General features: G+C 47.4%; 7 protein-coding genes and 1 long non-coding RNA gene across 14 annotated transcripts; 4 read left to right on the top strand and 4 right to left on the bottom strand.

Moving 5' to 3' along the window:
- The first annotated feature begins 4,485 nt into the window (after window positions 1–4,485).
- IER3 (immediate early response 3) lies at window positions 4,486–7,051 on the top strand. Its single transcript, XM_082213785.1, has 2 exons — window positions 4,486–4,756; window positions 5,731–7,051. The coding sequence occupies exons 1-2, from the start codon at window positions 4,535–4,537 to the stop codon at window positions 6,055–6,057; spliced, it is 549 nt and encodes a 182-aa protein (XP_082069911.1). The 5' UTR covers window positions 4,486–4,534; the 3' UTR covers window positions 6,058–7,051.
- Window positions 7,052–33,510: 26,459 nt separating this feature from the next.
- FLOT1 (flotillin 1) lies at window positions 33,511–62,585 on the top strand. Its single transcript, XM_082210339.1, has 13 exons — window positions 33,511–33,615; window positions 38,794–38,853; window positions 42,883–42,958; window positions 44,904–44,994; window positions 46,114–46,257; window positions 47,397–47,516; window positions 49,047–49,142; window positions 51,492–51,644; window positions 54,586–54,767; window positions 57,535–57,580; window positions 57,679–57,816; window positions 59,950–60,114; window positions 60,704–62,585. The coding sequence occupies exons 2-13, from the start codon at window positions 38,811–38,813 to the stop codon at window positions 60,734–60,736; spliced, it is 1,287 nt and encodes a 428-aa protein (XP_082066465.1). The 5' UTR covers window positions 33,511–33,615; window positions 38,794–38,810; the 3' UTR covers window positions 60,737–62,585.
- An 8,492-nt stretch (window positions 62,586–71,077) lies between these two features.
- On the bottom strand, window positions 71,078–91,179 carry TUBB (tubulin beta class I). The gene is made up of 4 exons (XM_082210302.1): window positions 90,944–91,179; window positions 77,322–77,430; window positions 75,818–75,928; window positions 71,078–73,715 (listed from the first exon to the last, which is right to left on the bottom strand). The coding sequence occupies exons 1-4, from the start codon at window positions 90,998–91,000 to the stop codon at window positions 72,658–72,660; spliced, it is 1,335 nt and encodes a 444-aa protein (XP_082066428.1). The 5' UTR covers window positions 91,001–91,179; the 3' UTR covers window positions 71,078–72,657.
- Window positions 91,180–102,449: 11,270 nt separating this feature from the next.
- Window positions 102,450–124,336, top strand: MDC1 (mediator of DNA damage checkpoint 1). The gene is made up of 15 exons (XM_082209237.1): window positions 102,450–102,548; window positions 102,824–102,963; window positions 105,460–105,933; window positions 107,410–107,503; window positions 108,729–110,236; window positions 111,858–111,938; window positions 113,271–113,357; window positions 114,905–115,372; window positions 117,246–117,313; window positions 117,409–117,960; window positions 118,406–118,540; window positions 119,418–119,600; window positions 120,611–120,739; window positions 123,091–123,201; window positions 123,977–124,336. Exons 2-15 carry the CDS (start codon window positions 102,825–102,827, stop codon window positions 124,229–124,231), a joined length of 4,284 nt encoding a protein of 1,427 aa, XP_082065363.1. The 5' UTR covers window positions 102,450–102,548; window position 102,824; the 3' UTR covers window positions 124,232–124,336.
- Window positions 124,337–125,421: 1,085 nt separating this feature from the next.
- On the bottom strand, window positions 125,422–134,920 carry LOC309524940 (nuclear factor 7, ovary-like). Of its 2 annotated transcripts, XM_082210198.1 has the most exons (6): window positions 134,035–134,920; window positions 131,654–131,749; window positions 130,409–130,642; window positions 128,924–128,946; window positions 128,696–128,835; window positions 125,422–126,689 (listed from the first exon to the last, which is right to left on the bottom strand). In XM_082210198.1, the coding sequence occupies exons 1-6, from the start codon at window positions 134,494–134,496 to the stop codon at window positions 126,178–126,180; spliced, it is 1,467 nt and encodes a 488-aa protein (XP_082066324.1). In that variant the 5' UTR covers window positions 134,497–134,920; the 3' UTR covers window positions 125,422–126,177. The 2 variants fall into 2 exon arrangements, with proteins under 2 accessions (XP_082066324.1, XP_082066325.1); XM_082210199.1 differs by lacking the exon at window positions 128,924–128,946 and having other exon boundaries at window positions 130,386–130,642.
- A 2,153-nt stretch (window positions 134,921–137,073) lies between these two features.
- LOC309525363 lies at window positions 137,074–141,451 on the bottom strand. The gene is made up of 2 exons (XR_014216174.1): window positions 140,547–141,451; window positions 137,074–138,200 (listed from the first exon to the last, which is right to left on the bottom strand). It is a non-coding gene; the product is annotated as an uncharacterized lncRNA (long non-coding RNA).
- Window positions 141,452–157,804: 16,353 nt separating this feature from the next.
- DDR1 (discoidin domain receptor tyrosine kinase 1) lies at window positions 157,805–266,528 on the top strand. Of its 5 annotated transcripts, none has more exons than XM_082209403.1 (18): window positions 157,805–158,097; window positions 229,944–230,069; window positions 233,906–234,008; window positions 235,284–235,512; window positions 237,561–237,708; window positions 238,137–238,239; window positions 239,927–240,113; window positions 241,415–241,661; window positions 241,860–242,012; window positions 242,157–242,320; window positions 244,366–244,564; window positions 253,265–253,375; window positions 253,862–254,100; window positions 256,252–256,379; window positions 258,006–258,206; window positions 259,100–259,334; window positions 261,970–262,119; window positions 262,987–266,528. In XM_082209403.1, exons 2-18 carry the CDS (start codon window positions 229,991–229,993, stop codon window positions 263,125–263,127), a joined length of 2,817 nt encoding a protein of 938 aa, XP_082065529.1. In that variant the 5' UTR covers window positions 157,805–158,097; window positions 229,944–229,990; the 3' UTR covers window positions 263,128–266,528. The 5 variants fall into 5 exon arrangements, with proteins under 5 accessions (XP_082065529.1, XP_082065528.1, XP_082065526.1 ...); XM_082209402.1 differs by lacking the exon at window positions 157,805–158,097 and adding an exon at window positions 197,448–197,622; XM_082209400.1 differs by lacking the exon at window positions 157,805–158,097 and adding an exon at window positions 197,448–197,761.
- A 4,221-nt stretch (window positions 266,529–270,749) lies between these two features.
- LOC309524777 (uncharacterized protein) lies at window positions 270,750–284,582 on the bottom strand. Of its 2 annotated transcripts, none has more exons than XM_082209809.1 (6): window positions 284,429–284,582; window positions 280,930–281,410; window positions 276,964–277,059; window positions 276,291–276,524; window positions 275,232–275,254; window positions 270,750–272,279 (listed from the first exon to the last, which is right to left on the bottom strand). In XM_082209809.1, exons 2-6 carry the CDS (start codon window positions 281,356–281,358, stop codon window positions 271,169–271,171), a joined length of 1,893 nt encoding a protein of 630 aa, XP_082065935.1. In that variant the 5' UTR covers window positions 281,359–281,410; window positions 284,429–284,582; the 3' UTR covers window positions 270,750–271,168. The 2 variants fall into 2 exon arrangements, with proteins under 2 accessions (XP_082065935.1, XP_082065936.1); XM_082209810.1 differs by having other exon boundaries at window positions 284,433–284,582.
- Window positions 284,583–284,898: the final 316 nt, after the last annotated feature.

The raw sequence follows: 284,898 nt of genomic DNA, 5'->3' as shown, positions 1-284,898 counted from the left end.
AGTATTAAAGATAAGAGTTTATGAGTAGAGATAAGTTCATGTTAGTCCATAGTAAGATTTGACGTGAAGGTCTTAGTTTCAATCATTGAGCAGACGTCAGAAGTCAATTATGGATCAGAAACCAGGACAGGGCCCTGTTTCGATGTACAGTGGTACCTCGGATTACATACGCTTCAGGTTACAGACTCCGCTAACCCAGAAATAGTGCTTCAGGTTAAGCACTTTGCTTCAGGATGAGAACAGAAATTGTGCTCTGGTGGCGTGGCAGCAGCAGGAGGCCCCATTAGCTAAAGTGGTGCTTCAGGTTAAGAACAGTTTCAGGTTAAGAACAGACCTCCAGAACGAAAGAAGTACATAACCCGAGGTACCACTGTATTCACCTTCATCAGCTGGAAGTATCAAACATTACATGAAAATACATTTAAATTCTAAATTATTCTAAAACAGTATTATACAACAGTTGGTTCCTCAGAAGGATTAGAAGGATCCTGGCATACAGCCAGGTCTCCCCTCCCCAAGCTCAGGACAATATTTTAAGAGCGTGTAAGAAGTGTGCTCTCCTTCAGTCCCTACACAGGCTTTCAACCTGCACCCAGGCCCTGTGCAGGATCCCCATCTTGACCTTCGAAGCCATCCTTGCCTCTCCCCTGCCCTTATTTCTCTCTGTCCTCAACTCTCTGCTGTCTGTGACCTTCAGCACCTCCACCTCCAATCCCCTCCGTCATCCAAAGGTCTTCTGCTCTTTCCTGCTCTTTTCCATACCTGGAACTGCCTCTTGGAACATCTTTGTGAGGTCTTCTCCTGCCTTCGTAGCCAAAGAACCATAGAAGTGCAGAGTTGGATGGGGCCTCCAGGGGTCATCCAGTCCAACCCCCGGCAATGCAGGAATCTTTCATTGTCCATTCAGTGGGGGGGGCAGCAGTCTTGTGGCACCCTGAATACCAACACAGTCATTTATTGTGGTGCTGTGGGTTAAACCACAGAGCCTAGGACTTGCCAATCAGAAGGTCAGCGGTTCGAATCCCAGTGACGGGGTGAGCTCCCCTTGCTCAGTCCCTGCTCCTGCCCACCTAGCAGTTCGAAAGCACACCGGTGCAAGTAGATAAATAGGTACTGCTCTGGCGGGAAGGTAAACGGCGTTTCCGTGCGCTGCTCTGGTTCGCCAGAAGCGGCTTAGTCATGCTGGCCACATGACCCGGAAGCTGTATGCCAGCTCCCTCGGCCAATAAAGCGAGATGAGCGCTGCAACCCCAGAGTTGGCCACGACTGGACCTAATGGTCAGGGGTCCCTTTACCTTGACCTTTAAGCTTTCATAGAATCATAGAACTGTAGAGTTGGAAGGGACCCGGTGGATCATCTTGTCCAACTCCCCGCGGTGCAGGAATCTCAGCTAAATATGTCAGCTGGATAAGCTCCGTTGGTTAGAGTGTGGTGCTGATAATGTCGAGGTTGTGGGTTCAATCCCTGTTTGGGACAGCTGCTTATTCTTTTCTCTTTTTTAGAAATGTGTTTATTTATTTGGTTTTTCGAATTCAAATTTTACAGTCACATATATCATACAACATATAAACAAGATTGCAAGGAATCGCTTGGACTTCCCTCCTCCCCTTTGTGGGTCCTATTGTTAATCATTTCCTCCTGCATCCTTTATGACAGGGGTGGGCAACCTAAGGCCCGGGGCTGGATGCGGCCCAATCGCCTTCTCAATCCAGCCCCCGGACGGTCCAGGACTCAGCGTGTGTTTACATGAGTAGAATGTCTCCTTTTATTTAAAATACATCTCTGGGTTATTTGTGGGGCATAGGAATTCATTCATATATTTTTTTCAAAATATAGTTCAGCCCACCACATGGTCTGAGGGACGGTGGACCAGCCCCCTGCTGAAAAAGGTTGCTGACCCCTGCTTTATGATAATCCAAAATCTTTCACCCTCCATTGTGTCCAAAATTCACCATTAAACTACAAGTGATATTCCAATCCTACCAACGATTTTAACTGTTTACAATGGTTTTTAAGATAAGTTATAAATTTTCACCATTCCTTATTAAAATTTGGATCTACCAGGCAAATCAGGGACAGCTGCGTATTCCTGTATTGCAGAGGGTTGGACCAAATGATCCTCAGGGCCCCTTCTAACTCTGTTGTTGTTGTTTAGTCGTTTAGTCATGTCCGACTCTTCGTGACCCCATGGACCAGAGCACGCCAGGCACTCCTGTCTTCCACTGCCTCCCACAGTTTGGTCAAACTCATGCTGGTAGCTTTGAGAACACTGTCCATCCATCTCATCCTCTGTTGTCCCCTTCTCCTTGTGCCCTCAATCTTTCCCAGCATCAGGGTCTTTTCCAGGGAGTATTCTCTTCTCATGAGGTGGCCAAATTCTTGGAGCCTCAGCTTCATGATCTGTCCTTCCAGTGATCATTCAGGGCTGATTTCCTTCAGAATGGATAGGTTTGATCTTCTTGCAGTCCATGGGACTCTCAAGAGTCTCCTCCAGCACCAGAATTCAAAAGCATCCATGACAGAACCCTTGTTCACTTCTGTCTGTTCAAGTGGACCCCATAGCTCGAACAACAACAACACCTGTGTGCATGTGTGCATGTGTGCAGATGTTGTGCTGCATAGATTATAAAAGTCACTGGCCTCTTTGTGTATTTCTTTTTTTCCCCCTTTCTGTTTTTTTTATAAATCTTGATGAAACATTCAACACATATTTACACAACAATTTGCCATATTGCAGTTTATGCACGAACACTGCACAAGAAAAATAAAAATACAACAAAAAATAAATTAAAAGGAAAAGGAAATAAAAAAATGAAAGTAAGAAGGATTGTTCTCAAAAAACTAAGTCTCATTTGTTATTTTTTACACAGTATCATATTATTATACTTCATTTCCTTAATTTCCTTCAGAGAACTATTTTTTAGTTTGTTGTCTGTACATTACAAGAATCATTTAAGGTCCGCCAGGAGCTTTTTGCTATCATAATAGGTTTTCAAATATGCTTTAAATACTATCCATTCTTTATTCGCCTTCTGCACTCACCTTTTTGTGTACTTCAAAGACCAGGGCTGGATGTGTACAGTGCCAGATTTACATATAAGCTAAACAAGCTATAGCTTAGGGCCCCAATCTCTTGGGGGCCCAAAAAAATTAAAGGAAAAAAAACTGGATGTACATTTCCAAAACATAAGATAAAAAACAAATAAAATAAAACCTACGTACAGCAACTGTGTTTTGTGTTGTGTAGGCTTCTATGATGCAAGTAATGGGCCATGCCTGCTACCTAAAATGTCACTATCACTATTAATATACTTCTTCTTAATTGTATTTCACTATTAATATACTTGAGGGACACAGGTGGCACTGTGGGTTAAACCAATGAGCCTAGGGCTTGCTGATCAGAAGGTCGGCGGTCCGAATCCCCACGACATGGTGAACTCCTGTTGCTCGGTCCCTGCTCCTGCTAACCTAGCAGTTTGAAAGCACCTCAAAGTGCAAGTGGATACAGTGGTACCTCGGGTTAAGTACTTAATTCGTTCCGGAGGTCTGTTCTTAACCTGAAACTGTTCTTAACCTGAAGCACCACTTTAGCTAATGGGGCCTCCTGCTGCTGCAGCGCGATTTCTCATCCTGAAGCAAAGTTCTTAACCTGAAGCACTATTTCTGGGTTAGCAGAGTCTGTAACCTAAAGTATATGTAACCTGAAGCGTATGTAACCCGAGGTACCACTGTAACTAGGTACCGCATCGGCGGGAAGGTAAATGGTGTTTCCGTGCGCTGCTCTGTTTCGCCAGAAGTGGCTTAGTCATTCTGGCCACATGACCCGGAAGCTGTACGCAGGCTCCCTCGGCCAATAAAGCAAGATGAGCGCCACAACCCCAGAGTCATGCGCAAGTGGACCTAACGGTCAGGGGTCCCTTTACCTTTACCTATTCATACACTTCTTCTTAATCGTATTTCAGTTCAACAACAACTTTGATAAAATACATATTTTGTTATGTGCAAATGGCTTTAGATATCTATTAGGTCTATAAATTACCATATAGCATATATTCAACCCCCAAAAAAGCAGCGACAATTCGTTGTTGACAAAGGACAGCTGGACATATAAATGGCCCCATTACCTTCAGTACCTTAGGGCCTCATCCAACCTAAATCCGGCCCTGGATGTGAGCATCCATATAGGCAGCGAGCTATTAAATGAGGAAAGGGCACTGGCGCGCTTGTTTGTTTTCAGCATATATCGCTCTGCTCTTTGCAAATTACGCAATCCTGCCCTTCCTCCCTCCGTTTTCACTCTCTCTCTCTCTTTTTGCGTGCCATTGCCTCACATTTCCTCCCGGGCGGTCAGCCAGCTCTGCACTTTGGAAGGTCTGGATTTTCCGGGCTGAGCTGTCCGCTGAGCATCAGGCTGGCTCGGCCAATCGGGTGGCGGCGGGGGCGTGGCCTCTGCCATTCATAAAAGCTCCTGCCCGGCGGGCGCCTAAGTCAATCTGACAAAAAGTCGCTTCGCTCTGCGCCCGCTCTCGCTGCATGAATACCTTGTACGGCGCGACTGCGACGATGTGCTACGCTTGCACGCCAGCTCTGCCCGCCCTTAAGATGGTCCCCGGCCCCGGCAGGCCTGAGCCCACCGGGCCCCAATACTTCACTTTCGATCCTCTCCCGGAAGCCGGCGAAAGCCCGGCTCCCAGGAACCTCTCCAAATCGAACAGGATCAAGAAGCGATCCCGGAGGGTGCTTTATCCCCGAGTGGTAAGTGAACGCACTCACGCCCAGCAGGGGAGCTCGGACTCCTGGGTTCATCTGGAAGGGGGAGGGGGTTTTCCTGAGGGGCAGAGAAGCGGGACTCCCCTGAAGAGCGCCATCCTATGCACATTTACTCAAAAGCCCACTGAGTTCAGTGGAACCTTTTCTCCTAAGTAAGAGAGCGCAGGGTGGCAGATTCTGTCAGTCCAGGTTTCTGTGTATGGTGCGTGTTTCATAATATCTAGTCGTAGTTTCCACCCTTGGCAGCCTCCTGGGCTTTGCCAAAAGTTGCACGGCTGACTAAAACCCCACGGGCAAAACTTTCCTTATCCCTGCATCTATCTGCAAGGTGAGGATGCAAGCTCTTGGATTTGCGTCATGCATCTGCCAGGAACGCATGAGCTTTGCCAAAAAAAGGGGGCGGGGAGTGGATGAAGGGGAAAAACCCAAGAGCTTTGCCAGCAGGGAAGACTGCAATCCAGTCAGCATGCTAAAACAGGTACAGAGGCAGGATCTGTTCACAGATAAGCACCCCATGTTACCTGCTTCAGCATGTTGCAGGATCCTCCCTTCCCCACTGAATCAATGGGGAGAGAGTTCCCTCTCCTCCTTAGGGTTTGGGAGCAAGGACTCTCCCTAGTGGAGCAGAGCCAAGATTTGTTTTGGGGCTTTCCCCCCCTTGAATTTTGATCTGAGGAAGGGTGGTTGTGAATTGGGGGATGGAGCTAAGTAACTGCGTAGGTGAGATTAGGAGTGGTGTATTTTGAGAAACGCGTTGCAGCATGCTGACAGCAGAGGGAAATCCCTGGTGAGTTTGGTGCAAGGACAGTGGGAAACAGCATTGCATTCTGGGAAAAGGGCCGCCCTGCATCTGGATTTCTAGGCCAGCTGAAAGGGATTCTGGGAAACACGCATAACTGCTAATGCGAATCTGGGATCATTCTTGTGTTTCTAATTGCCTGCTCTTCCTCTCTTTACAGGTAAAGCGCTACTATCCCGCCGAAGAGCGCAGCTACGTCAAACACCTTTTCGTTATCCTTCTCACTATCATCTTCTTCCAAGTCTACAGCGCTGAGGAAGAATTTGCTGTCGTGGACGCCTCCCAGAATGCGGAGGAAAACGTCTCTGGCTGCTCCACAGAGATGAGGGGATTCCAGGAGGAGAACCTCCTTGAACAGCTCATCGTAGCCTCCTTTGAAATCGAAGAGGCAGCCAACAGCACTGGTTGGGACTGGGGAGATTGGGAGGCAGCTGAATCTGCCATCGACATCACTCAGTTTCTGGAGCAGAGGCCGGCTGCTTTCTGAAGACCCCCAAGGGGAGAGAACTGTGAGGGGGGAGCCCAGGCTGGAGTGCTCACATCTGGCTTGAGAAAAAGCAGAATTCAAGCCACGAATGAGTTAAATGCCGTTTGAAACACAGCCAGCTCCTTCTGGCATTCCGGAGCAATTTTGCTCCAAACCCAGCAAGACTGACGTCAAAAGAAACTTGAACCAGCACTACATTTTGAATGGAAAGGGGAAGGTTTTGTGTCTTTTTTTAAATGTTATTTTATTTCTGCAGCAGATCAGACATCTGGCAGGCAGAGTGAAGGATGTTAATTTAATATTTATTTAATTAATAATAATTATTATTAATAATAATATGTATAATTTAATGTGTTTAATTTAAACTGACTTAATTTAAATCTGCATGAAACTGGGAGTTTGCAAGTGAAAATGCGGGCTTACACCGTTGGGCTGAAATAAAAACACACACAACTTGTCATGTACGTCTTTCTCTGTCATGGCCGGACATAATCGAATTAGAGCATAAGTGGGGAAATATTTTTTAAAAATATGAAGATTAAATTAGGGTTAGGAACATTGGAGGATGGTGCTATGATGTTCTTAGCTGGTTTGGTGGGGAAGTTATTAGTGTGACAGATCTTGAGATTACAAAAAATCAGATAGGTAACAACCCTCCCACAAGCTCTGACATTTTCTGAGGCTGATGGGGGAAAAACAAGCCTCAGCAATTCTGGCTCACTGACAGAGAAGGACACAGCGAAAAGGAAAAGCAAAGGCATCTTAGGAGACTTGACTTAAAATTTATTCTGCTCCGGATATTAGCCAGCAGTGTTTGCTTACTGTGTAAGCATGCTCTCAAAAGCAGCGACCACTTCCACACCAACATTTCCAAAATTGCAGTAGATTTCTTTTGTGAATTGCACTTGTGCGTGTCCACGCTATTGCAGATGAACTGTCTGAACTCTGTATGTTCTGTGAACAAAAGTGAATAAATGTTTTACATGAGACACACTTTTTTTTTTTTTTTGTCTGACTGACACTTTTGTCAAAGTGTTGTGGGAGGAGGATAGCCCAGTGGACTGGGAGATATAATAGAAAAATAAAACAGATGACTGCAAAGAGGGGCTTCTGGGCGAAGAACATTTGCTGGCAGTTCCAGTTTCAATCCTCAACATCTCTGGGTAGTGTTGGGAGACACCCCTGTCTGAAACCCCAGATAACTGCTGCCAGTATGTGGACAACACTGAGCTAAATGGACCAGCTCAGCATATTGCAATTTCCTTGGTTCAGAAGGGATTTAAAGGTCTTCAAGACCCTGGTCAAGCGCTATAGCCTAGCAGTACTTCCCTGTTACTACATAGGTGTGAGTGATAAGCACCAAGATGGGAGATTTTGGGTGGGATCCAATGCACTCATTCTGTCACTGCAAAGACCTTTAGCTGCTCAGTGGGACTCCCCCACTCCTTTCCCCCAAATTGCTCCAGAGCAGGCATAGGCAAACTCGGCCCTCCAGATGTTTTGGGACTACAATTCCCATCATCCCTGACCATTGGTCCTGTTAGCTAGGGAGCATGGGAGTCGTAGTCCCAAAACATCTGGAGGGCCGAGTTTGCCTATGCCTGCTCCAGAGGGTTGGGGGGTAGGGAAATCATTAACTGATTTGGGAGGGGCACAGGAAGAAGTCAGAGAGGGAACATTCAATTGCACAGTTAAAGGTTATTGTGCTGATCAAGAGGGTGTGTTGAATTCCACCTTCTGCTTCCGTAGGCAGTAACATCGGTAATACTACCAAGAATTGTGCTAGGTACATTTCTTATTTTTAGGAGTAGCTGAATGAAGCCAAGAAGAAAAAGAAGAAGAGTTTGGATTTGATATCCTTCTTTATCACTACCCTAAGGAGTCTCAAAGCGGCTAACATTCTCCTTTCCCTTCCTCCCCCACAACAAACACTCTGTGAGGTGAGTGAGGCTGAGAGACTTCAGAGAAGTGTGACTGGCCCAAGGTCACCCAGCAGCTGCATGTGGAGGAGCAGGGAAGCGAACCCGGTTCACCAGATTATGAGTCCACCGCTCTTAACCACTACACCACACTGCCTCTCATAAGAAAAGGCCAAGAAAAGCTCCAATGACAAACTCAATGAACATAAGGCTCATGGCCAACTAGCTCTTACATACTGTATCAACTCTATCAGGAGCAAACGAGAGGCTGTGCTCAAGTTGTGTGCAGAGTAGAGGGCTCTGGTGACGTACGCAACAAAGTCATGCCGTATCCTTCAAGGAGAAGCATAATCCAGGGAGTTTGTTACCAATCCGACCATGGATGTACTTAGGGTGTACCTCCAGGCCGGTGCCATTTTGCAGGAAGAATTCAAGCACGTGCCATAACTTTAGGTTTGCACTGTTAACGTGGGTTAAAATGCTCTGTCAGTCTAGTGGGGGTGGGGGGGAATTCCACTTGCCAGAGGGCGGGGTATCTGTTTGCAGGTTGGAAAGTTACAAGGAAACGTGTTGAAAAGTGTGGGGTGGATGTGAATGAACGATTAACAGGAAGACATGCTAACATCCTGCGAGAAAATCATCAGGACCGCTCCTTGCCATATAACTTCCCCATAACCAATCAGGATGAATGCTCAATAAAGGCCAGGTATAGATCAAATTTGCACCATACATTTAAAGCACTATAATACCGCTATAAACAATTGTGGGTTCCCCCCCAGAGAATTCTAGGAGCTGTAGTTTGTTAATGGTCTTGACTGTTGTTTAGAAGACCCCTGTTCCCTTTAGGTAAAGGTAAAGGGACCCCTGACCATTAGGTCCAGTCGTGACCGACTCTGGGGTTGCGGTGCTTTATTGGTTGAGGGAACTGGCGTACAGCTTCCGGGTCATGTGGCGCTGTCGAACCAGAACAGCGCACGGAAACGCCGTTTACCTTCCCGCCGGAGCCGTACCTATTTATCTACTTGCACTTTGACGTGCTCTCGAACTGCTAGGTTGGCAGGACCTGTTCCCTTTAGAGAGCCACAATTCCTAGAATAGTCTAAGAACATCTAGTTTATCGTGGAAACTCGTGCCAGACTAGGCTTTTGGGGGCACCCACTTCCCATAAACTATTGTCTAAACTGGCAGGCCTGTCAGTATATGGATATATGTGGATTTAGGGTGCCAGGCTGTCGCTCAGAGTTCCCCTGAGCTGCCCACAGCTTCAGTGTCATTTGTATACTCTGGTGGGGGAACCAAGATGACTGAGTGGTGAAGCACCCATTTCAAAAAGGTCATATCTACCCTGCTCTTCCTTCGGGGAGGTAATGACCCAAGAGCCTATTTTATCCTCTCATCCATCTTGTGAGGCAGAAAAAGCTCACTGACTGGCTGAAGGTCATTCCGTAAGCTTCATGAGTGGGTGGGGATTTTATTTTTTTTATTTTTACCAGGGTGTCCCTGGTCCTAATCTGACATTTAACCACGACACCCTGCTGTCTCATCCAGCCCGTTTTGTGTTTTTTTTATCAGTTGAGCAAAAACTATGGGGAAATAATACTTGATTCATATTTCTGGTGACTTGAGAGCTGATTGTTATCTCAGGGCAAAGGAAGGTTAAGGCCTCTAAGGTCACACCCATACCATACATCAAAAAACACATGTAACACACATTTAAAGCACACAGCTCCTCCCCCCCCCAAAAAAAATAAAGCGTGGGAACAGTAGTTTTTTTACCCATCACAGTGCTACAGTTCCCAACACCCTTAATAAACTACAGGATTATTTGGGGGGAAATCACGTGGTTTAAATCTTTTAATCTTGGCTTACCAGGGGTTCAAAGTTGGCCTGTGAGACTGTTTCCTCCAAACTACAGCCGCCTGGTGTGTGACATCAGATATGTGGGTGTTGAGATGCAGCTGCCAAAGCACAATCAGCATTAAAGTGCACACCCAGCTGGCGAGTGGAAGCAGGTTTCAGTAGAGCCAAAACCTGCTGAATCAGGTGTGCAAGAGAGTTCCCTGCAAGCAACTCCCTCGCACACCTGGTGAGCGTGCCGAATTGAGCATAGAAAGGAGTTTCCTGTGGTGAACACCTTAGCACAGCCAAGCAGCTTAGCACAGCTGCTGTGTGTGGTGCCCCAAAGTCCCAACTTCAGCACGCAAACATGTAGCAAAGTATAACATGGAAATAAAGGCTATCAGACCATTAAAATGATGCCCTTGTGAGTTATACAGCTTCCCTCTTCCTCCAGCATAGGAAAAGACCACACGTTTGGTAAATTAACCATTGGTTTACTCACAAACCCTTCAAAGGTCAGGTTTGTGTGATTTTCCATACATCATTCAGTAAAACTGTCTTAGTCACAGTGGTGAAAGTTTCAAAGAGCATGGAGGCGTGACCTAGCTAAACCCGGCAGGACAGCTCACTCTATGACATTAACCCTTTCGTGTCTTGACTACACCTTTTGCAACTAGGATGGTTTTTGTTTTTTTCCTTATATTTTATTAAGGATTTTCTTGTTTTACAGAAGTAAGTGTAATGCCTCGTGTGTTTTTTTCCATGTAACATTTTTACAAATCCATTTCATTTGTTGAGGCATTAGGGGGAGAAGAAAGAAAAAAAAAAGAAAGAAAGGAAAAAGAAAGGGGGAGTGGGGGGAGGGAAGATGAGTGGGGGTGGGGTCGGGTGGCGATGTTTCTATTATGCTTAATGTATGTAGAGTTTGGTGTCAGCGTTACTTGTGTTCCTTTGGTGGTGAGAGAGGTTGGGGTTGGCCTAGGGCGTGATTGGCTGTGGTGATCTTTGTTTTCGTGTGTGAGTGAGGTGGGTGGGTGTTTTGGATCAGGTTAGCCGTATTGATTTGTAGGCTGTTGGTGGATTATTGTCACTGTCCTGTTGGGCTGTGTATGTGATAAAGGGGAGCCATACCGGGGTGAAGGCATCTTCTTCTGTTTGTCCCCGTGTCAGTTTCAGTTTATTAGTTAATTTTTCTAGTAGGGCTGTTTCCCATACTATTTGGTACCATTGGTCCATGCTTACTCCTGACAGGTCTCTCCAGTGTCTGGTTATGGTGTTTCTGGCTGCTGAAAGTAGGTGGGTTATGAGTTCTTAAATCCAACTATTCTGGACAACAGCCATACGAGAAATATGTAAAATAACTAAGCAAGAATTAGATATCACCCCAGAATTGGCCCTGCTAAACATCTTCCAAGACAACTAGGATGGTTTTGAAAGAGGCCACTGTGACAACAGGACACCAGACTGGATGGATCTTTAGGCTCTTCTTATGGTTTTATTTGACGCTGACCCCCTCCCCAAGGTAAAATATATATGAAACCAGCAGGAAAGAAGCCTTGATGGTTGACAGCCCCATTTGTACTCCACCTGAACTTGAAAAGGCAAGCCAAACAAATCCTAATCCCCCCTTGGTGATTAATCATCTGGATTAAACGAGGAAACAAAATAGGGTGATATTTTGGTGAGGATGACGCTGTGTAGATGTTACGGGGGAAAGTGCAGGCAGGAGAAGCACCAAGAGCACAAATGAACTGCAGTGCGGAAATTCCCTTAAAAAAAAAAAGATGAGGAGTTATCAGGCTTTGCAAATCCTGTCAGATGCAAGGGACACGTCATAGCCCCACCATTTCGAGGGGAGAAGAGGAAGAATGTTAAGTTCCTCCTTGAGGCTTCAGTGGGAGGCAAAGGAAGGGAAGGAAAAGGCATATTTGAGGTTTGGTGGTAGCGGCAAGTAATAATAATCAGGAGCAGATATGCAATCTGGAAACAAAAACGACAGTTCATTTTGTACTTCATTCTAATTTGTGATGAGGTTTCCAGTTGTCTCACAATGGCAGCCCCATTCAAAGCCCTTTGACAAATGTAGGCCCATTTCTCACCTGGGACCGACAAAGCGACACGTTGTGTGATCACCCTGCCTTTTGTGTGCGTGCAGTGACCTGAGACCAGCGTGTTATTGTGGCGAACCTGCAACAAAACCAAGCGTGAAGCTGCCCTATGACATGCGTTTAATTTGGATTTCAAAAGCTGTCACCAGCCTTGGATTTCCTCACCACATTTCTGTGGCGAACGTGTGGGTGAAAGGAAGGCGTGTTGCCACACCAGATATTATGGGCTCCTCTCTCTTGCAACACACAAGCCCCGTCGGCACCATACATTTAAAGCAGTATCAAATATTGAACACAATTCCTCTCCTGCCATTTCCAGGGTCTGGCATTCAAAAGCATTGCTGCCTATTTGACTGTAGAAGCAGAGAGAATAACCATTGTGCCTAGCAGCTTCCAGATGGCCTGCTTGTTGAGCATCCATCCAGATTTGTTTTCACAAAGCTCATGTGGACGTTGTACAACACCCACTATTCACTGAGCAGTCACATAGCTGTCAAGCGTCCCTTATTTGGCGGGACAGTCCCTTATCCCAGCGCCATGTCCCGCTGCTGTCCCTTATTGATGATGTCCCTTAAATAAGCTACTGAAGGTAATGGGGCCCTTTCTATGTCCAGCTGTGCTTTGTCAACAACAAATTGTTGCTGGTTTTTTGTGTGTGTTGAATATATGTTATATGGTAATTTATGGACCTAATGGGGATCTAAAGCCATTTGCATGCAACAAAATATGTATTTTATCAAAGTAATTGTTGATCCCTTATTTTGGCTGCTGATCCCTTATTTTCAAGGCTGCTGGTCCCTTATTTTCAAATCTGTAAATTGACAGCAGTCATCCGGATCTGTTTGCAGGGAGGTTGCACGACATCCCGTCAATCGATCATCACCCTGAACTTTAGGTAAAGGGGTGCTGTACCTTCCTTGCTAGAAGGGACGCGGGTGGCGCTGTGGGCTAAAGCCTCAGCGCCTAGGGCTTGCCGATCGAAAGGTCGGCGGTTCGAATCCCCGCGGCGGGGTGCGCTCCCGCTGCTCGGTCCCAGCGCCTGCCCACCTAGCAGTTCGAAAGCACCCCCGGGGGCAAGTAGATAAATAGGTACCGCTTACCAGCGGGAAGGTAAACGGCGTTCCGTGTGCGGCTCTGGCTCGCCAGAGCAGTGTTGTCACGCTGGCCACGTGACCCGGAAGTGTCTTCGGACAGCGCTGGCCCCCGGCCAATAGATGTGAGATGGGCGCACAAACCCCAGAGTCTGTCAAGACTGGCCCGTTCGGGCAGGGGTACCTTTACCTTTACCTTTACCTTCCTTGCTGCAAAAAGTCTGATCCTTTTTTTTTTTTTTTTTTGAAGGATGGGTTTGTTACATCACATTTAACCTGCCTTTGTTGCATAAACCTAATGTGACTAAATCACTCTCACGGAATTGTGACAGGCAGCCAAGGAAGCTTTAGATTTCCCAACGCCGAGCCCTAAACTCTGCTTGATTGCAACCTGAACTTGTTGGACGTCTTCCAGTTGCCTTCGTAAACATTTCATATCACTTCTTGAGAACTCAGGTATCGCACCCCTGAGGTAAATGTTCCCTCACCTTGGCCAGCCATTCCCTGTTCACCATTCGGCCATCTTTGTTGTTTTCTGAATCTGATGAGGTAACAGGAGGTGGGGGGGGAATACCTGTGGAGCAGATATTTCTAAGTCTGAGGTGTGTGCTTTTGGCCTTGCACTCACAGCCTTATTTTACTAAACACCTTGGAGCTTCTTCCAAAGAAACAACAAGATTCCCACCAAAATAATCTCATTAGGGACGCTTGCACAAGAGACATCAAATTAAGTCATCCAACCCATTGAAACTCTTAAGACACCTCTTTTATGGAATGCATATGTGATTTCTTCTTGAAAGTTGTGAGAAAGTGGTGATTTATTTCTTCCCATGGGACGTTTGGTGAGAATGTTGCATCTCTCTCAGATTAGAGACGTGCAGGTATCAATATGGGAAATTGGCAATGTTATCAATGGCTACCAGCTACATTTCTCTGATGAAAATAGGGATGTCCTGCATTATTATTATTATTATTATTATTATTATTATTATTATTATTATACCATCTGACTGGGCTGTCCCAGCCACTCTGGGCGATTTCTAAGATATATAAAAACATAATAAAACATTAAACATTTTTTTAAAAAACACTTCCCTATACAGGGCTGCCTTAAGACATTTTCCAAAGGTTGTATAGTTACTCATCTCCTTGACTCGGGATGTGTGTGTGTGCATAACTCCATACCCTCCAACATTTCTCCGATGAAAATAGAGACGTCCTTCCATGCCCTCCAATATTTATCAGGCGAATATAGGGACGTCCTAAGGAAAAGTGGGACATTCTGGGATCAAATCAGAAACCAGGATGGCTTCTGTAAATCTGGGACTGTCCCTGGAAAATAGGGACACTTGGAGGGTTCTTATGTGCTTACGTTCTTAAGCAGCCCTCCTGTAAAATATGTTCAATGAAAGGAAAGTCATGGGAAATTATGATTCGTGAAAGGCTTGTTAACTGTGAGCTGTCTGCCTGTGATGGTTTATGTACACGGTTCTGCCCCTTTTCTTACTCTCTATTTGTTAATACTGTCACATTTTTTTGTCCCAGGGCACCCTTACCGCCAAGTAAACCCTTAAGAGAAACCACATGGTGCAAAACAGGAAGGAAGGCAGCAGAGAAGGAAGCCAAAGGGGACGCTAGGAAATGAGTCTGTGCAGAACAGAGGAAATGAAAAAAGGGTGCAAAAGTAGAAGGGAAATGGGTGACGTTTTGAACATCGGATGATGTCATATCCACACTATGATACCACTTTAAAGCACTGTTATATCACTTTTAACAGCCACGGGCAAAGCACACCATCGGCTGTTTTCAACCAAGTTGTACCAAGAGTCGAACTGAGGAAATTAATTAACCTAAGTTGGTCAGGTCTACTAACCTTAATAGGTCTACTCTGAACAGGACTCACATTGGAAACAACCCCATACATTTAAAGCACACCTCCAACTGAATCCTGGCATCTGTGGTTTATCCCTTCCAGTGCTACAATTCCCAAAATAAATAACAAGCTGCAGTTCCCACAATCTGGAGGAAGGCCATGGCGCTTCAAGTGTGTTGAGCTGTAAGTAGACTCACGAAAATGAATAAACCTAGTCATGTCCATTAATTTCAGCAGGTCTACATTATTATTATTATTATTATTATTATTATTATTATTATTATTATTATTTATACGCCACCCTCCCCAGCCAAGACCGGGCTCAGGGCGGCTAACACCAGATATAAAACAATTGATTAAGATACAACTTAAAAACAAGGTTAAAATACAACATTAAAATGCAGCCTCGTTTCAATAGAAACTCAAATCAAAAACTTTTTTGGGGTGAAAACGTCAAATCTTCACCAAGGCCAACTATCCAGACTGGTCCTACGTGGGCCAGAAAAAAGCCAGGGAAGTCCCCAAATAGGAGTTTCATCACAAAAAGAAAAAAGGAGAAAGAAAAGAGTGGGAGGGAATCAAGTTGATTCCAAGCCAAAGGCCAGGCGGAACAACTCTGTCTCACAGGCCCTGCGGAAAGAAATCAGATCCTGCAGGGCCCTGGTCTCAAGAGACAGAGCGTTCCACCAAGCCGGAGCCAGTGCTGAGAAGGCCCTGGCTCTGGTTGAAGCTAATCTGACTTCCTTAGGGCCCGGGACCTCTAGGTTTTATGGATCTTAAGATCCTCCATGGGGCATACCAGGAGAGGCGGTCCCGAAGATACGAGGGTCCTAGGGGGTAGAACAAGACTCAGAGGCACGCCATGGTGCGTATGCACTATGTCATCCCCCTGAACAATCCTGGGGACTGCAATAAATTCAAGGTGCTGGGAACTGTAGCTCTGCACTCTCCGCACTCTGCGTAGGCCAGGCTTCAACAGGGGGGCATTGCAGTTCCCTAGGCAACTGTACAATATATCGTCCAACTACCAAGGACTAGTAGGCCGGCGCAAGATATTCTAGCACCTGAGGCAAACCACAAAATGGCACCTCCCGTCTGCTATGGAAGAATGGACGAGTGAAGATCTCCATCAGGAATAAGGGAGGGAGAATAAAGATCAACATCAGTAACAAGGCTGCCAAGGAGTTTGCATATCTGGCCTTGAAGGAGCACACTGCAGCAGTGGCCATAGCAGTGGAGGCTGGATCTGCTACCCCTGTGTATCCTGCCACCTGAGGCAGTTGCCTCACGTTGCCTCCTGAGTGGGCCGGCACTGGAAGAAAAGGAGAAGTCTAGTTGAGGAGGAGAAAGTATGTGCAGATATGACTCGTTCAAAAGCAGAAGAGGAAATGGGGAGGGAGGTGATATAGGCAGGATGGAAGGGGCAAATACCTAGAAATAAGACAGGAAGCGAGTTCCTCTTGAGAAAGCGACTTCCGCAGCTTATGTTACTGGACATCACATCACCTGCTGGCAAAGGATATCACGATGACACATGCTTTGTGGATGAGGGGAGAGAATTGCTTCCTTCCACTTGTTGTCAACCCGAGAGCATTTAATCTAGATTTTGCATTAAACAAAAAAAGGTCGTCAGCCCTTCCTAGCTTACACAGCACTATCTTGTGATTATACAAGGAAGCTTATCATTGTATGGAGAATTTCCACACGCCCGGTTTGTTTGCTTCTTTCAGGGGATCCTTATCCAGGGCCACTGCCTAGCTGGTTGCTTGTGTAAGCAGGAAAACACACAGCTGTCAAGATGTGGGTGATATTCTTTCATACCCACCAACTAAGAACTCACCTAGCAAGCGGCCTGGTGGGATACAGTGCAAACAAGCGAAGTATGAATTATTATTGCTATCGTCTTTTCAATTTATATCACACCCTTCCTCCCGAAGGAGCCCAGTGTGGCAAACACATCAATAATAAAACTTTTCTTTTTAAAAAGCATTCTGAATTTATTTACTATCAATTCTTTATTGATTAAAAGATTTGCATGTCTATGCAAACATTATGTACTATCTCTTAACAGGTTTTGAAAAAAGAAAATTATATAAAATAGAAAATTTATAAAGAAAAAAGAAATAAAGAAGTAACAAAGATAAGAAACAAAGAAATCATTTTTTTAAAAAAGACAGTTATTTACATAGTAAACGAACTCATCCGCACAATCCTTCCCATCCTTCTCATTATACTGTTTGATATAACATTCTTTTTTACACAGGTTTGCATTGGATAATATCATTTCTTTCTGCTTTGTATACATTCCTTTTATCTTTTTTTCCCAATTATCACTCAGTTTCTGCTAAAATATTCTGAAAATATTTTTTTTAACCCTTTCCCCAGCCAGGGATCTCAAGGTTTTGCCAGGAACAATGTCTCTCAGCCACTAGGCGCCAAAGCCGTCCAAGATTGCTGCCCGCCATGCGTTCTACCACCGGAACCAGGCAGAGGGGGAGTCAATCAACAACTACACCGCCGCCCTCCGACAGGCTGCAATACACTGCGAGTTCCGAGACTTAGACGATGCCCTGATGGATCGAATTGTCTGCGGGGTCCGGGACATCCGTCTGCAATGGCGTCTCCTCGCCAAGCCAGACCTCACGTTGCAGAAAGCCATTGAGGAGGCCGTGGCCTCAGAAGCTGCTGAACGCTCCGCCCAGGAAATCCAGAAGGCCACCCGGACTCTGGTACTGGCCCTCGGTGATCCAGCAGGGTTTCCAAGCGCCCGGCGTATTTAAGAGACTATGTTCACTGGACAAACTGCACATGTAAAGCTGTATGGTGAATAAGGTCAATTAATATGCTTATGTGCCTTACTGAAACCAATAAGGGTATTGCTGTATGTAATGGAACCGCTGTGATTGTAACTAACGCCTTATCTCGGTGGGGAGGGGTGTTATGTATTGAAGTTCTCACCCTGGCCAAAAGGAGTGTCGTGTATGTAGTTTTCACTCAGGTCCACGTCAGTTAGTTTAGGCGGGAAACCCTGGGTTGTTGTTGTTACAATGTTGACCGCCGGCTGCCTATAAAAGCAGGCCGGCTGAGCTGTTTGCTGTTCAGTTCTGTTCCAGCTTACAAATAAAGAGCTGCTTTGAAGAATCACTGTGTCGTCTGATATGTTCACCCACTATTTAACAGAGAGCCTTTCTGCCATGTAGGCCTGGCAGTGCCCGCTGCTGCCACCGCTGCTTCCTAAGGAAAGGTGCTGGCTTCACCTTTGGCCGGTCTCCTTTGGGCCGCTAAGGCTGGGGACATCCTCTTGCCAGGCACCTGTGGGGCAGTGTGAGGAAGCACCTCTCTGTGGGGCAGGGGGCAGCTCAGAAACCGGGGCGGCAACAGTGGCTGCCCGGAGGACTCCCAAGGAGAGGGGAGAGGAGAGGAATCATAGAATCATAGAGTGGGAAGAGACCACAAGGGCCATCGAGTCCAACCCCCTGCCAAGCAGGAAACACCATCAGAGCACTCCTGACATATGGTTGTCAAGCCTCTGCTTAAAGACCTCCAAAGTAGGAGACTCCACCACACTCCTTGGCAGCAAATTCCACTGTCGAACAGCTCTTACTGTCAGGAAGTTCTTCCTAATCTTTAGGTGGAATCTTCTTTCTTGTAGTTTGGATCCATTGCTCCGTGTCCGCTTCTCCGGAGCAGCAGAAAACAACCTTTCTCCCTCCTCCATGTGACATCCTTTTATATATTTGAACATGGCTATCATATCACCCCTTAACCTCCTCTTCTCCAGGCTAAACATGCCCAGCTCCCTTAGCCGTTCCTCATAAGGCATCGTTTCCAGGCCTTTGACCATTTTGGTTGCCCTCCTCTGGACACGTTCCAGTTTGTCAGTGTCCTTCTTGAATTGTGGTGCCCAGAACTGGACACAGTACTCCAGGTGAGGTCTGACTAGAGCAGAATACAGTGGCACTATTACTTCCCTTGATCTAGATGCTATACTCCTATTGATGCAGCCCAGAATTGCATTGGCTTTTTTAGCTGCCGCGTCACACTGTTGACTCATGTCAAGTTTGTGGTCAACCAAGACTCCTAGATCCTTTTCACATGTACTGCTCTCAAGCCAGGTGTCACCCATCTTGTATTTGTGCCTCTCATTTTTTTTTTGCCCAAGTGCAATACTTTACATTTCTTCCTGTTAAAATTCATCTTGTTTGTTTTTGCCCAGTTCTCTAATCTGTCAAGGTCGTTTTGAAGTGTGATCCTGTCCTCTGGGGTGTTAGCCACCCCTCCCAGTTTGGTGTCATCTGCAAATTTGATCAGGATGCCCTTGAGTCCATCATCCAAGTCGTTGATAAAGATGTTGAATAAGACCGGGCCCAAGACAGAACCCTGTGGCACCCCACTAGTCACTCTTCTCCAGGATGAAGAGGAACCATTGATGAGCACCCTTTGGGTTCGAGGGAACACCCCACAAGGGAGGGTGTTCGAAAAAGGGTGAGGGGCTGCCAGCTCTGTGGGCAAGGGGTGACATAACTGGGCTCCTGAGCCCCACAGGGGTGCCGCAGTTCGTCAAGAGAGCCGTGGACTCAAAAAGGTAAACAGGAATGTTTTGAAATTCCTCCTGAAAATCAATAATGAGGGAGACAGGCATACCATACAATTAAAAGCAACTGTTTAAAACTTTCCTAAATAATAATTGAAATCAACGGTAAGCTTGAAACCAGACTTAGACACATGTCGGCATCCTACATAGGCGTGTGTAAACAAAAATGTTGCATAATGGCTGTGTGACCTCAGCCATTAAATCACTATTGGGGAAGCCTTGTCAGTGCCTTGCAGCAAAAACAGCAGTCTTGTGTCACCTCCCGCACCACTTGACCTTAAGATGCATTTAAAAAACACATTATGCAGCAGGATCCCACCCTTCCACCCCCAGAGACATGAATCTCACAATGTCATACTTCCAGTTGTGTGGTAACATTGATTACCGTACACAATCATAGCAGCCAAAAAAATCTATAATGCATGCTTTTTTTTGTTTGGTTTGGTTATTTGATGGGGACAGTGGCATAGCATGGGTTGTCAGCACCCAGGGCAAGGCAAGTAATTTGCGCCCCCTAACCCGTGGATGTTAGCACTCGAGTGCGAGCGCCCCCCCAGATGTTGCGCCCGGCCCCCCTGCACCCCCCATGCTATGCCACTGGGGCTGGGGGCGAGCGAAGGAGCCAAGGACCCCCCCCCAAGGCTCAGCAGGAATTTATCAAATTTATTATTTGCGGAGCCCCCGCGGGCCGAGGCAGCCGAAGCCCCCTCCCCTCGGGCGCCTCCCTGCCCCCTCCTCTCCTTGGGCTGTAGGTGGAGCTCCAGATCCGGGCTTGGCGAGCGCCTCTCCTCCTCCCGGCCGGGTCCGGGGGCTTCCAGCCGTGCTCTGTCCTCGCCCCCCCCCCCCCGCGGCTGAGACGCGCTGGGAGCCGGAGCCAGCGGCGCCCCCTTCTGCCGGGAGACCCTCGCCCGCCCGCCGGCTTCCTCTCAGAGGGTTTTGGGGAGCGCAGGGCGCGGCGAGGCCCCTTGGAGCTCTCCTCCCTCCCAGTTGGCAGAAGCAGCCGCCGCCTGTGGCTGGGCCGAGGGGATGGCGTCGGCGTGCGGAGGCTGCCCGTGCCCGGCCAGGCGTCGGTGGCTGCGTTGGCGCTGCTCAGCGGCTGCTCCTCCTGCGAGCAGTGAGTGGAGCGCAGCCGCAGCGGCGGCGGGGGGCACGCGCACGCGCTAGGGCGCAAGGCTGGCAGTGGCGGCGGGGAGCCCGGCGGAGGAAGGAACTTGTCCCTTCCCTCTGGACTTGCGCCCCCCCCCAGATGTTGCGCCCGGTGCGGCCGGCAGCCCTGACACCCCCCACGCTACGCCACTGGATGGGGAAAGAAATGAAAGCTATCCTGTCAGCCCCAGTGCCCCATTTAAAGCATGGGGATTATATCTGTCTCTCAGGGTTCTTGTAATGTTTAGGGAAGCTTTTAATGTCTGATGTTTTATTGTGCTTTTAATTCTGTTGGGAGCCACCCAGAGTGGTTACGGAAACCCAGCCAGATGGGCGGGATAGAAATAATTAATAATAACAACAACAACAGATTTATGAACTGCTTTGTAACCAGAAGCCACTGAAGTGGTGTACCAGAAGTTGACAAGAGATAAAATTTAATAAAAGATGGAGACTATAAAAACAGTGCAACCATTTCTGAACATTTGTTCAGTTAACATTCCATAAATGACTGGGTCACACTTCGGGGATAGACTTGAACAAAAACTGGCATCTCATTCCAGAGGGCTGGAGCTGCAACACTAAAGGCCAGATTTCTAGTACAAACTAAATAGACATCTGGGGCAGGCAATACTCTCAGCAGAGCCCAGTCTGACAAGTACAGTTGCCAAGCATAGAAATTTGTAACACGGGTCCATGTTTTTCAGGGCAAATGCTAAAAGCAAAACTAAGCACTGCATAAGTGTTTTGAACACTGGAATTTTTTTTGTATAAGTGCTAAATATTTGTACTACAGTCATACCTCGGGTTGCGAACGTGATCCGTGTGGGAGGCACGTTTGCAACCTGCAGCGTTCGCAGACTGAAGCACCGCATCTGCGCATGCACATTATGTCATTTTGTTCTTCTGCACATGTGCGAGCGCTGAAACCCAGAAGTAACCCATTCCAGTACTTCTGGGTTTGGCATGGTTCGCAACCCGAAAACATGCAACCTGCAGTGTTTGTAACCTGAAGTATGACTGTATTCTGTTCTCATTAATTCATACCACCACCCACTCCTTTTCCACCCCCTTTTCAGTCTCTTCCATACCTCCCCTCTCACAACATTGGCAAATCCAGGCTTCCAAGAATCTATCTATAGGCTGCATTCTGTGCCCTTGCAGTTGGTGGTGATTGGGCCAGAGCTACAGATAAGAGACCCAAACAGCAGCTGATCTGTTCTATTATTTACTGCCTCTTCCTGACCACAGGAGGACTCCATGTTCTTGGAAATGTTGTACATCTTCCCTAGGCCTCGAATAGGAGGTTATTATCACAGGCTGGCATGCAAGGAAGAGCCTTGTGGAACCCAATGAGGCTCTCTAGCTGGGAAACTGGAAAGTCTCCAAAAAAAGGGGTCGCTTCTGGCGATTTCTCTCCTCGTGGAAAGGAAGGGTGATCTTGTGTGAGTCTGTGCTGCTCCCGTGCCCTTTTCCCTTATGGGGTATCCAAGAGCCCATATAGAGTCCTTACACAGGTTCCCTACTGGTAGGAGAAAATAACAGAGGCCAACCAGAGAATATTGAGAAGCAAAGCAGCTAGTAAGCTTGATCTTTATTGATCTGTTGCAACAGGGTGCTCCCCTCACATGCAGGAGAAGGAGGAGGACCCAGAACAATGGCGCGCAAGGCTTTATAAAGACTTTTGAAATTGCCACCCTGTAGGTCAAGACCACCCCCAGAAACATCATACATACGTCACAGAAGAGGTGTAACCTAAGACCACCCCTCAGATACATCATACCTACATCACAGAAAAGGCGGTCTAAAACAGAAATTTGAACGTTGTTTTTCGCCTGTCGTTGTTTATCTCCTGTCTGGCAGGTTACTTGATTGGATTGCCTGGGGAGCCTGGCCATTCTTTTGTAATGATAAATACTTAGTTCCTGGGCCAGGTCACAGGCTCACACCCTATTCCAACACAGACATACCCTTAAGACAGGATTTGTGAGGAAAGAGACAATGGGGAGGTTTCCCACTTTGACCTTGCAGAGAAAACATTTGCTCAGTTTAGGGATCAAAATGGTTCCAGGTTGGTCTTCCTGTGCTGATCTATGTACCTGCTTGGTTGGTACACTTATGAACATTACCATATATGTAAGACCATAAAATTCCTATCACACTACATTGGTCTCGTGAAAGTAGGCTGCTGCTGTGTTGTTTTGCGCAAGCCAGCCAGATGGAATCGACACTAAGAGAAGCTGGTCAGCACTTCTTGGGAAACCGAGACCTGTCTCAAATATAAAAACGAAGGAAAACAAACTGTAAAGCGAAATTACTGTGGAAGCCTCTTTATAGTGCAACTTGGAAATGCAGATGTGGCGTGCTTTTGCATGCAGATGTTGAGCCTTTAAACCTAGAAGGTTTCTTGGCGTTCTCCACCTGCAAGGATCTCAAGGAATCAAGAAAGACCCTGGAGAACCTCGGCCAGTCTGAGCAACTTTTCTCCCGTTTTTTTCTCTAGCAGTTAACAGGGATCAGCAGACTTTTTCAGCAGGGGGCCGGTCCACCGTCTCTCAGACCTTGTGGGGGGCCGGACTATATTTTTTTGGGGGAAATATGAACGAATTCCTATGCCCCACTGATACGGAACGGGGGGGGGGGCAATGTCTTCTTCACTACAATATATTTGCTCAATTTCTCTAGGACTCCATCACCCCTCCCCTGTCCTCCATAATCTCTCAAGTAATACTGTCAAAATCCTGTTACAATGTATCCACTCTGTTTCTGCTTTTGCTCTCTAGTACAGAGTGGCTTAGAAATCACTGAAATCTTCAAAAATTGATATAAAATCAGCCATGGTTCTGATCTGCTCGTTCTCGGTGCCATTCAACTCAGTTCCCCTTGGACTCCATGATGCTGTCCCTACTTCCATAATCCCCAAAGCGGCAGGTCACGTACGCAGGAACTTCTTAATCCTGTCAGATAGTTTTGCAAATCCTTCCTTCGGGCAATACTAGGTGACAGACGATGTATATTCCTGGCCCATTGTCTTGCCACCACCGGTACTCAATAAATGTGTATCTATGTATATTTCCCGCTCCGCATATCCCCCCTCCCTCATCCGAAAATGCTAATTAATGTAATCCCACCTTTTCATAATGTATTCATGACGTGTAAAGTATATTCATGATGTAACTTGTGAAACCCAACCTTCCCATAATGTATTCGTGACGTTTCATGCACTGTATTCTGGGACATGGAGGGAAATCTCAAAAGTTCATGCCACCCCTTTCTCGCTGTTCAATCTCGCCTTGAACCTGTTGCGCAATAAACTTGGACCTTCTGCAGTTTGCTCCTGTGTCCGGCTGAGCTCATTTTCTTCCGCAGGGACCCACGGACTTAGTCCGATGAGCTGGGTGGCAGAGTAACCCCGCACCCAGATTTTTCCGTAACACCCACAAATAACCCAGAGATGCATTTTAAATAAAAGCACACATTCTACTCATATAAAAACACGCTGATGCCCGGACCATCTGCAGGCTGGATTTAGAAGGTGATTGGGCTGGATGCGGCCCCCAGTCCTTAGTTTGCCTACCCATGAGTATCATAGAATCATAGAGTTGGAATAGACCACAAGGGCCATCAAATCCAATCCCCTGCCAAGCAGGAAACACCTTCAGAGCACTCCTGACATATGGTTGTCAAGCCTCTGCTTAAAGACCTCCAAAGTAGGAGACTCCACCACACTCCTTGGCAGCAAATTCCACTGTCGAACAGCTCTTACTGTCAGGAAATTCTTCCTAATGTTTAGGTGGAATCTTCTTTCTTGTAATACATATGTTGCCTCCCAGCATGGACGTGATATGTAATGTACTGGGGTTGTCCATTCTACTTGACTCTTATTAGGCGCTATTGTTTTTTATTTAACATTTGCAATATTGGTAAGAAATCTGGAAAAGCCTACTGTGCCTGCAAGTTGAACGAAGCTGTGTAACATTACAGTCTGCAAATGCAAGCAGTCAGGTTGTTAGGTGGTTTTTTGGGATTGTAGCTGGGGGGTGAGTTGGAGGGGGGGAAGCATCGAAATCATAGCTGTCAACGTTTCCCTTTTTTAAAGGGGAAATCCCTTATTCTGGATAGGATTCCTTGCAAGAAAAGGGTAAAGTTGACAGCTATGATCGAAATGTAGTATTTCATAAGAAAGGATAAGACAAGATGCAAGGTAGATGTGGATTGCAGATAACGCCACTTTACCAAAACAGTAATGGGAGGACCCTGGATACAGAATAAACAGAGTTTGTAAGCAACCCGAGACAGAAATCTTGCCTTTTACGATCTGCTTCCTCCGATCACATGCATGCTCTGCGGTCAGGAGCAGGCGGATGTGGTCGCCTGCTATTCTGCCTTCCTTACGTGCCAATATTCTCTTTCTGTTGGCAGGGTTTTGAGTGTATACTAATGTTTTCCACATCAAGGAAGTTTAGAGTTTGAGCAACAACATGCCACTTCCTTCCTTAATGGGCACACACACACACACACACACACACACTCTTTAACTAATCTCCTGCCGCCACACGAGCCTGCTGTAACCTACTTTTAAACTACAGTGGTACCTCGGGTTACATACGCTTCAGGTTACATACGCTTCAGGTTACAGACTCCGCTAACCCAGAAATAGTGCTTCCGGTTAATGACTTTGCTTCAGGATGAGAACAGAAATCGTGCTCCGGCGGTGCAGCGGCAGCGGGAGGCCCCATTAGCTAAAGTGGTGCTTCAGGTTAAGAACAGTTTCAGGTTAAGTACGGAACTCCGGAACGAATCAAGTACTTAAGCTGAGGTACCACTGTATTCCCAGAGTTTCGAAGAGTCCTGCTGGATCAGGGCTAATGAACATCTAATGCAGCTTCGTGCCTCTGAGAAGCCCACAAGCGAAACCTGAGGACAACACAATCCTCTGCCCAGTTGTGAGACTCAGGAACTCGTATTTAGAGAGACGCCATCTCCAAGAGATTGGATTTGTCCAGTCACCTTTAAAAGCCATCTAGGGCTGCATTCACACAATGCCTTTGAAGTGTGGCAATACCGCTTTAAGCAGTCGCGGCTTCCCCCAAAGGATCCTGGGAGTTGTTGTTTGTTAAGGGTGCTGAGAGTTGTTCGAGTTCTCCTCTTCCCCCTCACAGACTTACAATTCCCAGAGTTCCCTGGGGAAAGGGATTGATGGTTAATCCACTCCGTCAGAATCGACAGCACTGGGTTTGATAGCCAAAGAGTTTGCACTGGCAGAAGGCAGGTTGCGATTATTCCTAAACATGGGAAGAACAGCACTGGAATTTGCGTTCCCAGGGCCGTTTTCTTAAAACGTTTACGAACTGTTTAAAAATACATTAATTGCAAAATGTTCCAAGATTTAAAATATAGCACTTTTTCTCTTTTTTAAAAAAAGATATTTATTGAAATTTTCAGAATATTACAAAATTAAAAAAGAAAAAAGAAAAATACAAAATAAAAATAGTTGAAAACAATTCGCTCTTTCAGTGACTTATCTTTCATTTGCTTATTTCCCGGACCTCCTCACGCCTCCCTTTTCTCTATTCCTGTTCAGATAGTTAGTTCAGCAAATCCCTCCCCTCTTTATTTATCCTGGTCTTCAATCTTAAAATATTGTAACATTGGATTTTTACCTATTAATCTTCCATTTTCTCGTATTCCCTTATAACATTACAGCTATAGACCACTTAGTTTCTATCCAACATCATTCTAACATTCATTAATTTTACAATATTTCTGTAAATAGTCTTTAAACTTTTTCCAATCTTCTTCCACCAACTCTTCTCCCTGGTCTCAGATTCTGCCAGTCATTTCTGCCAGTTCCATATAGTCCATCACCTTCATCTGCCATTCTTCCAGGGTGGGTAGATCTTGTGTCTTCCAATACTTTGCGATAAGTATTCTTGCTGCTGTTGTAGCATACATAAAAAAAGTTCTTTCCTTCTTTGGCACCAATTGGTCAACCATGCCCAGGAGAAAGGCCTCTGGTTTCTTCAAGAAGGTATATTTAAATACCTTTTTCATTTCATTATATATCATCTCCCAGAAAGCCTTAATCCTTGGGCACGTCCACCAAAGGTGAAAGAATGTACCTTCAGTTTCTTTACATTTCCAACATTTATTATCGGGCAAGTGATAGATTTTTGCAAGCTTGACTGGTGTCATGTACCACCTGTATATCATTTTCATAATATGCTCTCTTAAGGCATTACATGCCATAAATTTCATACCTGTGGTCCACAACTGTTCCCAGTCAGCAAACATAATGTTATGTCCAACGTCTTGTGCCCATTTAATCATAGCTGATTTCACTGTTTCATCCTGAGTATTCCATTTCAACAGCAAGTTATACATCTTTGACAAAATCTAAATTTTAGGTTCTAACAGTTCTGTTTCTAATTTTGATTTTTCCACCTGGAAGCCAATTTTCTTATCCAAATTATATGCCTCCATTATCTGATAATAATGAAGCCAGTCTCGCACTTTATCTTTTAATTTCTCAAAACTCTGCAGTTTCAATTTGCCTCCTTCTTGTTCCAAAATTTCCCAATATTTCGGCCATTTGGCCTCCATATTGAGCTTTTTCTGAGCCTTTAGCACTTTTTCTCTTTGCTGATACTTTTTGTTGGAGCAGGGGGCCAGGGAGATGTTGTCGCACAGCATCAGAATATATCCTGCATTTCTCTCTTGATTTCAGTGGATAGCTCTCATTTCAACCACGGCGTAGATTTAAAAATGGGCTTATCCGGCAAAAACCTTGAAATTCATCACACAGTGTATTTAATATATGCACCAAAATGCCTGTCCTTGGGGACTTATTAAGACTGTTTGAAATATATTGCTTTATTTCGATTATTTCATTTCCTCTTCCTTCCACGGCTCAGATCCCCAAGCGGTCCCCCACCCAGGCATTCACTAACCTCAGGCTTTGCTCATCTTCAGCCCAGCTGCTGTACTGCACGCCTTCCGGCCACATCCTGAGATAGCATTGTCCCGGGGGAAACCCAGGGTTGCCACCAAACGTACAATCAGCAGGAAGTCAGAGTCAATCCTTCCTCCCAACCCTGCCAAAAATCACAATACAGTGGTACCTCGGGTTAAGTACTGTTAACGGAGAAATCCGAGGGCTCCCTTGGACAAAAAAGCAAGGGCACCAACCAGGAAAATTGGAGAAAACAGCAGCCAGTAGGCTTGGTCTTTATTGAAACTGTCGCGACAGGACTCCAACTCACTGCAAGATGGAGCAAGATGGAAGCCCCAAACAAAAGAGCCCCCCCCCCAACTTTTATTAGCTGCTAATCCCCATGTTAAAGGTAAAGGAACCCCTGACTATTAGGTCCAGTCGTGACCGACTCTGGGGTTGTGGCACTAATCTCGCTTAATTGGCCGAGGGAGCCAGCGTACAGCTTCTGGGTCATGTGGCAGCATGACCAAGCCGCTTCTGGCGAACCAGAGCAGTGCACGGAAACGCCGTTTACCTTCCCGCTGGAGCGGTACCTATTTATCTACTTGCACTTTGACGTGCTTTCGAACTGCTAGGTTGGCAGGAGCAGGGACCGAACAATGGGAGCTCACCCCGTCGCAGGGATTCGAACCGCCGACCCTCTGATCGGCAAGCCGTAGGCTCAGTGGTTTAACCCACAGCGCCGCCACCCCCAAACTACATTACTCATACATCATGGTTACATCATGAAAGGGGAGGTCTGGTGGCAGTAATCTGAGCATCCTGGACCCTGCCCCATGGTTCGCCTTGCCCTCCACCAAACGCCCATCAAGTGTAACGAAGATATTTTAAAAAATTAACATTTATTTGCACTTCAAATAGGGCAGTGGATGCTGTCCTGCCTACCCTCAGCTGGTGCTGTGTGTGTGTGTGTGTGTGTGTGTGTGTGCGTGCCTGCCTGCCTGCCTGCCTGCCTGCCTATCCAGCCTCCTCCTCCTTGGCCTCAGTTTTCCCCTTGCAGAACTTAGCAGGGAGCGGGATGGGCAGACAAAAATGAGATGGCTCTGCCTGTCAATGGCTCTGGCGCCACCTACTGTTGGCTTTGCTGTCTTCCATCCTGCCAGTCCCAATGGCCACCAAAAGATGGATAGAATGTAGATCAGAGGCAAAGAGCTGGTTATCTCTTGGTCTGAAGAGTTCGGAGGAAAAATGGACTGGAACAACTCTGGGATCAAATCTGGAGCAAACTACTGTTTGGATCTATCTCAATTAGAATTCGAGAAAATGCTTTAAAAGATCACTGGTACATGTGTGCCCAGCAGGACTATATAGAATTCAACACTGGTGACGATATAGAATTCAACACCAGTGTTGAAGCAATGATTCTTCAACATCAACTTCGTTGGACTGGTCATGTTGTGCGGATGCCTGATCCTCCAAAGCAACTGCTCTATTCCAAACTTAAAAGTGGAAAGCGTAATGCTGGTGGTCAACAAAAGAGGTTCAAAGACTGTCTCAAGGTAAATCTTAAGAAATGCAGTATAAACACTGACAACTGGGAAACACTGGCCTGTGAGCGCTCCGGTTGGAGAACAGCCTTTACTAAAGGTGTCATGGGCTTTGAAGACACTCGAACTCAGGACACAAGGGAGAAACGTGCTAAGAGGAAGGCACGCTTGGCAAATCCACACCGTGATCAACTTCCGCCCGGAAACCAGTGTCCCCACTGTGGAAGGACGTGTGGATCCAGAATTGGCTTCCACAGTCACTTAGGGACTCATTGTTAAAACCGTATTTATGGAAGACAATCTTACTCGGCGAAGAAGAAGAAGAAGAAGAAGAAGAAGAAGAAGGAGGAGGAGGAGGAGGAGGAGGAGAAGAAGGAGAAGAAGATATAGAATTAATCAAAGCACATCCAACCTTTGCTGACAGGGATGCAATTTATGTGGCTCTCTGGTACACATGTGGTGGTTTTGCCCACAGATTATTCCCTTTGGGGGAAAAGTTTTTCAAATAACCGAATGATGGTACAATTGCTACAACCAGACCCAAAATTATCCCTACTATCTTCTTTTCCTACTCAGATGAAGAACACAACCCATAAAGGCCTCTTCCTCCATTTTTTAACCGCAGCTAGATGAGTGATTGCAAGAAAGAAAGGAAATGGAAAAGGAAAGGAAAACTTTAAATGCAAATTGTTTTGAAGTTCGGTTTTCGCAAGTATGGGAAAATTATGGACAAATGAACCATTTCACAAAAGGAATAACGATCAGAAAGCTCACCCCTTCTATACGACATAAAATCATAGAATTGTAGAGTTTGAAAAGACCAGTATCCTTTTACTGACTTTGTTAAAGCAATCAAATGTGGTTTTCACCTTCCATCAACTCATGGAATCTTATGGAGAGACGTTTTCATTTGATTGCCTTTCTCAGAAAGTCCAAAACTGCAACCATCAGCTACTGTTTTTCTTTCTTTTCTGTACAGCTTTTTTTGGGTATGGTTCGTTACTTACAATTAAAAATTACAATTAAAAATTATTTTTTTAAAAAAGAGAGGAAAAATGGATCACTAGGATACAGCTCTGAAACTAAAGAAAAGTAATGTTTGCAGGTGAGCATGGTGAGGTTAGTCTATATGTGATGATAAGAGCATGTGATGGTATCAGCATTCCCAGGAAATGTCTGGTACCCAGCTTCATATAACCAACATGATTAAGTCTAATTAATCCATGAAGGGGTTAAAGCCATAGAGCAAGCTGTCCTGCCAGGCTTACCCCACCTTGGGAGGAACTAGGTAATCAAGCTTTTGTTCCCCCTCCAGTCTACCAGAGAAGCTCATTGTGTCAGGAGGTCTAAGCTAGTTGCTGCAGCTTAGCTGCTTGACTCTCATCAATTGTTATTGAGTTCCTATGCAAATAGTTCAGGAACTTTCACCATTCAGCATGTGGTAAAATATTCTGCATCTTGCACTCATCTGTGGGCATCCCCATGACTTTCTTGTTCCTGGGATTGCAAAATGCTGTTTTTGCACCACTTTTGCTGTTTTTGTGCTCTTTTAGGGCCAGTGTGGTGTAGTGGTTAAGAGCGGTAGTCTCGTAATCTGGGGAACCGGGTTCACTTCCTCGCTCCTCCGCATGCAGCTGCTGGGTGACCTTGGGCCAGTCACACTTCTCTGAAGTCTCTCAGCCCCACTCACCTCACAGAGTGTTTGTTGTGGGGGAGGAAGGGAAAGGAGAATGTTAGCCGCTTTGAGACTCCTTCGGGTAGTGATAAAGCGGGATATCAAATCCAAACTCTTCTTCTTTTCATGCCACCTGTTGCTTCTACCCTTGCAAGACTGAATGTCTTGCCCTCGGCTGTACTTGAGGGACGATTCCTACAGATTCCACACGAAAAACGCTTATGTCCCTGTGGAGATGGCGGTCCCGAATCAGTGGCGCATGCCCTCTGGCTTGCACTCTTTATAAAGACTTGAGGACTGAGATTATCACCCCTCTCTTATTGTCCATTCCGGGTTGCCCAACCACTGTGTCTTTTCTCCTGACAGATCAAGAGGAGCGGGTGCCAGCAAAGGTTGCAAGGTTTTTTAGCTGGGGCAATCAGAATAAGGTCCACTATTTGCACTGGCTCCCGGTGGAGTATCGGGTCAGGTTTAAGGTGCTGGTTTTGACCTTTAAAGCCCTTTGTGGCTTAGGGCCCTCGTATCTACAGGACCGCCTCTCCTGGTATACCCAGAGGACCTTAAGGTCCATGAATAATCATAGTTTAGAGGTCCGGGGCCCTAAGGAAGTCAGACTATCCTCCACCAGGGCCAGGGCCTTTTCAGTGATGGCTCCGACCTGGTGGAATGCTCTGTCCCATGAGACCAGGGCCCTTCAGGATTTAAGTTCCTTCTGCTGGGCCTGTAAGACAGAGCTATTCCGCCTGGCCCTTAATTTGATCTTTTATTTCCCTTCTCTTCCTTCCCCCTCCCCTTTTATGAAGATCACCTGCTCTGAAACCCCACAGCTAATTCTCCCCTGGCCTCCTCGCTGGCCCAAGTAGGACCAATTCAGCCAGGTAGCCCTGGGGATTATCTAATTGACTTTTTAATTTTTAATTTTATTGTTATTCATGTTTTTATACTGTATTTCATGCTGCTTTTATAATTGTTTTAAAGTGTTTTAAATTTGTTGTTAGCCACCTTGAGCCTGGTTTTTGAACCAGGAAGGGCGGGGTATAAAAAAATATTATTATTATTATTATTATTATTATTATTATTATTATACCTCTGATTCAGGACCCTAAAGTGTGTTTTATATAATCAACTTTTTATTTCTGTTCTTTGTATATTGCATTGCTGTTTTGTTGCTATGGCCGATGGCTGATGCAAATAAAGATTCATTCATTCATTCATGCCACTTGTGGGTTCGGGACTATGAGTGTGTGTGCATGTGTGCATTGAACGTGCTTAAATGGGGAACAGACAAACCGTAGAGCTGATTGGCGGTCATATAACACACACACAACATGAAAATGCCCTTAATTTTTAATCTTGCAGTCACATCATAATCTTATTTAGAAAATGTATTCATTTTCTAGTAAGCTGGGCATGTTAAAAAATGGTAATATGGAGCTCAGTACTGCAAAAACAAAGCTCAACCTGCTGTTTACCTGCCTGTAGCACAACCATTAAAGGCACCGAGCCCATCTGTCCTAATATTAAAGCAAAGCTTGACCTGTTTGTTTTCTGTGTCCAGGGCAGCTGTTTATCAGCTCCATCTGGTACGCAGGCTGAGACCCTACCTGCCTGCAGACTGTCTTGCCAGAGTGGTGCTTGCTCTGGTTATCTCCCGCTTGGATTACTGCAATGCACTCTACACGGGGCTACCTTTAAAGGTGACCCGGAAACTGCAATTAATCCAGAATGTGGCAGCTAGACTGGTGTCTGGGAGTGGCCGAGACCACATAACACCGGTCCTGAGAGACCTGCATTGGCTCTCAGTACGTTTCCGAGCACAATTCAAAGTGTTGGTGCTGACCTTTAAAGCCCTAAACGGCCTCGGTCCAGTATACCTGAAGGAGCGTCTCCAGCCCCATCGTTCTGCCAGGACACTGAGGTCCAGCGCCGAGGGCCTTCTGGAGGTTCCCTCACTGCGAGAAGCCAAGTTACAGGGAACCAGGCAGAGGGCCTTCTCGGTAGTGGCACCCGCCCTGTGAAACGCCCTCCCACCAGATGTCAAAGAGAACAACAACGACCAGACTTTTAGAAAAGACATCTGAAGGCAGCCCTGTTTAGGGAAGCTTTTAATGTTTAACAGGTTATTGTATTTTAATATTCTGTTGGAAGTAGCCCAGAGTGGCTGGGGAAACCCAGCCAGATGGGTGGGGTATAAATAAATTATTATTATTATTATTATTATTATTATTATTATTATTATCCACGCCTGTTGTGCAGCTGAGAGTCTGTCCCAGTTTTAAACAAAGCTGTACCTGCTATTTACCTGCCTGTAGTGCAACCATCAAGGCACAGAGCCCATCTGTCTCAATTTTAAAGCAGAGCTTGACCTGTTTGGTTTCCCGCCTGTTGTGCAGCAGAGAGTACGTCCCAGTTTTAAACAAAGCTGTACCTGTTGGTTTTCTGCCTGCCGTGCAGCTTTTAAGTTGCACCCTCTTTTTTTTTAAGTGACCAAACCTTAATGGCTCAGTTGGTTAGAGCGCATGGTTCCAATCAAACTGAACAGAAGCCTCCCCCCCCCCCCAAAAAAAAACCCACTCCAAAGCAAAGACCTTTCCCTGCCCTGTGGTCTCTTCTCTCTCAGCAGCGCCTGCAACTGCGAGGCAGCAGCCAGCAGGTGGCTGCAAATCCTCTTTGTTCTTCCGTGCGATCCTGCCGGCGAAGCGGGGGGGTGGGGAGAGAGAAAACAGCAGACTGCGGGCTGATGGGAAAGTGGTGGTGTCAGAGAGCCAGGAAGGGTGTGCCTGGCGGAGGCAGGAAGAAACAAGCGGGGATTCAGCTGCAGCGGGCGAGCGGGTGAGTGAGAAGGGGGCGCCGATTTGCAAAGCGGGTGCGTGGCTGGCAAGATCCCACGCGCTCCCTCGTGCACTGGGATCTCGCATGCGCCCTTTGCAATCTCTTATTCTCTTTTTAAAGCATGCATATATATCTATTTAAACGGCCCTGGCCCTGCTGGCCTTGTTGTTGTTGTTGTTTTCTTTGGAGACCACCTCCTGCTGGCCTCCCCACCCCACCCCCGTCCTGCACATCTCGCCTCAACCCGCTAGTCCTCATCGCGCTTTAGGAAAGCTTCAAAAGCGCCCCGGCGCAATGGGCAGCAGCAATCCGAATAATTACACCTTTTCAAGGGAAATAAATAACGCAGCCGCGCCCGGAGCGAATGCGCAGCCCGAGGCGACCTTTGGAAGCATTTACTGAAAAAGTGTGGTCTGTTTTTTGGGAAGCGGGGAAATTCTGGGATCCTTGTATGGAGCATGAATTGAGAAGCTGTCAAAGGCTGCTGAGTGTGCCTTTGTTTGTATGGGTTTGTGTGTGTGGTTCTCCTGTAGTAATGCGTTGTGTAGGTGGGGCTGCCCGGAAACGGGATCAAAGGAAAGCTGTGCTGATTCCACTGTCCGATCCAGTTCAGCACAATTCAAGGTGCTGGTGCTTCCCGCGCATATACTTGCATTGCAAGGGGGTTGGGATAGATGACCCCGGGGGTCCCTTCCACCTCTGCCATCCTAAAATTCTGTGATTCCTTTCAAAGCTCTACAGGGCAGGTGACCCCATGACCCATGCAGGCAGTCCCAGCAGTGTCAGGTTCCCCATAGCAGCCATAATAATAATATAATAATTTATTATTTATACCCTGCCCATCTGGCTGGGTTTCCCCAGCCACTCTGGGCGGCTTCCAACTGAATATCAAAAACAATACAGCATCAGACATTAAAAACGTCCCTAAACAGGGCTGCCTTCAGTTGTCTTTTAAAAGTAAAATAGTTGTTTATTGCCTTGACATCTGCTGGGAGGGCGTTCCACAGGGCAGGCGCCACCACCGAGAAGGCCCTCTGCCTGGTTCCCTGTAACCTCACTTCTCGCAGTGAGGGAACCGCCAGAAGGCCCTCGGTGCTGGACCTCAGTGTCCGGGCAGAACGATGGGGGTGGAGACGCTCCTTCAGGTATACAGGATCCTTTGCAGTGTAGTTAGAGCCCTAGACTAGGACCTGGCAGACCAGGGTTCAAGGCCCCACTCAGCCCACTGGTTGACTGGGAGCCAGTCACCCTCTGCCTGCCCAACCTACTTTGCAGGGTTGTTGTGGGGATAAAGCAGGGAGTGTGTACACCATCTTGAGCGAGCTCTTTGGAGAACACATGGAATATACAGTGGTCCCATGGTGGATTTCACCAATAGAGGCCTTAACGATTAAGAAAATAAATATGGAGGAGATAAACGCCACCTATGAAGAAATGTTAAGAAAAACTGACCAAGGGCCCAAACTAAGACCTTATGAAGAAATAAAAAATTTATTCACTGGTTGGCTGCAATACCACCAGGTGAATGATTTGTTAAAAGAGGATAAGAGGAAGGCGGGTTTTGATGATAAAAAATCAAAATTTAATATAGAAGTAATAGAAGGCAATAATAAAACCCTGTCCAGAATTTATGATATATTACTAGAGTGGTACACAAAAGATGAGGAGGTGAAGGAGGCAATGATTAAATGGGCAATTGACTTTGGTTATAATATTGATTTTGAAAGGTGGATAGAAGTTTGGAATTGTAACATAAAGTTCACAGCATGTATGGCATTGAGAGAAAATATCTGGAAGATGCTATATAGATGGTACCACACCCCTGTGAAATTGGCCAAAATGTATAGATTAAAGGATAAGAGATGCTGGAAATGTGGCGAGGTGGAGGGTGACCTATATCATTTATGGTGGACATGTAAAAAGGTGAAAGGCTTTTGGGAATTAATTTATAATGAACTTAAAAAAATATTTAAGTATACCTTTCCCAAGAGGCCTGAAGCCTTCCTGTTGGGAATGATGGATAAAGAAATTAAAAAGGAAGATAGGACGATATTCCTCTACGCCACCACAGCAGCGAGAATTATGTTGGCACAATATTGGAAAGTGGAAACCATCCCCAACATAAAGGACTGGCAGATTAGAATGGTAAACTATGCTGAGCTTGACAAACTAACAGGTAAAATAAGAGACCAGGATGAACAGAAATTTCTGAAAAATTGGAGTAAATTTTGGAAATATATTGGAATAAATGCTTAAAGTGAATTGACGGGGTTAGAACAATACGACCAGCGAGTGAATTTAAGACTATAGATTGAAAATCAAATACGTAATGGAAGGAGATATTTGATACTTATCAAAAGGACGGAGGGAAGTTCAGATTGTGTGTTTTTCTTTTTTCGGATGTGTGGTTTTTCTTTTTTTGTAATTTTTTCTCTGTATTTTCATATATGTCTGTTTTTTGTGTATAACTTCAATAAAAATGCATTTAAAAAAAAAGGAATATACAGTGGTACCTCAGGTTAAGAACTTAATTCATTCCGGAGGTCCGTTCTTAACCTGAAACTTTTCTTAACCTGAGGTACCACTTTAGCTAATGGGGCCTCCCGCTGCCGCCGTGCAATTTCTGTTCTCATCCTGAAGCAAAGTTCTTAACCTGAGGTACTACTTCTGGGTTAGTGGAGTCTGTAACCTGAAGCGTCAGTAACCTGAATCGTCTGTAACCCAAGGTACCACTGTAAATGCAATAAGAACAGCTTGGGGCCAGAGTAACCTGGCTGCCTACTCCATACATTTAATGCACACCTCCCTTGCACTCACCTAAAGAATCCCATGGGCTGTTGTTTGCCCCTCAGAGAGCTACAATTCCCAGCACCCTTAGCAAACTACAATTCCCAGGATTATTATTAGTTTTTTTGGCAGGCTGTGTGTGTGTGCTTTAGACGTATGTTGTACAAAGCCTCTGCCTGCCCAGAGACCCTCCCCCAAATGGCATGATCAGATGGGCTTCCTCAACAAGCAAACCCGACTTCTCCTTGCATATATCCCCCCACTCCCAAGTCTCCGGCTGTATCTGCTTGCAGCTTTTTTCAAGATGTGCCCATTCTACAGGTGCCCATAGAAGTCTTGGTTTTTCAGGCTTCCTGCCTGAAAAGGATGAACCTTTTCCACGTCGAGTCACCTGTCAGGAAGCCTCCGTAAGCCCCACCGCAATGCCCGTGAGGCGCAGAGGATTTTGGGACGTGGCTTGAGTACAAAAGTCAACCCATGAGGCTGTGCTGGTCTCAGGCCTACTGGGCTTCACCATTGCCCCATGGAAGCCAAAAAGTTTCCCCCCAAAAAAACCCCCAGCACTTCCCTGCGGCTACACAAGTCTGGTTCCTTCCAGGTCTACATGGGAACAAGGCCGCTCAAGGGCAGCCGTATTGCCTCTCTTTATTTAACAGTGTTTTTTGTTTGTTGGTTGATGTGTTTGTTTTTGCACCTTTTACATGGTTGGCTCCAGATTTTGCATGTCCCCACCCCCATATAGTCCCAGGGCAACTTGCTGTGTTGTGTTCAAAGCCCCAACTGCAATCACTGTTGCAGGTTGTGGGTGACAGAATACAGTGGTACCTCAGGTTAAGTACTTAATGCGTTCCGGAGGTCCGTTCTTAACCTGAAACTGTTCTTAGCCTGAATCACCACTTTAGCTAATGGGGCCTCCTGCTGCTGCTGGAGCACAGTTTCTGTTCTTATTCTGAAGCAAAGTTCTTAACCTGAGGTATTATTTCTGGGTTAGCGGACTCTGTAACCTGAAGCATCTGTAACCTGAAGCGTATGTAAACCGAGGTACCACTGTAAACCGTTCTGGAGGTTTTTAGACAACAAGGAAGCAAAGCCGTTACCAGACAGCCCTGCAGCTCTCGGAAATCCTTGGAAAGGGATCACACGATACAGTCCAAACCATGGTCTACCCAGATCACATTGGTTGAGTATTCTAGGAATCTGAGTTCCATTAGTGAATTCAGCCATTTCCGAATTAAGGAGGATCAAGTACACCTCTAATGAATCTAATGAAGTCCCTGTTGCAGCAAGTTTTAAAACCACTTTTGGTCTGATCCAGCCTTTGGTCTGATCCATCTTGGCGGTTCTTGCAACGCTGTCTTTAAAGCTGATCTTAAGTTAAGCCACGCCTTAACTTTCATTTTGGCCTTCACTGCACGTTCATTCTCCCCTGGAACAACATGGCATTCAGTTTATTTCCAGGCCTAATTTAAGCTGAGTGGGCAAACTAGTACATTTGGGAGGCCAGAATGCGGTTGGAGGATGGATGGCGGCTCAGAGATTGAGGCTGACAAGACAAGTACTGTTTTGGGGGGACAGGGGAGGGCGGGTGTGGAGGACTCCCTAGTCCTGAAAGACCAGGTGTGCAGCCTGGGCCTCATTTTGGACTCACAGCTGTCCATGGAGGCGCAGGTTAATTCTGTGTCCAGGGCAGCTGTTTATCAGCTCCATCTGGTACACAGGCTGAGACCCTACCTGCCCACAGACTGTCTCGCCAGAGTGGTGCATGCTCTGCTTATCTCCCGCTTGGACTACTGCAATGCACTCTACGTGGGGCTACCTTTGAAGGTGACCCAGAAACTACAACTAATCCAGAATGCAGCAGCTAGACTGGTAACTGGAAGTGGCTGCCAAGACCATATAACACCGATCCCGAAAGACCTACACTGGCTCCCAGTATGTTTCAGAACACAATTCAAAGTGTTGGTGCTGACCTAAATGGCCTCAGCCTGGTATACCTGAAGGAGCGTCCCCATCGTTCATCCCAGACACTGAGGTCCTCCTCCGAGGGCCTTCTGGTGGTTCTCTCACTGTGAGAAGTGAAGTTACAGGGAACCAGGCAGAGGGCCTTCTCGGTAGTGGCGCCTGCCCTGTGGAATGCCCTGCCACTGGATGTCAAGGAAATAAACAACGCTCTGACTTTTAGAAGAAATCTGAATGCAGCCCTGTTTAGGGAAGGTTTTAATATTTGATGAATTATTGTATTTTAATATTTGCTGGAAGCCACCTCGGGTCGTTGGAGAAACCCAGCCAGATGGGCAGAGTATAAATTATTATTATTATTATTATTATTATTATTATGAGCTGAATGGTGGGACTCCATGGAAATAATCCATGTTTCTTCTTCCTTTCCAGACCCCCCAGGCTTCAGGATGTTCTTCACCTGTGGCCCCAATGAGGCCATGGTTGTCTCAGGTGAGTTCTACACTTTCTCTTCCTCCCTCTTACCAAAGAGGTGGGTCCGCCTGGGACCTGCAACAAAATGTTGCAGTATGGAACATGCCTCTTCAGTGTTCCAGCTGTGGCTTCTTTCAGGATATATATTCCTCTCCCTCCAATGCTCATTATTGCATGGTGAATGAGGACACTCCATCTTCGCTGAAGAGGTTTTTTTGGGAATTTCTTGTCTCCTTGGATTTCTTTTCCCTACTTGATTCCCCCCTCCCCCATTTCTGCTCTATGTGGGCTTCCTTGAGCTTATAAGAGCCTTTTAAAATGATTTATTCACAACCTTTTAATTGAGTTAATCTGTCTATATTCTGCTGCTCCAATTACATTTTGATTTCTTTTCAGTACTCTTTTGTTTTGTAGGCTGGCCTGTAAGTGGTCAATATGCGGGCAGGATATTAAATAAGACAAAATACTGCATGAGGAAGGTTAGCGGGCTGCGTGTGTCTGCATTTAGGTCTCTTTTTCTCTTCTTTTAAACTGTATATACTCCCACTGGTAAAGGTAATAATAGGTGTGATAGGTCCCACTATTATATTATTTCATGCCACCCCAATCTCAGAGCAGTACGAGATTCCGGGAGTTCCAGAGTTCATGTTTCCTTTCAGACATGAGGCACGGAAGAAACTCTGGTTCCTTTATGATCTATATTTTATTTACACATATATACCACCTCAGCCTATGATGGAGGGGTTCACAGCATCAAGACCCCCAAATCCATCTTGTTTCTCCCATATCTGCAGCTTTGGATTCAGCCGGAAATCAAACATTGCACTCTGCCTCTCTGGCGTTCCAGCCTACAACTTTGCTTCTAGGTCACAATACAACCAACCTGCGTCCTTCTCACTATCATAAGAGCTGGAGGAGGGGCTCTACCCATTTCTCTTCTGGCACAGAGGCCTCTTTCCTTTGTTCTCTTAATGGCACATCACCAAGGGCCTCTTTCCTTTGTTCTCTTAATGGCACATCACCAAGGCGATTGCCTGGACACAGGAAGCAAGCCTGGCCTGTATTGTAGCACTTGCTGGGTCCAGGGGTTTGAATGGGTCTGGCGTCCACAAACTCATAAAGGTATACAGTCATACCTCGGGTTGAATATGCTTCAGGATGAGCGCTTTCAGGTTGCGCTCCGCGGCGACCCGGAAGTAACGGAGCGCGTTACTTCCGGGTTTCGCCACTCGCGCATGCGCAGACGCTCAAAATGGCGTCACGCGCAGACACAGACTGCGTTCGCTTCAGGATGCGAACGGGATCCGTTCCGGAGCCCCGTTCTCATCCTGAGGTACCACTCTATAAGAATGATATAACCTTCAAATTCTATTCAATGCAAGGTTAAAAGCCCAGCTTTTTTTGTTGGGCTTTAAGAGGCTGACGGGCTAAGTCGTTTTCATGATGTCGGAATTCATGCAACTTGTGAGAATTATTTTATTTTTATTTTTTTATAATGATATTTATTGAAAAAAGAATTTTTAAAATTACAAAGAAAAAAAACAAAATTACAGAGAAAAAAGACAAAAACAGAAAAAAAGAAAAAATAAAACCACCATTTTCAAATTCTCCACTTTCATTACCTTCTTTCCATGACCTCCTCCTCCTCCCATCTCTTGTATCTTGATTAATAATTGTCACAGCAAATCCTTTCCATAATTCGTAATATTCTGTCATTACATTACCTTGCTCTATTTTTATCTTACCTTATAAAAAACCTTAAAACTTAAATCTTAAAAAAAATTAGTCTTGTGAGAATTATTTTAATGTACTTCTGTTTGTTATGTGCCGCGTTTTTTCATATTGCTTTTGTAAGTCCACCCTGCTGTCTTTCTTGGTGATGGGCGGTGTTGAAACCTCTTAAACAAAAAAGTCAATGTGAATACCACAGAAATTTACAAACCCCTGTTCCTGGAAACCTCTGGAGAGGAAAGTGCTGCTGCGCTTGGTTCCTGGCTTCCCGGCTTCCCCCAAGCCGCTTTGAGAACAGGATGATGCCCTAGACGGGCCTTTGGCCTGATCCCACAGGCTCTGCTTATATCCTTAAGTATCGTTCCCTAGAGGACCCCCCAGAAAAGCCCTCTCCCTTTTGCGCATCTCATCCCAGTTATGGGGAAAGCTTGTTACAGGGGCAGTGATTCTGTCAACCTGTTTACAGAAGGTACCATATTTCAAAAGAGGCTGGAGTTCTGGCCTTCCATCCATTCACCCCAGAATCATTTCAGGGGTTGGGTTGTTTCCCCCCTGCCCCCCTTCCATTTTTCCAACCACACGGCTTAGGGTTTTCCAGGGAATCATATTGTGCATCCAGGACTATATGGAATTGGCTGAGATGACTGGCAGAACCCGGGACCAAGGAGAAGAGTCGGTGGAAGAAGATTGAAAAAAATTTAAAGTATATCTTCAAAAATATTGTCAAATTAAGGATGGTTAGAAAGGTGTTGGAAAAAGAAAATTAGGTAGTTTTGGTAGATATGAGATAAAGGATTAAGTAAAAGTGAGTTGATGAAGGTGATGAAAGAGAGGGCGTTAAATTATATTATTTTAAACTAAATTACTTAAATGAAAATAAGGTTGGAAGGATTTGCTGAAAAAAACGAACTGAACTAGAATACAAAATTGGGAGGTGTGAGGAGGTCAAGGAAATAAGTAAAGGAAGAAAGTAATGTAAAGGTTTAATCTGTTCTTTTTTATTATTATTTTTAATCGAATGTATTTTTATATCTCTTCTTTTTTCTCTGTTACTGTTGTGTGTGTGTGTGTGTGTGTGTGTATATATATATATATATATATTTGCTTTCGTAGATTTTCACGGGTACAGGAATGCAGGTTTTGGTGTCTTCGGGTGTCTTCCCGTGTAAGAGTCGGGGTGTCTGTGCGACGTTTCGACGAGGTCTCACTCGTCATCTTCAGGCTGGTGCTTTCGGCTTCTTGTTACTTCTGTTCCAGTAACAAGAAGCCGAAAGCACCAGCCTGAAGATGACGAGTGAGACCTCGTCGAAACGTCGCACAGACACCCCGACTCTTACACGGGAAGACACCCGAAGACACCAAAACCTGCATATATATATATATATATATATATATAGTATTGTTCTTTTCTCTTTTTGAAACCTTAAACTTTGAATAAATATTATACAAAAAAACAACAACATATTGTGCATCCATTCCTTTGCAATTTTCATTTGCTGTTTGACAGTGAAACTGTCTCCCTCGGGAGGCTGTGGACTCTCCTTCCTTGGAGGTTTCTAAGCAGAGGTTGGATGGCCGCCTTGTCAGGGATGCTTTAGCTGAGATTCCTGCATTTCAGGGGGTTGGGCTAGATGACCCTTGGGGTCCCTTCCAGCTCTACAGTTCTATGATTCTCTCTCTCTCTCTCCTCTTCTCCGCCCCTGATCATAAACAAGCCAGGTTGTTGTTGTTTTGGAAGTGCAGTGGTACCTTCGTTCTCAAACTCAGTCTGTTATGGAACTCCATTCCAAAACCATAGCCTTCCAAACCAAGGTACGCTTTCCGTAGAAAGTAATGCAAAAGGATTAATCGGTTCCAGACTTTTAAAAACAACCCTTAAAACAGCAATTTAACATGAATTCTACTATCTAACGAGACCATTGATCCATGAAATGAAAGCAATAATCAAAGTACTGCAGTCACACAATCAATCAGTCGGTAGCTGAACTGGGTTCCACACAGTCACAAAAACAAAAGGAAAAAAGAGCCTCAAAAACAAAAACTCAAAATAAGTAGCAAAAACAGACAGACCTGAGCGTAACACTCAGAATGGAAGTGTGGCACTCAAATCGGAAGCGTAACACTCAAAACGGAGCACATTCGGCTTCCGAAAAAAGTTCACAAACTGGAACACTTACTCCCGGTTTTGCAGTGTTTGGGTTTCAAGCTGTTTGAGTACCAAGGCGTTTGAGAACCAAGGTACCACTGTAGGCCCCTTTACTTCAGTGATTTTGGTGTGTTGCATTAAGGTGCTTCAATTCAACCTTTTTCTCTCAGGTTTCTGCCGCAGTCCCCCTGTCATGATAGCTGGAGGACGCGTGTTTGTGATGCCATGTATTCAACAGATCCAGAGGTGAGTTCTTCTGGGGCAGAACCCCTGGGAGGGATGAGGGGGCTTTGGCAAGGCGGCTGAAGGCTAGCTAATGTGAACATAATCCTGTCCTACCTGAATCTTGAGTCCTTTCTCTGAGGGACACCAGTAAGGCCTCATCTGCTCCATACATTCAAAGCACTACCATGCACTAAAAGATACAAAAGGTAAAGGACCCCTGGCCAGTTAAGTCCAGTCTAAGGCGACTATAAGGTTGCGGCGCTCATCTCGCTTTCAGGCTGAGGGAGCCGGCGTTTGTCCACAGACAGCTTTCCGGGTCATGTGGCCAGCATGACTAAACTGCTTCTAGCACAATGCGACACTCTGACAAAAGTCAGAACACACAGAAACGCCGTTTACCTTCCCACCGCAGCAGTACCTATTTATCTACTTGCGCTGGTGTGCTTTCGAACTGCTAGGTTGGCAGAAGCTGGGACAGAGCAACGGGAACTCACCCTGTTGCGGGGATTCCGATTGGCAAGCCCAAGAGGCTCGGTGGTTTAGACCACAGTGCCACCCACGTCCCTTACCATGCACTAAACCTGGCTGAGTGAAAGTCTCCCCAGCCAGATAGCCCAAATATTGCAACACAATGGCTTTTGTTTACTCCGCTCCGGCACGCTGTAGTTTCTTTCACCAAAAATATGCACTTAGAAACGGCATCTTTTGAGTTTCTGTTGAGGGCTAGAAACAAGCTCTCCTCCACACACACCCTGCTTAGACAACAACAATTACATTCTCAAATCCAAACATCACTGCCTGTTAGATTTTGCACTGAATTCTTGTGCTTAAAAGAGCACCAGAAAAATGAAAACTCCTGCTTGTAAAGAGATGTGTTGTTCAGTTACAGCTAAGCCAAGATTTAGATCTAAGTCAGGATTGGGCCTCCAGCCAAGGGATTCTGGGAAGAATGCAGTTTGCGTAGAAGAAATGGCAGGAGAATAGTCAGAACAGCCCAAGGAAGTCTTTTGACTTGGATCCATGATGGCATAGTGGTTAGAGTACTGGAATAGGACCTGGGAGAACTGGGTTCAAATCCCCACTGGGCCATAAATCTCACTTGGTGACTTTGGGTGAATCGCATGCTCGCTCGTTCGCTCTCATCTTAACTCACATCACCGGGTTGTAGTGAGGTGTTTCTACTGAATCCATCAATCCAGCCATCCCTGGTGTCTATAATCAGGGGACAAAAGCTGTCAATTAGAGATCACACTAGACAAGAGTTTCAAAAAGCACGGGGAAAATGCAGAGAATACTTCACAAAACAGTGCCCTAAAATACACACCTGGACTTGTTTCGATTAATGTCTGCAGGAGACTTTGTGTATATTTAAGTTATAATTAGAAAAATCTTAATAATTATTCATAAAGGAAACGGTTTATAAGAAGCAAATAAGGAGGCCACAGGATAAAGGAAGTCTTTTATTTGGTTGTTTGTATTGTTGTATGTTATGCTCATTGTATGTGATGTTTACGTTTAATGAGGGTGGATTTGTGTATTGGGGGGTGGGGGGGTCATGTTATGTTGTAAATAAAATTCCAATTAAAAAAAATACAACCGGGGGACAAAACCTGTGAAAGTGAAGGACAGTCAGTAAAAGAGGCCTTTGAATTGAGCAAGGAATAGAAGTGGCGTGTTGTGCCACGTTGGCGGTGTCAACAATATATATCTGACTGGCAACCTTAGGCCCAGGGAGAGCCAGGGCGATGGGGTTAAGACTACAACTCCCAGAAGCCCCGGCCGGCTTGGCCAATACACAGGGGCTGTGGGAGTTGTAGTCTAGCAACATTTGGAGGTTGCCACATTGACTCCCTCTGGCTTGGGCTTCTCAGGACAACTTCGACTGGAGTCCAGGTCACCACTGAGAAGTACGTGGGTGTATATGTGTCTTTCTCTTCTTTATTGGCCCTCTCCTTCTCCTTCCCAGGATCTCACTGAATACTCTGACCCTGAATGTGAAGAGTGAAAAAGTATACACCCGACATGGGGTCCCCATCTCTGTCACCGGCATTGCCCAGGTAACCATTTCCCAGCATGTTGCCCCCCCCTTTTAATTAGAGCATTTCCTTGAGGGAGCATCTGCTCAGATGAAGGGGGCATGTGCTGGCAGTGGCCTGGACTGAATCAAAATGTGGGTGGGCCGCCTTTTCGGGACAGCTCCCTTCTATCTTCGTTCTGTCACACACATGCACCATTTCCCCTGCAAGAACGTCGGCCAAGGGCCACATGAAATTCATCCGTGGGCCGCAGGTTGCTCACCCCTGTTCTGTGGAAAAGGCAATTTCCTCCATTGGAACGATTTTATATTCCTCTTATAATAATAATTATTATTATTATTTCTACCCGCCCATCTGGCTTGGTTTCCCCAGCCACAGATCTGGCCACCCCCACCCCCTGCAGGGGATCGGATCGGTTTAATTTCCTTTTTCTTTCTCCTCTTTTCAAAATTTTCCTTGGCTCTTCCCCTGGCCCTCAGAATATTGGCGGCAGGAGTGGGAGGATTCAAAGTTTAGCATTACAGCCTGGGACCCAAATACTTGCAAAACCACACTTCTTCCATAATAATAATAAATTTTATTTATACCCCACCCTCCTCGGCCAGAGCTGGGCACAGGGTGGCTAACACCAATAAAATTACAGTAAAAACATAATAGGGGGGAAAACCAATTTAAACCAATTTAAAATACAGGTTAAAATGCAATTAAAAATGCAGCCTCATTTTAAAAGAAGCCCCTAGATCAAAGCCAAGGCCTGCAGTCTGTATTTTAAGAACTGTGTTGCTTTCTGGGGTTTTTTTTCATTTGCCTTTGTTGCAAACCAGCCTGTGGCTTGCGAAAGTGGGCAGTGTATAATCATCTAAATAAATGCCAGAGTACGACGCCAGCCTTGTGCTGATGTTCGCTGAATTAAATTTCCTCCAACTTAACGGCTAGCAAAAAGCAAGATGTTCTGGGCTGCAGCAGCTCCCTGCTTGCAGAAATTCCAGAAACGGCTCTTCCTCCTAAAGGGAAAATGTCTCCAATCTGACGATTACCTAAAACAGGATGTGAGAGTTGTTAGGAAACTTGGGGGGGGGGCAATCCTTTCTCTTCCTCAGCTTTCTTCTCTTTCCGCCCCACCTCCCACCCCCAACATAGGTGAAGATCCAGGGACAGAACAAGGAGATGCTGGCAGCTGCTTGCCAGATGTTCCTGGGCAAATCGGAGCTCGAGATTGCCCAGATTGCTTTGGAAACGCTAGAGGGGCACCAGAGAGCCATCATGGCCCACATGACCGTAGAGGTGAGCTTTGCCAGAATATGTTCAATCTTTGCTGCCCTCTGCTGGAAGGGATGAGTTTCGGTCACTTGGTATCCATAATGCTGCCCCCTGCTGGGAAATGTGTGTTGTTTTTGTTGTTGTTTAGTCATTTAGTGGTGTCCAACTCTTCGTGACCCCATGGACCAGAGCACGCCAGGCACTTCTGTCTTCCACTGCCTCCCACAGTTTGGTCAAACTCATGCTGGTAGCTTCTAGAACACTGTCCAACTATCTCGTCCTCTGTCGTCCCCTTCTCCTTGTGCCCTCCATCTTTCCCAGCATCAGGGTCTTTTCCTGGGAGTCTTCTCTTCTTATGAGGCGGCCAAAGTATTGGAGCCTCAGCTTCAGGATCTGTCCTTCCAGTGAGCACTCAGGGCTGATTTCCTTCAGAATGGAGAGGTTTGATCTTCTTGCAGTCCATGGGACTCTCAAGAGTCTCCTCCAGCACCAGAATTCAAAAGCATCAATTCTTCGGTGATAAGCCTTCTTTGTGGTGCAGCTCTCACTTCCATACATCACTACTAAACAACATACAACCACTAAACAACAACAACATTGTTGTTGTGGTTGTTGTTGTTGTTGTTGTATCCCGGCCGAGACCGGGCTCAGAGTGGCTAACATCATAAAAACAACACAATATGCATAAAACCAGACATCAATTAATTAAAATGCATCTTAAAATACATCTTAAAATTACAGTGGTACCTCGGGTTACAGACGCTTCAGGTTACAGACTCCGCTAACCCAGAAGTAGTACCTCGGGTTAAGAACTTTACCTCATAATGAGAACAGAAATTGAGTGGCGGCGGCAGTGGGAGGCCCCATTAGCTTAAGTGTTACCTCAGGTTAAGAACAGTTTCAGGTTAAGAACGGATCTCCTGGACGAATTAAGTTCTTAACCCGAGGTACAACTGTAACTCAGACAAGTTAAAATCTGGGCAGGTGGCAATTATCAGGTTGGAACTGAGATCGGTTGTAGGAAGTGACCAAGTCCTGGAAGTTTGAAATAAATAGACCCAGTTGGGATGGAAAGGTGGGCAAACCTAGGACTCGATTCCTGTTCCTGGCTGCTTTTCCCTCTCTGGGTATAATACCCTCTGCTGTCTCTCTTCGCCCGTCAGGAAATATACAAGGACCGGCAGAAGTTCTCCGAACAGGTCTTCAAAGTTGCCTCCTCTGACCTGGTCAACATGGGGATCAGTGTGGTCAGCTATACCCTCAAAGACATACACGATGACCAGGTAAGAAAACAGGAAGCCGCCATGTACCAAGTCGGATTGCTGGTCCACCCACAGCTCAGTATAGTCTCTGCATTGAAAGCAGCAACTTTCCAGAGCTTCGGGTGGGATTCTTCCCCAGCCCTACCCAGAGACTGAACTTGGGAATTTCTGCAAGCAAGGTAGACCCTCTACCTCTGAGCTTTGGCCACTTCCGCATGAAGGTAACCGCTCTCTCTCCCACTGTTTTGTCCCTCTAGGAACTAGCTTAAGGTATATCAATATAATTTCAGGGGCTTTGGTCCCTTTCCATGAAATGACTAGGATTAGAATTCCATCGGCGAAGTCAATAAACAATAAAAACCTTAACATAGTTCTTTTGTTAGTGAATATGGAACATTTCCTAATTTCTGTAATGCACCAATGCAGAACAAGAGAAGAGAGGATTTATAAGGTGCACTAAAATAGTACTTTCCCCAATATCCACTTCATCAGAGGCACTGGTGAAACCAAGCAATGCTCTCTATTTCCTCTGTGCTTTGTTGCAAAATGTTACTTGGTTTTGTTTTATTTATTTTTATTACATATATAATCCTGCCCTTCCTCCCAAAGGAGCCCAGGGTAGCATCCAGGAAGTGTTAGAAACTAAGATAAGAAAGCTAGGAGCTAAATGGAACCTTAAACCTGGTTATGGGCGCAACAACAGAATGTCTGGGCACGCTTTTTTATAACAACAATACAAAGCTTAAAAATGAAGGAACTGCAGTTAGAATACTATGTTCATTTTTCACATGGTCTAGTCCTTCCCCTGCTTACCACCCTAATATTCTTAAGAGGGTCTCTTCTCCAGTCTTCAGAGAGTAGCTGGAAGCAGGCAGGCAGAAAAAGGTCCTTCTTTCCATCCATAAAAAGGTAAAGTGACCCCTGACCATAAGGTCCAGTAGTGGTCGACTCTGGGGTTGCGGTGCTCATCTCGCTTTATTGGCCGAGGGAGTCGGCGCACAGCTTCCGGGTCATGTGGCCAGCATGACTAAGCCGCTTCTGGCAAACCAGAGCAGTGTAAGGAAACGCCGTTTACCTTCCTGCCACAGTGGTACCTTTTTATCTACTTGCACTTTGACGTGCTTTCAAACTGCTAGGTTAGCAGGAGCAGGGACCGAGCAACATTGCAGGGATTTGAACCGCCGCCCTTCTGATCAGCAAGTCCTAGGCTCTGTGGTTTAACCCACAGCGCCATCCACGTACCCTTTCCATCTATTCTGTATTTGGAAATCTTAAGCTCAGAGCTGCGCCCAGAGCTCAGAAACTGCTCACGTGAATGCAGTTCCCTGTCGCAAAACGCGCCTGGAGCAATGGGAGTTTCGAACACTGCACCCAGGGTTTTACTGGCTGTTCCTTCTTCTCTTGTTATTATTACATACCAGGATGAAAATGGCATTTTAAAAAAATGTTCAAGTGGTAATCAGTATATGGCAAATTCCAGTGTCGAAGACACCTTGGTATATTTGCACTTCTTGGCCATAATATTAACCCCTTTTCTTGTGCTAACTGTAGGATTATCTTCACTCTCTGGGGAAAGCTCGGACGGCTCAGGTGCAGAAGGATGCAAGGATTGGAGAAGCTGAAGCTAAGAGGGATGCTGGTATCAAGGTGAGCTCTGGGACCAGGCCCCTAGAGTGAACTGGCCTCTTCTGCTAATCTTGGTCTTTTGGATTTTCTCTACTCTGGAGAGGCCCACCAGAAAGTAGGAAAGTGGCTCTATGAGATTGGCTGTATCTCATGCACTGTGGAATGCGCTTCCCCCTTGCCATATTTGAACCACTGCCTGTTAGCGGCTTCAGAAATCTTGTGAAGCCTTTGGGTGGGGTTTTCCTCTCCCATCCCCAGAGAAAAATCCCAAGGGTGTACAGTGAAAGGAGAGGGGAGGAAAGCCTCAGCCCAGTATACCTGAAGCAGCGTCTCCACCCCCATTGTTCAGCCCGCACACTGCAGTCCCGCTATGAGGGCCTTCTGGCGCCTCCCTCGCTGCGAGAAGCGAAGTTACAGGAAACAAGGCGGAGGGCCTTCTCGGTGGTGGCGCCTGCCCTGTGGAACGCCCTCCCGTCAAATGTCAAATAAATAAACAACTATCTGACTTTTAGAAGACATCTGGAGGCAGCCCTGTATTGGGAAGTTTTCAATGCTTGATGTTTTACCATTGTTTTATATATGCTGTAATTCTCCCAAAGTGGCTGGGGAAACCCAGCCAGATGGGCGGGGTTTAAATAATAAGATTCTTATTCTTATTACCCCACTGCGCAAGCAGAAGTCCTTCTACAGGGTTCCTTGTTCACATATTTTTTCCTCTGGGTTTTTCTTAACTCATAAGATTGCTCCTTTTTATTTCTGAATTCCCATTTTTTTATAATGCTGGTGCTTTTTCCTCTTGATTTATTGCTTCAGTGTTATTTTTGGATACACTTCAGCAATTTAAAAAAAAACATTACTATACGATATGATATGATTAATCTTTAATAATAATAATAATAATAATAATAATAATAATAATAATAATAATAATTTTATTGTACCCGACCCATCTGGCTGGGCTTCCCCAGCCACTCTGGGCGGCTTCCAACAAAGATCAAAAATACATTAAAATGTCACACATTAAAAACTTCCCTGAACAGGGCAGCGCGCTTTAGAAACACTTGTAAGTAAACCGCTAGAGAAGTGCCACCCTCGTTGCGCTTCCCAGCCGCTGTGGGGGAGCTGAGATATTTTGCAAAGGCCCTTCTCCAACGTTATCTCTCTCTCTCTCTCTCTCTCTCTCTCTCTCTCTCTCACACACACACACACACACCAATCACTCACCTAAACAAGTACAGAGGTACCTTGGTTCTCAAACTTAATCCATTCCGGGAGTCGGTTTGACTCCCGAAACCATTTGAAAACCAAGGCACAGCTTCCAATTGGCTGCAAGAGCTTCCTGCACTCAAGCGGAAGCTGCGTCGGATATTCGGCTCCCGAAAAGCGTTTGGTTTGCAAACCAGAACACTTAACTCCTGGTTTGCGGCATTCGAGAGCCAAAACGTATGAGTACCAAGGCGTTCGAGAACCAAGGCACGACTGTATCTACGTGTGTTTTAAAATGTGAGTTGGCCATACGGCACTTGCACTGCATTTTGAAATGTGCAGCTGTTTGGAGCTTGGGAGTTTTCAAATCGTGCAAATAGGAGAGCGGAAAGGAGGGCTGAGATCTCCTGCCTGGTGATGCTGTCAGGGACTATTCAGGTTTGCATCACAAGAACTTTTCTCTCGTCACTGTTCCCGTTGGGAATTCAACACCTGAGGCCTCTCTCCTCAAGGCAGAAGGTCAGAGTTTTCCCAAGGTGGGCCTCACCCCCATTTAAAAGTTTCCTAGCATTTTATTAAGGGACGTGGGGGGCGCTGTGGGTTAAACCACAGAGCCTAGGACTTGCCAATCAGAAGGTTGGTGGTTCGAATCCCCGTGACAGGGTAAGCTCCCGTTGCTCAGTCCCTGCTCCTGCCAACCTAGCAGTTCGAAAGCACAAAAGTGCAAGTAGATAAATAGGTACTGCTCTGGTGGGAAGGAAAATGGCGCTTCCGTGCGCTGCTCTGCTTCGCCAGAAGCGGCTTAGTCATGCTGGCCACATGACCCGGAAGCTGTATGCCAGCTCCCTCGGCCAGTAATGCGAGATGAGCACCGCAACCCCAGAGTCGGCCACGACTGGACCTAATGGTCAGGGGTCCCTTTACCTTTACCTAGGATTTTATTTGCTGTTATTGTTTTGTTAAAGGTGAGCCATTTTTCCCCGGGCAGGGTGTGTGTGTGTGTGTGTGTCCCCTTTCCTGCCGTCTTCGGGGGGGGGGGGGAGTCAGTTTCCTCTTTCTGTGCCCAAGCCATCTAACCCGGTGCAAGTGGAGGGTCCGAAACTGATCATTAAACCCAAATCATGTGTTCTGTCCCTGAGCTGTCGCCCCTGTTTCCATCTGCAGGAAGCAAAGGCCAAGCAGGAGAAATTGTCTGCTCAGTACTTGAGTGAAACAGAAATGGCCAAAGCCCAGCGGGACTATGAGCTGAAGAAAGCCACTTACGATTACGAGGTGAACACACGGAAAGCGGAGTCTGACCTGGCCTATCAGCTCCAGGTGAGGCAAGCTTTAGTTATGGAAGGCGATGGGCAGAGGAAGGGGAAATAAGTTACAGGAGCAGGGTGGATAAAACTCAACGGTTTTTTTAGAATTTGCATTTTTAAAATTTAAATCGGATCTTTTTGTTTATTTAAATCGGATTCTTAAAATAAAGTGCTTCTGGAGAGAAAATCTTTCTAAAGATAGTTTTCTATTTAAGTTACATTATAGTCCAAAGGCTATTCATCAGGAAATAAGGATTTGTTTTACGTTTTTCATGTGTGCTAAAACTCAAGTCTGGTTATTGTTAATGTTTTGTTTAACCACATCAGTTAACAAACATGGATATACCATATTTTTTGCTCTATAAGACACACCAGACCATAAGACGCAACTAATTTTTGGAGGAGGAAAACAAGAAAAAATATTCTGAATCTCAGAAGCCAGAACAGCAAGAGGGATCGCTGTGCAGCGATCCCTCTTGGTGTTCTGGCTTCTGGGATAGCTGTGCAGCCTGCATTCACTCCATAAGACGCACACACATTTCCCCTTACTTTTTGGGAGGGAAAAAGTGAGTCTTATAGAGCAAAAAATACGGTATATACTATACAGTGTACCTCTCTGCATACGCACACCTCCAGTTGCGTATCCTTCAGGATGCAAACGCGGCCAACCCGGAAGTATTTTTCCGGGTTTCGCCGCATGTGCAGAAGCGCTCTACCGCATACGCAGAAGCGGTCCCTCCTGTTGCGGAAACCTCAGGATCCAGCCAGAGCTCTGGAATGGATCCCGTCCGCAACCGGAGGTACCACTGTAATGTTATTGATTTAGTGAAATAAATTGTTTAAATTGTTATTAAGGAAATGATTATTTTTCTCCCTCCAATAAAGTACAGCAGGAAAGTTGTCCAAATATAAACAGTTAACTTATTAAACCTCACATAATTTCATAATTATCTATGTTTTTCTAACAGTATAACCAAATCAGTAATTTTTGATATAACTGTAAAAAGTACTCTTAAAATTTATTATTCCAGAAATGGACTGAAAAAGGCTGCCCTCCCCTTCTCTGCTGAATGTAAAATGATCTCCCAAATCTCAACATTTTCCTTTGCCAAGAAAGATCCTGCCTAAATGCCCTTTTCCTTGCCTTCCATTTGTTCTGTTTTTGTAGGAATGTTATTGGCACAGCCTCTTCTTTAGGTTTGTGATGTTTGTGACTGAAAATATACATAATTAACAGTTAGTGAAAACAATCCATTTTTTAAAAGTTAATACTTATTCAGAGATACAGTACGCAGAAATACATACCTGTCAGGGGTTCAGGAGCAGAGGCACAGGAAAGGGAGGAAACAGAGAGCGAGGGGGAGGAATCAGAAGGAGATATGAGTGAGGACAGCGGCCCGAGATCTCCGAGTCTTTCCAGTGAATCGGAAGACTCACAGAAAGGAGCGCCCGTGGCCAGAGCAAGGGGGGGACCCAGGGGGACACCCCAGGAAGAAGGGACCAGAGGGGACTCAGAGAGCAGCAGTTGGAAATCGGGGCCAACTTCCCCAACAGTGCGCAGTAGGGAGGAAGGGCGCCAGGTATCGGGATCCGGCGGCTCGACGCAGGAGGGAGAGCATGAGTCAGGACTGGCCACACCTCCGTCGGGGAGCGAGGAAACGGTCAAGAGGAAGGTGGAAGGTTGGGCGCGCGCGCCAAGTTCAAATACACAGGAAGGCGGCACAGTAAGCAGCCCGGAAAGGGAGCCGGGTCCTAAAGCCCGCCGCAAGGAGGGAGAAGGGTCCGGGGGGTCAGCGTCAGAAGAGTCCAGGAAGGAAGAGACCCAGGGGGGCAGAGGGACCCAGCGAAGAAGGGAGAGACGGAAGAGGTGGAGTAAGGCTAGGGTATTAAGTTGGTGTACAGGAGGCGGAGACTCAGACGGAGCTTCGCCGGTCTAGCTTCTAAGACGTAGAGCTGCACGCTGCGGCTTGAAAATGGAAACTGTAACGCAATAAAGACTTTTATACAGTATTGCCGGCTAGCGTGGTCCTCTGTGAGCTGGGATCTGAGAGCAGCTCTGACAATACCCATTACAAAATATCTGTTTCTAACATACTGAGATAAAACAGCTACTTAATCTGAAAAAGAGCAAAGTCAGAAGGGAGAAAACACAAGAAAAAGAGAGATCTAAAGAAGGAGAAAGCAAGAGAGAAGAAAGAAAAATCTGAAGAAAGATAGAGGAGAAGAAATTTTTTCAAGCTGACTTGTTTCCACCAAATGTAGTTAAGAGTACAGTGGTACCTCGGGTTAAGAACTTAATTCGTTCTGGAGGTCCCTTCTTAACCTGAAACTGTTCTTAACCTGAAGCACCACTTTAGCTAATGGGGCCTCCCACTGCTGCTGCGCTGCCACCGCACAGTTTCTGTTCTCATCCTGAGGTAAAGTTCTTAACCCGAGGTACTATTTCTGGGTTAGCGGAGTCTGTAACCTGAAGCATCTGTAACCCGAGGTACCACTATAACCACTTCCTCTTGTCTCACTGCTCCCCCCCCCGCCCCCGAAAACCACTCTCTAGTGCTCAGTTGGAACAAACAGCAACTCGGGTTTTCTCCAGATTGCCATTTGCTCCAATTTAAAGCTAAAGAGCAGGTTTTCCCTGGGGAAGGAGTGGGACCAGGAGAAAACAGCTTGGAGCCATGTCTAGAAAACATGGGTCAAGCAGAAAGCTGCTCAGACCATCCTGGGACAAGCAGAACGGTTCAAACTCTGAACTTGTCCTCACAGCCACAACAGGTGAAGGGAGTGTGCTAGCCCAAGGGAACGGTAGGCTCACTCTTTGCGTGCTAAACTGTAGTTTCCTGCTTCTGTAGTTCCTGCTTCCTCCAGATTCCAAGGCACTGCCTGCTTGACCAAACCCTGCAAGCTGCTCCCTGATCCTGAGCCTCTCCCTCTTGTCTCTCTTCCATGCTCTGCAGGTAGCCAAGACAAAGCAGAAGATCGAGGAAGAAAAAATGCAGGTGATGGTGGTGGAGCGAGCCCAGCAGATTCAGATACAGGAGCAGGAGATGATCCGCAAGGAGCGCGAGCTGGAGGCGAAGGTCAAGAAGCCCGCCGAGGCAGAGCGCTTCCGGCTGGAGAAACTGGCGGAGGCTGCGAGGTACAGGCAGCGTTTGAAGGCCCAACGGAGGGCTCCTGGGAGGAGTTGGGCGCAGGGATACCGAAGCAGGATTGTCAAAACCACCACATTGGCTCCCAGTACATTTCCAATTACAGTGGTACCTCGGGTTAAGTACTTGATTCGTTCCGGAGGTCTGTTCTTAACCTGAAACTGTTCTTAACCTGAAGCACCACTTTAGCTAATGGGGCCTCCTGCTGCCGCCACACCGCCGGAACACAATTTCTGTTTTCATCCTGAAGCAAAGTTCTTAACCTGAGGCACTATTTCTGGGCTAACGGAGTCTGTAACCTGAAGCGTATGTAACCCGAGGTACCACTGTAAATGTGTTGGTGCTGACCTTTAAAGCCCTAAACGGCCTCGGCCCAGTATACCTGAAGAAGCATCTCCACCCCCATCGTTCAGCCTGGACACTGAGGTCCAGCTCCGAGGGCCTTCTAGCAGTTCCCTCACTGCGAGAAGCGAGGTTACAGGGAACCAGGCAGAGGGCCTTCTCGGTAGTGGCACCCGCCCTGTGGAACGCCCTCCCCTCAGATGTCAAGGAAATAAACAACTACCTGACTTTTAGAAGACACCTGAAGGCAGCCCTGTTTAGGGAAGGTTTTAATGTTTGATGTTTTATCTTTTTAATATTCTGTTGGGAGCCACCCAGAGTGGCTGGGGAAACCCGGCCAGATGGGCGGGGTATGTATGTATGTATGTATGTATGTATGTATGTATTTTTAAAGACAGCTGTAGAGCATGGGTAGACAAACTAAGGCCCGGGGGCCGGATCTGGCCCAATCACCTTCTAAATCTGGCCCGCGGATGGCCCGGGAATCAGCATGTTTTTACATGAGTCGAATGTGTCCTTTTATTTAAAATGCAACTCTGGGTTATTTGTGGGGCATAGGAATTCGTTCATATTTTTCCCCAAAATATAGTCCGGCCCCCCACAAGGTCTGAGGGACAGTGGACCGGCCTCCTGCTGAAAAGGTTTGCTGACCTCTGCTGTAGAGCAGATCAGCCTACAAGGTCTCCCAACCTTTTCCAGATGTGGGATGGACACCGCAGCAAGGAGATAGTTTGTCTGTGCCCAAGCAAATGTTTGTACAGTCATACCTCATGTTGCGTCTTTTCGCATTACGTCCCGCGGCAACCTGGAAGTAGCAGAACAGGTTACTTCCAGGTTTTGCTGCTTGTGCATGCACACCAAAAAGCGCCTGCGCAGACGCAACACTTCAAGTTGCCAGCATTTCACATTACGGGTGGGCCTCCGGAACGGATCCCGTCCATAACAGAAGTTACATATGCTTCAGGTTACACACTCCACTAACCCAGAAATAGTGCTTCAGGTTAAGAACTTTGCTTCTGGATAAGAACAGAAATCGGGCTCCGGCGGCAGCTAAAGTGGTACCTCAGGTTAAGTAGCAAATGCCCAAATCTTACAGATACCTCCCCTTTTCTGGGCTCAGAGCCCAGCACCCGAGTCCTGCAGATAAGCGTAACATCAAAGCAAGCCAATTAGCCTATATTGGAGCGAGCGAATATAATAATTTATGAGCTTGTTTCTGCAACAACTACCAATCTATTGATGGTACGCAGTTTGTTTCCCACTTCCTTGTGAGAACAAAGAACTCACGGTTACTATGACTACCAATTAATTGTGGGGTTATCTTGACTACCAAAATGGTGCTTCCGGAACAGTTCACCTTGGGTTCAACGCAGGGTGTGTTCCTCCATCTTTTCCTGTGCAAAGGCTGCCGAAGCGTCTGTTTTTGCCAGACGCTAAAACAGGTGCAGAATCCCCCTGGAGATATAGATGGCACTGGACGGTATCATTTGCACAGAAATAATGCATATTTTTCATTTCCATGGGAGGAAGTCGGTGTTGCACTACAGCGATGGTTCTGTCAGAGTGAGCTTTTCAGCTCCCCCCCTCTGCCCCTCCTGCTGTTCTGGGGGTTTTCCTGACCCTTCCCAGGTCACCTTTGTTGGGGGTACAGGGTGGAAATCTGCCCCATTGCGCTCGTGGGAACCGTTGCTCTGGGCTTCAGCTAGCTGGGCTCCTTAGCACATTGTATTATTTATCTAATGATATTAAAGGAGCAATATTCAACAATTACAAAATGCACAGTGAAAATGTACAGCTCAGTCGCTGTCATTTACAAATGTGTATCAATATTTGTATACGTATAAACGTGGGGGGGGTGTTTTCTTGTTGTTTTTTGTAAAAAGCTCCCTCAGGATTATTATTTTTTAAAATCTTTAAATATTAATTTACAGCCTAGTCATAATTCAGAGCAGGGAGAACTGCATTTTCCTCCCGCCCCCCCACCCACCCCGCCCCACCCCCCGCACCCGTTCTTCTCCCCAGGCAAGTAAACTCTTCCTTTTCCTGAGATTTGCAATTAGTTTTCGGCCAAATTATGCACAAAACACAAAGATGTGCACACACACAATTCTATACAGAAATATATATATATATATTGATATTAAGGTATGGTATGCTGATATGTTATGAAGCATCCTAAGATCTTTGGATGAAGGGTGGTATAATAATAATAATAATAATAATAATAATAATAATAATAATAATAATAATAATAATAATGTGTTCCCACACCCTGAGCTTGCTATATCGTTGACCCTCCTGGTTTTGACCTCCGTTTTGTGAGGCAAAAAGGTTGCGGATAAGACACACACCCCTTTTTTGGCTGTGGGGAGCAGGGGGCAGCTATGAAGACCCTCCTTCTTTCTTCTCCAACAGGACACAGCTGATCATGCAGGCAGAGGCTGAAGCAGAGTCCATCCGGGTGAGTGTGTCCCCCCGTCCCCCTGCGTTGTGGGAGGAATGTTTCCGGGCAGGAGGGATGGAAGCCAACTCATGGTCCTTTTTGCTCCTTGTCTGCAGGTGAAGGGTGAGGCTGAGGCCTTCGCTATTGAGGCCAAGGCCCGGGCTGATGCCCAGCAGATGTCAAAGAAGGCAGAGGCCTTCCAGCAGTACCAGGAAGTAGCCATGGTGGACATGCTTCTGGAGAAGATTCCGGAGGTGAGTCCCTGCTCCCTCAATAAGGGGACACTATACCTCAAACAAATACGGGAGGTGTCAGTAATGGCAGCAGGACAGAGAGCAAAACCTGGTCCAGAAAGTTAGCCTGTTTGCCGTTTCTTGTATAATTCCGTTTTTTTATCATTCCTTCTGGTAAAAAATGTATTTGGACCATGTTTATACATCATATATTTTATTTATACCCCGCCCTCCCCAGCCAAGGCCGGGCTCAGGGTGGCTAACACCAGGTATAAAAACAATTGATTAAAATACAACTTAAAAACAAGATAAAAATACAACATTAAAATTCAGCCTCATTTCAGTTGAAACTCAAATCAAAAACTTTTTGGGGATGAAAACTATATATATAGTTACAGATAGGTAGCCGTGTTGGTCTGCCATAGTCAAAACAAAATAAAAAAAATTCCTTCCACTAGGACCTTAGAGACCAGCTAAGTTTGTTCTTGGTATGAGCATGCACACGAAAGCTCATACCAACAACAAACTTAGTTGGTCTCTAAGGTGCTACTGGAAGGAATTTTTTATTATATATATCTGCTGACCAATCAGATGTTCTTAGCCAGTCCTTTTTTTTATCAGTTAATCAACTAAACGTCGCAGCATTCTAGAGCTTAGATGTTTGTTTTTGTTCTTGATTCTGTTCAGAGGCTCGTGATTCTGGCAGAGCTGTCCAGTTTTCCAGTTTTGTGCCAGTTACTGGATTCTCTGCCAAATACAGTGGTACCCCGCAAGACGAACGCCTCGCGAGACGAAAAACTCGCAAAACGAAAGGTTTTTTCGTTTTCGAGTTCCCTCGCAAGACGAATTTCCCTATGGGCTTGCTTCGCAAAACGAAGCTTGCCCCGGGGACAGCGGGTCTTCTCTTTTGAAGCAAGGGGCTGCGGGGAGATAGCAATCTCCCTGCAGCCCCTTGCTGCAAAAGACGTCCGGGGGAAGCGGGGAAGCGAAGCGCTTCGCTTCCCGCTGCCCCCGGACCTCTTTTGAAGCAAGGGGCTGGTGGGAGATAGCGATCTCCCTGCAGCCCCTTGCTGCAAAAGACGTCCGGGGGAAGGGGGGAAGCGAAGCGCTTCGCTTCCCGCTTCCCCCGGACCTCTTCTGAAGCAAGGGGCTGGGGGGAGAAGCCATCTCCCCGCAGCCCCTTGCTGCAAAAGACGTCGGGGGAAGCGGGGAAGCGAAGCGCTTCGCTTCCTGCTTCCCCCGGACCTCTTTTGAAGCAAGGGGCTGCGGGGAGATGGCTTCTCCCGGTGCTCCGAAGCCGGGCGGGAGGGCAGGGGACACCTCCCGCCGCAGCGGGGACACCTTTTGAAGACAGGCGGGGGGGAGCAAAGACTTTGGCCCCCCGCCCGCCTTCAGAAGAGGTCCAGGACCTCTTCTGAAGGCTGGCGGGGGGCAAAAGTCTTTGTCCCCCCTGCCTGCCTTCCCAGGGGCTTTTAAATCGCCCCGGACAGCGGAAAAGTCCTCCGCTGTCCGGGGCGATTTTAAAATGCCGCCCGCCAGCATTTTAAGATCGCCCGGACAGCGGAGAAGTCCTCCGCTGTCCCGGGGTTTTTTTAAATGCTGGGGGTGGAAAGAAAAGCCCTTGTCTCCCCCCCCCCCAGCCTTCAGAAGAGTCTGTCCCCGGACCTGGTCTGAAGGCGGTTTCCCTAGGAACGCATTAATTGATTTTCAATGCATTCCTATGGGAAACCGTGCATCGCAAGACGAAAAAACCGCAAGACGAAGAGACTTGCGGAACGAATTAATTTCGTCTTGCGAGGCACCACTGTATGAGAGAGAAAGAAAAAGATAAATATACAGAGAGAGATACGCACACACATACAAACAAACACATGTAAATGTGCATACTGTCGTACCTTGGAAGTCAAACAGAATCCGTTCCAGAAATCCATTCGACTTCCAAAACCAAATTGTGGCTCCCGATTGGCTGCAGGAAGCTCCTGTAGCCAATCAGAAGCCGCGGAAGCCCAATGGGACGTTCAAGTTCCAAAAGAACATTTGCAAACCGGAACAATCACTTCTGGATTTGCGGCGTTCGGAAGCCAAAACGTCCGAGTTCCAGGGCGTTTGGGGTCCAAGCTACGACTGCATTCTACTGTTTCCTTCTGCCGACAGATGGCCGACGAGATCAGCAAGCCCCTGACTTCGGTGAAGAAGATCACCATGGTATCGAGCGGACCCGGGGACATGGGGGCTGCCAAGATAACTGGGGAGGTGCTGGAAATCATGAGCAGGCTGCCTGACACCGTGGAGAAACTCACGGGCGTTAGCATCTCTCAGGTACCAAGCCAGAGCTGCTAGGTCCTTAAGAGGGGGGGGGCTGGTTCCTCTTTCCCCCCACCCCAGAAGGGTAGATGGCAGGGTGGCAGAAAGTGGGCGGAGCCAGAGTCAACAGTGGGCGGAGCAAACGCCTTCTGGTTTTGTTCCCCATCCTCCCTCCCTGCTGAATTCTACCTAGGCAACTCTGAGGAGGAGGAAGCAGTCAGCCAAAGCACCTCTTGGGCAGTTTTTAAGTGGGGAGGCAGGCAAGTGGCTGCCATTTGCCCTAACAGACCACTGATTCTTAGATAAGGGCAAGGGGGAGAGAAGACTTATCTGGTCACTGGCAATTTTGCAGCGGGAAGGTGTTTGGAAGCACGTGTAAGGAGCAATCCCTGCCCCCTCCCTCCCGTTCCCCCAGCAAGGGGAACCTGGGAGCCATATTCTGCGGAAGGAGGAAAGATCGTGGGGATGGGCGTTTTCGAATCGCAGCTCCTCGGTTATCCAAGGAGAGAGTGGGACTTGAGAAACCTCGGGTGCTTTTTCTTACCTCCCCTTTTCCTACGGCGTGGGCTTAATCCGTCACACTTTGTCTTCTCCGTCTTACCAGCAGATGAATCAGAAGCCAAGACGGATGAACTGAATGCGGAAGACTTGCGGAGGGGGAGGGAGAGGGGGGAATCCTTCCTGAGCGTGACCCTCGTCATCTTGTATGTGTCCATATATAGAGTTCTTCCCCATCCTGAGCCCTCCTGTAATCGCCAAACCTTTAATGGACTTGACTGTTGCATGTTGGCCAACAATCCTTGAAACTGCTGAGGTCTGTCACCCTTGCTGTCTCCCAGTGTCAACCCCGACGTGTACCTTGTAAGCACCCTGGCACACATTACCGCTTGTCATGCCCTGCTTCTGTTGCGCTCGTTCCCCCACCAACTGCACCCGTTGACGCCACTTCTTTGCATTGTTGCCTGAGCTCGTCGGGTCACCGTGTACCTCCTGCAAGTGACCTCTCTTGGAGAATTTAAGGAAGGATCTGCTGCTGGAATTACTGGGGAGGCAGCAAGGAGGAATCTGGGAGGAAGGGGAACCCAAGGCCTGCCCTTTAGAGGTTGGTTGGTTCCCGGGTGCTTTGCCAACAAGGACTTGTAAGAGTTTTGAGTTTATGTAGTGGATGTTCTAAGGAACTGCCTTCTGCGAGTGGAGACATTTTAGAGGGCTAGTCCTACACTATTGACCGATGCTTAAAGAACGGGCGTGGACACAGTTCTTGCTAGTTCCATAGACCTAAAACCACTTATATTTTTCTGTGTATGTATGCCCACCCTAATTCAGCCCCTTCTCCCTTTGTGCCATAGTTCTTGGGCATGGCTGAGATGCCCCCCACTTGGCAAAATTCAAATAATCTTGCTCCCTTTTGTTGTTGCTTCTATACTTTTTTTTTAAACACACACATACACACATACTATCTCACTTTTTCAAGGGGCATGTGTTTACAGCCGCTCTGCACTAAGCCACAAGTATACGAAGCCAAAGGCATGTTCCACATTGCATTTGGCACAGTGGGCAGGTGGCCAAACACTGTTCTGGTAGGTGCGTATTAACAGAGACAAGATGTGTAATGAATGCATATTTATTTCCCCCCCCCTTTAAAATCAACATCTGATTGTGCCTTATATCTGTGTTAGCTTCTGGAACAATCCTACGTTGCCACCAATCCCGTGGCTGGAATAGGAGGCGGGTGCATGTATGGGCTTGTGGGATACACAATCAAGATGACAGGTGCTGCTGTCCTTCTACAAGTTTGGATTCTGGGCCAAGAGGGTTATATGGTACTTGCAGAAACCTGGCTGTGGCTTTGGCCTAGCCCTTCCCCTTGACATGCTAGTTTTCTGCATGCAGGGAGCTTTCCTGAAGGAGAGCATTCCAACCACAGTAGGACATGAAGACTCTGCGCCACATGGTTCACCTGTTGCGTTCAGATCTGCCTTGGCAATCTTTGCCGTGAGGTGGGTTGGCCCTCTGAGAATGGCTGCCAAAACAGAGACAATCAGCTCTTGCTTCATTCAGGATGAGAAACCCCAATAAAGGACCATTTAAAGAGCTCACCCATCCACTTTTCTGCTGCCAGACTCTGGTCTTGTCCTTACATTTCAGCTGTTTTGAGCCATGTCTGAGCTTCCCAGAGTGAGCTGTGAGTAGCCAGACCCCGCCGTGTCTCCCTTGCCCTCTTCCCTCGTGCCGCAAATCATGTTCGCTTGCCTGCCACTCACTCCCTAGATGAAGCACGCTTGATTGTAGGTGGAGCACACCTGACCCTGTACCTAACGGAGAAGCCGCTTGTTTGTGCCTATCCCACCTCTTGCCCTGCTTGCTGTGTATTAAGGCCTCAGCACGGTGCCTTGTCTAACTCTTTGCCAAGGAGAAAGAGTTGCCCCCATCACCCTTTATGCTACCAAAATCCTCCGCTTATAATAAAAGCCAAGATTACTGCCTGTGGCGCTCTCTCTCTCTCTCTCTCTCTCTCTGTGTGTGTGTGTGTTGGTGTGTGTGTGTGTGTGTGTGTGTGTGTGTGTGTGTGTTTAGCCCACCCTGGCTGGGCTTTTTCTTCCTCCTCGCCTTCCAAAACTAAAAATGTTTTGAGCACCTCAAAATGCGTCCAGAGGCGGAGCTAGCTGCTGTGTACCTGGAGGCGGGGTTAGCTGCCTGTGGGGGCGGAGCTAGTGTCCCAAGGGGCGCCGCCCGCAGCGAGCATCCCAGGGGCGTGCGGCAATGTCACCCCCCTCAGGGATGACACCTGGTGCAGACCGCACCCACCACATCCCTTTCCTCCACCCGTGTCGATAGCACCTCAAAACGTGTCCAGCAGTCTCTCTTTCCCAGCCCATCTTACTGAAAAACTTTTAGTCTGCCTCCCAAAATGCTTTTGATTGTTTTTCTTGCTTTTCTCTCTCCCTCTGGCTGGAGGGGGACGACGATGAAGGATGAGTCATCTCCAACTATCTCATAAGAACCTTGTGCCATTTATCACTGATTAACCGAAGAGAAGACGTCCCCCTGGCAACTTTGCCACTGACTTCCAGGAAATAGTTGCAGTCTTTCTGGCTCAATTAGCTGCAGAGCGGCACTTCAGTGAAGCAAGTGGACAATTAATTGCCCCAGGCAGCAGCAGGGGGTACATTAGCAGCGCTCTGGGCCCCTGCAGCCATGCCAGGACTGCTAGCTCTGGAAAAGGTGGCCTGGGAGACTTGTCTGCATTGAAATTCTGGTTTAAGATCAGCACAATTAGTAATGCTGAGCTTGTAACTAAATTCTGAAAAGGCTTGGAAGTGCAGGTGTTTTCCCAGCAAGCCTGAAGTGACAACTGCTGTGTTGTTGTGATCAGAGTATCAAGACTAGGACCTGGGAGATCAACTCTTCACTTGGCCACGAAGCTCAGTGGGTGACCTTGGGCCAGTCACTGCCTCTCAGTCTAGTCTACCCCACAAAGTTAAAAAGTGAGGAGAAGGACCACCTTGAGCCTTGAGCTCCTGGGAAGAAAAGCGGGATATACAGTGGTACCTCGGGTTACAGACGCTTCAGGTTACATACGCTTCAGGTTACAGACTCCACTAACCCAGAAATAGTACATCGGGTTAAGAACTTTGCTTCAGGATAAGAACAGAAATTGTGCTCCAGTAACACGGCGGCAGCAGGAGGCCCCATAAGCTAAAGTGGTGCTTCAGGTTAAGAACAGTTTCAGGTTAAGAAAGGACCTCTGGAACGAATTAAGTACTTAACCCGAGGTACCACTGTAAATGAAATGACAAATACACAAAGCTCGGTTTTCTCCCTTAACACAAAAAGTCGCACTCCTGGTTAGCTTTCTTCATTTGTGCAGCCTAACAAAAAGTCATTTTGCTGTTGCTGCTGCCGCCACCATTATTATTATTGTTAATTTAATTCAATTTGATTCATCTGTTTGTATGCTACGCCTCAAAGAAAAAACTGCCCCAAAGAGGCTCTCAACATGCCAGATGGACAACTGCTATGCCAATTTTTAAAAAACCATACTAAAACAATTATGAATGGTGTCAATAAGTAAAGCCATTAATAAATCTCAAGTTTTTGCACACAAAAAGGGACCCATGCTGTTTAGATACAGATCACCCTCCCAGCAGACCCTGATCTGCTCACCCCTGCCATGTTGACTGGGGTGAGAAATACAGGCAGGCCTCAGCGCAAGACTCTTTTTGTCCAGCTGCCTTTTAATCCTCCTTTTCCTTCCGCCGCTAACCCCGAGTGTGTCTATTGTCCATTGTCTTCCCGGATCCAGCGGCAGCAGCAGCTGCAAAGGTCAGCGCCAGCCACATCTGGCCTCCAGCCACGCTGATCTTACTCGATGGAGCTGTGCTCCCCTCAGCGGGATGATGCGATAGTCTGGCCGGAGCTGAGCGTGCGACTGCGTGACTACAGTCCAGCTATTTAGACGCCAGCTGGAAGGAGCTGCTGGTTTCACAGCAGCCCTGTTGGGAGGAACGTGACAAGTGTGGCTTTGGTCAAGAATTCAAAGTGTTGGTGCTGACCTTTAAAGCCCTAAACGACCTCGGTCCAGTATACCTGAAGGAGCGTCTCCACCCCCATCGTTCTGCCGGGACACTGAGGTCCAGCTCCGAGGGCCTTCTGGCGGTTCCCTCACTGCGAGAAGCCAAGTTACAGGGAACCAGGCAGAGGGCCTTCTCGGTAGTGGCGCCCTCCCTGTAGAACGCCCTCCCACCAGATGTCAAAGAGAACAACAACTACCAGACTTTTAGAAGACATCTGAAGGCAGCCCTGCTTAGGGAAGCTTTTAATGTTTGATGTATCACAGTATTTTAATATTCTTTTGGAAGCCGCCCAGAGTGGCTGGGGAAAGCCAGCCAGATGGGCGGGGTATAAATAATAAATTATTATTATTATTATTATTATTATTATTATTATTATTATTATTATTATTATTATTTATAGCAGGGAACAAAGTGGCTCCTTTCCTTCGCTTTTGGACTCAGAGCCACAACCAGCGTGCATGGGCCCTGCCATTAGGCAGATGGGGCAATTGCCTCGGGCAGCAGAAGCAGCACCCAGCTGCTCCTGCTGACCCCACCATGCACTTTCTTGCTGCTTGGGATGCGAAAAGGCAGTGAATTCCATCCTGGCTCTGTGTTCATCACAATAACCGCTGTTTCCCTTCCGCTGCAGCTCAGTTTCTGCCAAATCCCAAATCATTTATCTCACTGTGATACTTCCCGCAAGGTACGTTAACTTACGTTACTATTCCTGTAACTTATATTCATCCCAGTGTAAAGAAAACACCAAAACAATGCTTTTAAAACCCATCATTTGTGGACTTGCCAACAAAGACAATGACGTGAATGCATACCAGTTCAATTAAAAAAGTTAGTTAAAGGAAACCAAGTCGAGAGGAGTAAACCAGCAGTCATCTGGAAGTGACTGCAGTTAGGTAACCTATGACTAATCAGACTTTGTGTGGGTGTGTTTAAATAATGTTATTTGCCTCGCACCATTTCAAAATGTGGTAGCCTGCTGTGTTTTGGACCCTGCTGCTCATTCATCTGAGTGGAGACCTGGGCTTCTCCCTCAAAGACATGCCCTGGTGCTACCACTGGTGGGCTCCTTTGGGAGAATAAATATTTTTCAAGCCAGCTTCACCCTTCGCTTCTTTAATAGAAACAAATTACGGCCTACCCCCTTTTCCTATCGCAGCGAAATACCTATTTACGTCCCTTGTGCAGTAGTACCTTGGTTTACAAAGTTAATCCGTTCCGGCGGTCCGTTCTTAAACCAAAACCATTCTTAAACCAAGGCGCGCTTTCCTCCTGCCACCGGTGCCCTTCCACCGTTCGGATTTCATTCTTAGACCAAGGTCAAATACTCAAACCGGGACACTATTTCTGGTTTTGCGGAGTTCGTAAACCAAATCATTCTTAAACCGGACTGTTCTTAAACCAAGGTACCACTGTATATATAATGTGTCCCAGCAGGGGTAGTAATAATAATAATAATAATAATTTATTTATACCCCGCCCATCTGGCTGGCTTTCCCCAGCCACTCTTCCAACAGAATATTAAAATACAATAGTCTATTAAACATTAAAAGCTTCCCTAAGCAGGGCTGCCTTCAGATGTCTTCTAAAAGTCTGGTAGTTGTTTTTCTCTTTGACATCTGGTGGGAGGGCGTTCCACAGGGTGGGCGCCACTACTGAGAAGGCACTCTGCCTGGTTCCCTGTAACTTGGCTTCTCGCAGCGAGGGAACCGCCAGAAGGCCCTCGGCGCTGGACCTCAGTGTCCAGGCAGAACGATGGGGGTGGAGACGCTCGTTCAGGTATACTCAACCGAAGCCGTTACCTGGAACCTTCTGTCTCGCAGATCCCCATGTAACGTGGCAGGCAGAGACTCAACAATAAAGCTTTCCTTGCCCCAGGGACGTACCAGGAAAGAAAGCTGCTCCTGTAGAACCAAGAGACAGGAGCCTGCCAGGAAAAAAAAGGAGCTAAAGCTTGTATTTTCCAATGGAAAAACCACCTAAAACCCAAACATCAAACATTTGCAGCTTCCTTGGCACATCGCTTTCCTCCAGCCCTGGCTGGCTCCCTTCTGTCTGTCGCAAAACACTCGCTGACCTTATCCATATGGCTGCCCAAAACCTTGTGTTTAAAACGCAATTCAGGAATTCTGCAAGCAATAATTGTGGCTGCAGATGTTCGCTAATTCCTTTAGCTTCTGTGACTCTGCAGCAAACTCAGTTCCTGCCTGTTAGGTGGGAAACCAGGGGAATGCGTGCCTTCTGTGCAAGGCACTAAATGCTCTGGGATTAGGTCCACCCATCCGCTGCCTTGTTTTCCCAGATGGAGAAAAGGCCCTTGGGAACCTAAAATCCACAGTGTGGAAAAAGGCACGGACATAGGATATACAAAGAGTCAGACATGACTAAATGACTAAGCAACAACAACAAATTATCATTTTGTATTTTTCTGTAGTGAACAAGCCTGTGATCTTTTGATAAAGGACATTTTACAAATTTAATGAATAATTTTAAAAATTCAGAAATCAGTAATTTGTGCCATGTGTTATTAACATATTAACAAATATGTTAAAAATGGCTATCTTAATCGTTTGTATCTATATCTATTCTGTATTTATATCTATAATGAGTTTAACTAAATTAGAAAAAAGTGACATTAAAACCAGATACTTCAAAGATCTCATGGAAATCTGAAAAGCATAGACACTTTTAAAAAAAGCTTTTGGAACAAAAATATACCAAGCCAAAACAATCTGTTGTATGTCTTTATTACATTTACACCTCATCTTTCCTCCAAGGAGCTGGGCTGGACTAAGGAGAATGAATTTCATCAGAAATGGATTTGGATTGTGTGCACTGAATCTGCGGAGGAGACGCGGGAAGTAAGGAGAGGCGGAAAACCTTGGAGAAAGACAGGACAGGGCTTTCCGTGTCCCCTAGAATAGCCTGATCCGATTAGGATTGCCAAGAAACAACCTTGCCTCCCCACTCTCTCTCCCACTGCCAGACTCCTGCTCCCTTAAGCAGCCGAGTGGCAGGCAGCAAACCAGCAGGCGTGGCTGTTTTGCCTGGGCCGGAGGGAGGCAAGGCCTTGGGGAAGCCACACACCTGTTGGATTTCTACCTGCCGCGCAGCAGCAGGAAAATAAATCAGCTCTCATTCTTTGTGGGCGGAGGGAGTTTGAACAAACGATATCAATTCCGGCGCGGTATCCTTATTGCTTAGGCCAGCGCGCAATGTTTTGTGTCGGGGGCGGGGGTTCCAAAAACCCCCAAACCAAGAGATCATTTGCGTTTCTCTTTCTTTTCCATTTGCAAACAATGAAAACGAAAAGAAAAGCGTGGCTGGTCTCTGTACTGCGGAGGTTTCAGCAAACATAAGAAATCAGGCGGCCAAGCCTTGCTATTATTATTATCAACATCATCATTACTATTATTGTTGTTGTTTTGTTGTTGTTGTTGTTACTACTACTACTACTACTAATGCCGCCCAGACTGGCTGGGGAAACCCAGCCAGATGGGTATAAATAAGAAATTATTATTTTTAATTACACGTTCCCTTTGCAGCAGGCGAGACGAAAGCGGCAGGAGTCTGGGCTGTACCATTTCAGCGCGGGCTTATTATTAGCATCACAGACAGTCTCCCTGCGTGTAATAAAAAAAAAGCTGCCCTTTGGGGAAACATTTCTCCGTGACGTGCCGGTTTACTACATGGAGGAGCGGTCAGTGTTGCTTGCTTGCTTGTTTTAAAAAGATGATTTCCCACCCCCCTCCCTGAAGCCCGAAGTAGTACAGCCCAGGACGCCCCCGCGCGCGCTCCACCTGGCATGGCCCGGTCCTTTTCCCGCGCTGCCACGTCGAGCGGCGCCGCCCCCCTCGCAGGCGGCTGTCCGTCGCCTTCCAACCTCGCAGCGCCCTGGCCGGCCGCCCCTTGGTTCCTCCTCGCCCGCTTTTGCTCTTCTTCTTCGGCGGCTGCCCGTGCACTCGCCTCTCTCTTGCATTTTGCAACGTTGCAGCCTCAGTTGAGGCAAGAGATACGCGGGAGGAGAACTGGGGGAAATGGTTTCCTCCGAGACTTGGGGCCTTCCCGCCTGCCTCTGAGCATGTGCAGAGTGCATTTGCCTCATTGCACTCCACGGGGGCAGGGATTCCCGTGTAGATTCCAGGCATGCGCGAGCTTTATGGGTTATTAGTAGTTGTTTTTTTTAAATACACCTATTATTATCATCATCCAACCACGGGGTGAGGGTATTCCAAAACGGGGTAAAGCTGAAAGTGTGAAGGAAGGGAAGGCAAATACTGCTGGGAGTAAATCAAAGTGCCAGTGCTTTTTGTTTATCTGCTCATTTAGTGATTTCATCTTTCCTGCAAGGAGCTCTCAAACCTTTCATGAATTTTATCCTTGCCCCTCTGCGGCCGAGGTAGTTGCTTGCCCATCCTCATCCAGTAAACTTCCTGGCTGAGTGGGGATTTGAACCTAGATCTCCCAAATCCTAGTCCCAACACTTTAAAATTCCAGACTCTCCACATGTTGTTGGGACTCCCCCATCAATCGCAGGCAGGATGGCTTAATAGTCAGAGAAAACCATGGGCTCTCGACCCCTGCTCTAACCACTACACCACACTGGCATTCATTTACTCTACATGAAAGGGTCAGGGACAGGCTGCAGCTCCTTCCTAGTGGGTAAATGCGGCACTTGTGTGTATGATTGTGCACTTCCTTCACTCAAATCCTTTTGAATCTGGTAGTTGTGGGTCCCAATTTCAGCCACACACTGGTTCTGTTCCATTACGTTCTGGTCCAGCCACTCAGGCAAGTCACCCATTCACCCAGCAGCAACCACTACACGAGGAAGTTACGTGAAGCAGTCCATTGTGTGTTGAGAGAGTGGAGGCACTCTTCACATGCCCAGGAGCAATAAGAAGTTTGCTTATACCATTGGCCCATCTAGCTCCCACATCAATCTTATCGTGGAGATTTTTAACATCGTCAGTTTATTGCTTTATGAACTGAAGAAGAACGCTTAAATGTTTTTATCTCATCTGGTGCTGAACTAATATTAGTGACACTATTGCTTTTCAGAGTATTTTACGTTCATTATTTAATGGCTTTGTTAACCAGAGGGAGTTTCGCTTCACTTTTCTGTGCCCAGCACAAATCCTAATGAGCAGGGCCTATTTTGTAATCTCCCGTGAGGATATTCGGGCTGGATGAATATTAACCAGCACGACCGCATTCATCCTACTTTGCTCTGAACAGACAAGAATACTTTCAAGTACAGTGGTACCTCGGGATGCGAACGGGATCCGTTCCAGAGCCCCGTTCGCATCCTGAATAGAATGTAAGATGCAACTCCGCATGGCGTTTTGCCGCTTCTGCGCATGCATGTGACGTCATTTTGAGCGTCTGTGCATGCGGCAAACCCCGGAAGTAACACGCTCCATTTATTCCGGGTTGCCGCAGAGCACAACCCAAAAAGTGCTCAACCTGAAGCACATTCAACCAGAGGCAAGACTGTATCCAGGTGGGCCCAGAAACAAGGGAAATTACTGTTAAAACTCAACATGCACATTCACTGCTGTACAACTGGCTAATTTTAGCTGCCTTTGTAGCTCAAATCAACACTTTGCAGGGACCACCAGCCCCCAAGCAAAATTCTAAGGTCACTCATCATACCCACTGCTCTGCTGCTGTCTATCACCCACTCTCGCAACTCATATTCCTTCCTCCTCCAGCACAAGGAATAAAGGTTATAAACTCTCATGCACACATATAATCTAGTTCTCAGACTAGTTTTTGAACTTGGTACTATTTTCAACCCTTTCAGGTACACCACTTCTAAAATGTACCATATTTTTCGCTCTATAAGACGCACCAGACCAGTTTTTGGAGGAGGAAAACAAGAAAAAAATCCAGAAGCCAGAACAGCCAGACGGATCGCTGCACAGCAAAAGCAGCGATCCCTCTGGCTGTTCTGGCTTATGGGACAGCTGCGCAGCCGGCATTCGCTCCATAAGATGCACACACATTTCCCCTTACTTTTTAGGAGGGGGAAGTGAGTCTTATAGAGCAAAAAAATACGGTACTTTGCAAAATGCACCTGCAATGTTACGCTTCCTTTATATTGAGATATGGCAAACCTGTGTGGGGCAACCCAGTGTTGCACTCTAAACTCCCATCACCCCCTGCAAGTATGGCCCATGGTGGGGGGGGGGAATAGGAATTAACACATATGATCATCTACAGTTGCAGCTTCCACTCCTGCTTTATGGGATAAATGAATGGGTTTTCTCTCAGCCTCATTTCATGATAAACTAGCAAAAATAGTTGTTTTTAATGTTATGGAGATGCTTTTCCCCCCTGTCATTTAAGTGTGCAAGGATGTGGGTCTGCAGAGGGACAGTGAGGACACTCAACACAAAAAGGAAAACATAAGAAACCCTTTTATTTGTTTACAAGACAACTTTTCAATATGAAAAAGCAGGGATTTTTTTTTCCTTTAAAAAAGTAAGATGAGGCAGGGAAGAAATGAGTGAGAAGCGAAAGGGAAAAAGATGCCGAGGCAACAAGCAGGAGATTGAAAAAGCCAGGCTTTGTGGTGGCAGTGTGACCTTTCAGATGTATAACCCTGTTTAGGCAGATTCAGAACTAGATGTCCCTTTCCACTGGCTCAGCAATCCCTTGGAACAATATGGCTCCCTTAGCTACTTCCTACAGGTTGGATACTACAATAGAAGACTGATCTACATCAACAGCAAAAAAGAGGCTTAAAAAAAACCCCAGACATTTGAGTATTCTCATGGATAAAGAGCTCACTGAAAACAAAACCTAATTCAGTTCCTCTTTCCTAATGCGGTTCCTCTTTCCCCAACCACCCAAAATATTCAAACATGGAATCTCCCAGTCCCTTTTCAGACAAACCTTTCTCCCATCTGCTCTGTGTGCAGGGTCTTTGCTGCCATTTTAAGTGCTAACCTCCATCACTCCTCATTGACCTTTGGCCTTACCTCCAACCTTTACAACTGTGAGCAAAAGCAAACTAAGCCATGGGTACTTCGGATTTGTAGCTACCTTTCAGACAGTGAGCATTAAATGAAGAGGCAGGTGCCTGGCATGCCAAGTGTTTTTATATTGCAGGCATACCATGTAGGTAGACACATAACCCGGTGGTTCCTGCAAAGAGAACTTGCATTTTGTTCTCCTGGTCAACAAATGCCTTCTACATTAATGTTGGTTGCTTTAATGTGTTCCGGGGCAAGATGATCCAGTGGCAGATTTTTCAGAAACAAACATACAGACCAAGCAATCTTTAGAGACCCCTACTGGGGTAGGAATCCACCAGACTTCAAACACCCATTCTGCAGGCTAGCCCAAAACTAAACCCCAACTTCCTATTAGCAAATGCACTTTGAAACCACTGGCCTGTGGCTCAGATTAGCAGAAGTCAAATTATGATTTTCTACTAAAGCCAGATTGGACAGAAAGAGAGAGCCTTGCCTTTCAGGAACATGTTTCCATTTTAAAGTCAGCTACCTTTCTGCTTTTATCTGGAATGGGTCCCTGTGCCAGAACTGATCCAACATCCTCACACCCTTTTGCAATTATAAGGCCTTGTGCTTCTTAACAGCTCACTTGATTAACTATGGTAGATCAGGGAAAGGGAAGCATCTGCTTACCCTGGAAACCAAACATCACTAGTGACCAAATATAATCATGGATAGACAGAACCTCTTCTGTCTTTTTCAGCTGCTCTCAAGGGACTCTCTGAGCAGCCATTTCATGGTTAAATCAGCCACAGGCTGTTCCCACCACTGAGAAGAAATACAGAAGGGTTAAAATGGAGAGATTGGCCCATTAAGAGACGCAGGAAGGGGTTGACAGGCTTGAGAGGAAGGAAAAAAGAAACAGAACGTGGAGATGCAGGGTTTTTGTTTTCAATTTTTATTTTTGTGCGGATTTATCGACTTTTCTGTTTTGTTTTCCGAACTGCCAGCAGACTCGTGCCTCAAGCTTCCTCCTCGGCCTCTTCGCCGAAATCCTCCTCTTCCTCCGCCGTGGCGTCTTGGTACTGCTGGTACTCGGACACCAGGTCGTTCATGTTGCTCTCGGCCTCTGTGAACTCCATCTCATCCATGCCCTCGCCCGTGTACCAGTGGAGGAAGGCCTTGCGCCGGAACATGGCCGTGAACTGCTCGGAGATGCGCTTGAAGAGCTCCTGAATGGCGGTGCTGTTGCCGATGAAGGTGACGGCCATCTTGAGGCCCCGGGGAGGGATGTCGCAGACGGCCGTCTTGACGTTGTTGGGGATCCACTCCACGAAGTAGCTGCTGTTCTTGTTCTGGACGTTGAGCATCTGCTCGTCCACCTCCTTCATGGACATGCGGCCTCGGAAGACGGCCGCGACAGTTAGGTAGCGGCCGTGGCGCGGGTCACAGGCCGCCATCATGTTCTTGGCGTCGAAAACCTGCTGCGTCAGCTCGGGCACTGTCAGGGCGCGGTACTGCTGGCTGCCGCGGCTGGTCAGGGGGGCAAAACCGGGCATGAAGAAGTGAAGGCGAGGGAAGGGCACCATGTTGACTGCCAGCTTGCGGAGGTCGGCGTTGAGCTGGCCGGGGAAGCGGAGGCAGGTGGTGACGCCGCTCATGGTGGCCGAGACCAGGTGGTTGAGGTCTCCGTAGGTGGGCGTGGTGAGCTTGAGCGTGCGGAAGCAGATGTCGTACAGAGCCTCGTTGTCAATGCAGTAGGTCTCGTCTGTGTTCTCCACCAGCTGGTGCACGGAGAGGGTGGCGTTATACGGCTCCACCACGGTGTCGGACACCTTGGGAGAGGGCACCACACTGAAGGTGTTCATTATGCGGTCGGGGTACTCCTCGCGGATCTTGCTGATCAGGAGCGTGCCCATCCCGGAACCGGTGCCGCCGCCCAAGGAGTGGGTCAGCTGGAAACCCTGGAGGCAGTCGCAGCTTTCCGCTTCCTTCCGGACCACGTCCAAGACGGAATCCACCAGCTCGGCACCTTCTGTGTAGTGGCCTTTCGCCCAGTTGTTCCCAGCTCCGCTCTGGCCTGTAGGAGGCAGGAGAAGGGGGGGGGGAACCATGAAGCCAAGCTGGCTCATTCTCACACCCCACACCACCCATGGCTTCCCAGCCCACATCATTCACATTCAGTGTGTCTCCCTGAACTTAAAACTAGATACACTCATACCTTGGTTTTCGAACAGCTTAGTTCTCGAATGTTTTATTTCCCCCCCCCAAAAAAAAATGTATTGGTTTTCACATTATAAACACACACACACACACACACAAGACAAACAAACAAAAACCATTGCCTTATTGAAAATTACACTTATTAACTTTGTTAAGTGACTCCCTCGCTTCCCCTTGGTCGAATTTCATTGCATGTCCTTTTAACGGTTTTCCAAAACCCAATTCTTATGAAATTTAACTTAAACATTAACATCCTTAAATCTTCACCTTATGGAACTAAACATATTAATTTGTTGCTTCACATAAATAAAATCCTAAGCCAATTAAGTATCTGCAAGCTATTAGGTAATTTAACTTAACAAATTTTACTAGATAATCATTAAATTTATTCCACTCTTCCTGATATTACTCCTCCTTCTGGTTGCGGACTCTTCCGGTTAGGTCAGCTAGCCACGCTTTGGTTTCCAAATGTTTTGGAAATCGAACGGACTTCCGGAACGGATTCTGTCCGACTTCCAAGGCACAACTGGAGATCCTTTAGACCCCCAGTAGTAAGGAACAACTCTCTTGCGCAACCTGTTTTAAGAAAACCATCCCAGTGCAGCTCATTTGCATCTTCTGCTTGGATAAGGCCAAGAAGTTCGCTACATGAATATGGCCCGAAACGGGAGAAAGACGGTAATTATGGACTGTTGGGACTTTGCAAAAGTTGGAAGGACAAACCAATCCACCCAATGCTAGGAAGTGATTGGAGATGCAGCTCAAAGGGGCTATATCCACAAGGAACAATGTAATAATAATAATAATAATTTATGTGCTACCTTGGGGGCCTTACTCTTCTACAGCGGGGGGGGGGGGATTGGTGCCCTCCAGATTTTGCTGGAATGCAAATCCCACCATCTCCGACCGCTGCCTGTGCTTGACATATGGTTGTCAAGCCTCTGCTTAAAGACCTCCAAAGGAGGAGACTCCACCACACTCCTTGGCAGCAAATTCCACTGTCAAACAGCTCTTACTGTCAGGAAGTTCTTCCTAATGTTTAGGTGGAATCTTCTTTCTTGTAGTTTGGATCCATTGCTCCGTGTCCGCTTCTCTGGAGCAGCAGAAAACAACCTTTCTACCCCCGCTCCGACCGCTGCCTGTGCTTATCGAGGCTGATGGAGAGTTGGGAGTTCAACAACTTTTGGAGGATCGCAAGCTTCCCCAGCCCTGCCATAGATGCGCTGCTCAAGCCACTGGGAAGTCTTTTAGAGGCAAGGCTTCACGTCATTTAAAATGCTGGTTTGGGCAGCTCACAGATGGCCAATTGCCTACAAAATTTGTGTATACAGCAGCACTTCCTTTGCCAGGCTGATTACAGGGGGAAGAGAACATGTGGTAAGAAATGGCTCCTGGGCATCACTCCCTGTTACTCTCAAAGCCTGGTGTCTCTTATGCACAACTTGGGGGGGGGGAGTAACAGAAGCAGAAGAGGAATTGTGGCGTTTCCACTCTCCCCGAAACTGACCAAAAGTGCACACCCCACACCTTCTCCATAGGAGCAACCTATTATCTTCTCCTTTCCATGAATAAAGGCCAGCCCAACTAGTTTACAGGAGGCATTTGTTTGCAGTCCTAGAATCATAGAATCATAGAGTTGGAAGAGACCACAAGGGCCATCGAGTCCAACCCCCTGCCAAGCAGGAAACACCATCAGAGCACTCCTGACATATGGTTGTCAAGCCTCTGCTTAAAGACCTCCAAAGTAGGAGACTCCACCACACTCCTTGGCAACAAATTCCACTGTCAAACAGCTCTTACTGTCAGGAAGTTCTTCCTAATGCTTAGGTGGAATCTTCTTTCTTGTAGTTTGGATCCATTGCTCCGTGTCCGCTTCTCTGGAGCAGCAGAAAACAACCTTTCTACCCCCTTCCCTCCCAACTACAGACAGAAACAGCAAAGATTGGGATTGCATCTTACCAAACACGAAGTTGTCTGGTCTGAAGATCTGACCGAAAGGTCCAGACCTCACGGAGTCCATAGTTCCTGGTTCCAGGTCAACCAAGATGGCACGAGGGACGTATTTGCCACCTGGGAGAAAGAAGGGCAAAGGATACCTGAGAATGAGGACTGCGGTTCCCCTTCCATAACAGAAACCATGTTGCTAGCTTCCTATCCATTCAAGTTAAATGCAAGCTTTTGAATGACATTCAGGTTTATCAGTAGAATAGAATAGAAAGTCACCAAGGAGCTTTGAGAAGGAAAGTACATTAGAATACAAGCTATTTGCAAGAGACACTTTGGACAGTGAACAAATGTGTGCTGGGACTGATGACACAGCTTGAAGGCTCATTGGAGCTCAAGGATGCTTCATCTATTATTTTACTGCCTGCACGTGGGGATAGCCTCCCGTATAGATCCCTGGTAGGCAAAGCATCAAGGGATGAAAAACAATTTGAAGCTTATCCCTACATAGCAAAGGGAAGGGAGTAGATGAAGAGTGCAGCACCAAATACGAGATAGGCAAGCAGCAAAATGGCACTGGAAAGCATAGGGAGATTTTGAGTCATTTCCCCTCTCATTCTGGTGGAAGCCTCCCTCGTGGTCCCTAAAATTCTGCTGCTTGTGTTGTTCTGGTCCAGCAACACCTTTCCAAGTTCCATTTTGAGGCTTGCCTTCCCCGCCCTTAGCAGCTAAGAGCTAGGAGCTTGCATTTAAATTACTGTGGTACCTCTAGTTACAAACTTAATTCGTTCCAGAGACTGTTCTTAACTAGAGGGATGCTTTCTCTAATGGGGCCTCTTGCTGCCGCTGCGCTGCCGGCACACAATTTTCGTTCTCACCCTGGGGCAAAGTTCTCAACTAGAGGTAACTCTTCCAGGTTAGCAGAGTTTGTAACCTGAGGCGTTTGTAACTCGAGGTACCAATATATTATTTTTTTAAAGCTAACACAATGAAAGATGGAATTCTCTAAAGACTGAAAAGGTGGCATGAAGCAAGCTCTGGCAGTATGGCCCTGAAATGCACAGATCCAGTATACACGCCTTCACACTTGGGAAACTTTTCATACAGTGGTACCTCAGGTTAAGTACTTAATTTGTTCCAGAGGTCTGTTCTTAACCTGAAACTGTTCTTAACCTGAAGCACCACTTTAGCTAATGGGGCCTCCTATTGCTGCCACGCCGCCGGAGCCTGATTTCTGTTCTTATCCTGAAGCAAAGTTCTTAACCTGAAGCACTATTTCTGAGTTAGTGAAGTGTGTAGCATATGTAACCTGAAGCGTATGTAACCCGAGGTACCACTGTATTCCCTTTTCCTACTTATACCTAGGACAAAAGGCACAATAATGAGAAGAAATGGCAAGGGAGCCAGAAAAAAGGCAGGTTATTAAGATATTGAGTGATGCACGCTATTTTCAAATGTAACTTTGCGAATCAAAATGTTCCAGAACACCTTGGGGGTGGGGAAAGAGATGAATACTCACCTGTGGCTTCATTGTAGTAAACACTGATGCGGTCAAGCTGTAGGTCACTATCGCCATGGTAGGTTCCAGTGGGGTCGATCCCATGTTCATCACTAATCACCTCCCAAAACTGCAGGGAATAAGAAGAAAAGGAAGATTCAAATTAAGGGCCGTGGACGCAGCCCAATCATGGAAGCAGCACGATGTGACCACAACACATCAGGAAATCAGTTCTGGCTAAGGCAACACATGCCTGAAGCCACATCAAGACTGGGTTAATGCAATGTGCTCTACCCTTCAGAAGCAGAAAGAATCCAGAATGCACCAGCTAGAATGTTTAGCAGGACCATCCTGCCATTTTGTCACTGGTCGCCATTTCGCTCCCCAACACAATTCAAAGAGGTGATTTATCTAAATGGCTTAGGCCCAGGATACCAGTGGGATCTCCTCCCATGCTACCCAGCCCACTCGCCAAGATCAGAAGGAGAGGACCTTCCACTTAAGATTGGAGACACAGTTGAGGACAATGACAATCACAAGAGGCAGGGCCTTTTTAGTTCCTGCACCAATATCATGGAAGACTACCGTGTGCAGCGTGACTGGCCTTCCCTGGTTGCTAGTCCTAATTGACAGGAACGCAGCACTCTTCATCTAGCAGCAGTGCTCTACTGCACAGCGGCTGCTCAGTGGCAAGAGAAGTGGACTTTGCACATGCTCAAGAGCTTACTCATGACCACTTTTGGCTGTTCTAGGTTGAACCTGAATACTGAAATCTAGTTCCGTGGCCCTATGTCAGCTGAAATCAAGACCTGGGATACAGATTTGGGGAAAGCATAAATACGAGTGGGAGAGCGAGAGAGAGAGAGAAAATGCTAGACTCCTTCCACACTACCTTAAAAGGAACATCTCCGCTCCTCTCCCCCATCCAGTCATCTTAAAGGAGAGACTGTTCATATCTCCCTCGGAGGCAGATGGGCTGACTCAGCAGCTGCAGCAGCCAACACAAGCACTGCCTTGTTCTCCTGGAAGGCGAGCCATGGATGGGGAATGGCTTTTAGCTGCAGCTCAGTAGTCTCCATTGGCTTCCCCCGATCTAGAAAAAGTAAACACCCTTCTCAAGAGAAACTAAGGGGGCTCAAACTTCATAATCAGAGCCTCTGTCTCACACACATACCCTGAAAGCAGCACTCCCAATATATCCTCCTCTCTATTTTATTCCGTTACGGTTCACTCCTAAGTTGTGTTCTCACTCCCAGAAGGCCTTGCTCCATTGCTAGGAATCAGAGGGACGCCATTTTGTTTTAAAGCAAACTTCCTTCAACAGTGGGGGGCCCAGATGTCATTGGACTACAACTCCCATCAGCCCCACTTAAGTCAGTGGTTAAGGCGTGATGGGAATTGTAGTCCAACACCACATAAGGACCCAGGGATCGAATAACGTTCCAAACCACAATTACAAACTCTTGCCTTGTGAAATCCATCAGGCTGATAGTTTCACGCTGAAGAGGGCAGTGTGTCTTCACAGTACTGGTCCAGCCCATTAAATTGCATTGTTGTCTCCAGAACAAGCGGTTTCCAACAGTGGAGGCTAGCTCCATCTTGCCCTGCACTTGAGCCATCGCCCACCCTCAGTAACAGAGGCAATTCTGATCAAAGGTCATATTTAACAAGGCCTTTTCTGCAGTGGCCCTACATCTCCCCAACACTACCAGCTGTGATCTGACAGGCCCCAATACTTCAGGAGAGCCTTTATGGCTGCTTTTTCTTGAACTGTGGTCCAACTGATGGTTTTTCTTGTATTTTTGGCTGAATGTTTGTTGCTTATTTTCACTTTACAGTGGTACCCCGCAAGACGAACGCCTCGCAAGACGGAAAACCCGCTAGACAAAAGGGTTTTCCGTTTTGGAGGCGCTTCGCAAAACAAATTTCCCTATGGGCTTGCTTCGCAAGACGAAAGCCCATAGGGAAATCTCCGGGGACCTCTTTTAAATGCTAGCGGTGGGGAGCAAAGCCTTTCCCCCCCCCCTTCAGAAGAGGTCCAGGAAGGCTGGCGGGGCCGAATGGCTTTGCTCTCCAGCGCCAGCATTTTAAAAGCAGTCCGGGATAGCAGGGAAGCGCTTCCCGCTATCCCGGACGGCTTTTGAAGGCAGGAGAGGCATGCCGGCAAGTCTCCGCCAGCAGCGGCAGCGCTGCCGCTGCTGGCGGAGCGCTCCGCGAAGCCTGGGCGTGCTAATGTCAGCGCGCGCAGGCTTCGGCATGCGTGCAAGTCTCTGCCAGCAGCGGCAGCGCTGCCGGCGGAGCGCTCCACGAAGCCTGGGCGCGCTAATGTCAGCGCGCAAGTCTCTGCCAGCAGCGGCAGCGCCCGCAGGCTTCGGCATGCCGGCAGAGGTCCGCGAAGCCTTGGCCGGACAGCTTTTGAAGGCAGGCGGGGGGAGCAAAGACTTTCGCCCCCGCCAGCCTTCAGAAGAGGTCCAGGACCTCTTCTGAAGGCTGGCGGGGGGCAAAAGTCTTTGTCCCCCCTGCCTGCCTTCCCAGGGGCTTTTAAATCGCCCCGGACAGCGGAGAAGTCCTCCGCTGTCCCGGGGCGATTTTAAAATGCCGCCCGCCAGCATTTTAAGATCGCCCCGGACAGCGGAGAAGCCCTCCGCTGTCCCGGGGTTTTTTAAAATGCTGGGGGTGGGAAGAAAAGCCCTTGTTTCCCCCCCCCCCCCCGCCTTCAGAAGAGGTCGGGGGACAGACTGCCCCCGGACCTGGTCTGAAGTCGGTTTCCCTAGGAACGCATTAATTGATTTTCAATGCATTCCTATGGGAAACCGTGCATCGCAAGACGAAAAACTCGCAAGAAGAAACTTGCGGAACGAATTAATTTCGTCTTGCGAGGCACCACTGTATTTATCAATTTTGTTGTCATACTGTATTGTAACTGCACATCAACTTCAGAGCCTCCACCCCACCCCAAAAACAGTATTGAAGTATTTTAAGTGGATAAACATGACGCTGGACTAATCTTCTTCATTCCCCGTCCCTCCAAAATGTCTCTTCTCAGCAGCCAGCCCTAGAACCACATTTGTGGCCTGCCACGCAGTGCAGGTTATGCTAGTGTTGGGCAGGGTGATTGTTAAAAAATATTATTAAGGTAAATTACCTCACGTGACATCTTGCCTAGCAATTTCCATGTGATTTACAGGCATTTCGAAAGCCACCGACATACCCAACATACCCCTGCGGTTTCAAATTGCAGAGAAAGCTTGGTGTGGGTGGACAACTCATCTTTTTAGGGAAGCTTGATCCAACCATTACTCTGTACTTTGGGGGAAAAACCACACACAAAACTTTTCCTCAAAGCATAGCTAGAAAACCCCTGTCTCGCTCCCCTCCACCCGACTTCCTGGTCTTGAAAGAGTTTTGATTGACTGCATTTGAAGAAAATAAACTTGAAACACTTTGGATAGTCTCTCTCCCGCTCCTCAGAATTTGTAGCAAGCAATTGCAGTAATAAAATTAAGAGAATTATATATCTAACAGACAATGCATTTGGGTAAGAGAGACTCAATAAAGAGCAGCAGGAGGGAAATGGATCAGTATTGTATTAATATCAGAAAAGGGGAGTGAGGTTACAGGAAACTAGGCAGAGGGCCTTCTTGGTAGTGGCGCCCACCCTGTGGAATGCCCATCCATCAGTCGTCAAGGAAATAAACAAGTACAGTGGTACCTCGGGTTACATACGCTTCAGGTTACAGACTCCGCTAACCCAGAAATATTACCCCGGGTTAAGAACTTTGCTTCAGGATGAGAACAGAAATAATGCAGTGGCGGCGCAGCAGGCCCCATTAGCTGAAGTGGTGCCTCAGGTTAAGAACAGTTTCAGGTTAGGAACAGACCTCCAGAACGAATTAAGTTCTTAACCCGAGGTACCACTGTATCGGACTTTTAGAAGACATCTGAAGGCAGCCCTGTTTAGGGAAGTTTTTAATGTCTGACCTTTTATTGTGCTTTTAAATTCCCCAGAGTGACTGGGGAGACCCAGCCAGATGGGTGGGGTATGTAGGTATAAATATCCTTTTTATTTACTTATTTATTATTATTGGAAATTTCCAAAATGGCCGAAAGCCTTGATTGGGATGGGGAAGTGTTCTACAGGAGAAGAACAAGAGACAAGTTTTCCTTATCCCCCTGATTTTGTGTTGCCACAGACCATGGCAAGTTTTTGTAACACGCTGCTCCAAAACACAATTTCTGCACACCTGCCTCCTCACCCATCCCCACAGCCTAGCTGGCAATCAGGAAAAACTTTGCGGGCCTCTTGAGCCACCAGCCTAGCTCCCGATTTAAATCTTAAGATCCTTGGCACGCAGACATTAAATATAACCCCGTCAAGAGTGCAAGCCACCTGCTGCGGCTGAGGTTCTAACAAGGTGCATGTGTCCGAGACACACACTTATGGGTGTTGCACCTGCCAACATGACTACACACCAGACACCTCCATCCCCATTAACCTAGCCGGGACAGACAACACCCCCTCCCCTTTCAGATGCCTCTTCCGCCCCCTTCCCCCCACCCCAGGGTCTTCAGGCCAGCTGCTTCGAACATGAGCAAGGTCTCTCACACATGCCAATAAGCTTTCAACTGCATGGACTGGACAGATGGCAAAGGACTGAGGTTAAGCTGCTTGTATCAGGCCTTTGTGGATCAATTCCCCAGTGGGGGGGGGATTAGAGCTCCTCCTGGAAGCTGGAAGTCCCAAACAGGAGAGAAGATTTAGTTCAGGGAGCCCAATTAGACGCAGGGAAGGAAAACAGACATGCCCAAAGGCCAGCATGAATGAAATAAAAGACTGTTTCCACTGGTGGGGGCGGGACGCAGGTTAAGACCAGGAGAGAGAAAAACAATGGTATCTTGTGAATTAAGATAGGGAGCAAAGGCCAAGCATTACAACAAGCCAAAGGCTCTGAACCTCTCCTTAGTGCAAGCAGCAACACAGGTTTCCGTCAGCTACTCAGACATTCAAGACTAGGCAGCCGAGATACAAAAGCGGAGCCCCCACTGCTGCTCATGAAAACTACACAGTACTATTTGCCTGTATTTCAACTCACTGTGTTTTTTTAATGTAAAACGCCCACAGAACCAGGTTGTCTGGGTAGTACATAAATGCAACAGATATATATGCACTTGGGGTTACTTTTATCCTGCGATAAGGTTTGGAACCTGACAGGGACAGGAGGAAATTTGGCGGTGATAAATTAATATCCCGCACTGCCTGGTGCCTTCCCCGTGGTCCAGATAAGAGCAGAAGCTATAGGGCGATGCAGGAAGGAATTGGATAGACTCAGCTGTCTATCATGAACAAGGTTTCCTCTAATCTGGGAACAGAAGCTTGATCCTGGAGTTGGAGCCCTACAGAACCACTGAGTTGTTAGTCTGTGGTCATGACAGGTGATGGTGTCGTGACCCATCTTGCCTGCACCCCTAATTATTTATAATAAAAAATTATTTATATCCTCACTTTATCCATCAAACAGGAGGAGTTGCCCCCCTTGCCTAAGCTTGCTATGTTGGAGAAGAGAGCAGAGTTCATTGAGGAGCCGGGAGACAAAAAATATGAAAATTATGTGCAAATTCCTGTGTGTGTGTGTGTGTGTGTGTGTGTGTCACACACAGCCCACATCCCTCAGGGAGGCCCTTCAGTTCTATAGAAATCAAATCCAGCAGGGAAAGGGTTACTATACAGCCCCATCTGTCCATCCCCTGTGATGAATGGGGAGGGAGGCCCCTTAAGCTGCCACAGGAATCCATCTCATGGTCTGGGGAAAACAGAACTCCATTTTCCATTTCTGAGGACACCCGTCTCTCCCCATCACCTCCCTTTAGGCCACAGCTGTGGGTGGTTGGACAAAACATTCCACACATTTTTCAGCGCCAGGGTAATGGTTGACTGGAGGGACACGGACTGGCCAAACCACCCTTACACACACACACACCCCCATGCCCCCCAAGGGACTCTCTTACCAAGACAGCTGCTCGGAAGGAAAGGATAACTGAGAAGGCGGACACAGCAGACCTTAACTCTGCCCTGGAAAAATGAACAACAGCGCCACCAAAGTTCAAGGGACTTTCACCCTGTGAGAAATCTAGTCACCCAACGTTGATGAAGGGAGACATATTCTGGGTTCCTCCCACAGAGCATGAAGGACTTTTAAATTCTGGGGGACATTTACAAGATTAATGCCTGCTTCTACTCAAGGGAAGGAAGGCAGCCAGGAGCTCAGCACAAGCCTTCTTTGGCCAACTAAGAGCCTGTTGGATCGGAGCGTACAACTACAGAGGGAGTGGTCAATAGCCACTGATAGCCTTTAACCTCCACAAATTTGCCATCCAATTGGTTTTCTTAGTTTAATGATGTGCTATGTGAAGCACCTGCTCTGTCCTGAATCCTTCACCATTCAGCTTCATTGCATGTCCACAGGTTCTACTACTTTCTCCCGTGTCAAAAGTTCTCTCTCCTTATGCACCACAGATGCAATCTGGTTTCCCTGTGAAGCAGATTATGAGAGGAACCTTCTGGAGGAGCCTCTCTCGCTGCTCACACTGGGAAGAAGGGAGTTAAGAGAGAATTGCCCAACTTGACTGCATGGGAAGGAGCCCACGGGCCAAGCTAAATCCTCCCATGCTTGTTCAGTTAAAGACATCCTTCCCAGACATCCTCAATTATCCGAAAGGCTCCCATGAAGAACACACACTTCGTTTTCTGTTGCAACAGATGGCAAGAACCATGGGTGGAGGCTACAATGAAAGATTTCAGGTAAACTCTAGGAGAAACTTCCTTAAGGTAAGGTGCTGAGACAGTAGAGCAGACCGCCTTAGGAGAGATGGTGGGCTCTCCTTTGCTGGAGGAATAGGAACCGGGAGTGCTGTCGGTGAAAGATCCTGCACCAAGTATGAGGTTGGGATAATCCCTTCTGACTCCTTGAAGTGTTATGATTCTAGAGCAGGCTTCCTCAACATCGGGCCTTCAGATGTTTTTGAGACTACAATTCCCATCATCCCTGACCACTGATCCTGCTAGCTAGGGATCATGGGAGTTGTAGGCCGAAACCATCTGGAGGGCCGAGGTTGAGGAAACCTGTTCTAGAGCAAGGAACTGGCATGGCCATTTCCCAATGCCATATCAGGGTCTCACAATTACTTTAAGGAGACTTACTTACCACTTAAGTCATCCGGTCATTCACAGTCAAAGTGGCTGAAGTAAATTTTGCTACATTTCCCAGGCTTATAAAAGGAATCCCCCCCCAACTCGTGTGGAACAAGGGACTGTAGCTATTCCAGATTAATGCAAAGTAGAATCATGGCAACTGCAGATGTGTAAAGGCAATTTTTTCAGCCTCTCTCTAGCTCCCTCCTCAAAAAAAAGGGGGGAGGATTAGAGTACCAATCTGCCTAGCTTTGAAGACAATTACGGGACGCTGAGATAATTTATGTAAAGTGCTATGTGGTCATGCAGCACTATCTCATAAACGTGGTTGTTCTAATCTTTTAACAGCAGCATTATATGCCCATGTTTTGAGATCACTCCCATATAGGTTAATATTTAACATTAACTACATTTTTGTTCTAGAAGGTAGATTAAGACCTACGGTTATGTAAGCACCTGCTATGTGTATCAGCTACTGCTATTGGGCGATTAAAGTTATCATAGAGTCCCATCATGTGATCAAGTGAAAAGGCCCCTGTGTAATGCTCGCAGGCATCTCACAGGGATCTACGTCAAAAAGGATATTTTAAATATTTCAGGCTCCACCGTTAGGAACAAGAGCAAACTGCGGGGTTCGTTTAGGAGCCAGGCAGGCTATATTCTTGTACTGCATACGAATCATTATCAGGAACCTACTTCCCAGAGCACCTCAGATGATGCACTGTGAAAACATCCACGACTCTGTGTCATTCCTTCCCCAAAAAAGGCATTAGCCCTACTCTGGGCATGCTCAGAGCTTTAGCAGATTTATATATCCTAAAAGGGACCTGCATTCCTCATTCCTTCTTGCTTTAATAGGTGAAACGGAACAAAAATTGTAGAAGGGAGTTTATGGTGTGTTAGGGAATGCTTGCACTACCAAAGCCATTATTGGGTTTTATGTGGCTTACACCGCCTTGGCTTGTTTGAAGAATCATGGGGCACGGTTTAGTTGGTTCAATCCCATGGAATATCCAATGTGGGCTAGGAAAAGATCCCCTCTCTTAAATCCTGGAGAGCTTCTGCCTAGATGAGGCAATGCTCCCATTCAGTAGAAGGCAGCTTCCTTTGTTCCCATGGGAATTGTGTTCTGTGGTCCTCAGAATCCAATTATCATCTTCCCCAACCAGACTCTCATCTTCTCAAGTGTTTAGAGTCCCTAGTATGGGCGCAGCCTTCAGTCACAGATGGCTGGGGCTGATGTGACCTGCAGTCCAACAGCACAACTGGAGGACACAAAAGCAAATAAAAGCTGCCCTGAGGTCAAGGTGGAACAGTGCAGACATGACAGGCTGCGGCCTAGTCGAATCCCCCCAAAACACCATTCAGGGACAGGTATATCCTGTAGGGAAAGAGGAGTGAAGAACAGAAGTTAACCATGAATCAACAGACCATCTATACTTGCCCAACTCCAAACTTAATATTGTCTTATCGTTGAGTGGAGTGGGTGTGTCAGGGAAGAGAGGGACTGTACATAGAAAATGAATTTTGTTGTGACCCAAAATGTTCTCAAACCAGGAGAGGGGAACCCCAGGCCTGGCAGTGGGAAGGTTAAAATGCATGCTAATCTTTTCTTAACTCATTCCATCATGAAGACCAGAGTCAGAAAAGTAATGCCGTTTCTACCACTGCTGCAGGAAGTTGTACTTCGATTCGAAAACACCCGCTATTTGCTTTAGAGAATTCCCTCCCCAAGATACTGGAGACTCACAATCGCTTCACACATTTTGATTTTTAGACGTACATCTAAAACGTAGCATGGAAGAGAAATCTAACTGGTATACAATAATCCCTCAGCTGAATTCAGAGCCAGAGTTGAGTGGCCAACATTGGTTACGTTAAAAACGAGGCAACAAAACAAACTCTGTGACCCTACAGCTCGCTTCTTCAAATGCCCTATTGAAGTTACCAAGGCAGCATTTACACTTTACCTTTAAAGCGAATTCTTCCCCTCAAAGAATTCTGGGAACTGTAGTTTTTTTCCAGGGTTGAATGGAATTGTCACTCTGTCTGGAGTTAACTACAGATCCCAGAATTCTTTGAGGGCCAGTGTGCTTTAAAGGTGCTGCGAGTCACACCAAATTGAAACATTTAACACCCTTGTAGAACATTTTTTAAAAACCCACTTGAAAAACTTGAAACTAAGCTACTTTTTGTTGTACAATAATCTCTCGAATTTATCCGTATGGCCAAGTTTGCTTGTTTAAATGGAGAATGTCAAAAAAAGATCTGTTCAAAAGATCTGACAGCTTATGTCTCCTTACAATTTGTCCCACTTGAGGGCTCTGGCCTCGTTTTTTGTCTTGATGTCTATGCCAAGGCATAGCCAAAGCAACTCTGGACCCCTGTGTGTGCCATTTGCTGGCCAAACACACCCAAGGCACTGCAGAGCCATGACTTTTTAAATACACCAGGGGCGGGGGCAGACTCACTTGGGTCTGGCCTCACCCCGCTGCAGATCCAAGCTGGCAAGAAACTGCTTAAAAAAAAAAAAAAGCCAACCTAAGCACCTACTAGAATTGGCAGCTCTAAGAGGTTCCGGAATATGTAGCTCTGGTAGGAAGTTTTTGCTCAAAGGAAATGGGGCGAGGGACGTTCCAAAAATCGATGCTCCTCTTCTTGTAGAAAGATATGGCAACAATGCACCCGGCTGTGGGAGACAGAATACGCTCTCTCTCCTTTTTTTTTTAAATTCATCAGGTGCCAGCAGAGATGCGCAAACACACACGCCCTCCTGCCTACGAAAGAATGTGCCGCAATGTAGGTCATCCAGAGGTGAGGTGGGTGGGGCAGCTGGGAAATTGCCTGGCTTAGGTGCATCTTCAAGCATCACCATAAAAGAGGTAGCATTTTACTCATCAGCTGAGTATTCAGGTAGTGGGACCACAATCCCCTAGTATGAAAGATTTCCATAGTATTTTCTAAGCCCAGTGCAACAGGAAGAAGGCTGGTTAATCAGATTCTTTTTCTCTCTCCCCCCCCCCAAACAAAGATCTACAGGGCAGTGCACCAAACTGGATGACTCTTGCCTGCAATTGCAACCTTATGCCCTCAACCTCAATCTTTGTGTGTTTAAAATATACCATTCTTTTTAACCAGACAAGTCAGTTTGTAGCCTTCCCAAGCTACAACTTTACTGACATTCCACCACATTCTAATAAGAGCAAGCATGGTTTGCAGGTCAGGTTTAAACCCCTGCCCCCCTCCCCTTAACACCATCCTTTAATACATGGGGGTTTGGTGGCTCTTCCTCACCCCCTATTAATGAGTAACTGTCACTCATTTTGCAGTGGTGGCAAAGCCTGCTTTCTGCCCATCACAATGTGTATAGACGTCTCTGTGATCTCCCCTAATGGTCCCTGTTTAAAGCCATGCACACACGTCCAGTCTCCCACAATATGGAGCATCTGACCAGTGTAAAATCCACCCACATTTATCTGGCCCCTTCCAATTCTATGGTTTTATGGAAGATAATTAAGCAGGCAAAGCTCTAAAAATACTGCCTTTAGGATTATGACTGCACCCCTCATTTAAGGTGATAAAATGTGGGAAGGAAATCGTTCCTTGGTGCAATGTAGATTGACACAGTAATATGCAAGCTTTGGACTGCAGCAGATATATTTTTTTCCCTCAAGTGGAGAAGCATGTGAAAAACCAAAGCTTGCATAGTTCTTTTACAACTACCAAACTCTTGACAAGATGTCCTTTCTTTCTTTTACCCCTATTGTACTAGGGAAGCGTATCAGCTACCCAATTTTTATTTTTTTAAAAAGCTTATTCCTTCAGTTAAAGATGTACCTATCTCACAATAGCTCTGCACCATTTTGATTGTGATTTACACCAGACAGAAATATAGCATTGGAAAATATTTAATATTTCCCTTTAAAAAGCACGAGGACTGTAGGATCGTGCTTTGAACAGAAGTGAAAAGTGAAAATCCAAAATTCCCCTTTATTTCATTTCATTTGCATTGTGGGGAAGGGCAAGCAGCCGCCACAGGATGCCCTTCCATTGTTCCCAGCTCTGCTGTAAGGGACACACCTTAAGAGCTGTCACTCCTTGCAGGTCTTGCCTGGCATACAAAGTACGCAGTACTATACAGTGCTCTCTTTTTTTGTTAGTATGGCTTGAAGCCCAGCTGAAGTTGACCAGGCTCCTTTATTTTTTTGCTTGGAAGATGCTCTTACTATTCAAACCAGCAAATTGAGAAAGATTTATCTTGATGCTCCCGACAGATGGGAGAAACCACAAGATTGCTCCGTTTTTTAGGTCACACACACAGGCTCAATCTTGGTTTCTGCAGCAAGTAGTGCGAGAGAGTGCTACAACCCCTCCTCCCTCCCTTTGCTAGAGACCCACCCAAACCGACCAGACAGCAGCAGCCATTACAGGCACAAAGGACGGAGGAAAGTGGTGTCGTGGCTACGAGACAAAGTCATCATTCCAGAGCAATTTGCAATAATAAGAGGGGAGAGAAGCAGCCCGGGAGCCTCGACTCGGGAGGGAAAGAGGCTGGGGAAGGAAGGATCAAAGAGCACCCAGAAATTTAAAGTGTGGGGGGAAGAGCAGAGCAAATGCGCCAGCCCCTCCAGCCATGTGCTCCTGCCTCGCAGACAAAGAAGGTGGAAGATGGTGGGCGTGCCATTCGGCGCCAGAAATGGCATTTGCTCAGCAGAAAACGGGAAAGGGCGCGCGGGGGGAGGGGAAAGGCGAAAAAAAAAAACACCCCACACCATTAGTTTCTTTTTTTCAACTCACGAGGCGTTTTATTTCAATGAAAGAAGATACCAAGAATCCAAGTCTTTCTCCGCAACATTCGACGGGCCACTGTTGCAACAAAATCACAACAGAGACCTCGCGGTTCCTTCCTCCCATTTTTTTTGCAAACAAAAGGATACTCTCTCTGACTGCGCCGGGTGGGGGAGGGGAAGGATCAGCTCCCACGTTTTCACATTTCCTCGGCCCGAACACGAGGGTGCGAGAGGCAGAAACGTAGTGGGGCATTACAGCACAAACTCTGCAGCCCCCCCCCACCCCTTTGAATCTGGGGGTGGGAAAAGCACCCTCCCAAATTACAAGGAAGCTGTTGCAATTGACCGGGGGGGATTCCGGCTTTGTGGCCCCCAACCTACTTTGCTACTGAATAGCAACTTCTTCAAAATGCACCCATGATCGAGTTCCGGCCCCTCTGCTTTTCTATCACTAACAGTGTCTTTTTTTTTTTTTAAGCCATTTTCTTGATAGAGCAGCAGAGGGGCTTTTTGTTAAGCAAACAAAAACCAACCCCGAAATATATATTTTTAAAAACAGAATCCGCCCAAAGGCCAGAAGGAAGCCGGGGTGTGGCGAACAACCGCATGGTTCGCGCTAATCGGGTCCATTCCGTTGCAAGGAAGAGAAACCGTATCCTGCGCCTTGCACTTTAAGGAGCGGGCAGAGCTGAGCCTCGATCAATTCCGCGGGGGGGGTCTTTTTTGGGGGGGGGAGTCAAGCCCTTTTGCTTTCTCCAGCTGTGTCATGCGCGTTTTTGTCTCCTCACGCCTACCGATCATTCCAGACCGTTGCCCCCTACTCTGCCGCTATTTTTTACCTCCGGGAAAAAAAATCTTCCCACCCCACCCGCTATCCCTTTAGGTTAAATGATCAATGCATGCATATTTGTTTCATTTTATTCTTCCAATTGCCACCCCAGCTTGAGGACAGGAAAACACGGTGGCGATGGAGCAGCCCGGGCTTTTGCTCCCCGCCTCCTCTTTCCCCTCCCAAAAAATTCAAATCGCACCTTCGTACCGCAGCCGATTTGGCGCTTAAATCTACACGCAACGTTAGACCGATAGATCAACTGGCGCGCTCGCTCAACCCCACCACGCCGAGCGAGCGGGAATGGGGACGGAGGAGATAGTACAGCTTTTCTGGTTGACTCATCCGCCGAAGAGTCTAATCCCGTTAATTTTAAATCGCGGCATTTATTACGGGAGGACGGCACTCCCCCTCTTCCTTATTTTAGAGGAAGATCTTTATTTTTATTTTTTTTAACCCACACACCAGTAAACACTGCTAGCTTTAGAAAGCAAGCCCCAAGGCGGACACAGATACCCTCCCACCCAAATCCTTTTCACCCGGACAATGGCTTCGCCTACACAGGCGGCCAATGTACTTTCTAGACAACCGAAAGAACGCCGCACGGCGTTAGAAAAATCGGATTATATTAAGCAACGACCACACGCTGAAAACAGAAACAAAAAAAAAGGTCAGAGACTCCTGCTACTGGCCCTATTTTAAAATTAAGCGCGCCGACGTGCAAAGCGAAAGATTATGCCACCGTGGCAAGTGTCTTAACCCGTTTTTACCGAATTGCCTCCCTAAAATAGTATCTGTTGCATTCACGCGAGAAACATATTTATGGCATTCTCACCTTAGCACCGATCTGGTTACCACATTGCCCAGCTTGAATGTGGACGATTTCCCTCATTTTGCTTGGATTTTATTTTTTAATCACTTCCCCACACTTTTAGCTTGCACGCTTAAAACGCCGCTGTTTGCTCTTTTTTTAAAAACACAGAACGTTGTCGAGCTCAAGGTTCTCTTCTCCGAACGCGGCGGCGGAAGCTGAACGTTCCAAAGAGGTTAGCTAGGGAGGCTGGCGAAAGCCAGACAAAGCTTTTATAAAGTAGCGGGCGGCCCGCGCTCCGATTGGCCGAGACGGCCCAGGGGCGCCGAGCTGATTGGATGGCGGCGACAAGAGACACGTGGTGGAACGAGGGGGAAGGCCGAGCTGGGTGTGGCGGCTGATAGAGGCGCAGGGGGATGTTGGGAGTTGCGATTTTCCTTTTGTTGTGACAAAATGGGGAGTAAGGGGGCCGCTGTCGAGGGGGCTTGGAATGATGGCGGGTGGTGCACATATAGTATGTCTATTGATGCGCACAGCCCAGAATTCCGGAGCATGTCTGTGATGTAGTACCGCAGGCACTGATTATATAGGTGGTGTGCAAAATTGGCCACCCAATTTCATGCAGCCTCCCCCAGGAATGAAGGGCAAGCATTCATATGCAGTATACTTAAAAGCATGCAGAAAACCTGTGGCCCTGCAGATGTTGTTGCGCTGCGTCAGCCGCAGCCGGCAGGACCAATGGTTAGCGCTGTCCGGAGGACCACTCAGCTCCCCATTCCTCGGTCGCACTCTGACACCACTGTGAGTGATAAATTGCTCACTGTCAGAGGCTTGAGAATCAAGTTTTCTCTATTCCTGGGTAGCTTCGTCCTGGTCTATTTATTTGCAAAATTAAAAAATAATAATGTACCAGAATGTGTGTGTGTGTATTCACCATGAAAAGTGAACAGGATAAATCCACAATATATGTATAAAATAAGATTACATTCATGCAGCGAGTTTGAAAAATATTGCAAGTCTGTAGAACAGCTTAATATAATTGGATCACCCTGCAGAGAAAGCCTGGGAGAACAAAGGAGTTTTAAGCAGGCAACTAAATGCCAGTACTGGTGGTTCATTGGGAGCGCGTTCTGAAGGGCATGTAGAGGTGTACCAAACTATGACCGAAATGTTGAGAATTGGCATTTTTATAAAGCAATAACATTTATTGGCAGGGTTTGGTGTTTATTATTAGCAGATTGTTCAGTCTTTGTGCCATATGTTAAATATTTTGATGGGCGGATTGCAAATTTGGTGCTATGTTTCATTAAAAGGTTACCAGTGTGCTTTGATTGAATTAATAAGATAATGTTGCTATATCTTATTCATTTTTTTCCTTTTGTGAGGCGTGGCTTGCTGTGCGAAAGTAGCATACCAATAATGTTTCAATTTTATGTTTGACTCGCTGAATTGTTTTAACAGGGTTCTTTTATTCTACATTTTAATTATGGGTGTTTCTATTTCAGTGTTGTGTCATTGTTTATGATACCTGTAAACCACTAAGAAGCCTATTTTGACAACATTAATTAAGAGGAATAATACAATAATAATTATGAGGACCCCTTAATAAAATCTTCAAGCCCTGCCCCTGACTCCTCCCTGCCACCCCCCAGGGACCCTATAAAACCTTTAGGGGGCTAGCCTCCCTCTACTAGGGTTGCCATATTTCAGAAAGTAAAAACCAGGACACCCAGAAAGTTGTTGAGCTTTTTTAAGGAAGAACCCATAATTTGAGCACTGGCTGATGTCTATATGAGATTGGTTTTGGTAGGACTTACTTTCCATGTAAGAGTGCTGAGGACTGCTGCATCACTTGTCCAACCTTCCTGGCTTTTGAAGCACATTAGTAGGCTTCAGCGGGACACGGGTGGCGCTGTGACTTAAACCACAGAGCCTAGGACTTGCCGATCAAAAGGTTGGCGGATCAGAAGGTCGGCAGTTCGAATCCCCGCGACGGGGTGAGATCCCATTGCTCAGTCCCTGCTCCTGCCAACCTAGCAGTTCGAAAGCACGTCAAAGTGCAAGTAGATCAATAGGTACCGCTCCGGCGAGAAGGTAAACGGCGTTTCCGTGCGCTGCTCTGGTTTGCCAGAAGCGGCTTAGTCATGCTGGCCACATGACCCGGAAGCTGTACGCCGGCTCCCTCGGCCAATAAAGCGAGATGAGCGCCGCAACCCCAGAGTCAGCCATGACTGGACCTAATGTGAAAAGGATCTAGGAATCTTGGTTGACCACAAACTTGACATGAGCCAACAGTGTGACGCGGCAGCTAAAAAAGCCAATGCAATTCTGGGCTGCATCAATAGGAGTATAGCATCTAGATCAAGGGAAGTAATAGTGCAACTGTATTCTGCTCTGGTCAGACCTCACCTGGAGTACTGTGTCCAGTTCTGGGCACCACAATTCAAGAAGGACACTGACAAACTGGAACGTGTCCAGAGGAGGGCAACCAAAATGGTCAAAGGCCTGGAAATGATGCCTTATGAGGAACGGCTAAGGGAGCTGGGCATGTTTAGCCTGGAGAAGAGGAGGTTAAGGGGTGATATGATAGCCATGTTCAAATATATAAAAGGATGTCACATAGAGGAGGGAGAAAGGTTGTTTTCTGCTGCTCCAGAGAAGCGGACACGGAGCAATGGATCCAAACTACAAGAAAGAAGATTCCACCTAAACATTAGGAAGAACGTCCTGACAGTAAGAGCTGTTTGACAGTGGAATTTGCTGCCAAGGAGTGTGGTGGAGTCTCCTACTTTGGAGGTCTTTAAGCAGAGGCTTGACAACCATATGTCAGGAGTGCTCTGATGGTGTTTCCTGCTTGGTAGGGGGTTGGACTCGATGGCCCTTGTGGTCTCTTCCAACTCTATGATTCTATGATTCTATGAGTCTATAATGGTCAGGGGTCCCTTTACCTTTTAGTAGGCTTCAGCACTTCCACGAACTCTGCTCTCTGGCAAGCCGTGATGAGCAGCCGGTCTTCCTCCCAACTTAGATGCTGCAAATATGGGTGTCTGGGGTGCCTTGGCCACACAGGCCCCATCTAGGAAACCCACCTGTCTCAATAGCCTTGGGCGGCACTCAGGTCTACATATCAGAGTCTTGGCCCTGTGGCTACCGTACAGCTGCACAGAACAACATTTATGAACACAAGTGAAAAGTGTCTCTGCTAAGCTCATCTCTATCGTCTGCCGCTACGGCCACATCAGCTTCCTTGTTCAGCCTTTAGCTCTCAAGGATCTCGAGCTCATTTTTGAAAGCACTTCCCTCAGTGCTAGCCTGAAATGGGCTCAAAAGACCAGCGCCATCTGCCCTGTGCTAGAGGCAGGGTTGGCCCATTCATGAGACAAGGTGAGGCAACTGCCTCAGGTGGCAAAATTCACATGGGCAGCAGATCCCAATGCCAATCTTTATTCAGGGCCGGCCCACCCACAAGACAAGCTGAGGCAACTGCCTCAGGCGGCAGGATCCACTGGGGCAGCAGTGATTCCTGATGCCAATCTCTCCCCTGTCTTGCTTTTGTTGTAGATCATCCTTCACTCTTTGTTCCCTGGCAGGGAAGGGAGCGCCATTTCGGGGTCTGCCTCAGGTGTCAAAATGTCTCGGGCCCACCCTGGCTAGAGTCTCACTGCACCATTCAGACACCAAGTCTTACTTTTATCTTGCTCTGGCTGGCAAAGAAGGGGCACGGGAGCTGTGCTTCCACATCCTGTCTGGCTTCTGTACTGAGTGCGGGGAAGGTTAGTGGAGCAGGACCACACAGGGGAGGCATGGCCTGTGGGGAAGGGGAGAGTCTAGTGGGCCAGCTTGAGAGGGCTTGTTGTTGTTTAGTCGTTTAGTCGTGTCCGCCTCTTCGTGACCCCCTGGACCAGAGCACGCCAGGCACTCCTGTCTTCCCCTGCGTCCCGCAGTTTGGTCAAACTCATGCTGGTAGCTTTGAGAACACTGTCCAACCATCTCGTCCTCTGTCATGCCCTTCTCCTTGTGCCCTCCATCTTTCCCAACATCAGGGTCTTTTCCAGGGAGTCTTCTCTCCTCATGAGGTGGCCAAAGTATTGGAGCCTCAGCTTCAGGATCTGTCCTTCCAGTGAGCACTCAGGGCTGATTTCCATATGAATGGAGAGGTTTGATCTTCTTGCAGTCCATGGGACTCTCAAGAGTCTCCTCCAGCAGCATAATTCAAAAGCATCAATTCTTTGGCGATCAGTCTTCTTTATGGTCCAGCTCTCACTTCCATACATCACTACTGGGAAAACCATAGATTTAACTATACAGACCTTTGTTGGCAAGGTGATGTCTCTGCTTTGAGAGGGCCAGATATGGCCTGCAGGCTGCAACTTCTCATACCCCCTTCTTGTGGTGTTGCATTGAGAAAGTCACTTCTTCCTGCTGTGTGGCAGGCTAACTCCAGACTCCAAGTTTCTTCCCCAATTATTTTCTCCCTTGTTTCTCCTTATCCATCCCTTCCTCTCTGCCCTAGTTTCCCTTTGTTTCCTTCTCTATGGGACTTTTCATCAGGCTGTGCCTTAATCCACCCATGCTGTTTCTCCTTCTTCCCATGTATGGCCTTTGCAGAAGCTTTCCTTGAGACACATGACTAGCTCCATCTTCCCTGCCCCTCCATTGCTGTTCTCATTATTCACATGGGAATGGCTGGCTTCCTCCACACCCAAAATGTTGAATTGGTTCACTGAAGGTGGAACAGATGAAGCCATGGGTGTAGCCAAGGGGGGGCAGGGAGGGGCAGCTGCCCCCCAATAAATGAAAATCAATAAAAAATACCGTATTTTTCGCCCTATAGGGCGCACCGGCCCATAGGGTGCAGTTGTTTTTTTGGGGGGGGAAATAAAGGGGAAAAAATTATTTTCCCCCAAGCCCCAAAGAGCAAAGAAGCCATGACAACAAGCGGGATGGATCCCGCTCGCTGTCTTGGCTTCGTTTTTAGCGTCAGGGCTGGGGGTCTGGGAGTGAAGGCAAGGTTGCGCTGAACCTCGCCATCGCTCCCGGAGCTTGCGGGGCTGGGGAAGCCTGAGCTTCCCCTGACCCCAGCCCCCAGAACGGGTCCGGGTCAGTGCAACCTCGCCATCACTCCCGGAGCTTGCTGGTATCCAAAGCTCAGGGAGAGCAGCGCTGTAGCCCGCTGTGCACCCCGGGCTTTAGGCAGATATCCGCAAGCCTGCGGCGCCCGGCGGGAACTCAGTGCCACGCTCCCCGGGCTTTGGGCTGCAGGCAGCTATCCGCAAGCCTTCGGAGCCCGCGGGAGTTCCCGCCGGGCTCAGCAGGCTTGCGGATAGCTTCCTGCAGCTTGGAGAGCTAGAGGGGTCGGTGTGCACCGACCCCTCTCGCTCTCGAGGCTTCAGCGAAAGCCTGCATTCGCCCCATAGGACACACACCATTTCCCCATCATTTTTGGAGGGGGGAAAGTGCGTCCTATAGGGCGAAAAATACGGTACATACCAAACTGAGGTTCTGTCCCGCCCCTAACAAAGGCCTGGCTACGCTCATGGATGCAGCTGGTTTATGGTAAGTCAGGTATCTGGATCATCTAGCCCAGTAATGGGGAACCTCAGGGCCAGAGGCCAAATGTGGTCCTCCAAGAATCTCTACCTGGCTTTGTGCTCTAGCACTTCACTGCTACACCCAGCTCCACATCATCTGCTTCCTCAGATGGCCACCTCACTTTGCCTAATAGCAAATTGCATTAACATCCCTGGCACTTGCGTCTGAATAATTTAGGCACAAGGCTATGTCCATCCTGTTTGGGCTTTTAACTGCCATTAGGATTCATCAGCTGGGACTGCTTTCTCTATCGTTGCTACTTACTCAGCTTGCTTTTACTACTGTCTGAATCGTAACTGGATTTCTTTTGCATGCCATCTTTCGGACACTTTTATACCGCCATTAAGAAAGCAGCGCTCAATAAATTAGGGTTCCCATATTTCAAACAATGAAGATCCATTTTGAGCTATTTCTATGGGAAATCGGCAAAAATGGCACTGCCAACATGGGCTGCCATACTTCTGGATATTTCTGGACATTTCACACACACACAGTTTCCGTCTGGACACTGCTGTCAACCACAGTATAGTGGTACCTCGGGTTAAGAACTTAATTCGTTCTGGAGGTCCGTTCTTAACCTGAAACTCTTCTTAACCTAAGGTACCACCTTAGCTAATGGGGCCTCCCACTGCCGCTGCACGATTTCTGTTCTCATCCTGAAGCAAAGTTCTTAACCCAAGGTACTATTTCTGGGTTAGCGGAGTCTGTAACCTGAAGCATCTGTAACCTGAAGCATCTGTAACCCGAGGTACCACTGTATTCCAGATATGTCTGGGGAGTTCTAGACGTATGGCAAGCCTAAAAAAATAAGCACCCTTAAGGCAGGAGGGAAGGCAATCTTTAAATGTCCTCAGGTCACTGGGAAGGGAGGAGTTATGGAGCTCTGCTTGCCAGGCCTAGCCTTGGCATCTCGGCCCTCACTCTGAAAAAAGATCAGGAAGCAGACAATAGGAGAGAAATTTGCCTGGCAAGGGACAAATGGTCCAGTTCCAAGGAAGATGGCTTTGCATCAGGGGTGGGGGAACTGTGGTCCTCCAGATGCTGCTGGACTACAATTTGCATATTCCCTGACCATTGACCATGGGTCCAGCCCTGGGGAAAGCGTGGGAAATGTTTGCACGACACCTGTACACACTGCAGCCGACACATTCAATGTGTCCACAACACACAGTTTGGAAAGCTCTGCTGTAGGATCACTGATTCTCCATCTCTGCTTTGTATGCAGCCAGGTTTAGTAGCTGTTCTTATCTGTTTTATATCAGTTTAATATTCTAAACTGCCCTGTGATCCTCAGTTGAAGGGTGGTATAGAAATTTAACACCACTGCACTGCGATCCCCTTTTTCTATATATTTCCAGTGCTTTTTTCCCTGGGGGGACGCAGGGGTATGCATACCCCTAAACATTTTGTGAATCTAACAGGAGAAGAAAATTCTAAGTTTCTTCAACTAGCACACTGAACCATCAGTTCACTGGCAGCCTCATTTCCTGTTGCAGTGTTTCCTGAGTTTCAGATGGAAGCGAGCGTTTAATGTGTGAAGTAGTTGGAATCTAGCACAGTGATTGGTCAATTTCATTGTTATCTCCTCCGATGGTGGCTTCATTTCCTTTCCCAGTGATTTTATTGGGTCAAAATGATAGTACTGTACCCCTAAACATTTTTTTAAAGAAAAAAAAGCACTGGATATTTCTGGAAGTTGTTGTTGGGCTCCAGCAACACACATCAACCCCAGCCAGCAAGGGTCAGTGGGTTAGGGATGACAGGGGTTGTAGTCCAAGGTTACCAGACGTCCCCGGATTTACAAATCAGTCCCCATACAAAATCCATTGTAGTTGAAAAGTGTCCCCGGATTCATTGGGAAAAAAATCTGGTAACCTTATTGTAGTCCAGCAACATCTGGCCCCAGGTGGCCCATCACAGGTGCAGACATAAAAACAATGGTGACTATGAGGCACAGAAAAGAGGTGTGTGTTGCTATTTCCATGGAATGAAGTACAGAGAGGAAAGCAAATATTTGAAAACAAAAACCTCGTCTTTTTATTTTTATTATAATGATATTATGTATCTATTTATACCCAGTTCAGCTTGTCTACGCCAGTTAGCCTTTTCCCCTGACATACTCTATTTTCAAAATAAAAAAATTCCTTCCAGTAGCACCTTAAAGACCAACTAAGTTAGTTCTTGGTATGAGCTTTCGTGTGCATGCACACTTCTTCAGATACCAGATATCTGAAGAAGTGTGCATGCACACGAAAGCTCATACCAAGAACTAACTTAGTTGGTCTTTAAGGTGCTACTGGAAGGAATTTTTTTATTTTGACTATGGCAGACCAACACGGCTACCTATCTATACTATTTTATATTTTAAGAACTGGATGCAGAGGACGCGTTTTTGCTGCTTCCAGGTGTGGCGTGTCTTGCTACTCAAATGCAGCTTGGATAAAATCTAACATTCCTCCTTTTTCATTTCCTATCTTTTTGCATGGGCAACGTTAACTTCCGCCAACAAGGGAGACAAAAAAAAAAAAAGGCTTCGAAAGTGAACCCGGAAACTGAAAGCTCTGTATAAATCTGTATAATATTGCCGTATTATAAACTCTATAGTTTTCGCACAACCTGACCTTTCCCTTCTCTGTGACCATTCTCCGAATTCCTAGAGGGCTCTGGGGAGGCGGGACCGTTCCACTCCCTCCGTTCACCCATACAGACCAATGGAAAAGGAGGAGTGTCTAAAGTGGCAGCAGGATTGACCAATGGAAAGCAGCGTTCGCAAGAGAGGTGGGACGCATGCAGAGAGCGAAATTCGAAAGGCCGCAACTTGCAGCCGATTGGCCTCGTGCTCAGTTTTAGAAATGGGTCCCCGGAAGCAGCTTGCAAGACGGTGTTTTCCTTTTTTGTTTTGGTGGTGAAAGGCAAGTGGGGGAGGTGGCGGCTCTAGCAGTGAAAGTTGCACACCCCTAAAAAGAAGGTTAGCCCGGAAAATGGGGCTGGTGGGGTGGAAAACGGAGGGGGTATCAGAAAATGGGTTGTGCGTGTGTGTTTCTGCAACCTGGAGCAGTGCAGGGTCAGGATCAGTGCCGTTGAGATCTGCAGAAGGGATCTGAGATCTCTCTGTGTGTGTGCCTCTGTCCTTTGTGGATTTTGACATAGCGCTAAATGTACTGCATCCCCCCCCACCCCCGTGTTCTGGGTGTTCTCCTTGTGCCCAAGAGCACATTTGTCTATTTTGTCTACATTTCCCACTAGGATCTGATTCTAATAATAATAATAATAATAATAATAATAATAATAATAATAATAAATTTTATTTATATCCCGCCCTCCCCAGCCGAAGCTGGGCTCAGGGCGGCTAACAACAATCAAAATAGTTCAACATTCTAAAACATTCATTATAAAATTAATTAAATCAAATTAAAATCAAATTAATGGCAACCATCAAGCAAAATTTTGTGCAGATTGCCAGAGGAGGGGGTCAGGCTGCGCCCTGACAAAAGGCCTGGTGGAACAGCTCTGTCTTGCAGGCCCTGCGGAAGGATGTCAGGTCCTGCAGGGCCCTAGTCTCTTGTGACAGAGCGTTCCACCAGATTGGAGCCGCGGCCGAGAAGGCCCTGGCTCTAGTTGAGGCCAGCCTAACCTCTCTGAGGCCTGGGATCTTTAGGGTGTTTTTATTTGCAGACCGTAAATTTCTCTGTGGGACATACCAGGAGAGGCGATCCCGTAGGTACGAGGGTCAAAGATGGTGCTGGAGAATCCTTCACTTCGACTTCCTCTGTGTTCTCGACGTTTTTGCTTTTAAAGTTCTGTTAAAACGTTCCACAACAGAGACTTTTACTTCATTATTGGTGACAACGTATTGAACTCCATACTGTTTTAGCAAGCTGCATGCTAATAAATAAATAAATATCCCCGCTCAGAAACAAAACTCTTTACCTGCAAACCTTCTTTCTCTACCTCTCCACGACACTCCTTTTCTTCAGACTCCCATTTTCTCCTGTGGTTTCAAAACTGTGCCGCTGTCCAAAGTCCACTGCTGCCACAAAAATTACCTTGGCCTCTGTGGCCTCATCCTTTGGGGCTTGAGAATCGTTGGAAACTGCTAGTACCTTAGTTTCAGGGTCTGGATCTTGTTCTGCTGTGAACACACCTACTGGTGAATTCTGTTGATACAGGCTCAGTGTACTCAAATTTCAGGTACAGTGGTACCTCAAGTTACAAACTTAATTCGTTCCACTTTAGCTAATGGGGCCTCCTGCTGCCACTGCGCTGCCGTCGCACGATTTCTGTTCTTATCCTGAAGGAAAGTTCTTAACCTGAGGTACTATTTCTGGGTTAGTGGAGTCTGCAACCTGAAGCTTCTGTGACCCGAGGTACCACTGTATTGCATATGTATATCACACCTGGTGATAGACTACCAGGAAAGGCAATCAGATAAGGCATTATCAGATAACCTGGCAGACAGCAAAAACAACAACATTCAAATTTCTGTTGTAGACCACCTTTTCTGTGATGTTTGTGGGGGGTGGTCTTGGATTACACCCCTTCTGTGATGTATATGTGATGTATGGAAGGGTGGTCTTGAGCTCCAGAGCAGGGAATTTAAAATGTCTATATAAGGCCTTGCACGCTATTGTTCTGGGTTCCTCCTCCTTTCCTGCTTGTGAGGGGAGCACCCTGTTGCAACAGATCAATAAAGAACAGGCTTACTAGCTGCTTTGCTTCTCAATATTCTCTGGTTGGCCTCTGTTATTCTCTCCTACCAATAGGGAACCTACGTAAGTACTCAATATGGGCTCTTGGATACCCCATAACGGGAAAAGGGCAGATTTTTATTGTTTACAACACACTTTTCAGAGCAGCTGGGGATCGCAAGAAAGCTCGCTTCCCGGGTAGTAGGTCCCCGAAGATCCCAAAGTGATCCATTTTGGGGGTTTTTTAGGGGTACACAACAGCCTTTGCGCTTCCCCTAACCCAGGGGTCTGCAACCTTTAAGACAAAAAGAGCCACTTGGACCCGTTTCCGAAGAAAAAACAACAACTGGGAGCCACAAAACCATTGCGACATTTAAAACAAATATATCTCCGGAGCCACGATCTGACAGTGGGCGGAAAGGTGACGTCGGGATGGTGCGTGACTAACGCACGCACCGCCCCCATGCGACGTCGCAGCCAGTACAGCACCCGCCACAGTGAGGAGTGTCGGGGTGCACAATGCGCCTCCTCCCCTCGCTAGTAGCCGCAGCAAAGATGTAAAAGAGCCACATGCGGCTCCGGAGCCGCGGGTTGCAGACCCCTGCCCTAACCTCTCGCGAAGACCAAGCCTACCGGAAAGTGATAAAACATAACATTTATCCTTTATTTTTGAATGTGCAACATTCACTTCCGTAATTTAAGATTTACCTTAAGGACTACTATAAACTCGCTGAATGTTAGAATGTCGAGGTTTGAGTAAGAAAGGGTTACAGCGAAATAAGATTAGATGAAGAAAAGAGTAAGAGGACAGAGGACTGACAGATGTACTTAGAGTTGCTAAAAACTTTTGGACATTGGGATGCAGAAAGGGGAGGTATGGGGAAGTCGGAGAAACACGGTTTATGAAAAAAGGTTATGAAACTATACGTGTTTGTATGTCTTTTTATATGTTTGTATTGTCCTAAAAAAATTGTAAAACCAATAAAAAAAATTATAAAAAAAACATTCACTTCCGTATCCGGGTGCGCGCACACACGGCTCCCGCAGTGCAACCGGAAGCTGGAATCTTTGTAAACTCTATGGATGTCGTGTGGCCCTCTAGCCCGACGTTTCTCCTCTCTGTGGTCATTCTCTTTTTGCCTCCTGGGCAGGCGGGGAACCGTTTAACCCTCTCCGTTCTCCCTCCCCCTGGTGAACAGACCCAATGGAGAGGAGGAGAACTTTGAAGTGGCGGCGCGGCTGACCAATGGAAAGCAGCCGCTTCCGAGAGAGGAGGAGAAGTGAGCGCTGGAGCCCAACTCCTGGGGCTGCCGCTTGCAGAGAGTTTTGTCCCGCGTTCTGTTTTAGGGGTTAGTTCCCTTGAAGCAGCTTGCAGTGCGGTTTATTGGAGGGGCGGGGCGGTGAGGCTTTAGGATAGAAATGTGCAAAAAAAAAAAAAAAAGTTGGGAAAATGGGTTTGCGGGCAGGTGGAAAATCGAGGGCAGGGGGCGTCAGAAAATGGGTCGGGAGGGGGGTTTCTGCAGGGTCAGGATCAGTGCAACTGAGATCTGGAGAAGGGGGCGTGTGTGTCTCTGTGTGTGTCTCTGCCACGATGCGAGGTTATGGCTCCTTTTGTCTCTTGCAGAATGGATCTAACGCAGCGTTTGGTCTGGGATGAAGAAGGGGATCCTGACGATTCCTCCGATGGGGCTGGCGACTCTGGGAAGCCCCCCAAGCCCGTGGGGCGCTTGCGCCTCCTGAGCAGCAAGTATGGCCCCGAGAAAGGTAAAGACCTCTTTACCCTGCCCTCCGGTTGCAATTTTCCTAAGAAGCAATCAAGCCTTTTCTGCTTCGTTTGATTGGCTAGATTGCTGTATTCCAAAGGCTGGGCATGAAGGGTTCTGCATCTCTGATCTGCACGAGGAGCCATTTCTATCTTAAGGTCTGTGTGAAGAGAGAAAGAGAAGGGATGCAAATTAAAACCAGCCCTTGTCTTCTTGCATCCTGGGACACTCGGTTCCTGCCAGGAGAAAAGGGGTTTTGCTGATTACTGTTAGTTTGGTTTGATTTTAAAGTTGGTTCGTGAATAATATACAGTTACTCCTTGGCAGTGGGGCTTAGGGAGGAAGGCCAGTTTGAACAACAGAGGGGCTGCTTCTATAAGTTGGCATCTTTGCCATCTGCCCATCCCAACCTACCCATGAATTCTTCTGCTCCTCCCAGAGGCAGTAGCCTGTAACCTGAGCTTTGCCACCACTTTCCTGGGGCTAAAACACACTGCTCCATGCTCATCCCTAATTTGATGTTGCCTTCCTGTGGATTTGTTGTCATAAATTCCTTTCAGAGCTCACCTTGACTAAAAAGCAAGTAATAACAGTTCACTATACATAAGGGTCAAATGCTTAAGGTTATAAACCTGAGTTTGATTAACCTGGCAGTAACCTGAACTTGGGAATCCCAGCTGCATCAGTTTCTGCATGGCTTTGTTGATGGCTTTGCTAACTTGTCTCTTTTTGCATTTCTTTATGGAAATTTCTACACCTCCCTTCATCCACCAGAGAGGCTGTGATTTTTAGGGTGGGCCAGAGTTGCTAAATCCCATTGATCACGGTCTGATTTACCCTTGGTTATGTAAATAATTCAGGTGTGGTTATACCTGATTAATGGTTCATATAAATAGGCTTGCCTCTGAACAGATGGATGAACACAGGTGGAGGTGTGAAAGTCAGGGACTGGTGGAGTTTTATCCTGCCTTTTTGTTCAGAAAAGTGGTCAGGGTGCCTTAACCTGCTTAAGCACTTTTTTATTTTTTTGGAAAGATTTTTTATTTGCTTATACAAATTTTAAAAAATTATAATAATATTACAACACATCCACAAATAGAAGATTCAACCAAATCTCTGGACTTCCCACCTTCCCCTCCATGGGTTCTGTTGTTAAATCTTTTCTACTGCATCTTTTTTCAATAATCCATGTTTTTAATAACTCCTTTATGTCAATAGTTCTCATTACAAGTGTTGTAGCAATCCTGCTAATGTTTTCAACTGCTTACAGTGGTCTCCAAGATAAATTATATTCCCCCCCCCCCCATTCCTTATTAAAGTTTTGATCTTACTGATTCCCAAGCTTTCCAGTCAGTTTTGCCATTTCGGCATAGTCCAACATAACCTGCTTAAGCATATAATCAAAATATTGAGGTAAATACACAGAACAGCAGCTGTAAGCAATTGAAACAAACCAAGAGGGAGCTAAAAACTATACTAAGAACTAACACCAATTGAATAAAAAGAACTGCCTAAATAACAGGGTTTGATGGAAAACAGGAATGGAGTGGGCAAAGTGGATCTCCTGGATTGTGGAGATCTGTGGTTCCATGCAGTGTCTAGCGCTGATCATATTGAAGGACGGACTTGGAAGTTGGTTGAGGGCTGACTTTAAGCATGACTTTAAGCACTTTCCCGATTCACTAGGACAAGTGTGCAACTTATTGGAAGTAATTATGGAGAATATATGCTACTCATAAAAGGCAAGGCTTTCCCTGTACAGAAGAGAACAAGGGAGGGTGTGTTAATATTTCAGAGAACTTGTTTCCTTCCTGGGATTCCTACTACCTAAGGGCTGCTTCCTGGTTTTCATACACAGCTTCATTGTGGAGGTTGTGTGAATAGGTCATTCGAAACAACACACCCCTTCTAATCTGGTTGGCATCGGTGCTGATACCATTTTGGTGTCGGGTGACGAAAACATAGCTTCTGGAAATTATGCCCAGCTGAGCTATCTTTGATACGCCAGAGTTTATGTGTATTTTTATTTTATTGGCCTTGGGTAGTTATTTTATTGAAGTTATTATGCCCTGCCAGGGACGCGGGTGGCGCTGTGGGTTAAACCACAGAGCCTAGGACTTGCCGATCAGAAGGTCGGCGGTTCAAATCCCCACGACGGGGTGAGCTCCCATTGTTCTGTCCCTGCTCCTGCCAACCTAGCAGTTCGAAAGCACGTCAAAGTGCAAGTAGATAAATAGGTACCGCTCCGGCGGGAAGGTAAACGGCGTTTCCGTGCGCTGCTCTGGTTCGCCAGAAGCGTCTTAGTCATGCTGGCCACATGACCCGGAAGCTGTACGCCAGCTCCCTCGGCCAATAAAGCAAGATGAGCTCCACAACCCCAGAGTTGGCCACGACTGGACCTTATGGTCAGGGGTCCCTTTACCTTTACTCCCTGCCCCGAGTTCTATGGATGGAGGGCAGGATATAAATATTTTCCATTGTTTAATCAATTCTTCAGATTTCTGGATCTACCCTGGGGAGAATGTCATTGGCCGTCTGGAAAGCTGTCAGGTCTGCTTGCCCGCTGCTTCAGTTTCCAAAACTCATGCTGTGATCGAGGTTCCTTCCCACAAGGGACCCCACCTGTTGTATGACCTGGGAAGCCTGAACCGCACACGCCGGCAGCGCATGGTGTTGATCCCACATGTCCGATACAGCCTTCAGGATGGAGACTCTCTGCTCTTTGGGGACGTGGGGTGCCAGTACTTTGTGCTGGTCGCGGACGGCACTGATGAGTCACTCGATGATTCTGCGGAGGTGCCACCTACACAGAAGATTGTGGACGTCGGTGCTTTGGCCATTGAGGAGACACCTGCACCGGGGAAGCGGATGGCTTTTGGAGGAGTCCTGGTGCAGGATTCTGACAAGGAGGAAGATGGGGAGGAATTAGTGAATGGGGCAGGCAGGAGCCGACATCTCCCAGCAAGTGATGGTAAGTGGGTGTTGGGAAAGTGGTGGGGGTGGGAATCTGCCATACTGCCCACCTGGCAGGGTGGATAAAAATCAATGATTTTTTTTAAAAAAATAAAATTTAAAAATCAGATTTTTAAAAAAATTAAATCAGATTTTTAAAATAAAATGCTTTTGGATGAAAAATCTTTCTAAATATAGTTTTCTGTTTAAGTTACATTATAGTCCAAAGGCTATTCATCGGGAAATAAGTACAGTGGTACCTCGGGTTGCGTACGCATCAGGTTACATACGCTTCATGTTACAGACTCCGCTAACCCAGAAATTGCACCTGGGGTTAAGAACTTTGCTTCAGGATGAGAACAGAAATCGTGCAGCAGCGGCGCAGCGGCAGCAGGAGGCCCCGTTAGCTAAAGTGGTACCTCAGGTTAAGAACAGTTTCAGGTTAAGAATGGACCTTCAGAATGAATTAAGTTCTTAACGTGAGGTACCACTGTATTTGTTTTAAGTTTTTCATGTGTGCTAAAACTCAAGTCTTTTTTGTTTTTGTTTAACCACATTAGTTAACAAACATGGATACATATGCTATAATGTTACTGCTTTAGTTAAATAAATTCTTTAAATTGTTATTAAGGAAATGATTATTTTTTTCTCCTTCTGATAAAATACAGCAGGAAAGTTGTCCAAATATAAACAGTTAACTTGCAGTTTCATAGGAGTATATATATTTAAAGAAGAAGAATAAATGAGCAGATTAAGTTAATTTGGATACGCAGAAGATATTAAAAATAAAATTAAGGAACCACAGAAAGAGGGGGGAAGGAAGTCAAGCTTTGAAATGTCAAAGTGACTGGAAAATTAGTGAAATGTATAACTTGTATAGACACACATACATACATACATACATATACATATGCATACAGTCATACCTCTTCTTGCGAATGCTTCGTGTTGTGTTTTTTCGGGTTAAGAACGTGGCAAACCCAGAAATGTTTACTTCTGGGTTTCGCCATGCGCACATGCGCCAAAGCGTTTTGTGCGGTCCTCGCATGCACAGAAGTGCTATTTCACGCATGCGCAGAAGCGCCGCTCTGGTTACGGACTTTCTGGGTTGTGAACGGTACCCCGGAATGGATCATGTCTGCAACCAGAGGTACCACTGTATATACAGTGGTACCTCGGGTTACATACGCTTCAGGTTACAGACTCCACTAACCCAGAAATATTACCTTGGGTTAAGAACTTTGCTTCAGGATGAGAACAGAAATCGTGCTCCGGTGGTGCAGCGGCAGCAGGAGGCCCCATTAGCTAAAGTGGTGCTTCAGGTTAAGAACAGTTTCAGGTTAAGAACGGACCTCCGGAACGAATTAAGTACTTAACCCAAGCTACCACTGTATATATGTCGTATTGATTGCAAACGATTTGTTTAGGTTACTTAATCTGGAGTTCCCCATCCCTGCTATTCCTGATTCTTTAAATTTCCTGTCTTCCCCACTAGGGTCAGATTCCTCTATCAAAGATGGTGCTGGAAGATGCTCTGCTTTGGGTTCCTCTGTGTTCTTCTCTCCCTCTGCTACTGTGGTGCCTGAAAGGTAATGCCTTTTTCTAGCTGCCTTTTCTCAAGGGAAGCAGGCCTGGTATATGGCAGTCCCTGTAGAAGAAATAGGGTGCGTAAGCATTGTGGGAAGGATTAAACATACCCGTGGACTGTACCGTGGTTCATAGTGACAATCGGTAGAAATGGAGCCTCCATGTCCAGTGAAGGTATATCTTCAATTAGCAGACCTTTGGAGGCGTCAACAGAGGGTGGTGTTAATTTTTTAATTAGTGCTAAAGCACATTCCAAGGGACGCAGGTGGCGCTGTGGGTAAAAGCCTCAGCGCCTAGGGCTTGCCGATCGAAAGGTCGGCAGTTCGAATCCCTGCGGCGGGGTGCGCTCCCGTCGTTCGGTCCCAGCGCCTGCCAACCTAGCAGTTCGAAAGCACCCCCGGGTGCAAGTAGATAAATAGGGACCGCTTACAAGCGGGAAGGTAAACGGCGTTTCCGTGTGTGGCTCTGGTTTGCCAGAGCAGCGATGTCACGCTGGCCACGTGACCCGGAAGTGTCTTCGGACAGCGCTGGCCCCCGGCCTCTTGAGTGAGATGGGCGCACAACCCTAGAGTCTGGCAAGACTGGCCCGTACGGGCAGGGGTACCTTTACCTTTAAAGCACATTCCAGTTACATACAGTCATACCTCGGGTTGCGAACGCTGCGGGTTGTGCATTTTCGGGTTACGGACTGCACCAAACCCGGAAGTACTGAAATGGGTCAGCACCAACACTTTGAATTGTGCTCAGAAATGTACTGGGAGCCAATGCAGGTCTTTCAGGATCGGTGTTATATGGTTCTCGGCGGCCGCTCCCACCAAAAGCTTTATCCACCACATAAATCTGTTAGATTCATTGACTAAGACATGGGTAGGCAACCTAAGGCCCGGGGGCCGGATCCAGCCCAATCGCCTTCTCAATCCGGCCCATGGACGGTCCGTGAATCAGCGTGTTCTTACATGACTAGAATGTGTCCTTTTATTTAAAATGTATCTCTGGGTTATTTGTGGGGCAAAGGAATTCGTTCATCCCCCCCCCAAAAAAAATAATAGTCTGGCCCCCCACAAGGTCTGAGGGACAGTGGACCTGGCCCCCTGCTGAAAAAGTTTGCTGACCCCTGGACTAAGATACCTCTAAATGGGTCAGAGCCCCAGGTTCTACAGTAGAGGGAATCTGACGACTTGCTGTGAGCTTTAAACCACTCCCCCGCTTGTTATTTGTACCCTGCAGTGATGAAGAGAACGAGGAACCCTCTGGCAGTGAACCGCCTTGTCCATCCCTTCGCCTGTTCCTTGAGAGCCAGGATGGTACCCCAAGCCAAGAGGGGCATCCTGTCCAGCCAAGAATTACAGGAACAGGAGTGAAGTCAGGAGACTCAGCACCCCCATCAAAGCCGAACCTCGTCAATTCCCACCAGGACAGCGATACAGGCCTGGAGGATGAGCTGAGAGCAGGCAGCAACCCTGAAACGCCAAAGTTGGGGGGCCTGAGGGAAGGTGGCTGGGACTTAGAGGTGGGCAGCGACACGGATGAGGAGGACCCGGCGGTGGGGACTCCAGACGCCGGCTGCCGGAAGAGCCACCAAACGGTGGACAGCGCCACAGATGTGGAGCGAGCAGAGAGCCCTGGGGTTGTGGGCTTGCAGGTGCACCGACCGGTTGAAAATGGAGACAGCGACACCGATGCAGAGGAAGGAGTGGAGAATCCAATTGCTGCACCTCCCGGAGGCCTTGATCCCTGTCCCGTAAAGGAGGGGGTTGTCTGCAAAGGGGCCAAAGGTGCCGCCCATCCTGGGGGCTGCTGCCAGCCCAATGAGAAAGGGAGCAGGGACAGAGATGGGGAAGAGGCAGGAGCTAACCCAGATGTGCATGGAAGGAGGACCAAAAAGCCTGCTTTCGAGGAGGACAGCGACACAGATGTGGAAGACCCGTCCCTCGACGTGGAGGATCCAGCTGGGATTCCGAAGACCCACGAGGCTGCGGGGGACAGCGGTGGCGATACAGATGTGGAAATGGCCGACTTGGCGCTGGAGAATTCAAACGTTGCTCACAGCCTCCGTCCGTCAAGCTGCAAGCCTGTCGGGACAAACGGGGGAGAGCTCTCCACTGAGGAGGCTGCGCTGCCGGGCAACAGTCACCCGGGCAACGGTGTAAGGGATGGTCCTGATGCTGTAGGGGAGAGAAAGGAGCCTGATGCTGAACCCCAGAGGGGTTGTGAAGCTGCCAGTGGACAGTCCAGCGGTTTAGGTGGGAAGGAGCTCTTGGGGAAACCTGAGAGTCAACACTTGGCTGGTCTCTCTGTTGACAGTGATACAGATGTGGAAGAGGAGGAGGATGCTGGAAATCCAGATGTGGGCTCAAACAAGGACCACGCAGCCACTGGGCTCAGTGGAGGATGTATCCCTCTTGAGAAACCAGATGTTTCTGGTCCTCAGGAGATCTCCAGAACCATTGAAGGAGAGGACGCCGACACAGATGCGGAAGCGACGTCTCCATCCCACAAGGAACCTGTGGCTGAAGACAGCGACACGGACGTGGAGGGAGAGGCTGAACCGTTGCCCAGGAAGCCCTCGGAAGAGCAAGACTCGCAGCTGGTCGCCGTGAAATCCTGTCTGAATGGGAAGGAGTCGACTGGCTCCACGGTGGAAGCAAGCGTCGGCCGTGAACCTTGCAAAGAGGATGAAGATACAGATGTAGAAGGAGAGGAGCCCCACCCAGGAGACGACAGCAACACTGATGGTGGGTATGAAGTAAAGCGAGACGAAAAACTGGATCTCTCGTTCGACTTGGAATACACCTGAGATGCGGTACCAGGTTTTCGCTTGTGCAGTTGTCCTGAGCAGGGCCTTGCACAAACAAGGTGCCCTTTAGATTCATTTTACAGTGGTACCTTGGTTCTCAAACTTAATCCTTTCCGGAACTCCGTTCCAAAACCAAAGCATTCCAAAACCAAGGTGCACTTTTCCATAGAAAGTAATGCAAAATGGATTAATCCGTTCCAGACTTTTAAAAACAACCATTAAAACAGCAATTTAACATGAGTTTTACTATCTAATGAGTCCACTGGTCTATAAAATGAAAGCAGTACTGCAGTCACACAGTCAGTCGGTAGCTGAACTGGGTTCCACACAGTCACAAAAACGCAAAATAAATAGCAAAAACAGACCTCAGCGTAACACTCAAAACGAAAGTGTGGCACTCAAATCAGTAGCGTAACACTCCAAACGGAGCACATTCGACTTCCGAAAAAAGGTCGCGAACCAGAACACTTACTTCCGGGTTTGCAGTATTTGGGTTCCAGGTTGTTTGAGTACCAAGGTGTTTGAGAACCAAGGTACCAGTGTATTTTATTTAGACTATTTCTGTCCCGCGTTACAGGCCCCAGAGAGGTGTCTATAGGGAAGCAGGTTTGTTCAGGCAGTATCTTTTCCCTCAAATCCTTGCTTTTCCCTCAGCAGCTCTGAGCCAGGTGCGGGGAACCTTTGGCCTTCCAGGTGTTTCCAAACTACAGCTTCCTGCATCCCTGGCCATTGGCCATTGTACTCATGGCTGCTGAGGGTTGTTGTTGAACAAGCTGTGGTGGGCCAAAAGTTCCCCATGCCTGCTTGGAGCCAAGGGAGAAGGGCTTGGCAGCTGCAACTCTATACTACTACTACTACCACTAATAATAATAATTTAGTGGTAGTAGTAGTAGTAGTATTAATACCCCACCCATCTGCCTGGGTTCCCCCAGCCACTCTGGGCGGCTCCCAACAGAATATTAAAAACACAATAAAACACCAAACATTAAAAACTTCCCTAAACAGGGCTGCCTTCAGAGGTCTTCTAAAAGTCAGATAGTGGTTTATTTCCTTGACATCCGATGGAAGGGCCTTCCACAGGGCGGGCGCCACCACCGAGAAGGCCCTCTGCCTGGTTCCCTGTAACCTCATTTCTTGCAGTGAGGGAACCGCCAGAAGGCCCTCGGAGCTGGACCTCAGTGCCCGGGCTGGCGGATGGGGATGCTCTGAGCTCTGTGCAGGAGCAGTGCCTGCTTGGGTGTCGCGTTCGCAGGTAGGACCCACCAGCAAAGGCGGCAGTGCTGAGTGCTGGTGTTCAAGTCAGCAAGTCCTGCCTTCTGTCTTGGATACTCCATTGCATTCCCCCTGGCAATCAGTCAGCGTTACTTAACCCACTGAGTGTGTTCTGCCCTCACTGGATTATTGTTTTTTTCATTTCCTAAGGGCTGTTTGCACTTGAGCCAACCTGATTACCTCCCACTTCTGTGAGAGTGTTGCCATTTTGGCCTACTTATGCATGGCACCCCTTGCCTTCAGAAATATAAGGTTCATTCTTCTCCCCTTCCCCTCTCATCCCCCAGAGGAGCCCGACCTGGCTCTCCAGGACACTCAGTGTTTCTTGCCTGTCGAGACCTCCTCTCCTGTGGCTGCAAAGGCGAAAGGTAAGGAGTTTTGCAGGATTCTGAGGGAAGCCCGTGGCAGCTGTCACAGGTGTAGTGGTTGAGAAATCTGGCTTCCCAGGGGAAAACCTGTGAGACCGCGTCTGGCTGCTATTTGGGCCTTAGCTTATAAGTACCAACACTGGCGTTTCTAAGCACTGCAGTATCAGTGGGGGGGGGGATATGTAGAAAAGAGAGAGGACCTTGACTGTCAAATGCCCCCCACCCGCCAGAGGAAGGTACATCTGGCACTCATTAGCCCCAAGTTAAAGCCTTGTTATTTGGCCAAGCATTTTCTCGTATAATTTTATCTTTGTTTCATTGCATTGGTTTGTGTTACATAGGGAAGGCCTGAAACTCCGTGGCAGGACACTTGCTTGGTATGCAGAATGTCCCAGTTTCAATCCCCGAGGGGGGGGGCTGGGAGAGACGGAGATGCCCGAGAGCTACTGGCGGCCTGTGCTGGCAGCACTGAGCTAGGGAAACCAATTATCCGATTCTCCACAAAGCAGCTTCCCTATGTCACGTTAGATTTATTTGTGTCAGTTTTTGGATGAAGATTGGGGCAGGGGGAAGAGGTATAGCTGTTGTGTTGGGAGAGGAAGAGTGCAGAGCCTAAAAGGGGGGGGGGTGTAAACTTGTGGTGGGGGAGGTTTGAAGATTTAAAGAGAGAGGGTCCTCTCTCTCTCTCTCTCTCCCCCCCTCTCTAATTCTTATTAAATTTTCTGTTTTACAGTTTAGAATATTCATTTAAACAACCTTAAAACATCAGTGACACCCCTTCTTCTCTTTCCATGGTTCATTTTGCATTACATAAATGCCTGCATATTTTATATAACTAAACCGTTACTACTTCCATCAAAACTTATTTACACTGTTGAATTTATCTTAATGCTGCCAACTTTTTAAAATGTACACAATTTCCCCTCATATATTCAGTAAACATTTTCCAATCTTCTCTAAACGCATGTTCTTCTTGTTTTCTTATTCTATATGTTAAGTCTGCAAGCTTATTCCATCAGTTTAAGTTGCCATTCTTCTTTAGTTGGGACCTCGCTCGTTTTCCTTTGTGGGACTAACAAAACACGGGCCGCCGTAGAGGCATACATAAATAGCCTTTTTTGATACCTGGGGATTTCCATCTGAATTATCCCCAACGAAAAGGACTCTGTTTTGTTTTCTGAAAAGTGCTTTTAAACATTTTTTTCAATTCATTATAAATTTTTTCCCAATACTCTTTTACCCTTTTACAGGTCCAACACATTTTTCATATATATAAAAATTGGAGCCTCTCAAAAGGTTGAACACCTTTCCTGTCTTTCCCCCTCCACTCAGGTGCCAGGTGTGCTCTCGAAGAGGCGGCTGCAGAACCTTTTGTCTTTCAGTCTCCCTCTGTGCCATGCAGACTCCGGGCTGCGAAAGGTGAGTCCATCTTGACCCATGTCCACACGGCAGCCTCTTCCCCACAGTTGTCCGGATGGACTCTTCCAGACTTTTCCACTTGCCTCAATCCGCCCAGTTTTCTTACCACCAGGAAAATATATTTGTATAAATGCATTTAAAGAGATTTGCACAGATGAACTGGGCATTAGCCCGTGAAAGATTGTAATAAAATTTGTTGGGTCTTTCTTTCTTTCTTTCTTTCTTTCTTTCTTTCTTTCTTTCTTTCTTTCTCTCTCTCTCTCTCTCTCTTTCTCTCTCTCTCTCTCTCTCTCTCTCTCACACACACACACACACACACACACACAATTGTTTACAATAAACCATTGTCCATATCAAAACATTTATGGGGTTCCCTGAACCCCCGGGCTCCCCCCACCCCTTCCATGGCTTCCAAAATTTATCTTCCCTTTTTTTCCTGAATCTAATTATATTTATCTAAATTATCACCCTTCAGTTTTATTCTTTGTCGTTTTAAATCACAAGTGCTATGTCAATCCTGTTAAAGTTTTTAAGTGTTTACAGTGTTCTTTAATATATTCTATGCCATTCTTTGTTGAATTTATCATCATCTTGGTGCCTGATCTTCCCAGTCAGCCTTGGCATAGTCCATCATCTTCATTATCCATTTGTTGGGTCTTTTCAGTTTCTGCAGGACTCTTGATCGATTTCCCCACCCCACCCTGTCATCACGCTAGTCAAAGGGCCGCTTTAAAAACCCCCTTCGATTTATTTCTATAAGGCTGTGGTGAGAGGATTTAAGGGCTGAGAATTAGATGTGGCCAAACTACATCTCCCATCAACCCCAACAAGCATGGTCAGTGGTCGAGGCTGTTGGAAGTTGTAGTCCAGTAACATTTTGCAGGCCAAAGATCCCCATTCCAATAATAATAATAATAATAATTAATAATAATAATAATAATAATTTATTATTTATTTCCCCAGCCACTCTGAGCGGCTGTCAACAGAATATTAAAATACAGTAGTCTATTAAACCTTAAAAGCTTCCCTAAACAGGGCTGCCTTCAGGTGTCTTCTAAAAGTCTGGTAGTTGTTGTTCTCTTTGACATCTGGTGGGAAGGCATTCCACAGGGCGGGTGCCACTACCGAGAAGGCCCTCTGCCTGGTTCCCTGTAACTTGGCTTCTCGCAGCTAGGGAACCGCCAGAAGGCCCTCGGCGCTGGACTTCAGTGTCCGGGCAGAACAATGGGGGTGGAGACGCTCCTTCAGGTATACTGGGCCGAGGCCGTTTAGGACTTGAAAGGTCAGCACCAACACTTTGAATTGTGCTCGGAAACGTACTGGGAGCCAATGTAGGTCTTTCAAGACCGGTGTTATGTGGTCTTGGCAGCTGCACCCAGTCACCAGTCTAGCTGTCGCATTCTGGATTAGTTGTAGTTTCCAGGTCACCTTCAAAGGTAGCCCCACGTAGAGTGCATTGCGGTAGTCCAAGCAAGAGATAACTAGATTAGAGTCAGGGGAGAATGAACACTGTGTTGGGATCGCCTCTCTTCTTTCTCTCCGCGTAGAGAGCAGCTCCTTTCTGAATGACGACACCTCGGATGCTTACACGATGGAAGCCACCCAGCCATTCTGCCAGGACCCCGGGCGGCTCTTGGAAGACCCCACTCAGGACTTTCTTGGCAAAGAGGAGGAAGATACAGAACTAATCTTGCCGCGTTCGTCCGAGCAGGCGACGCAGATGGTAGTTTCAGGGTCGGCCTCTAGGGGGCAACAGGCAGCCAGCCTCCTAGGGACCAACACTCCACAACTGCCCCATTCTCAGCCTGCATCACAGCCAGTGGGGGGCGCTGCTGCCCAGGAGCTCAAGCAGGAAGAGGAAGCCCAGCTGATTCACGCAGGGCAGATTCCCTCTGTTGACAGCAGTCAACCCTCAACATTGGCCAACGAGGTCTCTGGGAACCCAAAACAGGAGGGTGTGACAGCCCCTGAAGGTGGAAGCAGTGATGTGAAGTTAGAGGCACAGAATGAGGCAGGTGAGCAGTAGGGATGGCTGGGGGCTGGGGAGTGTTTGGTCGTCCAAGAAAGCTCTAATAATGGAATCATAGAATTGTCATATTGGAAGGGACCATGAGGGTTCTCTAGTCCAGCCCCCTGCAGTGCGGGAATCCTTTGCCCAACGTAGGGCTCGAACCCAGGACCCCGAGAGTAAGAGCCCCAATTGCAGATATGGCTATCGCAAGTGTGTTAAGACACTGCTTATTGTCGTCTGGCTTTCCGTGACAGCAGACCGCCACCCCTCTTGCTCTCTGGATAGTTCCTCTGGGAATGGCTTCCTTGCGTGTGAATTGTGTATCTTTCCCTCTCTGTGTATATTAAATAACCACCACCAGCAGAAGCCCTTAGGTCCCAGGGCAGGCTTTGACAATCAAAAACAACGACGGCCAAACCAGGGTAAATGCATACAATCTCCAGAATTGGGTTGGTCCTTAAAAATATAGTGGTAACTCGGGTTACAGATGCTTCAATTTACAGACGCTTCAGCTTACAGACTCTGCTAACCCAGAAATAGTACCTCGGGTTAAGAACTTTAGCTCAGGATGAGAACAGAAATCTCACAGCGGCGGCAGCAGGAGGCCCCATTAGCTAAAGTGGTGCTTCAGGTTAAGAACAGTTTCAGGTTAAGAACGGACCTCCAGAACGAATTAAGTTCTTAATCCGAGGTACCACTGTACATCAAAAGTCCGAGTAAAGAAGGGTTTGTTGTATATATGAGAGTTGGGTGGATGTCAGGGAAGGGGTGAAGTAGCAAAAGGCTATCGCAGGGAAAGAGTGCTGTGCAAGGCTGCCCAGCGTTCTCTCTGGCTCCATCCATTTCCTCTTGGGCAACAACCCTTCATAGAGGGTGGGGGTGGGAAACCCCCCTATTTGTTCATTGGAGGATTTCATAAGGGTCTGTCATGCGGGAGCTGGCCCAGTTTCCAAACAGCAGGCCCAGTGGGGCTTAGCAGAGAAACTGGCGGTGGCAGAGGCCAAACCATGGTGGGTTTCCGTTTGCGTTCCTGCAAATTAGGAATAGCTGATGGGCCTGGGAGGCTCAACTCTATGTGAATCCTCTGAGAGGGTCGAGCCGGGGTTTAGTAGGGTTCGTGTTTTGGAACCAGAGATCTCCTTCCGGGAAAGGAGTGGCGGTTCTTCCGGCCGGCACTGCCTCCTGGTGGCTGGAGTGGAAGTGTTAGGAAGTGTAGGACCCCGGCAGAGACACACGCCCGACTGGCATGTTCTCTCCCTCCTGGTCGTTCGGGAGCTTCAAAAGCTTTCTCCAGCCCGAACATCACAGCGACTGATACCAAGAGGCATCAGCACACTTACGGATCCTGCAGAGTATTTGCAGCTTGCGTAACAGAACTCAGTAGCTCAGCATTTTGGCTAATCTACTTTATTTACATATAATACACAGAGCATTCTGCTTTAGCACCTTCCTCTTTCTCATCAGACAGCAAAGAGAGAAAGAACAAAGGACAATAGTTCCACTTTCCGGAACACAGTACAGCGGTACCTCGGGTTACATACGCTTCAGGTTACAGACTCCGCTAACCCAGAAATAGTGCTTCAGGATGAGAACAGAAATCGTGCTCTGGCGGCGCAGCTGCAGCAGGAGGTCCCATTAGCTAAAGTGGTGCTTCAGGTTAAGAACAGTTTCATGACCTCCGGAACGAATTAAGTACTTAACCTGAGGTACCACTGTAATACCAAAACATCCTGTCTCCGTCACTTCCCACTCTGTGGAATGAAAACATACACCATCATGTGATAGACAACAATCTCATGACTGCAAACATGGAGCAGGAATCCCAACAGGAAGTTGCGCCACTCGGCTTAAGACTTTTCACTCTGCTTCTTCCCTAGCTCCTGTTGACGTGGATTCGGAAGGCAGGAGTTCAGCTCCGGCAGGAGAAGCAAGGAATTCTGAGCAGGTGAGCTTGGACTTGGCCACTACAGCCCTTCATTCCTCCCTCCCTGAATTTCTCTGCATAGCTCCTGTAGGCCTTAATCGCCCTTCGTATTACAGGTGCAACAGGAGCCGGCGGCCTCTGTTGTTGTCCCGCGGAGGCGCGGTCTGCGGTCTGCCAGCAGTACTGTTTCCCCAGCTCCCGTTCCAGAGCGACCGACCCGTGGCCGTGCGGGACCCGCTGATGCGGGTGAGTCCAGGGAACCGGCAGCCCCTGTCGCCAGGCGCCAGGGGCTGCGGTGGCAGAGGAAGCCGACCCAGCTTATGGGAGAGCCGGAAGAGGATCCAGAGCAGTCGGAAGAAGAAGGACCGAGCCCCAGCAAGAATACCAAGAACAGGGAACCGGCAGCCACCCCGCGTCAAGGCCGAGCCAGGGGCTCGCAGAGGAAAACAAGGGCCGCCAGCAGGCTTCAGGAAGGGACGTCAACAGCCATAGACAGCCCTGGCCCCCGGGAGAGGACAAGGCGAGGGAAACAGGGGACGGCGGTCGAGCCTGCGGAAGAACAGGAGGCCCCGCGTCCGAAGACCCGAGCGGCCAGCAGGCGGTCGAGCTGCTCTTCAGTGAGCGTGCCCAGCCCAAAGGATTCTGGGAAAGAAGCCAAACCTGGGCAGGTGGGTAAGGGAGCAGGAGGAGGAAGAAGGTCATTAGTGATGCTATTGGATGAGGCGGTCTCATGCCTGGTCTTAAAGACGACTGGTTAAATTGGATTTGGCCTTTTCAGAATCCCGTTGGGCAGCCGGTTCTGAAAACGAAGCTAGATTCACGAGTGCTAGGTGGGTTTCAGAACCCTTCCCACACTTTTCCTGTAGGAAAAATGCTCCTTTGCTGAGCTCCCAGTAAACCCGGCTTAGCCTTGCCTCCTGTGTGAATCCTCCTGGCTCCGGTGTGATAGTCCTTGGTAACCTGTAGGCAGGGAGAGTTGGGCCTTGACAACCAGGAGGTGGGATGTCCGATGGCAGGGAGGGGTTTGCGAGCCAAAGGATTGGCTAAGACGGTGAACTTTTCTGCCTCGGTGCGACCCTCTCCTCTTTTTTTGCTTGCCCCCCTTCTCCCCAGGAGCCAGCGCAGTCCACTCCGCCCTCGGGAAGGAGGTCCCGGAAGCAGAGCACAGAGAGCAAGCCAGTGGGAACAAGAAGCCAGCCCCGGAGGCGAACCCAGGACTCGGGGGTCTCGGGCAGTCCTGTCCCAAAGGTATTGCGCACATGTTTTGGGATGGAGGAAGGGGTTGGGATGGAGAAGACCTTGAGAGGGCAAGCTCTGGGATCTTAGGGTCTGGCACCCTCAGCGTGGAAGCAGTAGCTTGTGCATATTTTTAAATTTTATTTTTAATCCAAGCATCCACCTTCTGAACTCAACTGGAATGTAAACAGGGGAAAGCTATCAATATTTTGTAAAACCAGTAAGTTCTTAACTACTTTCATAGAAATCTTTTTAAAAAGATAAGGAACGGGAATGGTTTTTGTTACAGTCAAGCGGTAATGAAGACCCATTGCACAGTTTATAGACAAGCCAACAGTACTGAGCTCTGATAATGACTAGTTTCTTTTAATCGAAGATGACATTTGCAGAGATAACACGGACAGTACATCAAGACTTTGAAATGTCCAGACCATTTCGTATTTGTACAGAAAGATGCAAAATGCTATATGAAGTTTCGCATTGTTACTATGAGAGCAATTTTCTTGCCTGCAGCACAATAAACATGTGGGCACAATCTAGCCCAGAGTTCAGCCCTTTTAATTTCACAATGTTCATGTATTTGTGTTGAGCAAAGACACAGAAACAGAATTCATAGGTTGTGGCCCAAGTTTTGCAGTAGCCTTTCCCCAAGATTTTGTGGGACTACAAATCCCATCATCCCTGACCACTGGTCCTGCTAGTTAGGGAGGATGGAAGTTGTAGTCCGACAGTCTTTGGGGGAGTCAAGGTTGAAAAAGGGCTGCTCTATAGGGTTTGAGAAGCGTGGATTTGAATGGCTTGTCAGTGGCTGCATGCTGAGGGTTGGGGTTATATTCCCCCCCCTCCGGCCTCAGTGACTTCCCTTTCCTTCTTTTGCTGCCCCTCCCAGGTGCTGTTCATGGCGGGGACGGGCGAAGAAGGGGAGCACATTGTGACGGAGCTGGGCGGCTCCTTGGCAGAGTCCGTCTTCGACTGCACCCACCTGGTGACAGACCGCATCCGGCGTACGGTTAAGTTCCTGTGCGCGATGGCGCGGGGCATCCCCATCGTGACCCTCAGCTGGCTGGAGAAGGTGAGCTGCTTCACTTGCCTCCCTCCCAGAATTCTCTGGGGCAGGGTTAGCCACCAGGGGGCCTTTCCAGTGCCAGTGGACTCCAACTCCCATCAGCCCCGGTGGTCAGACATGGAGGAAGCTGTAGGCCAACCATATCCATAGCCATTGACTACTTCTGTTCTACAGCAGGGATGTACCACTCCTGCAGCCCAGAGGGTGGGCAGTGACATTTCATTCTCCAGGGAGTAGTCAGGGAGACAATACTATGTACTGCTGCCTTTGATGACTGATCAGGCTCCATAGCAGTGATCTGAAGGAGTGTCTCCATCCCCGTCGTTCAGCCCAGACACTGAGGGCCTTCTGGCAGTTTCCTCACTGCTAGAAGTGAAGTTGCAGGGAATCAGGCAGAGAGCCTTCTTGGTGGTGGTACTCTCCCTGTGGAATGCCCTCCCTTCGGATGTCAAGGAGATAAACAACTATCTGACTTTTAGAAGACATCTGAAGGCAGCCCTGTACAGTGGTACCTCAGGTTACAGATGCTTCAGGTCAGACGCTTCAGGTTACAGACTACAGAAGCAGTACCTCGGGTTAAGAACTTTGTTTCATGATGAGAACAGAAATTGAGCTCCGGTGGTGCGGTGGCAGCAGGAGGCCCCATTAGCTAAAGTGGTACCTCAGGTTAAGAACAGTTTCAGGTTAAGAACGGCCCTCCAGAACGTATTAAGTTCTTAACCCGAGGTACCACTATATAGGGACATGTTTAATGTTTTATTACATTTTTATATATCTGGCTGAACGATGGGGTGGAGGTGCCTCTTCAGGTATACAGGGCCGAGACCGTTTAGAAGGGCGATTGGCTTGCTCCAGCAGGGCTCTCCCTGTTTTGGTGAACCAATGAGAAGTTGGTATCATGGTAGGGCCTTGCACCTTTCCGCAGTTGACTGTGCGCGGCGGCCTCCTTTAAGGGGAGGGTGGTGGTTTTCCCTGCCTATTCTCCAACCTCCTTCCCACGTTTCCTCTCCTCGCAGAGCCGGCAGAACTCCTTCTTCCTGGCCCCAAACAGCTTCCTCGTTTCCGACCCCGAGAAGGAGGAATACTTCCGGTTCAAGCTCTCCGCGTCGCTGCAGAAGGCCCGGCAAGAGGGAGGCGTGCTCCAGGTGAGGTCACGGTTAGCAGCCTTTGCCTTGGGCCACGCCCACAGAACTACCTAGCCCAGGTATGCACAGCAAAGCAGGCAGAGGATTTTCCCCAACCCCAGAGCTATTGGAATGAGGTTTGCACCGGTTTGAATTTTTCTCTCCGATGTGCAGCAGGAACCCCGTCAGGGAAGAAACTGATAACCTGTAAGTTTAAGGTCCCAACCAAAGAAGAGTGGCAACTTAAGCTGACAGAATATGCGCAGCTTGCAGACTTAACATATAGAATAAGAGAAGAAGAAGAACATTCGTTTAGAGAAGATTGGAAAACTGTTTTTAATATACAGTGGTACCTCAGGTTACAGATGCTTCAGGTTACAGACGTTTCAGCTTGCAGACTCCGCTAACCCAGAAATAGTACCTCGGGTTAAGAACTTTACCTCAGGATGAGAACAGAAATCGCGTGGCGGCAGCGGGAGGCCCCATTAGCTAACGTGGTGCTTCAGGTTAAGAACAGTTTCAGGTTAAGAACGGACCTCCGGAACGAATTAAGTACTTAACCCGAAGTACCACAGTATGGGAAATTACTGTGTACAGCTGAAAATTCTGGCAGCATTAGGATAAATTCAACCGTGTAAATAAGTTACGATGGATGTTATAATGGAATACTGAATAGTATAGTTTCTGCAAAATATGTAGGGATTTATGATATGTAAAATGAACCATGGAAGGAGAAGAGGGCAAGTCATTGATATCTTAAGGATGTAAAAATGAGTACTTTAAAGGGTAAAACAGAAAATTTAATTAAAAATTACAGTGGTACTTTGGGTTACAGACACTTCAGGTTAGAGACTACGCTAACCCAGAAATAGTACCCCGGGTTAAGAACTTTGCTTCAGGATGAGAACAGAAATTGCGTGGCGGCGGCAGCAGGAGGCCCCATTAACTAAAGTGGTACCTCAGGTTAAGAATGGACCTCCAGAACAAATTCAGTTCTTAACCCGAGGTACTACTGTATATACAAAAAAAGAAGAGGAGGAAACTGATAACCTGCCCAAATCTTGTGGGCTGTAAGGCCACAGCAAGTTGGCACCATGACACCGCTTCCCTACAGTTCATTGGGAGGTTGGGGGGCAAGATCGTCAGAGGGGTCCCCTTTGGTAGTTACACTGCCCTTGAAAAGTTTTGGGAGAAGGCATTCTCTGCAGCAGGCCCTGAGTGGTGGAATTTCCTCCCCACAGAGGAGTGTTATAGTATTAGGAAGAGGAGATGTAATGCTAAACCTCCCGAGGTAACAGTGGGAGGCAAAATACAGCATGAAGGCTCAGAAAATGCCTTCCAATTTTCTGAGGAGCAGCCGTATTGGTCTGTTGCAGGAGAAACAACCTAGAGCCTTGCTAATCCCTTTAAAGACTAACACATTTCATTATGGTGTCAGCTTTCTTTCTTTTTTCTGTATATTTTCAAATTTATACATTTCATTAGCTTTACAATCAATTTAACATTTCAAAATTTGACTTCCTTCCCCCTCGTTCTGCGATTCCTTAAATTCATTTTTTCCTATCTTCTCCAATCCAAATTCATTTAATGTACTCATTTCTTTATCTACTGTAGATATAAAACTGCAGGTTATTACATTAATCCTGCCAATGTTTTTATCTGTTTGCAATTCTGTCAATATTCAATAAGCCATTTCCATTCTTTTATAAAAAGCTTGTTATCTTGAAATTCTTATTCTTCTGGTCAGTTTCACCATTTCTGCATATTCCATGAGTTTTTGTACCCATTCTTCCTTTTCTGGGACTTCTGCTTCTTTCCAATTTGGGCAAGTAACATTTTTGCTGCTGTAGTAGCATACATGAATAAATTTCTATACAATTTAGGTACAATGGTGCCCCGCAAGACGAATGCCTTGCAAGACGAAAAACTCGCCAGACGAAAGGGTTTTGCGTTTTTTGAGTCGCTTTGCAAGACGAATTTCCCTATGGGCTTGCTTCGCAAGACGAAACATCTTGCGAGTTCTTGCGAGTTTGTTTCCTTTTTCTTAAAGCCGCTAAGCCGCTAATAGCCGTGCTTCGCAAGACGAAAAAACCGCAAGACGAAGAGACTCGCGGAACGGATTAATTTCGTCTCGCGAGGCACTACTGTAGTTCTGTCCCTATAATTCCCAAAAGAAAAGCTTTTGTTTGTTTGTTTGTTTTTACAAACATTATTTAAAACATCTTTTTCAATTTATTATATATCATTTCTATGGTATAAGCTTCCATCTTGAGTTGCAGGCATAATCCAATTCTGAGTCAACCCTTCCTTGCTAATCTTCAGATTCCCGTGCTCCTTTGACACACCACAGACCTGTCTCTTTTCCCTTCCAGGGCTACGAGATCCACGTTACGCCTAACGTCAACTTGGAGCTGGAGGACATGAGGAACATTGTGCAGTGCGGCGGCGGGAAGTTCTTACCCAGAATGCCTCGAGCCTACAAGGTGAACTATGCCTGTTTACATGGCATCCTGTGGGGTGCTGGCAGAAACGCTGAGGCAAAAGGAATACCTGAGAGCGAGACCTGACTCTCTCTTTTTTATATAATTTTTTACTAGTTTTTTTAACATACCATTTTCAACAGTAATTAAACATATTTTTACATCTTATTCAATATTTTGACTTCTGTCAGTCCAGTCTGGAAATTTTCCAATCTAATCTCTTAGTATACATTTCTTATTTTCCCTGTTACATTTAAAACTCATAACCAATATCTTTATTCTTTATCTATTCTTTATTCTTTTGTAGCACTTCATATATTTTTCCCTACAAAACTTCTTGTAGTCCTACTAATGTATTTTGTTGATTACAATTGCTCTTCAAATAGTTCGTATACTTCTTCCAATCTTCTGTAAATCTCTGTTCCTGCAGGTTTCGAATCCTTCCTGTCATTTTGTCCAATTCTGCATAGTCCATTAATTTTGTCTGCCATTCTTCTTTCATCGGAGTTTCTTCTTGCTTCCATTTCTGGGCTAACAATACTCTTACCGCTGTTGTTGCATAAAAAAATAAATAACATCTTGCCTATTAATATCTTGACCTATAATACCAAGTAGAAATGCTTCTGGGTTTTTTTAGAAAATGTGTATTTCAACTTCTTTTTCATCTCATATATCATTTCCCAGTAGTTGTTTTCTTACATTCCCACCACATATGATAAAATGTTCCTTCTTTTTCTGAGAGCAAGACCTGACTCTCAACCTTTTTTATTTGCTTAAGGACAAGTGCGTTGTGATTTCCTGTCCCGAGGACCTGCCCCGCTGCAAAGCGGCTCAGGACGCCAGGCTCCCCATTGCCAACGCAGAGTTCATCCTGACAGGCATATTGCAGCAGAAGCTGGATGTGGATGCCCACCGGCTGAACGGGATGAGCGCCCCCTCCGTTGCCACTCCCCCGACCAGGACGAGGAGGAAGAGGGCGGCTGCAGCGCTAGCAATCCCAGCCTTGCCCAGCACAGCCAAGAGGCGGCGTTGAGACCGAAGCGCAGCCCATTACATGGCGACGTTGCCTTAAACTTGTAAATAACTCTTTTGTGTTTTGTTTTTTTACCACTGTCAATAAAATGGGTATAAAAAGCAACCTGGATCTTTTGGAATTGTGTATCTGCGAGAAAGGGAGGGTGTGCATATTTCCTGTGGCTGTGCCAAGGGGGGGGGGATATATTATTAATAATATTAATAATAATTTATTTATACCAAACTGTATATGGAAGCCAAACAGTTTTCATGCAGGGCTTTCTGCAGTTCTGCCTCAGCAGGTTCAAGTTTTTTGTTATACAGTGGTACCTCAGGTTACATCCGCTTCAGGTTACAGACTCCGCTAACCCAGAAATAGTACCTCGGGTTAAGAACTTTGCTTAATAACTTTTTATTGATAATAATCAGCTAAACAGTTTGAGGATCTATACAACTTTGTAACATGCAGAAAACAGCAGTCTCAGAGAAACCAAAGACTGGAACTGAGGGAAGTCAGGGTGGTGGTAGTGGTGGGGTTTTGCCGGGGGGGGCAGGAAAAATGGGGGAAAACAAGGATGATATGTTTTTGGATAATATTTTAATTTTTAATAAAAAAACTTTTTAAAAAAAGAACTTTGCTTCAGGATGAGAACAGAAATCGTGCGGCAGCAGCAGCAGGAGGCCCCATTAGCTAAGGTGGTGCTTCAGGTTAAGAACAGTTTCAGGTTAAGAACGGACCTCCGGAACGAATTAAGTACTTAACCCGAGGCGCCACTGTAAATAATTTTTATTAATTTTCAGTTAAGAACATCCCAATTGATAACAAATCCAGTCACAATACAAACACAAGTTAATGTGCTTTCAAACCATCTTGAACCGTCTTTCTTTGATACTTTTTGGATGTAGTAAGTAAGAAAACAATGGCAGACGAAAACAACGTAAGCAAATGTGCCTAAAGGGCAGACCATACAAGAACTAGTTTTGCCCTTGTGCCCTCCAGAGATTGTTAGACCCCCAGCTCCCATCAACCCCAGCTAGCTAGTGTGGTCAGGGATGATGGGAGTTGTAGTCTGGCAAATATGCTGCGTCGGCTTCGCCTGCTTCAAACAGTTACGAATGGTATGAAGGGCTTTTTTAAAAAAGTAAATAGCAGGCCCTAACCCAGATCATAGATCCCTGTTGCTTGTGGGAATTAGAAGGGCTTTTCACTCCTTTGCTTCATTCTGGATCGGGGCCTCCATGCCTGCTGTTTGTTGGTCTGGAAGAATAGCTAGAGCTCCCATCGCACCCAGTGGAAACCTTTTCTTTCAGTGCAAATGACATTTGGCCTTATTTACCTTCCTCCCAGGATCCCAGCCTGCATTTGCACACATACATATCTCCTGCCCACTACTTGATATTTTTTTAAGTGATCTATCAGATTGCTAATCTAGTAGAGCTCTTACGTTATGCCCAGTTAAGAAATTGAGCTAAGAACCTGAAAGTCCCTGTGTCATGAATTTACTGGGTGAATGGAGCAAGTTACAGCTCCTCACCTGCGATAAGGAAGGGGATGGTAATCGTTTGCCTTCATGGCAGGGGCGTTTTGGGGAAAAGTCTAATGTTGAGAGCCACATTCCCTTCCCGTTTCCCAGGGGCACACACTTCTCAAACGCTTGGAGAATTGTGGCGCACTTAAGAACATCGTTCCAAAATCCACATTAGGGCAATGCCTTTTATAGATCAGCTAAAACGTCACGAAATAGCAAGCAAGCCTTCAAGTTTCCCAGAACTATTCATCAGGTTTGATAGCAAACAAGGCGAGGTGGGAGGGAAGTTGGCTGATGATGAAGTCATGGAGTTTGCATCTTGGCTCGCCTGATAAAAGCACTGCCTTAGTATGGACTTTGGACTTTTATCTAATGGGCAAACACGCCTACCTTTCCTTTTTATAATAATACCCCTCTTAAGAGTTGTTTTAATGTCTTAACTGTGAGAAGTTTTCAAGCTTATGGTGCGTTTTTGCCTGAAAGCAGCTGGCGTAGGTTGGAAGAAAGGGTAGACTTTTTCGCTGAAACGGGCTGTGTGTGTGCAGAGGTGAGACCCGGCTGCTACATCATAGAAAGAAACTTGGCCTCCCTCATAGTCCAGGTACACGCCAACCTTCCACCATGACGATCCATTTTGAGGCTCGCTATCCTCTGTTGGCTCCAGACACCAGATCTTGTCCATCAGAGAAGTGTGATCCTTGCCTTTTTGCCTTGGGATGGACTCCAAGGCTACGCCAATCAACCAGTCTCCCTTGTTTTGCACCTCAACCTCCCAGTAGTGTCTTCCTGAATGGAACCCCTCTTTCGCCAGCACAACGGGAGAGTCCTGAAATATCGCTGGATAGTTCAAGGGATTCTTAAACAGTCCAAACGCCGTACGATAGTTTTGCAATAAGAAAGTGTATTTGGGATGAGCAGTGCCGCAGTCCAGGGTGATTGGTTCTACTTCTGATAAGCAAAGGAAAAGAATGAGTTCAATAAAATTGGGGCATCCTACCTTAGCTCCATCCTAGGTTACCAAAAGGGAAAGAAACAAGTGGACGTGGGTGATTTTCTTTGGCTCTCATCTTACATCAAAAACGTAAGGTGAGAGCTATTGTATTGGATTAGATTGTTATAAGGTGTGCGGTCTTTGTTGTTTTCTTCAGCTTGTAAGCTGCCTTGTGTATCGTACTATAGAAATACAAATTAAAAGTGAAATGAAATCTGGTGTTTAACATGTTAAAATGCAAGCTCCTAGCCCTCATGTCAGGCTAGGAAATATAGTGAAGCAAAGAGTGTGATCCCTGCTTAAAGGTAAAGGGACCCCAGACCATTAGGTCAAGTCGTGATCGACTCTGAGGTTGCGGCGCTCATCTCACTTTATTGGCCGAGGGAGCCGGCATGACTAAGCCGCTTCTGGCGAACCAGAGCAGCGCATGGATATGCCATTTACCTTCCCGCCGGAGCGGTACCTATTTATCTACTTGTACTTTGACATGCTTTCAAACTGCTAGGTTGGTAGGAGCAGGGACCGAGCAACAGGAGCTCACCCCGTCATTGGGATTCAAACCCCCGACCTTCTGATCAGCAAGTCCTAGGCTCTGTGGTTTAACCCACAATGCCCTGCGTCCCTGATCCCTGCTTAGACGGAAGCTTTTCAAGAAATGGCAAAGTATCTTCTCTTCCTATATAGAAGCCAATTCCAAACACAAATAAACACAATCAAGAGACAGAAACTAGAATGGAGATGTGCTGATAGGAACAGCCTTGGCAGTCTATGGATGGTGTTTCTGGAGTCATCAGGCAGGTTTAAACCATAGCCTGACAGTGTCAAAGCGCCCTTCCCCACATTATACATGAATGGTTGCCACTTGTAAACACAGCTGTACATAACAATGTCATCCCTCTGCTGAATTCTTGCAGAATGCAAGCTCTGCCTCCATGCACCTAAGGACACAGAGATGCAAGAAGGAGTTCTGCTGGATCACACCAAAGGCCCGCCTTATTCAGCATCCTGTCTTCAACAGTAGCCAAAACCACAAGCGGGCTCCGAGCATGAAACCTCCTCTCCCGTCATTGGTTCCTAGAGACTGGTCCCCAGCAGCACCCTGCCTCCACATGTAGAAGTTCCACTTCACTATCACGTCCTTTATTCTGATTATCTGGTGTACAGGATGTAAGTGGCATCTAACCAAAATACACAACCCCCACACCAGAAGGAAATATCAGCGGCCTCGGGAGAACGCCAGAAGTATAGAAAAGTTTTCAGGGAAGAAACCTAAGGGAGTCCCAATGAGGACTGAATGTTCATAGTGGCCGCAGAATGTACGTTAACTGTTTGGGGTGGGGGGAATGGAAAACTGCAGGTGGGGTGACAGAATAATAATAATAATAATAATAATAATAATAATAATAATAATCTGTTGTTGTTTTTGTTGTTGTCTTGTCACCCCACCTGCAGTTTTCCATTTCCTCCACCCATTATTATTATTATTATTATTATTATTATTATTATTAATACCCTGCCCATCTGGCTGGTTTCCCTAGCCACTCTGGGCAGCTCCTAACAGAATATTATTATTAATAATAAAGCGATAAAACACCAACCATTAAAAACTTCCCTAAACAGGGCTGCATTCAGATGTCTTCCAAAAGTCAGATAGTTGTTTAGTTCCTTGACATCTGATGGGAGGGCATTCCACAGGGTGGGTGCCACTTCCGAGAAGGCCCTCTGCCTGGAACCGAGTGTCTGGGACTCTGAACAGCAGCACACCACAATGCAACATTTTCTTCCACTTGCCATGGCAAGTCAACAGACGTGCCATGAATCTGTCTAATTCTCTTTGCAAGCAACCATTGCCACATCTTCTGCCATAGAATTCCATGTGTTAATCACATGTGGTACAAAGAATGGTTTTCTTTCGTCTGATCTGACATTACTCTCAATCATTCCTGAACTTCCTTTCAGTTACCTGTTCTGACGATGGATCTCATCTCGTTCCATGCTAGGTATTGCAGTGGACCCTTGAACTTGCCCAGGCAGAGTTCCCTGCAAACAGCAGAGTGGTCAGCCTGTTTTCCTACGCCCTCAGCCTCCTTTTCAGCAGGGAGCCTAGTGGGGAGAGGAGCAGAATACCAGTCACAGCAAGTGGCCACCCGCTCTCTCACATATGAAACTAGCGGAAAGACGCCATACTCACTTCTTCAGGAGCTCCTGGACACCCTGGGAAGGGGGAAAGAAGGTGAGATGGTTAGGAATCTTGAATCTCTCCTTTCGTATCCTGGAAAATAACAGAATCCTGATGCACCCCGTCATCCACCCTCATCTTGCCTTCCTCAAAGCCATTAGGTCCCACTGTTCTCCCACTGAATCGTGGAATGCTAGCTATCCTGTCTGCTAATTCTTCTGTGTTTTCTAAGGGGTCTCATTTCAGCCCACAACTAACCAACCATACCCCCTTGCCTTCCCAAAGATGGAAGACACTCTCCAATATTCCCACCTGATTTGATAAGACACAGAGAGACGACTTCCCCCTCACAGAGGAGACTAGATTGACACGGAAACAGATTTTCTCCAAGTCAGCTTCACACACAATCATAGGATGTTGCGGAATCCCATGGACAAGAATGACGAGGGTAGAGGGTAGGTAAGATTTCCTCATCTAGCGATTAATATTTCACCTGGGTAGATGAACACCTAGGTGGAGGGCTCCCGGCATACTAGTGCAACTCAAATATAAACACCAACAACTGGGGAACACTGGCCTGCAAGCGCTCCAATTGGAGAACAGCCCTCTACCCAAGGTGTTGTGGATTTTGAAGATGCTCAAACTCAGGGCAAAAGGGAGAAACGTGCTAAGGCATGCTTGGCAAACCCTCACCGAGATAAACTCCTGCCCGGAAACTTATGTCCCCACTGTGGAAGGATATGTGGATCCAGAATTGGCCTCCACAGTCACTTACGGACTCATTGTTAAAACCGTGTTTATGGAAGACAATCTTACTTGGCTACCAACATGAGTTTATTTCTTTGACATCTGATGGGAGGGCATTCCACAGGGCGGGTGCCACTACCGAGAAGGCCCTCTGTTTGGTTCCCTGTAACGTCATTTCTCGCAGTGAGGGATCCACCAGAAGGCCCTCAGAGCTGGACCTCAGTGTCTGGGCTGAACGATGGGGGTGGAGACGCTCCTTCAGGTAGTCTCATTCCATGATGACTCTCTGCCCTACAGTGGAGGGCATGGATAAGGGAAATCTGGAAGACGGGTGGGTTGGTGAGAGCATTGTTAGTGTGGGTGCCTTGCCAGTTGACTCTGAGAACGCAGGAAGGCCTAACAATCCTTATAATGAAAGGTGTAGCAATGGCTGTTATTTAGATGTTTGTATGTTGTATACTAACATGAGTTTGACCAAACTGTGGGAGGCAGTGGAAGACAGGAGTGCCTGGCCTGCTCTGGTCCACGGGGCCACCAAGAGTAGGACACAACTAAACAACAACAAAAGTTTGTTACTAACAATGAAGGCAGCATCAAAAGCTTTCAGCAAAGAAAACGCAGCAATTTAGATCACTTTGCTGAAACATCAAAATAAATTTCAATTGGAAACCAACAATTGTCCAGTCCAAAATTTTCTGGGAAACCCTCTGCAATGGTTACACTAAACAGGTGCCAAGGTTTTGGCCTCACCAGGAGGAAGGCAGCTGAATCGGTCTGCTCCATTTTGGCCTTTCCCTGGCTCATCATCTCTCTGGCTGCAGACAGGCCCTCCCGGATGTCCCAGAGATGCACCACCATGTTCACGTGCGCAGCGTTTTCATCCTCATCTAGCTGGGCCAGTACTGCATCTTTCCTCTGGCTCAGGAATCGTTGCAGCTCAGCGAAGTCGTCCTCAATCGTCTTGCGAAGGGAATCAGCTGAGTTCTGCAATGGAAAGAAGTTCCATTGGGAGGTTTTTGTGGTGGAGGAAGTGAGAACCCAGTTACCCATTCAGTGAGAAGAAACAAATGAATCGAAATATACCTTGTAAAAATGAGGGGTTGTTGCTAATCCAGGCCCCCTCACAAGCCCAACTTGGCCACATCCCCATTTGATGGTCTCCTTGCTAGGTCCATACATGCTTTTCAGTGGCAGGCGATGGTGCCATCCTCAGCTCCCACCCATAGTGGGTGCCTGCCATTTTGAAGTAAACCCGATGTAAAATGAATTTTTCAGTTTTATACAGTCCAGGCAAGAAGATTTAGTAGGTCTATAGCAGGCATCCCCAACCTGCGGCCCTCCAGATGTTTTGGCCTACAACTTCCATGATCCCTAGCTAACAGGACCAGTGGTCAGGGATGATGGGAATTCCCATCATCCCTGACCACTGGTCCTGCTAGCTGGGGATCATGGAAGTTGTAGGCCAAAACATCTGGAGGGCTGAGGCTGAGGAAGCCTGGTTTGGACCCTTTTCAAAAGTGCCACATTTGAAAAGAAGCTAAACTAAGCTCCCATCCATGGTGGCAGCTCACCATCTTAAGTCCCCAAAATGCAACGTCCCTGCCTATAGACACAAGAACAGGCCTTCTCTGTAGTGTCTCTCCCTTTGTGGGATGCTCTCCCCAGGGAGGCTTGCCTGACTCCTTCATTGCATACCTTTAGGCACCAGGCAAAATAATAATAATAATAATAATAATAATAATAATAATAATAATAATAATAAAGTCTATAACCAGGCCTTTGGCCTTTAACTATCTGTGGCCTTTTAGAAGTGGGTGGGGTGTTTTTAATGAATTCTTTCCTTGGTTTTAATGTATCTATGTGGGCTTTTCTGTTTGGTGGTTAAGTCATTTTGGGTTGCCTTGGGCAAGATAAAGTGAATGAAAGAATATAAATAATAAGAAGAAGAAGAAGTAGAAGAGGAAGAAGAAGAAGCTAGGAATTATTTCCTCTTACTTTCAAGGAACGTATGTTTTCTTCTTGACATCCTTCCTGTTGCTCTTGTTGTTTAATTCTGGTTTCCAGGCAACCCAGAATCTTGTCCAGCTTCCGCTAGGGGAGGAAGAAGAGTTTGTGAAATTAGGCAGGTCAGGGAACATGCCGTGTCCCCCAGCTTTGTTTTTCTCTGTTTCCTTTTATTATTTTTGTTCTGCGTTCCAGGATTGCAGATATTCAATGAAGAGCAGGTTATAAATACTGCAAATAAATAAAATGCCACCTCCTTAACTTTTCTTTTCTGAACTAAACAAGCCCCAAGTGTTATAACCATTTCTCACAGAGAAGTTCCTCCATCCCCTTAAACATGTTGATTGCCCTTCTCTGGAACAATGCACCGCTGCCTTCAGATGTCTTCTAAAGGTTGTCTAGCTACTTATCTCCTTGGCTCAGCGGAGGGCCACATAACTCCATACCCTCCAACATTTCTCCCATGAAATTAGGGACATTCTAAGGAAAAGTGGGACATTCCGGGATCAAATTGGAAACCGGGATGGCTTCCGCAAATACGAGACTGTCCCTGGGAAATAGGGACACATAGAGGGTTTGTTATTATTTAATAACAAATAACGAGATGCCCATTTACACCACAAAGAACTCATAACCCACCTACTTTCAGCAGCCAGAAACATCATAACCAGACACTGGAGAGACCTGCCAGGAGTAAGCATGGACCAATGGTACTGAATAGTATGGGAAACAGCCTTACTAGAAAAATTAACCAATAAACTGAAACTGACAAATAGAAGAAGACGCCTTCACCCCGGTATGGCTCCTCTTTATCACATACACAGCCCAACAAGACAACAACAAAAATCCACCAACAGCCTACAAATCAATATGGCTAACCTGATCCAAAACACCCACCCACCCCACTCACATATGAAAACAAAGACCACCACAGCCAACCACAAATGAATAACCACAACTTGGCCAACCCTAACCTCTCTCACCACCAAACGAACACAAGTGAACAGCAGAGAACCTGCACAAGCGACGCTGACACAAAACCCCACATATATTAAGTAAAATAGAAACATCGCCACCCGATCCCACCCCCACTCACCTTTCACCCCTCTACCTCTTTCCCCCTTTTCTTCCTAATGTCTCAACAAATGAAGGTAAAGGTAAAGGGACCCCTGACCATTATGTCTAGTCGTGGCCAACTTGGGGGTTGCAGCGCTCATCTCACTTTATTGGCCGAGGGAGCCGTCATACAGCTTCCAGGTCATGTGGCCAGCATGACTAAGCTGCTTCTGGCGAACCAGAGCAGCGCCCGGAAACGCCGTTTACCTTCCCGCCGGAGCGGTACCTATTTATCTACTTGCACTTTGATGTGCTTTCGAACTGCTAGGTGGGCAGGAGCAGGGACCGAGCAACGGGAGCTCACCCCGTCGCGGGGATTCGAACCGCTGACCTTCTGACCAACAAGCCCTAGGCTCTGTGGTTTAGACCACAGCACCACCCGCGTCCCACCTCAACAAATGAAACTGATCTGTAAAAAATGTCACTGGGAAAAAAGAGAGAGACATTGCACATACTTTTGTAAACCAAGAAAATCACAAACTTGACCACAAACTTGACATGAGCCAACAGTGTGACGCGGCAGCTAAAAAAGCCAATGCAATTCTGGCCTGCATCAATAGTATAGCATCTAGATCAAGGGAAGTAATAGTGCCACTGTATTCTGCTCTGGTCAGACCTCACCTGGAGTACTGTGTCCAGTTCTGGGCACCACAGTTCAAGAAGGACACTGACAAACTGGAACGTGTCCAGAGGAGGGCAACCAAAATGGTCAAAGGCCTGGAAACGATGCCTTATGAGGAACGGCTAAGGGAGCTGGGCATCTTTAGCCTGGAGAAGAGGAGGTTAAGGGGTGATATGATAGCCATGTTCAAATATATAAAAGGATGTCACATAGAGGAGGGAGAAAGGTTGTTTTCTGCTGCTCCAGAGAAGCGGACACGGAGCAATGGATCCAAACTACAAGAAAGAAGATTCCACCTAAACATTAGGAAGAACTTCCTGACAGTAAGAGCTGTTCGACAGTGGAATTTGCTGCCAAGGAGTGTGGTGTAGTCTCCTACTTTGGAGGTCTTTAAGCAGAGGCTTGACAACCATATGTCAGGAGTGCTCTGATGGTGTTTCCTGCTTGGCAGGGGGTTGGACTCGATGGCCCTTGTGGTCTCTTCCAACTCTATGATTCTATGAAAATCTTTTACAACAACAACAACAAATAAGGAGGAGTTACCTTCCCTTTCACAACACCGCCTGAATCAGCTGTTGGAGGGCAATTGCCTCACTTTACTTAAAGCATCCCCAGTCTCTTGTTGCATGCTTACCTTGTACTGCTCAGCAGCGTCTTTCAAGGAGCTGAACTTGTGTCCGGCGTGGGCAGGCGAATCCACACAGCGCAAACAAACGGGGTCCTCGTCGGTGAGGCAGAAGAGCTGCAAAGTGCGAGCGTGTTGTGCGCAGAGCAACCCCTGATCAGCACCTGGGCTGCTTCTGCCTGTCGGCGTCTCTTCGTGATTTTCTGGGTCTTCTCGTGCTTTCTTCTCGGGGACCTCCTCCTGGGCCTCTCTTGCCTTTCGGGCCAAGTTTCTCAGCAAGTGATTGGGTGTGAAATGTCTGTCAGGACAGGGGGCCCGGCAGTCGGGGCAGCTTGGAGCTCCCTCTTGGCTGTCCCAGGAGGAGGTGATGCACTTGTTGCAGAAGCAGTGCCCACATCGAAGCAGCACCGGCTCAGTAAACACGTCGAGGCAGACGGAGCAAGTCAGATCTTGCTGAAAACCCTCGGCCATCTCTGCTGACAGGAAAGTGGCTGCTACAGATTGCAGAATCCAGTTTCGCTTTCTTTTCTCTAGTTCCTCCTTTTGCTTCTCTCTTGTTGCTTAAAGGAGCCACACCTTAGAGGTGGAGCAAAGTGACCTTTGCTGTAGCAATTTGAGAACTTTGGAGTCTTTTGCAATAGCAAAGAGGCACTTATTTCCCCCCAGGGTTTAAAATGCTTAACTTCTGAAATCAGCTGAAATTTAGGTCATCTGTGTACTTTGAATGACCTTATGCAGCTCTCAGCCTGTTTTGAGTCTGCTGCTGCTTTTTCTGAGGGTGGGCGCTGAATTTTTATGCTGGGATTGGTTTACTGTTGTATGGTGCCATACTTTTATAATTAAAATGTAACCCTTGTGTTGTCTGCAAGCCGATCAGAGAACAGTGTCATGGTGTGACATGATACACACTGTGTATCTGAAGAAGTGTGCATGCACACGAAAGCTTATACCAAGAACTAACTTAGTTGGTCTTTAAGGTGCTACAGGAAGGAATTTTTTTATTTTGACTATGGCAGACCAACACGGCTACCCATCTGTAACTGGAACCATGGTGTGACATGGTTGGCATTCACCTGTCTCTGTTAATTAATAAAATTAACTAAGGGGACATGGGGTTTTTACATTGCAGATACAGCCCTGCCATGCGCCAGCTTTTAGGCACAATTAATTACTAAATAATATTGCTTTTTAAAGAGATATTTTGTGGTATGTATTCAGTGGTCTGTGTTTGCCTGAGCTTGAGTCGGGACTAAGGATTCTGAGCCCCCCCCCCCCGTGTTCTGATTCGATACTGATACCCAATCAGAGAACATTTCAGGATTTGGGCCTCTGCCATTGGCTTTTAAACTCCGAGTCATGATTCGCAGCTTGGAAGTTTAGACAGCCAATCACGTTGGGAGTGGGAGTGGCCCAGGACTTCAGAAATGTATATAAGCAGTTACTTTGCCCCTGTTGTCAGTTGTTATTTTGTACACAAGGAAGGAGCGATATGTACTTCAGGAGTTGAAATGTCCTTGATTGTCATCAGTAAGGACTCAAAACCATATTGCCCTTTACTAGACTTTTTAATCTTAGCACCCTAAAACTCCAGCCAAATTTCACTCACAACCTGGGTCAGCTACAGGAATAGTTGTCAACTTACAGATTTGAAAATAAGGGACCAGCAGCCAAAATAAGGGATTTTCTGGGCACAGGTATGTTCAACTTCTGAGCCCCTCTGAGCCAAAGCCAGAAAGCCCAGCCAGCAGCCAAACGAAGCCTCAAGCGGTGGTTCCCACAGCGCAGCAACCCAGCAAAGGGGATGCAGCAAGGAAAACCACTGTCACCTCTCCGCTGGGAAGCACTGAGCAAAGGCGAGTCCCCAGGCAACGCGGCCAATTTGATTGGCACAAGGCATGCAAGCTCCACCCCCCAGTCGTTCTTAGACTCCTTACTGGGTGAGCAACGCAGCCAAGCAACACAGTTGGAGCCTCCCTCCTCCCTGGCCGGCAGGGAGGGAGGGACAGGAGCTGCTTCCTTTGAAACCTGGGAAATTTAAGGGACATCATCAATAAGGGACAACAGTGGGACACAACGCTGGGATAAGGGAGTTTCCCGCCAAATAAGGGACGGTTGACAGCTATGGCTACAGGTACAATCTGATCCCAGAGTTCCCCGTTGCACTTCTGGATGCTTGGACATTTTAGGCGATTGAAGAAACACATATTTGTCTAACTTTCTTCTAGTGAGACATTTACACAGGACAGCCTCTTCTGAGTGGCTCCTTCCAGACTTGGAAGCTCCCGCCCTAGAGAAACGAGACTGTCTTCCTCCCTGCTGCCCTTCTGCCAACAGGTGAAGCCCTTGTTCCAACAGGTTTTTGGAAAGTTTTTAATGAAAAGGCTGCTGCCATGCTGTTTTCATTGCAATTATTTCTACGGTTTTAATAGTGTTTTTAGCACTATGATTACTGCCCTGAAATTCTTAGATGAACTAACACAGTAGCAATAATAATTCTTTCTAGTCTAAATGAAAAAATATATAGGCAAAGTTGACACCTGCAAACTGACCCAGTAATATCTAGAATTTCAGGATTGTCTCCAATCAGCAAAAGAGGAGGGCTGGAGCTGAAAGACCCAAGTCGAAGTGCGAGTGGAGGAAGGGTGTGCATTGCAATAGATAACTGCGATCCTTCTGAGATATTGGAGACTTGGGCGTCGGAAGTTTGTTTCCTTCTCCCTCCCCATCCCCTTCTCCTTGTGCGTTGTGTCTTTTGGTCTGTGTGCCTGTAGAAAGGGACTGTTTCCATTGACTGTATGTATGCAAGTCACTCTGGTAGCCTTTCTGGTTGTAAAGCAGAACAAAAATGCTCTAGATATATAAATTGGCTTAAATCCAGTAACAGCCAATATGCCGGGTCGCCTTCAAAATTAAGTAACACTCTCATAGGTTTCAAAAATTATTGGTTTCCTACAAACAGCTTCAGCTATTTATTGGTTTATCCATGGAAAGGGCTAAAGGAGAAGAGATTGGTAGAAACCCTCAATAGAAACACAATTATGTACAGTATTGCTAGATGAACAAAGCAACTTTATTGAGGATTGTCTGCAAAGGTACATAGATGAATGCAGCAAATACAGCTTTCCAAAAGTCTTCCCCCAAATGATGCAGCAGAGGAGGGATTCTGATATGCACTGACCTGTTTCACACCTCCTTGACTCATGACCGGATTGGACTTTAGCTATCCACTGGATTTTTATGTCGTTCTCAACTGAAAGAAATGTTATCAGATTGCATATCTGGAGAAAATACATTGAGAAATGTGCTCATGTTGAGAGAAAAACATGTTCAAAAATACACTTTTAATTGGGAAGGCAGGGTGGATAAAAATTAATGCTTTTTAAAATTTAAATTAGATTTTTAAAATAATATGCCTTTGGAGGAAAAAGCTTTCTAAAGATATTTTTCTGTATAAGTTACATTATAGTCCGAAGGCTATTCATTAGGAAATAAGGATTTGTTTTAAGTTTTTCATGCATGCTAAAACTGTCTATGTTGTTGTTGTTGTTGTTGTTGTTGTATTTTAATTGTTTAATCGCATCAGTTAACAAACATGGATACATATGCTATAATGTTATTGTTTTAGTTAAGTAAATTGTTATTAAGGAAATGATTATTTTTCTCCTTCCAATAAAGTACAGCAGAAAAGTTGTCCAAATATAAACAATTATGAAATTATTGTGGGGTTTAATAAGTTATCTGTCTATGCATTTCTAACAGTATAACCAAATCAGTAATTTTTTATATAACTGTAAAAAACTACTCTGAAAATTTTTCATTCCAAAAATGAAACCTTCATCTGGTTGTAAATATTAAGATTATACCAGCAAGAATGAGACTTTCCGTTAAAAAGAAAAGATTTAAGTCAAGTCTTACTGTCTAGTGATTTAAACCATGATTAATCATTTAAATTGATTTGATTGAAATCAAATCCACCTTGTGGAAGGTAATGCTAATGTGTGAGTGCAAACCCCATAGTGTGGGATGGTGGTTGTTGCAAGCTGATCTTGCAAGACAGCAGCGCAGAGGGAACATGCCCTATTCTGCACATTTACTGGGATCTGCATTCCTCCAACTTGAAATTACTTGCAACACGTCATTTTTGCCAGTTCCTGGTCTGCTGACACCACCAGCACCTATGGACAAAGCAGGGACAAGTGTCATTCATTTGTTATATAGGAAATAAAAGAGCTACATGCACACCAAACTCTTGCAAACAGGAGAGCTACCCTTTATCCCCAGGTGTGAGGAACATTTCTTAGCCTGAGCGCCACATTCCCTTCCACTTCACCTGAGTGGTGGGGGAGGGAGGCAGAGGCAAAAGCGTATGCAGCAACCAGTGTAAATATTACCATTGTACCTTAAGCTCATCACCCCTATCCTCCATGCAGAAAAGCAAGAGGCAGTTGCAGAGCGCAAGGACATATTCCAGCTAGGCAAACACTCTGGTTATAGGGCAAGGCAAGTGAGAAGAGTGGCTTGGGGAAAGCTCCAAGGGCCAGGTAGAGAGCACATTTCATTTTTACTATAACCCTCACCGTCCTGTTTTCTTTTTTTAAAAAAAGTCAAAAGGCAGGCTAGGAACACCTTAAACCAGGCACCCCCAAACTCGGCCCTCCAGATCTTTTGGGACTACAACTCCCATCATCCATAGCTAACAGGGGCTGTGTTCAGGGATGATGGGAATTGTAGTCCCAAAACACCTGGAGGGCTGAGTTTGGCGGTGCCTGCCTTAAACCAACCTTGGGTCTCCAGCTGTTTTCAGACTACAATTCCCATTATCCCTGACCACTGGTCTTGCTAGCTAGGGATGATGGGAGTTGTAGTCCAAAAACAACTGGAGACCCACAGTTGGGAAACATTGCTTTAAACGACCGAAACAAAATGCACGACAGAATTCAAATATTTGGCATCCAGCCACAGAAAACTGTAGGAACAGAGGATCCAGGAACAGCCCAGAGTGGTAGCCAGCCCTGTACAAAATAGCCTCCATCCCAATTAATCTGCCTCCAGTTCTTACGTGCCAACACATGGGAGAGTACAGGCACGCCTTTGTGGGAGGGTTCGCACACACAAATTTCTCAAGTCATCAGGAAGCTGAAAATGTAGTTGTCCCCTCTCGGGAGGTACCCACCCTCTCCCCAGAGCTGGCTGAACTGCTGTGACTTCACATCATGTTCTTAAACACCCTAAATAACTGGGTAGAGAGAGAGGTCAGTCGCAGAAAATCAGCACATCCTCCAGGCGCAATGTGAGGGGATGTCCAACCAAGCTTTAAGTCAGCAGTAGGGAACCTTTGGCCCATGAGATTTCTGCCCAAAAGCCACACCCACTTGCCCCACATCTGATGTCATCCATAAAAGATTTCAGGTGTGGAGCAGGTCAGGAGGCACCTGTAAAAGAACCACTGATTTCAAGCCCTGCTGGTGTTCCAGCTACATGCCAGCTCCCAATGCAGCAACCCACGGCCACAGCTGATCCAAGTGGGGGTCATTGCAGATTAGCTGAGCACACAGCTGTGACTTCAAAGCCCCACTTGGGACAGTTAAGATCTTCCTTTGCAGTGTGGCTTGATCTCAACCCACACTAGAAAAGAAACCATGGGTCCCCTGGCCTCATGGTTGTGTCAGTTTGCAGGAAGTATTGATCTCATGAGTAAAGATCTTTCCTATTCTTATTAATTCTAGAAGCTTCTCTGTGTGAGAGAAGCAAAGGCAGCTCTTACTGTCAAGTCATTTGAATCCACTCGTTTGGGTCCCACCTTCCGGAGCAGAAGAAAACAATCGTTCTCCATTTTCCATGTGGCAGCCCTTTAGATATTTGAAGATTGGCTATCATCTCTCCTCCCAGTCCGACACCGTGTTGGGGGACGCTGATATTACGCTTAACTGTCTGAAACTCTGCAAGGTTGCAGAACAGGTATCTTTCCTAGCCCTTACCTGGGACCTTTCGCGTGCTTCAAAAAAAGCACGTGCTCTCCCCACCGGGCTAGGCAGGGCGGAAGAGGCAAGCGCACATCCGCAAGGCAGGTCTGCGCCGTGGCGCTCGTGAGCCCAAACCAGCCCTGGAGGCGCGCGTTTAAAAAAGAGCCAAGCAGCGAGTCCTCATGAAACTTTCCGATCCCTCCATCTACTGACACGGCATCTCTCTCTCCGTATAACTGCTAAAGGAGCAGGAGCGCTGCTAAACAGTAAGAGGTGGCGAGATCCCAACCGGGAAAACCAGCTGCGCCCTGCGCATTTGGGGCTTACGCAGCAACCTCGCGGATCCATCCCGGTGGTGGGAACCTTACCTGCCCGATGCGCTGAATTAAGGGGGCTTAAAGTTAGCCTAACAAGCCTCCGGTGCAAGATTCCTGGGAGGCGCCCCAGGCCCCCACCATCCCCAACTGCGCGCCCGCCCGCCCGGCGCATCGCCCGATCCGTGGCAAGTCTCCCGCGCAAGGATGGTAATGGATTCCCCCCCTTTGCCAATATACACACCTGGCCAAGCTAGCCGGAGATCGAGCGTCGAAAGTGCAGCCTCCTGCTCCTCCTCTATGGCTGGGGCTGCAAAGCATGCTGGGGATCCTCTTAGCATGCCCAAATTGAATCGCCTCCGCTCTCATTGGCTGCCAGATCCCGGAATCGAGTTGGGGGGGGAGTGGGGCGGAGCTGCTGCGTCCGCATGGCCCCTTTCCCCGCAATGGAGCAGGGGCGCGTGCCCGAAGCGCGATCACTGCGAAGTAGTGCGCACCGCAGAAGCACAGAACTGTGCAGGGGACCGAGGGTCATCTAGACCGACCCCCTGCAAGGCAGGAATCTCAACGAGATCACGCACGACACGTGGCCGCCCAACCTCTGCTTGAAAACCTCCGAGGAAGGAGAGGCTCTCGCCCTCCCAGGAAATCTGTTTCACTGTGCTCTTCCTGATGTGTAGTCGGAATCCGTGTTTGAAGTGTCACGTGGACTTGCGTGGCAGACCAGCTGTGGCAGGTCTGTTGCAGCAAAAACCTCTGAGCCTTGCGGAATGGGCGCTATTAATTGCCTTTAATGCTATTAATTGCCTTCAATGCTATTAGTGGGCACTTCCTGAATTTCTTTTACCTCTGACCCCAACGTTTATAATTCGCCCAGCCACGCGTGTATCCTGTATATCTGAATCATCTGATTCAGTAAATTCGCTGTTGTTGTTGTTTAGTCATTTAGTCGTGTCCAACTCTTCGTGACCCCTGGACCAGAGCAGGCCAGGCACTCCTGTCTTCCACTGCCTCCCGCAGTTTGGTCAAACTCATGCTGGTAGCTTCGAGAACACTGTCCCACCATCTCGTCCTCTGTCGTCCCCTTCTCCTTGTGCCCTCCATCTTTCCCAGCATCAGGGTCTTTTCCAGGGAGTCTTCTCTTCTCATGAGGTGGCCAAAGTAGATTCACTAGCCTGTAATAATAACAGCAGCAGCAGCAACAACAACATCAACAATAATATTTCCCCCAACCCCAATTTTATTCTCACAACAACCCCTGTGAGGCTGAGAGATGGTGACTGGCTCAAGTTCCCAAAGTGAGCTACATGGCTGAGAGGAGATTTGAACCCTGGTCTCCCAGGGCCTAGTCCAGCACTCTAACCACTATGCCACACTGATGTAGTGATCCACTTGTTTATTTTATCAATAAATATATATTTTTATTAATAAAGCTCTGCACTGTATCAGAGTGGCTGGGGAAGCCCAGCCAGATGGGCAGGGTATAAATAATAAATTATTGTTATTATTATCAGACGGATTTAGGACTGACTGGCCCATTGATGGCGTGCATGGGATGGCTTTGCCAGAACGGCTACTGTTGCCTCCAATTTGACTTGCAAAGCCCAGTCCTCAAGCTGGCTTCACAGCTCCTTGGCTAAAATGGGAAGGGGCTCTCTTAAATTCCACACACACATACACCAGGGGGCTTTGAAATGAGACTCCCTGATTGGCTGCTTCGCTTAGCAACCAACTGTTCCATCCCCTCTGCATTTTTTGCTGCCTTTTGTTTGTAAGGCTCCCACCCCCCTGTTATTCTTTCATTACTTGAATAACTCAGTTTCTCTTGAGCCTTCATTTCCTTTGTCCCAGATCTGGGCAAGGCCATCTGCACCCACTCTGAATTTGGATATTGCTTTAACATTGCTTCAGGGAGATTCTTAACAACAACAACAACAAAATGAGGCTCATCTGGGCATGGGCTTTTATTGTACATACTCAAATGGCTAAAAGTCCTGGTCTGAACCTCTTCCCCACGTTTCTGCCCTCTGAGGAAGAACGGTTGTGTCCTCCTCACAGCCTTGGCATTGAAACCTCTCCTTGCTGTTGAAATCCACAGTCTTTGCTGAAAGTGTCAGAATGCAATTCTGCTTGTCTGGAGGCTGATAGTTTTGCATGGGAACCCCTAAATTTCCTAGGCTGTCCTTTAACCTGTACCGACCATCATTAAACTGATTGTGGACCTAATTTCCTCCCTTTTTTCTGCATCCCTCCTGCTAATAAGAGCAGACACGGCTCTTTGTATTTCTGCCTTTAGTTGGTGAGCACTAGCAACTTTCCTCCAATGACGTTAGCTTTCTTATCTTCCTAAACTCACAGTGTGATTGCGTTCAGTGATGTGCTCCTGCATCAAGGACTCAACTGTTAACTTCTGGTGCTGCATTTAAGTCCAAATGCTATCAGTCTTCTCTCTCTTTCTAATCAGGGGTCAGCAACCTTTTTCAGCCGGCCCTCAGACCATGTGGTGGGCCGGACTATATTTTGAAAAAAAATATGAACAAATTCCTATGCCCCATAAATAACCCAGAGATGCATTTTAAATAAAAGCACACATTCTACTCATGTAAAAACACGCTGATTCCCAGACTGTCCGCGGGCCGGATTGAGAAGGCGATTGGGCCGGATCTGGCCCACGGCCTTAGGTTGCCTACTCCTGTTCTAGATGTTTGTTTTATTTGCAGATACTTGTATTCCATTCTTCAACCCTAAGTGGATTCCCAAAGCAGCTAACAATTGAAGCCAACATTAAAAATAAAAGTACATACATACAATTTTTGCAACGAAACAGCAGCATAGGAGCATCGCAAGCTCCCTAGGTAGAGAATTCCAAAGAAATAATGCCTTATTTCAGATGCTGGCCAGACCTGAATAAGGGACTCAGAAAATGATCTCAGAGTCTGGGCAGTTTCCATGGAAGTCAACACTCCTTGAGGTATTTTGGTCCTAAGCCACATAGGATGTTGAAGGTCAGAGCCACCATTTTGGATATAGACAACTAATGGATACAGCTAATTGATATAGGTATGTAAATCAGGGACATGGGTGTAGCCAGGATTTGGGGGGGGGGCGCAGACTTTATAACGAAGCTGATAGGAATTGTATCCCAAGACATCTGGAGGCCCCCGCATCGCCTATCCCTGATTTAAATGCAGAATTCTAGAATTAGGAAACAGCTTTTCAGGCCAGAAACAAAGAAGCAATAATAAGACAGCTACGCGAGTGTGTGTTCACAATGCATTTTGCGAAATTTTCCTTGTCAAGGGACTTTCCTTCCACTTCAAACTGTTTGGGATGACCTCTTTCAACTCCCCTGAGAAGTTTAATAAAGGGACATTCTCGAAATGTGTTGAGATCCTAGGCACTTGTGCAGCTGTCTCCTTGTCCCTGAATATGCCACCCTGTGCACTCCCATTTCTTTAAGAACTTGCCATAGTTTGCTGTGGTCGACACATAGTCAATGAAGCAGAAGTAGATGTCTTTCTGGAACTCTCTAGCTTTCTCCATAATCCAGCGCATGTTTGCAATTTGATCTCTGGTTCCTCTGCCCCTCCAAAATCCAGCTTGCACTTCTGGAGTTCTCGGTCCACATACTGCTTAAGCCTGCCTTGCAGAATTTTAAGCATAACCTTGCTAGCGTGTGCAATGAGTGCAATTGTGCGGTAATTGGAGCATTCTTTGGCACTGCCTTTCTTTGGGATTGGGATGTAGACTGATCTTCCCCAATCCTCTGGCCACTGCTGAGTTTTCCAAACTTGCTGGCATATTGAGTGTAGCACCTTAACAGTATCATCTTTTAAGCTTTTAAATAGTTCCGCTGGAATGTCATCACTTCCACTGGCCTTGTTATTAGCAGTGCTTTCTAAGGCCCATTTGACTTCCCTCTCCAGGATGTCTGGCTCAAGGTCAGCAACCATACCACCTGGGGTGTACGAGCCATCCATATCTTTCTGGTATAATTCCTCTGTGTATTCTTGTCACCTCTTCTTGATGTCTTCTGCTTCTGTTAGGTGCTTGAGTGGGATCCCGTACCCAGCAGATTCAGCTTGTGGAATTATAGTTGATTGGGAGGTCTTGCACAACAAATCCACTTTCCCGGGTGGCTGGAATTTTTAATTTTATTCTTTTGCGGTAAGGAAAGCACCAGAGATGCCCCAGTGGAAAATGTGCGAGAAGAACTTTCCTTATCTAACCTTCCCACAAACTTATCACAATGAATGCCCATGTAAATAGCCAACAAATAAACCAGGATGAATGTTCAATAAGCAGGTCATTTAGAAGTGGACCAAAACTTTTTTTTGGGGGGGGGGAAGAAGGAAAGAGAATGGCTAATAGGGAGAACGTAAATTACTTTTGCACGCATGGAGGAAACACATTAATTTGATGTCGTAACATATATTAGCCACTTGGTGTCAACCTAAGGCCTTTTTATTTCGGGTGTCTCTTCCGAAAATTCCATAAGGGGGAAGCCCCTTCTAGTGTATTTACTCAAATGTAATGCACACCTTTTATGGCCAAATTATGTCATGAAAATTAGGGTGTGCATTAGATTTGACGGGACATCTACATTCGCCAGCAAATAATTTTTTGGCTTCAAGGTTTTGAAAATTGAAGTGTGCATTAGATTCCATGGTGCATTAGATTCGCGTAAATACGGTAAATTTCCCTTGATAGTCCCTTGAAATTCAACACAGAAGTTGAGATGGTCTTGCGAGCCATCACGTCCCTGGTATTGCCCTCACAAACTATTTCTTTGTCTTGCTTGCAGATCGGAGCCACCAGCCTCATACAACGTTTTTTTTAATCCCACCCACTTCCACAACATGCTGAAAGGCCCCTTCAAAACAATAAGGAATCTGGAATGGAGCAGCTCCTTGTCTCCACCCCCATAGTTCAGCCCAGACACTGAGGTCCAGCTCCGAGGGCCTTCTGGTGGTTCCCTCACTGTGAGAAGTGAGGTTACAGGGAACCAGGCAGAGGGCCTTCTCAGTGGTGGCACCCGCCCTGTGGAACGCCCTCCCACCACATGTCAAAGAAATAAACAACTATGTGACATTTAGAAGACATCTGAAGGCAGCCTTTATAGGGATTTTTTAATGTTTGATGTTTTATCATGTTTTGAATATTCTGTTGGGAACCACCCAGAACAGAACAGATCTGGGAAACCCAGCCAGATGGACGGGGTATAAATTGTTATTGTTTTTATAATTACAGTGGTACCTCTGGTTAAGAACTTAATTCATTACGGAGGTCCGTTCTTAACCTGAAACTGTTCTTAACCTGAAGCACCACTTTAGCTAATGGGGCCTCCAGCTGCCGCCACACCGCCAGCGCGCGATTTCTGTTCTCATCCTGAAGCAAAGTTCTTAACCCAAGGTACTATTTCTGGGTTAGCGGAGTCTGTAACCTGAAACGTTTGTAACCCGAAGCATTTGTAACCCGAGGTACCACTGTGTTAAGGTTTGGGTAGAAACCGTAATCCGAGTTCGAGTTCTTCCTGTGAGAGCTGCTGGGGGCTGATGGGAGTTGTAGTTCAATACACCTGCTGGTCATAACGTTAGCCAGCACTGCTCAAGACGGTTTTAGTCCCTGAATAATGAGTTGTTATTGTTATTATTATTATAACAGCCAGAACCTCTCTGTCCTACTAGTCCCCAGGATGACCCGGGAAGGCCGGATTAGCCTGCAGTTGCAGCCTTACTGAAACCAATTCTGATTTCACTCCCCAGCTGATGCCACAGGCTCTTTGGCAAAGCATCTGTTCATGGCTGACCCGGTCAAGTCAACCCTGATGCCAAGACCGCATTGTCCCAGCCAGGATGGTTCTTTGGTCATGGGGCCTGGACTGGTGGGAACTGGCAGAATGGGAAAAGAGTGGGAGGCATTCTCTGCAGTGCTGTGGAACAGGTGGGCACCCTCAGCGCACGCTCTCAAGGCCGTCTGCTAAGCCTCCATTTCCTCTTCTGGGAGAAAGGGGATGTTTGTGCAACAGCCCCTCCTGTCTTATTCTGTTAGCATTTTTCGACTTGAACTAATGGACTTGTTTTGGTCGAAATGGGCTTAGCACCACTAGTGCAATGCCTGCATGTTTATAGAATTATTGATAGTGGGGGAAGAAGGCGATGTTTCTCCCTCGTTAAAAATAGTAATAATAATGAAAGAATTATGGGAGCTATACAGTGGTACCTCTGGTTGCGAACCGAATCCGTTCCGGAGGCCCATTCGCAACATGAGCAGAACGCAATCCGTGTCTGCGCGTGCAAGGGTCATGATTTGCTGCTTCTGCGTGTGACGTCATTTTGCGCGTCTGCGTATGCATGAGCGGCGAAACCCAGAAGTAACCCTTTCCGGTACTTCAGGGTCGCCGCGGGATGCAATCTGAAAACGCGCAACCTGAAGCAAACGTAACATGAGGTATGACTGTAGTTTTTATGGGTGCTGAGAGTTGTTAGGAGACGCCTAACAGAGCTACAAAATTCCCACAGTGCCCTGCAAAAAATGGTGGATTGTTAAATCACCCCGGGAATTGTAGTCGGCGAGGCAAATAGCCAGGTCTTCGAATTCCTCTCAGCACCCTTGACACTAAAGTTCCCAGAATTCTTTGGGGGCTGCCATGACTGTTTAAAGTGTTACCACAGTGCTCTAAATGTCTTGGAGAGGCCGAGGTGGGCTGTGATCCGATGCAGGGAGGCCGACTGGAGCAGAACCCTTGCAGCCGAGAGCGTGCTGTCACATGTTTTCGAGCGGAAAGTTCAGCTGTGGTTTCTGGCTTCCCGAAAGAAAGGATTCGCTCTGCCAGGGCTCCCTGGTGTATAATATCTTTCCTTTTAACAACCTGTCCCGAACATGTTTATGTTTCTCCATGGTAAATCTGTGGGGCGGAAGGGGGAAACACACGGTTACAGCAAAACTTTCCTAGTTTCTTATCCACGAGAGATGGGCTGCATCGTTCAGGCTCACCTTCCTCGCCCGCCTGAGTCGAGAACAAAGCGAAAGATGGATGAGCCTAACCTGCGTCAGGCGGCAAGAGAAGGAGAGAGGGCCCCTCCATCTACTCTGCTGTAAAACTTGCTCCTACCTCGCCTCTTAGGAGCAGCCCTGCCATCCAGCTATGGGAGAGGGAGGGGGAAGCATAGTGGGGGGGCCTGCTGAAAGACCAGCAACTTGGGGGGCTCCTCTCCTGGACGTTTTTCAATTCCAACAGTCACTGCAAGAATTTTGTACAGTGGACGCTTGGGTTGTGAATCTGATCCGCGCGGGAAGAACGTTTGCAACCTGCAGTGTCCGCAATCCGCCTGCGCATTCGCAGGTCACAATTTGGCGCTTCTGCGCATGCACAAAGCGTGAGTTCGTGCTTCTGTGCATGTGCAAGCGCCAAAACCCAGAAGTAACCTGTTCCAATACTTCGGGGTTCGGAGCGGTGCGCAACCCGAAATCATGCAACCCGAAGCGTCTGTAACCCGAGGTATGACTGTACTGAAGACAACAACAGTGCCCAGCTTTCTTTTTTCCACCCGTCCTCTCTCCAAACCCTTTCCCTTTTTTGTTGTGCCTTTTAGGTTGTAAGCCCGGGAGCAGCAACTGTCTCATCACTGACATTTGTAAGTAGCTCTGGGAGCTGCTGCTGCTTCCCTTTTCTTAATACCCGAAGCATGGACTAAAAATGCTTTAAATAATTATAGATAGCATAAATGCGAATGCTTATGTTAAGTCACGATCTAGCAAAGGGGAAAGGCATACAAATTAGCTAGTTAAGGTTTGGGAGCCTTGTTCTTTTTTCATAGAAAATCCAATGTTTTATTGTGTTTTTAATATTCTGTTGGGAGCCGCCCAGAGTGACTGGGGAAACCCAGCCAGATGGGTGGGGTATAAATAAATTATCAGCATCATCATCAGAGTTGGAAGGGACCTCCAAGGGCCATCTAGTCCATGGGTAGGCAAACTAAGGCCCAGGGGCCTGATCCGGCCCAATCGCCTTCTAAATCCAGCTGGTGCACAGTCTGGGAATCAACGTGTTTTTACATGAGTAGAATGTGTCCTTTTATTAAAAATGCATCTCTGGGTTATTTGTGGGGCATAGGAATTCATTCTTTTTTTTTTTTTAAAGTAAAGTCTGGCCCCCCCACAAGATCTGAGGGGCAGTGGACCGGTCCCCTGCTGAAAACGTTTGCTGACCCCTGATCTGGTCCAACCCCTTGCAAGGCAGTCGTTTTTTGCATCTGGACACCCCTGTATCACCCTCATGTTCACCAGCCTCTTAATCTGAAGAGCGTGTGTTGGCAGGCATGGTACCTCCCTCCCTCAATTTTATCTTTATGTCAGCTCTGTGATGAAGGTGAGATTTGGAGAGAGTTAACTACCCAAGGTCACCCAGCGAGCTTCACTGCTGAACTGTTCTTTTTTCAGTCTTGGCCCGACTCCAAATCCAGTATCATGCCTATTACACCAGAGATGGGAAGCTTGTACAGCCCTGTAGGTGGGAGTTTTTAATGTTTAATCAATGTTTTATTATGTTTTTGTATATGCTGGAAGCTGTCTAGAGGGGCAAGGGTACTACTACTACTACTACTGCTAATAATAATGACCCTCCATACACTGTTTAACCCCCATCAGCCCAGGCAGAATAACCAGTCATAGGATCATTGAATCGTATAACTGGAAGGGACCTCGATGGTTCTGTAGTCCAACCCTCTGAAATGCAGGAATCTCAACTAAAGCATCCATGACAGATGGCTGCCCAACCTCTGCTTGAAAACCTCCAACCTCAATTGAATGGTTCGGGAGTTGCAACGCAGCAACATATGGAAGGCCACAGGTTCCCCATCCCTGAACTACCTGAGAACTGGCAAGTACGAAAAAGCTTGTTCACTTGCCTCTGCTTGACACAATCGCCACTTTTCATCAGCAATATGATGTGTGCTAAAATGCAACGGGCAGGGGGCATTGCACACTTGCAGAACCTATGCCTTATATGCAGACGGCCCAAGGTGCCATCATGGCCATTGCTAGAGTTGGGTGGGTGGGGAACAGATAGCCTCTCCCTAAGATCCTGCTGCCAATCAGAATGTGGGGTTACCTTTGAAGGTGACCCGGAAACTACAACTAATCTAGAATGCGGCAGGTAGACTGGTGACTGGGAGCGGCCGCCAAGACCACATAACACCGGTCCTGAAAGACCTACATTGGCTCCCAGTACGTTTCTGAGTACAGTTCAAAGTGTTGGTGCTGACCTTTAAAGCCCTAAATGCCCTCGGTCCTGTATACCTGAAGGAGCATCTCCACCCCCATCGTTCTGCCCGGACACTGAGGTCCAGCGACGAGGGCCTTCTGGTGGTTCCCTCACTGCGAGAAGCGAGGTTACAGGGAATCAGGCAGAGGGCCTTCTCAGTAGTGGCGCCTGCCCCGTGGAACACCCTCCCACCAGATGTCAAAGAGAAAAACAACTACCAGACTTTTAGAAGACATCTGAAGGCAGCCCTGTCTAGGGGAGCTTTTAATGTTTGATGCATTACTGTATTTTAATATTTTGTTGGAAGCCGCCCAGAGTGGCTGGGGAAGCCCAGCCAGATGGGCAGGGTAATAATAATAATAATAATAATAATAATAATAATAATAATACACAATACTGGCCTAGACGTACAGAAGCTCCACCCCTTCAAAAACTGCCCAATAAGGGCTGAGCAGGCAGAGCGGGCACAGAATGCGGGGAGGGGAAAGTGGAAATAGCAGGGGAGAGGGAGGGGAAAATGGAACCGAGTATTCTGGGAAAGGGCACAGAAACTTGGATTCCACGTGGCAACATTTCCCTGCAGCTCTCACGCATGCATGACAATCCTTCTGTTGGGGTTGCCGTTTTAAAATAAAAACAGAACTGGTTCTGCTCCATTGCCATTTACACTAGCCTGCCGTGTGGATATGTAGCTGGTGAACTGTTTCTTAGCGTGATGCAGGCAGAAGAGCAGGAGCTGGCATTTTTTTTAAAAAAATATTTTTAAAAATGGCAGACTTATTGTCCCAGCCAGCACCCACCTGCCCCAATTTGCCCCGATATATCAGTTAACATTTTGCCTGATGGATTTAATCCAATAACGCCAACCAGCCTTGTATGAAATGCCTGTGATCCCAATGACCTCCAGACAGGCCTCCATAGCAACCGCCCATTCAGCAGCATATTTCCCCCCATCAAAGCTTGCGCCTTCGTTAAACTATTAACTTGTTCTCTCTCCTTGGATCCCTGCCATGGCTTTGGGCGCAGGGTGGTGGTGGTGCCGGCCGGCCGGGTTTTCCCCCTCCCACTTCTTCCTCCATCCCATGAGCGTATCTTCGGCCTCTCGGAGTCCTTTCTTAAGTCTTAAGTCCCTCCCTTGCCCAGATAGCAAATGCTAATTCATGCTTCTCAGGAATTTCTGTCCCATGACTTGACACCCGCCCCTTCTGACCTTCTGTGTTCTTGAAGCAGCAGCAGGGCTGGGATGACTTTTCTTGGGACGATGGCAAATGGGTCTGAGTGGATTAAAATTGGGAACCCAGGCAAAACTCAAAAATAATCTTAAAAGAGGCCCTCATGCCCCGTGCAGGGTAACGTTCTGTAAGGTAGACTTTGATGTGTACTTAAAACAGATTTATTCATAATTGCAGGCTGCTTTGAGAGCATTTCTTTTTTTCTTTTTAAAATTAAGATCTATTAAAAGTTCTTAAAAGCTTTTTCATTTGATGCCAGTTAAGTTTACACGGCACTGGTTCATTCAGGAGCCTCTGAGTTCAGATTCTGGGATGGCACTTTGCCTTTTTAAGCACCTGGGGGGTTATCCACGCTGCTTCATTTCCAGTCATTGCTTATCCTGTAACTTCCTGCTGAAATCCCGAAACTTTTCATAACCACTAATGTTCCAGAGGGCCCCCCCCCTTCTGTGGCCTGCTTTGGTTGCTCTGTAGACCATCTGGACAGCGATAACGCGGTAGCATCAGGAAAGCATCGCAATAATAATAATAATAATTTATTATTTATACCCCGCCCATCTGGCTGGGTTTCCCCAGCCACTCTGGGTGGCTTCCAACCGAATATTAAAAACAATAAAGCATCAAACATTAAAAACTTCCCTAAACAGGGCCACCTTCAGTTGTCTTTTAAAAGTAAAATAGTTTCTTATTGCCTTGACATCTGCTGGGAGGGCGTTCCACAGGGCAGGCGCCACTACCAAGAAGGCCTTCTGCCTGGTTCCCTGTAACCTCACTTCTCGCAGCGAGGGAACCGTCAGAAGGCCCTCGTCGCTGGACCTCAGTGTCCGGGCTGGACGATAGGGGTGGAGACGCTCCTTCCGGTATACTGGACCGAGGCCATTTAGGGCTTTAAAGGTCAGCACCAACACTTTGAATTGTGCTCGGAAACGTACTGGGAGCCAATGAAGATCTTTCAGGACCGGTGTTACATGGTCTCGACGGCCACTTCCCGTCACCAGTCTAGCTGCCGCATTCTGGATTAGTTGCAGTTTCCGAGTCACCTTCAAAGGTAGCCCCACGTACAGCGCATTGCAGTAGTCCAGGCAAAATGAATCATGTATAATAACACACCCTTATTGCATTATTACTGCCTGAGGAACATGTTTGCAGAAGACATCCACAAAAAGCCTATCCACCCTTGGCTTTTAGCCATCATCAAGCCTAGACTGTTCATGAGGCAAACTGAGGCAGCTGCCTCAGCTGGCAAAGTCCAAGGGGGGTGCGCTGCGAGTGCACCCATTGCCGGAGAAATGAGGAGCAGCGGCTGTGGCAGCTTCCGAGTTCTGGAGAGGAAAAGCAACTCTGACAGAGTTCAAGGATGCTTTGCGGCCAAGCAAATGCACTCAAGGAGGGTGTGAAGCAAGGCCAGTGAGGGTGTAGCCTGGGGGGAGGGGGTGTGGCCTTCAAACAGTGCCAAGGGCCAGATAGAGAGGCCTGGGGGCCATGCTTGGACCCCCAGAGCTGAGCTTGCCCATCTCTGCATGATACCAACAGCATATTTTACTGCTCCCTGAAGCTGCTTCTTGCTGGCCCCTCCAAAAACTCGACACTTGCTGCTTTTTCGCTGGTTGCAGCCACATCAGTTTACAGTGATACCTCGGGTTACAAACGCTTCGGGTTACAAACTCCGCTAACCTGGAAGTAGTTGCTCCGGGTTGCAAACTTTGCCCCAGGATGAGAACAGAATAGAATTTTATTATTGCGGTCACAGACCAGTTCTGGCTCACTTACAATATCAGGAAAATCATAAAACACAACAGGAATACATTGAATTGCAATTGGGTCTAACAGAGACAATTCAGATATAGCGGCAGTTAAAAATATATATTAAATCTTGATCACTAAAATATAACCTAAAATTGTCATTTAAAACCTTAATCATTTTAGTAGTACAGCTTGTTCCCTAAGTTTTACGGCAGTCGCACAGAATTTGGCCACCCTTAGCGTGATCTCTAGATCCTTGTCCTTTACCAGGAGTTTTAGACATTGAAGTTCCGGACTCATTTGGAGATTTTTGTATAGCAGGAGTGATAAATACCGAGTGTATATCCCCGTAGAAACGGCAGCATAACAAGACATGAGAGACAGTTTCTACCTCCATCGAGCCGCAGGGGCAGACTCGTTCCCCATATGGTTTACCCACGAATCTGCCCTGCAGTAAGACAGATGGCAGCACATTGAATCTAGCAAGGATAAATGACCAGAGAGGAGAAATCGTGACGTGGTGGCAGTGGGAGGCCCCATTAGCGAAAGCGCGCCTCAGTTTAAACACGGACCTCCGGAACTAATTAAGTTTGTAACCTGAGGTACCACTGTATTTCCCCCTTCTGCCACCACCCACCCACCTTTCCTTGCAAAACTGGTCTCCTTTGCCCCCCCCCCCCCGATGGCCAAGAACACATGACCTGCAGTCCTAGATGAGACCTTGATGTCCCATCAATCAGCATTTGTTGGTAGGGGTCAGGCCACACAGCAGGACAGCATGTGGCTCACAGCAGCTGAGATCTGGACGCTGCCCTCCACCTCATATTACCCTCCTGGAGAATACAAGGATAATGGATTGTAGATCTTCCTCCTGCTAATGACACTTCTGGCTCCCCTTCCAAGACACCAAGAGGCCTGAGCGCTTGTCCTTATTGTGCATTCATGATGATTTGTGCTCAGGGCTGTCATATGCGATCAGTACTGCTCAATACTGTTTGCACCTGCAATAGTTTCAAGCGCAGACGTCCTGCTTCATTTCCAGTCCCAATCCCAAAACTTCCTGCTGAAATCCTATAATTTTAATAACTCACCTTTTCCAGTTTGGGGTTTTGTTTTGTTTTTGCCGTCTTAGTTGTGCTGTGGTGCAAGAGCGCCCCTCCAGATAGTAATAATGTGATAAAAAAATTGGGGAAGCATCGCAGAACAAGGAATAAAGTGGAATTATATGTGGATGTCCCAGTATAAATCCACTACTAATGTGATATTATTGTATCAATGTCAATTGTTTGGATAGCTAGGTTGACTAGAACATGGTGGTGATAAAGCCAAGGCTTCAGGTTCGATCCCCGTATAGGACAGCTGCAAATACATGCATTGCAGAGGATCGGGCTAGAGGATCCTCATAAATAATAATTTATTATTTATACCCCGCCCATCTGGTTGGGTTTCCCCAGCCACTCTGGGCGGCTTCCAACCGAATATTAAAAACAAAACAGTGTCAGGCTTAAAAAACTTCCCTAAACAGGGCCGCCTTCAGTTGTCTTTTAAAAGTAAACTAGTTGTTTATTGCCTTGACATCTGGTGGGAGGGCGTTCCACAGGGGAGGCGCCACTACCGAGAAGGCCCTCTGCCTGGTTCCCTGTAAACCTCACTTGACACAGTGAGGGAACTGCCAGAAGGCCCTCGGCGCTGGATCTCAGTGTCTGGGCTGGATGATGGGGGTTCCTTCAGGTATACAGGACGGAGGCCGTTTAGGGCTTTAAAGGTCAGCACCAACACTTCGAATTGTGCTCAGAAACGTACTCAGGGTCCCTTCCAACACTATAGTTCTATGAATCTATTATTCTATTTTTGCATAACACACACACACTCCAGGCAGGAGACTGATATGCACTGAAAAGTGGTTTTAAAAAGCTTTCGCTTCCTATAGGGTACTCATACACATTGATCCCCCCCCTCACTTTTGTTCAAATGGGGTTTTTGGAACAACAGAAAAAAACTACAATGTCTGTCTTGAAACAGCAGGTGAAAGTGGCCAGATCCCTTTCAATTGTCTGGAAAATTGAGAACTTAAAATAGGAGGAAATGGTGGAGGTCTCAGAACAAAGGGGGCGGAGGCACAGGACTCCTGGGTTTGCAGACTACATCCACCTTACGAAAGATTCTGCATGGTAGCAAGTGGTTTTGAGCAGACCCAGAGACGCGGGTGATGGATGGTACATTGTTAGGAGCAGGACGGGCAGACATGGTGTTATCTGTCCCCTGGGAGCCTGGCGAATGCTGCTGCTGGTGTGACTTTTACATTCACCCGGCTGACCTTGCAAGCAAACGGCGTTGTTTAAGATCTCATTAACGTCCACGGACGCCCGACTGCCTCCCTCTTGGTCCCGGCTGGTTTGTGTGAATAAATCTGGGGGCACCCTCCACACATGGAAATGTGTGATTGCAGAATGTCTGGTTGTTGCTTTAAAAATAGCAGCTGTACAGTCAGGGCTGAAACCCTTCTCCCTTCCCCCTGTGCCATTTTCCCAACAAAAATACTGTTGTCCAATGCTGCTTAGGAGCATAGGGAAAAAAACCATAGGTTCATCTAGCTCAGTACAGTGGTACCTCGGGTTACAGATGCTTCAGGTTACATACGCTTCAGGTTACAGCTCTGCTAACCCAGAAATGGTACCTTGGGTTAAGAACTTTGCTTCAGGATGAGAATAGAAATTGTGCAGTGGTGGCAGCAGGAGGCCCCATTAGCTAAAGTGGTGCTTCAGGTTAAGAACAGTTTCAGGTTAAGTACGGACCTCCGGAACGAATTAAGTACTTAACCCGAGGTACAGTGGTACCTCGGGTTACAGACGCTTCAGATTACAGACTCCGCTAACCCAGAAATAGTACCTCAGGTTAAGAACTTTGCTTCAGGATGAGAACAGAAATCGCGCGGTGGCGGCGCAGCAGCAGCAGGAGGCCCCATTAGCTAAAGTGGTACCTCAGGTTAAGAACAGTTTCAGGTTAAGAACGGACCTCCAGAACGAATTAAGTTCTTAACCTGAGGTACCACTGTATTGTAAACATTGACTGACAGCAGCTCTGCAGGAAGCATTTCTCAATCCTTTCTGTTTCCATCCTGCCCCATAACTCACCTTCTTTCTCAGTCCTCGGATGCGAGTTGTTCGCCTGTTTCCATTTCCTCCCTGCTAAGATCTTCTTCTCCTTTCTCTTTACCTTTTCACACATTTCTATCCTTTCTTTCTCTCCCCTCCTTCTGCTTTCTTCCACCTATCCTACTGTTTAGGACACAGAAAACAGCTAACATTGCCTTCTCAATGTGCAAACATCTTCTGCTACAGCAACCTGGCCACCCACAACCCAGCGCAACGTCCTTCCTTTGCAGATCACCAGACCACCATCAAAAAGCAAAGGGGAATGGCTGAGTAAACTTTGTGAGTACCTGGAGGTAGCATAACTGACAGATTTAATAAGGCATAAATCAAAAATTACAATTCAGAAACAATGGGAATGCTTAAACAAATATTTATACAAGCAGGGCTCAAATACGAAAGTTTGGTTGTGCCTAGACTAATCTTGTGAAGAATATAGAGAACATAAAGATTTGACTGATTATGAAAGAATCTAAGGAAGGGAACTGATTGAAGAACAGATGTAACGGCGGGCAAAGATAACTAAGAGATGTGCGGTGAATGGGGTGGAAGTCTTTTATAATATTTTAACTAAGATTTATATATTGTAATGTTTGAAGCATGAATTTGGTAATATTATTGGTTATGAAAAGTATTTTCTTTTTTAGTTTGCATTTTGGAAAACATGTATATAAATGTGTTTACAGTGTTATGTATTGTTTCTTATTTTTTTGTAAAATTCGATAAAAAAAATTTTTAAAGCAAAGTGCAGCCCTATGGCTGGCTGAAGGGGGGGGCAAGCTGCCTGGGCAGATGTTCTGAAACGGGAAGAAGGAGTTTGCGGCGAAGAGAGAAATGGAAGCAAGGCCACTTGAGGCATTATCAACTTGGCAGCTGTACAGAGAGAGCCATAAATGGATTCCCCCTCTCTGCCCAGCGAGGAACTCCCCTACCGCTGCAACCCAACCCTATTTCAGGCCGTGGGGAGTGCCATGAGGATGTTGTGGCATCCCTGTTCCTCTTAACTCTCACCACCTGCAGTCAGACATCTGTTGTCATTTCCTGGGCCACCAGTTTGCTGCTATGCTGGGCAACTGAGCTACTCACAGCAGTAGACACTTCTGTGTTCTAGTCTCCTTCCTGCTTGCTATTCTGGAAGAAGTCTGGAAACCCACAGAATGGACTAGAAAGTGAATCGAGCGTTCCTGCTCCACAAACCCTCCAAGTGTCCCTGTTTTCCAGGGACAGTCCCTAGATTCACAGAAGCCGTCCCGGTTTCTGATTTGATCCCGGAATGTCCCACTTTCCCCTAGGATTTAGTAGCGGGGTCCTTCCCCTGCAAACCAACTTTAACAATTGGTTTAGGGTGGGATTGCTAAGGTCAAATGTACTGTTATTCCAAAAAGGCTCGCATGCCGATTGTGCAAACAGTTCTCCCCCTGAGCCATGTAGTATAAAATGGTGGCCTTGTTGTTGTTGTTTAGTCGTTTAGTCGTGTCCGACTCTTCGTGACCCCCTGGACCAGAGCATGCCAGGCACTCCTGTCTTCCACTGCCTCCCGCAGTTGGGTCAAACTCATGCTGGTAGCTTCAAGAACACTATCCAAACATCTCGTCCCCTTTCCCAACATCAGGGTCTTTTCCAGGGAGTCTTCTCTTCTCATGAGGTGGCCAAAGTATTGGAGCCTCAGCTTCAGGATCTGTCCTTCCAGTGAGCACTCAGGGCTGTTTTCCTTCAGAATGGAGAGGTTTGATCTTCTTACAGTCTACGGGACTCTCACAAAGTGTAAATCAGAAGCGACAGCGAACTACCGTGGGGCATGAAAGGGGACTCTCTAACAGAAAAGGGACAGGGAGAAAAGGAATTCTAGCACGAAAAGGTGGAAGTTTGGATTTTCAGTGCAGGTCGGCTTGTGGATGAGAGATTTGCCCTCTCTCCCTCTCTCTACAGCGTCTCCCACCTGTTTCCCCTTCGGCAGCAGTTGCCACACGCAGGCAAAGCCCACACCTCACAACTGTCCGGGACACACAGTTGTCTCTTTCTGGGAGCTGTGGAAACAGTTGTCACCCACAGTATCTGTGAATCAAGGCCGGCAGAGTCGAGGAAGCCCTTGGGGTAGGTCTGGATTAAAACCCCTCTCCTCTTTGGTACATGCAGAAGGCGGGCGAGCGGCACCGGGAAATAATTTAAGAAATCGATTTCAACTGTGGAAAGGCTTGAAAAGCACAAAAAATGGCATGATAAGAGCAGAGAAGCAGCTAGCAATCCCAGGAGCCTTTGCACTGACCTCTGAGGCCCGTGGAGAGTTGGGAGTTTGAGAAAAGAGGTTTGGTGGGAGCAATTGTGGTGGAGTTGGGCGGATTTTTGTGGATTTTTGGCAGAGGAAAACCGAGAGCCACCATTGCCATAGTTCATGCCAGTCTGGTAAGTGCTTTCGGTTTGTTTGTTTGCTTGTTTTTAAAAGGGTTTTTTTCTAGGGATTCCAGAAGTTTAGAGAGTGCTTACAGGGCTTTTGAGATGATATATGTGATTTCACGCTTACGGGAGACGCCTGTAAATATATTTGGGCTGCACTTTAATGTACAAGTCTGTCCCTTAAGAAAAAAAAGGGGGCCTCTTATCCAAAGACTGAAACGGGGACCTCAAAAAGAGAAGAGAAGGAGGAGGCAACTACTGTAGTCAAGGGTAACTAGTAAAGAATAGGGAAAAGTGCCACATTATTTGCTAACAGGCCCGGCAGCAGAGTTTTGCTGGGAAACGGGGATTTCTAAGAGCTTGTGGGGAGGGCAAACTACATCCTAGATTCACACAGCCCTTAACAGAAGCTCTCTGAGCAGCTCCTGAACAAAGAAATAAAATAAGGCAGCATTAGGATAAAGTATAATGCAATAAGAAAATTATAAGCCACTTAATTAAAAAATCTGAAACAAAACTGCGACTCCCAGCCCGTGAAACATAGGTTTTCTCTCAGCCTCCACCTGATGTCCCGGCACCAAAATGCTCGCTTGTATCCGCCACCCCCATTCAACCCAAATTTACCCTTCCTGCAGAAAATCTGATTGTAGAATAAGCCTGTTTCTAGCAGTCCACTTGCAATATTAAGTTCCTGCCTGGGAGCAACAAGGGTGTGTGTGTGTGTTCAACAGCCGCTGACATGTTGACTGACTGCAGAGTCTGGAATCTGGAACGGCTTTCAAAGGGCAACATTTTGTGTCAGGGCCCACTTGTAAGATTTCTGTCTGAGATAACTGCCTCCCCCTCTACTGTGTGTTAGTGCATGTTTTACATTTTTGGAGCCTTTTAGTCATTCTTCCGGAACAATGGAAACAAAACACTTGTCGTGAGATGCTTGTTGTGAGATGCACAAGGACAAGACCTTTCCCACATAGATCTTTGGCTGAAAGGCTGCTCCATGTTATCTCACAACTGGGGTGCCCTGAAAATGTTAAAACACTTAAGATTTCTCCAGATGTCGAGACCTGGGCAGCACAGTACACTTTTGAATTATATTGCATCACTTATTGTCTTGTGGCTATTTAAAAATCTGTAAACTACATCTCTGCACTCTTAAATACGTGATTTGTACCTTAGGTTTTTTGTCTCGTTATATCCAGTAGTTTGTTTTGTCTGTTTCTTAGATAATTTGAGAGTCTCCCTCCGTTGTGTGCGCCAAGGTTTCCCCGTAGTCAGAGATTTCTGTTTCGTTTCAGTCCTTTACAGCACTTTTGTCTCTCCCTGTAATTTCCAGAAGTGGAATAAATCATGTCGTCTTAGCCTGCTGAATTTGCATGACATAAGCAAGCTGCCGAATTCAGCTTTGATCTTGCAGAATCAGTCTGATGTAGAGCTGACAGTTTTAACAAGAAGGGCAACACACAAAGCACACAGTTAAATTAGGCAGCATACACACCGTGCATTTAAGGCACATGACTCCCCCTCCCAAAGAATCTTGGGAACTGTACTTTGCTAAGAGCCCTGGGGATTACAGCTTTGCAAGAGGTAAAGTTCCCAGGATTCCTGGAGGGAAGTCTTGTTCTTTAAATGCATTGCATGTATGCAGCCTTAGAGGTGGAAGTAATATATTTTGCACATACAGTGGTGCCCCGCAAGACGAATGCCTCGCAAGACGGAAAACTCGCTAGACGAAAGAGTTTTCCGTTTTGGAGGTGCTTTGCAAAATGAATTTCCTATGGGCTTGCTTCGCAAGACGAAAATGTCTTGTGAGTTCCTGCTGGTTCCCCCCCCCCCATTTTTCTAAGCCGCTAAGCCGCTTATCAGCTGATCCGATCAGCAGATAAGCTGCTAAAAGCCACTAAAAGCCACTAATAGTGCTAATAGCGCTAATCCGCTAATCCGTCAATGGGCTTGCTTCGCAAGACGAAAAAACCGCTAGACGAAGAGAATCACAGAACGGATTCTTTTCGTCTTGCGAGGCACCACTGTATTCTGAAGTCCACCCCTTCCTCTTGTAAGGCACTTCAGCAGCTGGATTGTGACTGTCCGTCCATTTCTGTCCATCTAGTGGCAGTCAGGAAACTTTGGACAGCAGAGACACCCTAGCTACAGACTTGGTTATCGGGGACTAATAACAGGGTAGCTTGAGGTGTAGCAACAGAAAAACCAATTGAAATATACTTGGAGTCAAGTGTGAATTTCATGCTCTTTATTCAGCTTGTACAGTGGTACCTCTGGTTAAGTACTTAATTCGTTCTGGAGGTCCGTACTTAACCTGAAACTGTTCTTAACCTGAAGCAACACTTTAGCTAATGGGGCCTCCTGCTGCCGCCGCGCCGCCAGGGCACAATTTCTGTTCTCATCCTGAAGCAAAGTTCTTAACCTGAAGCACTATTTCTGGGTTAGCAGAGTCTGTAACCTGAAGCATATGTAACCCGAGGTACCATGTAGTAGCAATGAATGAAACTTTCTCCAAAACATCTAGCTATATATACCTGTACATTATTTACACAATGGGCCCCGCGTGATTGGCTAATTACAGGTTGCTCCTGTAGGCCAGTCAGGTTGCGGATTCATTTCCTCCAGAAGCCTGATTGGCTGCTCCTGCAGGCAATTAAGGTTGCTGATTCACTTCCACCTAGAGCTGGATTGGGTGGCTCCTGTGGACCAATCAGACTGCTGCATTCTGGATCCTATTGTTCTAGGATTCAGCTCAGTACATAACACCAATGCTTTAATTTCCCTCCATATCAATACTGGCTTCAGCCAAGGTGATCCCATCATGCTTGGGCAGACAAGGAGCAAAGCCTGAAGGCCTGGCTGTGGGTGGTAACAGTGGGTCAAAGGAACACCTAAGGTGAGGGGGCACCAGCAGAAAATCTTGTTTTCAAATTTTATTACCTGCCCTTCACCAGCAGGTCCCAAGGCACGACATAAGCAAGCTGCAGAGTTCAGCTTTGATCTTGTAGAATCAGTCTGATGTAGTTTTAACAAAAAGAGCAACACAAGGTGGGTTGCGACAATATAATTCAGAATTAAAAACAGATTACTGGCACAGGAATTGGGTGGACTCTGAAAACCCAGCTGTCAAAGAGTAAAGAGGTGAGTCTTCAGCATTTGCAAAAAGCTGGGCAGTGAAGAAGCCAGACGGGCCCCTATAGGGAGGGAATTACACAACTTTAGGGGGTATCACAGACATTGCCCTCTCCTGTCGTCCTCCCCATCTTCTGCAGAACTACCAAGAAGGCCCCCCTCTGCTGATCATAACACTCAGGAGGCGGTCTTTCAGATTTTGGGGGCCGAAGTCATTTGGTGCTTTAGACACTAGTTTGAGCATCTTAAATAGGACCCAGAATTAGATTCAATTTTCATAAAACGGAATCGTCCTGCAATATACGCCCTTCTCCGAATCTTGCGATGCAGTACTCCAGCCAAGTAATGTGTATAAAAATGCATACATTCGGGGAAAGTGTGACCAAAAATGCATACTATTAGTGAAAATAGAACATGCGTAATAAAATACGTTTAATAAGGAAAGCTTGCTTTGCAGAAATGTCCAGATTGGGGGAGAGCTGCAGACAAAAATGTGTACACGACCCGCCTTAACTGAAAATTAATGAAAATAAAATAGCGTATTGGGGAGCGATCTGCATTAAAATGCCGGTGAATTTTCATGAGGACTTAGAAACAGGAAGCTGCAAACCGATTTGGAAATGTGAACATGGAGTCTCCATTTAGCATTTGCCATTGGCCGAGGCTGCTTCTAGGGCTTTGTCCAATCCCCTTATAAACAGAGGCTCCAAAGCAGGCCCAGGCAAACTCAGCCCTCCGGATGTTTTGGGACTACAACTCCCATCATCCCCAGCCACTGGTCCTGTTAGCTAGGGATGATGGGAGTTGTAGTCCCAAAACATCTGGAGGGCCGAGTTTGCCTATGCCTGCTCCAAAGGGACAGTCTCATTTGGGGGCGACCTTCATCCCCAGCGCCTCTCTCCTGCTGCAAATTGTCCGCATGCTGCTCAGTGCGTTGGGATGGAGGAAGATGGGCGACTCGCTTAGGACAGCAGCAGCCCAGTAACTTTATCCCCGTGCTTGGCGCATTCTTGGCTGTGCACACTGGCTCCAGGCGGGCGTCACCCGAGCCCCTTGCTTCCCCGGCCAGGGCAGCGGACTGTTTACTCCGGGCAAGCCTAGCTGCGTATTATTAGCTCTCTCTGGTTTCTTGTTTGCATTTGAAGATGCGAAGGTCATGGCTGGAAAAGACACATTAGGTCATGTCTCAGCCATCTCTTTCTCCCCCGCAAACCCCCACAGTCCATTCCTGATAGGTGGCTGTGGAGACTTCGTAGTCAGGGCTGTTGGCTTCCTTAGGGAAGGGAGAGCGGTGCCTGGGTGGTTAGGCAGGGCCGGCCCACCCAGGAGGCAAGGTGAGGCGACTGCCTCAGGCGACAGGATTCACAGGGGCGGCAGATCCAGCCTCCAAGGAATGCATTGTCCACCACTGCTGCTGCTGTAGCAATGACTGTGGTACACTCCTTGGAGGCCAGATCTGCTGTCTCAATGCCTCATTTTGCTGAATGGGAGGCGCTGCTGGTCTCCTGCCACTCTTAGGGAGGAATTGGTGTGTTGGGCTGAGCTCTGGGGTCTCTTGGGGTCTGCACTCAGCATGATTCAGAGCAGGTCCCTTTCCCTCTTTAATTCCCACTTCAACATCTGGCAAGATTGATCCTGAAATATACTTGGAGTTGAGTGTGAATTTCATGCTCTTTATTCAGCTCATAGTAGCAACGAATGAAACTTTCCCCAAAACGTCTAGCTATATATACATTATTTACACAATGGGCCCCGCGTGATTGGCTAATTCCGGGCTGCTTCCGTAGGCCAATCAGGTTGCGGATTCACTTCCTCCAGAAGCCTGATTGGCTGCTCTTGCAAGCCAATCAGGTCGCTGATTCACTTCCACCTGGAGCTGGATTGGGTGGCTCCTGCAGACCAATCAGACTGCTGCGTTCTGGATCCTATTGTTCTAGGATTCAGCTCAGTACAGAACACCTCCGATTCCCTCCCTGTGTCCACTTCTGGGCGCCACAATTTAAGATGTTTGTTGACAAGCTGGAACGTGTGCAGAGGAGGGCAACCAAGATGACCCAGGGTCTGGAAACCAAGCCTTATCAGGAATGGTTGAGGGAATCGGGTTTGCCTAGCCTGGGAAAGAGGAAGCTGAGAGGAGATACGATAGCCATCTTCAGATATCTAAAGGGCTGTCACATGGTGTAGGATGGAGAAAGCTTGTTTTCTCCTGCTCCGGAGGGTACGACTTGAACCAGTGGCTTCAAATTACAATAAAGGAGATTATGATCAAACATCAGGAAGAACTTTCTGATATTAAGAGATGTTTCACAGCGAAAGGGACTCACTCGGGAGGTTGTAGCCTCTCCTTCCTTGGAGGTTTTGAGGCAGAGGTTGGACGGCCACCTGTCATGGCTGCTTGAGTTGAGATTCCTGTATTGCAGGGGGTTGGACTAGATGACCGTTGGGTCCCTTTGAACTCTACAATGATTCTATTCCCGATGTAGCTCTTCATTGCCTCCTTGTTGCAAGTGTAGATCTCCCCCCCACCCTTGTTCCTGATGTAGATCTTCATTCATTCCATTTTTTCTTATGGCCGGGGTATGTGTGGCATTTTGGGGCTTGCTGCAGCTCCCAAAATGTTAGAAGGAGAAGGGTTTGGGAAGTGCGTCTTCTGAAGGAGGACCTGGCTTGTTGTTGGTGGAGGAAAAATCTCAAGGTGAAATGCTCAATAAACATGTCATCTGCAAGAGTGACCTCTCTCTCTCTCCCAGCAAGAGATAAAACTCTGCAGCCTTGCATCGCAGAGCCAGGCTTCCTTTAATCTTTGTGTGCTTATCGGGCCAAAGGCAAACGGAGCGTGAACAGAAAATGTTGAGACTATAGAAATTCCCATGGAAAGGAAGGGAGAAGGAAACCAAAGAAGAAAACGAGCAACGATCTGGATCGGCCATCCTATTTTCCACCCTTTTCCTCTCATGCATGGAGATTCGTTATTTCACTTCCATGTTCCCATGTTAGTAACATCTGTTGCAGTAAGGACATCTTGCTGTAAAGAGCCTTGAGGCACTTAAAAAAATCAAATTATTATTATTATTATTATTATTATTATTATTATTATTAATATATTTATTATTTATACCTCACCCATCTGGCTGGGTTTCCGCAGCCGCTCTGGGCTGCTCCCAACAGAATATTAAAAACACGGTAAAACATAAAACGATAAAAACTTCCTAATACAGGGCTGCCACCAGATATCTTCTAAAAGTCAGATAGTTGTTTGTTTATTTGAAACCAGAAGGGAGGGCATTCCACAGGGAGGGCACCACCACCGAGAAGGCCCTCTGCCTGGTTCCCTGTAACTTTGCTTCTCGCAGGGAGGGAACTGCCAGAAGGCCCTCGGAGCTGGACCTCAGCGTCCGGGCAGAATGATGGGGGTGAAGACGCTCCTTCAGGCATATTATGGCATAAGCTTTTGTGGACTAGGGTTCACTTGATCTGTGTGTGATGAAAAACTGAGTAATTTGTTAGTTTTTAAAGTTGTTCTCTGTGCCAGTTTGATTCATTCTGCTTCCCCTGAATCAATGTTAAAGGACTGTGACATACGCAGAGGACGAAATGCTCCTCTTGGAGGGAGTGGTTTGAATCTAAACTGCTTTCTCCAGATGGACTTCAAAGAGGCTCCCTTTAACCGCCAATCAGCTGATTGACAGTTACAGTGACCTCCTTTAGATATCAGCAGATGGGAATGACCAAACATCATTATAATGTAAGGTTATTGACAGGTGAGTGGTCCCACTCTCCTGTCACAGTTGGTCTGTGGGGAAATTAGGGATATTTTGGACCAGGAATATTGACAAAGGAGTGCCTCAGATTTACCACCCAACCTTCCCTTGTTGAGTACTGTCAACTAATTTAAGATGTACTGAAATTTGCCATTCTGAGAGGTTGTTTTGGTCCTCCTTCCAGCAGATGTTGAGGTGAGATTCTGATGTGGAGGTAACAGCACCAAGAAACTATCGCTAGCTTAACTGTCATGGCTTCTCCTAAAGAATTCTGGGAAATCTAGTCTGGCAAGGCTGCTGATAACCCACGACAGGGCTGCAGGTTCTTCGGAGACAGGGAATGGTTTGTTGACCTCTTCCAGTCTGTAGTTTACAGATGACCAGTGTTTCTTTCCTGGGGGGATGCAGGGGTACACATACCCCTAAACATTTTGTGAATATGATACGATACAATAATCTTTATTGTCATTGTCCCATACAGAACAATGAAATTGAAAAAAATCTACACCAGACATTCAGAAACCAACAAGCCTGCTATCCCAGCTATCCCAGCCTGATTAACCCCCTAGAAACTCTGATACCCCATAATTATATACAATATACTCCCATAGAGACTAACCTTACACTGTGTTTAAAACCAAAATCACATTGGATAGAAACTGTTTCTTAGGTGGCTAGTCCTAGTCTTTATAACCCTGTACCTTCTTCCAGAAGGCAGACACTGAAAGAGATAATTTCCAGGGTGCGCACTATTTTGCACTATCTCTGCAGCTTTCTTGTGACTCCTGGAAGCATAGATTTGATCTTTTGTCCATTTACTGTATTTATTTTCCACGATTTGAATTATAAAATGGTGATTTTCTTGAGTCAAAAGGAGAGTACACCTAAACATATATTTTTTTAAAAAAACAGAAAAATAGCTCTGCATGTAATGGCCCTAGTTATTCCACCTTCTACAAAACGCAGCCTGGAGGAGACTTGCTAGGAAGGTTTCAGCTCTTTTTAAAAAAACAGATTAACCAAAGCTCCTAGCCCCAGCACCTTTTTATCAGCTGGGCACCACACTTCTTCCTGAGGGAGCGGAAAACAATATCCCTTTGTGCCTGCCCATCTCTACCCAGCATGCAAAGGGTTTCAGGTCAGGCTTTCTCCCATCACCTTCCTTAGTCGCTTCTGTCCACAGGCGCATCTGCAAAACTGTGCGATTTGATTAGCGGCTACATGTTTTGGGCAAGAGAGAGATACTGCAACATTTCACACCTGGGGGTGAAATATTTCAGAGTCTTTCTTTGTAGATACTCTCCCCAACCCTTCCTCCAAGTTGCATGGCCGTTTTCATCCTGTTTCTGAGGGCCTTGCAGGACACCAGGGCTTTCCAGGAACCGAGAGAGCCATGGCTGATTAGGACCTACTTCACTGCCTCTAAGGAAGGTGGTTGTTTTCTAGTATCTACCCTTGAAAATCGCTGTCCCTACTGTTTCCTTTTGGAAAAGCAATGGGGGAATAGCTTTGAACACTATTACTGTTTCATAATTGTGAAACTGCCTTGGAAAAAACGGGACAGCCTGTGTGGTTTTGTTTTTTGCTTGAGGTTGTGGTGGCCATTTTGGGTACCATGCTCTTGCACTCTTTCGTGCTGTGCTGTTGTCCCCCCAAAAGCGCTTTTTCTGGGGCCACGATCTCACACATCACCCCCAAAGGTGTGTTTTGGGGTGTCACGTGAGACCGTGCCCCCCAAAAAGTACGGGGGGGGCAGGTTGAGAGCATGGTGTGGGTCACATGACTCGCCCGGAAGCATGTCCCAGAAGACCCCCGTCCCAGTGTCCGATCAGAAAAAGTTGGACAGTATGCTGTTTGTTAGATTCCGTAGTCTTCAAGGTGTCCAAGCTACTTACATTTAAAAACCGATCGGAAGGTTGGCAGTTCGATTCCCCATGATGGGGTGAGCTCCCATTGCTCTGTCCCTGCTCCTGCCAACCTAGCAGCTTAAAAGCACACCAGCACAAGTAGATTAATAGGTACCACTGCGATGGGAAGGAAAATGGCATTTCTGTGAGCTCTGGCTTCTGTCATGGTGTTCCGTTGAGCCAGAAGTGGTTTAGTCACGGTGGCCACATGACCTGGAAAAGCTGGCTGTGGACAAACGCGGCCTGGAAGCAAGATGAGCACCGCAATCCCATAGTCACCTTTGACTGGACTTAACCATCCAGTGGTCCTTTACCTTTACCTTTTCCCTTTAATATTGCCAAGTCTTTCCACCAACCTTGCCAGTTTCACCGGGTGTGTGTGTGTGAGGCAGGAGGGATGGGCTGTAGAAAGGGCCAGGATTACTCACCATCAAACTATCACTAACTTTTGAACTAAGCACTTTATTTTATGTAATGAAATTTATATACTGCTTTATTGTAAGAAATCTTCTAAGCCAGTGGTTCCCAATGAGCTAAGTTCTGTAGACCTCCTGTTCTTCAGTAAGCCAAGCCACGGACGCCCGACTTTTGACAACTGTCATACCTCTATATTCATTTTTTGTTATTTGAATGGACCTCCTGGGATTCTGCTGACCACCAATGGGAACTCCTACTCCAAGACTGTAAAATAAAATGCTAATATTATAGATAAAAGCAGTTAAAATCAGGTATATATATTCAAAAGATGATTAGCAGCAGCTAAAAATAAAACACATGTAAGTTCTACATTTCTGGATAGGCTTGCCTGAACAAAAATGTTTCAAGCAGGCGCAGAAAAGAGTACAGGGAAGGTGCTTGCGTGATGGCAATAGGCAGGGAGTTCCGAAGCAACACTAAAATATTGCTTTATGACAGGTGCAGAACAGACATTGTATGACACCTGTAACACTGCCACTTCTGCAGAATGAGTGGGCATATATGGGGCAAGGTGATCCTACAAGTAAACGGCCTCGGTCCAGTATACCTGAAGGAGCGTCTCCACCCCCATCGTTCTGCCCGGACGCTGAGGTCCAGCGCCGAGGGCCTTCTGGTGGTTCCCTCATTACGAGAAGCCAAGTTACAGGGAACCAGGCAGAGGGCCTTCTTGGTAGTGGCACCCGCCCTGTGGAACACCCTCCCACCAGATGTCGAAGAGAAAAATAACTACCAAATTTTTAGAAGACATCTGAAGGCATAAGAGCATAAGGTCAAACAGATCCCTCACTGGCCTTCCAGACAACTTCATTGTCCAGAAAGTGGGAGAAGCAACAAGAGGAACAGCCATTTTAGATCTGGTCCTAACCAATGTTGATGACCTGGTTAGTGGGGTAGAAGTGGAAGGATCATTAGGCACGAGTGATCATTCTCGTCTGAAGTTTACTATACAGCGGAAAGGAGCAGCCAAGCATACTAGGACTCAATTTCTTGACTTTAAGAAAGCTGACTTCATAAAACTTGGGGAAGTGCTGGGTGAGATCCCATGGACAGTAATACTAAAAGGAAAGGGAGTTCATGATGGCTGGGAGTTTGTTAAGAGGGAGATAGTAAAAGCACAACGTCAGGCAATACCAATGAGACGGAAACATGGAAGGTGCCTAAAGAAGCCAGGGTGGCTATCTAAAGAACTTTTAACTGAGTTAAGATTAAAAAAGGATGTGTACAAAAAATGGAAAAGGGGGGAAACCACCAAAGAGGAATTCAAACAAATAGCCAGCACGTGTAGACACAAAGTCAGAAAAGCTAAAGCACAGAATGAACTCAGGCTTGCTAGAGAGGTTAAAAGCAACAAAAAAGGCTTTTATGGGTATGTTCGTAGCAAAAGGAAGAACAGAGAAACAGTGGGGTCACTCAGAGGAGAAGATGGTGAAATGCAAACAGGGGACACAGAAAGGGCTGAACTCCTCAATGCCTTCTTTGCCTCAGTCTTCTCCGATAAAGAAAACAATGCCCGACCTGAAGAATTTGGAGCAAATGATTCAGCAAAGGAAACACAGCCCAGAATAACTAAGGAGATAGTACAAGAATACTTGGCTAGTTTAGATGTATTCAAGTCTCCAGGGCCAGATGAACTGCATCCAAGAGTATTAAAAGAACTGGCAGATGTGATCTCAGAACCACTGGCAGTCATCTTTGAGAATTCCTGGAGAACAGGCGAAGTCCCGGCAGACTGGAGGAGGGCAAATGTTGTCCCTATTTTCAAAAAGGGGAAAAGAGAGGACCCAAATAATTACCGCCCAGTCAGTCTGACATCAATACCAGGGAAGATTCTGGAGTTCAGCCCTTTCTGTGTTCCCTGTTTGATTCTGGAGCAGATCATTAAGCAAACAGTCTGTGAGCACCTAGAAAGGAATGCTGTGATCACCAATAGTCAGCATGGATTTCTGAAAAATAAGTCGTGTCAGACTAACCTGATCTCGTTTTTTGACAGAATTAAAAGCCTGGTAGATGAAGGGAACGCAGTGGATGTAGCCTACCTTGATTTCAGCAAGGCATTTGACAAGGTGCCCCATGATATTCTTGTAAAGAAGCTGGTAAAATGCGGTCTTGACTATGCTACTACTCAGTGGATTTGTAACTGGCTGACTGACCGAACCCAAAGGGTGCTCATCAATGGTTCCTCTTCATCCTGGAGAAGAGTGACTAGTGGGGTGCCACAGGGTTCTGTCTTGGGCCCGGTCTTATTCAACATCTTTATCAACGACTTGGATGATGGACTCAAGGGCATCCTGATCAAATTTGCAGATGACACCAAACTGGGAGGGGTGACTAACACCCCAGAGGACAGGATCACACTTCAAAACGACCTTGACAGATTAGAGAACTGGGCAAAAACAAACAAGATGAATTTTAACAGGGAGAAATGTAAAGTACTGCACTTGGGCAAAAAAAAATGAGAGGCACAAATACAAAATGGGTGACACCTGGCTTGAGAGCGGTACATGTGAAAAGGATCTAGGAGTCTTGGTTGACCACAAACTTGACATGAGTCAACAGTGTGACGCGGCTTGCGAGCAGTACATGTGAAAAGGATCTAGGAGTCTTGGTTGACCACAAACTTGACATGAGTCAACAGTGTGACGCGGCAGCTAAAAAAGCCAATGCAATTCTGGGCTGCATCAATAGGAGTATAGCATCTAGATCAAGGGAAGTAATAGTGCCACTGTATTCTGCTCTGGTCAGACCTCACCTGGAGTACTGTGTCCAGTTCTGGGCACCACAGTTCAAGAAGGACACTGACAAACTGGAACGTGTCCAGAGGAGGGCAACCAAAATGGTCAAAGGCCTGGAAACGATGCCTTATGAGGAACGGCTAAGGGAGCTGGGCATGTTTAGCCTGGAGAAGAGGAGGTTAAGGGGTGATATGATAGCCATGTTCAAATATATAAAAGGATGTCACATAGAGGAGGGAGAAAGGTTGTTTTCTGCTGCTCCAGAGAAGCGGACACGGAGCAATGGATCCAAACTACAAGAAAGAAGATTCCACCTAAACATTAGGAAGAACTTCCTGACAGCAAGAGCTGTTCGACAGTGGAATTTGCTGCCAAGGAGTGTGGTGGAGTCTCCTACTTTGGAGGTCTTTAAGCAGAGGCTTGACAACCATATGTCAGGAGTGCTCTGATGGTGTTTCCTGCTTGGCAGGGGGTTGGACTCGATGGCCCTTGTGGTCTCTTCCAACTCTATGATTCTAAGGCAGCCCTGTTTAGGGAAGCTTTTAATGTTTAATAGGTTATTGTATTTTAGTGTTCTGTTGGAAGCCGCCCAGAGTGGCTGGGGTATTATTATAAGTAAAGTAGTCCTAAGCTGTTAGGGACTTTATATACTAATCCTAACACCTTGGACTTGTCCCAGTACTAGAACCAAGCAGCGGGAATTGCAGAGAAGCAGATTTCTGGTAAAATGTAAAAGGAGCTTCCTAATAGCATGCACTGTTCGACAGGAGAAAAGACTGCCTTGGGAGGTGGTGGGCTCATTCAGCGTCCGGACTTTGGCTGTGTACACACCATATCTTTGAAGCTAGGGTTGCCATACATCTGGACATATCTGGGATTTGGCTGTCAGAAATAACATCTGGACGGAATTTCCAGAAATCGGTACAAATGTCTGGGAAAATCTGGGTGTAAGGCAACCCATATGGGAAATGTTGATTTTCGGGGGCGAATGTCCTTTAAAATAGCTTAAATATTTCCAGTTTGGGAGAGATTTTGCAACAACTTTGCCCCCCCCCCCCAGCTCAACTTTTGTCTCTGGATTTTCACTTTTTGAAATACGGCAACCTGATTTGAAGCACATAGCACATTATTTTGCTCAAAGGCTTCTGGGTCCTGTATAGTTTAACTCTCAAAGCGCTACAGTTCCCTGTAGCTCTTAACAAACTACAGTGCCCAGAATTCTTTGACAGGGGAAATGTTTCTCAAATGTGCTTTAAAAGTTTGGTGTGTGTAAGAAATGAGCAAGAGATGATTTCCTAGGGTTGCCATATTTCAAGAGGTAAAAATCCAGAAACAAAAAATTGTCGAGCTTTTTTAAGGCTATCACCCATTAGGCCCTTTGCCCGAGCTTGAACCAGAGCTGTCCGTGCACACACACACAAAATTTAAACCGAAAATCCAGAACATCTGCTTTAAAATGTAAAATTCCCCCTAGATGGGCATGTAGGACTCCTGAAAGAGGACGAGTCCAGGAATTCCAGGACATATGGCAACCCTAATTTCTGTGTTCCTCAATTTCTGGGAATGGAGTTGAGAGATGACTTAACTTGGGGAGAAAACAGTAAAGACCTGATGAAGAGAGCACAGCAGAGGTTATATTTTCTGAGAATCCTCCGGAAAAATAATCTCTCAAAGGACTGATATTTATCGATCGATAAAGATTATTGATCGATCAAAGGAGCTAAGATTCTTAGATTCTGTGTTTGAAGCCTGATAAGGCCCAGAGTGACGCAGCCTGATAAGACCCGTGTGTGTGTGTGTGTGTGTGTGTGTGTGTGTGCAGATTGTATAGGATTAGAAAGTGGGATCATGACAGTGATACACTGGTGTCTCCTGGCAGCCCCCCCCCCCCGAGTATTGATATGACAAGGGGCATCTGAGCAATCTCTGAATAATTCAATAGCAGGTTCTCTCCCCGGACGTCGAGCTGTGCTGCAATCATGCCAGATGGGCCATTTTGCAACCCCGGTGGTGAATAATGAATGAATAAGCCCCTGATAATGAGGACGCCATCGGCCCCATGGGAGGAGAGAAGGAGAGAGTGGGAGACAAAGGCAGATGAGGCGGCTGGTGCCTCTGAATCAGGGGGAATAAGGAGGAAAAGCAAGGCCGCTCCTTCCTTCTCCCTTGCGCAAATCCTGCACCCAGCACCTTGCCTAAGCCTGGGAACGAAATCAAGACTTGCTTCATCCAGAATCAGCTATAGCTGAGAAATGCTGGTTCCCAAGCAAAGAGAGTCACAGTACGATCCTCTTAGAGGGTTGCTTCTGCCTAAGGCAGGGGTCAGCAAACTTTTCCAGCAGGTCAGCTTTTTCAGGGGTCAGCAAACTTTTTCAGTCCACTGTCCCTCAGACCTTGTGGGGGGCCAGACTATATTTTGAAGGAAAAAAATGAACGAATTCCTATGCCCCACAAATAACCCAGAGATGCATTTTAAATAAAAGCACACATTCTACTCATGTAAAAACACGCTGATTCTTGGACCGTCTGCGGGCTGGATTTAAACGGCGATTAGGCCGGATCCAGCCCCCGGGCCACCAGCAGCCGCCTATCGCCAGCCCAATTGCCGCTGCAACAGCAAATCACATGCACTGCCACTGCTGACAATCTCCAGCTGGCGGCAGAAACCAATCACCCGTCTCCCCCTCAGCACTACCCGTGTATAAGACGACCCCAATTTTTAAACATTACTTTCACGTAAAAAATCCTCGTCTTATACACGGAAAAGTACAGTAATTCTTTATTGTGGTTGATAAGTGCAACTGTTTAATTATTTTCTGATTTGTAGTTTTACTGTTCACTGATTCTGATGGATTGTTGAATGTTGCTTTGTTTGATATGAAGTTGTTTATTTTAAAGTTATTGCGACTTTTTATATTGGATCAGATTGTTATTGTTTGATGTTTTATTTTGTTTTCATATGTGTTGGAAGCCGCCCAGAGTGGCTGGGGCAACCCAGCCAGATGGGCGGGGTATAAATAAATATTATTATTAACATTAGTATTATTAGTATTAGTATTATTAAATCAGCACTTTGAATCTCGCTTAGGAGCATGGTGGTAAGCTTACAGACCAATCTACATTCTCTCTCTCTCGTTCTCTTCTATTATTATTACAATGGTACCTTGGTTGTCGAACTTAATTCATTCTGGGAATCTGGTTGACTCCCGAAACTGTTCAAAAACCAAGGCACGGCTTCCAATTGGCTGCAGAAGCTTCCTGCACTCAATTGGAAGCCACGTCGGATGTTCGGCTTCCAAAAAACGTTCGCAAACCTGAAGACTCACTTCTGGGTTTGTGGTGTTTCGTAGCCAATTTGTTCAGGACCCAAGCCGTTCGACAACCAAGGTACCACTGTATTATTATTTTTTGAATTTATATACAGTGGTACCTCGGGTTAAGTACTTAATTCGTTCCGGAGTTCCGTTCTTAACCTGAAACTGTTCTTAACCTGAAGCACCACTTTAGTTAATGGGGCCTCCCGCTGCTGCCGCGCCGCCGGAGCACGATTTCTGTTCTCATCCTGAAGCAAAGTTCTTAACCTGAGGTACTATTTCTGGGTTAGCGGAGTCTGTAACCTGAAGCGTCTGTAACCTGAAGTGTCTGTAACCTGAGGTACCACTGTACCACTCTATACCTGGAGGTCTCAGGGCGCTTCACGGAACAGAATCAGAATATAAAACCACAAAATATATAATCAAAATCAAAACAACACACACACATTGCTGGAGTGCTTTGAGCAGCACAGACCATGCAATTTTGTTTCCGTCTGTTGGAAAACCATTATATGTACCTGACTTGTCTGTGTTTCTCAAGAAGCTGAATGTGTATGATTCATGGGGGTTTGTTGGGGCCTGCAATAGCTCTAGCATTCAGCTATACCCAAGCAGAAAAACTGGACAAACAAGAAACATGAGACTCAGATGAAATGGAATAAAACCAGAGACAGAAGAGAAACAACGAAGTGTTTTGAAATGCTTTGAGAACTCAGGCCGTGTACACATCACACATCCAAGTCCCTTTTAAAGCACATCACCCTCCTTCACAGAACTACAATTCTCAGCACCCCCAGCAAACTACAGTTCCCAGGTTTGTTTGGCGGGCTGTGCTTTCAATGTATCTACTCAGTAGACCCACTAAATTAGGACTAAGCCCCACTGATTTCAGTGGGGGTTTACTCCCAGGTAAATGGAGCAACTGCAGCCTTATCTGACACCTTCAATGCAATTGCAAGGATGGGAGCCAGTTTCATGGAAACCAGTGAAATTTCCTTCTGACGATAAGTGCTCCATCTCCAGGTTGAAAGTTTTCAATTCTTTTTGCAAATGAAAATGTGAATTTCTCTTCCACTGATTTCAATCAGGCTGGATTACAGCCTGCCGGAGTAGAAGTTAATTTGCTCGTCAAAATTCTAATATGTAAATGTTGCTGATTCTCATACTCTGAACGATCAACTCTTGCGCTAGGTTTGCATGTCTTTGACGCCCAGTTCTGCCTGAATTGCATATCTGACACCTGACAATAGGGGTTTGAAACTCTAGAGGAGGCATGCAATAGCAGTTAGTATTTGACAGGAGTGATAGCTGGCGGGGTGGGGTGGGGAGGAGCAGTGTGTGCTGACATATCATAAGCCAAGTGACCGGCTAAGCATGATTTCTAGTGTAACAAGAGAACACACATTTCTAGTGGTTGACAGAAGGGACACAAAAGTTATTGAGCTTTTTAAAGTTTTGCCCAAAGTTGTTGAGCTGTTTTTAAGGAAATTTGATGGCTGAATCCCGGCAATGTCCGGAAAATTCCTTTGGTTTGGCCAGTGCTTCCTGGGGGTACGCATGCCCCTAATCATTTTGTGAATCTTTGTACTTTTGTCCACTTACTGTATTTATTTTTCCTGATTCGAACTATAAAATGATTTTCTTGAGTCAAAAGGAGAGTACCCCTAAACATATATTATTATTATTATTATTATTATTTTTATTTTTAAAAAGCAGTGGGTTTAGCAAAACCAGACTAAATTTTGCAAAGATATATTTTAAAGAAATGGTAGGGGGAAAAATACAGTGGTACCTCTGGTTATATACGCTTTAGGTTACATATGCTTCAGGTACATGCTCCGCTAACCCAGAAATATTACCTCAGGTTAAGAACTTTGCTTCCGGATGAGAACAGAAATCGTGCTCCGGCAGCGCAGCAGCAGCAGGAGGCCCCATTAGCTAAAGTGGTGCTAGAGGTTAAGAACAGTTTCAGGTTAAGAACGGACCTCTGGAACGAATTAAGTACTTAACCCGAGGTACCACTGTAATTCAAAATAGAAAACATGTGGCTATTCTTCATCTGGCTAATTTGATCCATCTTTTCTTCTTCACACAGAATTTGAAACACAGTGGTACCTCAGGTTACAGACGCTTCAGGTTACAGACTCCGCTAACCCGGAAGTAGTACCTCGGGTTAAGAACTTTGCTTCAGGATGAGAACAGAAACTGTGCGGTGGTGGCGTGGCAGCAGTGGGAGGCCCCATTAGCTAAAGTAGTGCTTCAGGTTAAGAACAGTTTCAGGTTAAGAATGGACCTCTGGAACGAATTAAGTTCTTAACCCGAGGTACCACTCTACCTTGGTGCAGAATTCAGATGTACCTTGGTGCAGAATTTCTTTAGCATGCAGTGTGAATACAGGAGCCATCAGATTGTTGTCCCATCTGCCTTCCTCTGTTCTGCCGTTTTTTCATTGCTTGTCTGACTCCCCTTCTTCCTCCCCTCTCTGCCCCCTCTCTCTGCAACTATATTTAACCACATGAAGCCTCCTGGAATCACAGTAGACAAAGCCCGTCCTTCTCCCAGAGGCGCCTGGGCTTTGATCCCTGCCAAACCTTGAACAAGAGGTTCTGTTAGTGACAGCTAAGTGGCTGGGACAGAAGGGAGCAGGGGGAGTGGGTGGGTGGGCTGGGCCTTGGGGAGGGGGCCAAGGCTTCCAGCAGAACTGTAGGAGGATGGTAGCAGTGCCTCTTCTTCTGCCTGGGGTACTTTCTCCCTCTCCTCTCTCAGGAGATAATCTCCCTGGGAAATCAGAATCTCCTTCTCCAGCCAGAAAAAAACCTCTCTTGGCTGGCAACCCAGAGCCCAGACAGCTTGGGAGGGGCTGGGTCACGCGTTGTCACATTTATGCACTTAGAGAGACGGACAGGGACGCCAGCGGGGAAACTAATGGGCTCCGAGGCTTGGCTGTCGCTGTGGCTCGGAGGTGTGCGTGTTCTGCCCTCCTTTTCCCGCGGCCTCCGGCTGTTTCCAGCACCCCACAGTATCAAGTATCTGTGCCACGACGATACTTGCAACTACTGGCACCCCAAATATTGGGCAGATTTAGACAACTCCTGCACTGGGTAGATTTAGACAACTGGTAGCGGCACAAGTTGGCAGGTGCCATGTTTGGCCAGTTTTTTTGGCCAGTTTCTGACTCTTTTTTTGTATATAATTTTATTAATTTTTCTGTTTTACAATTTAAAACGCTCATTTTACATCCTTAAGATATTAGTGACTTCCCTTCTTCTTTCCTTGGTTCATTTTACATATCATAAATCCCAGCATATGTTATAATAATAATAATTTTTTATTTATACCCCACCCATCGGGCATAATATTCCAACAGAATATTAAAATACAATAGTCTATTAAACATCGAAAGCTTCCCTAAAGAGGGCTGCCTTCAGATGTCTTCTAAAAGTTTGGTAGTTGTTTTTCTCTTGGACATCTGGTGGGAGGGCGTTCCACAGGGCGGGTGCCACTACCAAGAAGGCCCTCTGCCTGGTTCCCTGTAACTTGGCTTCTTGCAGCGAGGGAACCGCCAGAAGGCCCTCGGCACTGGACTTCAGTGTCCAGGTAGAACAAAAACTATTCCATTATTGCATCCATCAAAACTTGTTTGCACTGTTGAATTTATCTTAATGCTGCCAGCGTTTTCAGCTGTACACAATTATTTCCCATATATTCAGTAAACGTTTTCCAGTCTTCTTTAAACGTATGTTCTTCTTGTTCTCTTATTCTATATGTTAAGTCTGCGAGTTGTGCATATTCTGTCAACTTAAGTTGTCATTCTTCTTTAGTTGGGACCTTGCTCGTTTTCCATTTTTGGGCTCACAAAACATGGGTCACAGTAGTAGCATACATAAAATAACCTTTTTTGACACCTGGGAATTTCAGTCTGAGTTATCCCCAACAGAAAGGACTCTGGGTTTTTGGGGGGAGGAAAGTACTTTAAAACATCTATTTCAATTCATTATGGATCATTTCCCAATACTCTTTTACCCTTTTGCAAGTCCACCACATGTGAAAGAATGTTCCCTCCATCTCTTTGCATCTCCACACTTATCTGATTCAGTCTTAGACAAATTAGCAACCCTGTTGTTGTTTAGTCGTTTAGTCATGTCCGACTCTTTGTGACCCCATGGACCAGAGCACGCCAGGCACTCCTGTCTTCCACTGCTTCCCGCAGTTTGGTCAAAGTCATGCTGGTAGCTTCGAGAACACTGTCCAACCATCTCGTCCTCTGTCGTCCCCTTCTCCTTGTGCCCTCCATCTTTCCCAACATCAGGGTCTTTTCCAGGGAGTCTTCTCTTCTCACGAGGTGGCCAAAGTATTGGAGCCTCAGCTTCAGGATCTGTCCTTCCAGTGAGCACTCAGGGCTGATTTCCTTCAGAATGGAGAGGTTTGATCTTCTTGCAGTCCATGGGACTCTCAAGAGTCTCCTCCAGCACCATCATTCAAAAGCATCAATTCTTCGGCGATCAGCCTTCTTTATGGTCCAGATCTCACTTCTATACATCACTACTGGGAAAACCATAGCTTTAACTATATGGACCTTTGTTGGCAAGGTGATGTCTCTGCTTTTTAAGATGCTGTCTAGGTTTGAATTAATTCATCACTCCCCCCAAATATTTTTTTGGGGGGGAATTAATTCACCCCCCCAAGAAAATATAGTCCGGTCCCCACAAGGTCTGAGGGACAGTGGACCAGCCCCCTGCTGAAAAAGTTTGCTGACCCCTGGTGTAGACAATACTGAGCAAGGGGTTCCAATGGTCTGACTCGGCATAAGCACTTTCCTAACTAAGATGCAGCTGCCATTCTGGCCAGTTTCTGTATACGGAATGTGTGTGTGTGTGTGTGTGTGTGTGTGAGAGAGAGAGAGAGAGAGAGAGAGAGAGAGAGAGAGAGAGCAATCTTGTCCATTGCTTTAGGCAGCAAGACGTCTTGGGCCAGCTCTGACTTTGATCCATTGCTCTGGGATCAGCGTCCCTTGTGTGCCATTGTCGTGCTGCCCTCTCTCCATCTGCCTTCCCAAACCTAGAATTAGTCACACGCACCCAAGCCAAACCCAAGCCAACAATGGCCCCCATTGTCCCTTCCACCCTCCTCCCCTTCCCTCTTGCAGGCTTCTCGCGCAGCCATCCCTTGGCAGTGCCCTCTGCAGGATCCTCCCCCACCCGGGGCGTGCCAGGCTCAGGAGCTTGGCGCTTTGCCCTCTCCTTCTGTGGCTTCTGCCGGGCAAAGGAATGCCAGTCAGGGAGTGGCTGGCACAGGCCTAAGGCAAACGGGGCAATTGCCATTCAAGTTAACACTCTGCATGCTGGAGACCATGGGGATCGCTGGATCTGTCCTTTTGGGGCCTCTCCATTTCTCATTTCCCCCCCAATCTAAAATCCCGGTTCTCCACATTTCAGCAGGAATCTCTGTGTTGTTGCGACTCGTGAAAATGTCCCACAAATGCAGTTTTCTCCCAGTAAACCTACGTTGGCATGCAGTTTTGACTGATGCATATGTGCTTGCAAGCAATTCCTCCTAATGTAATGCTTTTTTTTTTTGTACGTTATTTTCACGAATATATGCATTTTTTCTGCACACTTCTTCCTAGTACATGCACTTCTGGGAAATGGTTGCAGTCAGAGGAGACATCAGAGATCGCGAGGGCCACATTCTTGGATGGCTTTAAAAGAGGACTAGACCATTTCAATGAAGAAAATGTGACGTTCAGTGGTCAAGACAGTGCGGTGTAGTGGTTAGAACTGCTGGGCTAGGAGCTGGGAGACAAGGGTTCAAATCATCACGTAGCCTGCAGTGAAGCTCACTGGATGGCCTTGGGCTAGTCTCTGTCACATAGCATGTGACATAACATCCACAAACCTCTATTTTTTGTACAGTGGTACCTTGGTTTAAGAACAGCTTAGTTTATGAACAACTTGGTTTAAGAACGCTGCAAACCCAGAAGTAGGTGTTTTGGTTTGTGAACTTTGCCTTGGAATAAGAACATGTTTTGCTTCCTGTCAAGTGTGTTCCATTTGTAAATTGAGTCCCCCGCTGCTATGGGAAAGCATGCCTTGGTTTAAGAACGCTTCGGTTTAAGAACGGACTTCCAGAACGGATTAAATTCCTAAACCAAGGTACCACTGTAATGGCAGGCTTGTGCAGCACCTGATAAATCTGAGGGATGTTAAGGAAGGAAAAGCACTCTGCACATGGTCTGAAACACTTTCCCCTGCATTGAGCTTCACATCTTCTACAGGTGGTTGAAACGAAGGCCATTGTTGCCACCAGTTCTTAGATGAGAGTGGGTGACTTGGGGCAAGAGGGCACGAGAGAAAAGTTATGCCAATCGCCGGGAGTCTTGCCTTTTTTCTGAGGAGGTTTCAGAAAACAGTTCCCTTTCAGGAGAGAACGGGTTTTTCCCCGTTATTTAAAAAATAATAATATTTATTAAAGATTTTCCTCGTTTACAAAATCAGATGCATTGCCTCTTTCTTCAGGCTGTGTTTTCTACACAGCAGTTGCATTTGTTGTGAGACATTGGTGTTTCTTTTTGATTAATGGCATTGCAGCTTGCAGCAAGCCAACTGGAACCAGCAGCTCTTATCTTTGGTGTCTGGGATTTGAAGAAGAGGAGGAGCCTGTCTGAAGATAAGAGCAGCCGGGGGCAGGTGCTGCGCTGCTATGCAGCTGAGTTCCAGTCAATAACAGCCACTCAATTTGCCTTTGCCCTTTTATACTTGTCTATCCAAAGCCCACGGGAGAAAATACACAACAGGCAAGCACCGCTAATTGCAAAATGAAAAGAGAGAGTGTAACCTGTCTAGCTACAGTTTCAAAGTTTAAATCATTTCACATTAAAATGTCCAGTTGGCTCTTTGCCCCGGATGGGTGGCTGTAGAATCCTGTGAACCGCAGCTTTAAAAAGTTTATAGTCCTCATTGTTTAGGAGGAAATCATTACCAACAGCTGTGTGCCGTGGAGCCCATTAAAGGTTTTGCAAAATGTGAACGCATCTAACCACATGGTTCTCAAGGGCTGGTGTGGCAGGAGAGGACGGTAAGATTCAACGACAATCAATAATATATTTTGGGAATAATTCATGTTCTTATGTAGCTGCATTTTCTGGATGTCCCATGATCGTATTATAAAGCAGCTGTGTTCTGTGTTATAAATCAAGCAGTGCTGGGAGTTCTCTTTTTGTTTTCCAATGTCTTTCTTATCAATAAGAAATTTGCCGCGAGCAAATTTTTAACTTGAAAGTGTGGTCCGGAGAATTTTTTTTTTTTTTTGAGAACCACTGATCTAACCATTCGCCCTGATTTCCTGTGGGGCATTTGCAAGTTTCCCCGTTAGTCATGCGTCCATCCCACACAATGCATTTCTCAGTCGCTTTCCAAATCAAAAGAAGTCTGTTTTTTAAAAAAGTGTATTTGTTGTGCAAGGGCGAAGGAGCCCTCTAAACCGTCTTAAAATGTGCAAACCTGAGGTTCTGGCATGTGCTTGAATCCCTCCCGCAAAATGCTGGCTGTAACACCCCCTGATTCAATCCCCAGCGTCCAAAAGCTGCCTGGTTCAGTGTCCTGCATCTCCATTTAAAAAGAAAAAAAAGAGGATTCTATAGCAGTGAATGTGGAATGTGTTAGGCCCTGGATCACTAGGACCATAAAGACGTAAGAAGAGATTGCTGGATCAGGCCAATGACCCATCTTGTCCAGCATCCTGTTCCCACATCAACCAGCCAGATGCCACTGAGTGCAGTCTTCTGCTTTGGTGGTCACTCGTAGCCGAGTAAGATTGTCTTCCATAAACACAGTTTTAACAATGAGTCCGTAAGTGACTGTGGAGGCCAGTTCTGGATCCACATGTCCTTCCACAGTGGGGACATATGTTTCCGGGCGGGAGTTGATCACGGTGTGGATTTGCCAAGTGTGCCTTCCTCCTAGCACGTTTCTCCCTTGCATCCTGAGTTCGAGTGTCTTCAAAGCCCATGACACCTTCGGTAAAGGCTGTTCTCCAATTGGAGTGTTCTCAGGCCAGAGGTTCCCAGTTGTTGATGTTTATACATTTTTTAAGCTTTGCCTTGAGAGAGTCTTTAAACCTCTTTTGTTGACCACTGGCATTACGCTTTCCATTTTTAAGTTCAGAATAGAGTAGTTGCTTTGGAAGACGATCATCAGGCATCCGCACAACATGACCAGTCCAATGAAGTTGATGTTGAAGAATCAATGCTTTGACACTGGTGATCTTTGCTTCTTCTAGTACACTGACATTGGTTTGCCTGTCTTCCCAAGTGATGCGTAAAATTTTTCGGAGACGTTGTTGATGGAATCTTTCGAGGTGTTAGAGATGGCGTTTATAAGCGGTCCATGTTTCACAAGCGTGCAGTAAGGTTGGTAGTGCAATAGCTTTTTAAACAAGCATTTAAACAAGACCCTTTTGAATGTCCTGGTCCTCAAACACTCTGCATTCCAATAGTATATATCTGCTTCCTGCATTCTAACGGTGGCTATTAAACCAGTTCGCATTTGTGGTGTAGATAATGCCCATATAGTCCATCCAATGGCTGTCTTCCTGCTCCTTCCACAAATGAATGCCTCTCACAGCCATTATTACTCTACAGAAAGGCGAGGACCCTGCTGGGAGCTGGCTGCCTGTCAGAGGCACTGGACTGTGGTTGCTTGATTTGACCCATTGAAGTCTCAGCACAAAGGGGGCACATCCTGACCCTCAAGCTGCCCCCCTCCCATTTCCCCCACCCCCAGCTTTTCATAGTGTTCTTGCTGGCAGACTAATTCTTCCTGGCAGGCTAGTCCCCCCCCCCCCCCCGATTATTCTAAAGCACCATCTATTGATTCCTAAGGTTAGCTCAGCTGTGCTGTGTGCATGGACAGGGGAGTCAAAGTCCATTCTTTTTTCCTTTAGGAGAAGTGGAAGAAAATGAGAGAATAATAATAATTTATTACTTATACCCTGCCCATCTGACTGGGCCTCCCCAGCCACTCTGCGCGGCTCCCAACAGGATATTAAAAACACAATAAAAGATCAGACATTAAAAACTTCCCTAAACAGGGATGCCTTCAGATGTCTTCTAAAAGCCAGATAGTTGTTTATTTCCTTGACATCTGCTGGGAGGGCGTTCCACAGGGCGGGTGCCACTACCGAGAAGGCCCTCTGCCTGCTTCCCTGTAACCTCACTTGACACAGTGAGGGAACTGCCAGAAGGCCCTCGGAGCTGGACCTCAGTGTCTGAGCTGAATGATGGGGGTGGAGACACTCCTTCAGGTATACAGGACCGAGGCCGTTTAGGCTTTTAAAGGTCAGCACCAACACTTTGAATTGTGCTCGGAAATGTACTGGGAGCCAATGTAGATCTTTCAGGACCGGTGTTATGTGGTCTCGGCAGCCGCTCCCAGTCACCAATCTAGCTGCCGCATTCTGGATTAGTTGTAGTTTCCAGGTCACTTTCAAAGAAGAAGTGTTTGGATTTGATACCCCGCTTTATCACTACCCGAAGGAGTCTCCAAGCAGCTAACATTCTCCTTTCCCTTCCTCCCCCACAACAAACACTCTGTGAGGTGAGTGGGGCTGAGAGACTTCAGAGAAGTGTGCCCAAGGTCACCCAGCAGCTGCATGTGGAGGAGCGGGGAAGCGAACCCGGTTCACCAGATTACGAGTCTACCGCTCTTAACCACTACACCACACTGGCTCTCAAAGCAGAAAACTAAGGCTGTGCACACACAAACACACCCACCCACCCACCATGTTTTAGAGCACCCCAAAGAATTATGGGAACTGTAGTTTGTTAAAGGTATACACAACAGCTAGAGAGCAGTTGGGTGTGGAAAGTTCCATAGCTATAATCCTAAACCACAAGGAACCTTTCCAGTTCACCCCAGGACAAATGGAAAAGGAGGAAAGAGAGAAAGGCAACACACACAACTCAAGAGCCAGGGAAAGGAGGAGATGTACCAACCTGTCTTGCCCAACCATTTGAGCAAGGCAGGTTGATACAGTTCCCCCACCCCTTAGCCCTTTGTCTTTTGTTTTCTTCATATCCAACGTTTCTTAGGTGTTTCCCCCTTAGCTTCAGTGGTATTCTCACTGATTCTCACTGATTCAGCTAACCAGGCTTTCCTAAACAGAAGCAACGCATTCCCAGAGCTTCCGAGTTTTGAACTTTATATCCCTCAGAGGAAGTCCTGCCATAGATGGAGACGTGCTAGGAACATAGTGACTGATCAGCCTCTACAAAAGGGAAGGGGGAGGACTTTAATTTTGTTTGCATTTTAACGAGAGGCTCCCCAACTCACGCTTTTCGAACCGGTGTGCAAACCGAAATACAGCTAGCCTTCAAAAGTCGCACTTCTCTGGATTATAGTGGTACCTCTGGTTACGAACTTAATTCGTTCCGGAGGTCCGTTCTTAAGATGAAGCCATTCTTATCCTGAGGTGCGCTTTTGCTCATGGGGCCTCCCGCTGCGCGCACACCTCTGGTGCGCGATTTCCGTTTGCATCCTGGGGCAAAGTTCACAACCAGGAGCAGCTACTTCCGGGTTGGTGGAGCTCGTAACCTGAAGCATTCGTAACCAGAAGCGTTCGTAACCAGAGGTACCACTGTATTATTTTTTCAATGCAGTTCTCCAAAGTTTACAAAAAAAATGCATACATTGAGGAAAGTGAGTGCAAAAAAACAAAAATAGCATACCTACGGAAATGCATTGCATTATGAAAAACGGCATACCTTAATCAAAATTGCATACCGACACGGGCTCATTAGGAGAAATTTGCATGAAAATGCTGGAGAATTTCCAATATATATTTTTTAAAATAGCAAATTGCTGCAGAGACATTTAGAACCGAATTAAAGATGGGAAAAAGGAGGAACCGAGAGAGGCAAGCCTGGCTGTTCTGTCCATTCCTATCTGTACATAACCTCCTGAGGTTTGTTGCTGTTCTTTTGCTGCAAGACAGCTGATCTTTTGACTCCACTTGCAGGCAGCATCCCTCTTAAAACCACAGACAAAGATATTTTCAGAAAGAGCACATCCGCCCAAGATCCTTTAACTAGAGAGATCAGAAGTCCAATTGGGATTTTATAAGACAAATCATTGCTCTCGCCTTTCTCCTGCAATCTCTCTTGAACCAGGCAGGCTCAGAATGTTTTGTTCATTTGGAAGGATGAGTCAGAAATACCAGGGCGCTGGGACAGCTACCATTCCTCACAACCACCGCCACCTAATTTTAACCCAGACCGTAGTCCAGGGATAGGGAATCTGTGGCCCTCCATGCGCTGTTGGACTCCCAACTCTCATCAACAGGGCCACCTTTAGCATATGCGCCGCTGGGGTGCAAATATCTGCCCAGCGCCCCCAAATTTAGTTTAGCCCCCAAATTAACTCTTATTATGCTTATGTCAGACACCACGCTTATGCCTTAGGGCAGAGAAGTTCGCCAAAGTGGGGGAAAAAACCCTTTTTTGCCATGCCGGTGAGCAGAAGTGACCCTCAGCTCGCCAGCCCCGAAGCCGGCCAAGAAGCAGCCTGTCCCTCTCTGTCTCAGGGTCCAGGAAGGGCAGGCAGCAGTGCACGTTTCCCCTTCCCCGGGGCGGCTCTCCGTCGGCGCTTAAGCCTGCTCGTCGGAGTGTGGTGTAGGGGGAGCGAGAGAAGGAGGGTCCCAGGCTGGGGGGGGTGCCTAAAGGAGTTTCTCACCTTTGTGGGTCTGGGCACCCTGGAGCGGGATGAGGAGAGGGGCGCCGGCCCCATGGAAGCTGCCCATGATGTGTCTTTGGTAAATGAGCGCACAAAGTCAAAAGTCTTTTAGTGGAACAGTAAAGGTAAAGGTGGGGATGCAGGTGGCGCTGTGGGTAAAACCTCAGTGCCTAGGACCTGCCGATCGTATGGTCGGTGGTTCGAATCCCTGCGGCGGGGTGAGCTCTCGTCTTTCGGTCCCAGCTCCTGCCCACCTAGCAGTTCGAAAGCACACTTAAGTGCAAGTAGATAAATAGGTACCGCTTTATAGCGGGAAGGTAAACGGCGTTTCCGTGTGCTGCGCTGGTGCTGGCTCGCCAGAGTAGCTTCGTCATGCTGGCCACGTGACCCGGAAGTGTCTCCGGACAGCGCTGGCCCCCGGCCTCTTGAGTGAGATGGGCGCACAAGCCTAGAGTCGGACATGACTGGCCCGTACGCGCAGGGGCACCTTTACCTTTACTTTAAAGGTAAAGGTAAAGGGACCCCTGACCATTAGGTCCAGTCGTGGCCGACTCTGGGGTTGCGGTGCTCATCTTGCTTTATCGGCCGAGTGAGCCGGCGTACAGCTTCCGGGTCATGTGGCCAGTATGACTAAGCTGCTTCTGGCTAACCAGAGCAGCGCACGGAAACGCCGTTTAAATTCCCACCGGAGCGGTACCTATTTATCTACTTGCAATTGGCTTGCTTTCAAACTGCTAGGTTGGCAGGAGCAGGGACCGAGCAACGGGCGCTCACCCCGTCGCGGGAATTCGAACCGCCGACCTTCTGATCGGCAAGTCCTAGGCTCTGTGGTTTAACCCACAGTGCCACCCGCGTCCCTAAGTGGAACTGTAGGTATATATTTTGGTAATACCTAGTTATATATGTATTTTGTTTTTCTAGCTTGATCAAAATTATTTATTATTTCATAACAGGTAGATAGTTAAGGGTATAGTTAAAGCTATGGTTTTCCCAGTAGCGATGTATGCAAGTGAGAGCTGGACCATAAAGAAGGCTGATCGCCGAAGAATTGATACTTTTGAATTATGGTGCTGGAGGAGACTCTTGAGAGTCCCATGGACTGCAAGAAGATCAAACCTATCCATTCTGAAGGAAATCAGCCCTGAGTGCTCACTGGAAGGACAGATCGTGAAGCTGAGGCTCCAATACTTTGGCCACCTCGTGAGAAGAGAAGACTCCCTGGAAAAGACCCTGATGTTGGGAAAGATGGAGGGCACAAGGAGAAGGGGACGACAGAGGACGAGATGGTTGGACAGTGTTCTCGAAGCTACCAGCATGACTTTGACCAAACTGCGGGAAGCGGTGGAAGACAGGAGTGCCTGGCGTGCTCTGGTCCATGGGGTTACAAAGAGTCGGACACGACTAAACGAGTAAACAACAACAACAAAATAGTTAAGAGCTTAGGCGGCTTCAGCGGTGGGCGCCTAGCACCCCCCAGAATTCGGCGCCCAGGTGACCCACACCCCTTGCACCCCCGGGTAAAGATGGCCTGCTCATCAGACCCGGCCAGCATGCTCAGAGGTCAGGGATGATGGCAGCTGGGCAATGCAACAGCATTTAAAAGGCCACAGTTTCTCCATTCAGGGCTTAATCCATATGATTCCTGACTTTGGGATCTTTTCACTATCTGACTGCTTGTTTGTCTAATGGTGCGTTGTCTCTCCAGCATCTCAGGCAGAGACATTTCCCATCAATTGCTACCTGAAACCTTTAAACAAGAGATGCCAAGATAAGAACCTCGGACATGTACAAAACTACTGAGTTCCCGAGCGATGGTCTCTCCCCAGAGGGAATTAGACTTACAGTTGTTCGATAATCAGATAGGGCTGCTTCTCAGTTCACCTGAACTGGCCCAATTAGAAGAGGCTGGGTCCTGCAAATCTGCTTTGAACCAGCCACAATCTGCACTTGGATCCACCTTTCTCCATGTGGTCTGGTTACACGGGCTTGCCACAAACGTTGAGTGGTCCGCTCTCAGAAACCAGAGGATGGACTTGGTGGCAGCTTTGATCCGACCCTCAGGGCATGCATTGACGTTTCTCAACCTGAGAAACATATCCGAACTTCTGCACGGGTATTTTAATCAGGGCCTGGGGCAGGAAACCCAAATTTCACTCCTCCTCCTCCTCCTCCTACTACTGCTGACTACTGCAATGCGCTCAACGTGGGGCTACCTTTGAAGGTGACCCGGAAACAACAACTAATCCAGAATGCGGCAGCTAGACTGGTGACTGGGGGTGGACACCGAGACCACATAACACCGGTCTTGAAAGACCTACATTGGCTTCCAGTACATTTCTAAGCACAATTCAAAGTGTTGGTGTTGACCTTTAAAGCCCTAAACTGCCTCGGCCCAATATACCCGAAGGAGCGTCTCCACCCCCATCATTCTGCCCAGATGCTGAGGTCCAGCGCCGAGGGCCTTCTGGAGGTTCCCTCACTGCGAGAAGCAAAGCTACAGGGAAGCAGGCAGAGGGCCTTCTCGGTAGTGGCGCCCACCCTGTGGAACGCCCTCCCACCAGATGTCAAAGCGATAAACAACTACCTGACATTCAGAAGACATCTTAAGGCAGCCCTGTTCGGGGAAGTTTTTAATGTGTGACGTTTTAGTGCATTTTTGGTCTCTGTGGAAGCCGCCCAGAGTGGCTGGGGAAACCCAGCCAGATGGGCGGGGTACAAATAATAAATTATTATTATTATTATTATTACTCCTACTCACAAAGTGCCACTCACACCATGTGCTCTCGTGCAGCTCCTGCCCTGTCCAGTGTGTCTTGCTGTGCAAGAGGACAACCTGTGCTCTGTGTGGCCCAGAGCTATATTTGAAACACACTCTGCTGTCCTTAATGGCATCCGACATAGGAAGCTGTGTTCTACCAAGTCAGGCCACTGGACCATAAACCCCAGGGTTCTCTCTATGCTGCCTTGCAGCAGTTCTCCAGGGTTTCAGATAGGAAACCCTCTTGTCATGGACTGGCTGGGGGCAGAGGAGCAGTGGGAGGCACCAGTTGGGGAAACACCAAGGGAAGAAGACTCAGAGCCAGGAGATTGGGGGTGGGGACAACGAGTGATCAGAGGGAGAAGAAGACTGGGAGGAGGAGGTGTCAGAATCTGAAAGAGGCTTAGTGAGCAGGAAGAGGTAGTGGTGGAGAGCAGTCCAGAAGTGGCAGCTGGAGAGGAGAGGGGCAAAGAGACAGAGATGAGTCAGGCTGCTGAAGAAGCCAGGCTGTCTCCCCCTCCTGCTGTGACCTGCTCCCCTCCCCACTGGCCTCGCAGAACCAGTAGAGGTGTGAAGAAGGCTGGAGCAAAGACAGACGCACCGGCGTAGTCTCAGATTGCTTGGGAAGGCCCCAGGACAGCAGGAGCCTTAGGCAGTTGTGGGAGGGCAGGGACCTTCAGTCCTGGCAACTGCCTCATAGGGGCAAGTTCTACCAGGATGAGTTGCTGTGCCCACTAGGCCTGGCCTTCTGAGTTGACCTTCTTCCCTGGAAGAAAGAGTTCACTGGTGCTGTGTGCTTTATTACTGCTCTGGATTCCCACTTTGCCATTGAGCTACAGCCCTCCCCTTAAACTAACATGTCACAGAGAAACAGAGAAATGCTTCAGAACATTATGCCGATTCAGTGCTGGTCCATGTAGCTCAGAGGATTCTAGGGGTGTGTGTCTCTCCCAGTCCGACCCGGAGGTGCCAAAAACTGAACTTTGAACCCCCTGCCGGCAAAGTGAGTGCTCAGCCACTGAGCTACAGCCCTTCCTAAGAAACGTGGCTTGAGGCAGCCTCCTCCACTTGCCTCGTGACAGGGCCGGCACATTCCGTTCGCCACCGCCTCCCAGAGAACGGGAGAATCCTGCTTCCAGAATCCCATGCTGCCTCCCTGAACTATGTGTGTAGACAGGCAGACAGCTCCATTTCCTCTCCCCAGCCCCAAAGGGCTCTGTTGCCCCAGCTGGGCTCCAACTCCCCTCTCAGAAAACCCGTCAGCTACCTTCCACGGCTGACCCCACGCTCTTCCTTGAATATTCAGGCCCAGAAAGAGAGTCACCCTGGCCTTCTCCCACTTGCTGGATTTCACCCTTTGGAACCCAGGGGGGTTCCGCCTCCCTGCCTCTCCCCCCCCAACCCGCTGCGTAACCCAAATGAAATTCCAGCTTCCTTGTGTCTCCCTCTCCCCTCCCAGCTGCTCTCTGAGTCATTTCAGCTAATCCAGCAGGAGACGTCTAGACCTGCCCTGCTCAAGCCTTTGCCGCTATTAAGCAAGCTGTTTAGGGTTGATGTTTTACCTGCCCGGGCCTGCAGCAGCCAGTGCCTGGGTGGCAGGCAGGCAGGCAATCTGAAAAGGACCTGGAGGAGCTCAGAATCTCTCCTTGGGAGCCTATTATTCGAAGGCCATTCCTAGACGTGTCACATGGCAGATCCAGGATTGCATCACCGGGACAGGTTTTGCCTTTGTTTAAAAGCATCCCAGTGGGGAGGGCAGGCTGGATCAGGGCTGTAATGTGGAAGAAGAATTCGGTTAACCCTTTGCACCAGCTCTTTTCTCCAATTTAAATTATGACAAACGCAAAACTGGTCTTAACTGCAGATGGTAGTGCATATGAGACTCTGGCTCCATCTGCACTATACGTTTAAAGCGGTATGATACCACTTTAAACAGTCGTGGCTTCCTGGGAACTATAGTTTGTTAAGGGCACAGAGAATTGTTGGGAGAGAACTACAGTTCCCAGAGTTCCCTGGGAAGAGGGATTGATAGCTCAGTCAGTAGAGCGTGAGGCTTTTGATCTCAGGGTTGTGGGTTCAATCCCCACGTTGGGCAAAAGATTCCTACATTGGATGAGATGAACTCTTGTGGTCCCTTCCAATTCTACAATTCTATGATTCCATAAAACACTCTGGTAATTGCACTCTGTGACGGGAATAGGCGTCTCCAAGCAGGTCTCAGTACCCTTAACAACAGTGGAGGAGGAAGCTGCTCAGGCTGCTGGAGTGGCGCGCTCAGGGCGGCGTGAGGGCAGGGCGCTCCATGGGGCCTCCAGAGTCTGCCTGCCTCCTCCCACTCAGCCGCACTACAACTGGGGGGGGGCAGCGGGTGGACCGTTTGGCCAGCGCGGAGAGACGCGTGGCTCAGGCATGCTGCAGGCCCTACGGTGAGTGCTGCCCGGCATTTTGTTACCCCCTCAGTGGTGACACCCGGGGCACTCCCTTTCCTCTGCCCCTGCTTAACAAAGTACAGTTCCCATGATGCTTTGGGGGAAGCCATGGGTGTTCATCTAGTCCAGTGTAGTACAACTAATTGCAATGCAACAATCTCAACACGCAGTCTCCCATCCAATTTGGAACCATACCGGACTCTGCTTAGCTTGGCAAACGTTCTAGGTGTTTTCTTGCTGCTACCACTAGGAGGTAAGGGCTGTATTAGTGGTCCGTGGACCTGATTCAGCCCATGGAGCCTTCCCTGGTGAGCTGCCAGCTCCTAAACGCTGTTTGGTGGTGGAGGAAGACTGATTAACACTAGCAGGAGGGCTCAGCACCAGCTGGAATAATAATAATAATAATAATAATAATAATAATAATAATAATAATAATAATAATAATATCCCACCCATCTGACTGGGTTTCCCCAGCCACTCTGGGCGGCTTACAGTATGGCACTGAGTTAAATAGGAAAGCTGAGATCACGCTGCCTAATACAGGACTGAAATGAAGAGCGACTCTCCCTTCTTTTGGTTTCCAGCAACATACAATATGCAGTGGCGTAGCGTGGGGGGTGCCAGGGGTGCCGGCCGCACCGGGCGCAACATCTGGGGGGGCGCGAGTCCAGAGGGCCCAGCCCCGTCGTGCCCTCGGCCCGCCCCTATTGTCAGAGCGGCTGGCCAGCCTCCGCCTGCTCCTACCTTGCCCACCCGAGGACTGCGGCAGCGCCCGCCCCCGTGGCCACCTACCCCGCCTTGCCCATTGGCTTGCCTCCCTCGGCCCCGCCTCTCTCCGATGGCCACGGGGGTGTCCTGCTCGGCGCCGGCGCCTTTTTTCAAGAGGTAGGGAGGCTGGACGGGGAGGTGGGGTCGGAAGCGGGCAGAGAAGGAGGGGAGCTCGTAGCCAAAAGGGCTGCACCGGCCGGCAAAGGCCCGGGGAAAGTTTGGAGAGGAGAAACGCACCATCATGATTTCCCGGTGGAAGCGGCAGGATTAGGGATGGCGAAGCGTAATTACGCACGAATTTCGCTGGGTGAGCTTCGGGGATCGATCGGCGGAAATGGGAATCAATTGGAATATGAGAAAGACAGAGAGAGAGGGACCATCATTCATAGGCATAGATTTGTAGGGTTAGGGGGCGCAAATTACCGGTACTTGCCTTGCCCCCGTTAGGGGGCGCAAATTACTTGCCTTGCCCTGGGTGCTGACAACCCACGCTACGCCGCTGACAATATGCAAAAATGTCCCCCTCCCCTTCGAGCAATAATGTGGTAACACTGGAGAAGAACTGCAGAACAAAACAGAACAAGCATATATGCTTCAGCCTAACTCCTAATGCACTGTTACTGTATCACTGAGGTCCAGCTTCCCTCATTGCGAGAAGTGAGGTTACAGGGAACCAGGCAAAGGGCCTTCTTGGTAGTGGCACCCTCCCTGTGGAACGCCCTCCCATCAGATGTCAGGGAAACAAACAAATCTTTTAGAAGACATCTGAAGGCAGCCCTGTTTAAGGAAGTTTTTAATGTTTGATCTTTTATTGTGTTTCTAACATCCTGTTGGGAGCCGTCCAGAGTGGCTGGGGGAAACTCAACCAGTTGGGCAGGGTATAAATAAATTGATGATGATGATGAAATGTGGCAAAATGCAGCCATGAAGAGAACCCCTAGTTTGGAAGGGCCCTTTTTCTGTGTCCTTGTGATTCTTGATGTTGCCCAACCGGATCCTGCCCATCAGCACAGAAAACCCTTACCTTGCTTCTTGACCCATTCCTCAAGGTCGTGGTCTTCTTCTTGTTTACAACAGTCTTTCTGATTCTTGGAAAATCACTGCCCATGTTCTCCTTAATCCTCCTTCACGCGGGGCTACACCTGCCCCGTTCCTTCAGCTTTTCCTCCGGCGTTAATCATGCATTCCAAACCAGCAATCATCTATGTTGCTCTCCTCCGAATCTTTTCCGGTTTTTTAAGGGCCAAATTAGACATGACACAGGAGATCTGTGCAGACAGGACCTCTCTCTCGCCTGCTCTTTAATTTAAGAGTAGCTGAGCGGCAGAGAAAAGCACAGACCTTGCTGAAGTGCGAACTGCTCCCTTCGTCTTACCCAAATCTTGGGGAATTCACCCAAGCATACCAGCAAAAGCACGTAAGGAGAGCTGGCTGGATTGGGCCCCATCTAGATCAGCATCCTCTTTTTACAGTAGCCAACCAGATGCAACTTCAGGCAACTTCAGCAACTTCGGGCTGGATAAACGAGTCCCCCGGGCCTTAGTTTGGGGACTCCTGCCCTACTAGAAATTCCTGGAGCATCCTGGCAGAAACCTCCCTTTCCGCCCCTTAAGAGCTCTCAAAGCAACTGGCAGCATAAAACCATGCAAACAGAATCGTAAAAATAATCAATAGATCATACATCTCAAGTCATCATGAAATGCAATAAATAGTCAGCGGTAAAAAAAAAAAGCAGTAAAAGCATCCAGCGAGCAAAATAAGACTACCTCAATTCCCATTAGGGAGGCTTTGTGCCATAGTAAGTCATTCTGTTGGTCCCTCTTACTGAGATCATCTGTATGTCAGGCTCTTCATAAGTTCTTAGAAGAAGATTAGATAACATCATGGAGGGAAAGGCTATCGATGACCAACAGCCATGATGGTTACGCTAGAGGCAGTGAGCTTCTGTAGGATTCCCAAATACAGTGGTACCTCGGCTTACAGACGCTTCAGGTTACAGACTCCACTAACCCAGAAATAGTACCTCAGGTTAAGAACTTTGCTTCAGGATGAGAACAGAAATCGTGCTCCGGCGGTGCAGCGGCAGCGGGAGGCTGCATTAGTTAAAGTGGTACCTCAGGTTAAGAACAGTTTCAGGTTAAGAACGGACCTCCAGAACGAATTAAGTTCTTAACCCGAGGTACCACTGTATCAAAAAGTAAAAACGAGGACACCCTGAAAGTTGTTTTTACAAAAATGCCCCTCCCCCCAATCTGTGTTTTATTGATTGACTTGCCTCTAAGATCCAAGACAAAGCGCCGCCTCTCAGAAATTACCCCCGGAGGTCAATTGCACCTTTGAAATCCCGGTAATGTCCAGGGAAATCTGGACATATGGCAGTCCTAGTTTCTGAATGCCAGAGGGGAAGACGGCTTTTGTGCTGGGGCCCAGTTTGCTGGCTTCTCACAGGACGCTGGACTAGATGGGTCTCTGGCCTGATTCAGAAAGCTCTTCTCATGTTCTTATGTCAAGTTCAGATACCAGTGGTGTAGTCAGAGGCATCTGGGTGTCTCTCCCCTCCCGCTGCATTATGAAGATCTCTCCCTCCTATTATGGCTATCCAAATTGTGAGCCAAAGGGTTCTATTGCCCCAATGTATACCGGTCTTCAAGGGACGCGGGTGGCGCTGTGGGTAAAACCTCAGTGCCTAGGACTTGCTGATCGTAAGGTCGGTGGTTCGAATCCCTGCGGTGGGGTGAGCTCCCGTCGTTCGGTCCCAGCTCCTGCCCACCTAGCAGTTCGAAAGCACGTCAAAGTCCAAGTAGATAAGTAGGTACCACTCCGGCGGGAAGGTAAACGGTGTTTCCGTGCACTGCGCTGGTGCTGGCTCGCCAGAGCAGCTTCGTCACGCTGGCCACGTGACCCGGAAGTTTCTTCGGACGGCGCCAGCTCCCGGCCTCTTGAGCGAGATGAGCGCGCAACCCTAGAGTCGGTCACGACTGGCCCGTACGGGGAGGGGTACCTTTGCCTTTATACCGGTCTTCAGGGGCAGCCCACCCATGAGGCAAGGTCAGGCAACCACCTCGGGCAGCAGGATCTGCAGAGGCAGCAGTTCCTGCCTCCAAGAAATGCGTTGCCTGCTGCAGCCAACTTCTCTGCCAACTAATCAGGATGAATGCTCAATAAGCACCCATGGAAGCCCCCATTTTAAACCCTCTTCCCTAATCTGAACCAGGGCTTCTTGGGCCACATCTGTAGAACCTCTCTCAGTGCTAGGGCACAGCTCTAAAAGATGTGACTTAATTGCAACCGTGCACAGGGGAGAAAGTTCTGTGGCACCTTATAGACTTACACAGATTTATTGGGGCATAAACGTTTGTAGACTAGATCCCACTTCATCTGACGTGTGAAAGCATCTGTCACAATAAATCTGTTCGTTTTTAAGACGCCACAGCCCTTTCTCCCTCCCTCTCCTCTGGTGTGTGTGTGTGTTTTGTTGTAACAGATGAACACGGCAACCCTTCTGGTCGTAGTAAGAGCGGCTGTGAGAATATGGAGGCGAAGAGGGGGAGGAGATCAGCACCCACCAATTAAGAGCAGGAACCTTCCATGACCTGGCATTTGGGTCTCCTCCACAGGTTTTCCTTGGAAAACCTGGCTGGCTCCCAAGTTCTGCAAAATGTCCCTCCCCCCCCCTTACATAAAATGAAATAAGTCATGTCCACGTGTATTCATCAGTTTCTCATTCTGGCTCGTCCATAATCAAAGGGGAAACCTTTGCTGCTGGGAAATGGTTTTCTATTGTCACGCTCTGCCCTTGTGCCAGCTTAGCTTTCACTCTCAGCAATTCTGTAATTTCCAGTCCGGAGAGAGGAGATGCGTTGTGGAAAGCCCACAGGCAGCACAGCAGCAGGATCTAAGTCATTCCTGAAGCCAGGAAATCCTGGGTTTGATAATGGCATGATTCACAAACACACACATGCCACTGCAATGTCCAGGAAAGTTGTGGACACTATCAAATACCTTGGACGGCCTCTGTAGTGTCACATATCTTTCTCAAAACAAATCCTAGTGGTGTGATATTTAGAACTCTTCTCACTCTTCCCTGCTCAGTAATCTTCACCTTTTCAGATCTAACCTCCCGTGATCCATTTGGGCACCTTCTTCGTTGTCGTCTTCCTCCTCCTCCTCCTCCTCTGTATATTTGCACAGTGAATGTTGCTATTGCAACTTACCTTAGATCAGGTTGCAAGCCAGCTGTGCAAGGATGGGGGCACCTGTGGGAACTTGTGGGTTCTCCTCTTGACCCACCAGCAAGGTTCGCTACTGATACCTGCTGTGCCCCCTCCCTCTTTAACTTACCCCACACTGTCAGGGGTGCCAACTTGAATATTTTTTTTTTTTGGGGGGGGGAGGCTGGTAAGTGCCACCTCTGCACACTGTTGTGCCATGTTAGAAAGCGAGAGCCGCTGTGGTGTCACAGTTCTTCAGGATCTTGATGAGTGACCTTGAGCTGCCACTCTCCCTGACCATTAGGTCCAGTCGCGGACGACTCTGGGGTTGCGTGCTCATCTCGCTCTATAGGCCGAGGGAGCCGGCATACAGCTTCTGGGTCATGTGGCCAGCATGACTAAGTCGCTTCTGGCGAACCAGAGCAGTGCAAGGAAACGCTGTTTACCTTCCCGCCACAGCGGTACCTATTTATCCAGTGGTGTAGCGTGGAGGGTGCCAGGGGTGCCGGCCGCACCGGGCGCAACATTTGGGGGGGCGCGTTTGGCTGGCCCTCCTCGAGGAAGCAGGAACCCCACTGTCCTCGGACCTCCTCCGAAGGCTGGCGGTGGGGCGGAGAGACCTCCTCCCGCCAGCCTTCGGAAGGCTGCTCCGAAGCCTGGCGGTGGGGCGGAAAGACCTTCTCCCCGCGCCAGCCTTCGGAAGGATGCTCCGAAGCCTGGCGGTGGGGCGGAGAGACCTTCTCCCCGCGCCAGCCTTCGGATGGCTGTCCTGAAGACTTGTGGTGGGAGCAGTGGCGTAGCGTGGGGGGTGCAGGGGGGCCTGCTGCACCTGGCGCAACATCTGGGGGCGCGCGGAAGAGACTCGAGTGCTAAAATCCACGGGTTAGGGGGTGCAAATTACTTGCCTTGCCCCGGGTTAGGGGGCGCAAATTACTTGCCTTGCCCCGGGTGCTGAGATCCCACGCTACGCCACTGTATTTATCTACTTGCACTTTGACGTGCTTTCGAACTGCTAGGTTGGCAGGAGCAGGGACCGAGCAATGGGAGCTCACCCCGTTGTGGGGATTCGAATTGATTGGCAAGCCCTAGGCTCTGTGGTTTAGACCACAGCGCCACCCGTGTCCCCTCCCTCAGCCTAGCCTGCCTCAAAAGATTGTTGTGAGGATAAAATTGGGGTAGCCTGAGCTCCTTGGAGGAAGGACAGTGTTGTTTACTCAAAGGAAATAACTATCATTCTATTATACAAAGTTCATTACACATTACTAAATAATAATGATCCCACAACAAATCACCTGTAGTTTAAACAACCACACACATACATGTTTTCTCCCACTGTTTATCTCTGCCCGTGTTTTCATTTTCTTCCTCCGTTTCCCACCGTCTCAAATTCTAGATTTATTTCTGCAAAATAGAGGGTTGGGCTACAGGACCCTGGGGGATCCCTTCCGACTCTACAATTCTATAAAAGCATCTCCAGCCTATTGTATTTTATTATTATTATTTTTTACAGCGCCACGCATGCCATGGCATAGCAAACAGCTACAATAAAAGAAAAAGATCTGGAACACTGATTGCTGCAGAGAAACTTTCCTCTCCCTCCTGAGCAGGCTGGAGAAGTGGCGCTTTAAGAACACTTGGCTTTATCTTATCTCTCACAAAGAAACCACAGAGAGATCTTTCCCAGGTTGCCCTTTTCTGTCCAGACAAAAAGCCGGAGAGAGGAGAGACCTTTGCCCGGCGACTTTCGGAGCTCAGCTTCGCCTTGGGGTACAGCAGCCCAGGAGGAGCCTCCACCCCCCTTCTCTCTCCCTCTCCTCTCTTGCAGGCGCAATCCAAGCGCCACCAAACTAGGCGAGGGGGGCCTCTCTTGGGAGAGAGAGAGAGAGAGAAAGAGAGAAACTGGCCGCCAACAGCTGAGCAAAAAAGGCGTGAGTTAATTTCAGAGAGGCTGGCGCGCTGGCGATGCGAAGCGAGAGGGGGCCGGGCTGGAGAGGTGGGTGTAAAAGAAAGGAAAGGAAAGAGGAGGGAGGGAGGGAAGCGCGCGCGTTGCAACGCCTCCTGCGCCAGCCGGCCGCGGGCAGCAGCCGAGTCCCCGCCCCGCCAAGGACGGCCAAGGCGGGGAGGGGAAGAGAAAGAGAGCGAGCTATGCAAATCGGGCTGGATGAGATCAGCCGGGAGCAACTGGCTGTGCAACTTCGGAGCAGGACTCTTTTCCCTCGCCAGTTGCAAGGCGGCTCGGCCCCGGCTCGCGCTTTTGCGCACGGCAGACGCGCCTTCTCTCTGCGCCCTGGTTCCCGGCTGGATTATTCCTCTTACCAAGTGAGCTCCGGAGCTGGAATTTCTATCTTTCTGTCTTGGCGGAGTTAATTCTCTCTTTTCTTTCCGCCGCATTTTACCCGGTTCTGTAACTAGGTGGATTTAAGCACTGTTTGAGTTTGAAGAGGAGAACCCAGAAAAGGTAACCCCCCCCCCCACCTCTCCACTCCCGTGCGCCTTTTCCTTTTCCTTCCTTTTGTAACCTTGAGCCAGCGTTGAAAGTGAGACGAACCCGGGCGAGGCAGGAGGAGTCCATAAAGCAATGAAAACAAACTGGGGCTTCTTCCCAGTTCCTGGTCTGGGCTTGGCTTCAAGCCATTATCACCTGCCGCCTGCTTGCTTTGTATACATACGTGTCAAGAGAAGTGGATTCGGGGCGTAGCGGGGTGTCCTCTGGAGTCTTGAGCTTAGGCTGCGTTGGGGCTCCCCATCTCTTAGCAACAGAAGCTCCTCGGCGTCCGGTTTAACCCTTGGAACGTGCGAAGAAGAGAGTGTCCCTGATCATGGGCAGAGTGCCTTTCCCTCACCGTTAAGGGCTGCGGCAGACATCGCGAATGGGCTGCGCTTTTGTGTGGCAATTAGCATGCAACCCAACTCGTCCTACCCGCAATTGTGTGCACCGCTGAATGCGCAGTGACTCGCGCATGTATAATATGTTCCCCCGCTTTCAGTTGTACACTGCTCTTGAGCTCTTTCGGAAGAGAGACGGCAGTGTGGTGTAGTGGTTAGAGTGTGGGACTAGGCTCTGGGCTGCACCTGTTCATGTCGTTGGGGGATTTGCACAAAGAGAGACGGTGTGTTGGAGTGGTTAGAGTGTTGGACTTGGGGAACCGGGGTTTGAGTCCACAGGATTGTTGTACGGATGACATGGAGCGAGGAGAACCACGTTCGCAGCCTTGAAGAAAAGGTGGGAGAGAAATGTAGTAATACATACTGAAATCGCTGCTGGCAATAATGTACAGATATATATTTACATCTAACCACAGATGATTCAGAGATTGCACACTAGTTTGTGGATGTGACTGCTTTCTGTATGGAAGGGTTTATTATTATTATTATTATTACCTGTGAAACATCCCAAGGCAACCCCAGCTAGGTTCTCTTCCCCCTGCCCCCCACCCCCGGTTTTCTGGGATTAGGGAAAAACAGGTTTCCAAACACCCCCTGCCCAGTACCTATTATCTGAGACGTGGTGTCATTTCTGATCTGTGTTTCCCACAATGTGCATCTTGTAAAAACCAAGATCAGATTCCACCCTTTGATTGATTTCCCTCTTTCCCACCCCTTTCATCTGGCTTTTCTGACCAAGAGGCTTTACGGCCAGGGGCCTGAAACTCCAGCATGTGCAAAGTTGCCCTTCATTTCCCATTTTTCAGCCGTGACGCCAGCTGCTTTTCGAAAGGCAGGTGGGTTTTGAGCTTTCCTGCTGCTTGCCGATGGATGAACAGCTCTTAACCTTTCTCTCTGGTTCCACGCAGGGGAAAAGAAAGTGGCTCTCTTTAGGTTTGGGCATCCGAGAAATGCCAGGATTCTAACAGCGACAGATTATTCCTTGGCGTTTTAATACAGCAACCGTGGACTTAAGTTTAGAAATCAAGACTATTAGTATAATGCACCAGGGTTGCAATGCTAGAGATTTATTATGGTGATTATTCAGGGAGAGCACTCTTGAGCGCTTAGGAAGAGCACTGTGCATACAGACAAGCATTAATATTTTTATTAACAGGGTTGGGGTTCGTCACAACAAGGCAGATTTCCGATGTTTTTAAACCACCTTGTCCTGTAATCACCATGTTTAATGAGGCTGCGGCAGCAGTAGCCAGAAGCCCACATGGCTCAAAAGGGGGTTCAAACCGCCAGTGGGGATATTGGCTTGTATCCAACGTTTGTCATAAACGTTCGAAATTCGCCAGGCACGTTTTGCAAGTGGCACGGGTCCAATTGCAACTGCATGGAGATCTGTGGATGCCCGGCTGGCAACGGGCATCTCCATCTGGCTGGCCCCTCCAGTTTTCTTAAGCGGGCAAGCAGAGTAGCTTAGTTTATATCCTACCTTTTTCTCCAAGGAGTACATGATTCACCCCCCCCCAAATCTTGGTTAATCCCTACAATGACCCCTTGAGGTAGGTTAAGAGGCTGTGACCCGACCAAGGTCACCCACTGAGGTCACCCTCCTGGGTCCTAGTTTGACACTGTCTTCTTCTTTCTTTGGCGATCACTCGTAGTCGAATAAGATTGTCTTCCATAAACATGGTTTTAACAATGAGTCCGTAAGTGATTGTGGAAACCAATTCTGGATCCACACGTCCTTCCACAGTACAGTGGTACCTCGGGTTAAGCACTTAATTCATTCCGGAGGTCCGTTCTTAACCTGAAACGGCTCTTAACCTGAAGCACCACTTTAGCTAATGGGGCCTCCTGCTGCCGCGGCGGCGCCGGAGCCCGATTTCTGTTCTCATCCTGAAGCAAAGTTCTTAACTTGAAGCACTATTTCTGGGTTAGCGGAGTCTGTAACCTGAAGCGTATGTAACCCGAGGTACCGCTGTAGGGACATAGGTTTCTGGGCAGGAGTTGATCATGGTGTGGATTTGCCAAGTGTGCCTTCCTCTTAGCACATTTCTCCCTTGCGTCCTGAGTTTGAGTGTCTTCAAAGCCCATGACACCTTTGGTAAAGGCTGTTCTCCAATTGGAACGCTCACAGTCAAATGTTTCCCAGTTGGTGTTTATACTACATTTAAAAAAAAATTGCCTTTAGAGAGTCTTTAAGCCTCTTCTATGCTTTTCATTTTTAAGTTCGGAATACAGTGGTACCTTGGGTTAAGTACTTAATTCATTCCGGAGGCCCGTTCTTAACCTGAAACTGTTCTTAACCTGAAGCACCACTTTAGTTAATGGGGCCTCCTCCTGCTGCTGCGCCACCGCTGCGCGATTTCTGTTTTCACCCTGAAGCAAAGTTCTTAACCCGGGGTACTATTTCTGGGTTAGCAGAGTGAAGCGTCTGTAACCTGAAGCGTATGTAACCCGAGGTACCAGTGTAGTTGCTTTGGAAGACGATAATCAGGCATCTGCACAACATGACCAGTCCAACGAAGTTGATGTTGAAGAATCATTGCTTCGACACTGGCGATCTTTGCCTCTTCAAGTACCCTGGCATTAGTTCACCTGTCTGAGGTCACCCTCCCAAGTCCTAGTTTGACACTCTAACCACTACACGATACTGGCTTCCTAGAGTACTTCCACTGTGGGCAACTATATAAATTAAGCAGGTAAATAAATACAGTGGTACCTCAGGTTACATACACTTCAGGTTACAGACTCCACTAACCCAGAAATAGTGCTTCAGGTTAAGAACTTTGTTTCAGGATGAGAACAGAAATCGTGCTCTGGCGGCACGGCAGCAGCAGGAGGCCCCATTAGCTAAAGTGGTGCTTCAGGTTAAGAACAGTTTCAGGTTAAGAACGGACCTCCGGAACGAATTAAGTACTTAACCCGAGGTACCACTGTATGGGGAAAGCAAAATGTCACTTAGAGAAGGATCTGAAATATTTCCTTGGAAACTTGAATTTGTTTTATTCTGGGTGGTTTCATTTGATGTTTTTAATGTGTTGTAAATTGCTTTGAGATTTTGTCTTTAAAACATAAAGCGCTACAGAAATAAAATGAATGCTAATACTAGCAGTTTCATTCAGAAAGAAGATTGTGCATAGACATTCTCTGGTGGTGACCCTAACGTAGGTTTAAGGTGCCATTTGGCAATTAGCATAAATCTGAAGATCTAACACTGGCAGGGAAGTAACATGGATAGTGAAGAGCAACTTTGAGTGTATTCATTTCAGGGTAAAACTTAGTTGTGTGCAGAAGCAGAGGGCAGTCATTCTTTGAGATGGATTGATTCGGGGTAAAAGGGGACACGTCCGTGTTGCAAACAGTATTTACTTAGCCAAATGACAAGAATCTCAGAGAAGGATTGGGGATCCATCGCAGAGCACTTTCTTGGCTCAAGGTTGCGAGTTCAATTTCCGACTCTTCCGGCAGGGCTGGGGAGATCCTGGGGAGCTTCTGCTGCCAGGCAAGAGTAGACGACGCTGAGCTGGTCAGACTCAGTAGAAGCTTTGTGCGTTCCTTGCTGTGTCAGGCTCTGTCCCCCAATGGTTCTCGCAGTGGACAGTTGGATGCCTTTGGGAAAGGACACAACATGGGGCAAGGAGGCAGCAGCACCTCCACAATAGGGAAGTAATAGGGAAGTATTACTTCTCCACAATAGGGAAGTAATAGTGCCACTGTCTTCTGCTCTGGTCAGACCTCACCTGGAGTACTGTGTCCAGTTCTGGGCACCACAGTTCAAGAAGGACACTGACAAACTGGAACGTGTCCAGAGGAGGGCAACCAAAATGGTCAAAGGCCTGGAAACGATGCCTTATGAGGAACAGCTAAGGGAGCTGGGCATGTTTAGCCTGGAGAAGAGGAGGTTAAGGGGTGATATGATAGCCATGTTCAAATATATAAAAGGATGTCACATAGAGGAGGGAGAAAGGTTGTTTTCTGCTGCTCCGGAGAAGCGGACACGGAGCAATGGATCCAAACTACAAGAAAGAAGATTCCACCTAAACATTAGGAAGAACTTCCTGACAGTAAGAGCTGTTCGGCAGTGGAATTTGCTGCCAAGGAGTGTGGTGGAGTCTCCTACTTTGGAGGTCTTTAAGCAGAGGCTTGACAACCATATGTCAGGAGTGCTCTGATGGTGTATCCTGCTTGGCAGGGGGTTGGACTCGATGGCCCTTGTGGTCTATTCCAACTCTATGATTCTATGATTCTAAGTGTTGCTTCCCAGCAACTGAAATGTGTTGCAGTGCCTTTTCTGTGTGCACAAGTTCCCTCCGGCCATCTGAATCCAGTGTTTAGGCTGGTGGAAGCTTTTCCAGGAGGGCAAACGGGTCACTGTTCCACCAACCTCAAGTCCTCTTTAAGTCTGCGTCCACCTGGCTGCCCTTTGATAGACATCCAAGGGGGTGAATGAAACTGCCTGCCAGCTTCTTCCTCCCTCTGGACCTCAGCAGGGGGGAGGATTGGGGCAAAGCCAGGATTCCTTGGTTCGGCCTGCCATTGGCTGCAGCTGCATATCCTGTGTGGGCTCCCAGCATCCCACCTTACCTGTCTGAATGACACCAGCCAGTGAGGGCCATGGCTTCCACAGCCAAAACGACACCACCCAAGCGCAAAGGGGGTGTCAGTTGGAGACCCGGGGGAACCCTGAGGTTTGTAGAAGTACAGTGGTAGCTCGGGTTAAGAACTGAACCCGGAGGTCCGTTCTTAACCTGAAACTGTTCTTAACCTGAAGCACCACTTTAGCTAATGGGGTCTCCTGCTGCTGCCGCGCCGCCAGAGCACAGTTTCTGTTCTCATCCTGAAGCAAAGTTCTTAACCTGAAGCATTTTTTCTGGGTCTGTAACCCGAAGTGTATGTAACCTGAGGTACCATTGTACAATAAATCTTTATTTTGAAGGGGGGAAGGGGGTGGAAACAACCCAATGCATACTAAGTGTGATGCTGCTGATTGTTTTGTGGTGGTTTTCCACATATCTATATATCTATATCTATATCTGGACTGCCCTTGCCCAGAGGTGGTCACCAGGCAGTCCATCATCATCATCATCATCATCATCATTAAAATAAATAAATAAAACTTTATTATTTATACTCCATACCCATCTGGCTGGGTTTCCCCAGCCACTCTTGGTGGGGGATACAGTGGTACCTCGGGTTACAAACACCTCGGGTGACAAACACTTTGGGTTACAGACTCTGCTAACCCAGAGGTAGTACCTCGGGTTAAGAACTTTACCTCAGGATGAGAACAGAAATCGTGCGGCGGCAGCGGGAGTCCCCATTAGCTAAAGTGGTATCTCAGGTTAAGAACAGTTTCTGGTTAAGAACGAATTAAGTTCTTAACCCGAGGTACCACTGTATATCATAAAACAGAAAGCTGAAAATAATTCTCATGATTAACAACATCCCAGAAATGAACCCATCAGCTTCTTAAAAAACCAGTGGAAAAGGGGTGTGTGTGTTTGTGAGATGGTGTGTTTTTAACCTAGTGTATTTTCTTTTCCTCTGAGCTTTTGGTCCTTAATTAGGAGAGTCGCACTCTGGCTTCTTTTCATGGGATAGGATCTGTAGTCCTGGTTGCTGCTGCTGCTTCTTCTTCTTATTCTTCTTCCTGTTGTTGTTGTTGTTTAGCTTTGTTTTCAGTCTTTTATTTGCATCGTCGTGTTTTTAGGTTTCATTGTTGCATTTTAACTTATTTTTTAACTTATTTTGGTGCAAGTTGCTTTGAGTTACCTTCTAAGAGGAGTAACAAACAAACAAAATAAGTAAATAAATAGTAGAATCTAAGGTTAGGGCAAGACACCCTTCAGTATGGAGATAATTCCGCAGACAAGGCCTCAGGCTCAAATTCCCACTAAGCTAGGAGGTTCACTGAGAGGCCATGAATCAGTCAGTCTGTCTTTACCCCACAGGCTTATTGGGAGAATAAAAGTGGTTGGAGCGAAGCACCTTGTGTTTTGCCCTGAACTCCTTCCAAGAACGGCAGAATATAATAATATTCATAATCACCATCTTCTATATATTTTGGAAAGTTGCTTGTTTGCTATTTGTAGGGACGTCTCTTTTAAAAATATCTTAACCACGTTTTGCACGATGGCTCCTGAGAACGAGGAGCGGGTCTGTTTCTGTGCTTGGATACGGTTGGGCACCATTTTGAATCAAGATGGCGGACGGAAGCTTTCTGAACACTGGTTTTTTGGGTTTATTAGAATTCCCAGATAACTCTGGGTTCAAGGAGGCTAGGAATAAATAAGTGGGACGTGGAAGAAAATGTTGCGGTGTCATGTGGTCCTGTTCAGGGTTCCAGCTAACTGCAAGTACCCATTTCCAGGACACTCCATTTATCTCCATTTCCTGGACTTTGTCCAGCAGCCACTCAGCATTCTGTGTCCACTGAGTATGCTCAGTTTGCATCAGGCTCTTTTGGGGGCCTCCTTGCCTTTTATTCTTTCTCCCCCCCCCAACTTCCTGTAGATTTCTGTGTACTTTTGCAAATTGAGGGGCTTCAGCAAGCTTGCGGATATCATTCTCTTGTGCCTAGGATAGAGCTGTTTTTGGCTACATAAGGACCAGCGCTTGGAGAGTGAGCTCGCTATTAGCGATAATCCTCCTGGCTCTTGTTTCGTGATCACACCAGCGGTGGAGCCTTCAGTTCTGGTTTCTGTTTAGGGAGATTTTGCAGATAAGTAGCTGAGGCTGCAATTTGTCAAAGGCCGCACGCTACATGTGTAAACGAACAAGGCGGAATGGTATTAGCAATGCTCTCTGACCGCCTGACTCTCACATGTACACTCATTAGTAGAGAGATGCAGCCGATCCCAGTTCCCTGACAATTGCACCTGTAAATACTCGTTTGCAAACATTTTTTTGGTCTACCCACACATTAAATTCTCATATGTCCAGTCAAAAAAGGCTCCCAGAGCAACAAAGAAGACAGTCTATGCCCTCAGAATCTAAAAGGCACGACACAAAGGGAAATGGGGATGGGGAGGGAAAAGGAAAACAAGCAAACACAACCACCAGTTAAACCAGTACAGTGGTACCTCGGGTTACAGACGCTTCAGGTTACAGATGCTTCAGGTTACAGACTCCGCTAACCCAGAAATAGTACCTCGGGTTAAGAACTTTGCTTCAGGATGAGAACGGAAATTGTGCAGCTGCAGCACAGCAGCAGCAGGAAGCCCCATTAGCTAAAGTGGTGCTTCAGGTTAAGAACAGTTTCAGGTTAAGAACGGACCTCCGGAACGAATTAAGTACTTAACCCAAGGTACCACTGTAATTATAATTGATCTGTTGGAGTGGAGGAGATGTTGGCGCTTGTCTCTCAGCAGAAACAGTGGAACAGCCGCCGCTTTCCGTATCTCCCTTTGCTGCAGCTTTTGTTCCTTTTTGATTCACCGTCAGTATTGTTATTCTTTGTTATTTAATCAAAGTGAAAAGACCCCTGCCCCAAGGAGTTTACAATCTGCGTCTGGACCATGGGGAAATTGGGAACATGAAAGGAGGGGGAAATTGCCCAAGAAGAAAGGTAGAGGACAAGGCAACAAGATTTCTAGCATTCCTGGGCGGTTTGCTCCCTGCTGCACCGTTATGGCGTATCTCTCTCTGTAACTGTAATATGCAATAGTTAACTAAGCTGACATGTTAATAAAGGCAACATATCATTGATGGAGCACTCCACACGTTCAGGCGCCTCTGCCAATAATCACTCCTTGCGGGATGCTGTGGCTGAATCAGCAGTCTCTTAGATGGAAACCTGTAGGGAGCTGAGGTGAAGTTGTCTGGGGCAGTGTAAAATGATGAACACAGCAAAAGGCCATTAAGAACATTCTCTGACAACCCAATATTCTCATGTCCGTCGGGGCACATTAATCGACCCTTAGCGCAAGCTTATCCCCCGTCGGTGTGTGGTTGCTTCAGGAAAGATTCAGGTCTGAACACAAGCAGTTCTGTGCTGCTGCAGTTTTTCTGCTGCAGAACTGAGACTCTTTAAGTGGCTTGCAATGCAAGTTTCTAGTCCTTAACACGGTTAAGAAGCTTGGGAGTGGGGCCCAGAGGGAAGGCAGGCAGTAGGATGGCTTCGGTATGCGGCTCTCCATGATCTGGAAGAGCAAAATAAGCAACTTGATCCTGTGTTTTTGTGCTCAGTAGATTTATGTTTCTAGATAAGTGAGCGTAGGTTGGCCTAATCAAGAATCTTTGCAATATAAAAGAGCAAGGAGCAAGCCTTTAAAAAGAAAAGAAAGAAAGCTGTACATTTGTAGGGTACCAGAATGCCCCATAGTCACTTCCCACAAATGGTGGCAGTTACCACATTAACTCTGGAGTCCTATACATCTCAATGAAGAACTACAGTCGTACCTTGGAAGTCGAACAGCCTAGTTCTCGAACGTTTTGGCTCCCGAACAATCGAAACCCGGAAGTGACTGTTCCGCTTTTCGAATGTTCTTTTGGAAGCGGAATGCCCTACAGGTCTTCCGTGGCTTCCGATTGGCTACAGGAGCTTCCTGCAGCCAATCGGAAGCTGCGCTTTGGTTTTCGAACGTTTTGGAAGTCGAATGGACTTCCGGAACAGATTCCGTTTGACTTCCAAGGTATGACTGTATTTGTTTGCTTATTAGCATTTCTAAATCACTTAGCATTTAAAAGATCTCTAAGCGGCACAGAGAAACCCAACATAAATGCAATGGGTACCATTGAGCTAACTTCTTGTCCCATCAACACAAGGATTTCCACTTGTGTAATGGAAATCCCACCCCACTCTTCTCCCCGTGTACATCCCATGCCCCCCCAATCTGCTCCATAGGGTGGGTGAACCCCAGAACAGATTTACGAAGAAGGGTGGGGAGCTCTGTTGCAAAGGCGGAAGTCCTTGTGCTAATGGAATGTGCTACTTGGAAACCACCCAATAAATCAGTATAATGAAAACAAGAGATAACAAATGTAAAAGGAGCAAAGCAGCATCCTAAAAAAGAGATTTTTTAAAAAACATTCAGTAATAGTCAGCGAAAGCCTGGGCTGAACAAGATGTCTGTACAAGATGTTTGGAAACAAGTGATGGATGTTGCTTCTCATATGGCCAAAGGGTGATGGTGGAAAATGCCCATTTTCGGGTTGCCGCTCTGTGAACTATTAGAGTTCAGTGGGAATTACTCTGAGCTCAATGAGAATAGGGTTGCAGTCTAAATAGCTTTTAAAGAATGCACCTGTGAAGGATCACAAAAATCCATCCTCCGTGTTCTGAGATTGTCTACCTCTGGCCACCAGATGTTAAGGATTTTTATTTTTTTAAGGAATGGGAAGGATATCCTCATAGTGCCCTGCGTGTGACCTTCCCATCTGGCTGACCACTGTCAGCTGATAAAACATTTGAGATTAGTGGACTCTTGACTTGACCTAGCACGGCAATCCTCATGTTCTTGGGGAGGAAACTGAGGCTCAGTGTAATTTGAGAGGGCTTTGGCCTGAGGACAGCATGCTGGTTATTATATTACCCTGGACACAATCATCAGCTGAACACAGTCACTCCCTGCCCCAGTAAAGCTCAGGCCATCTGCAAAATACAGTGGTACCTCAGGTTAAGAACTTAATTCATTCCGGAGGTCCGTTCTTAACCTGAAACTGTTCTTAACCTGAGGTACCACTTTAGCTAATGGGGCCTCCTGCTGCTGCCGTGCCACCGGAGCACAATTTCTGTTCTCCTCCTGAAGCAAAGTTCTTAACCTGAGGTACTATTTCTGGGTCAGTGGAGTCTGTAACCTGAAGTGTCTGTAACCTGAAGCGTCTGTGACCCGAGGTACCACAGTACATATGGAAAGTTGTAGGCTCAAAGCCTCGCATCTTAGGCTAGCAGGTGATGGGAAAGACCTTTCTCTGCCAGACAGCTGCTGCCAGTCAGAGCAGAGCAATGCCAGGCAAAAGTAGCTTCCTGGATAGCGTTGCTGCTTTGACTGGTGTGCTGGCCTGTTAACGGCCTTTTCTTAGATTTGCTAAGACAGTTCATAGTTCTGTGCTGGGCTGGGGAATTTGTACATAGCTGTCAACTTTCAATATCTAACAATCCGGGATAACAGTGGGAAGAAGTGGGAAACGGCGCTGGAATAAGGGAATTTCCCTCAGAAAAGGGAAGGTTGACAGCTCAGAATTTCCCTCAGAAAAGGGAGGGTTGAATTTGTAGCCCTCTGGGTGTTGCTGCCAAACACGACTCCCATCATCCCCGACCAGTTGTGGTACCAGGTTATCAGCTGGGCGGGTTGCTGTGCCATGAAGAGTAAAGAGTAAAGGCAGTTCCCCCTCCTTTTCTCCTAACCCCTGCATGACCACCTTCGCTTGCTGAGATTCTTTCTTCTGCGATGCAGTTAAATGCCCAGGGGCTGCTGTGCCCTCCTTCGCATCCCCTCACGCCATGTGGCATTCTTTTCATTACTACAGCTGTTGTGCTGTGCGTGGGTTGGGCTTCGTCACATGCTGTGGGTTTGGTCTGCAAGGGATATTGCTGGGTTGTTTTTTTGGGGGCCATTTTAAAGAAAGAGATGGGACTTGTTTGGCGTCTTGGGAATTCACAGGTTGCATCCAGTTCTGCCGTTTGTCTTCTTCGGCCTGTTCAGAGAGGTGGACTGTGTCTGGATCTGGAAAAGGAAAGACACCGGTCAACTGATGGCTAGATAGAACCTCCAGTTTCAGAGGCAATCTACCTCTGAATATGCCAAAGGAGACTTCACAACGGAAAAGGGCTTGATGAATCTCACCCTCTCTCCAAGCAACGCTTGATTTTCAGCGAAAGGCCCCAGAATTCTCTCTTCTGCCACCCACCCCATCTCATTTTTATTATCAGAGGACGTTCATTTTGGCATAAAGGGTGGTATTCCATGCTAGTCCTACTCAGAGTACACCTACTGAAGTTACTAAAGGTAAAGGGACCCCTGACCATTAGGTCCAGTCGTGGCCGACTCTGGGGTTGCGGCGCTCATCTCGCTTTACTGGCCGAGGGAGCCGGCATACAGCTTCTGGGTCATGTGGCCAGCATGACTAAGCCGCTTCTGGCAAACCAGAGCAGCGGACGGAAATGCTGTTTACCTTCCCTCCGGAGCGGCACCTATTTATCTACTTGCACTTTGACGTGCTTTCGAACTGCTAGGTTGGCAGGAGCAGGGACCGAGCAACAGGAGCTCACCCTGTTACGGGGATTCGAACCGCTGACCTTCTGATTGGCAAGTCCTAGGCTCTGTGGTTTAACCCACAGCACCACCTGTGACTGAAGCTACTAGATACGCCTAAAACATCTTCCTTAGTTTCAGTGAGTCTTCCCTGAGTAGTTGGAGGCAATGTCATGGGAATACACCATCTTTTTCTCTCTCCATTCTTTGGCCGGGGTCCTGTGCCCTTAAGGACTGTGTAACGGGCAGAAATTCAGGTGCAGCTTCCCCCATTGCTGCATGCTCGTGTGAGGAACTACTGCACCTGTGGAATGCTGGCCTGAAGACTGCAGAAAAAGGCCACCTTACTCACATTGTGTCTTGTCTCACAATCTTACGTGGTTGGAGTAAAATTTAGTAAGGGGACTGTAAAGTATTTTTGCTTAATAAAAATGCTGTGGAGAGGCGCTGTAGAAAAATGATAGTCATGGGGGCAACAAGCAAGCACAGTGGTACCTCGGGTTAAGAACTTAATTCGTTCCGGAAGTCCGTTCTTAACCTGGAAATGTTCTTAACCTGAAGCACCACTTTAGCTAATGGGGCCTCCTGCTGCCGCCGCTGGAGCACAATTTCTGTTCTCATCCTGAAGCAAAGTTCTTAACCTGAAGCACTATTTCTGGGTTAGCGGACTGTAACTTGAAGCGTATGTAACCTGAAGCATATGTAACCCGAGGTACCACTGTATAATTATTAAAAGGCTATTCATTCATTGTCACATTTTCCTCCCCTGTTTTAAGATGATTCCCACAATGGATGTGTCCTTTTTTACTAAGAGGGCTTTGCACCTTTTGGCATGGGTATAGTTGTAAGAGATTTATGCATCTTTCTGAAGTTCCATTGATCTGGCACAATTAAAGAGCATAATGCTCTTCAGTGTTTTTTAAAAAATCTATTCTGAAAGTTTGCCCTCTTGGTAACTACCCAGATTGGAGAAATCTAAATTTTGATAGGGTCAAAAGTAAAGTTCTGTATTTTGGCAGGAATTACCAGATGCACAAATACAGGATGGGTCGACAGCACCACATGTGAAAAGGATCTAGGGGCCGTAGTACAGTGGTACCTCGGGTTAAGTACTTAATTCGTTCTGGAGGTCCGTTCTTAACCTGAAACACCACTTTAGCTAATGGGGCCTCCTGCTGCCGCCGCGCCGCCGGAGCACGATTTCTGTTCTCATCCTGAAGCAAAGTTCTTAACCTGAGGTACTATTTCTGGGTTAGTGGAGTCTGTAACCTGAAGCATCTGTAACCTGAAGCGTATGTAACCCGAGGTACCACTGTAGACCACAAACGTAACGCGAGTCAACAGTGTGATGCAGCAGCAAAAGAAGCTAATGCTATTCTAGGCTATGTCAACAGGAGTATCAAACAATAGTCCCACTCTATTCTGCCTTGGTCAGACCACACCTGGAATACTGTGTCCAGTTCTGGGCACCACAATTTAAGAAGGGTATTGGCAAGCTGGAACATGTGCAGAGGAAGGCAACCAAGATTATCAGGGTTCTGGAAACATAGCCTTACGGAGGAACAGTTGAGGGAGTTGGAGAAGAGATGATCGAGAGGTGAAATGACAACCATCTTCAGATCATCTGAAGGGCTGTCACCTGGAAGTCTGGAGCAAGCTTGTTTTCTCCTTCTCTGAAGGGTAGGACCCAAACCGTTCAAATTACAAGGATGGAGATTTCGACTCAACATTAGGGAGGACTTTCTGACATTAAAAGCAATTTGTCAGTGGAACAGACTCCCTCAGAAGGTGGCAGACTCTTATTCATTGGATGTTTTAAAGTAGAGGTTGGATAGCCATTTTTTCAGGGATTCTTTAGTTGTGATTCCGGCATTGCATGGGGTTGGACTAGATGACCCTCAGGGTCCCTTCCAATTCTACGCTCCACTGAAGGGACAGCATATGCATCCTTTAAAAAACAACAACAAAAAACCAGAAATCTAACCAATGCCTAGCACACGAGAAAGAAAGTATTAAAGCCATTAAAAGGAAACGAGCTAATAAAAAGCGTGCTTGGAGGGGGATCTCTAAGTGGTTATGGCTTAAGTTTAGGGAATCCTGCTTTCGGAGGAGGCTGGTGCAGATAATCCCTCCGGCCGCTTTCCAAATTTATGAATCATGTAGACGCACTGGCTGGAGCCGTGCGTGATGGGAGGAGGAGGGGGGCTTGAGTTCGGGTCTTGGCACGAGGGGCTTCGTCTTAGCAAGGGAGCTGGACTCTTGCCAAAAAGGTGCGGTGGAGAATATGCAAACACCAAAAACACTAAAAAAGAAAGGGTGATGTAATTGACAATTGCCTAAATATAACCGTGCAAGAATTAACGTAAGGTCCATTTATATCGCAGACTACCCATTGCAATGTTTTGCAGAAAATAGAAAGCAAAGTTGCCATTTTAACGTGTGCTACCCAATATCTCAAAACGCGAACACTCGTCTCTGATGAGAAACAGCCAACGCTACCTGTTGCATAGCAGTGCTGAACCATTCAAATGCTGTGACTGCATTCAGAAATAATGCTAAACCAGAGTTTATTGTCATGGGAATGAGCTGCCAAGAGTCTTTACTCTGCCTCCTCTCCTTCCTTCACACGTGGGGAGAGGAAATTAGAAGCTTCCAATTGAGATCAGTTTGCTGTTTGAGTGCAAACCACAGTTTGCTGGGTTCAGGCACAATGGCGAGCTCTGTAAAGGTAAAGGTAAAGGTACCCCTGCCCGAACGGGCCAGTCTTGACAGACTCTGGGGTTTGTGCGCCCATCTCACATCTATTGGCCGGGGGCCAGCGCTGTCCGCAGACACTTCCGGGTCACGTGGCCAGCGTGACAACGCTGCTCTGGCGAGCCAGAGCCGCACACGGAACGCCGTTTACCTTCCCGCTGGTAAGCGGTACCTATTTATCTACTTGCCCCCGGGGGTGCTTTCGAACTGCTAGGTTGGCAGGCGCTGGGACCGAGCAGCGGGAGCGCACCCCGCCGCGGGGATTCGAACCGCCGACCTTTCGATCGGCAAGCCCTAGGCGCTGAGGCTTTAGCCCACAGCGCCACCCGCGTCCCACCCATGGCGAGCTCTGACTAGCAGTCAAATGCAACTACAGTCGTACCTTGGTTCTCAAACGCCTTGTGACTTGAACGTTTTGGCTCCTGAACGTCGTAAAGCCAGAAGTGAGTGTTTTGGTTTGCGAACGTTCTTTGGAACCTGAATGTCTGACGCGGGTTCCGCGGGTTCCGATTGGCTGCAGGAAGCTCCTGCAGCCAATTGGAAGCTGTGCCTTGGTTTTCGAATGTTTTCGGAAGTCAAACGGACTTCTGGAATGGATTCCATTTGTTTCCTGCTTGGCAGGGGGTTGGACTCGATGGCCCTTGTGGTCTCTTCCAACTCTATGATTCTATGACCGTAAAAGCTCCTGATTTCCCCTTACAGATGAAGGAAGGCGAGGAAGCAGTGCATAAGCCCTGGGCTTATGACTGCCCTCTGCGCATAATGTTGACATATGATTTAATTTTGCATCTGAAAGCAGCCAGTATGTATCTGGCAATAACATCAAGAATTTGTATGGGTCAGCACAATGCAGTAACTCCCTCTCCCGAAGTATGTGTTTGAAATATTGAGGATTCGTATTCTATGTAAACGTCTGCAATTTTAAAATATTCTCTTTATCAGATGCCCGAATCCTGTGCTGGCATTTGCAAGGGAGAAGCGGAGTATATGGGTGCTTAACCCTTGCTCTACCCTTCCATCCGTGCCTTGGTTTCTGAATGTTTTGGAAATCAAATGGACTTCCAGAACGGATTCCGTTCGACTTCCAAGGTACGACTGCAGTAGCATTTGTTTACATCTACATGTATCTTTCCCCCAAACAGCTGAAAGTGGTGTACAAGAGTCTTCGACTCCTCACAACAGTCTTATGAGGTAGATTAGGCTTGAGAGATGGGGACTGGTTCCACCCAGTGGGCTTCATGGCTGGGTGGGAGATTTGAACCCGGGCCCTAACCCATGGGTAGGCAAACTAAGGCCTGGGGGCCAGATTTGGCCCAATCGCCTTCTAAATCCGGCCCGCGGACAGTCCGGGAATCAGCGTGTTTTTACATGAGTAGAATGTGTCCTTTTATTTAAAATGCATCTCTGGGTTATTTGTGGGAATTCCTTCATTTTTTTTTCCTTTTCAGAATATAGTCTAGCCCCCCACAAGGTCTGAGGGCCGGCCCCCTGCTGAAAAAAATTGCTGACCCCTGCTCTAACCACTACCCCACAGTGGCTGTTTCAGGGCTTAGAGAAGGCCACCAGACAGGACAGCAGTTGCCATTTGCTTGCTTGGTCCTTTCATACGTAAAAGGCAGAGTTGCAAGGGTCGGATTTTAGCACTGGAAGGGATGAACGGGTAAAGGGGGAGCTAAACTTCACTCCCGCATCCTTAATTTCCCTTCTCAGCTCACTTCCAGTACGAGAGGTAGACTGGCAAAAAAGCAGGAGGGGAAAGAGTTCAGGCAGAGGATTTTGGTGAGGTAAAGCGAGGCAGGGAAGGCTTTAGTTCCCCTCGCTTGCGTGCCCTTATAGATGCTAAAATTAGACACCCCCCACCTGCTTTGAAAACATGAGCAGGGCTGTCAAGTGAGCAAGCAAATAGGGTTCCCGCCATTGTGTCTAGCTGAGCCCTGAGATATGTGAAGTGCTTTGAGCAATCCTAAATAATTGTACAGTGGTACCTCGGGTTAAGTACTTAATTCGTTCCAGAGGTCTGTTCTTAACCTGAAACTGTTCTTAACCTGAAGCACCACTTTAGCTAATGGGGCCTCCCGCCACCGCCACGCAATTTCTCTTCTCATCCTGAAGCAAAGTTCTTAACCCAAGGTACTATTTCTGGGTTAGCGGAGTCTGTAACCTGAAGCGTATGTAACCCGAGGTACCACTGTACTATTATCCCCGCTCGCTGTTAACATTCAGCTGCAAAATGTGGGTATTTTGTGCAGGGCTAGTGGGGGCTTTTGCTTTCTGTTGTTGCATGAATTACGTTTCAAATTCTCGACAGGGATATGTCAAGGCGAACAGGTGGAGAGATCCATGGGGGCATTGTTTCCTGTGGCTTTATCTCTCAAGCTTTATTGATGGCGTGACTCCACATCTAGGCCCCTAATCCGACCCCTTCCCCTATTTGAAGCTAGACAGCGTCACGGTGTGAAATTCTGGGCAGTCCAGAAAGGGAGTTACTAATAAACAGGATGCTGGGGCTACCTTCGCTATAGGGCAGCAAAGGCCAGCCTATAATTAGAAGGGAGCATTGCTTGGCGGTGACGCAGAAGTCACGTAATCCCACATGGAGCCCCTTATTCCGAATTGCTTTTCTTTTCTAAAACTGATCTCCAGGGAACAGCAGTGGTGTTAGTCGTACCCAAGAGTAGACCCGTTGAAAGTAATGAACACAACTAACGTAGGCCCATTAATTGCACTGGGTCTAACCAGGGTGGATTTGATTTAAATCAAATCAATTTAAATCATGATTTAAATCACAATTTAATTCACTAGTCAGTAAGACTTGATTTAAATCTTTTTTTTTTTTTAACAGAAAGACTCATTCTTGCTGGTACAGTGGTACCTCTGGTTACAGATGCTTCAGGTAACAGACTCTGCTAACCCAGAAATAATACCTCGGGTTAAGAACTTTGTTTCAGGATGAGAATAGAAATTGTGGCGCAGCAGCAGCAGGAGGCCCCATTAGCTAAAGTGGTGCTTCAGGTTAAGAACAGTTTCAGGTTAAGAACGGACCTCCGGAACGAATTAAGTTCTTAACCAGAGGTACCACTGTATAATCTTAATATTTACAACCAGATGAAGGTTTCATTTTTGGAATAATAAATTTTCAGAGTAGTTTTTACAGTTATATCAAAAATTATTGATTTGGTTATACTATTGGAAATACATAGACAAATAATTATGAAATTATTGTGAGGTTTAATAAGTTAACTGTTTATATTCGGACAACTTTTCTGCTGTACTTTATTGGAAGGAGAAAAATAATCATTTCCTTAATAACAATTTATTTAACTAAAGCAATAACATTATAGCATATGTATCCATGTTTGTTAACTGATGTGGTTAAACTTAAAAAAACAAAAACAAAACTTAGACTGAGTTTTAGCACACATGAAAAACTTAAAACAAATCCTTATAGGATTTCCTGATGAATAGCCTTTAGACTATAATGTAACTTAAACAGAAAACTATCTTTAGACGATTTTTTTTTCTTTTAAAAATCAAATTTAAATCAAAATAATCTAATTTAAATGGGACGCGGGTGGCGCTGTGGTCTAAACCACTGAGCCTAGGGCTTGCCGATCGGAAGGTCGGTGGTTTGAATCCCTGCGATAGGGTGAGCTCCTATTGCTCTGTCCCAGCTTCTGCCAACCTAGCAGTTTGAAAGCACGCCAGTGCAAGTAGATAAATAGGTACTACTCCAGCGGTAAGGTAAACGGCATTTCCGCGCACTGCTATGGTTCTCCAGAAGCGGCTTAGTCATGCTGGCCACATGACCTGGAAAAACTGTCTGCGGACAAACGTCGGCTCCCTCGGCCAGTAAAGCGAGAAGAGCGCCGCAATCCCAGAGTTGTCTGTGACTGGACTTAACAGTCAGCGGTCCCTTTACCTTTTAAATCTAATTTAAATCCAAATAATCCAAATTAAATTTAAAAAATCTGATTTTTAAAGATTGTTTTTTAAATCATTGATTTTTACCCACCCTGCGTCTAACCAGTCATGTCCTGTTTTTTGGTCTGGCACTTTGGTGCGATTCAGCTGGCCAGAGCACCAAAACAAAAGGCCCTCAGGTTTTTGGGGGGTTTCGTGCTCTTGCCCAATTTTGACCCGCGGGATATTGGAGGGTGTGTTGCTCTGAGTGGAACTTTGCTGGATGCAGCACTCTGTGTTGCTGTTTACATGAGACGGAAAGGATGCTACCAATGTCACGTTTCAAGAACACAAAATTATTTATGGATGTGTCGCTACAGAAACTGAGGCCGCATTCACACCAATGCATTTAAAGCACTTGAAAGAGTCATGACATTCCCCCCTAAGAATTCTGGGAGCTGTAGTTTGCTAAGAGAGTTATGGGGCCCAGAGTTCCCTGTGAAAAGGGACTGGTTGTTCAGCCATTCTGATAACCAAAGCAGGACGGCAGTCTCCTAACAACTCTCAGCACCCTTACCAAAACAGAAAGAACCTTAATTTCCCCTGTATAAGACGTGGTTTTTAAAATTAAAAAATCATGTTTAAAATTGGGGGTTGTCTTATACACTGATAGTGCATGGGGTGCAATTTGGCGTGTTATTGTTGGCTGCGGCAAGGGCTGGTGTTGATTGGGTGTCACTGCGGCAACAGGGCGGGCGATTGGCGTCTTCTGCTGGCGTGGGGACAGACGATAGGTGGCTTTTGGGACGCATGCTAGTGGCAGTGATTTTCGGCATAAAAACCTCAACAACTTTTCTTAATTTGGAGTCCCCAAAAACGGAGTCTTATACACGGGGGCGTCTTATACACGGAAAAATACGGGACTTCTTTATGCAGCACGTAGTTGAACTATGGAACTCGCTTCTACAGGATGCGGTGAGAGCCGCCAACCTAGGTGAATTAAAAAGTGGATTATGGGAAGCCTTAATAAAATCTTATTTAAAGAGAATTAGATAAATTCATGGAGGAGAGGACTGTCAATGGTTACCAGCCATGATGGCTGCGCTCTGTGCCCACAGTTAAAGGCAGTGATGCTTCTGAATACCAGTTGCTGGAAACCACAGGAGGGGAGAATGGTCTTGTGTTCGAATCCTGATTGCAGCCCAATAATCTGTTCAACAGCCTCACCTTTTGTAGCTGGAGTCAGTCAGCACTCCACTCTCCCAGGCCAGACGGGAAAAGGCCAGCAAGGCAGGGTGCAGGTCTTCCAGGGCTCACAGCCGAGATGGTCTCATTTAAAACAACACAGAGGAAAATTTAAAAACAATTTAAAAGCAGCTGCAAGCCAGGCTGTCAGGGTGGTTATACACGACCCCTCTTTCGGTATTATTTGCGCCTGCAAACGTTTTATTTATTTATTAAAAAAATTTTTTTTACCCACCGCTAATTCACAAAGAAGCTGTCAAAGCGGTTCACGACAACTGTACACGAAACTACACGATACAAAACCATATCAGTAAGTTAAAATCAGAGAAATCACATAGCTGCGGTGGATGTGTTCTTAATTGCCTGTATAAGACCGATGGAATAGAAAAGTTTTCAGCAGGTGTTAAAAGTTAGGGTGGTCTCACGGCTTCATTTCCAGTCAGTGCATATCCTGTAGCTTCCTGCTGAAATCCTGCCACTATTCATACCGCAAATGCTGTGGGTTTTTCTTTTAGTTGTCCTGCTTTTATTGTGATGTAGCTTCTCCAGACAGCAGTAGTGTGGTAGCATTGGGCAAGCATTGCAGGGCAACTAAGATAAAGATAAAAAAATATAAAGGACCTCAGGCCGGTTAAGTCCAGTCAAAGGCAACTATGGGGTTTCAGCGCTCTTCTTGCTTTCAGGCCGAGGAAACCGGCATTTGTCCACAGACAGCTTTCCGGGTCATGCGGCCAGAATGACTAAACCGCTTCTGGCACAACGAGAGACTGTGACGGAAGCCAGAGCGCATGGAAATGCCATTTACCTTCCCGCCGCCGCAGTGCCTATTTATCTACTTGCACTGGCATGCTTTCGAACTGCTAGGTTGGCAGGAGCTGGGACTGAGCAACGAGAGCTCACTCCGTCGTGAGGATTCAAACCGCTGACCTTCCGATCAGCAAGCCCAAAATCCTGAGTGGTTTAGACCACAGCGCCACCCACGTCCCTGCTAATAAAGCAGAAAGAGCCACCAACACAAATACATTTTTACATCAAGAACGTTTCAAACAGCAAATGGGACTTACTGCACTGCAGTATAATTTGTACTGCTCAAGTGTAGCTGGCTCAGACCCCATATATTGGAATGAAATGGATTGCTTCTCCTCTGGGTTTTACAATTTGCGCCGCGAGCCAAGTTCTTAGGAGCATTTATCAAACCAAATGAAGAGAAGATGAAAGAATTGGATGGAAAGGGTGATCTAATTAAACAGATGATACATATGAGCATCTAAATGCTGATTGGCGGATGCTTTCATGAGGCCGGATCATGAGATATCATGTCATAATTTCCAATTCACTTCCAGCTCAGTTTTTTTGAATCCTGGTTGACCTTGCTGCACTGCAAGGAACAGAAGGAGACTACCAAAAAGTGTCCTGGGACAGGCTTCAGGGTGGGGTGTGGGGTTAGTATCGAAGAGCACTTCCAGATTACCTGAATGAACATTTATTCTGATTTGCTTGCAGGGAGGTTAGATGACGTTGCATCAAAGCAGGTGTTATCTCACACTTTCCACTGCCACTTACCCTCGCCACTTTCCTTACTGGGGTCTTTGGGGGAAGCGGGTTTGTATTTCAATTATAATTTTGTTTGTATTTGTATTTCAATTATATTTTTGCAACCTGAATTTGCCAGGATGTGGCTGAATCTCACTGGAAGATAGCGACAGTCTTGAAGTACATAGAGCAGTTAAGATGGACAACTTTCTTACAGGCATGTCTCCTGTAACTTTAACATTAACCTGTATATTATTGTTATTTATCATTATTATCAGTTTCACAATAGAACGATGGGTGTGTATGTGTGTCCTCCAAACATCTATATTGGGACTAATGCTTTTTCACATGTTCATAAATGGTGGAGATTGGGGATAACAGACATGGTATCCTCTTCTGGTGTGGACTAAAAGGTAAAGGGACCCCTGACCATTAGGTCCAGTCATGGCCGACTCTGGGGTTGCGGCGCTCATCTCGCTTTATTGACCAAGAGAGCCGGCGTACAGCTTCCGGGTCATGTGGCCAGCATGACTAACCTGCTTCTGGTGAACCAGAACAGCATACAGAAATGCCGTTTACCTTCCCGCCGGAGCAGTACCTATTTATCTACTTGCACTGGTGTGCTTTCGAACTGCTAGGTTGGCAGGAGCAGGGACCGAGCAACGGGAGCTCACCCCGTCACGGGGATTTGAACTGCCGACCTTCTGATTGGCAAGTCCTAGGCTCTGTGGTTTAACCCACAGCGCCACCCGTGTCCCGCTGGTATGGACTACAACTCTCATAATTTCTGAACGTTAGCTATGTAGCCTGGGGCTGATGGCTGGAGTCTGGAAACATCTGCAGAGCATCACATTTGTTACCTGCGAGCCATAACCTGGTTGCATTTGCTGATGATATCAAAGCTAGCAAATTTTGATATTTGAAAGGAACAGCTTTTTCCACCTTCAAATAAATGGGTGAATTAAAAATTGAGACGTAGGTGAATTGTCGTGAGTCCTGGGTGCTTCAAGTTTCTGGGAGCAAATCTGTGGTTTTAGGAACGGAAATCTGAGCTGTTCACAATACCTGACTTTGTGTTTCATGGTGAAATGCGAAATCTCACAATGGAATCTGAACTTTGCAGCTGGGAATTGCACATGACTTGACGTTCCAGCAGTTGCGAGCTTCTGAAACGTGTGGCTTGCATCTGTCCTTCTGAATGCACCCCTTCTGGTTCATTTTGGCTGGAAAATGATCTGACCTTTTTGCTATAAGGGGTATTTTCATAGCCTTGCTTAATTCTTTCATCCATCCTTGTTTTCCTTCTGGGGAATGTTGTTTGCTTATGCAGTTAAGCCTGTTGCTAAAGATTGGCTTCTCTCTGTATGTGTGAAAGCTGAAGGGCAAAAGTCTAGAAAGGGAGTGGTGAGTTATGTTAAGTGGAGGTTTTTGTGTGTGAATATTGGAGAGGAGACAAGCATTTTCATTCTCTCTGCAAGTTCAACGTATCTAAGAACTTGGGGGGGAAATGCAAAGAGCTGGGTTTAGAGGAGTGCGAAACTGCCTTCTTTCTTGGACCAGCAGTCTCCAGAACGGACATACAGTGGTACCTTGGTTTTCAAATGCCTTGGTTCTCAAACAATGTGGAACCCAAACACTGCAAACTTGGAAGTACGTGTTCTGGTTTGCGAACTTTTTTCAGAAGCCAAATGTGCTCCATTTTGAATGTTACACTTCTGTTTTGAGTGTTATGCTGAGGTCTGCCTGATTTTGCTGTTTATTTTGCATTTTTGCTTTTGTGGCTCTTTGTTTTGTTTTTTGTGGCTAGGTGGAACCCAGTTCAGCTACCGACTGATTGATTGTGCCACTGCAGTACATTGTTTATTGCTTTTATTTATGGATCAATGGTATCGTTAGATAGTAAAATTCATGTTAAATTGCTGTTTTAGGGGTTGTTTTTAAAAGTCTGGAACGGATTAATCTGTTTTGCATTACTTTCTATGGAAAAACGCTTTGGTTTTGGAACCAACTTCCGGAATGGATTAAGTTTGAGAACCAAGTTACCACTGTAATCACTCCAGACTGAAAAAAATGATAGGGAAAGCTGATTGTCCCCCACCTGACCACTCCATTGTCCAAAATGAAAGGATGCCCCCCCAACCATACTTTTTAATAGCCTGGCTGTGGATGTGGAACAATAAGGGCTTGCCGAATGGACCATTCAGCTGGTCTGCATTTAAAACTTCCTTGGAATGCGAGTCACATTCTGCCCAAGCTGGGGTCCGGAGATAGTTTTGCTCACTCTCACCCAGAGCACATATGACTCTGAGATGATTTGGAAAGTTGGTGCTCTGGAGGAAGGAGGAGGAGGAGGGATGGGTGGTTCTGTCAATTTTGGTTCTTCTCGGCTTCTCGTTTTTCCACTGTTTAGCTTACCGCACTTCCACATCGGTTTGCAATATATTTTTTTAAGGCCTTGTGAAAATTCCACACCGGTTTGCGGAATTCTTTCTTTAAAGGCCTTCTGAAAATGAGTGAACAAACAAATAAATAGTACAGTAGAAATAAATAGTACAGCGTATGTATTTTTCTACATGTTAATGCAGCTGGAGACTGTACTTGGTGGGGCAGTGCAGCCAGATGGGTGGGGTTACAAACTCTTCAGGTTACAGACTCCACTAACCTGGAAGTAGTGTCTCGGGTTAAGAACTTTACCTCAGGATGAGAACGAAAATTGTGTGGCAGCAGCGGGAGGCCTCATTAGCTAAAGTGGTAACTCAGGTTGAGAACGGTTTCAGGTTAAGAACGTACCTCCGGAACGAATTAATTTCGTAACCCGAGGTACCACTGTATGGCCTTTGTGTTTGGTCTACGAACGCCTAGGGACGTGCAAGCTGAATCAAATCTCTCCCCATCCCTAAGAAAGACACAGGCAGTCTTTTTGGGGTGGGTGGGGTAGCATAGAATCATAGAATCATAGAGTTGGAAGAGACCACAAGGGCCATCGAGTCCAACCCCCTGCCAAGCAGGAAACACCATCAGAGCACTCCTGACATATGGTTGTCAAGCCTCTGCTTAAAGACCTCCAAAGTAGGAGACTCCACCACACTCCTTGGCAACAAATTCCACTGTCAAACAGCTCTTACTGTCAGGAAGTTCTTCCTAATGTTTAGGTGGAATCTTCTTTCTTGTAGTTTGGATCCATTGCTCCGTGTCCGCTTCTCTGGAGCAGCAGAAAACAACCTTTCTCCCTCCTCTATGTGACATCCTTTTATATATTTGAACATGGCTATCATATCACCCCTTAACCTCCTCTTCTCCAGGCTAAACATGCCCAGCTCCCTTAGCCGTTCCTCATAAGGCATCGTTTCCAGGCCTTTGACCATTTTGGCTGCCCTCCTCTGGACACGTTCCAGTTTGTCAGTGTCCTTCTTGAACTGTGGTGCCCAGAACTGGACACAGTACTCCAGGTGAGGTCTGACCAGAGCAGAATACAGTGGCACTATTACTTCCCTTGATCTAGATGCTATACTCCTATTGATGCAGCCCAGAATTGCATTGGCTTTTTTAGCTACCGCATGGAAGGGGAAAGAGTGGGACATAAATTTAATAAATAAAACCAGAGGTTAAAGGACCTCGGCCTCCATCGCAGCCTCCGATCGTTTCCCTTGAGCAGGGACCCACGATGACGTCCGGCTCTATAGCCTGTTTAATATAATGGTTAATTCTCTGCTGGCAGGGAGTCAGGACTGTAGGGCATCCACAGAGCTTTGCAGCTTTCCACAGCAGGCCAGTTAAGCTGGGCTGGCACTGGGATCCCAGCTGCCGGGCATTCTTGCCTACATAGCTGGGATTCCTTGCCTTCCTTACCCCTTCAGCGCATTTTGCGGTTTCCTCCCTCTTTCTTTCTCCAGGAGGCCCTGGGAGATCTCTGGGTTGCAGGGGGTTAAAAACCATCTGGGCGACATGAGGACACCCTCAGCTGCTGACAGGAGCTGGGGGTGGAGTGGGGTGGGCAAGGGACAGCAGCAGCACCCCAATTTGTTATCTGACGGACGTCCCTGCAGGGGATACCCTTTAATCCCGCTGAGGCTTTAATATGAGCCAGAGTTTAGCCCCGTAACATGTTTTTAATGTTTAGAGTTCAGCCCAAGGCCACCATTTCAGGTTTAAGTACATTTCAGTGGTGGGTTGGTGGGAGACTCATAGCAAAGTTCAGTGGTCTGCTCTTGGGTATATATTTGTGGTTTCTCTGCACGGTTCAATTTCCCCCTCCTTATCAGTAATAATGATGATGATATAATAGAATCATCATCATTAACAACAACAACAAGAATAACAACAATAACGGCGTTCTACCTCTTCTCCACAACAGCAACAACAACAATAACAATAACAATAACGGCTTTCTACCTCTTCTCCAACCTGCTCTTGGACAGGTTGGACAGCTTTTACACTGTTTTAAAAACATTATTATTAATACTACAGTGGTACCTCGGGTTAAGTACTTAATTCGTTCCGGAGGTCTGTACTTAACCTGAAACTGTTCTTAACCTGAAGCACCACTTTAGCTAATGGGGCCTCCTGCTGCCGCCATGCCGCCAGAGCCCGATTTCTGTTCTTATCCTGAAGCACTATTTCTAGGTTAGCAGAGTGTGTAACCAGAATCGTATGTAACCTGAAGCGTATGTAACCCGAGGTACCACTGTACAGTGGAACCTTGGAAGCCGAACGCCTTTGAACTCGGACGTTTCTGTTCCCGAGCGATCAAAACCTGGAAGTGATTGTTCTGGTTTCCGAACAATTTTCAGAAGCCGAACATCTGGGGCAGCTTCCAATTGGCTGCAGGATGCTCCTGCAGCCAATCAGAAGCTGCGCCTTGGTTTTTGAACTGTTCCGGGAGTTGAACAGACTCCTGGAACGGATTAAATTCGAAAACCAAGGTATGACTGTATTATTAACATTTCTTTCCTACCTTTCATTTAGGACACGTATAACTCCAGATTCTCTCTCCCCCACCCTTGCAATTTATCTTCACAACAACCCTGTGAGGTACATTAGGTTGGGCACAGTGATAGTTGCTAGCCCAAACTTCAACCAATGAGCTTCAGGATTTTTAAAGGTCTTTGTTGGGGTTGCTGACTTACAGTTTTCAGCGTTATAGGTTCTCCAGAGAAGATTCACATTAAGGACAGTGTTCTGCCTTCTTCCTCTGAAATCTGGAATGGAAAACCTGTGGCTCCCAGATGTTTGCTTCCAGTTCCCATCAGCTCCAGCCAACATAGTAAAGGACGATGGAAGTTGAAGTCCAGCAATACACCCCTGCTTTAAACAGACCCAAACAACACTAAAGGAAAGCATTTTTTGTACATGGGATGAGTGCATCTCCGTCACTACTTGATACCATTGCATACCCGGGATCATTTGTTATTTGTTTGCATGTTTATTAGGGTCACCATATGCCCAGAATTTCCTGGACATAGTCCGAGTACGACAGTCGGAAGCAGTGTCCAGGCGGAAATTGCTGAAATGTCTGGGGGAAATCCGGACATATGGCAACCCATGTCAGAAGTCTAGATTTTGCCGAAGTTCCTTGAAAATTGCTCAAAAGCTTTATTATTATTTTTTGAAAATTTGCAAAACAAAAATAGAAACGAGAAGCTTAACAACTTTGGCCAAAAAGAAAAAAAGCTCAACAACTTTTGTGTCCAGATTTTCACTTTTTGAAACATGGGAACACTAATGTTTATAAACCACATTTCCATATAAAATACTGCAAGCCGGCATCCGACCGAAAAACACACAGGGCTGCGTTAAATACAACAAGAATGGCAGATGTTAGTTTAACCCGAGGGAAACGGAAGGTGTGGCTGGCTTCTTGGCTGGGGTGGCACCCCAAATTTCACATAGCCCCTCAACCCCCTCCTGATCCACACCCATGGGAGATGTCTTATAGAATCGTAGAATTGTAGAATTGGAAGGATCCCTGAAGCTAATCTGGTTCGACCAGTTCAAACTATTTGCCTTACTAACCCAGATTTGACTATATTGACTGGTATTTGCTCTCCAGGTTTTGGAGCAGGATCTCCCCCCCGCCCCAGGTCTGAGACCTTCTGCATGCAAACATCTGTCCTACTGTGTACTATAATAGGTCCATCTTTTAGAGGGAGCAGTCGCTGTTGAAAGTCTGAAAATTTCCCGGCCCTGGAGTGTGGCAGTTTCTCCCGATTCTTCTACTAGATATGGGATTCCTCCTCCTCGTTGAATCCAAAGGGGGGTGTCCCCGATCAATGCCTTGATTCATCCCCTTTTCCCTTTCACTGTGGCACCCCCTTGCCCCACGGCCTGTCAGCTGCTGTTTACTAGCCTTAGATCAAGGCAGCTGTTGGGACATTCCAGCAAAGGATTGTGGGAGCAGCTGGCCTACAGCCCTTTCACCCTCACCCACCCCCACTTCACCCACCACCCCCAACCTACTGGTCAAGAAACAGCAGGAGGGGAGTGTGGCCTGGGTTCCTAGGAAACAGATTTGGATTCCTGCGACTGTTTCTTAGGGAAGCTGCGCCGAGTTAGTGGAGTGTTTATTTGGAACATTTCCCCCTCACCATATGAGAACGTCTTATGAAGGAACGTTCTTTGAAATGCCCCGTGTCTTGTAGAGTGTGCATACTCTGATTATTAAGCAATTTGAGTCACTCATTAACTGGAAATGTTTTGGCCTCTGCCTTTGAGCCAGTTGCCCACACATTTTGGGGAGAATGCGTTTCCAGAAACAGAGGTACTGATGGTGCTTCAGGATGGTTTGTTTATTGAGCATTCTTCCTGATTTCATTTGCAGAGATTAGACGACTGTTCATTCCAATTTATTCTTTTTTTGTGTGGGGAGGTTAGATGATGTTGCATCAAAGCAAGTGTCAACGGGCCGTGTGTCTCGCTGCCTTTCCCCTTCCCCTTATTGCGAAAAGTCTGAATTTTGGGTGGGTGGGTTTATTGCTTGAGACGTCCCAATCAGCCATAATTGCACAACCGGAATCTGCTAAGTCTGTGATTCAAAACAATGACAGCCTCAGGCCTGTATGGATGCCACAGCACTGAGGACTTAAAATTGAGGGGCTGATTACTTTTTTAAAAAATGACCAGGGTTGGTAAAATCTGTGTGTGTGTTAATTCTTTGCCTCAAACCTTTTGCAATCTGGATCCTTCTCCCTCCAGAGGTGATTCTTTTCTTGGGAAAGAAGGTTCCCATTTTGTGGGAATCACCTGGCCTGCAGCCAAATATGTGACTAGGCTAGTCAGATGAAAATGTCATACAAATTGTGTAGAAATATTGGTTCTGAAGCAAGTGTTTCGAACTGCCCTCTGGGGGCTGAGGTGTACAGAGCCCAGAAATGCCTACTCAGATATATTTGAATTTTGATTCAGATAGATAGATAGATAGATAGATAGATTATAGAGTGCAGTGATGGGGTGGGGAGGTGTAGAAACAGACCCCAAGAAGAAATATTTAGGGAGAAAGAAGCTGCCTCAGGATGGGACCCTCAGAAGAAAGACCATTGAAGGCTGAGCATGCTAAGTGTCCACAGAAAGTCATTGAGGAGAAGAAGAAGAAAAAAAAGACAGATAACCCGGTGGAATGGGACTGGAATGGAGTATCCTGGAATGGGGCCTAGCTGACTGGCTGCTACCCTGAACTGGAGTTCCCCGCTTTGCCTCATTTTGTTTTGCTTGTCATCACTTTGACGTTGAAACGGCTTGATCAGGGCCTCTGGCAAAGGTCCAGTTGTATTACTCAAGAGCCTTTAAACTGCTCATGACGTAAATCAATAGGGTTGAGGTGCCCACCAGTTGATGAATCAAATGTTGTCAATTGACTGTCCTTTAATGACCACGGTCAACTATTATCAAATAATCTGAGGCTGCCGTCGGGTAGATACTGGTTCAGTGTTTTAATTTCATTGCTTAATTGCATCTGACAGCATATTGGGGGGGGGGGCTCTTTCCTCCCCAGTTTCCTGCAGGTTCCTCTTGCTCTGCACTATTAGCACAAAACTAGATATTACTAGCAAAAAAGTGGGTTTCTGAATCCCAATGACAGCTTCGTTTATGGGAAAATAGCTTTGTTGCTGGCTGCGGGTGGGGGAAGGACCCGTTTAGAGCAGAGATGAGGATGGGGAGTGGGGAGGCAGAGGGGTTTGTGGTCTGGAGAAGGGAGTGCTGGCGGGGGAGAGGCCTGAGAGACATTTCCTTCTTCCTGTGCGTGGTCTGAAAAAGACACATTGCGTGGAAGCCTTGCTGAAGTAGGTCTGGACCTAGCCAGTACCTGGGTGAATATCCACCTGGGAGCCCAAGGCTGACTTGGCCAATGGGAGAAAGGCAGTATATAAATGCAATTAAAGAAAAAGAGAAAACCCAGTTGCCTCACGAAACACTTCCTCTCATCTTGGGTTCCAGGTATATATTTGCCTTGCAAATACAGAGTGGGAAAAATGGCAGGTGGAGACAGAGCTAAGTGCTGCCTTCTCACCAGAATTGCTTTTCATAATCAAAGCAACAATGGGGACTTAAAATTTAAAACGGCCTTGGTCCAGTATATCTGAAGGAGCGTCTCCACCCCCATCGTTCTACCCGGACACTGAGGTCCAGCACCGAGGGCCTTCTGGCGGTTCCCTCACTGCGAGAAGCCAAGTTACAGGGAACCAGGCAGAGGGCCTTCTCGGTAGTGGCGCCTTCCCTGTGGAACACCCTCCCACCAGATGTCAAAGAGAACAACAACTACCAGGCTTTTAGAAGACATCTGAAGGCAGCCCTGTTTCGGGAAGCTTCTAATGTTTGATGTATTATAGTATTTTAATATTCTCTTGGAAGCTGCCCAGAGTGGCTGGGGAAGCCCAGCCAGATGGGCGGGGTATAAATAATAAATTATTATTATAAAATTATTCATTTGCTTGCAATACCTGCTTTCGCCCTTTGCCGTTTTATAGCTGCTATTTTGCACGTTTCATTTCTGTAATTATACCTTTTTTTCAAAACGTGTCTCCTTGCTCTGCCCTTGAAGCTCCAAGACCAATATCACTCAGACCCAGTCTCCCAGTTGCTTGCCTTTTTACATACAACTCCTCCGGGGGTGGTACTAGCTGCTAGATTCCTCCTCTGTAGTCTCAGTGTTGTATTTGTCCAACTCAACAGGGTCGAGGATGGGACACACCTAGAATTAGTTGGCTCCTGCCTGTCCTCTAGCCCAGTGTTTTTCAACCACTGTTCCGCGGCACACTAGTGTGCCACGAGATGTTGCCTGGTGGGCAAAATTAAAAAATTTGAAAGATTTTTTTTTTTTTTTAAAGTCAAATTTTCGATTGGGGCGCTGTCCCCGGAGGGAGGCGGGCGAGTCGGGCGACGAGAGGCGGGGCGGCGGCGGCGAGGAGAGGCCGCCCAGCGCGGGGCTCTCGCCGTCTGCCTGCCTGGCTGCCTGCGAGCTCGGCGGGCAGCGCCTCCGTCCGCAGCACCCACCTCGCGGCTCTCATTCCCTGCCCCTGCCAAAGCTCCCCCAGCCAAGCCGCGCTCTCCTTCCTGCCTCGCTTTGCTGCCTCCTCCCCCCCACCCCCAAAGCTTGGAGGTTCCCCGGCGCCGGCCCGCAGGTTTGACCCCCTTCTCACATCTGTTCGCGCTCCTTGCACGGAATGGGGCGGATGGGGAGGAACGGGGCTCGCCGCTGCCTCCGCTCGCCCTCCCCCCCTCCGCCGGCGGTCCCGCGATTCTTGGCTTTTTGGCGGTTGGCACAGAAGGAAGGCAAGGGGGAGGAAAAAAAATTGAAACTTACACTTTCGTGCGTCCCTCCCGGCGTGACGCTGCGCGCTGACGTCATGGGGCTGTAACGTGCCCCACATAGGCACACATGGTGGTGTGCCTCGAGATTTATTTCATGAAACAAGTGTGCCTTTGCCCAAAAAAGGTTGGGAAACACTGCTCTAGCCACCTTACCTGTCCCAATGGGCACCAGCCAACGCTGCCTTAAACCATGGTTCGTCATTGGCTTACGAATCATGGCTTGTTAGGAACATTCAGCTAAGTTTTATGAGGGTGGCACTGTGGTCTACTGTCCTACCTGGGACACAGGTGGTGCTGTGGTCTAAACCACTGAGTCTCTTGGGCTTTCCGATCAGAAGGTCAGCGGTTTGAATCCCACGATGGGGTGAACTCCTGTTGCTCTGTTCCAGCTTCTGCCAACCTAGCAGTTTGAAAGCACACCAGTGCAAGTAGATAAATAGGCACCCCTGTGGCAGGAAGGTAAAGAGCGTTTCCATGCACTCTGGTTTCCGTCACAGTATCTCGTTGCGCCAGTAGTAGTTTAGTCTTGCTGGCCACTTGACCTGGAAAGCTGTCTGTGGACAAACACCGGCTCCCTCGGCCTGACAGTGAGATGAGTGCTGCAACCCCATAGTTGCCTTTGACTGGACTTAACCGTCCAGGGGTCCTTTACCTTTACTTAGAGCAGGCTCATTGAAATTAACGGTTACAGCCAAGTTAGGTTCATTGATTTCAGTGGGTCTCCTCTAAGGGAAACTCAGCTGAGTGCCACCCGATGAGTCTGGATTCGGACATCACACAAAGCCAAGCTTAATTGTGGTTTCTCAGTTTGTTTCTCTTGCAGAGTGAAACAGGAGCGATTGGGTAGTGTACTGCTTATTCGCAATGAACAATGGCCAGTTCTAATAAATAGTGGCATTGTTTGACCCCACTGGAACCTATCTCCTCAATAGCTGACCTAGTCACCAACTGAGTTACATTTTTTTTTTTTTTAGTCTGGTCAAACACTCGTTCCTGTAAATCAGCCTTGGGGGTCTCCCAAATGCACCGAGTTCACTCAACCACAAATTTGGCATCTGGCCTTTCTGCCTGTGCTAATCGCGTGTTTTGCTGCTGTCAGTGTGTCAGCGCCAGTCCACTTCTGGCCTGAATAGGGAAGCCAGGACAATGGCAGGATGCTGGTGACTCCTGAGCATGGAATGTGTGCTATTCACTAGCACAGAGAAAGTGCCTGACCCTCGGAAGTGGAGGGTTGCCCATTCATGTTGAGTCACCTTGCTGTCATGCTCTGCTATCTGACCGAGACCCGCATGTGGTTAACTGTTATCTACTCTTTTTGCAAACAAGGCATGAAGACTCAACTGTCGGTGTAATCATCGCAGAGCCCAGAGAGCATGGTGGGACTCGCAGCGCTTTGCTTGCTGCTCTCGGCGTCCCTCGGTGCCTCGGAGTTGGAAGAGCACTTTGATCCAGGTGAGTTGGATCCAGGTGAGATCGGCTGTGACCTGTGGGTTGAGGAGCAGGAAACTGGAGGGTTCCTTGGTGAGGTGCTGAAATGTGGTGCGGAAGGAGCACCGAGCTTACGGGATTTTACTGGGCAGAAGTGATGGAGATATGAAGGTTGGGCGAGAGGGCAAAGCCAAGTATAAGATGGAGAGTGAAGCAAGGAAAAAGGAACTTGGGGCAAGGTTTTTAGGGGGCTGTTGCCAAACTGCCATCCGGCGGGCCTTTCTTCTACGTTGATTAATCCCCAACATAGTTTTGTCTGATGCTTCTATCTTATTTCCGATTCACAAATGTGAGCGCCGTTGGTTGCTCATGAAACCAAAATGGCGACATCTTTGCACACAAGAGGGAGGCGAAAGCTCTGGAAGCAGCCTAGTGGGGAATGAGCACCCTCAGTGGCCATGGAATGTGTGTGTGGGGGAGACGAAATGGAGTATCTCAGAGAAGGGCATTGCTGACTGAATGGAACAATGAATAGGAACACTCCATACTGCAACATTTTGTTGCAGGTTCCACTCTTAAGGATACTATCTATCTATCTATCTATCTGTCTGTCTGTCATCTGTCTGTCTGTTTCCTGCAGATCAGGACTGGGGAACCTGTGGCCCTCCAGATGTTGTTGGACTCCAGTTCCTATCGGCCCCAGCCAGCCTGGCAAATGGACAGCAGTTGTAGTCCAATGACATCTGAAGAGCCAAAGATTCCCCATCCTCTCTGCCCATGAAATAAGCTTCACCGTCACATCTTGCAGCAGTGGATTCTACATTGTGCAAAGAAGTCCTCCTTGCTGCTGTTGTCTGTTCTGAATTTCTTGTTTCATTCTGTGCCCTAAAATTCTAGCATCACCAGAGGAGATTTAAGAAATTAAAAAGGAACCTCTAGCCGTTTTCTCCACACCATTCATAATATTATCAACTTCTAACATATCATATTTTTAAATTTTTTTGGGGGGTATACTAAAAATCCCCAAGTGCTTTAGCTCAGGCGCGTCCAACAGGTACCGTATTTTTCGCCCTATAGGATGCACTTTTCCCCCTCCAAAAATGAAGGGGAAATGTGTGTGTGTCCTATGGGGCAAATGCAGGCTTTCGCTGAAGCCTGGAGAGCGAGGGGGGTCGGTGCGCACCGACCCCTCTCGCTCTCCAGGCTTCGCGCATCTCTCCGCAAGCAGCGGGAGCCTGGCGCTGGGCTCCCGCTGCTTGCGGAGAGTTGCCTGCATGCTGAAGCCTGCGCGCGCTGAGCTCAGCGCGTCCAGGCTTCGCAGACCTCTCCCCAAGCAGCGGGAGCCAGCGCTGGGCTCCCACGGCTTGCAGAGAGCTGCCTGTTTGGGGGCTGGGGTCGGGGGAAGCTCTGGCTTCCCCCGCCCCAGCCCCGCGCCTGGGGAAAAAATATTTCCCCCCCTTTATTCCCCCCCAAAAAAACTAGGTGCGCCTTATGGGACGGTGCATCCTATAGGGCGAAAAATAAGGTAGATCGTGATCTACTGGTAGATCACTGGATGTCTGTGATGGATCACTGGTAGATCACTGGCTCCCCACAAAGAAGCTAAACAACTTTGGCTCCCCTTAAAAAAAAGCCCTGCACCCTCCAAAAGCGGTCTTTCCTCCTTCCTAAAAAAACCTCAACAGCTTTGAAAAAAAAAGGGGGGGTAGATCACTGCCAGTTTTTGATTCTGTAAGTAGATCGCAGTCTTTTGGGAGCTGGCCACCCTGTGCTTCAGTCCAGCCTTATTATTTTGGTTAGCTTACCCTTTTCTGCCTCTTTCACCAACCCTGTGATTTCCCTTTTGAAATGGAGGGTCAGCACAGCATATAGGATTCCAAAATGGGACTACATCATACATAATATATGAAGGGCAGCATTATGATGCTGGCAGTTTTATCCTCTCTGCCTTCCCTAATCACCCCAGCATGGAATTTGCCCTTTTGGCTATATTCCAGAGTATCACAAAGTGTTCCAGACAACGGAACATTGAGCTGAAAGCTTGCAGAACATTAACAGAATGTTAAAACTTAGCGTGTCTCTAGAAATGTACATCCTTGGTTTTTTTTTTAAAAGCGTCCACCTCTTGTGTGTGAAATTAGAGCACCCTCTGGTGGAAGTCGTTGATATCCAGTACTAAGTGTTCTGCTTTTTGTAGGTAGGACAGTAAAAATAGTAAAAAAGGTAAAGGACCCCTGGATGGTTAAATCCAGTCAAAGGGGACTATGGGTTGCAGCGCTCATCTCGCTTTCAGGCCGAGGGAGCCGGTGTTTGTCCACAGACAGCTTTCCGGGTCATGTGGCCAGCAGGACTAAACCACTTCTGGCGCAACGGGACACCGAGACAGAACCCAGAGTGCACGGAAATGCTGTTTACCTTCCTGCCGCAGCAGTACCTATTTATCTACTTGCACTGGCATGCTTTCTAACTGCTAGATTGGCAGGAGCTGGGACAGAGCAACGAGAGCTCAGTCCATTGCGGGGATTCAAACCACCGACCTTTTGATCGGCAAGCTCAAGAGGCTCAGTGGTTTAGACCACAGCGCTACCTGTGTCCCAGGTAGGACAGTAGCCTTATGTTTGTCTGATTCTTGAATTTTTCAAAAAGGAATTGCACAGTGCAGGGCCTGGCACACTAAAGGCTTGATCCCCAGTGAAGGCCAACTGAACCTCAGGAGGCTTAACACCTCAGAGGATCTCCGTTACTGAGATGGAGCATACGGAAACAGGCAATCCCTAAGCTACTTTGAGCCCAAGTTGTTTAGGGCTTTGTGGATTAACATAAGCACCTTGAAACAGGCCTGATCGCAAGCAGACAGACAAAATGACTTTCGATAGACAGGGCAGTTTACTCAGATGTAAGTCTCACTTTTTTCCCGGCGGGGCATATTCCCATGATACACAGGACAAACTGAGAATATAGAGAACAGCTTAATTCAACACAGGACGGTGCTAGAATGTGGCTGCCATGTTTTTATGGTGGCGGCCATCTTTTCCCGCCCCCTCCCCCATTTTCAAAATGGAGTCCCAAGGCCTGTGTTCTTCAGTGCCTTTGGGCATCAGTATCTACCCAAGCCTGCCTTAAGAAGGGACATGTTAAGAAGGGAATATGATTCTGCATGGTGTAGAGAAAGTGGATAGGAAGAGGTTTTCCTTTCTCTTGTCTCATAATACTAGCGCTTGGGGGCTATACAATGAAGCTGAATATTGGAAGTTCTAGGACAGAGAAAAGGAAGTGTTTCTTCACACAGAACAGGGTTAAGCTATGGAATTCTCTCTCACAATTAGCAGTGATGGGCACCAGCTTGGAGCTCTGCTGCGTTCGTGCTGATCATTCACTTCATAGTCAGCTCATTGCCCACGGGGGGGGGGGGGATGGATTCTGGTATAGATGGGTCTCTTTGTCCTGATGTGGCAGAGTTTCTCTTATGTTCTCAAGTCTCATTAAAAGCATCCCATCCTAGGTTAACTTGCAACCCCTTGGTTTCAATGTGACATACTATAATTAGAATCATAGAATCATAGAATCGTAGAGTTGAAAGAGACCACAAGGGCCATCGAGTCCAACCCCCTGCCAAGCAGGAAACACCATCAGAGCACTCCTGACATATGGTTGTCAAGCCTCTGCTTAAAGACCTCCAAAGAAGGAGACTCCACCACACTCCTTGGCAGCAAATTCCACTGTCAAACAGCTCTTACTGTCAGGAAGATGTTTTGCGGATCAAGCCAGTATTAATAGCTCATAATTTTTGCAGAGGGGTGTGTATAATGCAAAGGGGTCATCATTGCTCTTCATTCTCTCGCTTCCTTCCCCCTTTGCAGCTAAGTGTCGCTATGCATTGGGCATGCAGGATCGCACCATCCCGGATGAGGCCCTCTCAGCCTCCAGCTCGTGGTCCGACTCGACAGCCGCCAAACATAGCAGGTGACGATGGCCTTTGAAATTTAAAGTTGCAACTTGTTTTTCCCCCTTGTACACAGTTGTACCCTCATAGACCTGACTAAGGTCTTTTGACCAGGTCAGCTGGGAAGGACTGTTCATGCTGTTCAATAAGATAGGATGCCCGCCCCAAGCTCCATGATGATGATGATGATGATGATAATAATAATAATAATAATAATAATAATAATAATAATTTATTTGTACCCCACCCATCTGGCTGAGTTTCCCCAGCCACTCTGGGCGGCTTGCAACAAAGATTAAAAATACATTAAAATGTCACACATTAAAAGCTTCCCTGAACAGGGCTGCCTTCAGATGTCTTCTAAATGTCAGGTAGTTGTTTATCTCTTTGACATCTTGCATGGTGGGAGGGCGTTCCACAGGGCGGGCGCCACTACCGAGAAGGCCCTCTGCCTGGTTCCCTGTAGCCTCACTTCTTGCAGTGAGGGAACCGCCAGAAGGCCCTCGGCGCTGGACCTCAGTGTCCGGGCAGAACGATGGGGGTGGAGACGCTCCTTCAGGTGTACTGGACTGAGGCCGTTTAGGCCTCCCACATGTCTTCCACGTGAACAAGTGCGGCACTGTCCAGTACGACTGTCGTTCTTGGACCCCTTCCCTATAAAGAGCAGTGTGAAATACGGCCGTGTTCTTACCCCAACTCTCCTTGGCGTAGTCTTCCTGTTGCCCTCTTATTCCTTCAGCTCAACGTTGTGAACATGCATCCAAGGAGGGATGGGGGGGGGGGTCTGCTCAACCTGGCGTGCGAGAAAAATAGCATGCAAGAGGTGCTAGGTAGAGATAAAGGGACCCCTGACCATTAGGTCCAGTCGTGGCTGACTCTGGGGTTGCGGCTCTCATCTCGCTTTACTGGCCAAGGGAGCCGGTGTACAGCTTCCGGGTCATGTGGCTAGCATGACTAAGCCGCTTCTGGTGAACCAGAGCAGCACATGGAAACTCCATTTACCTTCCTGCTGGAGTGGTACTTATTTATCTACTTGCACTTTGACGTGCTTTTGAACTGCTAGGTTGGCAGGAGCTGGGACCGAGCAACGGGCGCTCACCCCGTCATGGGGATTCGAACCGCTGACCTTCTGATCGGCAAGTCCTAGGCTCTGTGGTTTAACCCACAGTGCCACCCGCATCCCTTGCAAGAGGTGCTAGGGAGACTTAAATGTGATTTGTGAAATCTGCCCCTTCCCAAATACAGGTTCGTTAACATATCCACCTTTCTGTCTTCTCCCATTTCCTGCTCTCCAGGTTGGCGCTGAGCGAGGGAGATGGAGCCTGGTGCCCTGCAGGACCCGTCTACCCTAACGATGCGGAGTACTTGGAGATAGACCTGCGGCGGCTGCACTTCTTAACCTTGGTGGGCACGCAGGGTCGCCATGCGAGCGGTCACGGCAAAGAGTTTGCCCGCTCCTACCGGCTACACTACAGCCGGGACGGGCACCGCTGGATGCCTTGGCGGGACCGGTGGGGCAATGAGGTAAGCAAGGGGTGGAGCTAAAGTGAGCGCAGGTAAAGGCAGCCAATGGGAGGCGGGGAGGTGGGGCTAGCGGAAGGCGTGGCATTCACCGCTCGTGTGATCAAATGTTAGGCTAAGTTGCAATGTCATCGCTTAAAGAAATATTAGTGGACGGCTACAAAATGTGGAATCGCATATATGGGGTAAATTTGTATGATGGCGTAAATTTGGTGAATTTCAGAGGCTTTATTATGGCAGAGGCTTTATTATTCATTAGGGATGCGGGTGGCGCTGTGGGTTAAACCACAGAGCCTAGAACTTGATGATCAGAAGGTTGGCGGTTCGAATCCCCGTGATGGGGTGAGCTCCCGTTGCTCGGTCCCTGCTCCTGCCCACCTAGCAGTTCAAAAGCACATCAAAGTGGAAGTAGATAAATAGGTGCCGCTCCGGAGGGAAGGTAAACAGCGTTTCCGTGCGCTGCTCTGGTTCGCCAGAATCGGCTTAGTCATGCTGGCCACATGACCCGGAAGCTGGACGCCAGCTCCCTCGGCCAATAAAGCGAGATGAGCACCGCAACCCCAGAGTCGGCCACGACTGGACCTAATGGTCAGGGTCCCTTTACCTTTACCTTTATGTACAGACAAAAGCATAATGGCGTCCGAGAGAACAAAAAGAAATAAATAAAAGCAAAAGTACAGTGTAATAGTACCTGCAGCAGAAGAGATAAGACTCTCTTCCTTTCCCAGGAGGAGTGAAATTGCTAACATCAGGTGTGGTGTTGCTGCTTACTTCACCCCCCCCCCATCAGTTGCATTGCTGGAATTCGAGGGGGCGAGGTGAGACAGTGGTGCACGGCCGTCCCTGTGCAAACACACCTGCAGAGCCAATCTGGACCTCCTGCTGGTGCGTTCGCACTGCACCAACCTCACCTCTGCCTTGCCCCTACCTCTCCGCCTCCTGGTAGGGAGAAGTGATGCAACTGACTGGAGGTCAGTTGAGCTGCAACGTCTCACCTACGCTGCCCGCTACTGAGAAAGGTGTATTTCATCATGGGAACCCCCACTCCACCTGCATTCCGGAGGGGGACAGGACTAGAAACTGGTTTTGCAGCCAGCCTCTCCACAAAAAGGGGAATCCTGCACATGTGAAGACAGCATGTCAGGCAGAGGACTGGGCAAGAACCGGTCTTGATGACCTGTAGTTTTCTGTTTAGATGGAGTTTTTCGCTCTCTGAAGTGGGAGAGCCCAGAAACAGGTTTACATCTCTTTGAGGCCTGGCTCTGTGTCTAATACAGTGGTACCTCGGGTTATATACACTTTAGGTTACATACGCTTCAGGTTACAGACTCCGCTAACCCAGAAATAGTGCCTCTGATTAAGAACTTTGCTTCAGGAAGAGAACAGAAATTGTGCTCCGGCGGCACGGCAGCAGCAGGAGGCCCCATTAGATAAAGTGGTGCTTCGGGTTAAGAACAGTTTCAGGTTAAGAACAGACCTCCGGAACGAATTAAGTACTTAACCTGAGAGAGGACCTTTCCTAGCATGGCAGGCTGATCTCTTTGCTTATGTGCAACTTCCCATGTATAGTCCTGACAATGCACTGTGCGCTGCCTAAACCAGAGATGGCTAGTGTGACTCCCTCCAGTTGTTTCTGGACTACAGTGGTACCTCGGGTTAAGTACTTAATTCGTTCCAGAGGTCCGTTCTTAACCTGATACTGTTCTTAACCTGAAGCACCACCTTAGCTAATGGGGCTTCCTGCTGCCACCGCACCACTGGAGCACGATTTCTGTTCTCTCCCTGAAGCAAAGTTCTTAACCCGAGGTAATATTTCTGGGTTAGCGGAGTCTGTAACCTGAAGCGTATGTAACCTGAAGCATGTGTAACCTGAGATACCACTGTATAGCTTTTGTCATCCCTGATGGCTTGGGCTGAGGGAAGGCCACAGGTTGTCCATCTCTGGCTTTAAAAACTCCACCAATGTCTTTACTCCAATGCCAGAGCTCAGAATTGCCATTGCCTGCGCAGGTTCCCGAGCAATGACAGAAAACTTACTTCCTGCCCCTTAGGTGATTTCGGGTAATGAAAATACGGAAGAAGTGGTGCTGAAGGACCTGGGTCCACCGGTCATTGCCCGTTACGTCCGCTTCTACCCACGTGCGGACCGAGTCATGAGTGTCTGCCTGCGCGTGGAGCTCTATGGCTGCGTCTGGAAAGGTGAGCCGGCTGATTCATTTTGTCCTTGACGCAACAACGCGGTCCAGCTCTTCTCCTGCACTCACATGCATATGCAGAGCCGGTGCGAGGTGGTGGTTAGAGCAACCTTCCCCAACCTTGGGTCCCCTAGATGTTTTCGGACTACCATTCCCATCATCCCAACCCTTTGACCAGGTTTGCTGGGAGTTGTAGGTCAAGGAAAATACCTGGACGGCATCAGGTTTGATGGTATTAGGTTAGATAGACCAACCGTCTGACGCAACAGAAGGCTCTCTCGTATGTTCTTGTTTTCCTCACCCCCTCTCCGTACGCATGCCCTTGGGGTTTGCTCCACATACCCAGAAGCCTTTGCTGCACATGAAGTTTGATCCTCCTGAGGATCAGGAGCTTGAGGTCTTCTTCTGAATGTGTTTGTTTCCTTCCACCAGATGGACTTCAGTCGTACACGGCTCCTCTCGGCCAGGTCATGCCTCTAGTTCCAGAACCAGTCTACCTGAATGACTCCACTTATGATGGGCACAGCGTCAGCAAGTGAGTGAGTGAACATCCCTGCCCCCCTGTTGTTGAATTCTGTGCTTGGGTGGCCCTAAAAGCACTCCCAGCCTGAAACTTCAGCTTCAAAGGGTGGGTTCAGATGACTAGGTTAGTCACATGACAGCTGCAGACATCACATGAAGCGTCAGGTTATCTGAAGATTTCATCACCTGTCAGTTCACTGGGTTATGTTAGACCGACCAGCTTTCCCTCAGCCTGGTGGTCTTCAGATGTTTTTGACTACAACTCCCATCAGCCCTTACTAGTGTGGCCAATGGCCAGGGATTATGGAGTTGCAGTTCAAAATGTGTTCAGACATTTCGTTCATTTGAGAAAACAGGAAGGGAACTTCTGTTTGGTCAGCTTGTGAATGGGGCTGCAAGCCGATTGTGTGACTCCACCCAAAGAGAGTTTCTCATTGTGTAATAGTTGTGGAGTTCAAATAGCCAGACGCTCAGGGTGTCATCTGGGGAAAATCACGTTCTCAGCCTGCGTTGCCTTTTTTATAAAATGGAGGTGAGATAGGACTATGACAGGATTTGTGCTGGGAAAAAATGCAGACATGAACAACAAGAACATTAACAGAAGGGAGGGCCCAGCGTTAGGTGGGTGACCCATAGCGATAGATAACTGCATGAGAAAAAGGAAAGAAGAGAAGATTGGGGCTGAGCGAGAGAAGAAAACTAAATAACGGTGTCTAAAAATTATCAGCTTCATATTGGCCACCTGCCTTATTACACCTTCTGCCACACCAGCCAAATTCTGGAAATATTGAGGAACCTTCTAAACACTATAGCTGTGCTGCGGCAGTCAAGTTTTCTGTGTTCTTATATCTTGTAGTGTAGCTGTAGCATCGAAAGACCCGTAGCCAGGATGAAGGGTTTTTCCCATGGCATGGGGCCTTTTGTCTCCCGCACAGCCAGCCTCACCTGTCTGGTTCTGGAGGAGCTTGAGTCTCACAGGGAAAGCAGGTGGCAAGTCAAAAACACATCATGCAAGAGCATGGATAAGGACCTTGGGCAGCTCCAGGTAAACCATACTGGCTGAAGCATCCTCCTCTTGGTATCTGCCTTAGGATTATACTTTGGCCAGCAGGGTCCCCCTTGGAGCTGTCCGAGGTACCGTTCTCATCCGCTTTCTCCTTTGTGACTTGCCTTCCTGTGAGCTTGCCAGGGAGCAGGGAGCTGGAGCCAACCAAAGCCTCCTGTAGGCTGCCAAGACCTGGAGCGCATTCAGGTCTGGAGGAACCGACTGGGCGGTTAAAGGAGCCCTTGCTTATTTTGCAGTCTTTGACTTCTGCAAGGCTGGGAAGCTGGAGACACTCAGGGGACTCGTTCTCTGATCAGAGGATGGTGGAAGGGCTGCTGTGTCTTCCAGCCAGCCAGGTGGGCTCCGGATAATTAAGCCCTGACAGCTCCTTCCCTGCACCCAGGAAACAGCTGAATCTTATTTGTATCTTATTTCTCCACCTGCTAGATTTCTGCGTTGCTGATCATGGCATTGGCCATACGGTTGCAGGTCTTTCAGTTTTATGTCAATATTTAGAACGAACACATAGACATGCACTCTCCTTCACACTACTGTGACGTTTAAGGGGCGCCTTGGTTTGACCCAAGTGCCCAGTGTTTTCTTTTCCCCCTTAGTGACTCCCTTGCAACTCTGTTCTATTCCATTCTAACCACAGCTTGCATTTTGGGGGCCTTGGCCAGCTGACCGATGGGGTGGTTGGCCTGGACGATTTCACCCACAACAAAGAGCTGCGCGTCTGGCCAGGGTACGACTACGTAGGCTGGAGGAACAGCTCTTTCCCCAAGGGCTTCGTCGAAATGGAGTTTGAGTTTGACCAGCTCAGAGCCTTCACTTACATGAAGGTAAGCGAGTGTCACGGTTGGGAGTCAGGTGTGGGTCAGCAACAAAAACAACAAGTCACCTGAGACCAGTGCAGTTAATTATTGATTCGAGGAAGCAAAACTCAGCTCAGGCCTAGTGGTCTCAGCAACTCTTTCCAGGAGGTCTTGCCCTGATGAAGCAGTTGCCAGGACTGAAGGAGAGGGGAGCTGGTTGCAGCAGTAGCGGGAGACACCCTATATTCTTCAGCAGTCTGTCTCCACTCTGCCTCTTGGCTACTCTCCCCTCCAGCCTCTGCTCCAGCCTTGGAGTCTGAGCTGCTCTCTGCCACAGCCTCTTCTTGTTCACTAAACCCTGTCGCCTCTCCTGCTGCTGACATCTCCCCCTGCCAGTCTGCTCCCTCTTCTCCATCTAACCACTCATTGTCATCTCAGCAGCCTCCTTCTGTAGTTTTCAAATAGACGTGCTTTCTAACCTATCCTTTAATGCTTGGGAACTGTGTAACAGGAACCCACCTTTCTCCTGTGACAAATAAGGAAAACCTGTAACATGAACAGCTTTTTTTAAGCCCTGTTCCTTCCTTACAGGCACAGGCGCTGAGTTGCGCCCAACATTGGAGGGGGGGGGCTGATGTCACACGCGTGATGTGCATTGTGTGTGTGTGAGACATCGTGGGCATTGCACGCTGCTTGTGTGATGACTTTCACATCGGGAGAGGCTGACCAGGCCTCTTTCTGATGCGACATTCATGTGCTGGTCTGCACGGCGTCTTCCCAGACTTCATGGCCTGGGGTGGCTTCCTGCCAGGCCTCCTCTGTCCCCTCAAGATTGCTGGGGCTGAGCTCCATCCTAACAGACATGGGTATGTGTGTATGGCTGTAGAGGCCTCAGGCCCATAGAGCTGGCCCACCTTCTCACAGGGTTAGGGGAGGGTTGTGGAAGGCCTCTGAGACTCATGGCCCTGCGAGATCTCATGGGAGCCTCCCAGAGGCCTCGCATGACCCAGAGCCCTGTAAGCAAGGCGAAAGGCTTATAAGTGTATTTTTGTGCAGGGAAAACCCTGTGGGACACCCCACAAAATCTCTCGAGAGCCCCCAAAGCCTGAAAAGTTAAGGGTCTCTTTTTCTATTTATTTATTCATGGTCCGTGTAAGCTTGTGATCGCGTGAGTAAAATGAGCGTTCGGTTGCGATCGACCTATAGACGATGATGGGGATGGCAGGGGAATAAGCTTGCTTCGAAATGACCTCTCCTTTTGTCACCGCGCCTCTAACCCTCTTCTTTTCCTCCCGCTGCCCCAATCCAACCTCCCTGCCCAACCCCAGGTCCACTGCAACAACATGCACACGCACGGGGTGAGCGTCTTCCGGCAGGTGGACTGCCTCTTCAAGCGCAGCCTGGCCACGGCCTGGGAGCCCACGCCTGTCTCGCAACAACTCGCCGTGGACGTGAGGGATCCCAGCGCCCGGTCCCTCACGGTGGACCTGGGAGGGCGGCTCGGCAAGTTCGTCCAGTGCCACTTCCACTTTGCCGGCGAGTGGATGCTTTTCAGCGAAGTTGGCTTTCTCTCTGGTGAGTTGGGGTGGGTTGGTTGGCTGGGCGCAGAGCCATTCAGGTGGAGAGCAGAAGAGGCTGAGTGAGGTTTGAACCCTCCTCTCTCAGGTCGTGGCCCAGCGCTCTATTTGCTATGCTACAATTGTTGCTACAGTTATTTGTCGTAACCACTCCTTTCGTCACTTGGTTATCCTTTGCATTTCCTTTTCCTTCCAGATGTTGTGGATGACCCCTCCTTCTCCGCCTCAAGCCGCCGCCCTCCTGTGATCGCTCTACCTCACCCCTCGGGCCACGACGCTCCCATCTCACCGGCTCTGGGTTCTGCGCAGAGCGAAAAAGCCAACATTGGCTCAAACCTCACGCTCCAAGGTGAGTAGCCCTCAAACCAGAGAGCAAAGCTACCTAAGGAATAATTTCGCCCACCCTGAGCCCAAACTTCCACCTGTTTCAAAATGGCGGCGCTTGGAGGCCATGAATGGACTTTATCATTATTTTTCTCTGTTTCTTTTTAAGATCTGGAAAGCCAAGGGGAACCAAAATCAGGGCAGCCCATTGCAAAGGACGACAACAGCAACACCTCCATCCTGATTGGGTGCCTGGTGGCCATCATCCTTCTCCTATTGGTTGTCATCTTCCTCATCCTCTGGCGGCAATATTGGCAGAAGATCTTGGGGAAGGTAAGCTGGGCTGTATCACGGGAAGGATGGTGCAATGGGTGGCCATGGTTTCGATGGCCCCAAATCAAGGTGGTCTTACCGATTCGGAGTGGGCAACTTAAAAATCTGCATCCGCTTAAGGGCATTTAAGACTTTGTCAACTCAGCCCAACTTCTGCTGGCTAAGACACACCTGATTGCCTTGATTGGAAATAGAATCTTACTTTTAGACATACTGCTATAAAGGTGGTTTTTAAAGCATGTAGAATTAAGGATCGCTCCCCTGTTGAGGAGCCCACCTGCTGCGTCTCTGCATGACTCACTGATCAGGGTAGGGCCTCTCACTCAGTGGGAAAAGGTGGCTTTGGATGCAGTAGGGCACCTCCAGTTAAAAGGATATCAGCTAGAATTTTCTCTGACCGAGACCCTGGAGAGCCCCTTATCCTCTCAACAACCCTCCGGAGTAGGTTGGGCTGAGTGATAGTGCCTGCCCCAAAACCAGCCCGTTAGCTTCATGGCCATGGGGCTTTGTATGCCGGAGCCTTGTCCGGAATAACACTGGCTTTCTTAGGTTTGCTGGGATTCTGGGGTGCACTTGTAGGGCACCCTTAAAAGGCTACAAGGGGCACTAGGCCTCTTGGGCCGAGCTAACAGCCTAGCTGAATGGGAAACAGCTTCAGAATGGGCCCAGTAACTCCACTACAACATGCAGAGGAATATTGGTTATGGAGGGCACTGAGGACTGGCCACAGAGAGCCAATGAACATGATTGTCATTACAGTGGTGCCTTGCAAGATGAAAAGAATCCGTTCTGTGATTCTCTTTGTCTAGCGGTTTTTTCGTCTTGCGAAGCAAGCCCATTGAAGGATTAGCTGATTAGTGCTATTAGCGGCTTTTAGCGGCTTATCTGCTGATTGGATCAGCTGATAAGCAGCTTAGCGGCTTAGAAAAAGGGGGGGGGGAGGAAAAAATACCCAGCAGGAACTCGCAAGACATTGTCGTCTTGCGAAACAATCCCATAGGAAATTCGTTTTGCGAAGCACCTCCAAAACGGAAAACTCTTTCGTCTAGCGAGTTTTCTGTCTTGCGAGGCATTCGTCTTGCGGGGCACCACTGTACAGTGGTACCTCGGGTTAAGAACCTAATTCATTCTGGAGGTCTGTTCTTAACCTGAAACTGTTCTTAACCTGAGGTACCACTTTAGCTAATGGGGCCTCCTGCCGCCGCCGCGCGATTTCTGTTCTCATCCTGAGGTAAAGTTCTTAACCCGAGGTACTACTTCAGGGTTAGCGGAGTCTGTAATCTGAAGCGTCTGTAACCCGAGGTACCACTGTATTTATTGAATGTATGACTGAGGGGGGGGGAGTCTTTTGGGGCAGCTATCTGCCATCACCAATCTCCTCATAAAGAAACCTCTGATAAACTTCTGAGGGACACAGCTTGGGATCCACCACTAGGTAGGCCGAGAGAGAGCCAACAGTTCTGGAATGATCTGAAGTAGGGGGCGGCAGGAGAATTTGTGGGGTTAAAATCCCAGGGTAGGGTCTGAAGACACAGAAAGTCAGCACCTTGCGGAAGCTCAACAAGTTTGGGTTGGGTCAGTGTCTGGTGAGTGGCCACCTGGACAACATCATGACAGGAAGGCATGGTATAAATAAAGAGCTGCGTGTCAAGACTCTGGGACTCTGAGAGCCAGTGTGGCGTAGTGGTTAAGAGCGGTGGACTTGTAATCTGGTGAACCGGGTTGGCGTCTCCACTCCTCCACATGCGGCTGCTGGGTGACCTTGGGCCAGTCACACTTCTCTGAAGTCTCTCAGCCCCACTCACCTAACAGGGTGTTTGTTGTGGGGGAGGAAGGGAAAGGAGAATGTTAGCCGCTTTGAAACTCCTGAAGGGGTGTGAAAGGCGGGATATCAAGTCCAAACTCTTCTTCTTCTTCTCAGTTTCTCAAAGGAGAAGTAGAATTGGGCGAATTAATGCCTTGAGGATCTAAGCAAGGTGAGGCTCGCTGTGTATATGCACTTCTGTCATGGCCTCTCGAGCAACTGACGCTCCCTTGTCCCTTAGGCGCAACGCCGCATCTCAGACGACGACCTCACCGTCCACCTGTCGGCGCCAAGCGACACCATCGTCATCAACAACACGATGGGCTCCCACCGGCACTCGAACCGCTACGAGCGCATCCACTCGGGGGAGACGGAGTACCAGGAGCCCAACAGGGCCCGCATGAAACTGCCGGATCTGCCCCACAGCGCCGAGAACTCTGGTGAGGGGCCGGTTGTGGGATTTTGGGGAGGGCGGAGCTGAACTAAAACGGGGGGACGTTGTGGTTTTGCAGAAGAGAAGTCCAAAGCTGTTGAGGGGAGCAGGGAGCGAATGGTTGAACCGTTGGGAGAGGCTTTTGTAGGGGTGGCGTTAGACGGGAACGTCTGAGGGTCAGAGCACCTAATGGACACCTAGGTAAGTGGTCAGAGCTAGGGAGCACATAGAAAACCTAAGTTCCTCCACTGGATCTTCGTACCACTGGCCTATCTAGACCAGCATTGTCTACCCTGACCGGAAGTGGTTGCCTGGGGTTTCTGGTAATGTTTTTTGCCCAGTCCCCACTGGAGGGATTGAGTTGAAGCAACCTTCTGCATGCAGCACAGGTGTCCTGCTACTGAGCTGTGGCCTTTTGCCCAGATCATAGGGCGATTCTTCCCTGCCTCTTTTCGCTTGTTCAAGTGAACATTCTTGTTCTTGGGATGTTGAATTCTCAGCCCAGCACCAAATTCCACACTTCTGAGGTATGTTTGCGGAAAGCTCAGAGCAGACTCGGCCCAGCTGTTGGGAGGTGTGGAAGACTGCTGCTCGCCTCACTTCGTGCTGAAAGGGACGCTTAGGAAGAATCTTGAGCTTCCGTCAAAGCACCAAAGTCTCAGTAGGGAGGGGAAGGGCTGCACCTGAAGGACAGAGTACGTGCCCCACAGTTTAAGACAGGGGTCAGCAAACCTTTTCAGCAGGGGGCCGGTCCACTGTCCCTCAGACCTTGTGGGGGGCTGGACTATATTTTGGGGGGGAAAAATGAACAAATTCCTATGCCCCACAAATCACCCAGAGATGCATTTTTAAAAAAGGACACATTCTACTCATGTAAAACCACGCTGATTCCTGGACCGTCCGCGGGCCGGATTTAGAAGGCGATTGGGCCGGATCCAGCCCCCCAGGCCTTAGTTTGCGTACCCATGGTTTAGGGAAGTTCTCCGGCGTCTCCAGATAGGGCGGTGAGAGACCCCCTGTTTGAAACCCCAGGGGGTTGCTGCCCCATCAGCTTAGACAATGCTGAGTCATATATAACTGGTGTAAATCTGGCTCCTATGAACACCTTGGGAAAACACGCAAACCAGGTGAAAGATTTCATATTGACAAATAACCGTTTAACTAGTAAAGTGGTTGGCTCCAATCCTTTCAACTTGTTGGGGGTCCTAACCAACCGCAGACGATGGTAAAAACAACGACAGAAACTAAAATTCCCCCCCTCAATTTCCACCTCTTCTCTCAGTAAAGAGGTTGATTATTCTGTGATGTTCCAGCCCTGCCTACCTGCTTGTTCCTGTTGTTCAAAGAGTGTTGTTAAAACAGCATAGATAGATAGATAGATAGATCGATAGATAGATAGATAGATAGATAGATAGATAGATAGATAGATGGGGGTGTGTAATTAGCCTCCAAGTAGAAGGAATGAGAGAAAAATGAATGTGGATTTGAACTGACCTAGCACAGTTCAAAAGTTCGAAAGCATGTCAAAAGTGCAAGTAGATAAATAGGTAGCGCTCCGGCGGGAAAGTAAATGGTGTTTCCGTGCGCTGCTCTGGTTCTCCAGAAGTGGATTAGTCATGCTGGCAACATGACCCGGAAGCTGTACGCCGGCTCCCTCGGCCAGTAAAGCCAGATGAGCACCACAACCCCAGAGTCGGACATGACTGGACCTAATGGTCAGGGGTCCCTTTACCTTTAACTTTAGCACAGTGAAACTACTTATTTAACACTGTAGAATACTCAATAAAAGGGCCTGGAAAAAATTAATAGTGTTTTTTACCTGGCACCAAGAAGGTGTTAAATTCAAAATCAGGGGTGTCACCACCAAAAAGGCTCTCTCTCTCTTTGGTAGTCTGATGGGTGGTTGGTCCCTAGGGAAGGGCCTTCAAGGCATCTCTTAATGTACACATCAACTGACCTGGGGAAAGCAAGTCCTCACAGTACTTGAGACCCAAAGGGTTCTTTTGTTTTTAACAATCTAGGAGGGTTGTAATGTATTTCTGTTTTTCCGAGTTATCATTTTAGGTGCTCGCATATTGATTTATTGAATTTATATCTTACCCAGGATTGCAAGCAGATACACAATTTGAAAATGGAAACGTTCTAAAATAGTCCTAAAACAATTACAGTTAAAAACATAGAAAAGCAGTTACTGTTAAAAACCTTTTGAAACCACTTGCAGGCATATATATATATATATATATATATGCAGGTTTTGGTGTCTTCGGGTGTCTTCCCGTGTAAGAGTCGGGGTGTCTGTGCGACGTTTCGACGAGGTCTCACTCGTCATCTTCAGGCTGGTGCTTTCGGCTTCTTGTTACTGGAACAGAGCAGAGTCTGGTGTTTGAGTTCCTATAAATACTGTTGAGGGGTGTGGTGTATAGCCTCCAACGTTCTGGGCAGAGAGGAAGTTCCTAGATTAGTGTGCCTTTTCTTCTTTTGTTCCTTAATTACTTGAGGGATATCTTGGGTGATTTCATGAGTGATATTCTGAATACCACTGGGTGGGTCATTAAGTGTAGATTAGTTGCTAAAGCTTTCGTGTCTTGACCTCTTGAGCTTGTGATAGGACACACTATCTACCGGAAAAAAACACACACCAACCGCTACTTACATGCACAATCACACCACCACCCTGCACAAATAAACTCCGTAGCCAAGACTCTCATCTCCAGAACCAAACGCCTGGCTGACAAAGACCACTTGACAACTGAGTTACAGAATCTCTCAAATGTGTTAATCGCCAATGGATACCAGAAAAACAGGGTTACGAAGCTAATCCAAAAAGAAACACCCCCCAAAAACCAAGACACAGAAGAAAACAATGGCATGGCCCTCCTTCCTTATATCAAGGGCACTACAGACAAAATCAGCAAAATCCTCCATAAACACAATATCAAAACAGCCTTCTGCACCAACCAAAAAATAGCCAATATCCTCAGAAACCCAAAAGACAAAATCCAGCTGGAAAACCAAGGGGTCTATGAAATACCCTGCAAAGTCTGCCCAGCCACGTACATTGGACAAACAAACAGACGAATAAATGCACGTATCGCAGAACACAAGAATGCCGTCAAAAAAGAAGAAAAAACTTCCTCTCTTTTCCAACACATGAAAGAAACAGGACACGAAATTAATTTTGCAGATTCCAAATTGCTCTTTAACATGGAACATCACCACAAGAGAATAATCATGGAAGCCATCGAGATAGAGAAACACCCTCACAACATGAACAAGCGTGACGACACGTCCCGCCTGCCAGACATCTGGAAATTAGCCCTCCCCACAAAAACCGACACCAGAACCAGAGGCACACAGAACGCCGTCACCAATCAACCACACCAGACCCAAACCCAGACCCTCTCCACAGACATATTACAGACTCCATCCAGTAGCCAAACTATAGTGGCACCTCCGGATGCTGCACCCCCCTGCAATCCCTACACAGATCTGGCTGGCACAAGGCACAAAACCACAGCTCGCCCCTATACACGAAGCCAAGCCAGAGCACAACTAAATGCAGCACAGCCATCTTCTCAGAAAAACTCTTCACAAGCTCAAGAGGTCAAGACACGAAAGCTTTAGCAACTAATCTACACTTAATGACCCACCCAGTGGTATTCAGAATATCACTCATGAAATCACCCAAGATATCCCTCAAGTAATTAAGGAACAAAAGAAGAAAAGGCACACTAATCTAGGAACTTCCTCTCTGCCCAGAACGTTGGAGGCTATACACCACACCCCTCAACAGTATTTATAGGAACTCAAACACCAGACTCTGCTCTGTTCCAGTAACAAGAAGCCGAAAGCACCAGCCTGAAGATGACGAGTGAGACCTCGTCGAAACGTCGCACAGACACCCCGACTCTTACACGGGAAGACACCCGAAGACACCAAAACCTGCATTCCTGTACCCGTGAAAATCTACGAAAGCATATATATATATATATATATATATATATATATATATATATATATATATATCCCCGACTCTTACACGGGAAGACACCCGAAGACACCAAAACCTGCATTCCTGTACCCGTGAAAATCTACGAAAGCATATATATATATATATATATGCAGGTTTTGGTGTCTTCGGGTGTCTTCCCGTGTAAGAGTCGGGGTGTCTGGGCGACGTTTCGACGAGGTCTCACTCGTCATCTTCAGGCTGGTGCTTTCGGCTTCTTGTTACTGGAACAGAGCAGAATCTGGTGTTTGAGTTCCTATAAATACTGTTGAGGGGTGTGGTGTATAGCCTCCAACGTTCTGGGCAGAGAGGAAGTTCCTAGATTAGTGTGCCTTTTCTTCTTTTGTTCCTTAATTACTTGAGGGATATCTTGAGTGATTTCATGAGTGATATTCTGAATACCACTGGGTGGGTCATTAAGTGTAGATTAGTTGCTAAAGCTTTCGTGTCTTGACCTCTTGAGCTTGTGAAGAGTTTTTCTGAGAAGATGGCTGTGCTGCATTTAGTTGTGCTCTGGCTTGGCTTCGTGTATAGGGGCGAGCTGTGATTTTGTGCCTTGTGCCAGCCAGATCTGTGTAGGGATTGCAGGGGGGTGCAGTCTGCAATCCCTACAATCCCTACACAGATCTGGCTGCAATCCCTACACAGGTCAAGACACGAAAGCTTTAGCAACTAATCTACACTTAATGACCCACCCAGTGGTATTCAGAATATCACTCATGAAATCACTCAAGATATCCCTCAAGTAATTAAGGAACAAAAGAAGAAAAGGCACACTAATCTAGGAACTTCCTCTCTGCCCAGAACGTTGGAGGCTATACACCACACCCCTCAACAGTATTTATAGGAACTCAAAACCAGATTCTGCTCTGTTCCAGTAACAAGAAGCCGAAAGCACCAGCCTGAAGATGACGAGTGAGACCTCGTCGAAACGTCGCCCAGACACCCCGACTCTTACACGGGAAGACACCCGAAGACACCAAAACCTGCATTCCTGTACCCGTGAAAATCTACGAAAGCAATATATATATATATATATATATATATATATATATATATATATATATATATATATATATATATATTATTCCACCCAGGGATTTCAGGGCTTTTCAGCAACAGTAATCTTCAGCCATCAAGTGCTTGGGGAAACAGGAATGTTTTCAAATTCCTCCTGAAAGTTAATAAAGACGGAGACACTTTATGATACTGTGAGGAGATATTTATGTTGGGAACAAGCCAAAACTACCACTTTGTGGTTAAAAGGAAAGGGGGTCGTTAATATTTTATTTTTATTTCCCATTAGAGTAACAAACCAGAGACAAAATGCCTTTAATAAACGACGACAAGGCAGGCCTTTTAAACATGGATTAAAATTCACCACATCGTTAAAGGAGAGCTTTAATGACTAGTTTCCCAACTGAAGAAGTATGCTGCTTTATTGTGAAATAAAGGCAGCACTGCCAGCCACTATAATTCTGTAATGTATTTAGACACCTCTTTTACTGGTGGAACACACTGCTAATCTTATGCAAGTGTCTCTTGGAGTTCAGTTCAGCAATTCCGGCAAGCAATGACTCAGATTGTGCAGCCCCTGTGATTACCATATTTTTTGCTCTATAAGACTCACTTTTTCCCTCCTAAAAAGTAAGGGAAAATGTGTATGCATCTTATGAAGCGAATGCAGGCTGCGCAGCTATCCCAGAAGCCAGAACAGCAAGAGGGATCGCTGCTTTCACTGCACAGCGATCCCTCTTGCTGTTTTGGCTTCTGAGATTCAGAATTTTTTTTCTCTTGTTTTCCTCCTCCAAAAACTAGGTGCGTCTTGTGGTCTGGTGCGTCTTATAGAGCGAAAAATACGGTAACATCTCATAATAATAGAACAGCTCTCTAATTGTGTGGGGTTTCTTGGGATGTCTAGAAGGCTGGGCAGAGGGATAAAGGGGTCTGGGTGTCCAAGGCTTGTGGGAAGGAGATGTAACAACAAAGTAAATGAGCCCAACGTCACCACAAACTTTTAGGGGTTTTCTTGGGGGGTTGCTTGCACATGTCAAAAAATATGCTGTATATTGCTGGGCTTTTGCTGTGAACTGTTAGCAAGCTGTGAATGTCTGGGTGACATTCAAGGAAGGAAAGAAGGAAGCAGAGTGTTTTTAAAAGGAGCCAGGAACCAATGGGCCAAGCTATATGTCCAGCAAAACCATCACAAGGGCCTTCCTGGACTATACCGATTCATATAGCAGAACGGTGGGCTAGCTTTTATAACACTTCATTGCATAAAAGGAGCCCCTTGCAAGTAGAGAACTAGCACACCAAGAAGAAGGCTAGGTTTCTCTCCTTATGTGCTTGTTGTCTACATGCAAGGAAGAACCTTTTGCACGAATGAGCGTTTGATAACGTGACACTGCCTGTGGTTATGAGTGGTGCAGTCTATAATTATATAATATAATAATTTATTATTTATACCCCGCCCATCTGGCTGGGCTTCCCCAGCCACTCTCGGCAGCTTCCAACAAAATATTTAAATACAGTAATGCATCAAACATTAAAAGCTTTCATAAACAGGGCTGCCTTCAGATGTCTTCTAAAGGTCTGGTAGTTGTTCTCTTTGACATCTAGGAAGTCTAGGTCTAGGAGGGATGTCATTTTGACGAGCGTTTAGCTTTGCTCAGCGCTTTTCCGTTATCTTGAGAGAGGGAAAAACGGAGAGGAGAACTGGGAAAGGAAGCAAAAGGAACATCTAAAAAATGAAAAATATGAAGAGGGAGGGAGAATGAGGATATTGCATGTTCTCCGCTCATTTGAAGAGTTTGGATTTGATATCCCGCTTTATCACTACCCAAAGGAGTCTCAAAGTGGCTCACAATCTCCTTTCCCTTCCTCCCCCACAACAAACACTCTGTGAGGTGAGTGGGGCTGAGAGACTTCAGAGAAGTGTGACTGGCCCAAGGTCACCCAGCAGCTGCATGTGGAGGAGCGGGGAAGCGAACCCAGTTCACCAGATTACAAGTCCACTGCTCTTAACCACTGCCCCACACGTTGCAGCTGTGGTTGCCCCTTCCTACCATCACTGCATTTTGTTCTGTGCCGCCACCCTGTAGTTACTGTGTGTTCAACACATACACACTCCACCCTGCAGAGAACCCCACATTTCTGTCAACTACCCAGAGATTAGTTGCAATTGTAGCCTGAGGCCTAGTTTACAGAAACAAGAGCCAAGTTGGCAAAGCTCTTCTTGGATTACACCACCTCAGATTGCCGGAGGGAAGGATCACTTGGCGAAAGTGCTCTCCCGGAGCGTGACATGAAACCCCTGAAGGATGGTTAGTCCAGGACCCTTCTCCTTGACATTTGGTTTCTTCCACCTCTCATATCGGACAGGGGATATTTCCCAGCCCAACCTGGAGATAACAGGAAAATAATAATAATATTTATTTATACCCCGCCCTCCCTGGCCAGAGCCGGGCTCAGGGCGGCTAACACCAATAAAATCACAGTAAAAACATAATAGGGGGAAACGGGGTGGGGGGAGAGAAAAAAACCCCAATTTAAAATACAGGTTAAAATGCAATTTAAAATGCAGCTTCTTTTTAAAGTAGCTGATAAATCAAGACCGTAAGGGGAGGGAAACATAAGGGTCAGACCGAGTCCAAACCAAAGGCCAGGCGGAACAGCTCCGTCTTGGAGGCCCTGCGGAAAGATGTCAAGTCCTGCAGGGCCCTAGTCTCTTGTGACAGAGCATTCCACCACGTCGGGGCCAGTGCTGAAAAGGCCCTGGCCCTGGTTGAAACCAATCTAACCTCCTTGAGGCTCGGGACCTCCAAAGTGTTGTGGACCTTAAGGTCCTCCGCAGGGCATACCAGGAGAGGCAGTCCTGTAGGTACATGGCATAGCTGTCAACTTACAGATTTGAATATAAGAGACCAGCAGCCTCGAAAATAAGGGATCAGCAGCCAAAATAAGGGATTTTAGCCAACCAGCAGCCAAACAAAACCCCAAGCAGTGGTTCCCACAGCGCAGCAACCCGGCATAGGGGAAGCAGCAAGGAAAACCACCATCACCTCTCCGCTGGGAAGCGCTGAGCAAAGGCGAGTCTCCAGGCAATGTGGCTGATTTGATTGGCACAAGGTATGCAAGCTCCACCCCGCATTTGTTCTCAGACTCCTTATTCGGTGAGCAACGCAGCCAAGCAACACAGTTGGAGCCTTCCTCCTCCCTGGCCAGCAGGGAGCGAGGGAGAGGAGCTGCTTCCTTTGAAACCCGGGAAATTTACGGGATATCATCAATCCGGGATAGCAGCGGGAAACAGTGCTGGGAGAAGGGAGTTTGCCGCCAAATAAGGGACGGTTGACAGCTATGGTACATGGGTCCTAGGTCGCATATGGCTTTAAAGGCTTTACTGGCTTCCTTGCAAGGACTTAGAGTGAGTTAGTGCAGGAGGGCTGGACAAGACTCCTTCCTTTTCTCCGAAGCGCTAACGATGGCGTGTCGCCATTATTATATTACACGTCATTTGGTGTCTGTGTCTCTGGCTGTTGTGTTTGGGACGAGAGCACCCCGGCAAGGGACAGGGATCCCTAAAGCGCTGCCTCTTCTCTGTGTCACGCCTTCCCTTCCGTGTGCGTCCTTCCATCCGTCTGTCCGTTCCTCATCCGTCCCGTTTGTTTTCTCCGCCCGCCCTCCCCGTTCTCCCGACAGCTCTGCTGCTCAGCAACCCGGCTTACCACCTCTTCCTGGCCACTTATGCCCAGCCAATGGGAAGGCCTGCTTTCCCGCCACCCAACCGGGTTAAGCCAATCAACACCAATGGTAAGGAGGGCGGCCAAACTCGTGTGGCGCGACGGGGGAAAATCCTGGGTGGCCACATTCCAAGCTGAGAGAACCTTCTGCCTACTGCCATTTCTCCCCCTCTCCTGCCAGGGGGCGCTGTCTGTCTCCATCTCTCTTCCCACCACCCCTCCCCTCACACCATATGTCTGTCCCCAGTTCATTTCCCTTTTGTCTATCCTGTGCATGGCTAACCTCTCTCTCTCTCTCTGGCTCAAACAACGTTGCAACTTTCCGCTTTGCAGGTTCTGCGACGCAGCAGTTTCCGGGGTGGCTGGAGGGGGCGAGGATTTGCGCAGGGTCCCTTCTGCCCAGAGCTGAGATCCAACTGGCTCTTGCGTTTGACCCGGCTGCTGGGTCCCTGCAAAAAGCAGCCATCCTCAGCGCGGGGCAAATAATCTCAACCGCGTTAGCTGGGCGAAGTGGACTCGCTCCATGTTTCCTTACCCCTGGCTTTCCTTCCCACAGCGTGTGGCGCTGACTACATGGAACCGGAAACCGCGGGAAGCCAGCCAGGCTTCCAGAACAATGTTCCGCATTACGCTGAAGCTGACATCATCAACCTTCAAGGGGTGACGGGCGGGAACACCTACGCGGTCCCGGCTATCGCGGTGGACGCCCTCGCCGGAAAGGACATGGCGCTGGGCGAGTTCCCCCGGGAGAGACTCATCTTCAAGGAGAAGCTGGGCGAAGGGCAGTTTGGAGAGGTGAGTCCATCTGTAGGTGTAGAAGGATTCTTTTTAAGGTGATGAAGGCTGCCGTGGATGATGGTTTTGGAGGGAAGGCAGGATGGACAGAAACGAAACAGTAGAGCACAAGGGGATGGGACGCAGGAAATGTACCTTTCACTGAGTTAGACCTGTGGTGTACCAACTCTGCATTGCCTGTCAGGGGCAGCCAAAGTGGTTCTCTCCACATCCTGTTGAATTTTCAGCTCCTGTCATCCCCATGTGAACTACAGGACCACCTCTCCCCATATTATTATTATTTATTGAATTTATTTAAGAGCGGTGGACTCGTAATCTGGTGAACTGGGTTTGATTCCCTGCTCCTCCACATGCAGCTGCTGGGTGACCTTTTCTAGTCACACTTCTCTGAAGTCTCTCAGCCTCACTCACCTCACAGAGTGTTTGTTGTGGGGGAGGAAGGGAAAGGAGAATGTTAGCCGCTTTGAGACTCCTTCGGGTAGTGATAAAGCGGGATATCAAATCCAAACTCCTCCTCCTCCTCCTCCTCCTCCTCTTCTTCTTCTTCTTCTTCTTCTTCTTCTTCTTCTTCTTCTTCTCCTTCTCCTTCTCCCTATACCCGGAGGTCTCAGGGCGGTTCACAGACAAGATCACAACATATATGATCAGAATAAAAACAACCTAATAACAGCCCCCGCGAAAAGAGTCATCTGAGCCCTTCTTTGTGCCAGTGACGGACTTTGGGCTCTTAAATTTCAGCTGTGCCCTGTGTGGCACCATAATTTGATGCCTCCTCCCCACTTCTCATACTCCATTCTAGACCATTGTCTTGGCGCCTGCAGTGTGGTGCCCAATGCCACCCTGAATCTGTCTCTGTGTGCGGAGGTCTGGAAAGGGCCTTTTCAGTGGTGGCTCCCTGCTTGTGAAATGCACTATCCAGGGAAGCTTGCCTGGTGCCGTCATGACTTAACTTTAGGCACCAGGCAAGAACTTGGGCTTTTGGTTATCTGTCGCCTCCTTCAGTGAATGAGATATTTTAGCCCTGCCTTTTAAAAACATGAATGAGCTTCTTTGCTTTGTTTTTATGCTGGTTTAAATGTATGCTCTATTTATTTCCATTGGCGTTAACTTTTGTAACCAATCAGCTTGTTAGTTTAATCCTCATCACTGATTGTTGGCCATGCCATCTGAGGCTGATTAGAATTGGAGTCCCATCAACATTGGACAATCACAACATTGCCTTCTCCCGACCTGGCTGGCAGCGGCATCTCTCCAGAATTTCAACGCACCTGGGAGATGCTGGGGATTAAACTTAGGGACCACCACTGACCTACTGCCTTTCCGATAATCAGTACCGCTAAAGTGCAAGGTTTTAAAAAATTATTGAGAAATACCATATGCTATGTTACAGACCTGAGAGGATCTCAAAGCAGCTTGCAAATAACTCTCAAAGTAAAAACCATGCTCAAATCCATTACAGCAACAGAATTTATATGCATGGAACCGAGATTATTCAGGCAGCGTTGCTTGCCCTCGTCCTTCTTCCCTGGTGTCTCCGTGCTGTGGAATTGGCATTCCTTAGTTGTTGTTATTTAGTCGTTTAGTCGTGTCCAACTCGTGTCTTTGTGACCCCATGGACCAGAGCACGCCAGGCACTCCTGTCTTCCACTGCCTCCTGCAGTTTGGTCAGACTCATGCTGGTAGCTTCAAGGACACTGTCCAACCATCTCGTCCTCTGTCGTCCCCTTCTCCTTGTGCCCTCCATCTTTCCCAACATCAGGGTCTTTTCCAGGGAGTCGTCTCTTCTCATGAGGTGGCCAAAGTATTGGAGCCTCAGCTTCATGATCTGTCCTTCCAGTGAGCACTCAGGGCTGATTTCCTTCAGAATGGAGAGGTTTGATCTTCCTGCAGTCCGTGGGACTCTCAAGAGTCTCCTCCAGCACCATAATTCAAAAGAATCAATTCTTCGTCGATCAGCCTTCAAATCCAAAATCTTCTTCTTCAAGTGCATTTTCATGTGAAGCATGGGAATGTCACAACCGGCCCTGCTTGCTTTGTGATGGAGCGACCAAGTGATGGAGAAAAAGGGGGGGGGGAGGGGAGAAGACGCTGGTTTCTTATTCTCTTCCTTCCTCCCAGAGTCACCAGGTTTGTTTTTTTTTCCTTAAAAAGGTCCACTTGTGTGAAGTGGAAAACCCACAGGACCTTCCGAGCCTGGAGTTCCCCTTCAATGTGCGCAAGGGACGCCCTCTACTGGTGGCCGTGAAGATTCTACGCTCTGATGCCACTAAGAATGCCAGGTAAGTGTACAAACCTCTCTGCCTGTGTGTGTGTGTGTGTGTGTGTGTGTAGTTTGGTAGCCTGATCCTCCATAAAATTTGCCCAGGCCTCATCATCATCACCATCATTTTTAATTTGTATACCGTCTAATACTCAAGGCGGTTTACAAGCTGAAGGAACAAAAAATGTACAGTGGTGCCTCGCAAGACGGAAAACCCGCTAGACGAAAGGGTTTTCTGTTTTGGAGGTGCTTCGCAAAACGAATTTCCTATGGGCTTGCTTCGCAAGACGAAAATGTCTTGCGAGTTCCTGCTGGTTTTTTCCCCTCTCCCCCCCTTTTCCCAAGCCGCTAAGTCGCTTATCAGCTGATCCTAAGCCGCTAAGCCGCTTAACAGCTGATCCGCTAAGCCGCTTAACAGCTGATCCGCTAAGCTGCTTATCAGCTGATCCTAAGCCGCTAATAGCGCTAATCCGCTAATCCTTCAATGGGCTTGCTTCGCAAGACGAAAAAACCGCAAGACGAAGAGACTCGCGGAACGGATTCTTTTCGTCTTGCGAGGCACCACTGTACATCTTATAACAATCTAACACAATACAAAAATGTGATAATAAAACCATCCAAGTTGGTGGCCGCCAGCTGCCTCCTATGGGGGTGGGTTCCACAGTTTAACTCAGGCATAGGCAAACTCGGCCCTCCAGATGTTTTGGGACTACAACTCCCATGATCCCTAGCTAAGAGGACCGGTGGTCGGGGATGATGGGAACTGTAGTCACAAAACATCTGGAGGGCCAAGTTTGCCTATGCCTGATTTAACTGAATGGCAGGTCCTCTTCTGGAAGAGATTTATCTAACCTCACATTCAAAACATCTGCTAATGCGATCTCTGCAATCCTGGGTCCTATCACTTGAGTATTCCCCTCTATTCTCTATATCTTTATTCTCCTGCTTCCAGTTTTGTTCTGACCTGCCTTTGAACAGGGGCTGATGTGATTTAAGGGATGTGATTGTCTGTGGCTGGGCTGCAGGCCCTGAGTTAAGCAGGGACCTAACAGCTAGAGTCAGCCCATCATTCTCTCACCTCCTCTGCTTGAAACCAGCCTGGGAGATGCTATGAGTGGGGCACCTTGTCACAAGTGCTGAGGCAGGACTTCCCAAATGTTTCTGGGCAATACGGATTTTGTCAGTTGCCTAATTTGTACCAGTTTGCAGAATTCGGGCTTCACGATTGCCACATGTGGGCTCAATCAGAGCCAGGGCTTTTTCGGCCGAGGCTCCGATCTGGTGGAAGGCTCTGTCACAAGAGACTAGGGCCCTGTGGGACTGGACATCTTTCTGCAGGGCTTGCAAGACAGAGCTGTTCCACCAGGCCTTTGGCCAAGGCACAGCCTGACCCCCTCCTTTGGTAATTCTCACAGAACTCTAGCCCAAATGGTTGCCATTAATTTGATTTTATAATGAATTGATTTTAGAATGCTGTGTTACTTTTATTGCTGTTAGCCGCTCTGAGCCCGGCTTCGAATTTTATTTTTATTTTTATTTTTATTTTATGTTTCACCAACCACACAACACCCCCCCTTTCATCTTTCGATCTGCAGAACCCTTTTATTTGTTTATCCCTTACAACTCCTTCTTCTTGCCTGTCAAGGAACGATTTCCTGAAGGAGGTGAAGATCATGTCTCGCCTGAAGGACCTCAACATTGTCCGGCTCCTGGGCGTTTGTGTGAGAGACGACCCCCTGTGCATGATCACCGAGTACATGGAGAACGGAGACCTCAACCAGTTCCTCAGCGGACATGAGATGGAAGACAAGCTGGGCGGGAGCCCCAGCGGCAAGCCGACAATCGGGTACCGACTCCAAGCTGGGGTAGCTCAGTCAGTAGAGCATGAGATCTCAAGGTCGTGGGTTCAAGCCCCACGTTGGGCAAAAAGATTCCTGTATTGCCGGGGGGTTGGACTAGATGACCCTCATGGTCCCTTCCAACTTGTGATTCCATGGCAGCAGAATCCAACCCGTTTTGCCTTGGAAGTCCTGCCCTGATGGTGTCGCTCGTCAGGCGTGCATTTCAGGTGCAGCAGTTATTTTTTGGATGTTTCCGAGGCAAGAGGTTAACAGAGACAACCCTTTCAGAATTTTTTTCCAGCACTTGCTTCTGCATTTAAGATGGCTGTTACTATTTTTAAGTGGTAGAAAGGTATTGTGTTTGGCAGGCCCCGGTGCCTAAACAGTGTAGCTTGAGGATTTGTGAACAAGGCTTTGTAGCTGAGCATTTTAAAAGCAGCTACCTGAGTCTTTAATTTCAAAGGATGAATTTCAATTTTGAAGTCTCTGCACGCGTTTCAAAATACGTGTGGCATCTTTTTCTCCCCACCCTGTTCTCCCCGGCCAAGACCTACCAAAGTAAAAAGTCCTGGGCCAGCCAGCAAAGAGTGAGCTTTGATGTTCCTCTGGATCATAGCTGAAAACTTTTCCCTTTTCTTGCAAGGAATCCTATTTGGAATAAGGGAATTTCCCATAAAAAAGGGAAACGTTGACAGCTATGCTCTGGATTCGTAATTCACTAAAATCTTGAGGGGAAATTCTGTCTCATTCAATTGCATCCCAGCTTGATTAGTTGCGTTCCCTGGAGGCCAGCACTTTACAGAGCTACCTCAGTGTCTGATGGGAATATCACTTGCATCTCTTCGGTCTCAGGGGAGTGTTCCTGACATGCCTCTCTCTCTCTCTCTCTGCTACTTAGCTATCCTACCCTGGTCCACGTGGGGGCCCAGATTGCCTCAGGAATGGCTTTCCTTGCCTCCCTCAACTTCGTGCACCGGGACCTGGCGACGCGGAACTGCCTGGTGGGTGAAGGTTTCACCATCAAGATCGCCGACTTTGGCATGAGTCGGAACCTCTACGCCGGGGACTATTACCGCATCCAGGGCCGGGCAGTGCTGCCGATCCGCTGGATGGCTTGGGAGTGCATCCTCATGGTGAGAGCACTGCTTAATAATAATAATAATAATAATAATAATAATAATAATAATAATAAAAAAATTCCTTCCAGTAGCACCTTAAAGACCAACTAAGTTAGTTCTTGGTATGAGCTTTCGTGTGCATGCACACTTCTTCAGATACACTGAAACAGAAGTTGCCAGATCCTATTTCAGAAATAGACTGGAAAGAGAAGCTGCTGAATTGCAACTCATTACCAAACTTAAAACCATGGAGAGACCTGGTTTGAACAAAGACATTGGATTCTTATCCCATTATACATGACTAAGCCATTTCTCACCTTCTCACCCCTTGCCTTTTCCTGTAAGACCTATTACAGTCGTTAAGAGTCGTCAACAGGCTCATCTCAGCTATCTGCCAATCTCCCATTCCCACCACCCTTCTGAGAAATACCCCTCCCCACCTTCTCACTATATAGAAGGATCTGGCAACTTCTGTTTCAGTGTATCTGAAGAAGTGTGCATGCACACGAAAGCTAATACCAAGAACTAACTTAGTTGGTCTTTAAGGAAGGAATTTTTTTTATTTTGACTATGGCAGACCAACACGGCTACCTATCTGTAATTATTATTATTATTTATTTATTTATTTATTTACTATTTGTACCCCGCCCATCTGGCTGGGCCTCCCCAGCCACTCTGGGCGGCTTCCAACAAAGATTAAAAATACCTTAAAATAAAATATTTTTTTAATAAAGCGGGGGTAGGAAGTCTGTGGCCTGCTGGATGTTGCTGGGCTACAACTTCCCCATCGAGATCCGGAGAAAGCCAAAGCTTTTCCCCATTCCTGCTTTGAGGGTTGTCTCATACGCTTTGCCCTTCTCATTTGCCTCGCCTCTGTTAGTTGCCGTTTCCCTTTTCAAAATGCAGTCGCTTTCGGTGGCCGGAGAAAACAACTGAGAGTTTGATATGTTAAAAGACGGGCGGTCTCGCCTGCACTGTGCATTTAAAGCGATACCACACCCCTTTTTTAAAAAGGCACGGCTTCCCTCAAAGTACCCTGGGAACTGCCATTCGTTAAGGGTGCTGAGAGCTGTGGTGGGGCTCCTATTTCCCTCAGATAACTTCAATTCTCAGAGTGGTGGTCAGGAGTGAGCTGGTAGTAAACCACACTGTGCAAGTTGGAGTTAAAACTTAATTCTGTTGGAAGCCTGACTCCTCTTCCCCTCACTCCTCCCACCCTCCTGCTCCAGCTTCTGCCTCTCTGATTCTGCCACTGAATCTCCCAGCTCACTATTTATTTATTTTTTTAATATAATTTTCATTAGGTTTTTAAATTTACATTTCAAAATACCCATTTAAACAACCTTAAATCAGTGGCTTCCCTTCTTCTCTTTCCGTGGTTCATTTTGCTTACCATCCATCCCTGCATATTTTATATGAACTAAACTGTTCAGTTATCCATCGCTACATCCGTCAAAACTTATTTACACTGTTGAATTTATCTTGATGCTGCCAGCGTTTTTAAATGAACAGAGTTTTCACCATAGCTGCCAACTTCCTCCCTTTTTAAAGGGAACTTCCCTTATTCTGAATAGCATTCCTCGCAAGAAAAGGGAAAAGTTGACAGCTATGATTTTCACCCATATATCCAGTGAATATTTCCCAGTCTTCTTTAAACGTACATTCTTCTTGTTCTCTTATTCTGTATGTTAAATCTGCAAGCTGCACATATTCCATCAGTTCAATTTTATTTACTTACTTACTTACACTCTGCCCTTCTGGCTGGCGGCTCCCAGCCAAATATTAAAAACACAATATAGCAATAAATGCAGCATTAAGTTGCCATTATTCTTTTGTTGGGACCTCGCTCGTTTTCCATTGGGTTAACAAAACACAGGCCACAGTAGTGGCATACATAAATAGTCTTTTTTGACACCTGGGAATTTCCTTCTGAATTAATGCCCAACGAAAAGGACTCTGAGTCCTCCCAGCTCACTATTCCCTGTTTCCTCTTCAACTTCCGCCACTTCCTCCTCCCAGTCTCCTCCCTCTGGCCACTCATCGTCGTCCCACCCCCAATCCCCGGGCTCTGAGTCTTCTTTCCTTGGGGGTTCCCCATCTGGTTCCTGCCACCATTCCTCTGCAGTCCAACATGACAGTGGTTTAACAGCCAGTGCCTCTTCCCAGGGAGCTCTGGGAACTGTAGCTCTGCAAGGGGAACAACCCCTCAGCACCTTTAACAAACTACAGTTCCCAGGATCCTTTGCAGGGTGCCATTACTGTTTTAAAGTGGCGCGAGACTGCTTTGACTGTGAAGATGGGACCTAGGTCTTCCAAGTGCTTGAGGTAAAGGGACCCCTGACAATTAAGTCCAGTCGTGAATGACTCTGGGGTTGTGGCACTCATCTTGCTTTATTGGCCGAGGGAGCCGGCGTACGGCTTCCAGGTCATGTGGCCAGCATGACTAAGCCGCTTCTGGTGAACCAGAGCAGCACACAGAAACGCCGTTTATCTTTCTGCCGGAGCGGTACCTATTTATCTACTTGCACTGGTGCGCCCAGTGCTTGAGGATAAAGGCAGAAAGTGAGGGATGAACAGGGTGGGGAGTGCCAGGACCACCACGAAGTAAATATGGCCTCTGTTATTCACCTTCCTGCTCTGTTTCCCTCAGGGCAAGTTCACCACAGCCAGCGACGTCTGGGCGTTTGGCGTCACACTTTGGGAGGTGCTTATGCTGTGCCAGGAGCAGCCCTACAGCCAGCTCACCGACGAAGCCGTCATTGAGAATGCCGGCGAGTTCTTCCGGCACCAGGGCAAACAGGTAACAACAACCGGGGAGCCTGGCCGGAGGCAATGACTTCTCCAGGAATCTGTGCCGCTGGGGTGGGTGGAAGGCAGATCAGGAGCTATGAGAAGATTTCTGGGTGATCTGCAATAAGATCTGGGTTCCTCAACATGGCACCTATGAGCACAATAGCACTCTCAGACACACAACCCTTGGCACCCGCCCCTCCATTATTATTATTATATTTTTAACTTGATGGGTGTTTTCATTGTTTGATTGGGAGGTTACATGAACAGTTTGGGGGTCTCTGTTTTCTTTTGTGTTACCGTTTTTTTAGAGAGAGTGAGTGTGCATTCTGAGCATTGCCAGTTTTCTTTCAGTAAAACGGGTTATTTCCTTTCGCTGCAGCGGTTTATTAGATTTCCAAATGAGCCCCTGGGCTCCAAAAGGGTTTGGGGGTTTCTCCTGCAGTGGATCACCAAGGATTTCTGACTCCCGGTTGTTTAGCCATAGCAACAACAACAACAACACCAGCGAAAGCTTTCTGAACTTCCTTCTGCATGACACTTGGGGGTAGAACCACGAATGTTCTTTTTGTGTGTGACAGGATGTGGGGATTTCTTCATGCTAGCCACATGCACAGCCCTGGTCCTGTTATTTACATGTTCCTGAGTATGTGCTTAGAAGCTCCCATCTCTTGATGCTGTAAACCTCCCCCCCCCCCCCGCAATCACTAGCACTTCCCTTATAATCCAGAGCTCCTTTTCTCAATCCACTGGGGCCCTCCCCCAAATTGGACTCTTCCCATGGGCCCAATTTCTTGCCCCCCAACCTGCCCCTCCAATTCTCCGAGCTCCTCCCATGACTTGCCTTCTAACCCTCCCTTTCGCCCTCCCTCCCCAGGTCTATCTCTCTCGTCCTCCCGCCTGCCCGCTGGCTGTCTACGAGATGATGCTGAGGTGCTGGGCGCGAGAGGCTAAGGACCGCCCCTCTTTCCAACATCTGCACCGCTTCCTGGCTGAAGATGCCCTCAATATGGTGTGAACCGGATTGGTGCCAGCCAGCGGAGATTATGTTTAAGGACTCGGGTTGCACCACAGAGACTGCTGAGGGAGGAGGCAGGATGTAGCTCCAGAGGGCCTCAGGCTCTGGGGTGCCTGCGGGGGTCATCTTGTCTGCCCATCCTTGACTCGGCCTTGGTTGGTCCACCCATTTCTTTCCATCCACTCCTCAACATGACATTCTCTCTCTCTCTCTCTCTCTCTCTCTCTCTCTCTCCCCCCCCCCCCAATTGCTCCATCACTCTCTTCTGCTAATCTTTAACCGTCTCTATAACATCTCATGATTCAGCACTGCCATATATTTCCAAGACATTTCCCCTTCTCTGTTTTCTGGCCTACCTATTCCACATACATACCCAATTCTCTTCTCATCCTGGTCCCTCTTCCTGTCTAATGCAATTCTACTTTGATTCAATCAATCTCCTGAATCTGAACAAACTTCTCCAGTACCCACATGTTGACCGTGTTTCCACTGCATCCATTTCATCCGCAGACCTTTTTTGTTATTCCCCTGTATATCCAGGTTCTCAAAGTGTGAGTTGAGCCTCCCACTAACGCAGCAGGGGTTGTTGTTGTCGTTGTTTGCTAGAAGGCCCTCCCTAACCTCATTTTATCAACGTTGCGCCAGGTTACAACAAGTCTTCTGACTGGCCAAGGAGACAGAATGCTCATCCACTCGCTTCCATCTGGGCAGTTCTATGCTAGGTTCAGTGTCCCTGCAGCTAGGACAGATGGCTAAGTGTATGAACTTGGAAGACCTGGATTCAGATCTTACCACAGCCATAAATTCACTAGGTGGCCTTAATTAACCCTGTTCCCTCGGCTATGGCCCCTCAGCTGCAGTATCAAGGGTGTGTATGTGTAATGACATCTCCCTACTTTACAGGGTTCCTGTAACCATTATTGACATAAAGCTATGTAGGACACTTCTGAACACCCCCCCCCAAAAAAAAACCCAACAACTAAGAATGAATTCCATGCTGAACTTCATTCTGTTGGGCCAATGTGACAGTGCTGTGATTATCAAGGATTTTCGGTGGAGCCGCAGCTCTTCCGCCAAGGACCATGAAACACCAGGATCCCGCTGGTGTAGGTCACAGAGCGAGGTTTAGGAGCCTCAGGCAGGTGTAACCTTCCCCACCTGACCAGCTGGGATATGGGCAACTTTACAGACCTCCAGCTGTGTATCCTCATTGACTCTCTCTGTCTCTGTGTGTAGGTGACTGTCCCTCAATACAGCCCATCATGCCGGATGGATTAGGAAGAGATGTGCCTACGTTCTCCCGTGTGTGTGTGTGTGTGTGTGTGTGTGTGTGTGTGATTTCAGGAGGGGCTGGAGAAGCCATGACCAAAACCCCGTTTTTGGTGCAGAAGCTTGGTGGATGCTCCCATCCTCAGACATTTGCACATAGCAGTAGGCAGACAACCGCATGCAAGGGTCTCTTAGAATCGTGGAGTTATGAGTCTTTTCTGCTGCAATACGGGGATCTTTTGCGCAACTTGGGGCTCAAACCCACGACCCTGAAATTTAGAGTCTCATGCTCTTCTGACTGTGCATATTCCAGCTGTCTTGGGAAGCAAATGTTTAGTGCAGGTTATGGGGAGCCTGGAGGGGGAAACAAAAAGTCCCCCGCCATCGCCACAAACTTGCTTTATGGAGGCTCAGTATTTTACCCTTTGAGAACTTGCTCTCTGTTCTCTTTCCTGCCCATCCATACTCTTTTCCCAGAGAGTGTGACTCTCTTCCCTGCCATCCCTTCCTGAGAAAGTTGGGGGTGGGCGACTCCACACTTGGGGGGCTACATTTCTGCCTTTGAGTTTCATTCACAACTGGACTGACACTGGCTGAACCAGTAAGGACCCTTTGTTCTGAGCACACTGGGATTAACTGAGCACTGGATGTTTGGAGAGGCTGGAAGAAATGACTTTGAGGGTACTTTGCTAATCCATTGTAGCTGGGAGAACCCAGTACTAGCTGCTCTGTAGGGGTAAGTGGGGTGGGAGCGGGGGGGGGGGGAGGTACCTCTTGGCAGGAGACCAGGCTGGCAAGATCTTTTGAGGCTTTGGGCTGGGTACAATCATGGCCCCACCTCAAAAAGGGAATTGACCCTTGGTTTCCAAAAGGGCCGGTTTTCTGTTCTCCCTTAGCCACATGCCACAGATCCAAACCATGCCCGGCTCTCCTCTCTCCTGAATTCGTTTCCCCTTCCTTTCCTGGAGACTTGAGGTGACGTGATTGTAGATACTGTACTGCACGAAGCAGTGGCGAAGGGATGCACTTTTCCAAAGCAAGCAGAGGTGCTGGGGGAATCGATCCATTCCCCCCCCCTTTCTCTCTGCGATTCCATTGTGGGGACTCCCCCGAGAACGTAGCCTGAGACTCAGCACCACGGTCGTGCTCAGCGGCAGTGGGATCTGTCCGCATAGAAGCCTGTGCTTTAATCTGTGCTAGATCAGGGGGTATCTCTACGCAGGAAGTTCCTCTTAACAGGTAACCCATGCAATAAGCTTTGCTGGTGCCAATGCCCCGTTTAGTGGGAAGGAGAGGGAAATAATGTTTTTTCTTCCTCCCAGTGTTGTTGGGTTTCTCAATTAAAGTTAAAAGTAGCATTTTCTGTCGACTAAGAGCGGATCCGTTTCATCAAGCGTCTTTCAAAATTTAAAGCTTTTTGAGTAGATAGTTGCAGAGAGCATTTATAAGTTAGGGGGTGGCAGATTATCAAAGCAGTAACCAAGAGAATACAAAGATGGAAATTAACTCTACCAAGCACCGTCCTTCAGAATCAATGCCGGGGCAGTGCAAGCCAACGTCTGTTCACTCAACGTTCCACTTAGTTCACTGGGGCAAACGCCCAGGTCCATTTGCAGGGGGTTTGCAGCATAAGCCCCATCCCATTGTTTTCAATGGGATATATACACCACAATCCTAAAATGTTCAATCAGGAAGGAAGTCCCAGTAAGTTGAAGGGGTTTTTCTTTCAAGTGAGCGCACATAGGATTGCAGCCTTAGTCATGACTTGCTTCTGCTTAACGAGGACAAACTAATTTTTTTAATTACGTATTTTCAATGGTGTGAAACGACTCATCATAACTAGATGTATATTTCTATTTCAAGAAATTTCAGGGGCGCGTTATGCCCGCCGTTACTTCTCTGATTTGTTGCCTCTACGCAATCTTGTTGAATGCCTTTTTTGTGTGTGCGTTTCCCTGGGGAATACTTGTAGCTGTTTGCGTCTTGTTTGTACTGTGCATCAGGATGTGTATATATTTGAAAAGCAGGAGAAAAAGACAGAATTTTTACACTAATATATAGATGTTTGGGGGTGGTTTTTTTAGTCCTTTCCATTTATGTGGTGAATAAAGCGCTTTGCATTTTGTACAGTCCTTTTGCCAGAGTTTGTCTTTGAATCAGGGTAGGGCTGAGGGAGGGGAATGCGGTTGAATTGGGAAGAGTGGCGCAAGCGTGGCCTATCATGAGGCAGTGAAGAGTGGCAGTACTTTGGCCACTGTGCCCTCTCACTTATGATGGGCCATCGCTCAGAACATCCACCTTGCGTGGTTCAATCCTTAGCAGTTCCAGAGAAAGCTGGAAAGGGCCACTATCTGAACCTCTGGACAGCTGCTAGTCAGTCAAGGAAGGCAGCTTCCTAGTGCCATCTCAAAGGCACCATTATTATGTCCAGTGCCACAGCAGCAAGGCAGGGGTGAAGGACGAAATGATGAATGAATTGAAATGCAGTATTTGGTAGACCAACCACGTCGACATCTCACTTATTAGCCATTACTTTACCACATGGCTAGATCTATATAGGAAAAGATACCTAGTTAACTCTCACAGGAGGGAGGTGAAGGTTAGGCCCTCCTTTCCTTTTATTTAGAACCCAAAACGTCCCGTCCTCATCATTTTAAGCTTCAATGGCGCATGTTCTTGATTGAAGATGGTCCTCTTAGAAGATGAATGAACAGTTTCTCCAAATCGGCCTTATTGGGTTTGGGAAACAGCTATTTCTTAATCTGGAGAAAGCTCTCTCTGGATTCCAAATACAACCGGAGCCTTGGCACATTCCCTGTGGCACCAGGAACCCAATGGGATATGAATCCCTCTCCCTTGTAATCATGACCCTGCCCCCCAATCTTTTTAAATGGCCAATGGTTTCTGGTGCTGGTTTGCTGGAGAAGGGAACAGCTACACCTCCTCCAACCAGGACTCCTTTGAGAATTGCTACCGCAGTGTTCCATGTGGCATGGATGCTAAGAAACATGCTCTGGAAATACCATGTTTTCTGGCCTCCCTAGTGCCTTCCATGCCACTAAGGCTGTATTTCGAGTGCCAAGCATGGGGAGAAGGGGGAGAATAAAAAGACACATTCTACTCATGTAAAAACACACTGACTGTCTGTGGGCCGGATTGAGAATTGGGCTGGATCCGGCCCCTGGGACTTAGTTTGCCTACCCATGCATGCAAAAAGTTTGCTGACCCCTGCTCCAGATGGTCATTGTTTTGTGGTGGGGATACCAAGAACATGGCCCAATTAAAGGGTATTTAAGAGCTCTTTTGCCCCTAGCACAACAGATCCATTTTATAAAGATTATTTATTTATTTTTTGTTGTTAAGAGAGATGGGAGGGGAGGCACTGAAAAGCGTGGAATGATTAGATTACTGGGAAGACTTAAAAATGCCCTTCAAGCAAATCAGAATGAGTGCTTATTGTCAAACAGCCTCCACATAAATGTATCAGAAGAAATGCTCAATAAAGACTATAATAGCTTTGTGCAGCAAAGAAGCATAAATCAACAGTCCTGAACTATATATTTCCATGCTCTTTTATGAACATGCTGAACTGGTAGTCTGAACCATTCGCTATCAGCTACATGAGGAGACTCAGGATTTTTATTTTATTTTTTAAAGAAGGAAAGCATTTATTTAAGAGGTGGAGGGGCGAATACATTTCAACACAGAAGACAAGAGCCATTAACATCCATTTGAATTTAGCTATATAATTTCAGGCATGGAGTTGCAACACAAGGCACCTTTGTGCTGGGTAAAGGTAAAGGTACCCCTGCCCGAACGGGCCAGTCTTGACAGACTCTGGGGTTTGTGCGCCCATCTCACATCTATTGGCCGGGGGCCAGCGCTGTCCGGAGACACTTCCGGGTCACGTGGCCAGCGTGACAACGCTGCTCTGGTGAGCCAGAGCCGCACACGGAACGCCGTTTACCTTCCCGCTGGTAAGCGGTTCCTATTTATCTACTTGCCCCCGGGGGTGCTTTCGAACTGCTAGGTTGGCAGGCGCTGGGACCGAGCAGCGGGAGCGCACCCCGCCGCGGGGATTCGAACCGCCGACCTTTCGATCGGCAAGCCCTAGGCGCTGAGGCTTTAACCCACAGCGCCACCCGCGTCCACCCGTTTGTGCTGGTTACTAGAAGTCTAAATTGGGGAACAGTTCTGCACAGCTAAACCTTTCCCATCAAGTGTATTGCAAGTGAGTTCTAGAGCTTGTAACTCCTGTTTCCTGAATTTTAAGGTCTTAGATATATAATAAATGTTCATAAATGTACCAAGCAAACACGTACATAAATATATAAAACACATGTCTGAAGCAGCACAGGAAGACAGTCCTGAAACCATTTTGAGTCCCAAGCTGACCAAATGTTTCTCTGCAGGGAGGGAGGAGGTAAAAAAACCTTCCTTGTTACAGGAATTTAGTAATCACCATTTCGAAGGGTGACAGACTACCAGGAAAGGCAATCAGATAAGGCATCAGGGACGCGGACTTATAAAAAATATTGGGGGGGCCCGGGAAAGCTCGTGAAATGTAAATAAGCTCATGAATATGCAAATAAGCTCATGAATATGCAAATAAAGTGGCGCCGCCCCCTCGTGAGCGAATAGGGGAGAGCGTGCTGCTGCCTATTAATCAGCTCCGGAACAGCTGATATGCGGGAAACCTGGGGCTAGAGGCAGAAGCCCCCGCCCCCGGGGATTCCCCTGTTCTCGCGGGGGACGGCCGGGGCTCTCCAGCTAGGGCGCGCGGCTGGCTGGCTGGCTGGGGAGGGAGCAGGTGGGGAGGAGGCGGGGGACGGCGGCAAGGGCGCCCGAGATTATTGGGGGGGCTGAGCCCCCCCCAAATTTTTTTTGAGGGGGCTCAAGCCCCCTCAAGCCCCATGGAGTCGGCGCCTATGTAAGGCATTATCAGATAACCTGGCAGACCGGAAAAACAACAACATTCAAATTTCTGTTGTAGACCGCCTTTTCTGTGATGTGGGTATGATGTTTGTGGGGGGTGGTCTTGGGTTACACCCCTTCTGTGATGTATGTGTGATGTATGGAGGGGTGGTCTTGACCTCCAGGCAAGGGAATTAAAAATGTCTATATAAGGGCAGGCACACCTTTGTTCTGGGTCCCCCTCCTTTCCTGTGGGTGAGGGGAGAACCCTGTTGCAACAGATCAATAAAGAACAGGCTTACTAGCTGCTTTGCTTCTCAATATTCTCTGGTTGGCCTCTGTTATTGTCTCCTACCAACAGGGAACCCACGTAAGGACTCTATATGGGCTCTTGGATACCCCATAAGGGAAAAAGGGCAGATTTTGTTTACAACACTCCCAATACAAGAATATAGTATTTTGTGGGGGGAAGTATGTTAACTCTACTGTATAATCTGCCTTACGTACTCAGGCTGATAATCACCACTTCAAAAAAAGGAAAATGGAAGAAAACACAGCATTCCCAATGAGCCAGACCCTCTACCAACTCAAGTTTGTCACGTACAAACCGCCTTTTCACAAACCTAGGGTGCTACAGGGTTTTTTTGGACTTCACACTGGGTCTACAATCCAAAACATGAATCTGGCCTGTGATGGTTGAAGGAGCTGGGTATGTTTAGCCAGGAAAAGAGGAGACTTGAGAGGAGATATATAGCCATCTTCAAATATCTCAAGGGCTGTCACCTGGAAGAGGGAACAAGCTTGTTTTCTCCTGCTCTGGAAGGTCAGACTTGAACCAATGGCTTCAGATTACAAGAAGGTAGATGGCGACCAAATATCAAAAAGAACTTTCTGACAGTTAAGAGCTGTTTGGCAGTGGAACAGACTTCCTCTGGAGGTTGCGGACTCCCTTTAACTTGGAGGTTTTTAAGCAGAGGTTGGATGGCCCTCTGTCATGGATGCTTTAGCTGAGATTCCTCATTGCAGGGGGCTGGACTAGATGTCCTTTGGGTCCCTTCAAACTCTTCAATTATATGAATCTATGTCTTTTCTCAGGCCACACTCCTGCCTTGCCTCACGTCTATTCTGGTTTTGTCAGCTTTGAATGCCTCCTTGAACTGCCATAACACATCTTGCTTGCCTGATGGGAGGATGGAGAGATGGAATGCGGGTGCAGGGGGGGGGGGAAGAACTGAGTTTTGTGTGGCTGGAATGTAGCCTGCTGGAGAGAGAGAGAGAGAGAGAGAGGAGTTGTATCCATTGCTCTGCCCACTTTTCTGCCTCTGGCCCCCAGAAGGCTGCACCCAAAAGACGCTGCGGCCCCTGAGCTGAAAAAAGATTCCTATTTTTAGGAAAAGCATTTCTTTCCACCAATAGAGAGACTAGGGGAAAATGCATCCTCTGGAAAGGAACGAAGCGCCAGCCTTTTGTTGTTGCCAAGTACTCAAAACGCACATAATTGCATTAGAAACAAAACAAATGAAAACTGCTGCCCAGTTAATCAGAGGCACATTCTAAAGTCCAAAGGTTTCTAAATCGTTTCACCTACATGGACCAGCTAAACATATACGGCTTGGACACACCAGAGCAGGCCACTGGACCAGAGCGAAGGCCTCGTTCGAGCCCCGTGTCCTCCTTCCCACAGCGGCTTTTGCAAGAGCGCTCTCCTGCGCATGAACTCCAGCAACCGGCCTCTCCGAGGCATGGACCGAGGCTGAGAGGTAAGGGCAACAAATGAAACCACATCCCCAAACAAGGCCACTTCTCTTAATACGTCCTTCTTTCGGCGTCCAACAGCACCCACCTCTGATGGAAACAGCTATTTGTTCTGGGGGCCCTTGGCTGAACCCCGGCCCCTACCACGCCCTCGCCCTCCGTGATGCTTATTCTGAGAGGCCTTGTTTCCCGAGGCTTCGCCCCCTTTGTTGGGGGTTGGGGGCCTCTTTGCAGATCCTTGCCCTTGCCCCGACCCTGCCTGCCCGGAGGCACGAGCCTCGTTCTTGACAGATCCACCTCCGCTTTGATCTGCACTGGGTTGGGTCTTCTGCTTATTGCACCAGCCTCCTCTTCCTATTCGCCCCGAACCATGAGCCTCCCTTGGTTTGGGGGGCTCTGTCGCTGAGGACCCCCCACCTGCTTTTTCCGGCTTGCCCTGCCCTCCCTGCCCTGGGACTTGAGCTTCTCTGGGCTTGGGCGGATCATTCCTAGGGGGCATCCAGCGATGTTGAGGCAAAGCTTTGCCTTCACTGGATTGGGATGTCTGTGTGTTCGGATAATATCCTCTGCCTTGGCCCCTTCGGGGGCCAAAAGGATGGCTACGTGGCCCTCGCCTGCCTTGAAACGTGCCGCGGCCCAGCCTGGGATGAGACATCCACCCATGTCCAGGCACAAACTGCCCTCCGAAAGGAAAGGGCGGAAAGGAACCCAAAAAGGGCATCTGTTGGAAGCCACGAAAGTATGAGCTCCGTGGTGGTTGACTCGGAGCTTCAGCTACGATGGGAGCCTCAGTGGAACCAGTGCTTCGCCAAGGTGCTTCTTTGGGTAAGGAATCGCTGTCTTCCAGCTGGGGCATGTCTTTCTCTGGAGTTGGAGAGTGGCAAGGCAAGTCTGGGACAAAGGTCTCCCTGATACTGATGCTTCTCAGCATCTCCTTCCAGGAATCAAAATCCAGCAACTCTTCCAGTTCCTCAAGAGCTGGGTCGACAGGCACAATGGCCCACTCCTCATCTTCTCCTTCTGTGCCCTGGGCTTCGGCTCCTTCGTAAGTTTCTTCTTCATCAATGACATCTCCACCGGCCTTGCCTTCGCTCAGATTTTCACCAGCATCCTCATCTTGGTTGCCTTCCTCCTTAATTTCCTCTTCCCCTTCTCCACCCTCGCAGGCTTCTTTGGCTGTTTCGTCAACCTGTTCTTTAAGTCGTTCCTGGACTCTGCAGAGAGAAGAGACCACAGTTCCATATATTTGCATGTAATAATAATAATAATTTATTATTTCTACCCCGCCCATCTGGCTGGGTTTCCCCAGCCACTCTGGGCGGCTCCCAACAGAATATTAAAAACACAATAAAACATCAAACATTAAAAACTTCCCTGAACAGGTCTGCCTCCGGATGTCTTCTAAAAGTCAGATAGTTGTTTATTTCCTTGACATCTGATGGAAGGGCGTTCCACAGGGTGGGTGCCACTACCAAGAAGGCCCTCTGCCTGGTTCCCTGCAACCTCACTTCTCACAGTGAGGGAACCGCCAGAAGGCCCTCGGAACTGGACCTCGGTGTCTGGGCTGAACAATGGGGGTGGAGACGCTCCTTCAGGTATATTGGGCCGAGGCTGTTTAGGGCTTTAAAGGTCAGCACCAACACTTTGAACTGCACTCAGAAACGTACAAAAAGTTGAGGTTTCAGCTCCCCAGAAAGTTCAACTAAAAAAGGTTTAGCGGAGCAGGTCAGGAAACAACCTCTGAGTTCCTGCCATGGCCTGACCCACTGGTTGATAAGAGCCACAAGGCATTTTCCTACACCTTCCTACAGGGAATAGATATATAACATGCGGCATATGGGAACGGCAAGATGCCCAGCTGTTGCCTTGCTGCTCTGCAGTTCCCAAGTGCACAGACAAACGGGTGAAGATGGAGGAGGATTTTTTCTTTCTTTTTTTTCTTCAGTGGACCAATCCAATTCAGCAGTCATTAGGAACACAGGGAGCCAAGTCAATCCACCTAGCTCCCTTCCCCTCTGGTCTCCCAGAACCAGAAGAGGAATGAGAAGGGCGGAGGCGAGGATGACCACACAGCTGCAGTCTCTGATTATTTGATGGGGGGAACCCTGGACAGGAGGTGGGGCCTTTCAGTCTCGGCAACTGATTTCCATGGCGGCAGACTGCCAGAAGGACAGTTAGGTCTGAAACTCAACCAAGTCTGTGGAGGGTGTGCTTTTGCTAATAAAGAATTAACTCCATCTTTGAACTGCGTGATTACTGACTGGCACACAAATTCATGGGACACGTATTGAACTAGGTGGCCCAATGAGATAAGGCGACTTCCTATACAGTCGTACCTTGGATCTTGAATGTCTTGGCTCCCAAACCAATTGGCTCCCGAACGCTGCAAACCCAGAAGTGAGTGTTCCGGTTTTTGAATGTTCTGTCGGAAGCCAAACGTCCAATGGAGATCTCGCAGCTTCTGATTGGCTGCGGGAGCTTCCTGCAGCCAATCAGAAGCCGCGACTTGGTTTCCGAACGTCTTGGAAGTCAAATGGACTTCCGGAATGGATTCTGTTTGACTTCCAAGGTATGACTGTATGCCTAATGGGCTAAATAGATGGAATAAATTGTGCAGCCCTGTTACCTTGGGACGGAATGAACTCTCCTTTATTGGAGGTATTGAGGAGAGGCTGGACAAACCACTTGTCAGGGATACCTTGGTTATATCCTGCATTGCAGATGCTGCACTGAGCAGCGGTGGTTGTGTGGGGTGTGAAATACAGAGCAGTCAAATGCAACATTCCTAGAGTGCACATAAAAAGGGGATATCTGGACCAGCCAGTCGGAACTTCTTGTTTCCTCCTGGGCTGGGACAAACTTCCTCTACATGTGACCAGAGGTGGGTGTGACCCTCACCTGTGCAGGTAACAAAATAGCACAGGGGAGGCAGTCATCTCTCTCTCTCTCTGACCCCATTCCTTGAAGAAGAAACATCTTAGCCTGAGATGACCTCTTGGCTTTTAGCTTTTAGCCAAGAGAGGACAAAGGAACTATCTCCTTATGGGATACATTCCACGTGTATAGATTTTGTAACCTAAGTCTGCCTTCTGGGATCCTTCTGTGAACAGAATGTGAGTAAACAATTTTATATACTTTAATACAAGACTGTGTCGTGTCTATTCTTTTTATGAGGGAATGAAGGGGAATTACCAGGAAACTTATTTTAGAGGCTTATACAAGCCTGGCAAACCTATCCACTGTGAAAGTTTAAAAGGAGACTGCTACTCTGCTAAATCATAGAACTTGTTAACACAAGTTGGGAAGGATATAAGTAAACAATATAACCTCTCCTGCCTCCCTGAACATTCCCACAGGTTGGAACAGATGACGCCCAAGGCCCCTTCCAATTCTACGGCCTACAAATGCAAAATGTAATCTGCATTCAAAAGCATATGCAGACATTTATTTTATTTATTTTGTTTATTAGGTTTGTATACTGCTCTTCATCAACAGATCTCAGGGAGGTTCACAAGATAAAAGCACAAATAAACAGAAATGACAATATACAATGACTGCCCTCCCACAAACATATTTACAAGGCTGTAGTATATTAATCAGCCTACACACACATTCATAGGGTTGGTCTGCTACTCTTTCCCACTGACTGCAAAAGGTTTTTAAAGAGAGCTTAATTTTGACTAAAGGTTTCCTCATTTAACACAGAGACAAATATTATACAAGTATCATACACAGAATCTCTACACTGTTCATTAGTGCTGCAGGGTAGATTCCCAAGAAAGCCAGGCATGCAGATAACCATAGAAATTGACGGGTTTAGTGGCACAATCAACAGGTTATAAGGCTATATGTAACTTTCTCTGGATTATGCCCCAAAGCAGCAAATTTCAAAGTGGAATGGTATTTACCATGAGCACGGCTGATTTTATCTTTACTCTGCTAAAAACACTGCAGGAGAAATAGTTGGGGGTGGGGCATGGGACTACTGATCAACAGGAACAATTGTTAAAATTGTCAGAGTTTGACCAGCCTAGGTAGCTGTTGGTTGAGTCCCACTGGAATCCATAAAACTTCTAGGTGAGTGTTTGATAACCCTTCAAGTCCTCACACATGGAGGCAATAGGATCAGAGCCAATGTCTATATTCAGAGCAATGCTGATACTCACCTTCCTGTCAGTTCCTTGACTCCCTGGAGGGAAAAAGAAACAAACAAGGTTGGAACCGCCTGCCAAAGCAAGTTTGCACAGCTTCAGCCAACTAGATCATCAAACCCTCTTTACAGAACAGTCAACCCGAATTCATCAATCTGGTTAATAATGTCAAGTTAACTGCAAAGGGGTCACATCGAACCAAACATTTAGAGCACTCCTATACCACTTTAACAGTCATGGCTTTCCCCAAAGAATCTTGGGAACTGTAGTTTGTTAAACGTGCTGGGCTCTGTAACTCTGTGATGAATCGGCTGAGAACTATAGATAGATAGATAGATAGACTTAAATATTTATAAATCACACTTCCATAGAAAATATAGCAGTTAAAACACAATACACCTATGTCAATAGAAAACTGGTTGCGGAAAATTTCGGGTTCCAAAGGGCCTTCTGAACAGTATCATTTTTAAACGACGTCTCAAAGAGAGCAGGGATGGATCCTGACGGACTTCTATAGGCCAGGAGTTCCACACAGAAGCTTCTGTCCTGGGTAAAGGCTGGCCAAATTTCAGGGGAGTATTGTTGTTTAGTCATTTAGTTGTGTCCAACTCTTCGTGACCCCATGGACCAGAGCATGCCAGGCACTCCTGTCTTCTAAGGCCCATTTGACTTCACTTTCCATGATGTCTGGCTCAAGGTCAGCAACCACGCTACCTGGTGGGAGTGGAGGACCACCAAAAGTGCCCCATCAGAAGATCTCAGTGATCAAAGTGGAGCGTAAGGAACCAGCTGGTCCTTAAGGTATACTAGCCCCATGTTGTTTTTAGGGATTTGTGAATTGACACGATAACTCTGAACCTGGTTTGGTAGCTAATCCATATCGAAAGGTAGCCACCACCCCTGTCAAAATGGCCTGGGGCGGGTGAGGTAGCTGGGTCCAGTTCCTTACCCCAGCCCTAAACTCAAGCAGTTTCCTTAAATGAAAACATCTGGAACAGAGGCAAGACACTGGCAGCTGCACATCTGTTATTCAATCTTTAAAAAGAAAAGGGACAGGGAAGCACCAAGACTCACCTTCAAGAAGGCGAATTCGTTGGCTTCCGCCAAGGCAGCTTCGATCCCAGATATGGTCTCTGTGTGAGCTGAGCTGAACGCTCTCAGATATTCCAGTCTTCTCTCCATTTCTGCCTGGTTATCCTCCTTCATCTGCCTGACCGTTTCCATCATGTTCTGCTCTCTCTCGTTGAGGATTTCACGCAGTTCCTCAAACGCAATGAAGATGCAGCCACACAGGTGTTGATTGAGATTCTACAGTGAATCACAGAGAGCTGAAGTTACGCTTATGGCTGACAGGCCTTTCGCTCACAGATAACAAGATGCCTGAATTAGTTGTTGAATTTGTGGCACAGAGAAGGTCCTAACCTCAGTGCCGAGTTAATCAAACCATAGTTAAGGAAGACGGCTAGCTGGGTTCACATGTAACACCAAGCCATAGTTAAAACAAGCCAAGATTTATAAGCCAAGAACCACGGCTTCAGATTGTGGTTTGCTGGCAGTAAATAAGCCATAATTATGTTGCTGGGCAGAGTTCACACATAACACTAAGCCATGGTTTACTAAGCCATCGCATCACGTATAAACAACACCTGAGACTTTTCTGTAGTCTGCTTTCCTCCTGCCTAGGAGCCTGTTTCTTCAAGCTACAACGTTCTATGATTTCCTCTTTCATACTCCTTTTAAAATTTACCTCCAGTTCTTCCATGGCCTCCGGCTGTTGAGACTGATTATTTATGGCCCACTTCACCCCATTCTCCAGGGGTTCCAGAGATGCTTTCAGTTTATCCTGAATAAATGCACAAATAAAATTGGGAATACACAAACAACTGTGCAAAAGATCTGGAGAGAAAAATGAATAGACCCAAGCAAAAGGTTACTGGTCTCTTCCCCCTCCCACCTCCCTGTTCTAACATGCTCTTTCTGGGAAGTATTCAAAGGTTGTAACCCTAAGCAACCTTATTCAAAGGTTGTAACCTGAAGCAACCTTACAACATGGCACCTTGGATCCAGTGGGATTTATTTTGGCAGAAACATGCTTGAATCACACCCCCTGCCTTTTACAAGACTGGTTGGCGCATGCCGGTCCATTCATTGATGTCTACACCAACAGTACCAAATCATGACCCGAATGCATGAATGAACCATCACGGATTGAATGCCACAGATTGCATCTCAGAAAATATTTATGTGTCCATACACACATTCAGGGTTAAACAACAGGTAATGCATGGGAGCTGTTTTGAGCGGGGAAAGGGGAGAGAGGGGATTGGACTAGATGACCATTGGGGGCCTTCCAACACTACGGTTCTATGAAACCCTGGCAGTCACTGCCAATACTGAGTTAGATGGACTAATTATCTGACTCTCTATAAGGCAGCTTCTGTTGCTCCTTTGCCAGTGCACTCACTCGACTTCATGAAATGAGCCAGAGCTGTAAAGTGGACAATATCAATGTGAACGTATATTACTAAATGCAAAACTAATAAAAAATAAATAAAAAATAGAGAGGGGTTTGGAAAAGCCACTTCGGGGCTTGAATGTTGCGCCGCACCGTAAACTTGGCTGCGCTAGAGATCTGCACCCTAAAATCTGGCTGGGATAGAGCAAACCAACATGCAATATCTATCCGTGTTTGCATACGTGGACAACTGCACTCAGACTTCGAAGCCTTGGTTCTATTTGTTTATCCACCCTGCACTATTCTGCTGCCAGAGAGATAAAACTTATGGATATCCCAGAGGGAGGGTGTGTCACTCTCCGGTAAGAACATAGGCTGTGCAGGCACGATGAGTCCCAAGGTTGACCCCTGGCAGTTCCAGTTACAGGATTGCCCCAGGATATTCATTAAGTAAGTGGTGGCAGGAACAGGACCTCACAGATTTTACTGGGACGGGATATTTGACCTTTTCCCTCTGAGCTGCATCCCCAATTAAAATTGTCCATCTCCATCTATTAGTTCTGGTGGTGGCAGCTGTGGGAAATCCCATGCCTAGTTTGGTGCTCATATGCTGGGCAAAATACGAAGCAGTGGGGTCTAGAATGCTCAAGTCAGTATGAATGTTCACATGTTACAGTCAATCAGTGCACAATTTGTGTGTACAAATAGTTGAACTGTACACTTGCTGGCAGTTACCTGTGCACGATCTGTGTACGCAGCAATGCAGCTGTATAAATCGCCATGTGTACACTCTCTCACATAAACACCCGTAAAGTGTGAACAAGCCTCCGGTAGAACAATTTAATACAGTCGTACCTTGGAAGTCGAACGGAATCTGTTCTGGAAGTCCATTTGACTTCCAAAATGTTCAGAAACCAAAGTGCTGCTTCTGATTGGCTGCAGGAAGCTCCTGCAGCCAATCAGAAGCCACAGAAGCCCCGTTGGATGTTCGGGTTCCAAAGAACGTTTGCAAACTGGAACACTCACTTCCGGAGTTGCAGTGTTCTAGAGCCAAAACGTCCAAGTATCAAGGCGTTCGGGATCCAAGCTACGACTATATGGCCAAATCCCTGCTAACTACAGGAGGGATTTGTCTGACACCACCTCTTTGATCGGCCTCAGCCTCGGTCCAGTATATCTGAAGGAGCGTCTCCACCCCTATCGTTCTACCTGGACACTGAGGTCCAGCGCTGAGGGCCTTCTGGCGGTTCCCTCACTGAAAGAAGCCAAGTTACAGGGAACCAGGCAGAGGGCCTTCTCGGTAGTGGCACCCGCCCTGTGGAACGCCCTCCCACAAGATGTGAAGGAAATAAGCAGCTATCCTATCTTTAAAAGACATCTGAAGGCAGCCCTGTTCAGGGAAGTTTTTAATGTTTGATGTTTCATTGTGTTTTTAATATTGCGTTGGGAGCCACCCAGAGTGGCTGGGGAAACTCAGGCAGATGGGCAGGGTATAAATAATAAATGATGATGATGATGATGATTACTATGATGTTATATATTTTGCCTTTTCTAAGCAGCTAATGGCAGATTAGAATAAAAAATGTCGTTAAAAGCAAGCAAAAGCAAAGAAAATGAAACCCTAACAAAAATTAGAGGAGGGGCTTGAATACGTTTAAGTGCAGAAGACCAGAATCTCCCAGGATGGTTCACTTGTGTACCCAGGCACACTTACTTCTGAAATACAATTTGCCCCATGGCTAGGTAGGGGCAAGGCATGAATAGTCTGTATACTTAAGAAGGGCAGAAGTGGGGCACAGCTGCTACACTACCTTCCTGGTAGGTGGGTCGCTGCTGCTTACCAGGACGGACAAGCGAGGCAGTGGAGAAGTTGGTGCAGTGCAAACTGGAGCACAGAGTGACTCCGCTGCTGCATTCGCACTGCACTGACATCCAAGGCTGCCTTGACCCTCTCCCTCCCAGCACTGACCCACCTGTTGTGACTCCTATCCCATCCCAGCAAGCTGCTTTTGCAGAATAGCAGGTTTCGTGTGTGACAGGACCACAGGTTCGGTTAGGAAGCTGCCTTATCCCGAGTCACGCCATTGGTCCAGTTAGCTTAGCACTGCCGGCACTGACTGGCAGAAGCTCTTGGGGGCTTCAGGCAGGAGTTTCTCCCAGTCCTACCTAGAGATTCTGGGGATTGAACATGGGACCTTCTGTGGGCAAAGCGGATGCTCTAACCCAGGGTTTCTCAACCTTGGCTCCCAGTTGTTGTGGGACTACAACTCCCATCGTACCTAGCTAGCAGGACCAGTGGTCAGGGGTGATGGGAGTTGTAGTCAAAAACAGCTGGGGACCCAAGGCTGAGAAACACTGCTCTAACCACTGAGCGACGACCCTTCCCCAAGGGAAAACAAATCCCTGAGCTGAGCATGTGCTCAGAGGAGCTCAGTTCCCTAATTCTATGAGCAGGATGCCCACCCACCAAGAAAGCACGGATGGAAAGAAGATGAAGTCCCTACCAGAGAGGAATGACAGATCAAGTTGATGGATTATGCCGAAATGGCTAAAATGACCGGAAGAATCAGAAATCAGGACGACCAAAATTTTAACAAGAAATGGGATTTTTCCCCTAACTTATCTTGAAATACCACTGTAAACTACAGTGGTACCTCAGGTTAAGTACTTAATTCGTTCCGGAGGTCCGTACTTAACCTGAAACTGTTCTTAACCTGAAGCACCACTTTAGCTAATGGGACCTCCCACTGCTGCCATGCAATTTCTGTTCTCATCCTGAGGTAAAGTTCTTACCCAAGGTATTATTTCTGGGTTAGCGGAGTCTGTAACCTGAAGTGTATGTAACCTGAAGCGTATGTAACCCGAGGTACCACTGTAGTTAAAATCGTTAGAAGGATTGGAATATCAGTTGTAGTTTATTGGTGAATTCTGGATACAATGGGGAGACAGAAGATTTGGATTATTATAAAAGATGCAGGGGGAAATGGATAACAATAGGACCCACAATGGGGAGGAGGAGCCAGTCCAAGAGATCCCTTGGAATCTTGTTTTTATGTTGTATGTTGGACACGTGACTGCAAAATTTTAATCTGAAAAACCAAATAAATAAATTTTGAAAAAAAAGAAAAGAAAGAAAACACAGCCCCTCTTTTGTACCTGGTTCTGGCTGGTGAAAGTTGGGCGTTCTAGGACAGTGCAAAGTGAATCCCAACAACCTAAGGTCTGCCCACAGAAACTCAAGCATCCTTAGGCTCCTACCTGAAAACCCGTGACAGCATTCTTGATAGGCAAAAAGCTATGGCCCTGGTGCTGAGGCAGGTCCCGGCAGATCACGCAGACAGGGGCCTCATCCTGGCTGCAGAAGAGCTTGAGAGGCTCTTCATGCTCCTCGCAAAAGTACGAGCTCCCGGTCCCACCCGACGGGGGCCCCTGCTCCAGCCACAGGAGCCGGGCCTTCTCAGACAAGTTGGCCAGGACCCTGTTGCGGGCGGCATCTTTCAGGTCGAAGGGATCCCTGCACTCGGGGCACGTTCCCTGGTGCTGCCCCTTGGGGACGACGCAGCTCTCCAAGCAGGAGAGGCAGAAGTTGTGCCCGCAGACCAGCATGCGGGGGTCCTGGAAGATGGAGAGGCAGACAGGGCACAGCAGGTCTTCGGCAATGCTGGAGACTTCGCGGACCGAGGTCATGGCAGCAGTGGGTCCGGGGATCGGTTGCTACTTGCAGGAAAGGATCAGCTTCCTAAGAGAGAGGACATGCAGCTTTAAGGAACGTAGAGAGGAAATCACAAGGGTGAACTCGTAAAAGGGAGTCAGAACATTTCTGAGCACAATTCAAAGTGTTGGTGCTGACCTTTAAAGCCCTAAACGGCCTCAGTCCAGTATACCTGAAAGAGCGTCTCCACCTCCATCGTTCTGCCCGGACGCTGAGGTCCCGTGCCGAGGGCCTTCTGGCAGTTCCTTCACTGCGAGAACTGAGGTTACAAGGAACCAGGTAGAGGGCCTTCTTGGTAGTGGCACCCTCCCTGTGGAATGCCCTCCCACCAGATGTCAAAGAGAAAAACAACTACCAGACTATTAGAAGACATCTGAAGGCAGCCCTGTTTAGGGAAGCTTTTAATGTTTAATAGGTTATTGTATTTTGGTGTTCTGTTGGAAGCCGCCCAGAGTGGCTGGGGAAACCCAGCCAGATGGGCGGGGTATAAATAATAAATTATGTTGTTGTTGTTGTTGTTGTTGTTGTTGTTATTGGAGCACCCCACAATCGCCTAACCTTGGCTCCTGTAGGTTCAGGTTGGGGGTCACAAATAAAAGACTTCAGCCAAGGGATTGAAGCAAAACAGCGGCCAGTAGGCCTGATCTTTATTGTTGCAACAAGACTTCCCACTACCACATAAAAGAAGCAGAGAGAAGCCCCGAAGAAAGGATAGCTCCCCCCCTTTAAAAAAATGTCCCAAATTACCCATAACCCCCTTAGTAAAACATCATACATTTGTCATAACTATGTCATAAATTGGGAGGGCTCTTCTGGCAGAAACCTGAGCACAAGGCTTGTCCTGCCCCTCGTATGACCTTCACCTTCCAATCTTTAGGTGAAACGAAGTATTTACATTTTCCTGTTTTCCCAACCAGGTTAAGCACACAAGGTGGGGCGAGCCGGGGCAGGTCGCTTTGTGTGGCCTCTGAGGAGTCTGCCTGCCTCCTCCCACTCAGCCACCCTACAGCTGAGGGGGAGGCGGCGGGCAGTGTGTTTGGGGCAGTGTGGAGCCTATGGGCGCCCAAGCCACTGTGTCACTCCCAGGAGAGATGTGTGGCTCGAACGTGCTAGAAGCCCAGTGGTGAGTGGTGCCACCCGCCATTTTGTCACCCCCTCAGTGGTGACACCTGGGGCAGACCACCCCCACCACACTCCCTTCCTCCGCCCCAGGGCAGGTTGCCAGCGATTATCACCCAGGCAATGGGGACCCTTCTGGGATTACGGCTCCCCCATCCCATGTCCCAAACGCCTCCCCTGCTAGCCATTTTCCTTCTGAGTAGAACAGCGTTGGAATGATGACAATCCGTCACTGGAGTGATTTTATATGAATTTCGAAAGTTTTCCCATTGAACCAGTTGGGGGTCACAGGCAAGAGACTTCAGCAAGCAAATCACAAGCAAAACAGTGGCCAGTGGCCAGCGGCGGAGGAATAATATAACAATAATTTATTATTTATACCCCGCCCATCTGGCTGGGTTTCCCCAGCCACTCTGAGCGGCTTCCAACAAAATATTAAAATACCATAATACATCAAACATTAAAAGCTTCCCTAAACAGGGCTGCCTTCAGATGTCTTCTAAAAGTCTGGCAGTTGTTTTTCTCTTTGGTGGGAGGGCGTTCCGCAGGGCGGGTGCCACTACCGAGAAGGCCCTCTGCCTGCTTCCCTGTAACTTGGCTTCTCTCAGTGAGGGAACCGCCAGAAGGCCCTCGGAGCTGGACCTCAGTGTCCGGGCTGAACGATGGGGGTGGAGACACTCCTTCAGGTATACTGGACCGAGGCCATTTAAGGCTTTAAAGGTCAGCACCAACACTTTGAATTGTGCTCGGAAGCCACTCAGGCGCCTGGGGCGGCGCGCCCAGGGGCAGGGTGAGCCACCCATAGGATCAGGGCGCACAGCGGGGCCTCCGGAGACTGCCTGCCTCCTCCTACTCAGCCGCCCTACAGCTGGGGGGGGGGAGGCAGCGTGTGGACCGTTTGGGCAGCGTGGAGCCTGCCCGCGCCCAAGCCACCGCGTGGCTCGGGCACACTGCAGGCCCCCGGTGAGTGCCGCCCGGCATTTTGCCACCTCCTCAGTGGTGACACCCGGGGCTGACCTCACCTCCCGTACCCCATTCCTCTGTCCTGCCAGAAGGCCTGATCTTTATTGATCAATTCATTTATCAGTGCATTGCTACATTTGGTAATATGCAGCAGAGGCTTTTTGTCTTTGCCTCATAGTACGGAGAGGCAAGGCTCTGGTGGGGGATGGGGAAGGTCTTTCACACCTCTTCCAATTTCCCGGTAACAAACTCTAAAGGCAAAGACGCAACAAGTGGAAAGGCAGCATTTCTGACGTTTCCTCCACACGACTCTTTGGTGACGGCGCCTCTGCTCCCGAACCCTGCCTAGAAGCAGTGGTGTAGCGTGTGGGGTGCAGGGGGGGGGGCAGCCGCACCGGGCGCAACATCTGGGGGTTAGGGTTAGGGGGCGCAAATCCACGGGTTAGGGGGTGCAAATTACTTGCCTTGCCCCGGGTGCTGACAACCCACGCTACGCCACTGCCTAGAAGTGAATGGGGCAGGGGCTGAAGAGGGGACCCCCACCCTGCTGTAAACAACCACAGGAAAGCTGCAGAAAATATTTTTTCCCTCTGCAGGTGGGACAGTTAGACAGGAAACAGAAAGGGGAAACAGGATCATGAGACTGGGCTCACATGACTGCAGGAATTTGACTCTCAAACCCAAGCATTAAAAAGCGGGCATTGCTGGCTCATAGCTGTCAACTTTCCCCTTTTCTTGCGAGGAATCCCATTCCTTAAGAAAAGGGGAAACGTTGACAGCTATGTGCTGGCTGGTGGGGGGTGGGGGGTGCGAAGAAAGCCGAGCTGCCTCCAGCCAAGTCCCAGGAGGTGGGAAAGGAAAAGGGGCCCCAAGTGCTGGGAGGGAGGCGTTTTGCAGCGCCAAAAGGGGAGTAAGGAAAGCAAAGTCTAGGCTAGCCAGCAGCAGCAGCAGCTGTGCACGTACCTACTCGGAGGAGAGTTCTGGAGCACCCCGGGCCAAGAGGCCAAGTTTCTCTCACTGCACAGCTGCCCCAAATGGCCAGGCCTCGAAAGCAGCTGTGGGAAGCTGTCACGTCCTGGGATTGGAAGGAGGTGCTGCCCGTCTCAAGTCAGCCCGAGCCCGTGTGACCGCGAGGGGTTGGAGGCCTCGAGGCACCACCCTCTAACTTGTGCTTATTGGCTGGGGCAGGACTTGGGACCGGAGGAAGCAGTCGGGAAGCCTGCTTGCAACACACACAGACACACAGGGTTTTTTATGCTCCAGGGGACAGGAACTTCCCTGGAGATTTTCTTTGCGCTCTTCTTTATGTGACAAATTCAATGCCTGTTGTTCTATGCAGGGAACCCCCCACCCCCAATGTTATTATAGTCACTTCGAAACACTTCAGTTGTAAAAAGTGGCAAATGCAACAAATAAGCACCTTGTTACAAGAA

Source organism: Podarcis vaucheri (genome assembly GCF_965113315.1).
Source record: "Podarcis vaucheri genome assembly, chromosome: 2".
NCBI classification, from domain to species: domain Eukaryota; kingdom Metazoa; phylum Chordata; class Lepidosauria; order Squamata; family Lacertidae; genus Podarcis; species Podarcis vaucheri.
Note: the sequence above shows the minus strand (reverse complement) of the source record. Positions and strands in the feature narration are given on the sequence as shown.

Excerpts from the sequence above, each read along its gene's own strand:
- IER3 (XM_082213785.1), top strand. The coding sequence starts at position 4,535 with ATGAATACCTTGTACGGCGCGACTGCGACGATGTGCTACGCTTGCACG. Across the intron at positions 4,757-5,730 it reads GGGTGCTTTATCCCCGAGTG|GTAAAGCGCTACTATCCCGC; the intron begins GTAAGTGAACGC and ends CTCTCTTTACAG.
- FLOT1 (XM_082210339.1), top strand. The coding sequence starts at position 38,811 with ATGTTCTTCACCTGTGGCCCCAATGAGGCCATGGTTGTCTCAG. Across the intron at positions 49,143-51,491 it reads AGAGGGATGCTGGTATCAAG|GAAGCAAAGGCCAAGCAGGA; the intron begins GTGAGCTCTGGG and ends TTCCATCTGCAG. Across the intron at positions 57,817-59,949 it reads TTCTGGAGAAGATTCCGGAG|ATGGCCGACGAGATCAGCAA; the intron begins GTGAGTCCCTGC and ends TTCTGCCGACAG.
- TUBB (XM_082210302.1), bottom strand. The coding sequence starts at position 91,000 with ATGAGGGAAATCGTCCACATTCAAGCTGGGCAATGTGGTAACCAGATC. Across the intron at positions 77,431-90,943 it reads GTAACCAGATCGGTGCTAAG|TTTTGGGAGGTGATTAGTGA; the intron begins GTGAGAATGCCA and ends TATTCCCTGCAG. Across the intron at positions 73,716-75,817 it reads ACCAGACAACTTCGTGTTTG|GCCAGAGCGGAGCTGGGAAC; the intron begins GTAAGATGCAAT and ends TGCCTCCTACAG.
- MDC1 (XM_082209237.1), top strand. The coding sequence starts at position 102,825 with ATGGATCTAACGCAGCGTTTGGTCTGGGATGAAGAAGGGGATCCTGAC. Across the intron at positions 107,504-108,728 it reads GCTACTGTGGTGCCTGAAAG|TGATGAAGAGAACGAGGAAC; the intron begins GTAATGCCTTTT and ends TGTACCCTGCAG. Across the intron at positions 110,237-111,857 it reads AGACGACAGCAACACTGATG|AGGAGCCCGACCTGGCTCTC; the intron begins GTGGGTATGAAG and ends CTCATCCCCCAG.
- LOC309524940 (XM_082210199.1), bottom strand. The coding sequence starts at position 134,496 with ATGGCCGAGGGTTTTCAGCAAGATCTGACTTGCTCCGTCTGCCTCGAC. Across the intron at positions 130,643-131,653 it reads AAAACATACGTTCCTTGAAA|AACTCAGCTGATTCCCTTCG; the intron begins GTAAGAGGAAAT and ends TTTCCATTGCAG. Across the intron at positions 128,836-130,385 it reads AGGCCAAAACCTTGGCACCT|GCTCCCTGCTGAAAAGGAGG; the intron begins GTTTAGTGTAAC and ends TCTCCCCACTAG.
- DDR1 (XM_082209403.1), top strand. The coding sequence starts at position 229,991 with ATGGTGGGACTCGCAGCGCTTTGCTTGCTGCTCTCGGCGTCCCTCGGT. Across the intron at positions 242,013-242,156 it reads CTCAAACCTCACGCTCCAAG|ATCTGGAAAGCCAAGGGGAA; the intron begins GTGAGTAGCCCT and ends TTTCTTTTTAAG. Across the intron at positions 256,380-258,005 it reads GATGCCACTAAGAATGCCAG|GAACGATTTCCTGAAGGAGG; the intron begins GTAAGTGTACAA and ends TTGCCTGTCAAG.
- LOC309524777 (XM_082209809.1), bottom strand. The coding sequence starts at position 281,358 with ATGACCTCGGTCCGCGAAGTCTCCAGCATTGCCGAAGACCTGCTGTGC. Across the intron at positions 277,060-280,929 it reads ATGCTGTCACGGGTTTTCAG|GATAAACTGAAAGCATCTCT; the intron begins GTAGGAGCCTAA and ends GCATTTATTCAG. Across the intron at positions 275,255-276,290 it reads ACGAATTCGCCTTCTTGAAG|GGAGTCAAGGAACTGACAGG; the intron begins GTGAGTCTTGGT and ends TTTTCCCTCCAG.